The 288,358-nt window shown below is 40.9% G+C and overlaps 2 protein-coding genes and 3 non-coding genes across 7 annotated transcripts; all 5 read right to left on the bottom strand.

Moving 5' to 3' along the window:
- Window positions 1–27,866: 27,866 nt before the first annotated feature.
- Window positions 27,867–43,552, bottom strand: LOC126252959 (tRNA N(3)-methylcytidine methyltransferase METTL6). The gene is made up of 7 exons (XM_049953974.1): window positions 42,704–43,552; window positions 42,260–42,425; window positions 39,547–39,856; window positions 37,874–37,906; window positions 37,624–37,655; window positions 37,287–37,313; window positions 27,867–29,555 (listed from the first exon to the last, which is right to left on the bottom strand). Exons 1-2 carry the CDS (start codon window positions 43,363–43,365, stop codon window positions 42,263–42,265), a joined length of 825 nt encoding a protein of 274 aa, XP_049809931.1. The 5' UTR covers window positions 43,366–43,552; the 3' UTR covers window positions 27,867–29,555; window positions 37,287–37,313; window positions 37,624–37,655; window positions 37,874–37,906; window positions 39,547–39,856; window positions 42,260–42,262.
- On the bottom strand, window positions 37,378–37,460 carry LOC126254823 (small nucleolar RNA snR60/Z15/Z230/Z193/J17). The gene has a single exon (XR_007546452.1). It is a non-coding gene; the product is annotated as a small nucleolar RNA snR60/Z15/Z230/Z193/J17 (small nucleolar RNA).
- On the bottom strand, window positions 37,721–37,803 carry LOC126254821 (small nucleolar RNA snR60/Z15/Z230/Z193/J17). The gene has a single exon (XR_007546450.1). It is a non-coding gene; the product is annotated as a small nucleolar RNA snR60/Z15/Z230/Z193/J17 (small nucleolar RNA).
- Window positions 37,970–38,050, bottom strand: LOC126254822 (small nucleolar RNA snR60/Z15/Z230/Z193/J17). Its single transcript, XR_007546451.1, has one exon. It is a non-coding gene; the product is annotated as a small nucleolar RNA snR60/Z15/Z230/Z193/J17 (small nucleolar RNA).
- A 76,007-nt stretch (window positions 43,553–119,559) lies between the features above and the next one.
- Window positions 119,560–233,223, bottom strand: LOC126252956 (inositol hexakisphosphate kinase 2-like). 3 transcript variants are annotated; one of them, XM_049953970.1, is made up of 8 exons: window positions 232,877–233,223; window positions 175,503–175,647; window positions 170,654–170,780; window positions 159,482–159,584; window positions 157,223–157,460; window positions 148,653–148,858; window positions 133,556–133,817; window positions 119,560–124,382 (listed from the first exon to the last, which is right to left on the bottom strand). In XM_049953970.1, exons 2-8 carry the CDS (start codon window positions 175,614–175,616, stop codon window positions 124,194–124,196), a joined length of 1,239 nt encoding a protein of 412 aa, XP_049809927.1. In that variant the 5' UTR covers window positions 175,617–175,647; window positions 232,877–233,223; the 3' UTR covers window positions 119,560–124,193. The 3 variants fall into 3 exon arrangements, with proteins under 3 accessions (XP_049809927.1, XP_049809929.1, XP_049809926.1); XM_049953972.1 differs by lacking the exon at window positions 232,877–233,223 and adding an exon at window positions 176,604–176,779; XM_049953969.1 differs by lacking the exon at window positions 232,877–233,223 and adding an exon at window positions 176,454–176,592.
- Between the last annotated feature and the right edge of the window lie 55,135 nt (window positions 233,224–288,358).

Raw genomic sequence — 288,358 nt, 5'->3', positions numbered from 1 at the left:
TGTCCTGTGGTGCCTCACCTGCTCCCAGTCGCCCGGTTTGACATCCTGCCCCCGTTTTTTAAAAAACACCCTCGCAATTAATACTGGATGGGATTATTTGTAATCGTGAGAACAAGAACCCTTCAGAAAATTTGCACTCTTTATTGCCTGTTAGCTAATAACTTTCTGTTTTGAGTGACATAAAATAAAATATAGGATACATAAAACCAGTAAAGACAAGATACAAGCAATATAGTACACATTTCTTCAATCCTTAGCTGCTAGCATTGTTTTCTCTCTAATCTTGCTACAGCTTTACATAGTGTGCTTTCCTTTCTGCGACAGAATCTATTACCTCATCAAAGTTTGTCAAACGTTTTGCTACATGATAACTCGAAATATCGTTGTCTAATACTGCGTAAGCTGTTAATACAAATAGTACCCAAGACTGGTGTGGTTTCTCGATCTGATTACGTCTATTTTGTCACAGTCTGACAAATAAAACAAAATAAGCCTTTCTAACACTGCAGAAATTGTAACACACACCAAATAAACGAGACTGTTTTCGCACAAATGGCCATCTTTATAAAACGTCAGAATATAATTCACGAAGACCAACACAAAATGCCTATTAGGCGTACTACAAACAAAAAGCTTTATGTTAGAAAATGTTTCACATTTCATTCATACGTCCTAGTTTCTCGAGCATGAGATCGAAAAGTAGTAGTACGAGATTTTAATATAAATTTGGAATCGTCATGTACTTCCCTAATTTGTGTGATGTCCCTGTTTCCTCTCCTTCCTCATTCTAACAATCTCGTCATGACTAATTCTGGAGCTATTCCTGCCTTTGTCAAAACTTATTCGCCAGTTAACTTCACTAACCCTGCCAAAATCACCGGTTTAGTTATACCTGATCATTCTCGGGTTAGGCGTTATTATGTTCCCACAAAACATTTTCCACTCTACTTCCAGAATAGAACTTAAGCGGCTGCTACACAGGGACTGTACAACTGGCCCTTAGTGTAGCGATCTGGCCAAAAATTTTCTGACAAAATTTCATTTTCCTGGATACACCGAGAATACATAATCTTTCTAACCTGTTATTCCTGTTAGTCGTATATTCCCACTCTAGTAGTCTGAATCTATGGAATTCCCTAGTAATTATACCAACGCTGATCATTCGCAAACCCAATCAACCACATAATCAAACAGCGACTGGCGTTCACTCGTTCGGCTTTACTCCGCTCAGCTTGTATAGCCCGGTCCCCTTTTGCCTGCAGGAAAGTTTATTTCTAGACGCGACGAGGATTCCCCCGACAGAGACATCAGATACACTATGCACCCATTCAGAAATCAACTTGCGATTTTTTTTTTTTTAACATGGTACCAAACTGCTGATGCCATCGGTCCCTAGGCTTACACACTACTTAATCTAACTTAGCTAAGGACAACACATACACCCATACCCGAGGGAGGTTTCGAACCTCCGACGGGGAGAACTGCGCGAACCGTGGCAAGTCGCCCAAGACCGCACGGCTACCCCGCGCGGCTTATGATTAATTCAGAAATCAACTTACAGAGTGTGTTCAAAAACCAACAGGGATACGCATCAAAATAATACGAGTGGCACTAAAATTTTTCCCGGTTGCATCTAGCTCCTTGCTGCGACTGCTTACAGAGCAGCAGTCGCATTTCCGTAGCCAGAAAACGGGAAGAGGTACTACTCATACGCCACTCAACTGCGCATGAGCCCGCTCGTAACTGCTAAAATGAATCTAATGTTAACAGTTGTGACGTCACGCTCATCGGAGGCAATTTGTTGTTACGAAGCATTGCATGGTCTTCCTAAAGCCTTTGACACATTTTGCTGTTGGTGGCAAACGCTTGTATGAGCACTGTGTTTTGTTGTTGTATATGGCACATTTCCTTTGCAATTTATGTTTTATTTTCGTTCTTTTTCCGTTCACGTTTTATTGTCGCAGTATTATTCTGCAGTAGCAGAATACAGTAATAACCTTTGTTAGAGTATTGATTCTTAACAGTCAAAATTACAAAAATTTAACTGAAAACTAAAACAACGAAAATCCCCGGAAATCTAAAAAATTCCCGGGTTTTTCCCGGTTTTCTCCCGAATGAAAAAATTCCCGGATCCCCCGGTTGTCCCGGGTCGTATACACCGTGACAATGCTGTATCCAGGAAGGCACAACAAAGGTTCAAAAGAAAGAATTTTTAACCACCGATTGACAAGGCCACTGATTGTTGTGGAAAATACATACAGAATTATGCTCTCGGTGTTTCATGTCGTCCAAAAACCAATTTTGTTACAGCCAGAGAAGGTACAAACTATCACTATGATGGCAGAATGTCTTCCCATTTATTTAAGGGCAAATGCAGAGTCAAGGAGCTATTACAGCCCACATGGAAGCTTCAATTATTATTGCCTACCAATAGGAAAAGTGACCCCAGGGACATGTAGACAAGATCCTACTGCATGTATTATGGCACTCCCAAGTACACCACATATAACTTCAAATATGTACATACAAAGACATTTGTGACAAATTTGCAAATTACTTTGTAAATCAAGAAGGACTTGTGCCATGGCATTACAATTGTTGTACAGCACAAAATAAAAATAAACATAAGCAAGCAAAACCTCATTTTCCTCTTCAGTTATCAATTTATTTGATTTCAGAATGTCAGCCATGCACCGCCAACATTGCAAAGCACACCACTTCGATTCATAAGCAAACTCTGCACCTCTCCCATATTTCTTGCTCTCACCAATTCTACTTCTCTCATGGTAGTACTGCGAAACAAGAGATCTAATCTTCATATCAATGCCACTGCCACTGGTGCCAAGCACTGCAGCTATTTTTTTTTTTTTTTTTTTGTAAATGAGCCTTTTTTCCATTTAACTATTTTATAATTTTGACTCCTAACATCCCAGAGGCACTCCTCTACTTCAGATGAGACAAGTTAATAAACTTTGCATCTTGTCCATTCCATTTCATAATATATCTACACACAGAAGAACAATATGCACCCAAGACATGATACAGAACACAAACAAACACTAACACTGAGTAGTGGCATTTAGTGGTAGCAAGCCACGAACAATGTTCCTTTCACCTGTACCGACACATCAATGGATCACAGATTTTGCATTGCCAACATCAGGAGTCCAGTACTGGCCATGAAATGTAGCAGAACATGTTAACTCAATGTAAATGCATCTTTGTATCAGTAAAACACTCTGATATAAATGCATCATTTGAGGATGGAACATACACTGACAATCTAAAAATAGTAGATTTCTTCTCCTCTAAGGCCTTTGAATATACTGCTGCAGCTAGATTAGAAAATTTTCTACTCGTGAACACCATTATTTCACCCTCCTAACATAGATTTCACAAAAATAGGTCCTCCATCGATGCCCTGCATGACTACGATAGATACACAAGTTTAATAGATCACAAGCTTCCAGTAATGGCTATATTTCTTGATTAATCAAAAGTATTTGACTTGGTTAACATTCCAGTCCTTTAAAAGCTTGACCAATATGCATTTCAAGGCACTGCTCACAACTGGTGCTGGAACTATATATAAGGAAGGAGACAGTTGGAGCCCTAAAGAGGCTTTTGAGTCAGTCTTTTGACTGGTTTGATATCATCGACCACAAATTCCTCTCCTGCGCCAACATTTTCATCTCACAGCACTTGCAACCTACATCCTCCATAACTTACTGGATGTATTCCAGTCTGTCTTCTACAGCTTTTAACCCTCTAGTACAGTGGAAGTTAATCCCTGACATCTTTACAGATATTCCATCATCCTGCTCCTCCTTCTTGTCAGCGTTTTTCATATATTCCTTTCCTTGACAGATCTGCATAGAACCTCATTACTTACCTTATCACATGCTCACCTAATTCTCAACATTCTTCTGTAGCACCAAATCTCAAATACTTTGACTCTCTTCTGTTCCAGTTTTCCCCCAGTCAGTGTTTCACTATCATACAAAGCTGTGCTGCAAACATACATTCTCAGAAATTTCTTCCTCAAATTAAACCCTATGTTAGATATTACTAGTAAACTTCTCTTGGCCAGGAATGCTCTTTACCCCAGTACTACTTTGCTTTTCATGTCCTCCTTGTTCCATCCTTGGACTAGTTTGCTACCTATATAGCAGACTTCCTTAACTTTTATTTTGTGATCCCCAATTCTGATGTCAAATTTCTCGCTATTCTGATTTCTGCTACTTCTCACATCTTTCATGTTTCTTTACTCTAAAACCATATTCTGAACTCATTAAGACTGTTCACTTCCTTCAACAAATCCTCTAATTCTCTTTCGTTTCCACTGAAGATAGCAATATCATAAGTGAATCTTATCACTGATATCCTTTCACCTTCAATTTTAATCCCATTTTTTTCCTTTGTTTTATTTTTGTCACTGCTTCTCCAATGTATGTACTGAAGTAGGAACAATAGACTACATCATCCTCTGATACTATTTTTAATCCAATCTCTTCATTCCTGGTCTTGCACTCTTATAGCTCCTTCTTGGTTCACGTACATATTGTATATTACCAATCTTTCCCTATAGCTTATGTCTATTTTTCTCAAGATTTCGAACATCTTGCACATTTGGCAATGTCGAACACTTTTTTCAGGTTGACAAATCCTATGAACATGTCTCTATTTTTCTTCAGTCTTACTTCCCTTATCAAACACGAAGTAAGAATTGCCTCTGGTGCCTTTGCCGTCCCTAAAGCCAAACTGATCATCATCTAACACATCCTCAATTTTCTTTTCCATTCTTCTGTGTATCATTCTTGTCAGCACCATGGATGCACAAGCTTTTAAGCTGATTGTACAATAATTCTCGCACTGTGTATGATAAAATTCTCATACCTGTTGGCTTTTGCAATCCTTGGAGTTGTTCGGGTGACATTTTTCCAAAAGTCTGATAGTGTACCACCACTCTCATACAATCTGCACACCAATGTGAACAATCATTTTGCTGCCACTTTCTCCAATGATTTTAGAAATTCTGATGGAATGTAATCTATTTATTCAGCCTTATTTGATCTTACATCTTCCAAAGCTCTTTTCAATTCTGATTCTAAAACTGTATCCCATATTTCTTCCCTATCGACTCCTGTTTCTTCTTCTGTTACATTATCTGACAAGACCTCACCCTCAGAAGCCTGGGAATGTACTCTTTCCACCTGCGTGCTCAGTCTCCACTGCATTTGAACTGGAATTTCCATTGCATTTTACATGTTACTGTCCTTTTAATTTCACCAAAGGTTGTTTTGACTATCTGTATGGTGGGTTAGTCCTCCACCGTTTCTTTTTCAATCTCTTCACACTTTTCATGCAGCCATTTCACCTTAGCTTCCCCACACTTCCTATTTTTCATTAGGACAGTGAAGTGAAATTTGACATTAGAGGGTTATGGCAGCGGCCGACGGGATGCAAGTGCCTTTGCTAATAGCACGACATTGCCTGCAGCACCTTTCCTGGGTTCGTGACCATATCAATTAGACCCTAGATGACTGGAAAACGAGGCCTGATCAGTTGAGTCCCAATTTCAGTTGGTAAGAGCTTTTGGTAGGTTCAAGTGTGGTGCAGGTCCCACAAAGCCACAGATGAAGTTGACTGACAAGGCACTGTGCAAGCTGCTGGTGGGCCCATAATAGTGTGTTTGGTCCAATTGAAGCAACCACTGACTGGAAATCAATTGAATATTTATGCATTACTATGAACCACGAAAATGGAAACAATTGTTCACCACTGGTTTGAAGAACATTCTGGACAATTTGAGAGAATAATTTGGCTACCCAGGTCACCCAACATGAATCCCATCAAAAATATTTGTGGGGTATAATGGAGAAGTCAGTTTGTGCTCAAAACCGAGCACCAGCAACATTTCCTCAATTATGGACAGCTAAAGAGGCAGTATGGCTCTATATTTCTGCAGGGGACTTCCAATTACTTGTCGAGCCCATGCCTGGTTGAGCTGCAATACTGCCCCAGGCAAAAGTAGGCCTGACACGATATTAGGAAGTATCCCATGAATTTTGTCAAATCAGTGCATATGTGTCACATCTTGTGACCAAGGTTTAACTTAGTAATAAACAAATCTTTTTTCAGTCCTCTTGTTTTTACAACTATTGGTGGCTGTTCTTCTCCGAGATGTCCAAAACATCTACAAATAGTGACGGCACCGCACAATTAAACCTTCACACTAGTAGGTCTCCTAGGGTACTGCCGCATCTTGTAGACATTCTGTATGCATCCCAATTCCTGGATTTTACCTACAAATTACAGCAATCTCTAAGAGTGGGATGCTCCCATCTACTACTAAGCTATTTATGCTTTTACACCATCTTAACAGCGAGGAATAGATTGAACGTACCTCTGGATGGGCTACAGGTTACACCTCACTCTCTCATTTCTACTATCACAGCCATATTTCTCCTGTAACTGTTCCTCCTACTATTCCAATCCCCCCCTCCCGAATGACTTAGATTTTCATCTCCGTTTATGCCTGGATTAACTGTTCAGTTTCTTCATTTACTTTATCTTCTTCAATATTGGCATGTATACCTGAACCATTGTTGTCAGTGTTGCTGTGCTGTCGATTCTAATGAGAACAACCCTATCACAGGACTGTTCACCAGTTAGTCACTCTTTGCCCTACCTTCCTATTCACAACAAATACTAATCCTGTAACACCATTTTCTGATGCTGTTGATATTACCCCATACTTGTATGATCAGAAATCCTTGTCTTCTTTACATTTCACAGATCTCCACTATATCTAGATTGGTTTTCAACATTGCCCTTTTCAGATATTCACTTCCCTAACATGTTCAAACTTCCGACATTCCACACGTTCTACTCTTAGAACATTATCCTTTTCTCTGTTATTCCATCTTTTTCTCAGTCACCTCCTCCTTGCCTGCATCCTAAAGGTCATAAATACTTTTTACAAGTTATGGTGCCCAAAGTGCTATGTTCTCGATCCCATCCTCTTTACACTGTTTATAAATGATCTTCCAGAACATATGCTGTAAGTGAATTCATTCTTTTATGTAAACACAGATCTAAGTGTAACAGGCAGCAGCAACACTCCTAGAAATAGTCTATGAAAACACTACCCACTAGTAGTCTTGGTCTGAGGCAAACTGTATTGATAAATGCACAAAAAACACACAAGCTTCCAGAAAAGAACAAGTGTCATTCGCTCTGGTCCAGATGCCCATATTGTTGGGAACAACATTAGCAACATGACACCCAACTGGACTACACAATACTCGTACACTAAGCTGAAAATTAAATACAGATATGCTATGAAGAATGACAGCAAAGACTGTTTCTTACTGTGATCAGTAAGAGGGGCACCTAATGTACACATTGTACCATGCTCTATTTGTGTCTGTTATTACATATAGTCTGATTTTTTGGGGAAGTAAGTCTCAATCTCTTTTATCATTTTTATGTTCAGAAGGAAGCCATGAAAATATCCCTTCAGAATTATAGGTGCCACTGGGAAGGTACTGAATGAAGCCATGGAAGCCTGTGGGCAGGCCTCAGATGTAAACAAATGAGGTCTTCAACTAGTCAAAGAGAAAGAAGGTGCAGTGCAGTGGTACGTCACAGCTTCCCATTTGCAGGACAGTTTGTGTACATCTGGGTGTTGTGCTTCAGCAAAAGCAGAACTGATGTGATTATAGCAAATGCTGCAATGTTTTATGTAATGGAAATTAAAACAATCATGCACTGACTGTTTCATCTGTTCCTGATAAAATATTTCATACGTTATAAAAGAAAACACACACTACACTGGTGTAATATTTTGCAATATTGTTACATATTAGCTTTCAGCTGTTATGTCATCATCAGGTACAAAGCTAAGGCTGGTTTGTAACAAAATAATAATAAATTTATAAGATATTACACCTGTGTCGTGTGCATTTTCTTTCATAAAACTGCCATACCAATTGAAATTATCAATAAAGACGTCTACTGCTACAAAGTCCATACCAGTTATCAGAGAAATATGAAAGACATCACTGTACCTCATATAATAATCCTCTGGCTCACACACTGTTTGGCTGTACCCTTCCCAGTTTTTTACAAAAATAGAGTGAAAGACAGTGTTAGTTTCGGAAGGTTTGCTTCTGGCCTGTCACTAAGGTCACTGTGCTCCCTTATCTCCACCTATGCCAGTTCAGTTGCTTTCAAGTCATAATTTTATAGTGTAAAATGAACCACAGCGCAACCTGTTCATCAACTGTGTCTTTTCATTACGTTTGTCTGCCTGCACTAAAGCATACAGCTCATCCTGCGTTCCACCCTCCATTTTTGCAGCTATTCAGTGAGTAAAACACTTGAGTACTATACTACGGGTATTTTGTCGACCGCCTACAACAGCAAGGAGCACTGTCCATAACAATGATAAAACTGGGTAGAAGATTTGACAGCATCATCTCCAAAAACTATTTACCAAACTTCAATGAGTTCATTTCTCCGCGATGGTCACATTCAGTCGATTTCAACCAAAACTTTAGCTGTGCATGCCCATCAAGTTCATTTTCCAATCCAACTCTTGCCCTGCTCATTCTTCTGAAGACAGTTCCCTGCGTCATCACAGCCACTATAACTTTTCATTTTTGCCAGCATTTTCCCTATCTTAATTTGCTGTCAATACACATTTCATCAGTAAAAGATGCCTCCACGAGCATCCCTTATACTCATGATGTGCACAAGGAAACGTGACTACCAGAGCATGTCTACATGTCATAGTAACAACCTTCTTTTAATGTGTACAAATCTCCACAAAGCTATATACGAATTGCATTGCTCATATGTACATATTATAAGGTTCTTGAATGCTAAACAGCATCTCTGATACCATTATAGGACACCTTCCACCAGAACAAGTAGGACATCTTCCATCAAAACAAGCAGGAATCCGACCAGACTACACTTGTTACCAGGCATCAACACCTTAGGTATGAGTGTGGTTTGAAAAGTTCTCGGAATCACCACGAGAGGTCAGCGCTAGCACAACGAGTTGTTCATGTGATATTCACTGGACTGTTGCCTGTAAACACATGCCACATCAGTGCTCTTGGAAGAGAGCTGTGGCAGTGATGTGACTCCATTGTTGTGCCCGCGTAGTGATTTGCGAAGACGGAAAAAATCAAGATTCGAGCAGTGATTAAGTACTTTGTAAAGAAAGGTGTGAAATCAAAGGACATTCATGCCAATTTTCAGAATATACAGGGGGACTCTGCTCCTTCATATTCAGCTGTTGCCAAGTGGACAATGAATTTAAATTTGGTTAGGAGAGCTTAGATGATGATCCGCACAGTGGTCGGCCAAGATGTGTCACTACTCCAGAAATCATTGCAAAAGTGCACAAAATGGTCATGTAGGATTGCCGATTGAAAGTGCGTGACATTGCTCATGTTAGCCAGATGTCATCTGAAAGGGCATATCATATTTTAACTGAAGAACTAGAAATGAAAAAATTATCTGTAAGATGGGTGTTGCGATTCTTGATGCTGGATCAAAAACGCATGAGAATGGACATATCTGAACAATGTTTGGCCCGTTTCACGAGAAACGAACAAGGTTTTTTGCGCTGGTTTTTGACCACAGATTAAACTTGGGTGCACTACTATACCCCAGAGACAAAACAACAGTCAAAGTAGTGGAAACATGCTAATTCTCTGCCACCAAAGAAAGCAAAAACAATTCCTTCGGCAGGAAGGGTCATGGCATCAGTGTTCTGGGATGCGAAGGGGATTCAGTTTGTAGATTATCTCTCCAATGGGCAAACAATTACTGGAGAATACTATGCTAACCTCCTGGACAATCTGCAACAAAAGATACGCGAAAAAGAGGCCAGGTTCAGCAAGGAATAAAGTCATCTTCCATCAAGACAATGAGCGCATGCACACATCCCATCGCCATGGCAAAATTACACGAACTAAGGTATAAATTGTTGCCACACCTGCCTTATCCACCTGATATGGCCCTGTCAGACTTCCATTTCTTCCAGAAACTGAAATTCTTCTTGGTGGACAAAGATTCACTTCAAATGAAGAATTGATAGCCGGAGTTGACAACTATTTTGCAGAACTGGAGGAAACTCATTTTTGAGATGGGGTCAAGGCACTGGAACATTATATGAAGATAGTAACTGTTCCCAAAAGAACATATACCATTGATGACTGTGCAGCTTCTCTAGAATAAATGATAATTAATTAAAACCCTCAGCTGCCGACAGGTGTTGTTGATATACCTCGATGGGGACAGCTGAAAATGTGTGCCCCGACCGGGACTCGACCCGTGATCTCCTGCTTACATGGCAGATGCTCTAACCATCCGAGCCACCGCCGAGGACACAGATGAATAGCGCGACTGCAGGGACTTATCCCTTGCACACTTCCCCTGAGACCCACATTCCCAACTGTCCACAATCTACAAATGTAATGTTCCTAATTGATATTTGCCCACCCACTAATTACTGTGCAACTGTCAGCTACATCATTTACAGTAATCAGTGTTGAACTTCCACACCCCATTTTTCAGAAAGGATTATCAATGATGAAGTAAAGCAGGCAAACTTCACAAAGTATCTAGGGGTGACATTTTAACACATTCTCAACGTATTTCCTTTATATAAGAATATCACAGCAAAAATATCAACTCAAAATTATGTACAGGGGTAATCCCAAAAGTAAGGTCTCCTATTTTTTATAAGTATAGAATTCTGTTTGTGTGGCAGTTGGTCACACTGTTATGAAGAGTGCTTCAGGCGCTATGTGTAAACATGCGCACACCATGCTGAGGCACTCAGTCTTGGCTTGGCAACCGTTGAGAATGGAGCGCCCGTTGGATGTTACCGCCAAGTGCGAATTGCGCGCAGTTATTCGGTTTTTCAACGCAAAGGGCACTGCGCTGATTAAAATCCATCGCCAATTGACGGAAGTGTATGGTGAGTCGTGTATGGATTTCAAAAACGTTCTTAAGTGGTGTAGAGAGTTTGCAGCTAGTCAAACCGAAATTCACGACGAACAGCATGGTGGCGAGCTGGTATGACACGGGCATACAAAAACTGCCCAGCATCTACAAAAATGCATCGACAGAAATGGTGATTATGTCAAAAAATAGCTAAATGTTCAAGCTGTAAACTGATGTAAACCATTGTAGAAATAAACAGGTCTATGTACTTATAAAAAATAGGAGACCTTACTTTTGGGATTACCCTCGTATCTCAGAAACTTTATGAAACTACTTGGGGAGCAAACTGCTGAAACTTTTTGTATCTCATTGCTTACTCAAACATTCTCTGTGGCTAAATGTTGCAACCCAGTATTGATCAATAATGGCCATCCGAAGCTTGTTGATAGGCTACTGACCTCCAACTTGAGACTGATCTCTGGAACCGTCCAATTCACACCTACATATTGGCTTCCATTGGTGTGTAACTTACAACCTCTGGAGATATGTAGAAAAAGAGGATCTCGTACACACATTTAGAAAAACTAGAAAATCCAACCCTACCAGTCCATGAATATCTCCCACAGCTAAATCGCAGATGTCTGAAGTTCCAACAACCATCAATATGTGAATGTATGATTTCCCGGCATATACAGCTGGCGAAGAGTTCTCGGTTCTCAGTTGGAATGTCACATTATTTGTGACGTGATCCTACATGTGAAATGAGACTGAAGAAGTCCTAGGAACATGTGTTGAAGACAAGTGTGAATATTACTTCCCAAAATGCTGTGTAGGTGTGTGGTGGACAGAATAATGGTGGGGCATGTGACTGATACATCCTACAAGAAGTGTTCAAAATGTACTTGTCAACACACTGGAGGGTGTGTTGTATCGCACATCAAACATCTCGGTAGGCTTTAATGCAGGCAACAGTGTTGGTTAAACAAGTGACAAGTTCTTCACATATATTCAACTCTGTAGCACACACATCCCCCTTTAACCAGACCCATGAACATAAGTCTAATGGGTTTAGGTCAGGTCATCTGGCAGGACAATTAATGGGTCCACCACCACCAGTTAATCATTCAGATACTGGGATACTTGTCTGATATAATAAATCAGTGTTCCATAATGTTGGAGGTATAATTGCAGTCTTGGCTCTAAAGTCACATCTTCCAAAACTGCAGGTAGATATTCCATCAGGAAATGCAAGTATGCTGCTGCTGTCATGCGACTTGGCAGGAACACACGCCCTATCACCAGGACATCAATCACATCACATCAGATGTTCACTGAGAACCTAACTTGGAATCTTGTTTCGCTAGTGTCATCCATCGCCCATGTATGAGAACTGCGTGTTGATGATACCACTTTGTGTGATTGTAGCCTCATCTGTAAATTAAGTGTATTGTACATCTCCATGTACAGCCAACCATCCACAAAACAAAACTGCTGCCTGCTTATTGAGTCACCTGGATGCAGATGTTGCATGGGCTGCACATACAATGGTTAAAAGCACTCTGAATGTAACATACACCACACACGTATTCGTGAAATATCAAGCTGACAGCTAATGTGTCTTGTTCTGGTGGTGGAACTCCATTGTACCATTGTAACAATGTCTTCCCTTCCTGCAATTGAGTGGACAGCGTCACATTCTGCTGTTACATCTACAATGGGTAGTGTTCCAGATTCACGTGATGTTCAAAAAACCCTGGTAAATACCCTGGCACAGGGGGTTTGTCAATCAGGGAAACACCTCTGGTATTCTGTCACAGCCACACGGGCACTGTCATTGAAGTACCCGTACACCATCAACACGTCTATGTACAGCATCACACACACACACACACACACACACACACACACACACACACACACACAGAGAGAGAGAGAGAGAGAGAGAGAGAGAGCGCCTCATGACAGCTCACTCGTCTAACCCACGACTGCACACTGGGTACGCATGCAGCTGTTGCCTCAGTATGACGGCACAGAGCTGCATTCTGAGAACCACCACACCTCTTGTAGAATGCTTCAGTCATCTGTTCCACCATTATTCTGCCCACCACAGGGCCTACACAGTATTTCACTATGTAATATTCACACTTGTGTTCATATTCATCCACGGATGTTACTAGTCTTCAACCCGTTCCAGTTCTGTAATGATCAAACATCTGATACATGTTCATAGGACTTTTTCAGATGATTTTCACATGTAGAAACCATACAAATCATGAGACATTCATCCAGAATCACCCTGTACATGACGTATAAAAATAAACAAGAACAACTATGAAAATGGTTCTAGAACTACAACCTTAACGTCCTAGGCACAGCAAATGCACAGACTCACAACAAAAATGGAGAATAATAATCTGTTGACTAACTGGTGCACCATTGCGATCCACTCAGCACCACAGTGAGTGTTCTTTGCACTCCTCTAATGGGAACTAGACTGACTTCCTGGAGCATTTGCATTGGCACTAGACTAGATTGAACATCTTGACACTGATGTAATTTCTTTTGTCTATACTGTCTGTAAAAAATGTTAATTCTTTTACACCTTATGTGTGCATTGTGTATCTTGTCTGTATGCTGTTTTCAGGTCAAACGCTAAATAAATTTACAGGGGTACTGCCCCCAACTTCAGTTTATCTTCTCATGCACAGTTCATCTTCTCAAGCAGGGCTGAAAGAAGTTTTGACGTGTGGGGCACCATATTTTGTATGGGTAACTTACATTGTTGTATCACATTCACAACCATTTTAATAATACAAAAAGGTTAGTTTTAAGATAACCATGCTTATCATTTAAATAACAAAATAATCCACCTACAAAAATAATTAGTGGATAACAATCTCTGCAATATATTAAGTTTGTCACCCACAGAATTTATTTATTGTGGTATGACAAGTCTCTAAACGGAGCAAGTTAATATAAAAAAATGAGAATTTCAGGATTTTGACCCCCACTGGACAAATTTCCACAGATGACCATGTTGATAGTACCAAATACATATGGCTCAAATAAGTCTTACCTTTTACAAGCAAAAGTGTAGGTCCTCAACTGATTACAAATTGCTTAGTACAATGCATAGATACACTATCGTAGGTTAATGAGATTATTAAGGTGCAGGAATCAGTGTTGGTGAAAGCAGATACAGATAGTGTAATTTACACTATTTATCACACAAAAGTTGCTATTTTCTGTGAACTACCAATGTGTCATTTATATTACATGTAATATAAAATTATGAGAGGAAGGAACTATGATAGAAACACTGATATCTACAAAAATGCATGAAACTTTTAATCCACCAATCAGATATGTGTTACACATTTGAATGAGAGATACACTTACAGGGTGTGATCAATAAGTAGTAGGACTGAATTAATTTAATTTTTTTATTGAACTGGTACAAATCCTTAGTATTCTTTGAAGTAGTACCCTTGTGCTTTGACACAATGTGTATAACACGATTCCCACTGCACGTACGCCTTCTGGAATTTGCTTTCCATGATCCTCTTTAGAGACACCGTCTCAGCGTATGGTCTTCTACGGAGCTGAATTGGTGTCCCTCGAGGTCCCACTTAAGCCGGGAGAAGAGAAAGAAATCCACCAGTGACAGATCTGGACTGTAGAGAGGGTGATGCAATGTGGCAGCCATGTGCTTGGCCAAGTGTTCCAACACCCCTAGTGCACAGTGGCATGGCACACTGTCATGGTGCAGCTTCCAACAAACGACAATTCTGACCGCACACTGTGGATGCATTTGTGCAATCCTTCAAGCACTTCCATGTAAAATTTAACATCCACAGTTTGTCCAAGGGGCACAAATGCCCGGTGAACCACACCACAATGGTCATAAAAGCATATGAGCATGGTTTTGACCCTTGACTTGCTCATTTTGGCTTTGGTGGGCCACTCAGTGCTCTGCCATTTGGTCTCCATGTCGTACTCCATGATTTGTCACCGGTAACATATTGTGATGAGAATATGGGTTTTCTCGGATGTAGTTCAGAATTTCCTGGGAAATTTGCACGCGATTCAGTTTTAGTTCATCACTCAGGATTTTTGGCACAAACTTAGCACACATCTTGTGCATGGCCAAATCCTTCGTAACAATTTTTTGGATGGTACCATATGAAATCCACAACTCACCAATCACCAGACAAATGTTTAAGCACCTGTCAGAGTCCTGCAGTGCCTTCACTTTGGCCACATTTTCATCAAACCTTGAAGTTGATGGGCAGCTGGCACACTGGCCATCTTCGACAACCTCCCTCCTGGAACAGCTTGTGCCACTTGAACACTGTTGAGCGGCTCAGCGCAGCATTCCCTTAGGTGTCCTTAATCATTCCGAGGGTCTCCATTTCAGTTCTCCCAAGTTTCATGCAGAATTTGAAGGTGTAGCGCTGCTTGTGATTTTTCTCCATCTTGAAACGCAATTGTACTACTGAAGAGGACAAAAAATCAAAGTGCCCACTCTCCGCTTCCCTGCAGGCAACTGGAAAAAACATCAGTCTCTCTGGAAGGCTCCCACTACCATGCCCAGACAGTCCGACCCCCGCCACCACTCCATTCGTGCTTCAGAAATTCAGTCTTACTACTAACTGATCGCACCCTGTATGTCATCCAGTGGTGGCCAGTGATTGTGCGCTACAGCAGCCTGCAAATATTGCCATTTCTCTTCTAATGCGGTCCAGAAATAACACTAACATTACGCCATTTCTCTTTGAATTCATGTTGGTGCACAAATAAAACTGAGGAAAATGTGTTGTAGCACTTTCTCCATAATAACAAGAAACCAGACTCAAAATGATAGCCCGCCACACTAAAATCAACTCAGAAAAGGGATGCACCTGTGTTTCCAACTACACTTGCTCTAATGTGACACCTCTGCTGCCACTAAGGGTGCTATGTTGCCTACAGCACCAGATAAGTATTCTTAGAAATAGCATGCAAGTATTGTGCAAGCAAAATCGTGAGTTCTGTGGGTGATCTGCTAAAGAGGTCCTTTTCCAATAAGTCTTTGGACAAGAAAGGGAGAGTTAAAAGAGTTAGACCTATTCCAAATTTAAATCTAACTAAGGGAGAGTGTGTGAGGGGCTCACCAACCTGTCTCTCTGTGAGCAAAAGCAGGTAGACGCCATTTTCAAGTTCCTAGAATATGAGGATGATTTAATAAGTCTGGTAAAAAAGCAAGAAAAATGTTTGTTTCGCAAACAGCTCATCTTATTTCTCAGCGTAGTCTCCTCTGAGAGTGATCTTCGAGCTTTTTCATCCCATTGCAAAAATAGGTTCCATCAAACTCTGCAAAATACTGACTGCAGTTATTGCTTCTTCATTTAATGAAAATTTCTTTCCACTAAGTCAAAGTTTCAAGTTGTGAAACAGGAAGAAGTCAGTCAGAGATACACTGCTGGACATGGAAAAAAGAACACATTGACACCGGTGTGTCAGACCCACCATACTTGCTCCGGACACTGCGAGAGGGCTGTACAAGCAATGATCACACGCACGGCACAGCGGACACACCAGGAACCGCGGTGTTGGCCGTTGAATGGCGCTAGCTGCACAGCATTTGTGCACCGCCGCCGTCAGTGTCAGCCAGTTTGCCATGGCATACGGAGCTCCATCGCAGTCTTTAACACTGGTAGCATGCCGCGACAGTGTGGACGTGAACCGTATGTGCAGTTGACGGACTTTGAGCGAGGGCGTATAGTGGGCATGCGGGAGGCCAGGTGGACGTACCGCCGAATTGCTCAACACGTGGGGTGTGAGGTCTCCACAGTACATCGATGTTGTTGCCAGTGGTCGGCGGAAGGTGCACGTGCCCGTCGACCTGGGACCGGACCGCAGCGACGCACGGATGCACGCCAAGACCGTAGGATCCTACGCAGTGCCGTAGGGGACCGCACCGCCACTTCCCAGCAAATTAGGGACACTGTTGCTCCTGGGGTATCGGCGAGGACCATTCGCAACCGTCTCCATGAAGCTGGGCTACGGTCCCGCACACCGTTAGGCCGTCTTCCGCTCACGCCCCAACATCGTGCAGCCCGCCTCCAGTGGTGTCGCGACAGGCGTGAATGGAGGGACGAATGGAGACGTGTCGTCTTCAGCGATGAGAGTCGCTTCTGCCTTGGTGCCAATGATGGTCGTATGCGTGTTTGGCGCCGTGCAGGTGAGCGCCACAATCAGGACTGCATACGACCGAGGCACACAGGGCCAACACCCGGCATCATGGTGTGGGGAGCGATCTCCTACACTGGCCGTACACCACTGGTGATCGTCAAGGGGACACTGAATAGTGCACGGTACATCCAAACCGTCATCGAACCCATCGTTCTACCATTCCTAGACCGGCAAGGGAACTTGCTGTTCCAACAGGACAATGCACGTCCGCATGTATCCCGTGCCACCCAACGTGCTCTAGAAGGTGTAAGTCAACTACCCTGGCCAGCAAGATCTCCGGATCTGTCCCCCATTGAGCATGTTTGGGACTGGATGAATCGTCGTCTCACGCGGTCTGCACGTCCAGCACGAACGCTGGTCCAACTGAGGCGCCAGGTGGAAATGGCATGGCAAGCCGTTCCACAGGACTACATCCAGCATCTCTACGATCGTCTCCATGGGAGAATAGCAGCCTGCATTGCTGCGAAAGTTGGATATACACTGTACTAGTGCCGACATTGTGCATGCTCTGTTGCCTGTGTCTATGTGCCTGTGGTTCTGTCAATGTGATCATGTGATGTATCTGACCCCAGGAATGTGTCAATAAAGTTTCCCCTTCCTGGGACAATGAATTCACGGTGTTCTTATTTCAATTTCCAGGAGTGTATGTCTGGTTGGTGAATAGTGTAGATGAGGAACCAATTCATGCACTTTCACCATTGTTACCACTGATATGTGGGATGGTGCATTAACCTGGTGAAAGAGTACTTTCTTGTGTGGCAACCTTGGTTGGTTTTCAGCCAAGATTATAACCAACTATTAAGCATAATAGCATCCAGTTACGATTCTGTCTACAAGGATTATTCCTTGGGAATCCCCCCCCCCAAAAATGGCGATCACCTTACCAGCTGAAAAAATGGTCTTTGCCTTCTTTGGTGCACTTCCACCCACCTTTGTCCATTGTTGTGACTGCTGTTTTGGCTGGTCTGTAATGATGGATCAAGGTTTCATCAGCGATCACAAACTGGCACAAAAAGTCTTGAGGACTGCTAATAAAAATTGCCACGAATTGTGCTGAATGTTGTGCCAGATGTTCTTTTTGTCAAGTGAAGAGTAATCGCGGCACCCAATTCGCACACAGCTTCTTCACAATGAATTCTACGTGCAGGGTATTATACACTTACTCAGTTGAGATGCCAAGAGTCTCAGCACTCTTACAAATTTTTATTTGGCAGTCTTGCATTAATGTATCACAGATTTTGTCAATGGTTATCTTTATGGTGACGTCAATTGGATAGCCAGAGCACAGTTTTTGTTCAATGCTTGTCTGAACATGTTTACATTCATTTATCCAAAAGTAACTGTGTTCAGTGATTTTTTAGAGTCAACTTGAACTACTTCAATTCCATTTTGTTTGTGCAGCAATTCAACCCTTCAAATGAGAAAGTTTAATAACAGCATGACGTTTTTGTCAATTTTCAATTGCAGTCAACAAGTGACCAATTCAGACAGCTGTACCAATGACTTGTACACTGTATGTTGTGGGAATTCATTATGATTCTTGAAATAAGCAATCTTAGCAACTATGAAGGTGCAGCAAAACTATTCCATTCTTTCATGGAAATTTACCAGACTTGTCAAACTACACTCTTATTTCATGTGAGTGCGCCGTAGGAGAGATAAAGCTGTTTAAAAGATGTATGATTATGGTCTGGGAAACGAGTCTTCTGCAAGCCACCTAATGGTGCGTGATGGAGGGTACTTTCAATACCATTATCTGATCCCTCTAACCCCTGTTCCACTCCTGAATAGTGCATAGGAAGAATGATTGTCAGTAAGACTCTGTACTGGCTCTAGTTTCTCAAATTTTCTCCTTGTGGTCAATACACGAGATGTACGTGACAGGGAAGTAGTATGTCGTCCGACTCCTCCTGAAATGTGGTGTCCCGAAATTTCAATAGTAAATCTCTAACTACAAGTTTTTAGTTTAGTATTTCATTTTTGGTGTCTATTCAGTTCAATTTTGTCTTATACCATGTCCAGTGTAAATATGGTGCAAGCCCAATGCACGAACTGAAATAGAGGAAGAAAAGCATGCTGTACAGCCAAGCCCACAAACTCATGAACTCACTGAGGGAGTCTTCTGCTAAAGAAAACAATAAAAAAAGGTGAGCCCTTATTTCCTGTTGCTGAGTTCATAGAGATGGCCACAATAACTTTGAAAGTAAACAAAAATGCTGCTCTAATGAAAGGGGAGGAACAATATAATATAAACTAGCTGACCTGGCAAACTCTGTTCCACCTTAAAGCCAATAAATAATCATATTTTGGATGTTAAGTTCAATTTTTTATTAGAAAATACAAATAAAAAATTAAGTATTTTAATGATACTTTATTTTTTGGTGTATAGCTTCCACTCTTCAATTAAGTACCTTGTGATAAATGACATTTTTTGTTTTATTATCAGGCGCAAGAACAAACAATGCAGATGGTCTTCCGATGCGTGAACATGCCGCATATAATTGACCATGTGAAAAACATGGATATTCCAGATTTAAACCACAAACTTTCAAGGATTGGCCTTGTGATTTGTTAATGGCCATGGCAAACGCAAGACAGATCGGAAATTGAAGTCTTTTAAACTCAAACAGCATATCGGTTGGGATCATTGGGATCCTCAGAATGAGAACTTCCTCACCTTCGAATTTTCCTTTGAGTATCGTCGCGAAAATAACATTGTTCACCAATTTACTTACCACCAAACGCACACCTTTGCACAGTTTTGGTTGGTTTATGTTTCAAAGCACGATTACTGCGGAGCCAACTTTTAGGTGTAAATTGTGCGGTGGTAAGCCAGGCACGTCCAAGGAGTTTAAAAATTAAAATGGATAGTTGGTAGCTTCATCTTCATTTGTTACACAGTCAATAAATTTGAATGACTGCATTTTACCAATGACCTCATTCTGAATTATGTAGTTTAGGTCATCTACATCTTTATTCTTAGCCACTAAAATTGCTCGCTCACTCAACCATTCATTACTTTTGTAGTTAGTAATGATGTTTGGGAATACTTTGTTGATAAGTTCGTCTTTTGATGAGACAAAGTTACAGAAATTATGAGGAAATGAAATAAATCTGCTCGGTTCTTCGACAGGTACTCGACCATTACCGATAGTCAGCAACTGCTCAGAGAAATCTTCAGCAGATGTATCACTAAGCAATGCAACTCTCATGTTTGTTGTCAGCTGAAGTTTCTTCACATAGCGCCACAGATTCGATGATTTGAGGCAAGCATTTATTTCGTCTGAAGCCGTTGATCTTGGAAGTACAGGCAGTGTTTGGCGGTAAAAATATATATATTTTTTTTTTGTTGTTGTAATATTTCATGTTGGTTCTTCAATAGCTTGAGGATTTAAACGGTAATTTTAATGCTGAATGAGCCGTACGGCATCCTTCTAAAAATGCGGCTGCTATTCCAGCAAATACAAATTATTTCTTTAAATTTTTAATTTATGATATATACTGATACTTAACCATAGACGTTTAGCTGTCATTTCCGTTTTGTTATTCCATGTCAAATGCGTTTTTGTTATACCACGTTTTATAGCGGTCGAACGGGATAAAAAGTATCCTTTGTCCGCCTCCTGGTTCTAAGCTGCCTCTCCACCAATTTTCAGCCAAATCGGTCCAGCCGTTATCGAGTTATAAATAGTGTAACTAACATGACTTTTGTAATGAGATTGGTACAGCAGACACCAGGAAATAAAGTATCCAAGGAAGAAGCAAGCAACAGCCTTGGAAGATTTCTGGAAAAGCACTTTTCATCATCATCATATATATATATATATATATATATATATATATATATATATATATATATATATATATATATATATATATATAAAAACTCCTATGAGAGTAGGCAATAGCCCATGCTATCAAAATTGCTTGTGCAACTTCTGAAAGACCATCTTTTTAAAGCCAGCAACTTTCATCTTTTACCCCAGTGCTCATTGCACATACTCTTCAAGCTAGTCAGTTATCAGAGGACCACAAAACATTAATGGAAAGGATAGATGTTGCATGGAGGTGCAGATTTCTGTGGAGGATCGTGGATGCGACATTCGAAAGTTTTGTTTAGTTAGATGAAACTTGGCTGAATGTCAATTTTAACTCCAGCAACGCAGGAGAAAATGGTTTGAAATCCAACTGATGGCAATGAGGAGTTTTTCACTTACCGTAACAGCAGTACTCTGAAATTAATGGAAGAGCATTTCTTCAGATTGCAAACAACACAAATTACTGTCACTCATCGTAGAACAAGTTCGGAAACCAACTATTTGACACTATTATGAAAATAGTTCCCATATCTCTTGGGAAGTATATCAAATATGGTATTTCAGCAAACTAGATAGATAGTAGGTCTTCTCAATTTTTCAAGTTTATGTTTTAGAACTAGTTACTGTAAATAAATGTAGTCCTGCAAACAGGAGATGCTTGTAGTGTTTAATTTTATTTTTGGGCTAGCATAAGTTCTGAAAGACTGTCTTTTTAAACACAGCAAATTTTCATTTCTGGTGACATATGCAGCACACTACTTCCAGCAACATTGCCACTTGACAACATCTACTGTCAATACCAATCATTTGAATCACAGACTACATAGATTGGGGAGGATTTTTGAGCAATACTTAGCATATTGGTGCCATGGCATAGTGATAAGAACATGACTGCCAATTCATCAGCTCAGGTTCAATTTCTGCTACCACCACTTTTTGCATTTAATTTTATTGCCCAAAAACTGTTCATCATGAAATTCAAATATATATTGCAACAGTTCAATTTATAAATGTAAAATAAACAAATTTAGTTACAATTTCAAGCCTGTTAACTGAGAAGGCTATAGGTAGCTATAATAGGTGGTGCTAAAAATCTGAATATATGAGAGGGTAATGCACTTTTCTGCTTTCTGTGTTTGTTAAACAGGGACAGTGGTGCATGGGGTACAGAAGTGAGAGGAGAATGAATTAATCAAAAAGCATAGCATAAATAACAAGCATAAAGCAACAGACAATCTTAGTGCATTACATAAAGCTAATATCAAGTCGTGTCTATCATGACAAATGACGCACAATCGGTTTATTTGTGTAATATCCTAGCACATTCATTATATGTTGCACAAGCCACCACTGCATTACATGTACTCTAAAAATAGCAGAATGTGTACATCATATACATGTATGTTCAGTAAAATCCCAGGTCCTCTTGTTACAGTATCTTTTCTACTCCAATATATAATTTCTTTCATCCCAGGATTATGTTTGGAAGACTTCATTGGCATGAAGTAAATAATCTTATTACTTATATATGCTATCAATTGTCTGAAACAAAAATATTCACTTAGAACAAACTCATTAAAGAACAATCTGACAGTTCAGGTTTCAGTCAGATAGGAGCAAAAGATATGGAACAAATCACAGCAGTTCATCTGAACTATTTTATCATCATATTTTTCTGTACATACTAAACATCTTTCAGACAATGCAGATTTGCTAGCAGCAATCTGGAAGATGAGTCTTTGGGTATTGACAGTTCAGTAGCACTGTTTTATTGCCTAGCAACAAGACGAAGCCAGTCAATTACAGACAGTTGAACTGGTAGAATGAGCCATATTGTTACATTGCACATATCAGAGTGGGAATCGTTAGTGTACCCTTGTGTGCAACTTTTTTTTCTTTTGCTTTGCTTGAATGGAAATTTAGTTCATACTTTTATCTCATTTTTGATGTTCTCAGTGTTTCTTCACTCCTATTTCATTTCAAACAATGGCCAACAAATCTAGTGGTGCACGTCCAACAGGTAAAGTGAAACGAAAAAAAGAACCCTGCATAGTCCAGCCAGCAAATTGTGTTCAGTGAGGAGAGGGAATTCTCCCAATCAAACAACTTGGGAGACCTTGTTACTACTGATCAGGTTGGAATGAGCATGGTAACAGCTTTGAAGATAAGTAAAACGACTGTGATAACATTGGGGAAATAACTGTACAACGTAGATTGTGATGAGACTGGCAACAAAGCTGCAACTTTGGCAACGAGGAAAGAAGAAATTATTTAGTGGCTGAAAATATAGGCTGTGGACCTCAAAGAGACGAGCTCAGCTACCTCCGAATCATTGTCATTTAACTGCAACTTAAGTAATTTCCAAGAACGATTGCCTACTGAAGTCACAGGGTCCAAATGACACATATTGAACGTGCATTTTAAATCGATCATGCGAGTCTCGTGACGGGCATTATGATCAATTACTTGTGATTGTCATTTTTATCAGTTTTCCATCGTTCATTTACTTGCTCTTTTCTCAGCAAATTATCTGAAACTTCCTCGGGTAACTCAAGACGATTTCTGTGGATAGTGAGTGTGATGTCGGTGTTCCCAACATTTTTTCAGCCGATTCTCTCACATTGAAAAATCTAATTCCATGCATATCCCTCGTAGAAAATGGTGACAAACTTTTTGCCGCAAATATGGAGTTCTACCAGACGACGAAAGGAGTGACTGTGGTGGTGGTAAGTGTGTAAAAATTCGTAAGAGGAGTTTCGATGCTGACATACCATTTCAATTTCATTGCGGACAGTGCAGAAAATTAACGAGCATCAGGAAGAATATGTGGTTCGACTCTTCCAAGTTATCCATCCAGACCAGCGAATTCTTCCATCGTGCTGGATTAGAGACTACATGTTGCAAGCAACAGCATCAGAAACTGAGTTATCTGCAAATACCGCCTGTGACTATTTCGGGTTCTGCCAAGAAGTCTGTTATGTGGTAGCGCCAAATGACAAGAGTAGCAATGGGTGGAGAGAATAAAGTTGTGGAAGTCGACAAATCTCATATAGCTAGATGGGAAAAATAGAGATGATGACCTTCCTTCAAAAATTGAAATCAATCACATTTGGGTATTCGGTGGAATAGAAAGAGACTCGAGGGAGTGTTTCGTTGTCAGAGTATTGTCCAGAGACAAGGTCACTTTAGTGGGTCTAGTAAAGCACTTCATACTCGATGATACTAAAGTCATTACAGATGGGTTTCAGTCATACAAGAGTCTGAAAGCTGAAGGATTAGACCACAAATTCGTGAACCACTCTGTGGAGTTTGTGTCTTCGGATGACCCCAGTGTCCACACACAGAATATTGAGTGGCTACGGAAATCTGTGAAGTCTTCCATTAAAAGAGAAGGGTATCCGGGACAAAGAGACAAACTGTACTTGTTTCAGTGCCTCTACTTCCACAACTTGCGTTTGCAGGGAAAAGTTAACGTGTGTGACACACTGCCAAAATTCTTGTGTGGTAGTGGCAGAGTTTACCCAGGCTAGGAGTTGTCCCTGTAGCGTACACATCACATGGACTAACATGACAATAACACAGACAACGAATAAGTTGTGTCCTTTGTAATCACAAGTATTTTTTTAACGCTCTTCTTTTGTGATTGCTGTAGTGACCGCCGTAAACATAATGTCCGCCACGAGACTCACATGATCGATTTACAATCGCACGTTCTATATGTGTCGTTTAGACCCCGCGACTGATAGGCAATCATTCTTGGAAATTACTGCAACTCATGATGCATGGCACAAATAAAACAATACACTGCAGCAAACAACTATCCCTGAAGTTTGTGGAAGCTGCAAGTCAAGTGACAGGGACACTTGAAGAAATATAGTGAACAATGGAGGTTTCATATGGAGACAGCCAACAACTACACATTATTGAAGTCTATGTGGAAATATTGATCATTCACCTGGGTCAATTAAAACAAACTTAACACTACAATGAGGATGAATAAAATATAAACCATAATTTTTGTTTATTGCATCTTTTTGTAAATCTGCTCATTGTTGCTTCCTTTTCCAGTGAATGTTTTCCACAGCTAGAACATCAATGTACCATTTATTTAGTCAGAATAGCAATGTCAAAGCAAGAGAGATCTGTTGTGCACCACATTATTGTCAAGTTTCTCACAACATAGTGTGTAAAGCGATCCGAATTTTTGAAGACTGCACAGTTCGGGAACACCCTGAGGAAGATTCAAGCGTATGCATGGCACAAACAGTTTTTACGAGGATAAGAAAATCTAGAATACAGCTCACTGTCACCACCTGACGATCAACATTACTGATGAGAAAGTTCACATTATTAGCCAGCTCAGTGAAGACAATCGGTCAATAATGGTTTAATGGTTGTTGAAACTGATACTGAGGTTGGTTGGTCTGTTTGGGGTATAAAGGGACAAACTACAGGGTATCATTCCTTTTTTCGTCACACAACAAAGTCTCACAGTAAAAAACTTCCCAAAAGGGGTTGGGGAAAATAAAAAGAGTAACACTGACTGGGAACCACACCGAAAGAAAAAACTAAAGAAGCAAACCATAACGGGAAAACTTGCACTGAAAGGGAAAGGTATTAAAATCATATAGCAGATGACCTGAGCTGGCTGATAAGAATAAGAAGATGAGCCAGCCACTCAGCAACACACTAAAATCTCCAACCTAAACAGCAAGGCAAGATGAACGAACACAGGGAAAAAACATCAACGCAAACAAAATGCAAAGAGTGATGAAGAGGTAAAATGGAGGGAGGGTGGAGGCCTGGGACAGGGCTACATACCCACCCTTAAATTGTATGATAAAAAACCCTCAGGAATATAACTTAAAAAACTACACGAGCCATTGAGACATTTTCACCCAATATCATAATTAGGGTGCTGGGAAGGGTAAAAGTCCGCTTCGGAGCAGCTAAAATTGGGAAATCCAACAAGATGTGGACGAGTCATATGGGAGTCAGTGACACTGAGGTAGGTCCTGAAGATGGTGGTGGTGACCATGGGTTAGGTACGTATGGTCGATGCGGAACCAGCAAAGGACAACAGAGGCTCTTGCGATTGGTTCGCATGGGTAACTCCCACACATTTGTTATCACAGTTTATTGGGTGTACTGAGGCTGCGCCATTCATTACCTCAGATCTGTCGTCTGCAGGCCGTTCTCCAGAATTGCCTGTTTGGATAGGCCATCGGCAAGTTCATTGCTTGGTATCCTGACATGTCCTGGGCTCCGTATGTAGGTCACTAACATCCACTGTTGTCGAGGATGTGAACAGACTTTTGAATAGTCACTGCCAAAGGATGTGAAGGGAAGTACTGGTCAAGAGCTTGTACACTGCATAAGCAGTCACTACAGGAGATGAAGGACTCACCGGCGCAGGAGCAGATATGCTCAAAGAGTGCGACATGGCTACGAACTCTGCAGTGAAAACACTGTAGCCATCCAGCAAGCAGAACTGTTCAGTATGTCCAATATGAGTGTTAAGTGAAGCCAACAAGACCGTCAACCACTGGTACATTGGTGTGGACTATTTCTGAGCCATGAACTCACTGAGAAGAGAAAAATTGCCAGGAGAGGGACCACCTGGAACAGCCTTTCGGGCCTTGAAAAAGCTCCAGACGAAGCTGTGGCAGAGACATGCACCATGGAGGTGTACATTAAGTGGACCCACAGGAAAGGTGGTAGAGGGAAAAGCATCGAGTTCAGTAAAAAGCGACCAGTGAAAAGGGGATGTTACTTTCAATGGCAAGGCATACTATGTGCGGGGACAGTATAATTTGCAAGCAGTAGTTGCCACAAAGGATGAACTCTAGCTTCCACAGTGAGGCTGTTCACTGGGCCCACAGTGGTGGATAGGGTCCAGCAGACAGCACAGAGGGCCATGCTGAACTATACACCAAGCGCCATTCATCAATATGGAACTCCAGGGTTTGGACAGCTGCAGCAGTGTGAGATGACCAGCACTCCAGTCATCAAATATTAAGATGCTGCCAGCAATTGTCCTTAAGCTGACGAAGACGGGGAAGCAAAGTTATGTGGGCGTTTTGAAGACCAGTCCCAAAAGTAGCATTAAGTATTTGGTCACCAAGGTAAAGTTCTGGATGGGGGTGGACAGTACGACGACAGAAGTGTATACAAAGTCTTGGCAACTGATAACTGAAAGCTGTGAACGCCGACAACTGCACTTTCTCTGTATGGCTCCCTTCAGCCAGCATTCATTCAGCAACACCAATAGAAGAGCTAGACATAGAAAAATTGTCAGTATATGGAAGGCGAGATACTGAGGACCCTACTGCTAGTGCAAGACCATTGACGGCAATTAAAAAGAGTGGAACGCCGAAGACAGAGTCCTGCGGGACCCATTCTCTTTTATATGGGGTGCACTGTGGGAAGCACCGACGTTAACTCTGAAAGTGCAGAACAAGAAGTTCTGTATAAAAATCGAGGAGGGGGGGGGTCACAGAGATCCCACACATGCTGAGCAGTGAAGATATGGTGTAGTCCAGGGGTATCGTAGGCCTTAGTGAGGTCAAGGAAGGCAGCAGTAATGTGGTGTCACTGGGAGAAGGGCGATCGAGTGGCAAACTCCAGGTGGACCAAGTTACACATACAAGTACACTGATACTCAAATGATAATTGAACTTATTGCGGACTGTACTATTCATTTTGCTGGGTTACAAACACACTATCCAAGGGATGATGTTCCAAATTTTAACTTGTTTGATTCATTTACATACCTAATGCTATAATTTGCAATGAAATTTCAAGTTTGTATAGAGGTCAACATCAAATTCAAAGATGTAAAACAAGTTTTGTGAATAAGCATTTATTGTTGCTCAAAATACAATGTTTCCATTTCCATTCCCAAATGCCAAATCCATTTAATAAGACACATTACACATTTCCAATAATTGGAAGAATGCCACTGGATATGGCTTTTTACAAGCATGTTTTAATTCTTCATACCTTTCCGTTTATATGTAACACAAATACTTTTGAAATTCTTATTAGTTCTGAAATTCTGATTACTTCTGAATTACTGATTAGTAAAACGTGTACATCACAAAATTTGGCCACCTCTTAACTTCATTCTAACATTACAAGCAATTCCTTCACATACTTTTTTAAAAAGCTTCTAGAGCACCACCTTCAATTGATATTTCATTACCAATAATTAGCAGTCCATTTACTGCAACTTGTAATGCCAGTTCATTAGTTTTGTTATTACACCTTTCTATATGGCCAACAAGCAATGCAAGAGATTCAGAAGTCAAAGAACCAATTTTTACTACTGTTTGGAGTACCAACAACACATAATATATTTAATTTTGTATTAGGTACATCTACATCAACATTATCGTCTTTTTTTCATTGATACCATCCTTTTTTATTGAACTAAGAAACTAAATTTGTCAGAAATTGACATGCTTTATCAGTATACTCATCACATTGAATAAAGAGGAATTTATTTAGCGATGAAAGTGAATCACCAAAATGGTAACAGTATTACCATATGTTACAAAATACATTTTCTTCCTATCCAGATGACAATATGTTCTGTACCTCTCAATTCAAATCATTGATAATTTTGTTTTATAATTCTAACCCCATTTGAAAAAAAATTGGGCAAACTTTGGATCAATCAAATTAATAGTATAATCACATGTAATTATTATAAAACAAATTTTCAGATGAAATACAGTTATATTTTAGAAGAATGGATAAGACCTTATTCGTGATTGCCGTAGGGTTGCTCCCTTTCCGAAAGATTGGTTCCCTTCGGCCATGAGGCTGTAAACCAATTCCATTATTTTGGACTCCTTTGATACATTCAGAAACAGCTCTGCTTTCTTCCCCTTCCAATAGTGTGAAATGTCTTGCAAAGCTAGAGGCCCACTGTAAAGCTTCAGGTTCAGTGCGTAATCCCCTGGTACTTCCTCTAAACCAAATTTTTCTGTTGCCATACCTCCTGAACATACAGAGAAGTACATTGAGCCAGACAATGTCCAATGTTGCTGTGATCCTTCACGATTTCCTAAAGTTTTTTGCTATGTGATGAAAGCAGTGGGCTAAATCTGAATCTGCACCAGGATCACCTCATGGAGTAACTGCCATCGTGAATGGTGTGGATGTGATCATCCTCATTTCAATTATACAATTTCTCCTAACATGCTGCACAAATATACCCATCCAGTTCTCTACAAATTGCAGAAGCTTCAGACATTTCAGAACGTAATAACATCAGAAGTACCAACTGCCACTAATTTCACAGCTTCTAAGAAAACCTCAAACACTCTCCAATAATCAAAATGAGTCTCTTGTTTCCACAAAACTTTCATGACATAGGCTAAGTAATATCTTAATGGTGTGTCCTCGCCCAATTGACACATCATAGATGTCACCATATACAGCCAGATGTGAAGATTCACAGGATACGTTGTCAGTTGAAGTAGAGTCCATATAGTTGTCATTAGGTCCTACAAGATTTCCATTATTTATCTGCAAATAAATCAATATTCTCAATATACATTTCATCACTGCTTGAAACATCTATATCAAGAGATACAGCATAAGGTACACTTTTAAACAAGGGAGTATTTGCACATAATTTACACCAGTATGATATTTTTAAACGTTGGAAGTAAAAGAACTCCATGCTTAATAACTTCATGTCAGTAAATGCACTTATGATCCAAAATAATATTACCAAATAAAGTATAGATGCAATTATTTGTGTATATGCATACTTTCGTCTTAGTGGAGCACCCTTGGCAGTAGCCAGAAGACCCTGAGACTCAAAAAGTCAATACAACTGCCGACTCACCATATGTTTGAACAGCTAGCACAGAATGGTGGCAAGGCTGATAGTGACCCTTACCTAATGGATTCTTACCAGTCTTTAGCACTGGAATGATGACACTTTCCCACTACTGTGACAGGAATTCACCATCAGTCCACATGCAGTTGAAGACGGCAAGGTGGTGGTGCTGGTAATCCACTTACAGATGTTTAAGCATTTGGGAAGGCCAGGGGATGTGTCAGGACAGTTAGCAAGGGCACTGAGAAACACTCACTGAAGGTAGGCATGGAGCTAAACAGGGGTGGTTCTCATTCCACCCGCTGTCTGACAAGACGAAAGGTGGGACACTAATTCTCAGAAGCAGAGATGAGAGCACAATGCTTGGCAAGACACTGCAATTATGTCTGGAACGGCAGATACAGTTCCGAATGTAGAAATTCCTGCAGGGGTCTGATAGCTGTAGTTGGTCTGAGCTTGGTCCAAACCTGCAAAGTAGAGGTTTGTGTTCCAATGAAGGAGACACTTAGTGTCTCAAACACTCCTGCTTCGGTCATTTGATGACTAGATGGACCTGGGCACAGAGCTATTTGAAAGCAATGAGGTTCTCCAGCAAGGAGTGGTGCTTACGACACTGGAGGGCCTGCCTACTGTCTCTAATGGCTACAGTGATTTCCAGCAACCACCAGGGCACTGATTTCCACTGCAGGGGGAGGGGGGGGGGCAACCTGGGGAACAAGAGATTGCAAATTCAGCTGCAACAACAATGGTAGTAGTGATGCTGTGGATCACCTCATCCATGTTGCCATGCAACAGAGATTCCACAGTGGTAGTGAGGGTAAAAGTGTCCCAGTCTGCTTGGTACGAGCCCATCTGGGCAAGTGGCCAGATGAGGGACACTGGGGGTAGGGACAGGAGTGGAAAGTGGTCACTACCAAATAAGTCATCGTGAGCTCTCCGTTGGATAGACAGAAGGGTAGGATTGCAAACTGTGAGAGCAATGGCTGATTATGTGCCATATGCCACACTGAAATGTGTGGGAGCTCCTGTATTTAGTAGGCAAAGGTCAAGTTGAGTTAGTAGGTCCTGAACATCTTTACCATGCCAGTAAGCTTGGTTTCAACCCACAAAGGGTTATGGGAGTTAAAATCAGCCTTAAATAGAAAAGGTGGGTGGGGGTTGGGATATTAGTGCAGCCAATACATGGGGCGGCACTTCGCCATCTGAAGGTAGGTAATGTTACAGATAGTAATTTCCAGTGTAGTCCTCACCCTGACAGCCACAGTTTCAAAAGGTGTTTGAAGGGGCACAGATCACTATAGACAAAGGTATGGACTCCCCCGACAGTCTGTCAAAGTCAGTACAGTTTTTGTAGTACCCCATTAGCTACGAAGGGAAGGGGGTCCGCATTACAGGAAACCAGGTTTCCCGAAGAACACAAAAAACAGGTGTAACACTTAAAGAGTTGTCTTAACTCAGCCAGGTGGGAGAAAAAACTGCCACAATTCCACTGGAGGATGACGCTTTCTGGAGTTGGGGAAAACATGTAGTGACCAAACAGGCATGTTACCTCACTATGACTTGCTGCAACCAGCTGTGTATTTACGCATCCATTGCCATTGTGGGTGAGGTGTCAGCGAGATCCAGGTGCTTGGGGGGGGGGGGTGATGCTAAAGTCTCCACCTCATCCTCAGAGGCAGAACTGGTAGGGTGTGGTGGTGTTGGGGCCACTGGGTCCTGTTTCTTAGCAGACTATTTCATTTGACTGCCTTCTCACTTCTCTTTAGGGGCTTGCTGGGTGGACCTCTCAGAAGTAGCTTCAGGCATGGAGGAAAGACTGAAGCCCTTCGTCCAACAGTTTGTGGCTCCTTCAGCCAATGGCGAGTTTCCAATGTGCCAGTAATGGAGATCTTGGAAGGTAAGTCCCAAGGGACAACTTCCGTGTGAGGAGCCAGAGGCTGTGGTCTCTTCAGCTTTGGAAGAAAGGACCACTGTCCCTGGTTTTGGGGAGGGGGGAGGGTATTGCACTTGAAGTGAGTGCTTTGGGAGCAACAGAAGGGGAGGTGACCCAACCACCAAGGGGGGGGGGGGGGGAATATTAGGGCTGCCCAAAGGACCAACTGTAAGTGGCAGAAATTTCTGAACTGCTGCCGCAAGTGAGGAGGAAGTTGACGTAGCTGCAGCACACGTACAAGGGATGAATGAAAACTAATGCCTCCACCTTCATTAATTGGGTTTGGGTGGGAATATTTTAATAAATCAAAGTCAGAAATAACCCTTAGAAGACGATGTTTAATTACCAATATTCACTTTCCCACATTATCACCAGCCAATTGGATACATTTCTGCCAATGATGAACACGTTTTCTGAAGCCGCCACAGAAGAAGTCGACACTGTTTCCGCAACCACAATCTCTTAGTAAACTCAACGGCTTCATCAGAAGCATAATGATGTCCCCACAGATAGACTTTCATTATCGGGAACAGATGGAAGTCAGATGGTGCTAAACTAGGACTGTATGGAGGACACTTGTGCACTTTCATGTTCAGGAGTCAGCATCCGGGGTATCCATCATGCACAGATCTTCCAATAGCCAAGCAAAGCAATAATGTGACCCACACATTCTTGTGAAAGGCCAATTGTATTTGCAATTTCTCTGAATGATGAAACAATCATCCTGAATCAATGTCAACATTTTGCTTGTGAAACTGTGGTTGCTGTCACAGGACTTCCAACTGTCACACAGGTCAGATGTTTCCGCCTCACCACCTTTAAACTCACTCACCCAATGATGCACAGTACTCACATCAAAAGAATTACCATAAACTGCTTTCATTCTCTGATGAATCTCCTTTGGGGTGGCACCTTCTGCTGTCAAGAATTCAATGACTGCAAGTTGCTTAAATCGCACTGACCGACTGTGCAGGGTTACATACTTTACACTGTAACACAACCATTCAATGCTAAGGTTGGTTGGTCTGTTTGTTTAAAAGAGGGGGAGGAATCAAACTGCTAGGTCATCAGTCCCTCGTTCCAATTAAAATTATTCCACAGGAGTGGGAATAAAAATAATCGAGACATACGAAACACACCTGGAAGAAAGGAGAAAACCACAAGAATGACAGAGGGCAACAAACACTAAAATGGACCAAATCTGACAAGTAAACCATAGTCACGCAAGATACATGTAGAAGAGATCAAAACAAGACAACAGATTACCATGGGTGGCTGACCATGAGAATAAAGAGGAGAAGCCAGCCACTCTGCAACACATTAAAACCTCGACCCTAAAAGCATTAGGGTGGAGGACACAGAGGGACAAAGGACATGTACTTAAATGATAAAACCCATCTTCACGAATAAAACTTAAAACTAAAGCTGCTGTTGAGGCATTGTCGCCCAACACCGAAGGTAGGGTGCTGGAAAAGTTAAAAGTCCACCGCAGAGCAGCTAGCAGTGGGCAGTCCAGCAAGAGGTGGACAACTGTCATTTGTGAGCCAGTGACACTGAGGTGGGTCCCTACGATGGAGGAGGTAACCAAGCATTAGCCATGTATGACCAATGCGGAGCCAGCAGAGGACAACTGATTCCCTGCAAGAGGACCGCATAAAATACTTGTGCACATTCGTAGCATCCTTAATGATAAGCAGTTTGTTGCATACTGTTATGCCATTCAGTCTCCCAAAACTGAAAAACCATGGCGTAAGACAGAACGCATGTGTTTCGAAGATGCCCATCTCCAAAAGTGATTTCCACATAGCCTGCTCAGCAAGTTCGTTGCCTGGGATTCCAATGTGTCCTGGGGTCCACACAAACACCACTGAACAATGAGACTGTTCCAGGGCACAGACGGACTCCTGAACGGACACTACCAAAGAATGGCGACAGGTTGTAGCTGCTCAATGAGTCAATACACAGGAGAAATGACTCACCAGGGCATGAGCAGATGTGCTCAAGAGCAGGAGATATGGCCACCAGCTCTGCAGAGAAAACACTGCAGCCATCTGGCAAGGATTGCTGTTCAATATGTCCTCCATGAACATACGGAAAGCCTTCGTGACAATCAGCCATTGAGCCGTCAGTGTAAACCACTTTAAGGTCCCAGTACACGTCGAGAATTGAGAGGAAGTGATAGCCGAGAGACACAGGTTTACTGGAGTCCTTAGCGCCATGTGAAAGGTGCAGGAGAATCCGCGGCCTAGATGTACACCTTGTAGGAGTACGTGAATGGACCACGAGGAGAGGTGGTAAAGCCAAGTACTCCAGTTCAGACAGAAGGGACCGGACAGAAAACCACAATTGTAAGCCCTGACCTGGGCTGCCGATGGAGATGAACTGCCGTTGTTGGCAAAAGGAGACAGTAATCCAAATGCACAGGAGAATGGGTCAAGTAAACAACACTGAGGGCACTGCCGAACCACAAACCATAGTCAATGCGGGATTGAACAAGGACTCTGTACAGCTGCAGTAGCATATAGCGATTTGCACCCCACTTGGTGTTGCTCAGGCAGCAGAGGGTATTGAGGTGCTGCCCGCACTTCCGCGTAAGCTGACGAAGGTGAGGCAGCTAAGTCAATAGAGCGTCGAAAACCAGTCCTACGAATCGATGTCTCCACTACAGTGAGTGAAAGTTCTGGTTCCAGATTAAGGGTGCAACACCGACAGAAATGCATGACAAGACTTCATGGCTGAGAACAAAGATATGGCCCATGACTGTCTTGTGAATGGCTCCCTGTAGGCGTCACTCAGCAACACCAGTACTGGAGGAGCAATACGAAATGCAGAAGTCATCCGCATACAGAGATGGTGAGACTGACTGCCCTACAGCTGCTTCTAGACTGTTAATAGCCACTAAAAATAGGTAATACCGAGCCCTGTTGAATGCCATTCTCCTAAATATGGGGGAACTATGGGAGGCACCAACGGACACGGAAAGTACAGAGCAAGGGGAAGTTTAGGATAAAAATCAGGAGCAGAACCCGGGAACCCCACTCATACACTGACAAGGATATGATGCAATGTCATGTCGTATGCATTACGGAAGTCAAAACAAAAAGTTGGCATCTGGAAAAGACTGTCCGAACTTCAGACTTTAGGGATAAAAGATTATAAGTGGTAGGGCAACCCTTGTGGAAGCCACCCTGACTAAGCCAGTAGACCACATGACTCCAGGACCCAACCCAACCACTGACACACCATACGTTCCAGCAGCTTACATAGTTTTAGTGAGGCTGGTGCTCCGGTAGCTACCCACATCAAGCAGGTTTTGCAGCACCAGAATGATCGTGCTCTCCTGCCATTGTGATGGAAAGACACCATCGCATTAAACCAGAATGTTCTTACAACAGTTTCTTTATTTTAAGCAAGTTGTTCTAATTGATTACCTCCACTAACATCTTACTGTGAACATGACAACCCTAACCCAACACAACTATTTCCATTTGTTTGGACCACTAAAGGAGCCATCTGAGGACACATCTGAAGATGGTGCTACCTAAGTGTTTGTGCTCAACTGGCTTCTGTCACAGCCACATTCATTTTACTAAAATGGTATCAAGTAATTGTCTACCCACAGAGAAAAAATCGTTTCCCATTCAGGAGACTATATGAAAGTAAGTTAGTGCACATAAATTTTTCTGAAGCTTAAATAGACTTTTTAAAAAGTCCAGTTTATATTTGACTCGCCATTGTACAATATTACCAATATCATTTGCACTTCAATTGTGAATTATCATAAGCTATTTCGGCATGCTAGATATCCAACATTTCTTCGCAATTTTTTGAGCTATTATGTACCGTATTTACTCGAATCTAAGCCGCACCTGAAAAATGAGACTAGAAATAGAGGAAAAAATTTCCCTAATCTAAGCCGCACCTGAAATTTGAGACTCTAAATTCAAGGCGAGAGAAAAGTTTTGGGCCGCACCTCCAAATCGAAACAAAGTTGGTTAATTGTAATATGAGACAATTTAGGTCGAATGAAAGACGATACAGCTACAGTAGTTTGGTTCGAGTCTTAAGCTTAGCAGTTAAGCTTTACCAGGTAGCCATTGTTATGCATCAGGCGCTCCGTCCATATTTATAAGGGTACCCTTCCTTTTTCACATGCTTCGTCTGGTTTGAATCGATTGCTTATTTTGCTTAGATCTGATAAGTGCCGTTTTCTTTGTTATAGGAGTTTATGTCACTAAGCTGAAAATGCATTACTATACTGTGTCATGCATTGTTTGTCGCATTCTGATAAGTGCGTGTTTACGGCCTGTCGCTGCTTGCGGCATGGCTTGCTTTTGTGCGCACTACCGCTGCTTACAATTAAAAAAAACAAACAAGAGGAATCGTCTCATTAGCGAAACAATGGCAAGAGACTGCTATTTGTTGTTACTTACACTGCTGCTTTCTTTGATAATGATCAACAAGAACCAAATAATAGACTGCATATGATAGAACATGTTCGGAACGAGAGTTAAGCGAAAATTTTTCTCCGTTTGAAAATCTTTGCGGCCACTTCTTTAGTACATCAAATTCTGCACAGAAATTAGTCAGATTTAAAAATCTAGTCAGTTGCCGTGCTTCATTTCTGACTATCACTATTAGGCATAAGAATAATACAAATATAAACATGACACGATACGTATATTCTTCTGCGTTTGCTGTTGTCTCACTCTAATTTCGTAGTTTATTAGGCAGACAGGATTTAAATGAGATAGCAGCAAACACGAAAGAATACATGGCAAATGTTTATATTCATATTATTCTTATGGTGAAGAGAATACTGCATGTGATTCACATTTCATCAGGTTCCTATTAGCAACCATCTCTTCTCACAGGTAGGAAAAAAATTCAGAACGTAGAGTTGGCCATACTGACAAACATCCGTAACAGTCTTGCCAGTCGGATTTTCATAGAACATTGAAATTCTGCTACATTCAAAGATAAACAATACGGAATTTGTATTTGCTTCTTTGGATAATGTATGAAAATGCAGTGGTCTAAACTCGGGGCAGAGAAAAAACCTCATCTTCCACCTTTTTTTAAAATTTATTTCCTGACGCAGAGGTTTTGGCGCTAGTATTTATCTTTGTGCCTACAAAGCGTGCCTGTGTAGCACTACATATAGGTGATGGTACAAGTTAGTTGTGGCGGCACCTACCAACATTTTTCAGAACTTCCGCTTGCTTTGCATTCGATTCTAAGCCGCAGGCGGGTTTTTGGATTACAGAAACCGGAAAAAAAGTGTGGCTTAGATTCGAGTAAATACGGTAAGTATTAGTAAGTATAAATAAATTTACACACAGAAACAACATATGTTGTAACTTTTATTGGCAACTGAGTATGCATCGAGCTCCACTGCTGCTAGATATGTGAACTGTTGATACTGTTCACTGTAACTATGAAAGAGCACTACCTTTTTTGCAACACAATGATTACTTACCCTTCGTGTTACTGGCACAGCATTCACCTGAAAGGAAATAAAGTGAGAAATTACAATAAAATATTTTTTCCAAAATTATTCTGCACTTCACACACAGCATCAGTTAGGAGCGAAAGACATAGGAATACATATCATAGCAGTTCATCTGAACTATTATTTCATCATAGTTTGTATGTTTAATAAAATTTAAGTTTATGAGCTGTATATTTTAAAATATTCACTGCCCAATTATTTTAGTTAACTCTCCTTACACTGTCACCCACACTACACTTTACAGACGTCAAACAACAAACATCAATTGACTCCTGCTTTATGACGTAAAACATGTCCACCTTACCTTAAATTACTGGAACTGCCCCTGTGTTCCATCTGAAACAAGATGAGATAGGTGGTTTTACTGTTCGAAGTTATAGTGTAAATATCCAATAATTTAACATGCTTATCAGATAGGAGCGAAAGACATAAGAATACATATCAAAGTAGTTCATCTGAACTATTATATCATCACATAATCCAACCCAAGTATGAAAATCCAGATTGAGCCACTTCCCTGGAGTGGAGCCCCCCCCCCCATCACCCAAACTTACCTTTAATTCATTGCACCCAATTCACTTCTCCATCTGAAACAAGACAAATAATAGGCATTATCATCAATAATATTTTCAGCAATTATTGCATCTTACACACAACAGTCAGATAGGAGCGAAAGACATGAAAATATATCACAGTAGTTCATCTGAACTATTATATCATCATTGCAGACAAATATTTTGGCAAATTTTGATACAATTCATACCACAATACGAGACTTGTAAGATCTGGGAGTATGTATGGACAAGAAAAAAAATTCCCAGCACGAAGAGGCTTTTTACTGAGTGAAAATACACTTCCCCAGATGTATGTAAATTCCCCCCCTGATAAGTGATAACCTGCTGTCTCTCAGAGCTGTAAAGCTTATCAATGTTTTGGAAAGATCTTTGATGCAGGGCAACATGTATATTGCATATTTTTTATTATGGAAGTATAAGTATGAATTCCATCAAATACAGCATGGTAGTTTCCAAAGCACTGAAATCGAGACTTTCCTGCATGGTGCACTTTTGTCGGCCATATCACGTGATCCACCAAGCAATGACAGTAGACATTCAGATCATAGGCCATGCTATGTAGTCATCCAATACCACCACTTACAAAGCAAAAACACACAAATAGGAAATTTTTTTGCCACTTTTTCCAAGAGTATGGTTAGTCAGAATCCTAAGAGCACAGCTTAAATTGCAGCAACTGAATATCTCTGACAATCATGATTATAAATTTCACTATTGTTCACACAACTCTTATGAAGGATAATTATAGTTTCTGTCTATGGCAACACTAACAACATTCTTACCGAAACATGTAAGTACGGCACTGGTCCTATTCTGGAGTAGACTAATGCCTATTTCGTTTCTTTAATGAACAGTCGTTTTTAGAAATTTCAGAAAAAATTCTGGCAAACTTAAATTTTATCTTGTGCATTTTGCCTTTGATAAATTATTTTTGACATACTGGTGAGGGACATTTCTAATTTTTCTAGATAAACACATTTAATTGACTTAAACAGTAAATTAGACACGTCTCAGACATGGAGTTAGTATTGCACCATTTAAATACAGCCACGTTCAGAGTTGTCGACTTTTGTAACTTCAATGTAAATAAAGCTAACAAATACATTGTCAAACAATGAATCAGTGATGCAATGTACCATATCATGTTCTGAAAAACATGTTGTAAGAATAATTGATACTTCAGTATGTAAATGCAGCATACAGGCCACACCTAATAGTGAAGTAATGAGTAACAAATGCTGTACATCAACACAGAAATATTAAATGTATTATTTTAAGAACCAATATAAGCTTCATATGGGATAATTATTGCAATCCTCAAATACAGAAAGTCCCATACTTCATGGGACAGTTGGCAATCCTAACTTTGTACTGCAACACTGAACACTAGTGTCCAAGTACCCTCATCCCCTCCTAATCCACAAATCGACACGGCATAATTACACTACTGGCTGGAGCATTTGGTACACTGCTCCACCACCCATATATGCACACCACTATACACACTGGTAAGAATTACTGTATTCCGAACACTATTACAATGAACCAACAAATTTGAACCAAATACCCATTATTAGCATGAACCAGCAAATTTAAACCAACTCCGACAAAATTTCCCCACAACTCAAATGTAGTAATCTATAAATGCTTACCTTTAATGTAATTTCCATCGAGACCAGCTGGCACACAAAATTCACTATCCAAACAGTACAGATAGAAGTCTACCCATGCATTCACACCATGTGTCAAAATGTTATGGCCTTTTCTTCCACATCACATATGTAATATATTTACATTTCTGATCAGAAGTATCCAGGCATCTAATAGTGGACATCGCAGGTAACATTCACCAGGCATCTGCCAAACCCAAATTCTTCCATGGAGTGCCATAAGACACAGCACAATTCATCATTCCAAATAACTTGTCTGCAGCACTATTTTGACACTGCTGCTCTCTCTACCCTGTAATGAAAAAAATACTGTAAATCCTGCATATACTGTTATTCTTCAACTTCTCTATTATAAAACACTCAGATAGAGCTAAAGTCAGCAACAATAATCAGCCGCTTCTCTTTCACATCACAGAACTGAATATTACACTCAAGTCTAGGAGCCAAATTCACTGTTAAGAGGTAACACCGTAGTGCTCCTATATGTTTCTCATAGCTACAAGGCTAGCCCTAACTGTGTGTGTGTGTGTGTGTGAAGATAGTATGGGGATTCATCTACATGGATAATCTGAAAATCACATTTAAGTGCCTGGCAGAGGGTTCATTGAACCACCTTCACAATTCTCTATTATGCTAATCTTTTATAGCACACGGAAAGAATGAACACCTATATCTTTCTGTGCGAGCTCTGATTTCCCTTATTTTATTGTGGCGATCATTCCGGCCTATGCATTAAATGCATACTTATCAGTAACCAACAATAGATTCATATGAACGATGTGAATGAAATCTCTACTATCCCAATTCTGAAACTACATCAAGATGTGAAACTTCCAAAAAAAGCAGCAGTCAGTAACCTGTTGCAAATACTGCACAATGTATGACATTTTGTTGGAAGTTGTTTAGGATAACCAAATCCACTGTCCAACCTCCAAGTTCAAACTGTGTAATATATATTGAAACAGCAGTGAGCAACCTGCTGCACCAGTAAGAGCTTACAAAGTAATGATTAAAAAATACATAAACTTGATCAACATGCATTATATATTTAGGCCTCATGTAGGTAAAGAATTGATTTCCAATTTCTGGCCATGGATACAAACAGCAATGCAATACCTTGCCCCATTTAATCGCAAATCATGTGATCATTAACAGTGGTCAACAGACACTTGCTTAAGAGCCAATATTATTGTGGGGAGGTACCTCCGGCCGCATGTGTCACTAACTTAGTAATTGGTAATCTGCATATATTAGTACATTATAAACCAACAATAGACTAGCTATAGTAAGAGCATGATATGCTGGCTATCGTTAGAAGCTGGCACCACTCTAAACATTTCGTGTCTACTGAATTTCAAATCGCCGCCAACCTCAGTGAGCCCAAAAGTTTTGACACTGTAATTGCTTAAGTATTGGTGAGGCCTTTGTGAGCAACTGATTGGTTTCCTTGCTAGAAGTATGTACTTCATTTAAAGATAACTGACTGTATAATATGCATTCACAAACCCATGCCTGAAATTTATATCTTAGCTGCTGATCAGTATGAGTCACGTCCATGAGTGTCAATATTGGAATATCAACAATAAAACATTTCCCCCAGTTGAAACAGTATGTTGTACATAACTTGCTTTGAATTTTTGATTGCCTTGTTTTTATGATGTATCTTTCTTTGTAAACTAATCAAGCAATAAAACTGGAATTTCACAATTTACATCATCAGATGCTAATAGAACGTGTGGAACAGATTTTTGTTGTAGGTCATAGTTTCTCTGACAATTTTTCATTTTTGTGCTACCTGGAACGGTTCTATTTTTCTCGAATTTTAACGGAGACATTTCTTGGATAGTTCTTAGAACTACGGCAAATTTCAGGATGTTAGCTTTTACAGTTCCTGAGAAAAGGTACACTACATCCAAAAAAGGCAGTTTACAGGAATTCACATTAGAAGTTTTTATTTCAATTTTTGAAAATATTGTTGTACCTATAGCAACTAATGCTGTCCATATCCATTATCTTTATTCTCTTCCTCATCTTCCTGGAGCAATCTCTTCCCCTGACTCCTTTGCCTAGCCCACTCATTTTCTTCTTCTGCCTGAGCTTTGACCAGTCAACACTTCCTCAATTCTTATGAGTATCTTCAGTGAGAATGCACCTAGAGGGAATCCTTGCCTCTACAGGCACTTAAACCTACCTGCACTTCCACTACTGAACACTAGATACACATCACATGCAGCTATCTTCAAAATAACTGAAGACACAAATACTGTTTTTGGACAATGCACCCACAAGACGCATATTATATAAAAATACGGCTGAGAACTGTGGGCCACACAAATACTACATTTGATGTTTATTGATTTGGATATTAATTGCTACATGCATATTATCAAATACAGCTCAATCACAGGCCACACAAATACTCTATTTGGGCTCCATGCAGGCCACAGTTTGATGACCGCTGCTCTAAGGCCACGATGAGAGAGACGTACCGCCCTGATGACAGACACAGGTGGAGAGTGGGTAGGGCAGGTAGGTGCAGTCAGGAGGTTAGATGTGGGGCAGCATAGAGGCATGGGGAGGAGGCACATCTGCTACATTGAGTATACAGAAACGAACTTTAATACCATCTGTTACTACGGTCTCCAAACCAAACAAAATACCTTTTTCCCAATAAACTATAAAACTAATACTTTACCTATTATGGAGGAACTTTTCTGAATTTTCCTTGAATAAAAATTCTGGGTACATCAATTTCTTCCCTTCTGTTAACTGTTCGCCTGTGAATGTATGAATTAGTGGTTACTTGAAATCCAGCATCTTTCACTAACTGGTGAACTTCTTCAACCGAAAAGTAATAGCTCCTGTAAATGACAAGTTGGAAATTTCATAGCAATTAAAGTACCCACTGTTTCTGTACAACAGTTACAATGCGAAGAAGTCAAATTAACTTTACAGTTGTCTAAGCAGTTAATCACCCTCATCAAATGTAGTTGTGTATGAATTCATCATCACTGTAGTTTTAGTAATTTAACACGCTTGGCAATGCAACCTTTTTCCATTGGCCACCAGCCATGAAATTAACTATCAGATCTGTTAGCATTAAATCAACTATATATCAACCAATGTAAAATGTGCTTACCTTGTACCATCCTGGCGCATATAAAAATTTTCCGCTATTTTATTTCCTGCTTTAAACCTGAGTTGTGCCATGTCGTAAAGACCATAATCTCTAAACAACATAATTCCTCCTGGCTTCAACAATTTAAATAATGTCCTCAATGTTTGCAAGAACTTATCTGGATGAATAGCAGAAAGTACGAAGACCAATGTTACAATATCTACTGATCCACATTGTAAATAATGAAATATTTCATCAGTTGTTATGTCCACCTGAAACGCTTTTATCTTCGTCTCATCGTACAACGAATGCGACTTCACGTATTCTATTGCTCTCGGTGAGAAATCGCATGCATAAATGAACAAATTCAATTTCTCCTCAATTAATGGGTAAACGAAGTTTCCCACTCCGCAACCCACTTCTAAAAGAACTTTCGATTTTTCACTTGCAGAACACTCTGATAATTCACTGAATTCTCTAACAGTCCAATGTCTATCCTTAAAAAAACGCGTGTCGTTTCGTTTATAAAAAAGATCCCAATTCTTCTTTGCTTCTAATTCTAATTTCGTTGCCAGAAACTGAGGAACTAGTCTGCTATTTTGATTCTCTAATTTGCTGCGTTCATCTGCAGTCAACGTTCTTTCCACTGATCTTTCATCACTTTCTTCCACGTGGGCGTCCATCTCAATTATTCGAAAACACACACACTTGTCCTACCTAAATAGTCTGTTCCATGCAACTCTTCTATAGATTAGAACGCATAGAATATTAAAAGGTCTGAGAGAAAAGAAATATCACTAATACTTTACCACCGACACGGAACACCCCACATGCTAACACCTCTACGCACCACAATCCAAATGAACTCCTGAGCACTACGCAACTAAACAGTAGACTGAAACCTAACAAACTTCCTGTTCCGGTCCGGCTTCCAAGAGCAATTCAATTGGCGCCACTGCTAGCTCAAACTGCAGTGGCGCCATGATGTACAAAGGTCAACATATTTATGCGTGAGGACATTAACATCAACACTAATATCATAAATGAATATAGCAGCACCTTCATCAACATCCTTCAAAGTTTTGGCATGTCCCTAGTGGTCAATAGTGGAACAAGTGTCACTACAACGACTTCACCAGTAATTGACCACGTGCCCCCAAATATGGACAGGGAAAAATGTGATGTAGCTGTAAAAGATCTCGGACTATCAGATCATCTCTGTCAAATAACAGTAAAATCAGGCATCTAATCATTTCCTAAACTACAAGCCTAGCCTACCAACGACATCTATCACTAATCAAAATAAAAGATTTTACAAAAGAGCTAGAAAAACAAAGCTGGCCTGAAGTGTATAAGGAAACCAATGTAAATATGAAATTCTCTAAATTCTCCACATTCTTTAAATTGAACTTTGAAACAGCATTACCGAAAGGATGCGTGTCTGTATCAACATCTTACAAAAACAGATGGATACCAGCAGGTATTAAGAACTCCTCCTGAACACATAAAAACATCAGTTCCGTGAAAAAGATTCACAATGATCCAGAATTCTTAAATTTCTATCCTAGATACAAAAAGATCTATAGGAAGGTGCTGATTGCTGAAAAAGTCATTTAATGACAAAATAATATACAATGGAGAGAATAAAAGCAAAGCAGTCTTGGATGTTATAAAAAAATGGGGAGAGGCAAACAAATGCAGAATAACATACTGCTAAGGGAGGGGGCTAAGGTAATAAATTATGCACAACACTTAGCAAACTATATAAACCAGCATTTGTCAAGTATTGCAGAGAAGTTACAGCAAAAATTCCCCCCAAAAATATACCACCTGTAAATAATGTTGCACTAAATACAATGATGTTACATCCAACCACAGAGAATGAAGTTAATAAAACTGTTCAAAAACTAAAACATAAAAAATCAGTAGACTTAGATGAAGTACCAATGTGTGTACCGAAACAATGCATAGCGATTATACAAGGCTCCTTAACAAATATAATAAATGAATCCTTCACATCAGGGACATTTCCAGAGCAGTTAAAACAGGCAAGAGTTGTACCTTTGATTAGGAAAGATAATTCAGCGAAACAATGCATAGCGATTATACAAGGCTCCTTAACAAATATAATAAATGAATCCTTCACATCAGGGACATTTCCAGAGCAGTTAAAACAGGCAAGAGTTGTACCTTTGATTAGGAAAGATAATTCAGAAGTCATAGAAAATTACCGGCCCATTTCCCTGCTGTCAGCATTCTTAAAAATAATAGAAGCAATCAAAATAGCTATAGTAGAATTCACAAAAGTTGTACTTGATGCTCTTGACGAAGATGAGTGTGTCACAGGCATATTTTTGGATCTTTCTAAGTCGACCACAAGATTCTATTAAATAAATTAGAAGCATTAGGAATAAGAGGGGTAGCTAATGACTGGTTTCGAGCCTACCTAACAGAGGTGTACAGAGTAGAGATAACACATACTTCAAATAGATCTAAACATTTAGTAAAACACTTATCAGAATCAAAATACATTAAATTAGGGTTCCGCAAGGTAGCATATTAGGACCAATACTGCTCCTGATATACATCAATGACTTTCCCAGTAGTGTTACCCATGGTGAAAAAATTCTCTTCGCTGATGACAGCAATATTATAGTCACTGAGAAAACAGGAGAACTCCTTGCCAAAAAAGCAAATGAAACTCTCAAGGAAGTTTATGATTGGTCAATAAGCAATAAAGTTTGAAGAGGAAAAGTGACAATGTTAAATTACATGTAGATGGCTCCTCTATAGACTGTGTAACAAACGCAAAATTTCTGGGAATGAATATTGATTCTCAGTTGAAGTGGAGTGAACACACAAAGGTACTTGCAAACAGAATGTCATCAGCATGTTATGCCCTTAGAATCCCATCATCAGTGTGTAACATTCAGTGTCTTTTAGTTACCTATTATTCAAATGTATACTCAATTCTTAGCTTTGACATTCTTTTTTGGGGAACAAATGCACAAAATATGAACACGGTTTTCAAACTCCAGAAAAGAACAATAAGAATAATAACCAAAAATATTAGTCGAGCTCACTGTAAAGATCTATTCAGAACACTAGGGATTTTAACTGCTCCATGTGAATACTTTACCAGTCAGTTGTACACATCAAAAACAACATTTTAATTACTGCACAAACAGCTCTGTCCATGACCATGCAATAAGAGATAGACTCAACTTACATTTACCAAGAAAAAATAAACATAAAACTCAAAACAGCATTTTCTACCAAGGAATAAAACTGTACAATAAATTACCAAAAGAGACTAAAGAAATTGCAAAAATACACTTATTTAAAAAGGCAGCTAAAAGTACCTGTTATGCAATATATTTAATACATTGAAGGATTACTTAGATAAAACAGAGTAATGGTTTGACAAAATATGTTATAACATTAAATAATAATAATAATAATGATTATAAAACATCCAACATTCTACATAACAACCTCACTTTGTTTTTTCCTTCTTCTTTCCTTTCTAGAAATACTTACCCCCAAGCTATGCATAGCACAATACTAACACCTCTTCCATTTCTGAGCTCAACACCTTGCTCATTATGGAGGGATGCGGACTCAGTTTTTAATGATAGCAAATGGGAAGTTGCTATACAGAAAATGACTCAGAGATCACCAGTGTGTGTGTGTGTGTGTGTGTGTGTGTGTGTGTGTGTGTGTGTGTAGTCAGTGAAGTATTATGAAACAATGTGTGTATAGTGTGTGCAGTGACTGATATGAGTGAATAGTGTGGCATTACATTATCTAATTAGTTATTTGTAAGAAAAGTATTGTGTACCAGGAGTAAATCTAGTGATTGTCTCTAACTAGAATTCTGTATATGTATGTGTATACGAATTAGCTTATTTTAAATTTACCTAAACTTGTAAATTCTTTGTCATCTCCTATATCCTGCTAAAAAGAGATCTGCAGATGAATAAAGCTACTACTACTACAGAGGCATCAATTTTCTTACAGGATCATCATCCCCTCCACCCCCACAACTACTCACTTACACATGGAAACACCCAACTTGCACTCGAGCACACCACACGTAAAAGTTAAGAAAGTTGAAAGGGGCTCTACTCTTTGTTGCATGATGTTGTTTTCCCCACCAACGCCGAAGAACTTCTGCAAATGTCGATAGGTGGCTCTGCTGTCATTCTACCCTGGTTCGTTCGACAACACAGATCTGGAATAATTTGTTAATTTTAGAAATTTAGCTGCATGACAGAATAAAGGGTTTAGGCTTCAAGTAAATAAATAGATACTGTACAAAATGGAAAAATGTTCCTAAACAGTTAGACAGGAATATCGTTTAGCATTAAGCAACGTCTAATAACCAATTATTTGTAACACAGTAATACATCATCGTTTGAAGTGACGAAATACATTAAAAACTGTTGAAGCTGAGAGTGTGAGCTTGCTGAGGTTCGTTTTACCACAGAACAGTTAGTGCTGTAAGTATATCTCTTTATTGTGGTGTAGCGATAACCCTTTTTCACTTTAGTCTTTGAGTGAATATTACCATGAAATGGTAATTTATTTATGACTTTAGAGTTAAAAACTATTCTTAGTCCTGTAAAATGTGGTGTTGCAAACTGACAATTAAGAAATGACTGAAAATTTACAATACAGTACCATACATAAACATGAAATGAGAAGCAGATGTCGGAAATTGTACTGTCTGACAATTTTCTGAAAAATGCTTCACATGTTCATTATTGAACAGCTGAATCACATTACTAGTTGTGGGTTGAATCTAAATTATATATATTTCGTCGTCTACCTAATGACAGAAGTTGTGTTGTATCTAGGTAAAGATTCAACAGAAGAAATGCATTATTTTCTGAAAATGCTAAAAGGTCACTATGGACGTAACACCGACCATTATGGTCTCCAATTTTTCCAGATTTTGCAGGATTTTTGCAAGTAAACAGTCAATTTTTTTAGAAAAAATTTGGTGCCTATTTGTCTCGATGTTCCTGAAGACAGAGACAAAACTGTGCAAATTTTCTTCCACTGATGTTATCATTCGCATTTTTGTATTTGAATGTGTCATGGGCACTCACTGTCTGCACAAGCGACTCTGTCTTTTTTCGCTTGAAATGGTAAACTGCGGTTTTCACCGAACCTGACACATTGGTTTTATACACAGCATTTTAAACGTAATAAGAAGCTTAGTTTTATGTTAGTTATAAATTACTCTGTAGTATTACCTTGCAATGACATATCCTCCAGACATTTACTTCAGGTAAACTTCCTACTTTTTCAACTTCCTTTTTCCATATAATTTACTGAATCTGTTCAAACAGATCGTAAAAGCCAGGATATCAGTACTGTTCATCGCATTTTGCATTCAGTGTACCCACTGTCATAGATCTCTCTCGGTAATTATGCTTTTCTCTCACAACCAGTTCTAAATTTTTTGAGTGGTATTTCTTTCATACTTTAGTGAGTTTCATTTCGGCGAATATGCTGTACTTCATGTAAATCTTTCTTCCATCTGTACAATTCATATTGATATTTTATGAAACAAAACTGGCTTTGCACACTGCTTAGCTTTCAGCGTTTTCTTCCTCCTTCATTTAACCAAACTACTTACATTTTACAGCGTTTTCCTTCTAACTCAAAGCTATTACTGTACATACTCTCTTTGGTCTTGGGTGGTATTTTGTTTTCGTTCTGGACTTCAATTAGCAAACCAACCATCGTTTCAAACACAGTTCACGGTATCGCCTAAGTTATTTCCTGTTTCTTATGATTCTTCCACAATTTCTAACGAAATATCGACTCAATAGAATGAATGTCCAAGAATTAATTAATAAATGACATCTATGTCGGTCTTCAGGAGAAGTAGGTGATTTTGATTGCATACCACATTCTTCATATTGCATCTTTGCAAGGTTGAAAACGTTAATTTGATTTCACATTACTGCAAAACTCTGGAACCTGCACAAAGGTAGATTCTATTAGGAAAATATACCAAGACGTCTTAAATAAAATTAATTCAGTTCTGTCTTCATTGTTAAAACTTGTCACTGACAGCACCACTGTTGATTAAAAGTTTACTATGGTTAATTCGGCGTTTAACCCTGCTCAGTGACTGGTGCAGCGCAAGAGGCGCACCAATAGAGAGTTGGAGTGGGACTTTGTGTCTCAGCTAATTGACCCATAGTGATGCACACTCCAGACAGTCAGGCTGATGATTTTTCGTATACATGTAAAATCTGTAGCATATAATACTGGATTATTAGATGGTAGTTCTTCGATTCTTGAAGCTGTTTACCTCCTTTTCTTCTTTGAAGATAATGTTACAATGCCGAGCTTGCTCTGCATAAATTTCTTGCTTCTTCAAAGTATTACAGATACTGGTAACACAGATAGTTACATTAGGTGACATAAAGAACTGGTAAAGCAACTGCACTTTTTAGTAAAGGAATTAATGAATTTGTCATTATTAGCGAACTAAACAGGAACCCACATCCTCACTCACTCATAGACAGGAAAAGAAAGACAGTACAAGATTGATGAAACATCCGATTCAAATTTTTGCTAACATAAGAAAATTAATGTTCTTAATCTTTTCTTAATCCAGATTTATGCACCTCAAGTGGGATGTAGCGAAGAAAAGAAGATGGACTTTGAAAATGTGTTAGAAAATCATTCAGAGAGTGCTAATATAGTGATGGGAGATTTTAATACACAGGTAGGCAAAGACAGAAATGGATTTTAGCAAGTGTTGGGATGTTTTGGATATGGAGGCAGAAATGAAGAAGGGGAAAGACTCCTGGATTTGTGCCAGAGAAATGGAATGAAAACAGCAAACAGCTGGTTTATGAAGAGAGAAAGTCATGTTATCACCAGATACAGTTGGGATGGCAGAAACAAGAGTGTAATTGATTATATTCTAGTAGATAGGGAGTGGGGAGATAAACTAACAAATTACAAGTGTGAGTGCAGATGGAGACCGTAGATTACTGGTGGGACAATGGAAAATGAATCAGTGTGTGAAAAGCAGAAAGCAGAAGAAAGTGATGAGGATACGGGATTGGAAACCGAAGGAGAGTGAATGTGCTGAGAAGTACAAAGAATTAATCACACAAAAATTTCCAAAAGAAGTTTTCTGTGATGTAGAAAAAGAATGGAGTTTATTCAAAGACACTTTAGTCGAAGCAGCACAAAAAGTTTGTGGTAGAACATCTGGAAAGGAAAAAGTATGACAGACAAGTTGGTGGGATGATACCACAAACCAAGCAATTAGAAGAAAAAATGGAGCTTGGAGAAAGTGGTGGAAAACTAAAAATGACGAAAACTATAAAAGATATATAGAGGAAAAGAAGAAGTGCAAAGAAATAGTGGAAACAGCAAAGAAAAAGGCATGGGAAGAGTTTACAAAAAAACTTGAAGTAGATGTGAAGAGCAATAAGAAAATGTTCTATAAATTGATGAAAAATAAAAGGAAGGCTTCTGAAGTACCAGTAAAGATGGAAACAGAGGACAGTACCATGATTGAAGATCCAGGGAACATAAAACATCCTTGGAAAGAACATTTTAAGAAACTGTTAAATGCTGAGGAGCAGGTACATGAGGAAACAACAAATAATGGAGAAATTGAGAGAAGCTGGGAAGCAGAATTAGGACAAATTACATGGGAAGAAAGGGAGAAGCTGGAAAGAAGATGAATGGCAGGAAAGCCCCAGGACCTGATGAAGTATCAGTGGACATGATAAGAGCAGCAGGTCCAGTGGGAATGCAGTGGCTCTATAGAGTACTATCAAGCATGTGAAGAATAGTACAATATCTGATGATTGGAGAACAGGAGACATTGTTCCTATCTTCAAGAAAGGCAATAAAAAATTTGTAAAATCTACAGAGGAATAACCCTTATGAGTCATACAGCCAAGATTTTTGAAAGAATTTTACTAAATCGAATAAGTGAAAAGATAGAAAAGGAACTGAGTGAAGAACAGCATGGGTTTAGGAAAGGAAGAAGCATGATCGACCTGATATTTTCTATCCATCAACTGATGGAAAAAAGTTGGGAGTATAACAAAAGGGTGATAATGGTTTTTGTAGACATAGAAAAGGCATATGATTCAGTTAACAGGGAAAGACTATGGGAAGAAATGAAGAAGATAGATATAGAAGATGGTTACATTAATGTAATAAAGACAATGTACAGAGGACACAATTGTAGAATTAGAACACAATTGGGGAACTCTGAATGCTTCGAAATAAGACAAGGACTTAAGCAAGGAAGTATTCTATCTCCTGCACTTTTTAATATTGTGATGGAGGGAATGAACAGGGCAATTAAAGATACAGTAAAAGACAAAAAGATGATTTTTGCAGATGATATGGTAATATGGGGTGATAAAGAGGTAGATGTACAGTTACAGCTTGATGCGTGGAAGGAAATAATGAAAAGGTATGAATTAAAAATAAATAAAGATAAGACTGAAGTAAAGGTATTTGGAAGAGAGAAAGGGATCAACGGAAATATTACCTTGAATGGAGAACCACTCAAAGTGGTAGAAAGTTTCACTTATTTAGGGAGTGAAATTTCTAGGGATGGAAGAATAACTAACGAAATTAATAGGAGGTTACAGAAGGGAAGCAATTTCTACCAAACAATAAAACACCTGATTTGGAATAAGGAAGTTTCAGAAAAATCAAAACTCTTTATGTTTAAGAATTATTACTTCCTATTGTCACGTATGGTGGAGCAACATAGACAATGACAGAAAGGGACTGGAGCAGACTGCAAGCAGGGGAAATGAAATTTCTCAGAACAGTTGAAGGAAAAACAAGAATGGACAGAGTAAGGAATGTACAGATTAGAAAGGACCTTAAACAAAAATGTATGAGAGAAGAAATTGAAAAAAGAGATTAGGATGGTATGGGCTTGTTGACGGAATGCATGGGCAGAGATTCCACAAAATTATGGAACAACTAAAGATGGATGGGAAAAGACCTAGTGGGCACCCAAGAACATGGTGGAAAATGGGAATGAGAATATCTGTAGAAAGGAGAGGTGTGACCTGGCAGCAAGGGGAGGAAGAAAAGTGGTGGGAGGACGAAGCCAAATGGAGAGGACTCGTCAGCATCCAGACCCACCAGTAGCTGGAGCGGGATTCGGATTTAGATAGAATCCTTTCTTACTTTCTCTATGAGTTTAATTGCTGTGGGTATTCCACGTTTTAATCCTTCCCATAAACTACTCAGGCAAATGAATGGATAAGAATAAGCAAAACATATATTGATAAATCAACATAAGATCCAATATAACTGCTCATCGTCCCCCCCCCCCGACCCTACCGTTTAATGGCGTGGTCCACGATTACTGGACGACAGTATACAATTGCGGTGCCCTTTCTACATAAAATCATAACATATTACATTTTTTTCAGTTATAACTTATATTGTATCTTTGGCCTGAGCAGAATTTAAAATACCTTTATTGATGGTCGACCTTATTTTAATGTATACCCTGCATGTGCCAGCTCGCACTTATTTTACAGTTTTATTTACATATGCTGAAAGTTTAATTTTCCATGTCCATGCCATGACAAATCACACAAAGCACATGTTCAAAGTTAAAGTCTGTGGCGCTATCATTGTGGAAAAACCGCTACATGCCTCTCCACGGTCACATATGTTAAGCGATGTTTGTTTCATGTGCACCTCATAAGTCTGTTGATGGAACGTGGCTAGGCAGTACAGTACGTTTTTACAATTTTTACATAATGGCGAATTACACTGAAGAGCCAAAGAAACTGGTACACCTGCTTAATATCGTATAGGGGGCCCTGCGAGCATGCAGAAGTGCCGATATGCCATGGTCTCGACAAATGTCTGAAGTAGTGCTGGTGATAACTGACACAGTGAATCCAGCAGGGCTGTCCACAAATCCGTAAGAGTGCGAGGGGCTGGAGACCTCTTCTGAACAGCACGTTGCAAGGCATCCCAGATAGGCTCAATAATGTTCATATTTGGGGACTTTGGTGACCAGAGGAAGTGTTTAAACTCAGAAGAGTTTTCATGGAGCCACTCTGTAGCAATTATGGATGTGGAATGTGGCATGGTCCTGATGGAATTGCCCATGTCCATTGGCACACACAATCGACATGAATGAATGTAGGCGATCAAATGGGATGCTTACGTACATGTCACCTGTCTGTGTCGTATCTAGACGTATCAGTGCTCCCATATCGCTCCAGCTGCACATGCCCCACGTCAATACAAGCCTCCCAGTTTGAGTAGTCCCCTACTGATATGCATGGTCCATCATTTCATGAGGTTGTCTCCATATCCATGCTCGTCCATCCACTCAATACAATTTTAAACGAGACTTGTCCAACCAGTCAACATGTTACCAGTCATCAAGAGTCCAAAGTCAGTGTTGATGGGCCCAGGTGAGGTGTAATGCTTTGTGTCGTGTATTCATCAAGGGTACACAAGTGGGCTTTTGGCTCCAAAAGCCCTTATCAATGATGTTTCGTTGTATGGTTCCACGCTGGCATTTGTTGATGGCCCAGTATTGATATCTGCAGCAATTTACAAAGGGGTTGCACTTCTATCACGTTGGTCCTGTTCTTGCAGGACCTTTTTGCGGTCACAGTGATGTCAGAGATTTCATGTTTTACAAGGTTCCTGATATTCACGGTACACTCTTGAAATGATTGTACAGAAAAATCCCCACTTCATTGCTACCTCAGAGATGCTGTGTCCCATCACTTGTGCGCTGTGTCCCATCACCACATCTGAACCCATTTAAATCTTGATAATCTGCCGTGGTAACAGCAGTATCCTGTCTGCCAACTGCATTGCACACTTTATGTCTTATATAGTCGTTACCGATCACAGTACCTTTTCTGCCTGTTTACATATCTCTGCATTTAAATACACATGCCCATACCAGTTTCTTTGGCGCTTCGCTGTACATGTTGTCAAAATACCCAAACAGCTGCTCTGTAGTGTGTGCGTGATTGTGTGTTTCGGATATTGCAACAGAAAGGTCCATCATTTCTGACCTGTGGTACTGGAATCATATCGTGTGTCACACACTTCAATGTTTAAGGCTAGCCTGTACATTCAGCATCACATCGAGATCTCACCAAATTTCAGTAAACCCCATAAACGTTTTTACCTTATATGGTCCTCAGGAGAAAGAAAACTGGCATTCTACGGATCAGAGCGTGGAATGTCAGATCCCTTAATCGGGCAGGTAGGTTAGAAAATTTAAAAAGGGAAATGCATAGGTTAAAGTTAGATATAGTGGGAATTAGTGAAGTTCGGTGGCAGGAGGAACAAGACTTTTGGTCAGGTGATTACAGGGTTATAAATACAAAATCAAATAGGGGTAATGCAGGAGTAGGTTTAATAATGAATTAAAAAAATAGGAGTGCGGGTTAGCTACGACAAACAGCATAGTGAATGCATTATTGTAGCCAAGATAGACACAAAGCCCATGCCTACTACAGTAGTACAAGTTTATATGCCAACTAACTCTGCAGATGATGAAGAAATTGATGAAATGTATGACGAGATAACAGAAATTGTTCAGGTAGTGAAGGGAGACGAAAATTTAATAGTGATGGGTGACTGGAATTCGTCAGTAGGAAAAGGGAGAGAAGGAAACATAGTAGGTGAATATGGATTGGGGGGAAGAAATGAAAGAGGAAGCCACCTTGTAGAATTTTGCACAGAGCATAACTTAATCATAGCTAACACCTGGTTCAAGAATCATAAAAGAAGGTTGTATACCTGGAAGAATCCTGGAGATACTAAAAGGTATCAGATAGATTATATAATGGTAAGACAGAGATTTAGCAACCAGGTTTTAAATTGTAAGACATTTCCAGGGGCAGATGTGGATTCTGACCACAATCTATTGGTTATGAACTGCAGATTGAACTGAAGAAACTGCAAGAAGGTGGGAATTTAAGGAGATGGGACCTGGATAAACTGAAAGAACCAGAGGTTGTAGAGAGTTTCAGGGAGAGCATAAGGGAACAAATGACAGGAATGGGGGAAAGAAATACAGTAGAAGAAGAATGGGTAGCTCTGAGGGATGAAGTAGTGAAGGCAGCAGAGGATCAAGTAGGTAAAAAGACGAGGGCTAATAGAAATCCTTGGGTAACAGAAGAAATATTGAATTTAATTGATGAAAGGAGAAAATATAAAAATGCAGTAAATGAAGCAGGCAAAAGGGAATACAAACGTCTCAAAAACGAGATCGACAGGAAGTGCAAAATGGCTAAGCAGGGATGGCTAGAGGAGAAATGTAAGGATGTAGAGGCTTATCTCACTAGGGGTAAGATAGATACTGCCTACAGGAAAATTAAAGAGACCTTTGGAGAGAAGAGAACCACTTGTATGAATATCAAGAGCTCAGATAGGAACCCAGTTCTAAGTAAAGAAGGGAAGGCAGAAAGGTGGAAGGAGTATATAGAGGGTTTATACGAGGGCGATGTACTTGAGGACAATATTATGGAAATGGAAGAGGATGTAGATGAAGATGAAATGGGAGATAAGATACTGCGTGAAGAGTTTGACAGAGCACTGAAAGACCTGAGTCGGAACAAGGCCCCGGGAGTAGACAACATTCCATTGGAACTACTGATGGCCTTGGGAGAGCCAGTCATGACAAAACTCTACCATATGGTGAGAAAGATGTATGAGACAGGCGAAATACCCTCAGAGTTCAAGAAGAATATAATAATTCCAATCCCAAAGGAAGCAGGTGTTGACAGATGTGAAAATTACCGAACTATCAGTTTAATGAGTCACAGCTGCAAAATACTAACGTGAATTCTTTACAGACGAATGGAAAAACTGGTAGAAGCGGACCTCGGGGAAGATCAGTTTGGATTCCGTAGAAATGTTGGAACACGTGAGGCAATACTAACCTTACGACTTATCTTAGAAGAAAGATTAAGAAAAGGCAAACCAACGTTTCTAGCATTTGTAGACTTAGAGAAAGCTTTTGACAACGTTAACTGGAATACTCTCTTTCAAATTCTGAAGGTGGCAGGGGTAAAATACAAGGAGCGAAAGGCTATTTACAATTTGTACAGAAACCAGATGGCAGTTATAAGAGTCGAGAGGCATGAAAGGGAAGCAGTGGTTGGGAAAGGAGTGAGACAGGGTTGTAGCCTCTCCCCGATGTTATTCAATCTGTATATTGAGCAAGCAGTAAAGGAAACAAAAGAAAAATTCGGAGTAGGTATTAAAATTCATGGAGAAGAAATAAAAACTTTGAGGTTCGCCGATGACATTGTAATTCTGTCAGAGACAGCAAAGGACTTGGAAGAGCAGTTGAACGGAATGGACAGTGTCTTGAAAGGAGGATATAAGATGAACATCAACAAAAGCGAAACGAGGATAATGGAATGTAGTCAAATTAAATCGGGTGATGCTGAGGGGATTAGATTAGGAAATGAGACACTTAAAGTAGTAAAGGAGTTTTGGTATTTAGGGAGTAAAATAACTGATGATGGTCGAAGTAGAGAGGATATAAAATGTAGACTGGCAATGGCAAGGAAAGCGTTTCTGAAGAAGAGAAATTTGTTAACATCGAGTATAGATTTAAGTGTCAGGAAGTCGTTTCTGAAAGTATTTGTATGGAGTGTAGCCATGTATGGAAGTGAAACATGGACGATAACCAGTTTGGACAAGAAGAGAATAGAAGCTTTCGAAATGTGGTGCTACAGAAGAATGCTGAAGATAAGGTGGGTAGATCACGTAACTAATGAGGAGGTATTGAATAGGATTGGGGAGAAGAGAAGTTTGTGGCACAACTTGACTAGAAGAAGGGACCGTTGGTAGGACATGTTCTGAGGCATCAAGGGATCACAAATTTAGCATTGGAGGGCAGCGTGGAGGGTAAAAATCGTAGAGGGAGACCAAGAGATGAATACACTAAGAAGATTCAGAAGGATGTGGGTTGCAGTAAGTACTGGGAGCTGAAGAAGCTTGCACAGGATATGGTAGCATGGAGAGCTGCATCAAACCAGTCTCAGGACTGAAGACCACAACAACAACAACAACAACAACATGGTCCCTTGTAGCAAAGTCTGGCGTCCATCGCTGTTACTAACAAACCAAAAACATTTCGGTCATTGCAGGCACCCACACCTTCACTCACTATAACACTCGTAAATATGACCTTTTTATAGCACACGCTAAGTGTTAGATAATTGGATCTGTTTTGTCAATACATGTATGTAGGACGCAATATTCAATCCGCAGCAGAGTGTGCGCTCATATGAAATTTACTGGCAGATTAAAACTGTGTGCCGGACCGAGACTCGAACTCAGGACCTTTGAATTTTTTCGGGCATGTGCTCTACCATCTCAGCTACCCAAGTATTCCTCACAACCCGCCCTCACAGGTTCAGTTCCGCCAGTACCGCGTCTCTTAGCTTCGAAAGTTCACAAAAGCTCTCTTGCAGACCATGCAGAACTAGCACTCCTCATTTCTTCCAGGAATGTTAGTTCTGCAAGTCTGCAGGAGAGCTTCTGTGAAGTTTGTAAGGCAGGAGACGAGGTACTAGCGGAATTGAACCTTGTGAGGATGGGTACTTGGTTAGCTGAGATGGTAGAGCACTTGCCTGTGAAAGGCAAATGTCCCGAGTTCGAGTCTCAGTCCAGCACACAGTTTTAATCTGCTATGAAGTTTCGATACACATATAGTTCCACATAACATATACAAAATCAGCATTACAGTTCAGCATCATTTGATTTAACCTAAGCATACATAAGCCTACATCTAAATGTTGCTGACGCGTCTGGTACATATATGGTACAATTTCTACATATTCTCATCTAGATTCATTATAACGTTTATAACTTATGCAGAATACAACATCTCAGTACCACTGTATGTCCCCAACATGTTATGAAATTAAAAATACACAATACTTGACATTTTCTCTAACTGTTCGAAGGCTGCTTGTCTCTTATTGATTTATCTTGAGCAGATAACTCTTTTAATCTTTGAGTTCATGCAATAGTATTACCTTACACAGAGTACCAACTAAAATCGTTTTTTCACTTTCAAGGTTGAAAGGACAGTATACATATATACTGTCTGATGATTTGCATGAACCACTGTCCTCGCATTTCATTTGACTCCTGCACCTATAAATCCACATTGCTAATGAAAGAGAAGAAGCCAACATAACTTTGCTTGGAATCACTTCTGTCAAGTCTATTACGAAAGCATCAACTGATCTGCAAGGAAAGGTGACAGGGAATGGAAAGAAGAATTTTTTTTCTCTGCTGCCAACAGCTGTCGTCTACACAGCATAGAATACTTGAGTAAACTCTTTGTGCACACTTTTTGTATCTTTGTGAAACTACTTACTTAGTGAAACTTCCAGGCAGATTAAAACTGTGTGCCCGACCGAGACTCGAACTCGGGACCTTTGCCTTTCGCGGGCAAGTGCTCTACCATCTGAGCTACCGAAGCACGACTCACGACCGGTACTCACAACTTTACTTCTGCCAGTACCTCGTCTCCTACCTTCCAAACTTAACAGCAGCTCTCCTGCGAACCTTGCAGAACTAGCACTCCGGAAAGAAAGGATATTGCGGAGACATGGCTTAGCCACAGCCTGGGGGATGTTTCCAGAAAGAGATTTTCACTCTGCAGCGGAGTGTGCGCTGATATGAAACTTCCTGGCAGATTAAAACTGTGTGCCCGACCGAGACTCGAACTCGGGATCTTTGCCTTTCGCCTGTGCCTGTATCTAATATTGTCTGGGTCTCATGAACAAATAAAGCGAGTTGGGTCTCACACGATCGCTGTTTCCAGAATCCATGTTGATTCCTACATAGTAGATTCTGGGTTTCCAAAAACGACATGATACTCGAGGAAAAACATGTTCTAAAATTCTACAACAGATCGACGTCAGAGATATAGGTCTATAGTTTTGCGCATCTGCTCGACGACCCTTCTTGAAGACTGGGACTACCTGTGCTCTTTTCCAATCATTTGGAACCTTCCGCTCCTCTAGAGACTTGCGGTACACGGCTGTCAGAAGGGGGGCATCCGGTGTGCTAAGCGGCATGTTGGACTGAACTATTTCTGCACATGCACTGAGGTTGATGACCTATGTGTTAGCTCCTACTACGCCTGCACATCGTCTCCCTCTCAGAATGCTACTTCACATGTTTACATTTCATGTGCATTATCACCTTGTATTTGGGAAATGTACATATTTTAGAATGAACCAGCACCACTGCAATCATGCTCGAGTTTTAGGCTTCTTATAGCCTTTTGACATTAAACAAAATCTTAAATTACTATAATTTACCATGATTCCATTTAAAAACATATAAATAAATATGATTAAAATTTTCTCTTAAAACTGAATGAACAAATGTTACATACATATTACACTGAAATAGTTCATTTGTTCATTTACAGTACTTCAAGTAAGGTTTGACTTTTGTTCAATCCTTTAGTATACAAACTCTCTTAGAGCCTTGTGTGGATAAAGTCCTTTGTTCGTTTCCAATATTGGGGTAGGCTAATCTACACTCCTGGAAATTGAAATAAGAACACCGTGAATTCATTGTCCCAGGAAGGGGAAACTTTATTGACACATTCCTGGGGTCAGATACATCACATGATCACACTGACAGAACCACAGGCACATAGACACAGGCAACAGAGCATGCACAATGTCGGCACTAGTACAGTGTATACCCACCTTTCGCAACAATGCAGGCTGCTATTCTCCCATGGAGACGATCGTAGAGATGCTGGATGTAGTCCTGTGGAACGGCTTGCCATGCCATTTCCACCTGGCGCCTCAGTTGGACCAGCGTTCGTGCTGGACGTGCAGACCGCGTGAGACGACGCTTCATCCAGTCCCAAACATGCTCAATGGGGGACAGATCTGGAGATCGTGCTGGCCAGGGTAGTTGACTTACACCTTCTAGAGCACGTTATGTGGCACGGGATACATGCGGACGTGCACTGTCCTGTTGGAACAGCAAGTTCCCTTGCCGGTCTAGGAATGGTAGAACGATGGGTTCGATGACGGTTTGGATGTACCGTGCACTATTCAGTGTCCCCTCGACGATCACCAGTGGTGTAGCCGGCCGAAGTGGCCGTGCGGTTAAAGGCGCTGCAGTCTGGAACCGCAAGACCGCTGCGGTCGCAGGTTCGAATCCTGCCTCGGGCATGGATGTTTGTGATGTCCTTAGGTCAGTTAGGTTTAACTAGTTCTAAGTTCTAGGGGACTAATGACCTCAGCAGTTGAGTCCCATAGTGCTCAAGCCATTTTTTTGAACCAGTGGTGTACGGCCAGTGTAGGAGATCGCTCCCCACACCATGATGCCGGGTGTTGGCCCTGTGTGCCTCGGTCGTATGCAGTCCTGATTGTGGCGCTCACCTACACGGCGCCAAACACGCATACGACCATCATTGGCACCAAGGCAGAAGCGACTCTCATCGCTGAAGACGACATGTCTCCATTCGTCCCTCCATTCACGCCTGTCGCGACACCACTGGAGGCGGGCTCCACGATGTTGGGGCGTGAGCGGAAGATGGCCTAACGATGTGCGGGACCGTAGCCCAGCTTCATGGAGACGGTTGCGAATGGTCCTCGCCGATACCCCAGGAGCAACAGTGTCCCTAATTTGCTGGGAAGTGGCGGTGCGGTCCCCTACGGCACTGCGTAGGAACCTACTGTCTTGGCGTGCATCCGTGCGTCGCTGCGGTCCGGTCCCAGGTCGACGGGCACGTGCACCTTCCGCCGACCACTGGCGACAACATCGATGTACTGTGGAGACCTCACGCCCCACGTGTTGAGCAATTCGGCGGTACGTCCACCCGGCCTCCCGCATGCCCACTATACGCCCTCGCTCAAAGTCCGTCAACTGCACATACGGTTCACGTCCACGCTGTCGCGGCATGCTACCAGTGTTAAAGACTGCGATGGAGCTCCGTATGCCACGGCAAACTGGCTGACACTGACGGCGGCGGTGCACAAATGCTGCGCAGCTAGCGCCATTCGACGGCCAACACCGCGGTTCCTGGTGTGTCCGCTGTGCCGTGCGTGTGATCATTGCTTGTACAGCCCTCTCGCAGTGTCCGGAGCAAGTATGGTGGGTCTGACACACCGGTGTCAATGTGTTCTTTTTTCCATTTCCAGGAGTGTATATGTAACTGCTTTTAGTAACTACAAATGGCCCAGTGTACAAAACTGCCAGTTAGATGTACAAAGCCCAACGAGATGCTGCCAGACCTCACAAACACTGACAGATCATGTAACTACTAATATTCGTCAGAGCAGACAAACAGATCAAGTAACAAACACTGCTATCTCAGGCCGTTATGGACAAGACCTAGAAATGTCAGGAATACATGTTAACTGTGAAAAAATTATGCTACAATCTAGATGGCTAAAATCAGAAAATTTCAGTAGCCTACAAACATTATGAAAGGGGGAAGACTGGAAGGAAACAGACTCAATAAATAATGTTGAGGAGAGAAGTGAGTATTTTTGCTCAGCACTAAGCTATTACATAATTGTTGCTTGTCCCATTGTATCCAGAAGTCTAAATATGGGAGTTACTAAGAAATGATTCATATCAGATATAAAATCAAATGAGGATCTGAGAATGGCATATGAAAATTACCAGATAATATACACTAAGGCTAACACACATATAAGGACAAGAAGAGAGGCTATAGTAGAATTATAAGAGAAACTAAATCAAAATTTTACCAGAATCAAATTTCAACTTCTACAAATATGTCCAAGACTGTATGGTCATTCACAAATGGGTACAGGAAAGGGCCTGTTTGGGAAGGTAGCAGTAATATAATTTTAGAGAAACATGGTACAGAAAGCACAGATTCAAATGATGTCAGCAATATTTTTAATATACATAATGTTGAAGTAGTGCAAAAAGAAATAACAATAGGTCCCAAAAGCCAAGTATTCAATATTGCAGACTGTAGTATTCTGATGCCAATAAGTGAAACAGGATGGGCAGAGATAATGCACACTCTAGAGATCAAAATCAGAGAACGTCTTGCTGGGATACATACCAGTGTAGGAAAGTACTGTTCTCAGTGGTTAGTGAGACTCAAGTTAACTGAAAAACATCCTATAACTGCTGGGCGCATTTTACACAATAAATACCACTCAGAATAAAAAGCACTGAACAGACATCTGTTTTCAGAAACAAATTAAAAGGTTATTTAGTCACCTTACGCCTGTTGTCGTTGTTGTTGTGGTCTTCAGTCCTGAGACTGGTTGATGTGGTTCTCCATGCTACTCTATCCTGTGCAAGCTTCTTCATCTCCCAGTACCTACTGCAACCTACATCCTTCTGACTCTGCTTAGTGTATTCATTTCTTGGTCTCCCTCTACAATTTTTACACTCCACACTGCCCTCCAATATTAAATTGGTGATCCGTTGATGCCTCAGAACATGTCCTACCTACCGATCCCTTCTTCTAGTCAAGTTGTGCCACAAATTTCTCTTCTCTCCAGTTCTGTTCTATACCTCCTCATTAGTTATGTGATCTACCCATTTAATCTTTAGCATTCTTCCATAGCACCACATTTCGAAAGCTTCTTTTCTCTTCTTGTCCAAACTATTTATCGTCCATGTTTCACTTCCATACATGGCTACATTCCATACAATTACTTTCAGAAATGACTTCCCGACACTTAAATCTATACTCGATGTTAAGAAATTTTTCTTCTTCAGAAAAGCTTTATTTGCAATGCCACTCTAAATTTTATATCATCTGTACTTCGACCATCATCAGTTATTTTGCTCCTCAAATAGCCAAACTCATTTACTACTTTAAGCCTCTCATTTCCTAATCTAATTTCCTCAGCATCACCTGAGTTAACTCGACTACATTCCATTATTCTCGTATTGCTTTTGTTGATGTTTATCTTATATCCTCCTTTCAAGACATTGTTCATTCCATTCAACTGCTCTTCCAGGTCTTTTGCTGTCTCTGACAGAATTACAATGTCATTGGCGAACCTCAAAGTTTCTATTTCTTCTCCGTGGATTTTAATACCTACTCCGAATTTTTCTTTTGTTTCCTTTACTGCTTGCTCAGTATACAGATTGAATAACATCGGGGATAGGCTACAACCCTGTCTCACTCCCTTCCCAACCACTGCTTCCCTTTCATGCCCCTCGACTCTTACAACTGCCATCTGGTACCTGTACAAATTGTAAATAGCCTTTTGCTCCCTGTATTTTACCCCTGCCACCTTCAGAATTTGAAAGAGAGTATTCCAGTCAACATGGTCAAAAGCTTTCTCTAAGTCTACAAATGCTAGGAACGTAGGTTTGCCTTTCCTTAATCTGTCTTCAAAGATAAGTTGTAGGGTCAGTATTGCCTCACGTGTTCCAACATTTCTGCGGAATCCAAACTGATTTTCCCCAAGGTCAGCTTCTTCCAGTTTTTCCATTCGTCTGCAACAAACTGGTGTTAGTATTTTGCAGCTGTGACTTATTAAAATGATATTTCGGTAATTTTCACATCTGTCAACATCTGCTTTCTTTGGGTTGGAATTATTATATTCTTCTTGAAGTCTGAGGGTATTTCACCTGTCACATCCATCTTGACCAAATGGTAGAATTTTGTCAGGGCTGGCTCTCCCAAGGCTAGCAGTAGTTCTAATGGAATGTTGTCTACTCCTGGGGCCTTCTTTTGACCTATGTCTTTCAGTGCTCTGTCAAAGTCTTTATTCAGTATCATATCTCCCATGTCATCTTCATCTAATTCTCTTCGATTTCCATAATATTACCTTAACCCTATGTAGTTTAAATGAATACCTAGAAACTCAACAGGAGAGAGGATCTCGTTCGAGCAGGCAGGCCTTCATAAATGTTTCCTTAAACCAGTAAGAACAAATGTAAAATACATGTAATGTCTTATTATATAAGAATGATCCTGCTGCTGCTAGCCCTTTTTTGCTCATCACAGAGACATTGAAAGGCATGTTGCTATAAAGTGAAGTTGTCAGACTGTAAGATGGTGGAGATTACTCAATGTGTGGTGTAGACTACTGAAATGTGATGCTGAATGTATAACATTGTGAAAATGTGAAGATGAGAATGTGATTATCATATTGTCATGAAAGTGTTAATATCACACACACACACACACACACACACACACACACACATATATATATATATATATATATATATATATATATAATTTGTGTGTGTGTTTTATATGTTACAGTCAAAACCCGTTTTTAGTTACAACACATTCTTACTAGTTAAAACAATTTTTTACTGAGCCACTTCATCAAAACGCGTTTTGCCTAGTTAAAACTAGTTTTAACTGACTTTCACTTTTGACCAGCAGTAAATTCTAGCTGTAACTAAATTTATTTAGGGGCAAATATTAAAATTAAGTGCAGCTACATGTTGATTGAAATAAAAAAAACAGCATTTTTGTATTGTGCAATGCAATATTTATTGGAATAATCATATAGTATAAGTATATTAACTACTGATACATTTGACAAAAGTTGCTACAGTCTTAATGAAAGAGAAATGTACCAAAAAATTTAACAATTAAATTTTGATTATTTGTTATTGTAAGGCAAACTGTCATGACATTTTGAGTTACAATGTGTGGCAGTGATATTTTTCATGTCTGGTGCAAAGTGATATCAAAAGTGCGCGCGAGTTTTTTTTCTGGTCATGTGTTGTTTTTTTTATCTTTGCTGTAAGACTATAGAGTCTCCTAGTTTTTGTTACTTCTCTGTTGTTTTTTTAGTTTCTTCTCATTGTGAGTTTTTGCGAAAAAATATTTTTTCGTTATCACATTATACCGGACGGCTATGCAATTATTTGTTGTAGGCAAGTCGCCTACATAATTGGTGACCTCCAATTAAGGAACTTTAAACCTTTCGTTAGCTACGTCGAACATCAATTGCACAAGCAATGAACGACGATGGCAAACGATACGGTTCGATAACGGAAGAAATTCATAGGCTTCAGAATGAGATAAAAACTTTACAGTTGCATATTTCGAAAGATATGAACTTCAAGCATATACCAGACCAAAGGAATGACGTTGGTTCAACAACCATGGCACACACCAGCAAGGCAACATCATCGGAAACTGGGACTACTGCAGCACAACCACAGCAAGTAACAGCAATGGAACTACCCACTGGTTTCAATGCTTCATCAACTCAACAGTTGTAATTACCAGCGCCCCCATTCATGCCTTCTCAGCCGCACACATGGTTCGTGGTAATGGAAAATATATTTCTACAACAAAGAATAGTCAGTGATCACGAGAAGTTCACCTTGGTGATAAGTAATTTGGACCATCAGACCTCGGTTTTGATATCTGAATTATAGTGAACCCACCTGCAGAAGGAGCATACTGTAGACTGAAAGAAGAATTAATTTCTCGGTTTGTGAAGTCAGTCGACATCAAACAAGTATTGTAGCAAGAGAAACGGGGAGATAGGACCCCGTCAGAATACTGGCGTCATTTATGCAGCCTGGTAGATAGTTCGACAGTCTCTGATAGATTGTTACTCCACGTATGGCAACAACAGCTACTAACGCAAGTAAGAACTACACTAGCTATATACGACGAAAGATCAGTTGACAAACTGCTGCTCGCTGCAGACAGACCTACGAGATGCACGAGCCTACTGCAACAGTCGCAATAACGTCGACAGATGCCACGTACGATAACTACCATTACCAGCAAGACCAAACTGACGATATAACAGTAAGCTGTGCCGCGGTCGCAATGCGACAAACAACAAAGAGTTCAAACGAAATTAGAGATTTAAAAACTGCAATAGAGGATTTGCAAATGCAGCTACGCACGCTACAGCGACCACAAGTTATCTTTAAGCGCGAGAGAGAGAGCGGGCTGGGCGTGAAACACGAAGTCAACAAGAGAACGAGCGTAAGGTGTGTTGGTACCATAAGCGTTTTGGGAGAGATGCTACAAAATGTACGAGGGGCGTTCAGAAAGTAAGCTCCGATCGGTCGCGAAATGGAAACGACTATGAAAATCCGATAAAGCTTTGCACAGATGTCTTGGGTAGTGTCTCTAGTATAACCCCAGTTAGCATCACGTCGCTCTTCTCATTTCTGAGCTCGCGGTGAGTGCGTAAAGATGTCTAGAAAATACTGTCTGCCGCCAAGTACGAGGGCCTGGTGAGAAATTTCGCCTGAAGCTATGCAGCTAACATTACATAACTGTCGTGCTGTTTCTTCTTCAAGACAATTCTCAGCCGCCTTCTGCAGGGGCAATGAAGATGCTCCTGCATCGTTTTCAAATGGAAATGTGAGATTACCCACAATACAGTCCGCAATTGTCTCCCCCTGAGTTTCATCTCTGGTCACATGAACCGCTGTCTTTGAAGACAACATTTTGACACAGACAACGAGGTGTAGGCCAGCGTGGAGAATTGGCGGAAAGCACTGGCGGCTACCTTCTATGATGAGGCTATTGAAAAGTTGGTACAACGCTATGACAAAAGTCTAAGTCAGAACGGCGACTACGTAGAGAAGTAGCTGAAAGGTGTAGCTAATTGTTACAAGTAAAACATTTCTGATGTTCACTGTGGTTTCAATTTGGCAATCAATCGGAGCTTACTTTCTGAACAGGCCTCGTACATCACCGTGCACCTACTCAGACAACCAAGGTATGTACAGGAACAGTGCAGTGTTTTCATGTCAGCGACAGCAATAGTCAATACATATGCCTCCTCCTTCGAAAAGATTGTATGTATCAGACGTACTTAAGGGTACAAGGTTTTTGGCGGATACCGGGTCAGACATTAGTTCGCTTCCTGTCAGCCATGCGCCACACAACGAAGGACATACAGCCACGTTTGAAGGCAGTGAATAACTCGGTGATTAACACGTATGGATGTAAAGTGTGCAAGATTGATGTGGGTTTTTCCATTAGTTTACCTGGTCTTTTGTGATAGCTGGTATATCAGAACCTATTTTGGGCGCTGATTTTCTGGCACATTTCGAGTTGGTGGTCGACTTACAAAGAAAACGTTTGTTAAATCTGACAGACAACAGTGCAATTTCAAGCACTAAGGGGCATACAACTTGTGAGAAGCTACAGGCAATTGGCAACTCTGTGGCCGAAGAGCTACATGACGAAGAGAAGAATCGGAGATTTCTGACAGAAAGACAAAAGAAGTTAAACATAGTACTGTTCACTATATTCGTACCACGCCAGGACAACCAGTTTCACGACGGGCACGTAGAATCGCACCAGAGAGATTGACGGAAAGAAAGGCGATATTCGAGGAAATGTTACAGTCGGGAATAATTCGCCGGTCAGACAGTCCGTGGTCTTCACCCCTACACTTAGTACGTAAGAAAGATGGATCATGGAGACCGTGTGGGGATTACCGAGCATTAAACTCAAGAACCATTCCAGATAGATACCCAGTACCTAATATACAGGACTCCACATGTGCTTTTGGCCGGCGCGAAAATTTTTAGCATCCTTGATTGCAAGAAAGCATACAACCAGATACCGGTGGCTCCAAGAGATGTTCAGAAGACACCATTTGAATTATTCGAGTTTTTATTTATGCCTTTTGCCCTTAAGAACGCAGCACAGACTTGGCAGCGTTTTATCGACGAAGTGATAAAGGCATTAACATTTTGCTTTACTTATCTTGATGACAACTTGGTTTTCTCTCCGGATAGTCAAACACATGAACAGCATATGTGTCAACTTCGCAAGCGTCTATCTGACTATGGAGTCGTTTTAAACGAAAATAAATGCGTCATGCACAAGAACCAAATCACTTTCCTCGGCCATACTGTGTCATCAGAAGGTATATTGCCTCTGCCAGAGAAGATCGCGGCGATGCAGGCCCTTCCGAAACCGACAAACTACCAAGAGCTACGACGATACATGGGAGTAATAAATTGTTATAGAAGTCATCTGCGAGCAACGGCTACGGTGCAAGCACCACTCACTGATGCACTGAAGGGACGCGACGCCAAAGGTCGACGAATAATGAAGTGGACACAAGAAATGGAGAAAGCATTTAATGATCTTCAAGCAAGCCTCAGCAAAGCAGTGTTGCTCGCTCACACAGTTCACTACGCACAGCTAGCTCTTGTTGTACACGCGAGCCAGTCAGCAATAGGGGCGGCGCTGCACCAGCGTGTAGAAGGGCAATGGCAACCACTACGGTTTTTTTTCTAAAAAGTTACAGACTGCACAACAGAATTGGAGCGCGTATGACAGAGAATTGTTCGCGATCTACGAAGCAATTCGATACTTCCGCCCACAAATAGAGGCTAGACCAGTGACTGTGTTTACAGACCACAAACCCATAACATCGGCTTTTAAAAACACCAGTGATAAGTGCTCACCAAGACAGTTCCCTTATATTGAGTTCATAAGTCAGTTCACGACAGATGTACGCCATTTAAGAGGCGCAGAAAATTTAGTGGCTGACTATTTTTCACGTATTTGGGGGATTTCAGAAATTATAGACTATGATAAACTTGCAGTGGAACAGACCAAGGATGCAGAGCTACGACAGCTGTTTAACAACCCGTCTACACGTCTGAAGTTCGAGCAAATTCTGGTGCCTACCTTCAAGCTCAAGCTGTGGTGCGACTTTTCTCAAGGCAGACCAATATCATTCATTTCAGAAATATTGCGCAAGACGGCACTCGACAGTGTCCACACACTATCGCACCCAGGAGCCAACGCTACAATCAAGCTGCTGACAGACCACTATGTGTGGCCTTCTATGAAAAGAGACGCGCGCCTATGGGTACGTTCCTGCATTCCTTGTCAATAAAGTAAAGTAAGACGACATGTGCGTGCTGATACTGGAGATTTTCAAGGTACCTCTGCTAGATTCGCACACGTTCACGTGGACCTGGTTGGACCTCTCCCACAGTCAGAGGGTTACAGATATTTGTTTATGGCCATACATAGGTGCTAAAGATGGGCAGAAGCAACTCCAATAGTCGATATTTCAGCCAAAACTTCTGCAAAGTTGCCCGTTTTGGATGTCTCCTTTATGTCACAACTGACCAAGAACGTCAGTTCGAATCTACATTGTTCCTCGAGCTATCCAAAATGTGCAGTTTCCAACGCCACCACACGACTACCTATCACCCTGCTAGTAATGGTATGGTCGAACGATGGCACAGAACACTCAAAGCAGCATTGATGTGTCATCAAGAGAGATGGACAGAAACATTACCATTAGTGTTGTTAGGCCTGCGGCCAGCTCACAAACCCGATATTGGTGCATCAGTTGCCGAGATGGTTTACGGCGAGCCGCTACAGATTCCTGCAGATTATTTACTACCAACCTCACTACCTGGATCAGAGGGCCGCACACACTGGGTGCAGCAGCTAAAACGTCACTTCACAAATATATGTTGCCCGCCACCTTCTCGCCATGGCAACCGTAAGGTGTTTGTACACAAAGACTTATACGATTGCTCTCACGTAATGTTATGAACAGACTCAGTCAAATCGCCTTTACAACCACCATATACGGGCCCATTTCAGGTGCTGAGTAGAAATAAGCATACCGTGGACATAATGTACCATCGTGTTCCAACAAAGGTATCGATTGAACGTGTCAAGTCAGCATGGGTTTTACCCTCTCCAACCTCTGACACCACACCTGTGCATCAACACATGATGGACGCAGAGCATACCGAAACACAGCTCTGTACATCGTCCGAGACAGGTGAATCACCACAACAAACAACAACGTCACCACCCCCGTGACACCCAATGCACACCAGAGCTGGATGTCGAATAAAATTCAAGTATCAAGATATCCCTGTGGCTCCGCACTTTAAGGGGCGGCTGTGTGGCAGTCATATTTTTCATGTCTGGTGCAAAGTGATATCAAAAGTGCGCGAGAGTTTTTTTCTGGTCATATGTTGTTTTTTTGTCTTTGCCATAAGACTAAAAAGTCTCCTAGTTTTTGTTACTTAGCTGTTGTTTTTTTAGTTTCTACTCATTGTGAGTTTTTGAGAAAAAATATTTTTTCGTTAACACATTATATCGGACGGCTATGCAATTATTTGTTGTAGGCAAGTCGCCTACAAAAGGTTTCCCTTTTTCCTACAAAGGCACCTTTTTGAAATACATGCCTTCTTACACACACAGCGAACAAATCCTTGTCGTGATTCTAAGGCTGCCATCTTTGCAGCAGTTGTTAATGATACCTTTGTCTCTGGCACGTCTTCCAGCAGCAAGAAATGCTGTTTGGACACTTCGAATTCGGAACTGTTTGAAAGACGATTAGGTACTTAATACGTATTATAAAATATATTACAACATTTTCAGAGCATTAAATCAATGAACTAATGAATATGTTAGATATTTGTCCTTAATTATTGAAATCAATCCAGAAATACGTACCTGCAATACAATTTGTGGAGTATCCCATATTTCGTTCTAGTCTGGTGCAAGCTCTGTTCATCTTTCTGAAGAACAACTTTCAATAATATTGGGGAGATCTGCTTTTGCTCTATTGACAACTGGAATCAGTATGATTATATTGTCACTGATTTCTACAGTGGTGTGTATTGAATCGCAAGCCATCTTCATTCTTTTGGCCTATTTTGTCTTTGCCATAAGACTAAAGAGTCTCCTAGTTTTTGTTACTTAGCTGTTGTTTTTTTAGTTTCTACTCATTGTGAGTTTTTGAGAAAAAATATTTTTTTGTTAACACATTATATCGGACGGCTATGCAATTATTTGTTGTAGGCAAGTCGCCTACAAAAGGTTTCCCTTTTTCCTACAAAGGCACCTTTTTGAAATACATGCCTTCTTACACACACAGCGAACAAATCCTTGTCGTGATTCTAAGGCTGCCATCTTTGCAGCAGTTGTTAATGATACCTTTGTCTCTGGCACGTCTTCCAGCAGCAAGAAATGCTGTTTGGACACTTCGAATTCGGAACTGGAAGAGAACTTTAAATTAGCCTGTTTGAAAGACGATTAGGTACTTAATACATATTATAAAATATATTACAACATTTTCAGAGCATTAAATCAATGAACTAATGAATATGTCAGATATTTGTCCTTAATTATTGAAATCAATCCAGAAATACGTACCTGCAATACAATTTGTGGGGTATCCCATAGTTCGTTCCAGTCTGGTGCAAGCTCTGTCCATCTTTCTGAAGAACAACTTTCAATAATATTGGGGAGATCTGCTTTTGCTCTATTGACAATAGGAATCAGTATGATTATATTGTCACTAATTTCTACAGTGGTGTGTATTGAATCGCAAGCCATCTTCATTCTTTTGGCCTATTTTGTCAGATTTTCATGAGCGTACTCTCTAGCTGTTCATATTTGAGATTGTCGTTTCGTAATAGCTTCAGCTTCTGGATCTTCGTGACAAGCTGGAGTTATTTGAGGCTCTGCACTCGTACTAGCTACGGCTTCTGGGTCGACTTGATTGGCTGCTGTTGCTGTTGGAGACTGCATACTTGTACCAGGCAAAGCTTTTGCATCTTCTTGTCTGGCTGCAGCTGTAATCTGTCCATTGCTACTAGCCATAACCACTATCTCCTCTGAGTGTCTCATTTACTGCGTCTAACACATTAATTTTATTTAAAGCCTCTTTAAGATTATCTTCATCTTGTATCTCCTTAATAACATCTAGAGGAAAACTTGAAGTCATAAGCCCTACTCATGGTTCTGTGCCAAACATAGCTTTGTAAGGTGTTTGCTTGATACCAGAATGTTATGCCTAATTTTTCATAAACTGTACACAGCGAACACCATTTGATCAGTTGGTGGTAATGTTGTCTTACATCCATGAAACTAATATTCTTTCAACATCTTGGTTGGTGGGTTTAATAGAACCTTGGCTTAGGCTGTGCCCCGGTTTCCCTGTGAACGAGTTTACACTCACACGAAAATACAGCCAGCTCGTTTATGACAGAATTAACAAATTCTCTGCTGTTGTCAGAGTGTAAAATACAAATAGCGCCAAATGTCAAAAATATATCTGCGTTTTCACGAAGTGGGCCAGTATAAACTAGTTTTCAGTAAGAACACGTTCTAACTAAAAACGGGTTTTGACTGTAACATATACACTCCTGGAAATTGAAATAAGAACACCGTGAATTCATTGTCCCAGGAAGGGGAAACTTTATTGACACATTCCTGGGGTCACATACATCACATGATCACACTGACAGAACCACAGGCACATAGACACAGGCAACAGAGCATGCACAATGTCGGCACTAGTACAGTGTATATCCACCTTTCGCAGCAATGCAGGCTGCTATTCTCCCATGGAGACGATCGTAGAGATGCTGGATGTAGTCCTGTGGAACGGCTTGCCATGCCATTTCCACCTGGCGCCTCAGTTGGACCAGCGTTCGTGCTGGACGTGCAGACCGCATGAGACGACGCTTCATCCAGTCCCAAACATGCTCAATGGGGGACAGATCCGGAGATCTTGCTGGCCAGGGTAGTTGACTTACACCTTCTAGAGCACGTTGGGTGGCACGGGATACATGCGGACGTGCATTGTCCTGTTGGAACAGCAAGTTCCCTTGCCGGTCTAGGAATGGTAGAACGATGGGTTCGATGACGGTTTGGATGTACCGTGCACTATTCAGTGTCCCCTCGACGATCACCAGTGGTGTATGGCCAGTGTACGAGATCGCTCCCCACACCATGATGCCGGGTGTTGGCCCTGTGCCTCGGTCGTATGCAGTCCTGATTGTGGCGCTCACCTGCACGGCGCCAAACACGCATACGACCATCATTGGCACCAAGGCAGAAGCGACTGTCATCTCCATTCATCCCTCCATTCACGCCTGTCGCGACACCACTGGAGGCGGGCTGCACGATGTTGGGGCGTGAGCGGAAGACGGCCTAACGGTGTGCAGGACCGTAGCCCAGCTTCATGGAGACGGTTGCGAATGGTCCTCGCCGATACCCCAGGAGCAACAGTGTCCCTAATTTGCTGGGAAGTGGCGGTGCGGTCCCCTACGGCACTGCGTAGGATCCTACTGTCTTGGCGTGCATCCGTGCGTCGCTGCGGTCCGGTCCCAGGTCGACGGGCACGTGCACCTTCCGCCGACCACTGGCGACAACATCGATGTACTGTGGAGACCTCACGCCCCACGTGTTGAGCAATTCGGCGGTACGTCCACCCGGCCTCCCGCATGCCCACTATACGCCCTCGCTCAAAGTCCGTCAACTGCACATACGGTTCACGTCCACGCTGTCGCGGCATGCTCCCAGTGCTAAAGACTGCGATGGAGCTCCGTATGCCACGGCAAACTGGCTGACACTGACGGCGGCGGTGCACAAATGCTGCGCAGCTAGCGCCATTCGACGGGCAACACCACGGTTCCTGGTGTGTCCGCTGTGCCGTGCGTGTGATCATTGCTTGTACAGCCCTCTCGCAGTGTCCGGAGCAAGTATGGTGGGTCTGACACACCGGTGTCAATGTGTTCTTTTTTTCCATTTCCAGGAGTGTGTATGGAAACTGTATATAAATTGACCACATCTATACAATGAAAATTGTCTACAGATGGATTAAGAAATTAATTAATTAATTAATTAATGGCTGAGCTTCCCATATTTCGTAGATTTATGGTGCATTCATAGTAATATATCTTGTCCTACTTATTCAACAGTGCACGCTCTTCTTTTTGTCATACGACTTTTTCCTCCATTCAGCCTTTTTCTGCAGATTAATCAAAGTCTGACATACTTTTTCATTTTACGCCTATTCCCTGGGTATCTTGGGCAATAGTTTTTCCCTCTTGTCGACTTCATTATTTGCACTAGATCTTATTGCTTCATGATCCGAGAATCCACTGTCAATCACTTCTGCATTATGATACATGTTTGCAAATCAAAAGATATTTTATCAAATGTAGTTTTAGAGGTCTTTCCTAGTCTAGTGTATTCATGGACAGTTGGTTGCAAATTATGTGAATATACCAAATTGTTGAGTTTAGGTACTTTTCACAGAATGTCTGAGCTGCAACTACAAAATATTTTCTTTAAAATTCCATAATTCACTGACAAGTGTTTCTAGACTGTCCGAAAACGCCATAAGTTGCCTGATGGGGAAGACTATGTGCACACAAAGATTATTTTGGATTCTTGAAGTGTGCAACCACTTTTTCAGTATTGTTTACATTACTGAACTTAATTTCTTTGCATTCAGTTTATGCTTAACATATATGCATGTTCCTCCAGCTATAAAAGGCTCTCTACAGAAGCTATTAACTGTTTCAAATACTGTTACTCTAGCAGTACAAGCTTGGCTTTCCTTTAACCAATGTTTGGACACACATAAATCTGACATAGCCTTTAGCTGATCAAGCAAAAGTACTTCTATTTCAGCAGTCTTACTTGTTATACCGTGAACACGTTTATATGTACCTATACATCTCACAATCAAATTAAAATGTTTGCATTTGTCTCACCATTTCAACAAATCATTAACAGCACTTCAACTGATATTAAATTTACCAAATTGATTTGATGAACGCAGCATATACTCCAGGAAAATATGAGAAATATATCCATAGAAGACGTATAAATGAGGGCTCTAGGATTATTTAATACTTTGTTAAAAAATTCAGACTTCAATTTGAATAAATATAACAATGTATATATGAAGTTTCAGCTTGTTACAGACAAACTATGAAATGGCATTCACTGTTATATAAATTACAGTAAGAACCAGAACTAACAATTTGATGACACTGAGAATGAGAAAATCTTAGGAGCAACTTAGAAAGTTAATTAAATCAACTAGGCAAAAACCAGGACTGAAACAGTACGTGAACTGTTATGGAGAAGTATACAAGCAAGTCATTAAAGAAGCAAAAAATTAATCAATGATTCAGTCATCAGCAGAAAAATGGGTAGCAAAAAGTGACATAAGTTTTGAATGCGACATATACAAACTTAGCAAAAACGTCGACATTGTTATTAAAACTGATGGCTAAATTAAAAATGATCCTTTACATATTGTCACTTTCTTTATTAGTCACTATACAAATATAGCACAAAATCTTATAAAAACTAGAGTCATATAAAGGCAAATCATAACATATTCATAAATCCCAGAATCATGTTTTTGTAGACTGTAAGAGTACAAAGGTAGAGAATGCAATCAGCAAACTAAAAAATTAATTGTTCTGTGTTATAGATGACATTTCAGATAAAGTAATTAAATACAGCAAATGTATTGTTCCTCTACTAGTTGATATAAATAATGTTTCTTTCAGCACTGGTAGTGTCCCTAGAGCACCTAAGCTAGCAATAAGAAACCATTATATAAAATCAGTGATCCTTATGATGTAAAAAACTACAGACCTTTATCAAAGTTGTTTTGTTTCTCGAAAATTTCTTAAAGAATAATGTGCAAAAGACTCTTTGCTTTTTTTTAAACAAAAGTGGAATATTTGCTAATGGACAAAATATTTTTAGAAAAAAATAGGTAGACTGAAACTGCTGTATATAATTTCCTAAAATTTTTTCTAAATACCATTGATCATAATGAAGTAAACCATGGATTGCTTTTTGATTTATCTAAGGCATTTTATATTATCGATTATGAAAGTTTGCTTGACAAACTATGCTGCTATGAGGTCCATGGCACTGCTCATATGTGGCTTAAATCGTACTTCTCTGATAGATGTCAGGAAGTAGAAATAGTTAATGATGGTGAGTCCTATTTTTCTGGATACAAGAAAGCTACTCATAAAGTACCCAAAGGATTGGTGTTGGGACTCCTGTTGTTCTTGATATTCATGACTTACCAAATTATTTGACACATGCTGATGCTCTTCTTTTTGCTGATGATACTAGTCCCTTTGTTAAAGCTCAGAATGTGACTGATTTGTATAAAAAGTAGAAATAATAACTGAAGAAGCAGTTAAATGGTTTAGAGATAATAGTCCATTTGTTAATGAGAAGAAAACGTTATGGATGAATTTCAGACATACATCAAATAAAGTAAACACTAACATAATAGTGAAATTGGGTGAACAAGATATACTGTAATCTTCGAATACTAGAGTTTTAGGAATGTGCTCGGATGAGCAGCTCGAATGGGATAAAAATGTAGAATTGCTCAATAAAAAACTAAGTTAATGCTGTAACATATTTAGAATGCTCAAAAGAAATGAAGAAACCGTGATGAGTGCCTATTATGTATTCTTGCATAGTCTACTGCGATATGGTGTCTTATTTTCAACTCTAGCAAAACACACCTTTAGCATGCAAAAACATGCAATTTAAATTATAAAAGGGATGGCACCTAGGGAGTCGCGCAGGGAAATATTCAAAGAATTGTAAGTCATGACTTTTCCATCTACATGTATCTATGAAAGTATGTGCTTTTTGAAATCGCATCCCTAGTTCTCTTATTTGAAAAATGGTTATCATGATCATGAAACTAGACACAGGAAAGACTTTCATAAACAAGTACATAAGAAAGCCTAGTACCATGAAAGTACAACATATCATCCCAAAATTCTTTCTAGTCCCCTTCCCTCTAGAATTGAAAAACACCGAACTTTCACATTTTTAAAAATGAGGTTAAGAAAATCCTTATAAGTGAAAGCTTTTACAGAGTTATGAGTACATGAATTTCATGAATTGAAGGGCATGCATAACTTAAGTTGAATGTTGCCATGTGTCACTGGATACATTAGACAAAATATAAATTTTGAATTTGTTTGGTTTATCTAATTGGTTATGTGGATGATTTGTATCTTTATCTGTATGATTTGTTTCTGTTTATGTTTTTAAGTGCCTGTCTGATTTGTTTACAGAACTAGCATTTAAGTTTTTTTGTTTCAACAGATGACAAGTCCTACAGCACTGTATATGTATGATCGATAAATATCAGTATCAAAATCAGTATCAAATTCTTCGAAAATCCTTTCTATTAAGCTTGCCTCGAGGTGAAATCTGGATACTAATATATGTTTTACCTTGTTTGTGTTAGTAAATCCCTTCCATCTATCGCCTACAAAGTGTGATGCGTTGTCCATTAACAATATCCACACCTTTCCCACTCTTGGGAGATAATATTCTGTTATCCTACCAATAATAGAACCAGTGGTCACAAATTGCACTTCATACAAGTTAACATATTCTGTGAAAACTTATTTTACATCTCCCCTCCCTTGTGGATAGGGTCTGACAGAATCCAAGGACACTAATTCTGCCAGCTGGAGTGGCCGAGTGGTTCTAGGCGCTACAGTCTGGAACTACGCAACCGCTACGGTCGCAGGTTCGAATCCTGCCTCGCGAATGGATGTGTTTGATGTCCTTAGCTTAGTTAGGTTTAAGTGGTTCTACGTTCTAGAGGACTGATGACCTCAGAAGTTAAGTCCCATAGTGCTCAGAGCCATTTGACACTAATTCTAAAGGTTTTATGGGCTCTATAAGATGTGGGATTTCAATTGGCTACAGGAAAATCAACAATTTACACCTTGCAGATGATACTACACTCATAGCAGGAAGTGAGGAAGAACTTGGTAACCTGTTCTCAAGAGTGAAAGATATTAGTCTAAATCTTGGTCTAGAGATAAACATGAAAATAAACTAATGGTTATAAATCGCCAAGGCATCGATCAAAACCAACTTACAGGATGCTTAAGGAATCTTGAGATAGTGAGTGATTATGTATATCTACGCTCTCTGATCACTCACACAGGAAAGTCTGATAAAGAGATAAGAGGACGAATCATTCTTGGCTGAGCCACAATGGTCAAATTCACTAAGATATGACAGAATCAGGCAATATCCAAGACAACGAAGATGCGCTTAGTAGAATCATTGGTGTTTCCTATATTATTATATGGATGCAACACCTGGACCATGAAAGGTAGTGATATGAGCCACACTGATGCCGTCGAGATGTGGTGTTAGTGGAGGATGCTAGGTGTACTGTGGACACAAAAAAGAACAAATGTTTCAATAATAGAAGAACTCAAAATCACAAGAAGGCCAAAGATACCTTCAGTTCCTTGGGTACATCTTGAGAAGGAAGGGGATAATTTAGAGAAGACCATTGTGCAGGGAAAAAATGAGGACAGAAGACCATGTGGGAGAGCAGCAAACAGATGGCTGGATCAAGCAAAGAAGATTACCAGCTTGCCTCTTCACATCGTATTAAGAAAGGCCAAAGATCACTGTGGATGGAGACCTCTGTCTGAAGTTTCAACTATATAAGAATGAATGAGAAAATGAGGTTACAGCACTCAGTAATGAGTAAAACGACTAATGAAAGAGAGGATGTAGTTCTATCAATTTGGACTTATTCGAGTGCTTTGTCCTTTGGCAAGTAATACACTTCCGAATTACTTGGAGAACTCTTCTCTGGAAGTTGAGAAAACAGTAGAACGTATTTATCTTGTTATTGCATTTGGAAACCCCATAACGACCCAATACATTGTGAGCATACAAAACAAAATCATGTACATAACTTTCAGGTAAACACACATACCACTGTTTTTGATTTGGTGTACACTGACGAAACAGGACTCCCATGTATATAGGACAGAATTTCTTCGCCCGCATCTCGTGGTCGTGCAGTAGCGTTCTCGCTTCCCACGCCCGGGTTCCCGGGTTCGATTCCCGGCGGGGTCAGGGATTTTCTCTGCCTCGTGATGGCTGGGTGTTGTGTGCTGTCCTTAGGTTAGTTAGGTTTAAGTAGTTCTAAGTTCTAGGGGACTTATGACCACAGCAGTTGAGTCCCATAGTGCTCAGAGCCATTTGAACAGAATTTCTTCAAATTCTCGTCGTTATTTTCAAACAGTTTCAACCTCTTGCAGTGGTTCAAACTCTTACACATCTTTACATGATATGGTTGTTGAGTCTTGTCCTACAAAAGCAGATGCCTAATTTCAGAATTCTGTTCTGCGATTTCTAAGAATTCATTCAGCCCTTGAGGTAACCTTGACAAGGCATCTGCTATTATATTTTTTGTTTACTTGTGTTGTATACGATTTCAAAACTGGACTCCTGCAAGTACATGCACCACCTGGCTAACCTTCGATGTAAAAATTTGTATGTCAACAGAGAAGAGAGTGCTTGATGTCACAGTAGACTTTGGTGTGCTTGCGCCATAAGTAGTACTCAAATTTGTTAAATGACCATAGAACCTTGAGAGCCCTACACTCTGTAATGGAACATGACTCTTCAGGTTCAGAACGAGTTCAACTAACAAAATTGATTATCTTAGGTGCCAGTTCCCTATCACCTTGAGTGATCTGAAAGAAGCATTCTCCTAGTCACTCTGCAGATGCAACTATAATCAAGCAAAAATCCTGTGACATGTCAGGATGGTATAGTATGTTTGCATGTAGTAATGATTCTTTTATTTTGTCAAAGTCTGCTTGAGATTGATCAGTCCATATCCATGAGTGCTTTTCCTCAAAACATTCAGCAATGCATCATTATGGATTCCCTAAAAAAGAAATCAAAACCAAATATTCCTTGTGTTGTTTTTTATTCTGTGATGCTGCAAAATGCTTGATCGTATCTAGTTTCTTTGTTTCAGGTAGTATACCCTGTGATGAGATAATACAACTGAAGAATTTTACCTTTTCTTTTCCAAACTCAGACTTCATTAAATTAGCTGTGATACTATATTGTGCAAATCAGTATAATACCTGTGCCAAAAGCCTAATGTGTTCTTCCCATGTAGTAGTAGCTACTAACAGATCAACAACGAAGAAAATGACGCTACTGAGAAGTTCTGGTTCCAAAATATTGTCCAATGTGGAAATGAAAACATTCATGCTCATGTTCAAGACAAATGGCAAAACACAAAATTCATACTTCGTGCACCCACACACAAAGGAGGTGCACTTCCTACTATCTTCAAGTAATGCTATTCGCCAGCAGGGTACCTTTAAATCAGTTATAGCGAGGCGTTTAAGATCGTGAAATTTCATTAACTCATCTTCAAGTTTGACAGGGCTTGTCCTGAAAGGAACAATGATTTTGTTTATACTTCAGGCGTCAAGCATTGGCTTGATGCTACCATCAGGCTTGGCAACAGCTAAAATAGGGCTACAATAGGAGGGGAATAGAAGGGTTGTATGAGCCTCCAATTTATCATCCTCTAAATTTCTTTCTTCAAAGGTTCTCTTTTTGCTTAAGGAATTGGATATAAAGAAAATCAGAATGTCCCATGCTGGTAAACGACCATTTTATACTGGTAACCCTTTGTTATCCTGGGGAGCCATTTAAATACTTGCACATAGCAAAGTATCACTTCTTGTCACTCCTCCTACTGATCCTCTAACAAACCAGCCAATTCACTTACCTTGGTTTAGAAAGTTACTGGGTTCATGTCTTCTTTAGGCAGCTGCTCACGCTTTTGTGTGTCAAGAAACAGAACGTTTGGATATGACAACTGTACTTTAATATCAGTACTTAATTTGAGTGTATTTTCATTTGTTCTGGATTTTAATTAACTTTACTGATAACATCTGTTTGTTGACTGTAAAGATACATTTTCTATACACTATGTCAATCAGTACTCCCTGTTGCCTAAAGGTATCCATTCCAACCAAGCACTTTACTGCAAGTTTTTCCACTACTAGAAAAATAATTTTAGCGAAAAATTGCTGTTGGTAATGGGTATTAATGCCTGAAGTTTAACTGCTTTTGACTTTCACCCTACTGTAGTCAGAATATAACAATTTTGCACCAGAAAATTTAGTACACGACATCGTCTTTGCAGCTTGTTAAACAGACCTTATCGATGCACCCTCTTCAGGTACATCTAGATCTCATATGCAGGTATTAATAACAGCTTGCACTGACTCCTCATTATCCTTGTCTAAGTTGTTTACATCTTCATGATACAGTTCTCCTTTCATACCTACCCCTTGGTCACATCTGAGAAAGTAATTTGGAGTAAACTGAATACCCCCACCTCTTTTATTGGTCTGCAAATGGGGGCTTGTCATGAGCTATTCGAGTTTTCCTGTTTGGTCAAGGCTTTAGCCTCTTCATTGTGAGTAACTTCAATTACCTGCACATTGTGGGTTTGACCTCTCCAGCTGGTGTCTTGCATTGTGCTGAAATTAAATTCTCCTTGACTCATTGGATATATTAAATTCTCCTGTAACTGCCAGTTGGTGGACTAATGGATGGTCTTTTTTTGGTCGGTTCATGCCAGTATTATAATTGGTTATTGCCACCTGCTGTGGGTCCATTGTGAACTGTTCAGTATAAGCTGGTCTATTGTAATTCTGTTTGTGATTTCCTTTGAAACCTCATTTGTAATTTTCGTTTCCCCAGTTGCATAATTATTTCTTGTATTATTGCCATTGCATGGGGTAAATGGCCCTCCCAGGGGACATAGCCTTATAGTAGTCACCTTCAGTGCTGGGCGGGAAGGCTTGCGTGCTTTGTCGAAGTTTAGAGCTATACCAGCGGTAGCATAGCTATTGGCGGGGTCATCCAAGCCGGATTGGTCTCGACAGAGGAGCCAGACAAAGTGTGTCCCACAACATAGGGCAGGGAGGGCTCTAGAGGTGTAGCTTCCCTAGAGGAATAAACCTTATACAAATCCTGATCCTCCAGTTTGAGGGTTGGGCATGGGGCTAATAACCTCCAAATTGTAAAAAAAAGAAAAAGAATATCACGGAAATTCAACAGAAGCCTCAGAAACTGGATGGAAAGCATGTATCACGATTCTGGCAAACGGATAAAGGATCTAACAGTGACATCATGGAATGTGAGGACAATGCTTCAGCTTGGAAATATGAAAGAAATAGCCAATGAAATTTTAAAATTCAAATATGATATCACAGGGCTACAGGAAATAAGATGGCAATGGAATGGGCAGATAGATAAACCTGAGTACTCAATTGTATATAGTGGACCAGAAGAAAGAACAGACCAACTTGGAACAGGGTTTATAATAACTAGGGAAGTTAGGAAAAGCCTTTTAGATTTTGAACCCATAAACGAATGGATGTGCAGACTCAGATTAAGAGGGAAATTTAGGAATATACCAATAGTTAATGCACATGCACCAACAGAGGAAAAAGAGAATATAATTAAAGAATAGTGCTATGAAGACTTGGAAAAAGTATGCGGCACAGTACCTAAATATGACCTGATGCTAGTAATAGGAGATTTTAATACAAAAATAGGGAGAAATGAACATCTATATAGAGTTTCTGGAAAATATTCACTACACGAAGAAAACAACGAGAATGGAGACTTACTATGCCAATTCGCAGCAAGGAATAATATGAATACTAAAAGTACCTGCTTTCCACACAAAAGGATCCATCTGGGTACTTGGAAGTCTGCAGCCAATGGAGTAGTCAATCAGAATGACCATATTTTAGTGATTGCACGCCATACGGATGTACGGAGCTGCAGAGGACCAAACTGTGATACAGACCACTTTGTGATGAAATCAGTCTTGAGAGAGAAACTGTCACTAGAAATAGCAACAGAATAGGAAAGATGATGAAATGGAATACAGACAAACTGAACATCCCTGATGAAGTAAAAAAATACCAAGTAACACTAAGCAGAAAGTTGAGCAATAAAGAGACCACAGTAGGAGCAGACGAAAGGTGGAACAGGATTGAAAAAGCCATTAAGGATGCTGCAGAGGAAATAATAGGCATAAGAACGAATAGGAGAACCCAGGAATGGTTTGATGAAGATTGCAGGTCAGCAATAGAGGAAAAGAGCAGGGCAAGAACAAAAGTGCTACAGAGAGAAACCAGAAACAATGTGGAACAATATAAAGAATTAAGGAGAAGAGTTAACAGACTATGCAAGAGAAAGAGAAGAGAGTGGAATAAGAATAAATTTCAAGAACTAGAAGAATTAAAGGAACAGAGTGAAATAAGAAAGTTCTACCATGCCACAGGCAAAATGAAGAATAGATTCCAACCAAAAACAATGGCCTGTTCCAGTAAAGATGGGAAAATGATAAGGGAGGAAGTGGGAAGATGAGCAGAGTATTTCAAAGATACACTAAGCACCAGCCTAGAAGATGAAGAGACAGCCGCAAAGGAGGAAATATTGGAACTGGAAGTAGACAATGAAACCAATGAGGCAAGAAAGCCAATACTACAAGAGGTTTCCCAGGCTGTGCACAAGTCAAAAAACAACTGGCTTCTGGGGAAGACAGTATAATTGCCGAATTAATAAAAACTGGTGGTGAAGCTGTAATAGAGGAACTGTACGCATTAATATCAGATATATGGGAAACAGAAACTATGCCAGATAATTGAAAAATTGGAATAATAACCCTCATTTATAAGAAAGGGGACAGAGCAGCATGCGAAAACACTCCTAAGCACAGCTTATAAGATCTTCACAAGTATATTAAATGAAAGGATACAGAAGTGTGCAGAAGGCACACTAGGGGAATGTAAGTGTGGCTTTCGACCAAACAGAGGAACAACTGATCAAATATTTGTGATAAGACAAATAATGGAAAAGTTCTACGTATATAATATAGATCTGCATTTCCTATCCATCGATTTCAAACAATCCTTTGACAGCATAAAATGGCAAGAACTATACAGAGTACTGAAAGAAGTTGGTGTATGTGGTAAAGTAATAAGACTAATCAGAAAGACAATGACAGAGAAAAGAGCAAAAGTAAAGGTCCTTAGCAGGACAAGTGAAAACTTTGACTTTAATAAAGGTGTGAAGCAAGGTGATAGTCTCTGTCCTATTCAATATAGCCCTGCATACTGTAGTAAATAAAAATCAACAAAAGAGGCACTATATTTATGAAAACTAGCCAGATATGTGCATATGCTGGTGACATTGCTGTAGTAGGAAGAAATATACTCCTAGAAACATACCGGGCAATGGAAGCAGAAGCCCTAAAAATTGTCCTCATAGTAAATGAAAACAAAATATATGGTAATGTCACAATCTGAGGCCAGTAGAACCCCCAAAAACCTAAACATCAATGGGAAATACTTCAAAGGAGTGTCCTCTTTTAACTACTTGAGAGCCCTAATAACAAATGATAACAGTATTGGAAAGGCTATAAGGGAAAGAATACAAGCAGGAAAATCAGCTAATTTTGCAAATATGCAACTTTTTAAAAATAGCCTTGTTACAAGAAAACGTAAACTGCTAATATATAATTCCCTAGTCCGCCCAGTTATCACATATGGGTCAGGGGTATGGATGTTGACAGAGCACGATAAAAATGCACTAAGAACCATTCAGCAGAAAATACTATGCAAAATCTATGGGCCAATAATGGAGGAAGGAGGCTGGAGAATACGCAACAATGCCAAATTATATGAGTTAACACAAGGCAGGGACATAATAAAATTTGTGAAATCACAGCGAATACTATGGCTAGGACACTTGGAGAGTATGGCAGAGGATAGAATTCCAAAGAAAATGATGAAAGGTGTGATCCATTCAGCTAGGCAAAAAGGGAGACCTAGAAGAAGATGGATCGATAAGGTAATAATGGATATCACCAGTATGGGAGTCTGGGCGTGGAGAAGAGCAGAAAATAACCGAGAAGTGAGGAGGAAGATTGTTGAAGCCAAGGCTCACCAAGGGCTGCAGCGCTGCTGAATAAGAAGAAGATGGGGTATATGGGTGTCAACTGTGTTGGTTATGCCACCATTGCCATTTTGCTGTTAACTATCTTGCAGAGGCACACACTGTGTATTAATATTCTGTGGTTGCGACGGCCTCTCTTCATATATTAGGTCAATCAAGTGGAGTACGGATAAGAAATACTCTATATCATTTTCAAGTGCAGTGATCAGCTCTTCTCTAGTATGGGCAGGCACATGACTTTTCAGTATCGTAAATACATCCATGTGGGAAACCAGGTTTGTCCAATACCTGGTTTTGTTTAAGTATTTTTCAAAATACTTCCTCCATCCTCCATGTTTACTACTAAATGGTGGTGGGCTAAAACCCATCGACGTAGCCTCTCTTTGAACTGCTGTGGACCAATATTTGTCCAAGAAATCCTGTTCAAATTGCTCTTTTGTTTCACAACTTCCGTCTCCTCTATATTTCATTGGTTACTCAACCACCCCTTCTACAATAACCTATGAAACCTTTCCATAGGATTTCTACCTCTTCCTTAATAATAACAAATGAAATCTTCCCTTTGAAATTAATTCTGTTTCTCAATCTTCGCATACAAATTTAAATGCTGCTTATTAAAAGTTATTTTCTGATTATTTAGACGAAACATAGAATGTGTCGTCGTCGTGGCCCTCAGTCGTTACCTGTAATAACCCAAAACTGTTCCTTGCCTTTTTTTTACTGTTACTGGATCGCCATCTGACTGCTACATCGAACTGCGACATGAATGTACTTACTCTGTTTTACTGTACTTTATTAGCTGCTGCTGGGCTGTCATAATAAGTGGCTGTATTTATTGCCAAAGCTGACATTCTTTAATAGCAAAGCTGACGTTATTCTTCAATTAATTTGACTGAAGTTACGTAATTCGTAGTTAAACTTTTTTTTGACAACAATAAAATTTTGCAAAGTTTTACGTTGATGGTTTTTGGAATGGATTATAATCAGTAATGCAATATTGCTGGCAAAAATTAATTATATTCTGAATGAAATGATTTTACAAACATTCAAATGGGACTTACTTTTTACAATAATCTTACAACTATGGCATTGCACAAACATACCTTCAGTAGTCTTGAGTTTCTCAAAAAAATAATTCAATAATATTAGTTCCTCTTATGATAATAGTTAGCTGATGTCTCTGTACATCCGTTTATCATCTCTTGTAAATCATAGCTAGTGGCTGGCAGGCACACCGATCCTCTCAACCTCTCGTGTCAGACCTGCTACCAACTCGCTTCACATCTCGCTTACTACTGACTTCCTTCGAACGCTAAAGTGCGGTCTCTCCTGCCAACAATGCTTTCTGGTGCAGACAATCCCTGCTACCATTACAAAAAGTTTCCACGATTAATACGAGACTGGAATGGAAGGGAGAACCGATAGAGGTACTCAGGGTACCCTCCGCCACACACCGTCAGGTGGCTTGCGGAGTATGGATGTAGATGTAGAAAATGTATCAATGCGCGGTCTTTCCCGCTCTTTTCTTAAAATGTATCCATATGCGGTCTCTCCTGCCTCTTTTAAAATTATATCAATTTGCGGTCTCTCTTGCGAACAATACTTTGGTGCAGACATTCCCTGCTACAAAAATTATTTCCAACATGACAAATATTAATTATTCTTACTTAATCCTATTAATAAAATATAAACATCTTTCATAAATTGTGGTTTGACAATAGACAATAGAAATATACTCATCCTACGTAACCCTCCACTGGGTTTCCTTACAATTTTCCTCCGTCATTAAGTCACTTGGACTTGACGTGAGGAGAAAATTTGATTATAGAAATAAGAGTAGTAATAAGTAAGGTAATGTAGAATATTTCTTTCAACAAAGCACATACGTATACTATCATAAGAATTTGTTTCCCTGTGTCTAACAAAGAGAATATTCGAAAGAGTATACATCAAAACGTACAAATAATATGAGTCAGTAAGTTGGAAGTGTACATCAGGTAGTAAAAGTTATCTGTATTTCTAGTGGTGGTGGTGGTGGTTAGTGGTTAATGTCCCGTCGACAACGAGGTCATTAGAGACAGAGCGCAAGCTCGGGTTAGGGAAGGATTGGGAAGGAAATCGGCCGTGCCCTTTCAAAGGAACCATCCCGGCATTTGCCTGAAACGATTTAGGGAAATCACAGAAAACCTAAATCAGGATGGCCGGAGACGGGATTGAACCATCGTCCTCCCGAATGTGAGTCCAGTGTGCTAACCACTGCGCCACCTCGCTCGGTCTATATTTCTAATAGTAATGGATGGCAAAAATTAGAACATAGTTCATGTTTCATTATAAATTGGCATCTATTAGTACCATATTCAAGGAAGGGAAAAAAGGAATTGGATAGCATGGTCAAAGCACTGACAACTGTCTGTGAATGCACTCAAAAGTCCGTTTCTTTCCCTCACATAGCACAACACCAGGTTTCGCCATGTGATTCCATCGTCTCTTTGATCCATAATTTTAGTGTAACCAAACACTAAGTTAACCGTCGAATTGCCTGAGTTGCCACAGCTACATCAGGTACAAGTTCCAACTCCAATTGTCCATTAGTAGTGATGGTGTGGATTTTGGTATGCAAGCACCTATCGACGTACATCATGACTGTGGTGTGCATCTTGGTATGCCGACACCTCATAGAAAACATCGTAGATTGAAGTAACGTGGTTCACTGTTCACTTTGTTTGTGCTCCATAACCATGGGGATGCACAGGAATTAAGGTACAGGTATAATCATTTGGTCAAAAGGTTCACGGATAGGGTTGATACTGTTATTACCAAATTTTACATCATCTCTTTCCTCTGTGCTCATAAAAATTATCTTTACCTTGTTCTTATTTTACATTTAAAAGGACAAAATATGTCACCTTGTGTAACTGTAGAAAAAGTTTATAGTTTTAAACAATTACATAAAAAACAAATTTTCCATCTGTAGTGAAATCAGCCTACAGTACATATAACATTACATGACAATCAATAACATAACAAATATTCCTGTAAGTGGAATCTAGTAGTACATTTAGGCATCAACGTTTTAAATAAAATGGACAAGTACCTTTATACAAACTATGTCACTTTCTGTGACTTTAGCAGGTCATAATCTGGTGCTCATAAAAATAATTACATGAAGACACTGTTAGATTACTTCACAGGGTGTGAATTCACAGTTTTTGAAATATGAAAGTACATTTTAACAAACTATGTCACTTTCTGTAACTTCAGTATGTTCGGTAATGTGGTCGTCAGTTACGAGTCATATTGTCAGTCGACTATATATTATGTTTGGGTTGTGTACCACATATCGTCATTGTTATTTAAGAGAAAATATTTGTATTTTATGGGGAGTGCGAATCGGTATGCTGACATTTCGTGTGATCTGTTTTTCCTATGTATGTATCTGATGTACATATAGTAAGCAAATTAATGTGGTTTCTCCATCCGTAGTGCTGCCCTGCACTGTGTCACCTGTTACCAAAATAAACCATTACTAAATTATATTCCTTACATACTGACATCTTCATTCTCCTCTCTCCTTTGTACCTCGTGTCATCTCTCTCCATAGCCTATAATAAGATATTCATTGTTAATAATCATCAGTGCATGGCATGACTTAAATATCTCTCTGTATTACCTATAATAAAATATTCATGGTTAATAATCGTCAGCGCAAGGCATGACTTCAACATCTCTCTACATCTGGAAAATTGCGTCAGCTCTCAGCATGACCTTTAAAGCATTTATCCACATTTCTCCATATTCAATACTTATAATTAAAACTACGTTTATTTTGGTGAACTATGACAACAATGTTGCATGCACAGGTTAAAGAATACATCTATTTGCTACTGCTGTATGAAAATCATTTGTACGTGTCATACATTTACATTTAAAGTAATCCTGTTAATTGCTTCACTTACCTTACATAATGTGAAATAAATGTCCTGTGAGAACGCTTCTAAGACTGCTATTAATGTTCAGTGTATTTACCTGCGGTCGAATCGAGGTGACCTGTTGCGCACGTAAATAAGCCATTAGTAGCTCACTGTGTTCGGGCTTGCTGGAATGTGTCAAAAAGTTCATTGTTATACTCTGTCTATATGTATCCCTGTTGAAGGTTTTTCTATTTTAAGAATTTCTTTATGTTTGACATATGATGGTTTCCTCCCGATTTTTTTGTTCTGAGTATCTCAATGTGTACTACATCAGTGTGCAGAATATTTCGAATTCTGTATGGTCCTGCATATAGAAGTTCAAATTTTTTGCATCGGTTCTTCCCTTTATGTGACAGATAATGGGTACGGACCAGTACCTTATCGCCAATCTCGTACTTGCATAATCTACTTACCTGCTTCTGCTGTCTCTTTCGACGATCTGCAGCTCGTTTAATGTTCGCTAATGCCATGTCTATTATCTCACAATGACGAAGTCTACACTTCTTTGGAAAAGTAATCATTTCAGTAAGTTTATTCGGTGGGTCTTTATTCGTCAGTATTACAGTTGGTGAGAGACTCATTAGGTATTGCATTTATTACTTCCTGAAACAGTGAAATGTATTCATCCCATGTTGTATGCTGTCTGTGGCAATAAATTCTACATAGTTTCCCGATCTCTTTCATTATTCTTTCTGATGGCTTAGGAGAACTGTGATATCTTGATATGTAAATTGGTGTTATGTTCTTACTCTCTAACATTTGTTTCCATATGTCGACGTAAACTGTGGTCCGTTATCTGAAATAACATTCTGTACATGTCCTACTATTGATAGAAAATCTCTTACAATTGCTCTTGATACTGATCTAGCTGTTGCTTTCCTTAGTGGAGAAAATGTTACAAATTTGGATGTCAGTTCTACAGCTACTAGAATATAACTATAACCTTTACTTGTTCTGGGGATTTGACCGAAAAGATCTACTGCTGCCATGTGTTTTAACTTAACTGGTATGATGGGATACAGTGGTGGAATATGTGATACTGTTGACGATTTAGCTTTCTGACATATCTTGCAGGATGCTATAACTTTACGAATGTGTTTTTCCATACTGTTGAAGTGACAATTTTGTCGAAGAATTAGAAAGCATTTCCTAGCTCCGTAATGTGCATAGCTTAGGTGAGGATACCATATCAGTTTGTTTCTGATCCCTTCTGGAATGCATAAAAGCCAATTGTTGCTGTCTGGGAATGAGCAAATAAACAGAATATTTTGACGTATAGTGTAATTATGTCTGATTTTTGCGTTGCTCTTGTCTCGCCAAAGCGTTAAAATCTCTTTTAGTGTTTCATCTTTCTGCAGTTCTCTCTCTATGTCCTGTAATGCTATTGATATAAAGTTTTCGAAAGCTACTTGTTTGATATACATAATACGTGGGTGTTGTGGCAGAAGGTATTTATCTTTCTCTAGTCGTTTATGGTGAATAGATCTCGATAGTGCGTCGGCAACAATATTCTGCGCGCCTGGAATGTGTACAATAGTGAAGTCGAACTCTTGTAGATATAATTTCCAACGGCTTAATCTATCATGCGTAAGTTAAGTTGATAGTAAAAACTGGATTGCTCGGTGATCAGTATATACTGTGGTGTGTCTTCCATATAGATAATGATGGAATCTCTTAAATGCCCATACTACGCATAGCGTCTCTAATTCTGTTACAGAATAATTGCGCTCTGCTGGAGAAAGTATCCTGCCTGCAAACGCAATATGTTTAACGATTGTCTTACCCTCCTCCTCTACTTCCTGGGAAATATGTACTCCTAGTGCTGCAGTTGTTGAACTATCTGTTGCAATGGAAAAGTTTTGTGTTGGGTCAGGATGTGATAACAAAGGTGCCCTTAGTAAAGCTTCTTTCAAGTTCTAGAATTCAGCTTCAGCATCTTCGTTCCATGACCAAATTGTGTTTTTATTTGTGAGCTGGTATAGCAAGGGTGTGATAATGCTTTATAATGAATGAATTTTCTAAAATAATTAATAAGGCCTAAAAAGCTCCAAAGTTCCTTCTTATTTGTTGGCATGTCGATATCTTTCAATGCTTGCAATTTGTCAGAGTCTGGTGCAATACCTGGTTGTGAAATGATACGACCTAGAAATTTTATTGAGGCGTTTCAAAATTCAGATTTACGGAGGTTTATATTTACACCCTTCTGCTCGAATGTATTCAGTAATTGTTGAAGGGTATGGTTGTGCTGTTCCCAGTTTTCTGCTGTGATTAGAATGTCATCTACAAATGTGGTAATTTTGTTTTTAAGATGCTGTGGAGGAATGGTATTGATGCCTCGTATAAAAGCTGCAGACGAAATCGTTAGTCCAAATGGAAGTCTTTCTAAGTACTTCATGATCGTAGATACAATGATAAAGTAATTAGAAAGACGATAACGCAATTTCTTAATCAATAGCACGCTAGTTGTGACTGCCTCAAGCCACGCGAAACTGCAAGTAAAAAACTATTCACATCTCATAATGCAATATTTTATGACAATGGTCAATCCATGATTCTTACGCCAATTGTGATTGATAAAACAGTAAGCTAAATCTCAATTTCCAACTTTCCATTGAATAACAACATCACTTTTATTTTGTAACATCACAACTTCAATGCTTTTTCCTGGAAATGCTCTCTTAACTTTAGTTTTGTGTAATGGGAATACTGGGTAATCATTATTGCTATTGCATCTGTTAAATGTGTCTTCGTTAATTACGCACATTGGTGAGCCTGAATCAGTTATTGCTAAAATACTTTGTGACTTTAAATTTATCTGGATTATTGTGTGGCATACAGTTTTCTGCATGATCGGTTTTTCGTGTAACAGTGTGTCTCACACGTCGTCGAATGTAATGGCATGCTCTATCGTTATGTTTTGTCTGTCCTTATCCATAGTGTCATCATTCAGAGATTCATCCCAGGCTATCTCTAGTCATAAATATTCTGACATTTCATTTTCTGTCGGGGAGTGTTGTGTGTTTTCTGTGAGCTGTACTGTTCTACCGTTTTGATTATTAGCGGTAGGTGGCGGATGAAATCTTGTGTCTGGTACATTCATACGATGAGTTGGTTGTTGTGCACTGTTTGAATTTCTATGAAAATTATCATTGTAGAATTCCTTTGCGCTCGGTGTTCGTTTTCTCTCCTTCTGTCGTTATAACTGTGATTATATGGCGAGGCACACGTGTTTCTCTGAAAAGGCTGTCTTTGTTCGTTTTGTGTATTTTGCGGCTTACCCGTGTAATTGCTTGCACCTGTCCCATTTGGGCGATGAGTCATGTGAAAGTTTGACCGGTTCGCCATTTCCTGTCGTAAATGTGTCATGTTATTTGGATGGCTTTGTTACTGTCTTGAATTGTAATGTACACTGTTGTTATACTGCTGTTCATTAAATCCCTGTGTGTATTCTCGATTACATTTTTAATTTTCGTTGCGAAAGCGTTTATTATGATCGCTATTGCCAAATCGTGTTTGCTCAAAATTAGCATTGTTTTTCTGGTTTGCGTTATGTCGTGAAAAGTTCTTATTAACAAACGCATAATGTGCCTGGTGTACCTCTAGCAATTGCAGGATGTCTCTAAATGCGTACACACTGTCCTTTTGCTGGCCTGTTAATAATGACACTTTTAATGCTCTGGGGAGGTTTGAAATACACAGCTGTATTAATGAGGATTGACTGTATGGCTGATTGAGGTTTTGGTTTTGTTCAACCATATACTCGAAAAATTGTGTGATTGTTGGGAAAGTAGAATTCTCGAAATTTGGCAGACCAATTAGTCCATCTTTAATGCTACTCTGTGTAGTATCTGACCAATATGCTGCTAGAAATGCTTCCTGGAATGCTTCTACTGAAAAAGACTGTCTAGCCATTGGTCGCATTCTTCTCGCTGGTTCCCCTTCAAGAAAACTAATAATAAATTCTAGCTTATGTTGAACTAGCCATGACGGTGGGAGTGACGCATTGAATTGTTGGATCCAGTCCAGTGGTTGTATTAGCGGCCTGTAGTTTTTAAATGTTTTAAACTTTCTCACTGAAAGGAAATGTTTGTGGTCGAAACCGTCAAGCCTTTGTGTGTATTATTTTCGTAATGTTGTGCATATGAATTTATGTGTCTTTCTGCCTGATTAAGATCTCTTACTCTCTGAAGTCTACCGACATTATACGTATTGTGCATCTGAGGCATGTCGTAATGCTGTGTGTGCTGTTGGAATTGATTGATTGCAGTTGTTCCTTGTGTGTAAAGAATTGATTTTCTGATGTAACAAATTATTATGTGATTCTAGGTCTGCGGTTGGTTGTTGCACATTTGTAGTTTGCGTATCTTTACTATTAGAAATCTGTTGAACTAAGACTGGTGTAGTGTCATCTGATTTACTGTCACTGTTAGTATCTAACAGGTCTATTCTTGTAGTGAGTTCGTTGATCTTTTCTGTCAGTTCGTTTTGTAATTTACGATTACTTTTGGTTACTTTCTTAAAATCTGCTTTCAAATTTTCTGAGTCTTGATTGATTTCTATGTGTTCTATTTTGTCAGTTAGTGTCAGAATTTCTTCGGTTAATTTATCCGTAATGTTCTGGATTTCAGTGTCGGTAGAAATTTTCTCCTCAGTTGTTTGTGGTTGGACTTCCGTGAGCCTCTCTTGTATTTGAGTATTTGTCTCCTTAACCGTTTCGATTTCTTCCGAAATCGAGTGTATGTGATTGTCCACGTAAGTTTTTCCCTGAGCAAAGACTTTCTTTTTGTCGTCCTGTCGCTGTTTATTAATTGTTTGTAATAGTTCTTTTCGTTCTTTATCCTGCGATCGCACCAGTTTGTGGTGACATATCAAACAGTTTTCTGTGTGATTGTTAAAACGTTCATCAATGTGAGCAATTGTTTGGAAAAGCTCTCCGTCATTGTTTCTCGTATGCTAGCCACGAATGCTTCTTGTTTATCTGTTATTTCTTGAATCTTGGCGTGTAATTCTTGGTTTGATTGTGAACATTTTTCAGCGACTACCTTGATTTCGTTTTTTAGGTCTGCTGATTCTTGTGCCCTTCTGTTAAAGTTTTGATTCATGTCTTGTCTCACTTGTAGCAAAAATGCCATTATTGGATCCGTTTCGGATTGACTTCTGTGTGTACTTGTATTCGTTGTTAAAGGTTGTACATCTGCGTTCATTTGAACATTCTCAGACGATTGTAATCGTGTCACCTCTTCCGTGGTTTCGGAATTTTTGTCGATAAAACTGTGGTATCTGCTACGCAGATTGTGTAGCGGTGTACCGTTTGAATCTGTTTCGGCACGTAATGGAGTCACACTGTTTGACTGCATTATAGTGGTTTCATTACTGAAACTATTATGTCTGCTACGCGTAATTTGTGGCTGTGTATCGTCTGTTGTATTTAAAAACAAATTATTTTGCACTAATGTCTCATTATCAGTTAGCATTCTAAAGTTGATTGTTTGTCAAAAGATTCCATATTATTACTACTCTCGAATGTCTGTTCACCTAACGTTTCACTATCGCGTTTTTCACACGTATTATTTCTATATATTCCTGAAAAGAATTTCTCGTTAGTATTTTCAACACTTTTATCGCTTTGAGAACGAGTAATTGTTCTGTTGGACATTGTCTATAATTAACACACGCAACAAAATATATCACTGTTCAAAACGGATTCAACACTGAACAAACACTTTTCAATGCAGAATCAATAGAGCAAACAGAATTGCCGATGGGCTGTGAATTAAAGGTATACAGTTTAGTACAAGCGTTGCGCCACTTAACACTAGCTTATTCATACAATTGTCAGAGTCAGTATATTCATTTTCACAGTAGATTCACTAAAGAGTCTTACTGATTGGATGTCGCCAAGTGAAATCTTCCCGTCTTCTCTTTATCTCTTTTTCTTTTTTCTTTGTTACGCAACTATTCCTTCTACAATAACCTATGAAACCTTTCCTTAGGATTTCTACCTCTTCCTTAATAATAACAAATGAAATCTTCCCTTTGAAATTAATTCTGTTTCTCAATCTTCGCATACAAATTTAAATGCTGCTTATTAAAAGTTATTTTCTGATTATTTAGACGAAACATAGAATGTGTCGTCGTCGTGGCCCTCAGTCGTTACCTGTAATAACCCAAAACTGTTCCTTACCTTTTTTTTACTGTTACTGGATCGCCATCTGACTGCTACATCGAACTGCGACATGAATGTACTTACTCTGTTTTACTGTACTTTATTAGCTGCTGCTGGGCTGTCATGATAAGTGGCTGTATTTATTACCAAAGCTGACATTCTTTAATAGCAAAGCTGACGTTATTCTTTAATTAATTTGACTGAAGTTAATTCATAGTTAGACTTTTTCTTGACAACAATAAACTTTTGCAGAGTTTTACGTTGATGGTTTTTGGGATGGATTATAATCAGTAATGCAATATTGCTGGCAAAAATTAATTATATTCTGAATGAAATGATTTTACAAACATTCAAATGGGACTTACTTTTTACAATAATCTTACAACTATGGCATTGCGCAAACATGCCTTCAGTAGTCCAGAGTTTCTCAATAAAGTAATTCAATAATATTAGTTCCTATTATGATAATAGTTAGCTGATGTCTCTGTACATCCGTTTATCATCTCTTGTAAATCATAGCTAGTGGCTGGCAGGCACACCGCTCCTCTCAACCTCTCGCGTCAGACCTGCTACCAACTCGCTTCACATCTCGCTAACTACTGACTTCCTACAAATGCTGAAGTGCGGTCTCTCCTGCCAACAATGCATTCTGGTGCAGACAATCCCTGCTACCATTATAAAATGTATCAATGCGCGGTCTTTGCCGCTCTTTTCTTAAAATGAATCCGTACGCAGTCTCTCCCGCCCTTTTTAAAATTATATCAATTTGCGGTATCTCTTGCCAACAATACTTTGGTGCAGACATTCCCTGCTACCACAATTATTTCCAACATGACAAATATTAATTATTCCTACTTAATCGTATTAATAAAATATAAACATCTTTCAGAAATTATGGTTTGACAATTGACAATAGAAATATACACGTCTTACACCCACAACAAAACATTGCCCTATGCATACCCCACAACAAACCATATCTTCTGTAGTTCTGTCCAGTTGCAGGGTAACACGTTGCAAAAACCTCTGATAAACACTACGGTATTCGTTCTCTTACCCTCTGTTGAAAAAATCCGAAATTTGCATATAATGGAGCAGACCCTCATCTGATAATGAAAGGGACAAACATGCAGTATTGTCCGTTGCTGCTGTCGTACTATTCAGACACACATGATTATGCATCAGATGTATCTGCGCAACCGATATTGACATTGGCGGTGCCCGTTGCATTTTATAATTCCTTTCTTCTCCGTCTGAACAGCTGGTAGCAAATAAGTATTACTGCTATCTACCCTGCCCAACTGCACCTCATTACTTGTTATTGGCGTCTCTCTTGTGACATCTATACCATTAACTAGACTACCCTGCAACTTCTCTTCTGCTGCCTTTAAGCCAAGCTCAACCCTAGCACTCAGTTCAGTTTCCCTTTCATCTGTTACTTCTGCAACTGCTTCAGCTAGCTCTTATGATTTTGTATGACATTCTGTGAAAGGATCGTGCCCTTATATGGTATTCCTGCTTTGGCTCTGTCGTTTAAATTCTTTACCTCCTTTTCGATTTTTTCCTGTGCTTTATTTATGAACTTAGAGGCTAAATCTAAATTACTCAATTTTACTGACAGCTCCTGTACTTCTTCCGGCAAATGTTTACATAAAGATTGCAACTCATTAACAGTGCCTGCCATAGTTTCTAAAGTTTTGCATATTTCTGAGTGAGCCTCTTGTATCTGAGTCTGCACATCACTCATGATCTTTATCTCACCTGCTGTTTCCTCTTGACTTCATCTGTAGGTAACACCTTTTGATCTAGGTTCCTTATCTCCTGAGACAAATCAGTGAATACTTCTATCCATGATTTCTTCCCCATATCTGCAAGTTTGCATGTTAAATCATTAGAAAGATCTATCTGAGTCTGCATGTCACTCATGATCTTTATCTCACCTGCTGTTTCCTCTTGACTTCGTCTGTATGTAACACCTTTTTATCTAGGTTCCTTATTTCTTGAGACAAATCAATGAATAATTCTATCCATGATTTCTTCTCCATATATGCAAGTTTGCGTGTTAAATCATTAGAAAGATCAATGCATAGATTTTGACTTAAACTATCGAAACTCTGTGATAGGTCATTCTTAAAACCATTAAATGTTTGCTTTTGATCTCTTTTTTAAAATCACGAAATTTTTCATCACGTTTTTCAGTTCGTTGTGTTCCCAACAAATAAGTAGGATTCTCAGCCACATGTGTAGTAGTTCAATGAACCAGGGCATTTGTCCAGATAGATAGAAATAGGCTATTGTTAAACTATAGCATAAAAAAGGGGATAGATCTGATGCTAACAACTACCAGCCAATCTCACTTCTCACAGCTTTATCCAAAATTCTTGAAAAAGTAATGTATCCAAGAATAGCATCACATATTTGTAAAAATGAAGTGATAACAAAATGTCAATTTAGTTTTCAGAAAGGCTTTTCAACAGAAAACGCTACATATGCTTTCACTGATCAAATATGAAATGTATTGAATAACCGAACATCACCCATTGGGATATTTTGTGGTCTCTCTAAGGCTTTTGATTGTGTGAATCATGAAATTCTTCTAGATAAGCTTAAGTATTGTGGTACAAGTGGGACAGTGCACAAATGGTTTAATTCATACTTAGCTGGGAGAATGCATAAGGTTGAAATTAACAGTACAGGTAGTCTGAAAGAACCAGAAGATTCATATAACTGTGGAGGTATCAAGAATGGTGTCCCACAGGGTTCAGTCTTGACTCCCTTATTGTTTTTAATATACGTATATTAACGACTTGCCACTCTAGATTGATGAAGATGCAAAGCTAGTTCTTTTTGCTGATGATACAAGTGTAGTAATCACACCCAACAAGCCAGGATCAGCTGTGGAAATTGCAAATAATGTCTTTCAGAGAATTATTAAGTGTTTCTCTGCAAATAGATGCTCACTAAAGTTTGAAAAAACACAGTTTATACAATTATGTACAGCAAATGGCATAACACTATTGATAAATATAGACTATGAACTGAAGTCTGTTGTTAAGGCACAATACTCAAAATTTCTGGGTGTGTGCATTGATGAGAAATTGAATTGGAAGAAACACATCGATGATCTGCTGAAATTGTTAGGTTCAGCTGTTGTTGTTGTGGTCTTCAGTCCTGAGACTGATTTGATGCAGTAGGTTCAGCTACTTATGCTATTAGGGTTATTGCAAATTTTGGTGATAAACATTTCAGTAAATTATCCATCTATGCCTATTTTCATTCACTGCTTTGATATGGTATCATATACTGGGGCAATTCGCCATTAAGAGAAAAAGTATTCATTGCACAAAAGCGTGTAAGCAGAATAATAGCTGGAGCCCACCCAAGATCACCTTGCAGATATTTATTTAAGGGACTTGGGATATCCGCAGTACCTTCGCAATATATATATTCACTTACGAAATTTGTCATTAATAACCCATCCCAGTTCAAAAATAACAGTGACGTGCATAGTGACACTAGAAGAAAAGATGCTATTCACTATTCTGGATGACATCTCACTTTGGCACAGAAAGGGGTGAATTATGCTGACACAAAAGTCTTTGGTCATTTGCCAATTAGTATTAAAAGTCTGACAGATAGCCAAACAACATTTAAAAGCAAATTAAAGGAAATTCTGAATGACAACTCCTTCTACTCAATAGATGAATTCTTAGATATGAAGTAGTAACTGTAAAAAAATAATTCATTAATTATTTTGTGTAAAGAAAACATATGTTAAAGTGACATGTTCCACATCATTACGAAATCTCGTATTCATAATCTGTGGAACAAGGATTAATGTATATATGCATGTATGTAGAAAAATTATTAAATAAATTCTGCATTAACTCAGTGCGGCCTTTATACATGTCCTGCATTGAGTCACTGATGATGCATTAGCATCCTGTGTACCTACTGTGTCTTGTTCCATCACATTTGAAACAAGTTCTCATGACATGCAGAAACTGAAATTTACTGATTCTGCACTAGCGCGTCTTTGCTGGCTTCATGCGAGAAAATGCTTCTCAGTGATATTTCGGAATTAGTTTCGTTTACCATGAGTATGGTAGTATCATGAGGTAAGACATTCTTGTCACCAGCATAAACTGAATTTGTGTAATATTCCCAACTGTCGTCAATATGATTGACATTTGTGGTATCACTATCATTTGTGAGCATACCCCATGTGACAACGTTTTATATCTCTACACTGTTTTCATTAGTTGCCACAATCCTTTTAACTGATTCCATTTAGTAAATCCGTTTTAAAGTTATAAATATGAAATAAAATTAAATTTTAATCTTAAAATTGTGAGAATTTTCTCAGTCAGTATGTGAACTATTCTATGCCAGCATCTCTGCTTATTGTTGCACTTTGCAATTTTTATGTACATATTCCAAAAAATCAAAAAATGTTAACCCAAATCTCTGTTGATTTAAAAAAATTCTTCAAATTTGTGACCGGATAGGGTAATGTACAGATACTATTTTTGATCAAGGCATTACCAAGTGCAGTCATGCAAGCTATAAGTTGGAGTTCTTTCCTACCATAGAGATGACCTTCTTAAATGTTATTGCAACATTTACTCCAGTTAACCAATTATAATTTGTGTGGTCTTTGACCTTGGTTTTCTCTCAGCAGTATTCCATTCATCGAAGAAATAAAAGAATTAAAAAGCATTTAGTGCAATAGAATGTCATACAACATGTTTTATATCATTCAATTACACTGTGCAACAATGAAAATGCAGATTGAATGAAAATAGCCAATTCCTATCAAGTCTAATATGCTAATCGCGAATATCACAAAGACAATTCAAAATTAGCTCTAGTTTTCATTTTACACTGTTTCATTACGGTGAGGTAATTATATACAGATTTTTATGCTAAGTTTAAAATCAAATATTATAATGGTTTGTCAAAGTCATAGTAACTAGTAACAATGGATTATATTATTGTCCCTGGTCTTACTTGCGTGCAACATTTTGGATATAAACATTTTGATACCAATTTTAGTGATGTTTTTGTCTCCATACTCATGAACTTCAGTGCCTTTATCAATGGTTGTAATAATTTTTGTGCGTTTGTTTCCAGGTTAACTACCAGTTGTTCAAGTTGACTGCTACTGAAGTAAACAAAAATGCCACAAGTTTGTGTTAACAGCGCTGAGACATTTTGCTATGTGTGTGGAGAAGTGACATTTGTTTCACAAAAACAGCAATAAGTCAATTGATTAAAAAAGCTTACAGTTGTTATTTTGGGTGCAAAATAGGTGATCAGGATAAACCCTGGGCTCCATATGTGATCTGCAACTCTTGTGCCAGCAACCTCAGGAATTGGATGCATGGGAAAGGATGTTCAATGCCCTTGGCAGTGCCCATGATCTGGCGTGAGGCAACTAACCATGTCAGTGACTGCTACTTTTTATGGCTCCTCCTACCAAGAAGGGAACATGTAAGAAGAAGAAGTGGCCAGTGAGTGATCCATCCTAACATTCCATCTGCCATACGTCAAGTTCTACATAGGGAAGGACTGTCAATACCTGAAGCACCGACAGAGTACGAGATTACTTCTAATGGGGATTCTGAATGTCCTGAGCCATGTACATCACAAGATCCAGAGTTTCTTCTTAATATGTCATCAACTAATGATCCACAAAAATCGTCTTAAAATGAGTTAAGTGGTCTCATTAGAGATTTGAAGCTCTTTGAAGCTAAGGCTGAGATTTTAGCATCAAGATTCCAGCAGCGCAATTTCTGAAAATCAATGTAAATGTTTCCTTCTACTTCAGAAGACAGCAACAGTTCACTCCTGTTTTTAACAAGCAAGATAGTCTTGTGGCATGTGTTGACATAAATGGTCAATTGAAGACGCTCAGATTTAATTACAATCCTGATGGGTGGAGACTCTTTATTGATTACTCGAAGTAGAGCTTCAAAGCAGTGCTTTTACTTATTGGTAATGAGCTTCCTTCTATTCCAGTTGGGCATACTGTGCATATGAAAGAGTAATACCAAAACATGAAAATTTTACTAGAATCCATCAAGTATAATGACTCTTAATGGCAGATTTGTGGTGACTTGAAAGTGTATTGATTGGCGACTCCATAGAGTGTCCTGTGCACCACAACCAGATAATGGGTATACTTGAAAGGAGAGTTGAGTTTATGTGATCGCTATAAGCTTGTTGACACCAGTGCCTACCAATTTAAATTATATATTACAGCACTGAAGATGGTCACTAAGTGACCGAAAATCGATTTTGAGGTTAATAAAATAAAAAAAATACGACCAATGCTGTCTCTCCTTCCAAGTATAGACTTGAAAGTGGTTGCACTGCTATTAGGTATGCAGTTAGCATATAGTAAATATTGCTGCTTTCTCTGTGAATGGAATAGCTGAGCTTGTGTTTCTTATTACAGTGTACATGAATGGCCCACCAGAAAATCTCTTCAGCCAGGTATAAAGAACATTAACGCTGATTCTCTAGTAGACCCTAAAAAGATTCTGCTCCCAACCTTGGACATCAAGTTGGGTCTCATGAAAAACTTTGTTAAGAGAATGAACAAAGATGGTGAAGCATTTAAGTACTTAATGCAAAAGTTCCCTTACTTAACTGATGACAAAGTATAGGAGGGCATCTTTGTAGGCCAACAGATTCGAGAGATTTTTGGAGACCATACATTTGATGGAATCATACAAGGTGATGAGAAGCATGCATGGGAATGTTTTATGACAGAATATTTACAGTTCTTAGGGAACAAAAGAGCAACAAATTACAAGGAAATTGTAGATAACGTGTTGTCACCTTATGAAACACTTGGTTGCAACATGTCATTGAAAACGCATTTCTTACATAGTCATCTTGACTTCTTTCCCAAAGATTGTGGTGCAGTAAGTGATGAACATGGCGAGCGATTTCATCAAGACATTGCCACCTGTGAGAAAAAGTATGCCAGAAAGTGGAGCCCTACTATTTTAGCAGATTACTGTAGGACTGTCTTAAGGGAAGTTCCCAAGTATGTGTATAAATGTGAAGTCAAGCAAAAATTGTCATCTTCTGAATTTATCTCTGAACAAAATATGTTATTGAATATGCTGTACATATGGACATTTAACATTTGTAATCCTTTATATACATTTGTGACCAGTTAATTTATGTACTTTCTTTTGCGCTTTACATAGTTCTTGTACAAACTAGACTTACAGAGTATTTTCATTCATGTAATATTATCTTAATTTTTTCTTAATATTTTACTTTTGTACGTCCAGAATGGCACTGAAATTTATCAATGCATAACACATCACATAATTCAAGTAATTATTCACTTAAAATTTGTAATGCTGAATCTTGGAACATGAAGTCATATTTGGTTAGTGAGTTGTTTATACACAAACGTAGATTACTTTTTTAAAAAAAATAGAGCTTAATATTTATGAAGACGATGATTTTGTATCATTTTAAACTGAAATAAACATAAATAACTCAAAATCATGCAACTTATCCACTTTCACTTCAAATTTGTTGTTCAGTGAATTATTCGACCTAATATATCTGGCACCATCCAGGGAACAGTCGCCAGTTCTACTGTGTGCTCCCTGCCGCCGTTATATGAGCAGCTGCCAGCAGAAAGTCGTATACTCCTAGCTCACTTATTTGTTACATAGTTTAATTCTTAATTTCTTTGCGTGTTTTTGGTACTTGCATTGTTTAATTCATAAATTTCGGCCGTATTATAGTATTTGAGAGTTGTAGCATCGTGTTTTAGTACCTGAATAGTGTAAATTCGCGTAGTCTGTCTTCTGTTTTTGTTTTGAACGGCCAGTGTCGGTTGGTCACAGCCAGTGTGCTCTCTGCCGCCGTTGGATAAGCAGCTGCCAGCAGAAAGTTGTATACTCCTAGCTCACTTATTTGTTACATAGTTTAATTAATTTCTTTGCATGTTTTTGGTACTTGCACTGTTTAATTCATAAATTTCGGGCGTATTATAGTATTTGAGAGTTCTGGCATCGCGTTTTAGTACCTGAATAGTGTAAAATCGCGTAGTCTCCTTCTGCCGCCGAGCAGTGTGTCAGCACTGCGCAAGTAGCAGCATTACTGCATATTCTAGGCAATCTTGTATTTTAATAACAGTTTAAATTTTTTGTCGATTTGTTAGTGCTCTCTGTACATTAGTTCAGACGTTCTTTGCACAACAATTTTTAGCATGGATAGGGACTGCAGCTGCTGTGTTCGGATGCAGGCTGAGTTGGCATCCCTTCGCTCCCAGCTACAGGCAGTGTTGGCTTTGGTCACACAGCTTGAGGCTGTTGCCAATGGGCATCACTGTGGGGGTCCGGATGGGGGTTTGTCGGGGACGGCCAGCTCGTCCCACGCATCCCCTGATTAGGCTACGACTGTGGCTGCCTGGGATACTGCCCACATTGAGGCTGATTCCTCACCTGTGGTAGAGTGGGAGGTCGTCTCAAGGTGTGGCAGGGGGCGAAAGACATTCCGGAGGGCTGAACGGAAGGCCTCTCCAGTTCGTCTGACGAACCGGTTTCAGGCGCTGTCTCAGGCTGATACTGATCTTCGGCCAGACATGGCTGCTTGTCCTGTTCCAGAGGTTGCCCCTCAGTCTGCAAGATCCGGGAGGTCGCAGAGGGTGGGCTTACTGGTAGTTGGGAGCTCCAACGTCATGTGTGTAATGGGCCCCTTAGGGATATGGCAGCAAGAGAGGGGAAGAAAACCAATGTGCCCTCCGTGTGCATACCGGGGGGAGTCATTCCAGATGTGGAAAGGGTCCTTCCGGATGCTATGAAGGGTACAGGGTGCACCCATCTGCAGGTGGTCGCTCATGTCGGCACCAATGATGTGTGTCGCTATGGATCGGAGGAAATCCTCTCTGGCTTCCGGCGGCTATCTGATTTGGTGAAGACTGCCAGTCTTGCTAGCGGGATGAAAGCAGAGCTCACTATCTGCAGCATCGTCGACAGGACTGACTGCAGACCTTTGGTACAGAGCCGAGTGGAGGGTCTGAATCAGAGACTGGACGGTTCTGCGACTGTGTGGGCTGCAGATTCCTCGACTTGCGCCATAGGGTGGTGGGGTTTTGGGTTCCACTGGATACGTCAGGAGTCCACTACATGCAGCAAGTGGCTACACGGGTAGCAGGGGTTGTGTGGCATGGACTGGGCGGCTTTTTAGGTTAGATGGCCTTGGGCAAGTACAGATAGGGCAACAGCCTCAAAGGGTGCGGGCAAAGTCAGGACATGCAGGGACCAAGCAGCAATTGGTATTGTAATTGTAAACTGTTGAAGCTGCATTGGTAAAGTACCGGAACTTCAAGCGTTGATAGAAAGCACCGAAGCTGAAATCGTTATACGTACAGAAAGCTGGCTGAAGCCAGAGATAAATTCTGCCGAAATTTTTACAAAGGCACAGACGGCGTTTAGAAAGGATAGATTGCATGCGACCGGAGGTGGCGTGTTTGTCGCTGTTAGTAGTAGTTTATCCTGTAGTGAAGTAGAAGTGGATAGTTCCTGTGAATTATTATGGGTGGAGGTTACACTCAACAACCGAGCTAGGTTAATAATTGGCACCTTTTACCGACCTCCCGACTCAGCAGCATTAGTGGCAGAACAACTGAGAGAAAATTTGGAATACATTTCACATAAATTTTCTCAGCATGTTATAGTCTTAGGTGGAGATTTCAATTTACCAGATATAGCCTGGGACACTCAGATGTTTAGGACGGGTGGTAGGGACAGAGCATCGAGTGACGTTATACTGAGTGAACTATCCGAAAATTACCTCGAGCAATTAAACAGAGAACCGACTCGTGGAGATAACATCTTGGACCTACTGATAACAAACAGACCCGAACTTTTCGACTCTGTAAGTGCAGAACAGGGAATCAGTGATCATAAGGCCGTTGCAGCATCGCTGAATATGGAAGTTAATAGGAATATAAAAAAAGGGAGGAAGGTTTATCTGTTTAGCAAGAGTAATAGAAGGCAGATTTCAGACTACCTAACAGATCAAAACGAAAATTTCTGTTCCGACACTGACAATGTTGAGTGTTTATGGAAAAGGTTCAAGGCAATCGTAAAATGCGTTTTAGACAGGTACGTGCCGAGTAAAACTGTGAGGGACGGGAAAAACCCACCGTGGTTCAACAACAAAGTTAGGAAACTAGTGCGAAAGCAGAGAGAGCTTCACTGCAAGTTTAAACGCAGCCAAAACCTCTCAGACAAACAGAAGCTAAACGATGTCAAAGTTAGCGTAAGGAGGGCTATGCGTGAAGCGTTCAGTGGATTCGAAAGTAAAATTCTATGTACCGACTTGACAGAAAATCGTAGGAAGTTCTGGTCTTACGTTAAATCAGTAAGTGGCTCGAAACAGCATATCCAGACACTCAGGGATGATGATGGCTTTGAAACAGAGGATGACACGCGTAAAGCTGAAATACAAAACACTTTTTTCCAAAGTTGTTTCACAGAGGAAGACCGCACTGCAGTTCCTTCTCTAAATCCTCGCACAAACGAAAAAATGGCTGACATCGAAATAAGTGTCCAAGGAATAGAAAAGCAACTGGAATCACTCAACAGAGGAAAGTCCACTGGACCTGACAGTATACCAATTCGATTCTACACAGAGTACGCGAAAGAACTTGCCCCCCTTCTAACAGCCATGTACATCTACATCTACATCTACATTCATACTCCGCAAGCCACCCAACGGTGTGTGGCGAAGGGCACTTTACGTGCCACTGTCATTACCTCCCTTTCCTGTTCCAGTCGCGTATGGTTCGCGGGAAGAACGACTGTCGGAAAGCCTCCGTGCGCGCTCTAATCTCTCTAATTTTACATTCGTGATCTCCTCGGGAGGTATAAGTAGGGGGAAGCAATATACTCGATACCTCATCCAGAAACGCACCCTCTCGAAACCTGGCGAGCAAGCTACATCGCGATGCAGAGCGCCTCTCTTGCAGAGTCTGCCACTTGAGTTTATTAAACATCTCCGTAACGCTATCACGGTTACCAAATAACCCTGTGACGAAACGCGCCGCTCTTCTTTGGATCTTCTCTATCTCCTCCGTCAACCCGATCTGGTACGGATCCCACACTGATGAGCAATACTCAAGTATAGGTCGAACGAGTGTTTTGTAAGCCACCTCCTTTGTTGATGGACTACATTTTCTAAGCACTCTCCCAATGAATCTCAACCTGGTACCCACCTTACCAACAATTAATTTTATATGATCATTCCACTTCAAATCGTTCCGCACGCATACTCCCAGATATTTTACAGAAGTAACTGCTAACAGTGTTTGTTCCGCTATCATATAATCATACAATAAAGGATCCTTCTTTCTATGAATTCGCAATACATTACATTTGTCTATGTTAAGGGACAGTTGCCACTCCCTGCACCAAGTGCCTATCCGCTGCAGATCTTCCTGCATTTCGCTACAATTTTCTAATGCTGCAACTTCTCTGTATACTACAGCATCATCCGCGAAAAGGCGCATGGAACTTCCGACACTATCTACTAGGTCATTTATATATATTGTGAAAAGCAATGGTCCCATAACACTTCCCTGTGGCACGCCAGAGGTTACCTTAACGTCTGTAGACGTCTCTCCATTGATAACAACATGCTGTGTTCTGTTTGTGTACCGCAAGTCTCTAGAGGAACAGAAGGTTCCAAATGATTGGAAAAGAGCACATGTAGTCCCAGTCTTCAAGAAGGGTCGTCGAGCAGATGCGCAAAACTATAGACCTATATCCTTGACGTCGATCTGTTGTAGAATTTTAGAACATGTTTTTTGCTCGAGTATCATGTCGTTTTTGGAAACCCAGAATCTACTCTGTAGGAATCAACATGGATTCCGGAAACAGCGATCGTGTGAGACCCAACTCACTTTATTTGTTCATGAGACCCAGAAAATATTAGATACAGGCTCCCAGGTAGATGCTATTTTTCTTGACTTCCGGAAGGCGTTCGATACAGTTTCGCACTGTCACCTGATAAACAAAGTAAGAGCCTACGGAATATCAGACCAGCTGTGTGGCTGGATTGAAGAGTTCTTAGCAAACAGAACACAGCATGTTGTTATTAATGGAGAGACGTCTACAGACGTTAAAGTAACCTCTGGCGTGCCACAGGGGAGTGTTATGGGACCATTACTTTTCACAATATATATACATGACCTAGTAGATAGTGTCGGAAGTTCCATGCGCCTTTTCGCGGATGATGCTGTAGTATACAGAGAAGTTGCAGCATTAGAAAATTGTAGCGAAATGCAGGAAGATCTGCAGCAGATAGGCACTTGGTGCAGGGAGTGGCAACTGACCCTTAACATAGACAAATGTAATGTATTGCGAATACATAGAAAGGGAATCCTTTATTGTATGATTACATGATAGCGGAACAAACACTGGCAGCAGTTACTTCTGTAAAATATCTGGGAGTATGCGTATGGAACGATTTGAAGTGAAATTATCATATAAAATTAATTGTTGGTAAGGCGGGTACCAGGTTGAGATTCATTGGGAGAGTCCTTAGAAAATGTAGTCCATCAACAAAGGAGGTGGCTTACAAAACACTCATTCGACCTATACTTGAGTATTGCTCATCAGTGTGGGATCCGTACCAGATCGGGTTGACGGAAGAGATAGAGAAGATCCAAAGAAGAGCGGCGCGCTTCGTCACAGGGTTATTTGGTAACCGTGATAGCGTTACGGAGATGTTTAGCAAACTCAAGTGGCAGACTCTGCAAGCGAGACGCTCTGCATCGCGATGTAGTTTGCTCGCCAGGTTTCGAGAGGGTGCGTTTCTGGATGAGGTATCGAATATATTGCTTCCCCCTACTTATACCTCCCGAGGAGATCGCGAATGTAAAATTAGAGAGATTAGAGCGCGCACGGAGGCTTTCAGACAGTCGTTTTTTCCGCGAACCATACGCGACTGGAACAGAAAAGGGAGGTAATGACAGTGGCACGTAAAGTGCCCTTCGCCACACACCGTTGGGTGGCTTGCGGAGTATAAATGTAGATGTAGATTAATTCATAATTTTAAGAATAATAATTAGAACAGAAATTTGATGGCACCACATAAAAGGCACCCAATAGTAAGTTCACTCACGAGCACGTCTCACAGTTAACCTACACACAGTGATATAGTAAAGGTTGTGAGTTTTCATATACATGCAAACTCTGTAACATATAGTATTGAATTATTAGATGATTGTTCTTCGAGCCTTGAAGTTATTTACCTCCTCTTCTTCTTTGAAGACAATGCTATGGCGTCCTGCTTGCTGTACTTAAATTTCTTGCTTCTCCAAAGTGTTACAGGTACTGGTAACACAGACAGATAGATCAGATGAAATAAGGAACTAGTACATGAACTTCGCTTTATACTATAAGTATTAATGTATTTCACATTATTAGTGAACTAAAAAGAAATTCATGTCCTCTCTCTATCATAGCTGGGAAAAGATAGATAATACAAGATCGATGAAACATCCGATAGGAGTTTTTACAGACATAAGAAAATTGATGTTCAACTTTTCTCCCTTGCTCCATTGGCTTGATTGCTTTGTGCGTACTGCATTTTAATCTTTGCTGTAAACTACTTAGGTGAATGAGTGTCTCAAAACAGACACAAAAAATAAAACATATCCCTATATAGGTAAACCAGCATAGGTTCCAATACAAGTCGACTGCACCAACTTCATTTAAAGTTAAGTGAGGGAGTTGATTGCAGTTAAAGTTGACGATGTTGTAAGCTTGTTTATCTTGAACTGATAATGGCTAAAATGAAGTAAACACGTACTGTATTAAGATGGCGACGCGTTTTGATTTTTTAGATGGCACAGAAGATAAAGATATGTTATACCTGAACCATGTTAAATGTCGCCGTAACCATATTAATGTACTCGGGAAAGAGGAACTCTTTTCGAAGATTATGGGCACAGGAAATTTGAAGAGAGATTCCGCCCTTCAAAACAAATGGTTTCATGGTTATTACGTCAATCAACGAGAGCCTGGAATTCCCTCATTATAGGAATAACCCTGTCTCGCCCATGAGTAGACTTCTAATAAGAATAAGGGTATATGCAACTGGTGCACAATGGTGATCTATCACAAGAACGTCATTTTTATACAATCTGTCATAGTTAAATATCATCTATAGATATGGTCTTTACACAGTGTATGCCTGTTCAGAGAGCTTGGTATGATGTTGAAGCCATAGCCTAATTGATAGTGCCATGATCTATGAAGTGAAAGGTACTGATTGCACACTTTTGCTTGGCCCCTGAGTAGAGGATGCTGGGAATGGAAGTTTGCGATCAGCTCATAACATATGGCTGTTGAGACAAGCCCCAGTACCTTCTACCAGAGCAGCCCGTTTATAGATTATAAAAGTAATGAAAGTTTAATAGGTTATCTGTTACAGAAGTTGATGGCGAGTTGCTCAAATGTTCAAATGTGTGTGAATTTCTAAGGAACCAAACTGCTGAGGCCATCAGTCCCTAGACTTACATACTACTTAAACTAACTTATGCTAAGAACAACACACTCACCCATGTCTGAGGGAGGACTCGAACTTCCTGTGGGAGGGGACATGCAATCCTTGACTTGGTGCCTAGTACCACATGGCCACTCCACGCCGTGCAAGTTGATATGAGGATCAGGTATAGCCCATTCACTCAGTTTTGTAAATGACATTAACAATCACTATGCAGAACATTGCACATGGATCGACACTATATTTACGATGGCTGGTTATTGTTAAGTTGCACAATACTGTTATGTAACTAATATTGGGGAGCGATCACAGACATAACGCTGATCACAGAGGGACCAAATAAAGGGCCGGGATGACTAGTAGGTTCACGTCCACCTCCTAACAGAACTTTCTTTATCTTTTGTTTTCTAAAAGATACTTGGTCTTCCTTCTTAATTTAATAGAACAATTATGAAGTATTACATGTGTTAGTCTATGTTATTTACTATAAATAATGTATTTGCTGCAATTCTTGTTGCAAAGGACAATGCCTGGGATATTACCCCAGTGGTCAGAAATCTTAACATAACTGTCAGTCTATGTCAGAAAGTAAACACAAGTCACATACTGAAAGTTTTTGTTATTATGAAATTTCGTGTAATATATATCTCCTGCTCCATTTGAATGCAATTATGAAGCGAGTCTCAATCTCAAAATGTATGTGATAAAGTACATTACTTCAGAGTGATGGCAGTAAGAGCAACAACGGAATATGCATATTATACATATGAAAACTGACAGCAGAAGCTATAGTTTAGCTACAGACACTTTAAAACCGAAAATGGGATGAAGGTTCAGTTGAGTTAAGGAATAACTTCTACTTGTGTGTGTCTGATAGTTGTGCAGCATTACTCCCTGTTCAAGCATTGATGTGACCTGGATGGTCTTAACACTACACCAGTCGTTTTCTTGCATCCCAAAATTTTCGAGTTCCAGCCAACCAGCTGTAAAACGATTTCAGTTTCAAATTTTCAGAAATTAGACCTCCCTTTCTCGTTCTCCATACTGCAGTAACAATACCCACATTAAGCTGCGTTTATGCTGAGCTTCAAAACATGTTTCTGTTCGCAACATTGTTTCCAACTTGTTCAACCAACATTTTGGTAACATTGTTCGTTGTTCGCTCCCCATATACACTGTGACAAACATTTTTACGAATGTATTCACATCGTCTGCTATAATGAACTAGCAGCATACATTTCACATTGTGTATTTGGATCAAGAGCTACGCTATGGCAAGTGAAGACGAAGAATTAATGATATGTGGTGCTGCATTAATATTACTCAACGAAATTAGCAGACAAAAAAACTGATGTCTTGTCTTTAGTGGACTAAAACATACTATAAAAGACGTGGCAGGAATGATGTGCTATGTAGCTGACTCCTGTTTTCTTAACTTCACTAGGATTTTTTGTCAGATTTTGAAATGTTCATGAATGTTATGGGGCCAGTTGTTTCAAAGAAAGACACAAATTTCAGAAATGCAATTCCCATGAAGCAAATACTTGCTGTTAGCCTTCGTTTTTTGGCAAAGGGTGATTTCTGTCAAAGCCTTGAATATTTATTCTATATTTCAAAGCTAGCCATATATCAGATAGTTCCTGCAGTTTGTGAAGATTTGGTTGAAGGACTGAGGGATTATGTCAAGGTAATTCAGTTATGGTAATAGCTCTGAACTTATTTCTATTTTAATATTAAAACTAATTGACATTCCAATTATAAATTAAGATAACTTCTTCAGCCAAGTGTCTGCAAGACTTCTAAGGGATGTCACAGGGAAATCTGAAGTTGATCCTGATAGCCCTGCCATATTCTCATTTACCCTGCCTACTGCCTCCTAAAAACACAGGTGTCGGCCTTGATAGTGTGTCATTAATTTTTTTCTGGCCACTGCCAGGGCGAAAGCTCCCACTGTTTTCTGGAAACAAGATTTCCAAACTCCTGTTATGAGTATTGTCATTGCTGCAGCATATACTGCAATATTTCTGTGGTCTTGTTTAAGGAGCCACTTCTTCCATTCCTCATCACAACTGGAGCCACCTCTACAAGAAAAGATAAGTAAACTAAGAAGTTTATTGTAATCTTACTTCTGTAAACTAAAGAAGTTTATTGTAATCTTACTTCTGTCAAATCTTCAGAAAAGACTTCTCACATTGGTGAACAAGAGCAGCAACTAGGAAGGAGGGGGGTAGATTACAAGTTTCAGTGTGCCACAGCATATATACAGTGTCAGGTAACCTTAAGGTTGACTGAAGCTGCTGAGAATTGCATGACGTGTGATCAGTTTGTGAAATCATTCCCAGCCAAGTACTGGTCAGCAAAATGACTTAGGAAAGAGGTTTTTAACCCAGATATATGTTATATATATGGTGCACTGCCACATTGGGCTCAGACTGTGCAGGATGTTATAGACCACATATTTTCAGATTACTGGATTGCCAGGGATGGTCCAATTCCTTGGCCTCCTAACATTACAATGATGGACTTCTTTCTATGTGGGTGTGTCAAGGACAGAGACTACCTAAACACCTGTCAACCACATCAGAAATTTAAAGAATCGAATTGTTTCTACCATTGGATTTGGATGGTGTTTGTGCCACCAAAGGCACACATGCTGAAATTGATTGAATGGCATGAAAACTTTGTGATATAGTGTGTTACATAAGCCAAACATGGTATGGTTATCTTAATTAGTTTGGCAGCTACAACATGTTAAAGTTGTACCATGCTTTTTGAGACATTCTTTATTAACTGTGGCGTAGGAGATCACCACAGTTCTTGAAACAGGCATGAGCATCCACTGGGATTTTAAGCAAATATTCCAAACAGCAGCTTAGGCACTCCCTTCACCAACAGCCTTACGAGGATGATGGACCCTGGAAAGCTTTATAAATTCACTCAGAATGTTTTTCCATTATGTTGTATAAACTCATCTGGTTGTTAGTTTGCCAAATTAGGTTACATATTGTTCTGAAGTGGCAGCAACAAACAGAGATTTTGAATACCAGTTAGTGAGAAATGAGCCAAGTATTCTGCTTCTGGAGCACGCAACGGGTATGAAGCCTAAATGTGTAACAAATTTCAGGAGTTGCTTTGAACCTGTGAAATCAGTTGCAGACCCCACGGAGGGAGAAAGGTAGGTCTTGCAGGACCAGAGTGCCTAGTGTTGTCTTAAGTTCTCAGTTTCATAGAAAGCTTTATGACTTTAGTACAGTTGTGCATGGCAAAAACTTAAAGTGTGTGGCTTACAGCATGTAAACGGTATCGAGATATTACATTATAATTCGTATGTTTTTAATCATAGGTGCTGATGCCAGAGTTAATGATTCAGTGACTATAAGGAAATAGGTAGCAATCAGACGACCATACCTGTTGAGGTGGAGATTTAGAGTTCCATGGGGCAGGGTGCAGAAGAAAGAGCTTCGTGAAACCTAAGAACATGAAATGTTATCAGTTATGTATGTAGTACAGATAGACAGTATTCGAGTTGGTAGCTATCCTCATTTCTCATGTATTGAGTTGGAATTTTGCAGATAATATAAGAAGGTGAACTGCACCTGACTTCTTATTTATTTGGGGAGCAGATGAGAATGAGAAGTTAATTTTCAGCAGCTTTATTTGCAGTCTGTAAGGAGGTGAAGTCTGAGCCAAAGTTGGAGGAAGAAGCTGTATGGATTCAGGGCATAGACTAGCAGGACCCTGATTAATAATGCTTAACAGTGACCAGATATTCAGTAAGCAACATTCATTGTGTATAAAAGGTGTTTTCAGGTGGCAACTTATTTAAGTGTTTGGTGCATGACGTGAAATATAACAAACTACCGTACACTCCAAGCCAACCGAAACCACTCCATGTGGCGACCTTAGCAGTTAAAGACAGAAAAAGTGTAACGAAAAAGCCAAATCTTGAGAAAATTTCGTAAGAAAGAGCCAAGGAGAAAACACATTGCCAAGGATAACAGGTATAAAACAAGACCTTCAATAAAATACTGACATAAAACTGAATCAGAAACAAATTATAAAATTAAGTGAAAAAGGAAGAACTCTGTTGGGGAGCAATGGACCAGTATTCATCCGATGACAGTGCACAATCTACAAGCAGTCATGAAAAGACTGCAGCGCACACGCAGTTATCAGTACACTGCAGCCAACATGCAGTTTGTTGGCAGCATGCAGTTGTCCACAGAGTGCAGGCCACACACAGCACGTTGGCAGCACGCAGGTGTGAGCAACTAGCAGTCGACACACAGCCCATCAACAGAATGCAGTATAGAGATAATGCTGAGCTGTACTTGCAATCACTTTAAAAAGCTGTGTGTGTTGCGAGTGAAACAATAAGACAAGTATAGAATACAATTAATTTTAAAATTAAAAACATTAGTATAAACAATAGGTGAGCTGAGATGAGAAATAAAATATTTGTCAACGTCTGTCATCACAAGAAAGATGGCCACATCAGGAGAAATAAATTTAGAAATAATTTTGGATAATTTTAGACAGATTAATAATAAAGTACAGTCATCCACGGAGGAGGTACTTAACAGTAATAATGACAGAATTGCTCAGTTTGATGAGAAACTTGAGGGAGTATTTAGCAGATACCTTAGATCATAAATTAAATGTTTTTAAAAACAAAATTCATACTGAAATGCTTCAACAATGTGACATTGTACATAATGAAATTCAAGAACATATTGGGGAAATTCATACTGATGTAGATAGTTTTTGAGAACTTGCAGTAAATGAGTGTAAACTTGTACAAGATCAGATTTCGGATGCGCAGAATTGTATTGAAATTTTAGAGCAAAGGAACAAGAATGAAGATTCCATTTCTTCTCATGATATCTTTACATGTTTGCAGGAAAAAGTACAGGCCTTAGTAGATCAAAAATTTCAAGGAAGTGCACAAACTTTAAATAGTGTCCAGCTTTCCTGTGATGAATTAACTCATCCAAATAACAAATTTAAACAATTGTGGGATGAGTTAGCTAAAATGATGAAAGAAATCACAGAAAAGTCGGCGTAGAGGGAAATCTATAGATACTTTATTAGAATAACTACAATTATGCAGTAGCATGAACCTATATAAGCATTTCCCAAAGTTTAAATCTGACAGATGTACACCCAACATACTTCTTATGAGTTTTTCGAAATCTTTGCTTCAAAAATGGGAGGATACTCAGAAAGTAGATTTTGCATTAAGTTATGTAGTAGGGGATGCTGCTGGATGGAGGAATGCTCACTCAGAAGAATTTACTTCATGGATGGATTTTCAAGAGAAATTTACCCACACACACACACACACACACACACCTCCCTTAAAACCCACATCCTTTCGTCTTTCCCTCTTTCCTGATGAGGCAACAGTTTGTTGCGAAAGCTTGAATTTTGTGTGTCTATCGACCTGCCAGCACTTTTGTTTGGTAAGTCACATCATATATATATATATATATATATATATATATATATATATATATATATATATATATATATAGGGAAACATTCCACGTGGGAAAAATATATCTAAAAACAGAGATGATGTGACTTACCAAACGAAAGCACTGGCACGTCGATAGACACACAAACAAACACAAACATACACACAAAATTCAAGCTTTCGCAACAAACTGTTGCCTCATCGGGAAAGAGGGAAGGAGAGGGAAAGACGAAAGGATGTGGATTTTAAGGGAGAGGGTAAGGAGTCATTCCAATCCCGGGAGCGGAAAGACTTACCTTAGGGGGAATAAAGGACGGGTGTACACTCGCACACACACACATATATTTAAATATATATAATATATTTAATTATGTCTGCTTGTGTCTGTATATGTGTGGATGGATATGTGTGTGTGTGCGAGTGCATACCCGTCCTTTTTTCCCCCTAAGGTAAGTCTTTCCGCTCCCGGGACTGGAATGACTCCTTACCCACTCCCTTAAAAACCACATCCTTTCGTCTTTCCCTCTCCTTCCCTCTTTCCTGATGAGGCAACAGTTTGTTGCGAAAGCTTGAATTTTGTGTGTATGTTTGTGTGTCTGTCGACCTGCCAGCACTTTCATTTGGTAAGTCACATCATCTTTGTTTATATATATATATATATATATATATATATATATATATATATATATATATATGAATATAACAGAGGGAAACATTCCACGTGGAAAAATATATCTAAAAAGAAAGATGATGAGACTTACCAAACAAAAGCGCTGGCAGGTCGATAGACACACAAACAAACACAAATATACACACAAAATTCAAGCTTTCGCAACAAACTGTTGCCTCATCAGGAAAGAGGGGAAGGAGAGGGAAAGACGAAAGGATGTGGGTTTTAAGGGAGAGGATAAGGAGTCATTCCAATCCCGGGAGTGGAAAGACTTACCTTAGGGGGAAAAAAGGACAGGTATACACTCGCACACACACACATATCCATCCACACATACAGACACAAGCAGACATATTTAAAGACAAATTTAAGACATATTTAAAGACAAATATGTCTGCTTGTGTCTGTATGTGTGGATGGATATGTGTGTGTGTGCGAGTGTATACCTGTCCTTTTTTCCCCCTAAGGTAAGTCTTTCCACTCCCGGGATTGGAATGACTCCTTATCCTCTCCCTTAAAACCCACATCCTTTCGTCTTTCCCTCTCCTTCCCCTCTTTCCTGATGAGGCAACAGTTTGTTGCGAAAGCTTGAATTTTGTGTGTATATTTGTGTTTGTTTGTGTGTCTATCGACCTGCCAGCGCTTTTGTTTGGTAAGTCTCATCATCTTTCTTTTTAGATATATATATATATATATATATATATATATATATATATATATATATATATATATATATATATATATATATATATATATATATATATATATATATATAACAGAGGGAAACATTCCATGTGGAAAAAATATATCTAAAAAGAAAGATGATGAGACTTACCAAACAAAAGCACTGGCAGGTCGATAGACACACAAACAAACACAAACATACACACAAAATTCTAGCTTTCGCAACAAACGGTTGCTTCGTCAGGAAAGAGGGAAGGAGAGGGAAAGATGAAAGGAAGTGGGTTTTAAGGGAGAGGGTAAGGAGTCATTCCAATCCCGGGAGCGGAAAGACTTACCTTAGGGGGAAAAAAGGACGGGTATACACTCGCACACACACACATATCCATCCGCATATACACAGACACGTCTGCTTGTGTCTGTGTATATGCGGATGGATATGCGTGTGTGTGCGAGTGTATACCCGTCCTTTTTTCCCCCTAAGGTAAGTCTTTCCGCTCCCGGGATTGGAATGACTCCTTACCCTCTCCCTTAAAACCCACTTCCTTTCATCTTTCCCTCTCCTTCCCTCTTTCCTGATGAAGCAACCGTTTGTTGCGAAAGCTAGAATTTTGTGTGTATGTTTGTGTTTGTTTGTGTGTCTATCGACCTGCCAGTGCTTTTGTTTGGTAAGTCTCATCATCTTTCTTTATATATATATATATATATATATATATATATATATATATATATATATATATAGAGGGAAACATTCCACGTGGGAAAAATATATGTAAAAACAAAGATGATGTGACTTACCAAACGAAAGCGCTGGCAGGTCGATAGACACACAAACATACACACAAAATTCTAGCTTTCGCAACCAACGGTTGCCTCGTCAGGAAAGAGTGAAAGTCATTTACAATCATGCACATGATCTCAAGCAGGTGTGGGGAAACATTATAGCAGTAAAAATGTTTTTTTTAAGGAGTTAGTCTTGTCACTTTTTAGAGGGTAGGAATGAAGGGGCCAGGTGTCAGAATAACCCAAAGATAAGAGCGAAAAAGTAATGTGCAGAAGGAAAAGGGTTTTGGAGGACAGTAGCAATAGGAAGAAGAGTCAGGCTGGAGAACTGTCTGGAGAAAATCAGAAGTCTGGTGGGGAATGCAGAGACAGAAAAAACAGAAGGGAGAAATATTGGACTACTCAAAATAATAGTAAAGGAGCTATGTGATGCAATTTATGGAAGTTTATGGGTAAGTTACCCCAGAGAAGGGAATTTATATGAGGTTCGGGTGGACCCAAGGAAGGGAGGGCTCCAACCATTTTATGGAAAGAGAGGTACATCATGATAGCAGGGGTACAAAGTTAGAGGAAAGAGTATTTAATCCCTCAAAGGGCAGTGCTGAGAAATATTTATGAGTACTATTATTTGAACAAGGGTAGGGACTCTGGATAAGGGAGCATTTCCACCAGACTGATTAAATGAAATTATTAAAGATAAGTAAGTTACCCATTTCTGACAACACAATGTAATCTCAGAGTGCTCTGACTTTGATCCTAGAATTATAGATAATATTTACCTTCTCCAAAGAAGAAAGAGATTTTCGTGATAAGGTATAATACATTAATGGTAAAACAAAAACACAAAGAAATAGTTACTGCAATATTGAACTTCAAGAAAAACTTAAAGTGATACCAAAGCCATCAAGTCTATTTACTAACACTTCTATAATAATTAAAACTGAATGTGTATTCACGACATCTTTTCTCTTAGTGGAGGGATGTGTAGTGATACATCCCACTCCTTGAATGAGTAGTATCACATCCTTAAATACGTATGTCAGAGAAAAGATGTCGTGACAGGAGTAGTCGATAAGTGGTGAGCAGCCCACTGTCGGGAGATGTTTTAAATCGTTGGTGCTGACACCAGAACTAATGATCCAGGGACTGCATGGAAATGGGTAGCAGTCACATGACCCTATCTCCTGAGGTGGAGATTGGAGTTCGAAAGACCAGGCGGGTTGGAAAAAAAAAAGGTCCATGAAATCTAAGGAAGCTAAATGTCAAAGATAATAAATGTATCATAATAGTTTATTATCATGTTGAATATCAGATCTTATGTACATAGTACAGAGAGGCAGTATACAAGTTGGTAGCTGTCCTCATTTATCATGTATTGAGGTGTAATTTTGAAGATAATATAAGAAAGTGATTTGCACATCACATCTTATTTATGTGGTGGAGTGAATGCGAATGAGATCTGGACCCTGATTAATAATACTTAATGGTGACCAACATCCAGTAAGCATCGTCCGTTGTATGTAAAAGGAATGTTCAGTTGGCAATCTATTTACGAGTTTGGTGCATGAGGTGAAGTATAACAAACCACCATGCAGTCCAAGCCAACCTAATACATTTCAATTGTACATAAAGAATTAACAACACGAAAGATTTGCACAAGATGGGTATTACATGTGTTGAATGTAGACCAAAATCTAATACAAAATTAGATTTGTTAGCAATGATTAGACCATTTTACAATGAATCCATTTGATTTTTATGTGTCAAATTCTTTGTAAAGACAAGATGTGCATGAAGTTTATTTCATTCATACAAAGGATTTTGGTCAATGAATACCTTGTATATAGTATTAAGAATTACTATTACAAAGCAAGTCTTTTGAAACAAGTGTATGATAAAAACATATAAGAACAGGTGTGGATTGCAAAATGAGTTTCAGAAAGATGATGCACCTGTTTTAGCTTTGGTAATGGGAAAATTGAAGAGGTAAAATGTGATGTGCATAGTGTTGAAATACCCACATCTTTCTCTCGTCTGCCATCCTGTAATTTCCACCAGTTCCTATGTCTAAAGAAATCTGTCTTAAGAATATTTTGAGTGCTATGAATATTTTATGCAACCACAAAAAAAGAAAAACGAACAAGAGGTTTCAGAGCTTCCTTAATTTTATGTCATGGAGAAAATCTGCTTCACTGGATAAATGTGGGTAAAGTGCATTGTCATAAAAATAAAACAATAAAAAATGCAAGTGAATTTTGAAAGTAAAAAAAATGGGCTTATTTATCCAAGTTTGGATTTTGAAGCTTTAAATTTCCTGACCTATTAACGTACCCATCAAATTCAATGATAAAGATGAATGTGCATGATGACAGTTTTCATTAAAACAGGCATCCATGTCACTATATGTGGTTCAAAACCCTGGGTGTGAAAGATATGCTTTTTATAAACTGTCTTCTTGGTTCAAAATGGCTCTGAGCACTATGGGACTTAACATCTGAGGCCATAAGTCCCCTAGAACTTAGAACTACTTTATCCTAACTAACCTAAAGACATCACACACATCCATGCCCGAGGCAGGATTCGAACCTGCGACCGTAGTGGTCGCGCGGTTCCAAACTGAAGCACTTAGAACCGCTCGGCCACCATGGCCGGCTGTCTTCTTGGTCTGACTGAATAATGTATAGCAGAATTTAAGCTTTTACAGACTGAATGCAATACCCCTATACGGTAATATGTAAGCTCTTTAAGTTGTTATGTTATTACACATACTCTTCCTTCCACCATTCCATTGCTTCAAATGTCAACCTATCTGCCCTTCTCTTCATATGCAAGCCTTTACTAACGTCACTCCACCAGTAGTTAAAAAAGGTTAAGAGGTAGTTTTGTTTTCATTTATTAACTTTTGTAAGACAATCAGAAACCTTTGAAAAATATTGTATTGCTTTTAATTCATTCCACTGGACAGACACAAGACTGTAATACACAAATTAAATTATATGTACAATAATTTACCTTAAAGTAGGCAGGTACAAGCACACAGGCCTTCCAAATGCAGTCAATCCTCTTTGCATTGCACAACATGAACAAAGTGATTAAATGCAAAGAACTGCAATTGGGCGGCAAGATATGTGACCACAAATACAGTTTGGGCACAGATAAAAAGAAGAAGAAAAAGAAACAGCCACTGCTCCAGATTTGAGTCTTTGAAAAAGAAACTTTATGTAGGCTTATTATATTATACCATAACAACTGTCACATAGTTTGAAACTGTAACACACGTTTTTGGGCTCACAATTTTTTATATAATGCTTTATTTTAGAATAATGTCCATTATATTGGACAGTGGCCTGCAATAGTGGTCATATTCTTTCATGTTTCAATTTGAGAATGTAATGACTTAATTAGCTAAATTCTAGAATTATAGATCAGACAAGCAGTGCATCAGAAGCATGTATAATGTGTACACATGTAACAATAAATGATTGAAATCATATATTAAAAGTTTCAAAAATCATATCTGGACAAAGAAAAATAACGATCTTCATAACAATGTTCATGTTTCTGGGACATCAACATGATTTGTTATCTGTTCCTTGAAGAAAAACAGCTATCACATCAAATTTGTTTGAATCTGCAACTAACACTTTTGTATTATTTGGTCTTGAAAAAAATTTAACTCAACTATTACAGTTAATTTACTCTAACAATCAGCAAATTTAAAAATAAAAAAGTGCACATTATTGTCCAGGGTAAAAATCATGACAGTGACCATTACAAATGTGCTCAGTTGTTTATCACTATTTGATGTAGCAGTAAAATATCACAGCACTAGATATATTTCCTCAAATTCCTCTGGTTCAGAAGATTGGATAACGTGCAGCTTTTTCCTCCAAAATATATCAAAAGTTTTAAAAGAGAGAAAACAAACCAATATGGGATACTAAATTACTTAACTACCACTAATCAAGTTTTTTTTTATAGAATGCTAACACAGACAAATTTAATATCCTGTTTCTAAAAACATATTAAGAATTCATGTTCTGATAACAGCAGCATTAAAAATTTAGTGTGGTAACGCAATTTTGAAGGTAAACACTAGTCATTTGAGAAATTGATTAACATTATATCTCTCTGTCTATACTCTGTTGCAGAGGAAGAAAATGATTAGTGACTTCTGTTTCATAGGTGGGAAATGGGAACAAGCTGTGGCTCTTTCTTTTATCCTGTTTTTACAACGAATGGTGCCCATAAACAGGTTACAGTCAGCAAACATTTCTCACAGCATGACCAATGCATTATCACTGGTTAATGCCCATTACATCATATATACAGCATTATAAAGGATAAGATTTTATAATAGTACAATAATGAAAAAGATGTGTATACTACCACTAGTCAGTACTTCTGTGAGAAACTTAAAGTCTCTTAAAGCCATTGCTAATGCAGCATAATTTATCTTATTCACTGAGACAGAGTTACTGTAGGAACAATGGGGAAGAGGTATAAAACAAATATTTGTAGACGACAGACAGTTACAAAATGCAGTACATGTATCACAAAGACATTATTTAATATTATCATTATTTCAGCGATGAGCACACAAACAGTTTTACAATCAAATGTGGTCCCAATATGGGAATCAAGTATGTCAGATTAAAGTGAAACAAGTATAAGGATCATTACAATTTTAAGCACCACAAGGTACTTAGTAAATACAGTACACAAAAATGTGTCGAGATTTAAAAAAAATAATAATTCACAACAAGGCTCCTTCTGAAAACATAGCGGTTCCAGATCCAGCTGGTTAACTATTTGTATATACATAATCTAGTAACCAATCTATACAACCTCTTTAGAATTTCAAAATCATAACTACAAACAATAAATGCAAATTCATGAAGGAAGTGTTCTCAGATCACAAAAGAGATGTTCAAAACACTAAGTGTTATTAAGAAACATTACACATATAGTATACTTCCAACACACATAACTAGGAACAATTCCTGAACTTAAGTAAAATTTAGCACATACATCTTTTTAGAATACAAGACAAATAAAAGTTCAGTAGAAATTTCCAGTGCTACAGTCTAGTTTATCTTATTTGTGTATAACATTCAATAACACCCAAATGTCAATTCCTGATTTAGTGTTAAAGAAATTAATTCAAGCACAATAACAATGATTTGTACATTAGACGTGATAATAGGGCAAGAAACTGCAAGACAGGAACTTAAAATTGACTGGCTGACAGTAACAAAAGCAGACTGGACATTTCCGATGTCACAAAGGGGGAAAAGTAAAGGAAGGTGAAATAGTAAACATTAAATTACTTAGCACATATAGCCAGCAATTATTAATTTGTTTGTTTTCAATTATAATCACAACATTTTGTTTTTGATACATAAAATATCCCTAATCATAAATAAACATCAATAATTCACATCTGAGAGACAACACCTTGACTTTTTTAAGTGGTTGCTCTTTAACTGATAGTATTATGTACAGCTTCTAATCAGCTAAATCTACTCTTTATATGCTCTCGTGTTCTAAGCACAAAAACAGCACACTAAAAGGAATGTCTACCTTGATCTAACAGGACACAGAAGAGAGAAATATCCATAGAAAATTCCTGAAGTATGAATTTACGGGAGCAGTCTGTGGTCATAACAGTTATGAAGCTCTTAGGCATGCCATTTGCAGAGTCTTGTCTGATGTCAACCCAATGCTAATGCTAATAAACTATATACATGTCACAATGGCATACCTTGTAAGAGATAACTGTGATATATTTAATGTTTTTTATTTTGTAAACAAGTACAGGATGAAAACTGCATCTATACTATATCTTTTTATATCATTATTACACCAAAAGGCATGAACCACAAATACTGTACTGAAGTCAATGGTAATTTCTCCCTACTGCCCTGATACATGAACAAAAGAAACTTTTTTCATACTACAGAAAAGTAGGCTACACAGTTTTGCCAAGGACTATATTCTGTAGGACATGTAATAATATGCCCAATGATATTTCCAATAACGTTTTGGATGTGCTGTTTTGAGCCCATTTTATGTGATGTCTTTCTTATCTGAATAAATGTTTACTATTTGAAGCAATTTACCTGCACAATGTAATAAAATTTTCTTTCTTTTGTCATGTTAAGTACCTCAGTATAAAGCATAAAATGAGTTTAACCTGTTACTAATAGACTATAAGAAACTTAAACAAAATAACATTCCTACCACGATGAGAAATGAACATGATCATTTATTTGTGAAAATGTCAAAACCTCAAAATTAATATTCGTATAGCATTTGTACAAGACACAGGAAGTCCTTATACCTACTCAATTAGTGTAATGGAAGACACAGACGCTCTCATTTCTCTTCAGATTTCTCAGTTTTTCTTATCAGAGAAGGAAGAGTACTTTCCGTAGCACACAAAACACACAGAAATTGTTTCATCACGAAAGCACTCTGTGTCGAGCTAAAATTAAGGAGGGGGGGGGGGAGGGGGGGGAGAAGAAGAAGGAACGGCTACTCTTCAAAGTCACATGTAGTCCAGTTAAAGAAACAGTTTCAGATGAAATTTAAAATTTCTTGGCAGTATATCTCATGCTGCTCCATTTCATACTTGACAAGATCACTTGTGCTAATGATAAACTTGAATAAACACTGAAGAGAAGCCACTGCAAGCACTTTCAATCCTGCAACCACTTGATTGCTAAAATGCTGCCAAACTTCCTTCACTACAATCTCAGTACTGAACACAAAGTTCATTCTGGATGTGTTCCCTGAAATTGTCAAACACTTTAAACTTCACCAATGTGTCCACCATTCTATAAAAGGAATGTTTTTATGATAAGTTCAGACAACAGCCAAAACAACATATAACTGCAGCGAAACAACAAATAACTGCATGAGGTAAAGTACAAATTTAAAATGAGATTCAAATGAACAGAAAGTGACACTACTGTAAATCAGATAAACAACACAATACAGTTTTAGCTGTAGTTAAAAGGCAATCCTAAGTTGATTTCACTGACACTGGACATTAAAAGTCATTCACCACACAATGCATGAAAAATTACAAACACAACCTACATTTTATTGCATTAATTTTTATATGACAGTACTTGAAGTGCAGTCTTCACAACGGCTAAGAATGCCTTTGTGTAATTCATCATTTTGATGCAAAAACTTCTGGGCTCTTTCAACATCTTATTGAAAGTGCTCAGTTAATGAAACTGTAACACAGAAAGGAACTGAAACTTAACAGAGTCAATATTTTGAAATAGAAGCATACGGAATTTTGCTCTGAATAAACAAAAATGATTCATGTAATCTTGTTTGAGCTGGATATTAGTGCCAATCAAGCTGATTTCAAAGAGCAGAATTATGATTAATCACAATGAAACTTTGATGCACTTTTCATGTTACTCAGAAGTATATGCAAAAACAAATTCAGGGAGGGAAGCAGACTACCCAATTTTTTATTGTTATACGGTGTATATCCAGATCTGTGTGAACTTAATTCTTTTACATCAATGGTTTAGCCTTCAGCTAGGATTTCCAACAAGAGACGGCGCAGGCTATCCAAGCCAGTCAAGAAACCACAATCTGGTCCCTGATGAACTGTTGAGCCTTGTCTTCGACCAAAAGTTGTGTGTGCAAAGTCAATTACACGGACATCGACTTTTGAGTTCTGTTGCATGTGTGCACCACTCTCATCAGGAAACACCTGTAAGAAGAAGTACAAGTATTTATAAATGAAATACTGATCATTACACTGATGAATACATAAAACAAATCTCTCTTTCTTTATTCTGTGAATTCTATCAAAAACGGAAGGTAATTATTTTTACTTTGGTGAGATTATTAATATTATTAATAACATTTTACAAGGAATATTATTTAGCTACCATCTAATCTTAGTTCGTAGTTATAATGTCCCTTTTTCATCTTCTGCTCATTGTAACATTAAGGACTGGCCACTGTCTAGATGATTGGACGTTAGTTCCCCAATTGCGTACTTGCTGAATAACAATATATTGGTGGCAGTTCAACTTACAAGGAAAAGGAAAGTACATGTTAAGATTATTTCTCGTCTTTTTGCGAAGGCAAACCACCAACGAATTACAGAGTATTTTCAATTCAGTTCAATAAGGAGAAGCCGTTCTGTGAATAATATTTCAATCTTGACAGCCTTTGCCTTGGGGTGTCAAACTCTGCTTAGTGAATTCTGTGATGTTGCTTTTGAAATCGAGAACACACACTTAAATATACGCATTCAGATCTGTTAGTATTCTGAGTCAGGTAAAAGGATGGCAGTGTTCCATAGAACTTGCCTTATATGTTAAAAAATTTTATTTTATTATTTTATTTAGTTTTTTAAATTTTACTAACCATACTTATCACTCTCCACATCAGATATGAGACCTCAAAGAGGTCTTTTCAGAATCCTGGTTATCATATTCCTCCCAATTACGTTTTGAGTCAATATGATGTTCTGTAGGTCTGACAAGTTTAATTTCTATATCTTCAAAGGAATCTAATAGAAGCAGTCTGGTATACAATGGAGTGTAATTGACTGCAGACCAAGACCATGCAGAGTCAACTGATTTCAGTATTCATTATCAAGTACTGAGATGTTGTGATGACATTAAGTGAAGTTATACCGCAAGCATAATAGATGACAGACTGATACACAATGGGACAGGTTGATGATGGCCACAAAGAAAAAGGAGCCACTGACAGAGCCCTGTGAAATGCCAGTACTAATTTCTACTTAGAATGCCTGTTACTAGCAGAGAAGTTTCTGTTATTCATATAAGAGGGGGAAAAAATCCGAATGTTGATTTACTTATAAAATAAAACTCCAGACACATTAGAGATTTGTCAAAGGGAATGCAGTCAAATGCTTTGCTTAGATCACATAAAAAAAGTTATATCATCCTCTTATGCTCAAAATCTGTTACTGTTTAATCAATGATTTCCACAACTGACACGATATTTTTACCTCATCAAAATCCAAACTGACAGTTACATAGAAGATTTTTCAATGTACTAAATTAATCAAATATATTTAACTGATTTAAATATTCTGAGTATTGACACAACAAACTGGTAAGTTTTTCAATACAGCATTTTTAAAAATGAAACAGTGACCGAAAAATTAAATGTTCTTTTAATAAGGTAAATGAACATTCAGAGGCAGACAGAAAACAGTTCATTTAGTGTCACTGAGTGTGATAATATACCACTGAATTATAGCTTCTACTGACAACTGGGCACAGAGCAGAGCTTTTGCAAGTGTGTCCTGGCTTAATATTGTCTCCAAGTTCTCAGAATGAAATGACAGAGTAGTCATTCAGTTTCCTGGACCAGGAATAATCTCTGGTTAGAAGAAGTATCTTGTTTTATTGCTTCTTGTGCTACTTTATACTTGTCACAAGCTCCTTCTATATAGCTTTCACAAACCACCAATGCAAGACTTTTTACTTCTAAAATAAACCACTATAAACACCCTTTGCTTTGGCTTTGGAATATAATCACTTTTGTAAGGTTTTTGATTTTTTTCCAAAAAACTGAGAAAGTAACTAGAGCTGTAGAATTCTCATAAGATACAGCAGTTGCCAAATGAATGGTGAACTAATTAAATGAAAAGGGGGAGGAGAGAGCCATTTAATACACACAAATCATGGACTATTACCCGTTGGAAAATTGTAATCTATTCTAGCTAGTCCTCATATTAGTTCCAATAACAAGCTTACATGCAGAGGTACAGTCAACATGGAAAATGATCTGTCATTTGAACAGTGTTGCCACTATATTTTGCCAGCTTCATCATATTAAATTTGCTATCTAAAGGAGCAGAAATGTTCTTTAGGAGATAGCTCTTACAACAAACAAAATACTTTGTTCACACATGTGATTCAGTCACAGTTTACGGGCCATGCATATGAGGTTTTTCACATGAAACCTGAGCTTCACTACCCCCAAATTCTGTTGTGTATTTTGTTCTAGAAACTGGATTAAGGGGTGGACAAAGTCCACTATTCACCGCCCATAACTTAAATATTGATTCCTAGGTGAATTAAGTTGCCCTCATGTCAGATGTTGTTGTTGTTGTTCACACATGTGATTCAGTCACAGTTTACGGGCCATGCATATGAGGTTTTTCACATGAAACCTGAGCTTCACTACCCCCAAATTCTGTTGTGTATTTTGTTCTAGAAACTGGATTAAGGGGTGGACAAAGTCCACTATTCACCGCCCATAACTTAAATATTGATTCCTAGGTGAATTAAGTTGCCCTCATGTCAGATGTTGTTGTTGTTGTTGTTGTTGTGGTCTTCAGTCCTGAGACTAGTTTGATGCAGCTCTCCATGCTACTCTATCCTGTGCAAGCTTCTTCATCTCCCAGTACCTACTGCAACCTACATCCTTCTGAATCTGCTTAGTGTATTGATCTCTTGGTCTCCCTCTACGATTTTTACCCTCCACGCTGCCCTCCAATGCTAAATTTATGATCCCTTGATGCCTCAAAACATGTCCTACAAACCGATCCCTTCTTCTAGTCAAGTTGTGCCACAAACTTCTCTTCTCCCCAATCCTATTCAATACCTCCTCATTAGTTACGTGATCTACCCACCTTATCTTCAGCATTCTTCTGTAGCACCACATTTCGAAAGCTTCTATTCTCTTCTTGTCCAAACTGGTTATCGTCCATGTTTCACTTCCATACATGGCTACACTCCATACAAATACTTTCAGAAACGACTTCCTGACACTTAAATCTATACTAGATGTTAACAAATTTCTCTTCTTCAGAAACGATTTCCTTGCCATTGCCAGTCTACATTTTATATCCTCTCTACTTCGACCATCATCAGTTATTTTACTCCCTAAATAGCACAACTCCTTTACTACTTTAAGTGTCTCATTTCCTAATCTAATCCCCTCAGCATCACCCGATTTAATTTGACTACATTCCATTATCCTCGTTTTGCTTTTGTTGATGTTCATCTTATATCCTCCTTTCAAGACACTGTCCATTCCGTTCAACTGCTCTTCCAAGTCCTTTGCTGTCTCTGACAGAATTACAATGTCATCGGCGAACCTCAAAGTTTTTATTTGTTCTCTATGGATTTTAATACCTACTCTGAATTTTTCTTTTATTTCCTTTAATGCTTGCTCAATATACAGATTGAATAACATCGGGGAGAGGCTACAACCCTGTCTCACTCCTTTCCCAACCACTGCTTCCCTTTCATGCCCCTCGACTCTTATAACTGCCATCTGGTTTCTGTACAAATTGTAAATAGCCTTTCGCTCCTTGTATTTTACCCCCACCACCTTCAGAATTTGAAAGAGAGTATTCCAGTTAACGTTGTCAAATGCTTTCTCTAAGTCTACAAATGCTACAAATGTAGGTTTGCCTTTTCTTAATCTTTCTTCTAAGATAAGTCTTAAGGTTAGTATTGCCTCACGTGTTCCAACATTTCTACGGAATCCAAACTGATCTTCCCCGAGGTCCGCTTCTACCAGTTTTTCCATTCGTCTGTAAAGAATTCGCGTTAGTATTTTACAGCTGTGACTTATTAAACTGATAGTTCGGTAATTTTCACATCTGTCAACACCTGCTTTCTTTGGGATTGGAATTATTATATTCTTCTTGAAGTCTGTGGGTATTTCGCCTGTCTCATACATCTTGCTCACCAGATGGTAGAGTTTTGTCATGACCGGCTCTCCCAAGGCCATCAGTAGTTCTAATGGAATGTTGTCTACTCCCGGGGCCTTGTTCCGACTCAGGTCTTTCAGTGCTCTGTCAAACTCTTCACGCAGTATCTTATCTCCCATTTCATCTTCATCTACATCCTCTTCCATTTCCATAATATTGTCCTCAAGTACATCACCCTTGTATAAACCCTCTATATACTCCTTCCACCTTTCTGCCTTCCCTTCTTTGCTTAGAACTGGGTTGCCATCTGAGCTCTTGATATTCATACAAGTGGTTCTCTTCTCTCCAAAGGTCTCTTTAATTTTCCTGTAGGCAGTATCTATCTTACCCCTAGTGAGACAAGCCTCTACATCCTCATGTCAGATATACTCGTAAATCATAAAATTCTGTTCTTTGTCATCGTTTTAATACTTTCATTCACAATTTGAGTGTATATATTGCTAGCACCTTGAAGAGGCCTATGTAAGATACATGACTACTAACTCCCACAGAGCACATAACTTATTTCCACAGCTGGAACTGTACTGAACAGCCATAAGGTGTTATTTCATGTCTCAGCTCAGGGCACCAAATTTTTTTGTGTGGGAAGTTCCAATTTGATTGGAGGAATATGGATCTTGGTTAGCCATATTTAAAAAAACATCTCTTACTATCTAATCTTAATTTTGGTTATATACACATGATGAAATGCTGATTACAGAAAATTACTTCTTGTTTAAAAGTAGACTGACTGCTTAGTTTCTGAAGATATTTCAAGACCAAAAAAAGTAAGATTCAACAATCAAAGATAGCCACATGCTACTGATGATATTTTGAAAAGTGCGCAATGTAGAGTTCAGGATGTAAATAATTATCCACTCCCCCCATGAACCATAGACCTTGCCGTTGGTGGGGAGGCTTGCGTACCTCAGCGATACAGATAGCCGTACCGTAGGTGCAACCACAACGGAGGGGTATCTGTTGAGAGGCCAGACAAACGTATGGTTCCTGAAGAGGGGCAGCAGCCTTTTCAGTAGTTGCAGGGGCAACAGTCTGGATGATTGACTGATCTGGCCTTGTAACACTAACCAAAATGGCCTTGCTGTGCTGGTACTGCGAACGGCTGAAAGCAAGGGGAAACTACGGCCGTAATTTTTCCCAAGGGCATGCAGCTTTACTGTATGGATAAATGATGATGGCGTACTCTTGGGTAAAATATTCCAGAGGTAAAATAGTCCCCCATTCGGATCTCCGGGCTGGGACTACTCAGGAGGACGTCGTTATCAGGAGAAAGAAAACTGGCGTTCTACGGATCGGAGCGTGGAATGTCAGATCCCTTAATCGGGCAGGTAGGTTAGAAAATTTAAAAAGGGAAATGGATAGGTTAAAGTTGGATATAGTAGGAATTAGTGAAGTTCGGTGGCAGGAGGAACACGACTTTTGGTCAGGTGAATACAGGGTTATAAATACAAAATCAAATAGGGGTAATGCAGGAGTAGGTTTAATAATGAATAAAACAACAGGAATGCAGGTAAGCTACAACAAACAGCACAGCGAACGCATTGTTGTGGCCAAGATAGACACGAAGCACATGCCTACGACAGTAGTACAAGTCTATATGCCAACTAGCTCTGGAGATGATGAAGAAATTGAAGAAATGTATGATGAAATAAAAGAAATTATTCAGATAGTGAAGGGAGATGAAAATTTAATAGTCATGGGTGACTGGAATTCGGTAGTAGGAAAAGGGAGAGAAGGAAACATAGTAGGTTCAAATGGCTCTGAGCACTATGGGACTTAACATCTGTGGTCATCAGTCCCCTAGAACTTAGAACTACTTAAACCTAACTAACCTAAGGACATCACACACATCCATGCCCGAGGCAGGATTCGAACCTGCGACCGTAGCAGTCACGCAGTTCCGGACCGAGCGCCTAGAACCGCTAGAAACGTAGTAGGGAATATGGATTGGGGGTAAGAAATGAAAGAGGAAGCCGCCTGGTGGAATTTTGCACAGAGCACAACTTAATCATAGCTAACACTTGGTTCAAGAATCATAAGAGAAGGTTGTATACATGGAAGAATCCTGGAGATACTAAAAGGTATCAGATAGATTATATAATGGTAAGACAGAGATTTAGGAACCAGGTTTTAAATTGTAAGACATTTCCAGGGGCAGATGTGGACTCTGACCACAATCTATTGGTTATGAACTGTAAATTTAAACTGAAGAAACTGCAAAAAGGTGGGAATTTAAGGAGATGGGAACTGGATAAACTGACTAAACCAGCGGTTGTACAGAGTTTCAGGGACAGCATAAGGGAACAATTGACAAGAATGGGGGTAAGAAATACAGTAGAAGAAGAATGGGTAGCTTTGAGGAATGAAGTAGTGAAGGCAGCAGAGGATCAAGTAGGTAAAAAGACGAGGGGTAGTAGAAATCCTTGGGTGACAGAAGAAATATTGAATTTAATTGACGAAAGTAGAAAATATAAAAATGCAGTAAATGAAGCAGGCAAAAAGGAATACAAACGTCTCAAAAATGAGATCGACAGAAAGTGCAAAATGGCTAAGCAGGCATGGCTAGAGGACAAATGTAAGGATGTAGAGGCTTATCTCACGAGGGGTAAGATAGATACTGCCTACAGAAAAATTAAAGAGACCTTTGGAGAAAAGAGAACGACTTGTATGAATATCAAGAGCTCAGATGGGAACCCAGTTCTAAGCAAAGAAGGGCAATGTACTTGAGGGCAATGTTAAAGAAATGGAAGAGGATGTAGATGAAGATGAAATGGGCGATATGATACTGCGTGAAGAGTTTGATAGAGCACTGAAAGACCTAAGTCAAAACAAGGCCCCGGGAGTAGACAACATTCCATCAGAACTACTAACAGCCTCGGGAGAGCCAGTCCTGACAAAACTTTACCATTTGGTGAGCAAAATGTATGAGACAGGCGAAATACCCTCAGACTTCAAGAAGAATATAATAATTCCAATCCCAAAGAAAGCAGGCATTGACAGATGTGAAAATTACCGAACTATCAGTTTAATAAGGCACGGCTGCAAAATACTAACGCGAATGCTTTACAGACGAATGGAAAAACTGGTAGAAGCTGACCTTGAGGAAGATCAGTTTGGATTCCGTAGAAATATGGGAACACATGAGGCAATACTGACCCTACGACTTATTTTAGAAGCTAGATTAAGAAAAGGCAAACCTACGTTTCTAGCATTTGTAGACTTAGAGAAAGCTCTTGACAATGTTGACTGGAATACTCTCTTTCAAATTCTGAAGGTGGCAGGGGTAAAATACAGGGAGCGAAAGGCTATTTACAACTTGTACAGAAACCAGATGGCAGTTATAAGAGTCAAGGGACATGAAAGGGAAGCAGTGGTTGGGAAGGGAGTGAGACAGGGTTGTAGCCTCTCCCCAATGTTCTTCAATCTGTATAATGAGCAAGCAGTAAAGGAAACAAAAGAAAAGTTCGGAGTAGGTATTAAAATCCATGGAGAAGAAATAAAAACTTTGAGGTTCACCAATGACATTGTAATTCTGTCAAAGACAGCAAAGGACTTGGAAGAGCAGTTGAACGGAATGGACAGTGTCTTGAAAGGAGGATATAAGATGAACATCAACAAAAGCAAAACGAGGATAATGGAATGTAGTCGAATTAAGTCGGGTGATGCTGAGGGAATTAGATTAGAAAATGAGACACTTAAAGTAGTAAAGGAGTTTTTCTATTTGGGGAGCAAAATAACTGATGATGGTCGAAGTAGAGAGGATATAAAATGTAGACTGGCAATGGCAAGGAAAGCGTTTCTGAAGAAGAGAAATTTGTTAACATCGAGTATAGATTTAAGTGTCAGAAATTCGTTTCTGAAAGTGTTTGTATGGAGTGTAGCCATGTACGGAAGTGAAACACGATAACTAGTTTGGACAAGAAGAGAATAGAAGCTTTCGAAATGTGGTGCTACAGAAGAATGCTGAAGATTAGATGGGTAGATCACATAACTAATGAGGAGGTACTGAGTAGGATTGGAGAGAAGAGGAGTTTGTGGCACAACTTGACTAGAAGAAGGGATTGGTTGCTAGGACATGTTCTGAGGCATCAAGGGATCACGAATTTAGTATTGGAGGACAGCGTGGAGGGTAAAAATCGTAGAGGGAGACCAAGAGATGAATACACTAAGCACATTCAGAGGGATGTAGGCTGCAGTACGTACTGGGAGATGAAGAAGCTTGCACAGGATAGAGTAGCGTGGAGAGCTGCATCAAACCAGTCTCAGGACTGAAGACCACAACAACAACATAATTATCCACTAGCCGCTATGTTACAATTATATTTATTTCAAAATAGTTCTGAGAAATGTGCATGAATGTCAGTGATAATTTCATTTACAGTATCTGTGTTCATACATTTTGCAAGCTGAAAACGGGTCATAAAATTAAGAACGTTCACATATAAAAGCAATGCTATTGTTTTAATACTATTATGTAGTACACAATATAATCATAAATGTGTTCTATGCATTGAATCAATTTTTAAATAAAAGTTAATGCCTAATGCCATAACCAATAATTTATATATGCTGTAAGCTACACATTATAATAAGAAACACCACTGAAAACTAGTGTGAAATAAGTACAATTTCAACATAGCAGCTGTTTATTTTTATCTTCATTAGAACAAAACTACTGCAGAGTCCAATCTTATCAATTTATGATGTTATTACTGAAATGTCAACAGTAGGGAGAGGAGCTTGAACACACTTTGAAACCTTAACATAAAAAGTCAACACGACAGAGATGAAATATTAATATTTTATACAGATCTGACAGATCCTAAATCTGCTGATTTATTTTTGTCTTTTCTATGCATGGAGTCTCAGTATTGTATCAAACTTCACAGAAAATAATGATAAATGCTTCCATATTTTTAAAAAATCTTTTTACTACTAATGTAACAAAACTTCCACAGAGACAAGGCAAGAGCCAGAGGATAGAATGAAAAATTGTATAGTAAAAGCATATTCATGTCATAAACGCATTACAGATATAACGTTTGAGTGTCCATATATTAAATGGCCCAGGTTGTATATACAGTGACAGTGGTGATGAGCTTCTATAAAAACATTTCAATAGCTCCATAATATTTTCAGTATCACTGAGAACACAATGAAAGAAGACTTACCGTGTCTTCTGAAATTGGCACAAATCCTGATGAAGCTCCACGTGCTGCTGCTGCCCCAAAACTCTGAACTGGCAAAGGTGCTGATGGTTCACACGATGAAGAACTGGCTTCCGACAGGGAAAGGGGCATATCAGCATCCATGCTGCAACAGTCTGATGATGAGCCTTGTGTAACTTCATCACAACTGCTGGGCAGCTCAAGGTAACTGTCATGTTCTGGTTCTGGTTCCCACTCACATCCCTCATATACAACCAAAAGTGAACTGCAACATAAATTACAGGAAAAAAACCATTTCACTACTTCCACTGTGCAAGAATATTTGAGACGTCATGTCACCTGAGCATTATTTAGTGATATATGAAAAATGTATTGAAGGTTATGAGAGGAAGGCACAAAAGCACATTTAATAACTGAAAAAGTGGATTCCATTTCATAAAAGATACTCAAGTCTTACTCTGTAATTACATTATTTACTTCAGTTAAATCATTTTCATGTCTGAGATGACCCATCATTCTTTGGTGGTGTCAATTTCACTGTACATTAATCCACTGATTGTGATTATACCCTAGCTACTGCTAGAATTCTGATAAAGTCTTTGGCCGTGGGGATGAACTACTTCCAGGATACATATTTATTTATTCATTTATGTTCTGTTCCATACATTCAGGTATATGGAACATATCAAATCATACAAAGTTCAAATACATGGTCCAGTCATATTAATGTGACCACTGCCTATGTGCAATAACCACCCACAGACAGCAATAACGGAGGAAGGTACATAATGCATGTCTGGGGGACATGGAAAACAGTACAGTCACTGTTATAACGCTAAAATGGAGCAATTTACTTGACATCCAAAAGGGCATGATCATTGGCTTTCGGACCACAGGTGGAAGCATTTTCAAAATGCCTAAGTTTGTAAACCCTTTGCATGCCGCCATGATTAAAGCATACTATGGATGGAAAAATGGCACTGTCCAAAACTGGCACTCATGCAACTGTGGTGCTCCATGGGCCATAGATTACAAGGGTGAACGGCGGCTGCGGAGATGTGTGCAGACGAATAGACGTGCAACTGTTGAGCAACTGACTGCCCAAATGAGCCCCCGGGGGCAACTAACACTGTCTAATCACTAATTGTTCAGTGAAAGTTTCTGTACTTGGGCCTCCACAGCAGACAACTGGTTCATGCACCCATGCTGACTGCTGTTCATCAGCATCATAGGCTGGAATTTGCACACCAATACCACAACTGGAAATCCACTGAGTAGTAACAGGTGACCTTTTCAGATGAATCATGTTTTATGCTCCATCGGACAAATTGCTGCAGCATGAAACATCTGAAAGCAAACACCCTGCAACAATCGATGGAAGGGTGTAGGCCAGAGGGCATTCCCTAGGTGATCTTGTCATTCTGAAAGGCACAACGAATCACCACAACTATGCATCCATCCTTGAGGACCATGCCAACCCCTACACACTGTTTGTTTTTCCTCGGCACGATGGCATCCACCAGTAGGCAACGCAATGTGTCACACAGCTCATAGTGCATGTGCATGGTTCGAAGAGCACCAGGATGACTTTACCGTACTCCCCTGACCACCAAACTCCCCAGCTATAAACTAAATTGAGAATCTGTGGGACCACTTCGACTGAGCTGTTTGCACCACCGATCCTCAACCAAGGAAACTAGTGCTGCTGGCCTAGCAATGGTGCCGGCTTAGCTCTACATCCCTGCTTGTATCATCCAGAACTTCACTGACAGTCTTCCTTCATGTTTCTCAGTGGTCTGCATTGTAAAAGGTGGTTATTCAGGCTTCTGAGAGGTAGCCATATTAAAGTGACTGGGCAGTTTGTAACTTGCATCACAGTAAAAGATAAAATGTACGTAAAATATCAATCACAGAATATATACTGAATTAATGCGAAACTGTGTTCCACTGAGGAAGGGTGAGTGATATACAGGGTGAGTCACCTAACATTACCGCTGGATGTATTTCGTAAACCACATCAAATACTGACGAATCGATTCCACAGACCGAACGTGAGGAGAGGGGCTAGTGTAATTGGTTAATACACACCATAAAAAAATGCACGGAAGTATGTTTTTTTACACAAACCTACGTTTTTTAAAATGGAACCCCGTTAGTTTTGTCAGCACATCTGAACATATAAACAAATACGCAATCAGTGCCGTTTGTTGCATTGTAAAATGTTAATTACATCCGGAGATATTGTAACCTAAAGTTGACGCTTGAGTACCACTCCTCCGCTGTTCGATCGTGTGTATCGAAGAGCACCGAATTACGTAGGGATCCAAAGGGAACGGTGATGGATCTTAGGTACAGAAGAGACTGGAACAGCACATTACGTCCACATGCTAACACCTTTTTATTGGTCTTTTTCACTGACGCACATGAACATTACCATGAGGGGTGAGGTACACGTACACACGTGGTTTCCGTTTTCAATTACGAAGTGGAATAGAGTGTGTCCCGGCATGTCAGGCCAATAGATGTTCAATGTGGTGGCCATCATTTGCTGCACACAATTGCAATCTCTGGCGTAATGAATGTCGTACACGCCGCAGTACATTTGGTGTAACGTCGCCGCAGGCTGCCACAATACATTGTTTCATATCCTCTGGGGTTGTAGGCACATCACGGTACACATTCTCCTTTAACGTACCCCACAGAAAGAAGTCCAGAGGTGTAAGATCAGGAGAACGGGCTGTCCAATTTATGCGTCCTCCACGTCCTATGAAACGCCCGTCGAACATCCTGTCAAGGGTCAGACTGGTGTTAATTGCGGAAGGTGCAGGTGCACCATCATGCTGATACCACATATGTCGACGCGTTTCCAGTGGGACATTTTCGAGCAACGTTGGAAGATCATTCTGTAGAAACGCGATGTATGTTGCAGCTGTTTGTTACAACACGCAACTGAACGTCAGAGGTTTCAAGCGTCAACTTTAGGTTACAATATCTCCGGATGTAATTAACATTTTACAATGCAACAAACGGCACTGATTACGTATTTGTTTATATGTTCAGATGTGCTAACAAATCTAACGTGGTTCCATTTAAAAAAAACATAGTTTTGTGTTAAAAAACATACTTCCGTGCATTTTTGTATGGTTTGTATTAAACAATTACACTAGCCCCTCTCCTCACGTTCGGTCTGTGGAATCAGTTCGTCAGTATTTGATGTGGTTCACGAAATATATCCAGCGGTAATGTTAGGTGACTCACCCTGTATATACAAGAAGCAAAGTTATGCTAAATATTACATTAAACAACAATAAATACACTAACAAACACAAAAAACAAATTTCACATGTCTATGATAGTGCCCAAAATAACATAAGAATGGTAATATTTCAAACTTATCATATATTTATATAATAGAGGGAAACATTCCACGTGGGAAAAATATATCTAAAAACAAAGGCAGAGCCACGTGTGAAAGCACCCACGTGATTTACCAACTGACATGCCTACACTGTGAAGCCTTCTATGTGGGAATGACCAGCAACAAACTGTCCATTTGCATGAACGGACACAGGCAGACAGTGTTTGTTGGTAATGAGGATCACCCTGTGGCTAAACATGCCTTGGTGCACGGCCAGCACATCTTGGCGCAGTGTTACACCGTCCGGGTTATCTGGATACTTCCCACTGACACCAGCCTATCAGAACTCTGGAGATGGGAACTTGCTCTTCAATATATTCTCTCTTCCCGTTACCCACCAGGCCTCAACCTCCGCTAAATTCTAGTTGCCGCCACTTGTACCTCACCTGCCATTCAACAACATCATTGCCTCTGTACTTCCGCCTCGACTGACATCTCTGCCCAACCTCTTTGCATTTACATATGTCTGCCTGTGTGTGTGTGTGTGTGTGTGTGTGTGTGTGTGTGTGTGTGCTGTCCTTTTTTCCCCCTAAGGTAAGTCTTTCCGCTCCCGGGATTGGAATGACTCCTTACCCTCTCCCTTAAAACCCACATCCTTTCGTCGTTCCCTCTCCTTCCCTCTTTCCTGATGAAGCAACCTTGGGTTGCAAAAGCTTGAAATTTGTGTGTGTTTGTGTGTTTATTGTCTCTATAAACATACCAACACTTTCATTTGGTAAGTTACAGCATCTTTGTTTAGATATATTTATCATATATTTAAGATGACGAAAATATGAGAAATATGAAGCAGACATTGTAGGTTCCACTGTTCTCTAACGGTGAAAAACAATCCAGCGTAAAACAGAATTTCTGACACAAAATTAATTAAAACAAGTTCCAAATGAGTTTTAGGGTTAGCAGTGACAAAAGAGATAAAAAATATTATACAGATATTGCAGTTTACTAATTATTTAGTGTAGCGGCAGCCACTGAGCCGAGAGGATGCACAGCAGAAGCACTTGTGTGCTAAACTGTAAATTAATTTACTCTTTGTTTCTTGTTCATGTGCTTCTGCAAAGAAGTGAACTGTATGTGTGTATTTTACTGTGTAGACTAGTGGTTAGAAAATTAATTGTAGTTTTTATTTTTTGCGTAAGTCTTGTGAATACCCTTGTGTAGGGTGGCTTCCTATTGTAGATTTTCCGTGCAGATAAATTTATTTCTGTTTAATAGGTTGCGGTCTCAGATTTCAGTGAGAAATCTGTACATCAACTTTTAGTTTTTCTTTATTCTCCTTTGGTATATTTTCAAACTAAGTAGAGCCATATGAGACCTTATATCTATTTTATACACAGTACGATATGGCTAGGGACTGTGCTTGTTGCGAGCGGACACAAGGAGAGTTGGCTGCTGTCCATAAACAGCTGGAAGCTGCGTTAGCTACTGTCGACAAGATTCTAGCTAATGCTCGAAGTTGTGACGTCACGGCACCAGCGAGGAGACCTGCAACACCTTTGGTGCCTCTGGAATCCCCTGGTGGCCTAGACATCACTTCGGCTTCCGATACGCAACATCTGACCGGTCCGTCCTCACTCCAGAGTGGGTGGCAGACAGTGGTGGGTTCATGTGTCATTGGGTGGAAGGTGAAAGAGGGAGCAGGCCATGCAGCTGGCTCCTTACATCATAGCAACAGGTACAAGATGCTTCCCAGTGTTGATCATAACTCTCAACCAGCACGGGATGCCTCTCCAGTTGGGCCAGCGGTCGATTTTCCTGCCCAGTCTGGACAAGTACAGAGGGCGGGTATGCTAGTCATTGGGAGCTCCAATGTTAGGCGGGTGATGGAGCCCCTCAAGGATACAGCAGGGAAGGTGAGAAAGAATTCCAGTGTGAATTCGGTATGTTCGGCGGGAGATCTCATCTGTGATGTGGAGGAACCCTGCCGGTGACTATCGAGTGCACTGGCTGCAAGTGCCTGCATGTAGTGGCACATGTCTGCATGAATGACACCTGCTGCTTGGGTTCTGAGGCCATGGTCGGCTCCTTTCGGCAGCTGGCTGATTTGGTGAAGGCAGCTAGCAACGCATGCGGGGTGCACGTTAAGCTGTCTATTTGTAGCATCGTACCCAGGGTTGATCGCGGTCCTCTGGTTTGGAGCAGAGTGGAAGGTCTAAACCAGATGCTCAGACGGCTCTGCAACGGTATCAGATGCGAATTTCTTGACCTCCCCTATTGGGTGCAGAATTGTACGGTTCCCCTTAATAGGTCAGGCATGCATTACACGCAGGAAGTGGCTAAAGGTGCCATAATTAGTACTGCTTATTGAAGGTTATAATGCACAGATAGTACTGGGAACAGAAAGCTGGTTAAAGCCAAATGTCAATGAAAACGAAATCCAAAGTTCAGACTGGAATATTTATCGTAAGGATAGGTTAGTCGTCAATGGTGGTGGTGTGTTTATGGCAGTACAAAATTCGATAAAATCTAGTGAGGTTATCACGGATTCTGAATGTGAATTAATCTGGGTGAAACTGAGTATCAAAGAACGGTAAAAATGGTGATCGGTGGCTTTTATAGACCACCTGGGTCACGACCTGTAGTTGTAGAGCATTTCAGACAGAGCTTGTAGAATATTGTTAGTAATTTTCCTGATCATGCCATTATAATAGGGCGTTACTCCAACTTGCCAGGTATAGATTGGGAGCATTATGCCATCAAAACTTGTGCCAGAGACAGTGGATTGTGTGGCATTGTTCTGGATGTTTTGTCTGAAAATTACCTTGAGCAGATAGAGAAGCAACTAGTGAGGGTAACATCTTAGACCTCCTGGCAACAAACAGACCTGAACTTATCGAATCAGTTAACATAGAGGAAGGTATCAGTGATCATAAGGCTGTGACAGCATCTATGACGACGGATCATACAAGGAATGTTAAGAAAGGTAGGAAGATATATTTGCTCAGCAAGCATGACAGGATACAAATTTCAGAACATCTCAGCAGTCAGCATCAAATATTCTGTGATGAGGACGAAGATGTGGAGAACAAATGGAAAAAATTCAAATGCATTGTTCAATATGCCCTAGACAAGTATGTTCCGAGTAAGGTTTTAAGGGATGGGAAAGATCCACCATGGTTTAATAGCCGTGCCAGAAAAGTCTACATAAACAAAGAGCATTTAATCTCAGATTCAAGAGAAGTAAAAACCTAGAGAGGAGAGCAATGAGAGAAACGTTCAATGATTTCGAAAGTAAGACGTTGTTAACCGACCTGAGTAAAAACCCCAAGAGATTTTGGTCATATGTAAAATCAGTAAGTGGCTCAAAATAATCTACTCATTCTCTCAGTGATCATACCGGCACAGAAATCGAAGATACAGAGAGAAGGCTGAAATACTGAATTCAGTCTTCTGAAGTTGTTTCGCTGCAGAAGATCGTAACACTATCCCTCCTTTCAATCGTCATGTGAATGTCGAAATGGCAGATATTGAGATAACCAATTGCAGAATTGAAAAGCAGCTACAATCGCTTAGTAGTGTAAAGGCTTCAGGACCAGATGGGATACCTATAACATTCTAAGATTATGCGAAAGAACTTGCTCCCCTTCTAGCAGTAATTTATCATAGATCGCTTAAGCAACCAAAGGTACCCAATGAGTGGAGAAAAGCGCAGGTCATTCCCATTTTTAAGAAAGGCCTTAGGACAGATCCACACATTTATAGACCTATATCGTTGGCAGCAATCTGTTGTAGAATTATGGAACGTTTTACGCTAAAGAATTATGACGTTCTTGGAAAATGAACAGCTCCTCTATAAAAATCAACATGGATTCCACAAACAGAGATCCTGCAAAACTCAACTCACTCTGTTCCTTTAGGAGATCCACAGTGCAATGGACAACAGCACTCAGGCTGATGCTGTGTGCCTTGATTTCAGTAAGGCATTTGACACCATACTGCATTGCCGTTTAATGAAAAAAATACGAGCTTACGGAATATCGGAGCAGACCTGCAACTGGATTCAAGACTTTCTTGCAGATAGAACTCAACATGTTGCTCTTATCAGAACTAAAATGAAAATGTAAAGGTAATATCTGGAGTACCACAGGGAAGTGTGATAGGACTGTTGCTGTTCACAATATATATAAATGATCTAGTAGAAAGCATTGGATGCTCTTTAAGGTCATTTGCAGATGATGCAGTTCTTTATACCAAAGTAGCAATGCAGAATATAGTAAGAAATTGCAGAATGACCTGCAGATAATTGATGAATGGTGCAGACTCTGGCAGTTGACCCCGAATATAAATAAATGTGACATATTGCGCATACATAGGAAAAGAACTCCACTACTGTACAGCTACACTATTGATGACAAACAGCTGGAGACAGCATCTACTGTAAAATATCTAGGCATAACTATCCCGAGCAGCCTTAAGTGGAATAACCATATAAAACAGATAGTGGGAAAGTAGACACCAGACTCAGATTCATAGGAAGAATCTTAAGGAAATGTAACTCATCTACGAAAGAAGTGGCTTATAAGGCGCTTGTTCACCTGATTCTTGAGTACTGTTCATCTATCTGGGATCCCTATCAGGTAGGGCTGATAGAGGAGATAGAGAAGATCCAATAAAGAGTGGCGTGTTTCGTCACGGGATCGTTTATCTGGCGAGAGAGCATTACAGAGATGCTGAACAAACTCCACTGGCAGACATTACAAGAGAGACGTTGTGCATCACGGAGAGATTTACTACTGAAATTCCAGGACAGAACTTTTCAGGAGTAGTCAAACAACATATTCCCACATACATCTCGTGTATTGACCACGAGGAGAAAATTAGAGACATTAGAGCCAATACAGGGGCTTACTGACAATCATTCTTCCCACACACTATTCGTGAGTGGAACAGGGTTGGAGAGATCAGATAGTGGTACCCTCCGCCACACACCATTAGGTGACTTGTGGAGTATGAGGTAGATGTAGAAGTGGTGCATTACAGTCATTTAATATAATGTAATTGGATAGATCAAAAAATCTACTCTCCAAGTGGCAGCAGGAGGAAACACACATAAAAGAAGTTTTATTTATGCAAGCTTTCGGAGCCAGTGGCGCCTACTTCCGGCAGAAAGGTTTAAGAGGAGGAAGAGCATTTAAAGGAAAGGACAAAAGGAAAAGGGGTAGATTTTCGAAAAGTCCCCCTGAACTGTGGGTCAGGGGGGACTTACCAGATGGGATAAGAATGATACACTTTCCTTTCCTTTCCTTTCCTTTCCTCTCATTATGACCCTCAGTTCTGGTGACTTTTCCAAAATCTACCCTTTTCCTAAACCTCTCCTATCCTTTTCCTTCAACACTCTTCCTTCCCCTTCAACCTTTCTGTCGGAAGAAGGAGCCACTGGCCCCAAAAGCTTACATAATTACAACCTTCTTTTATGTATGTGTTATCCTGCCTTCACTTGGCAAGTAGATTTTTTTTTTATCTATCCAGTTACATTATATTTTCAAAAATTGATTTTTTCAGTCATGTTTAAATTAGATATCCTGATAAAGTCAATCAAAACCAGTTCCAGAACAATTATATTTAGCAGTGATATTAATTTTGTCTTAGAAATTCATCAATTGTGGAAATGATTTCTCGATTAGGTACTCTTTGAGAACTTTTTTGAATCTGGGCAATTGTTTATGAAGAAATACAATCCACACTGCGAGTGCATTAAACAGCTTAATGTTGAACTATTAAACTCCTTTTTGAAGCAGATTAAGACTTTTTAATTCAATGTGTTGACTATTTTTGTTCTTGTGTTGTAGCAATGATATCTGCTGTTGTCTTTGTATAGAGAAAAGTTGTTACAGATAGAATAAGGACAAAATTATGAAAAGGATAAACTGCTACTCACCATATAGAGAAATTGTTGAGTCGCAGACAGGCACAACAAAAAGACTACAAAACATGAAAGAAAGAAAGAAGAAGAGAGGATCACCATCTTTCAAAAATGATATTCGAAAGAGTGCATATGGTGGACATCACTCATTATAATGGCTGTTTTTTGAATGAATGAAAGTAGCCAAAGGAGGAAGTCTTAATGGTATAAGAACCAGTAGTGCAAATGTTGCTGAGCTAAGCCTTTTACAAATATGAATAATGTGGGTTGACCAGTTACTATTAGTGTCTACACAAGCACCCAGGAATTTTGTATCCTCAACTTTCTATACTGATTGATCTCTACATTTTATTTTAATTTCTTCAGTGTCTTTTGTGATGTATGGAATCTCATATAATGAGTTCTATCTGCATAGAGTGAGAGACCATTTGTAGAAAACCAGTTTAAGGTTACAATGAAAACTGTTTGCAGTTTGTTCAAAATTGTTATCTGACAACTCATAGATCAGAATAGTAGAATCATCTCCAAAATGATAAATTTACTTTTAGTATGGGTCAAAGTGGGAGCATTAATGAAAATAAGAAATAGCAGTGGACCTAAAACAGAGCCTTGTAACGCACCACAACCTAAGGTGTTCCACTAACATGAACCATATTTTCCAGATGAACTGTTCAGCTTTACTATCTGCTTTTGATCCTTTAGATGTGACAGAAGCCATGAACTGACAGCAATATTTAAATTATAATACTCTGCCATTTTAAAAAGCATGTGATGGTTTATACCAGGGGAGGCCAAGACTTCAGCTTGTGAGTAGCACTCAGTCTCGTTGCCCACTTGCCCCACCGCTACAATATTCTGTCTGAGCATGAAGATAAAGAGAGAGAAACTGTGAGCATGCCACATTTTAATGGCAATGCAGTTGCACTGCACACAACTTGGTTTTATATTTTAAATTTCTGAACAACATAGATCACAAATTTAACAAATTTTCAGTGTTATTTATTTTTGGCTTGCTGAATCATGGCTTATTTAGCTTCATAATCTACAAGAGGTCTTTCACACACATATGTTGACTGAAATATTGTAGCACTTCTACAACCACATTATGGAGACGTAGAAATTGTACCTGAGTAAAGCAATATAGATAACCTGGACAGCTTTAACATGAGAGGATTTATCTTTAAAATGGGAATTACATTACAGATCGATCAGTTCCATCTGCATATGCACAGCAACACTTTCTACCGAAATGGTAAATGGTCTTGAAAGCAGAAGTTAGATTAACTGCATCCTCAAAATGTTTAGGAAACTGTCCTTGTAATTCTTTCAAAGCCACAATGAATTCTTCAAAACTTACATTTTCTTTCACGCCATTGAGTTTAGAGAACTGGACTGTGTTTATCACAATGTGTTCCACAATGTGATTTTCTTTTTAAATGCATCCCCATCAAATAAGAAAGAAGTTGCTTCTCACCTTGCAATGTCTTACTGTGAGCAGAATGCAGTCAATTCCACTTTAAATGCGAGGTCTACAATTCACTACGGATGTTCTAATTTTTCGTCCTGCAGTGTTTTTTCCTTTGTAAATTCAACAATAGCAGTATTTAAATAAAAAAAAAATGTTCCAGGCAAACCCTCTGACTTAATCAATGCACTTTATAGTTGTTATATCCTAGCCAGTAATGCCAACCGAGCCCGCTGCCAAAAAGGTTGGCAGCATCAAAGTCCGGACGCCGTCCGCATAAGCAGCGCCAGCGATACAGGAAATCGCCGCAAGTCTGCGCGTGCCACCGCTGGCTTCTGGCTTCTTAAGCGCTGGAGTCGCGAGCGCTAGGACAGTTCTGGATTCGCCGCTCAGTTGTATACTCGCCACCGAATTGTGTACCTGCTAGTCAGTTGTGTGTTCATCGCAGCAGAGTTGCTGTTTGTCGTCAGCCGACGCTGACCTAGCCGCTCCGACTCGAACTAGACAGATTTCTGTAGACCATGTTCACCACTGTGTTCTGTATCGTCGTTAATAAAGATAAGTACCGACTTTCATTTAATCCGAGTGTTTGGGTTTTCATCTTTCTGTTCACTGTTCCAGCGGACCGGTCGGCCCGCTATTAAAAGTGTGGCGGTGACTTCGTAGGCCGTTTCTACAGCGAAGTGTTGTCGCTACGAAGGCCGTCACAAAAATAGTAATATATTAAGCCTCCATACTCTTCTTTCTTCAACGGAAGGAAAACAGTGCTGACACTATGATTCTGCTGAACTGAAGTGAGTCATGTCAACTGAAAAATACCACACCATGATACTAAATGAAATGTCATGCTGTAGCAGGTCTTCCAAGAATGGCTGAGCAAAGCTGAGACAGGCTGAACCTTGGATACCTACTGCAGACTTTTTTTTCTGGTGAATTCCAAAACTAGATAGTTAAAAGAGAATATTGCTTGTTCAGTACAAAGACCAGAATGAAAATTCAAAATGACTTTTACTGAGGGTAGTGTGGAAGCTTGGATGATTGGCAATCAATCAGTGGATGAATTTTCAAGAATTTTTGAAAAGATAGTTAAAAAGTAGGTTGGGTGACAGTCTGTGACATTTCTTTTATCGCCTTTCTTAAGAAGGGATGTCTCTACAGCCCATTTTAGTCCATTGGGAACAAATCCTTCTTACGGAGATGTATTGAATATGTTGCATATAACTGGTCTTACACATTTATAACAACATTTCAGTATCTTATTAGAAATATTGTTCACACCAACAGAATTTTTATTTTTTATTGACTTAATTATTCTTTCATCTCATTCACTGCAATAGGAGGTTGCTACTAGCTTTCGGTAGAAGAACCACTGCTTTGTCCACACGGAGTCTTTACAGTTCCCTGTTTTTCAGCATTTCCCATTATATCACATTCCAAATGCCTTTTATTTTGTTTCCTGCAGTTAGCCATGATTTATTGTCAGTTCCTATATGACTTTTTAATTATTTTGAGAAAGGTAGTTCAAAAAGATACATGGATTCATTTAAAAACATATACATATCATCTGTTTCGTGGTAAACTGGACTCCAGTGCCTCTCTTGCAGGCTGTAGCTGAAATTTTTAGAGGTCTCATCATTTATTGTCCTAAAATATTTTCAAGAACATACAGAACTTAAATGAAATGAAAGCCATGCTCTGTGTAGTGTTTTCAGTGCAATAAAGCATTTTATGGCACTCACATTGGAGTATACACCTGCTGCATTCATTATTATACTGTTTAGCCCATAAATTGCTTGGTTGATTTCAGATCTGTCATACCAATAGGGAACAGCATGTACTATGAATTTGGTATTACTACATATTGAAAACAGTTTTTCTCCAATAACTTTGACATTGTCATACGCTCCATTATATTTCCAATTTAAAGATATTGCAGAGAGGTTTACAGCATCCTTGCGTATTTGGATAGATGAGATTGAAATTTGTGTCAGGAGAAATAGAATGGGAATGCACCAGACTACAAAAGTATATTAAAAGCATAGGTAGCCCTGATAAGATGTTCAACAGCAAAAGAGAGACAGAAATCTATGAAGTGTATTTCGTATTACTGACAACACAAATAACACACAAATTCACTCTTATCAACTGTTGTGGCCAACAAATCTTCCTGGTTACCTTCATGTCTTTTCACCTCCTTCCTTTACACTCCATAATCTTTGCAACTGCTGTCTACTTATATAAGGGGCATTCAAAAAGAAACAAGCCGAGTCTGGAATGTGCAAACCGGTGCCAGGAGAGTAATATCATGGCGTGTGTAACGAGGTGCGGTTCTGACCAGAGCGTCGAAGTTCACAGCCCATTGCTAGAGGGCACGCGTGCACCTAGCAGCAGCATGCATCAATCGTCCAACACTGCCAGTTGCAGACTATGCTGACGTTATTCTTTGACTAAGATGGCCCCCTTCTGATTCAATTCCTGCAGCACGGGACGACAGTAAATGCCCAGCGTTACTCGCAAACCTTGTCCACCCTTTGCCAAGCGATCAAATCAAAACGACTAGGTAATTTCACCCATGGGGTCATTCTGCTCCACGAAAATGCAAAGCCTCATACAGCCAACACAGTTGCAGCACTCTTGCAGAAATTCAAATGGGAGGTTCTCAGCCACCCTCCATACAGTCCGGACATCTCTCCCTGTGATTATGCCATTTTTGGTCCCCTTAAAAAGGCTCTGAGGGGCAAACAATTCACCTCAGATGACAACGTCCAGCTGCACATGCGGAACTGGTTAACATCGCAGCCCCGGGAATTTTATGAGACAGCTATTCACCATCTTGTGTCAAAGTGGGACAAGTGTCTCAACACCCAGGGTCAATACTTCTAACATACAGGTACTGGTTTCTGTAATTATGCCTCCAGCTCATTTCTTTTTGAATGCTCCTTATATAACAAGGGGAAAAAGCCTTGCACTTAGCACATCTTTGCCAAATGAATGTAACTAGTAAACAATAAGTAATAAAAATATATTCCTTGTGCAGTTTGTATGTACAAGGAGAAAATAACCAACAGTACAACTGAATTTTTCAATTTTCCTTGAGTTGTGATTTCATTCTGGTATTCCCTTTTCTTTATAGGTGCAGCTGATTTGATCCATCGCTTTTACAAATATCTCCATTTCTAACAAATAATAGAATGGAGTGATGACCTTAATTTATTAGATCATCAAAACTGCGTGTGAAGTTGCTATATTGTAGATAGATCTGAATTTTCCACACTTGTTGAATATAATTTAAGTCTGACAAAATTGTCAATATGAGTCAACTGGGTTAGGCCTACACAAAATGGAATTTGTCACGATTCTGTGTTTGTCAATCAAATGATTTAAAATTCATTCTTCATCAAAGCAAAAGAACACATCTAAAACTTTCCTGGTGTATAAATGGTTCTCTGAAACTCTGTGCAAACTGTCAAATGTCAGTAACTTCTGCCACAAAAAAAGTTAGTGACATCCGGCATTTCACCCAAAATTTCATGAAACAAAAAGCACATACTATAGAAACTAGCAACACATATTCTATAAATGTATGTATTATTGAGTCCTACATATTTAAGGTGAATTTAACAAATTTGCTTCCTGCACTGAGTACAAACTTCAACATCATTTCAAATTTACACACGGTTTTATGTGTCTTAAATATTAGGTTTTTCTTCTCAAGCTTAGACGTTAGACTAAAAAAACCTGACAAAAATTGCACTAACAAATCTACATACTTAGTCTGTAATCTACTGAAGTGCATGGCAGAGGGTAGCATGGTACCACATGTTAGGGTTTTCTTTCCTGTTCTAGCAGCATATAGAGTGCAGGATAAACAACACCTTTCATGCCTCTTTGAGCACTGTAATTGTGTAGCCTAATCTTATCTTCACAGACTCTATGGGAGTGATATGAAGGAGTCTGAAGCACATTTCTAGATTCTTTAGAGAATACTGGTTCTTGAAACTCAGTAAGGTGGCTTTTGTGGTGTAACTGGCTTCCATCTTCAAGCTTCTGCCAACTCCAGTTTTTCAGAATTTCCATGACATCTGTGGTAAACTGTTTTGCCCTTCTCTGAATACTGCCCTCTCCCCCTCTTATAATTACTATGTATAATTTTTTGTCATTTAAATATTAACTTCTGCATGCAGTCTTGTATTTTGTACACCAATTCAAAGCAAAACATAAATCAATCACTTTAAATACTTATAGAAATATTTATACTGCATTAAAGCAGCAATATTTTATGAAGTCAGTAAATGTAAAAATATTTACCTTTCTTCATAGTTAATTTTCTACAAAAGTACTCAGTTATACTGCTTACCATGAGTAGAAACGGAAGCTGGTTTGTTGCTCAATGGCTCGCCTTAATTCTGCAAGCCTTGTCAATACCCTGCGTATCACGCCAACTCGCAAATGGAACCCATTATGGAAGAAGCGATATAGGGCACCTTTGAAGCCTTCTTCATCAAGCTCACGCCCCCAGTATTTGTCACGTTTAATATACTGATCTGCATCAGCCTGGTAAACCTAAAAACAATTAATGAGGCAATATGTTATGATGATTGAAATTAGCTAATCTCAGTTAAATTGCTCTGAGGATAAATTTTACAAGATTAGTACTTTCAATTTTTCTTCTTGTCTTTTCTGTAGCGGTAAAAAATTTAAATGGAAGGGTTGCTAATAACTGGATGCTGGAGAGAAACACAAAAAAGAGTGTTGGATTCAAGAGGGCACTTGGCATCTGATAGCCAAAAGAAAGATGTTAAAGCAACAGTGTGGAAAAGCTGAAGATCAAGAAGACTTCAAATAGCTAGATGAAAATATGCTGAACTAGACAATCAAGTCAAAAGCAGTTGTAGAGCTGACAAAAAAGAATGGTTCAAACAGAACGATAGAGAGGCACAAAATGCCCTCTCTTGAAATAACACCAGGACATTATAGCGTACTCTCAAGAACATACTGGAGCCCACAGTTCTTCAAATGGCCCCATAAATGATAAAAATGGCAATATTCTACTTATAGAAGATGAACAGGCTGCCCAACAAGTACTTGAAAGAAACCTTAAACCACTCCAATCCATCTAATACTTGGAACTTCAAAAATTAGCCAAAAATGTAAGAGCTGATGGTAAAAACATATGATATAGCAAAAGCAGAGGTATGTGCAGCAGTCACAACACCTAAAAATAATAGAGCTGATGGTATGGATGAAATTTCAGTTGAAAATCTGAAATATGGAAGTGTGGGTTTTACTCAGCACATTACTAAACTGTGCAATACCTGCTGACATACAAGGCATGTTGCAGATGTCTGGAGGAAACGTAACTGAATGTACAAATTGGAGAGGTGTCACATTTCTCTTGGTGCCAGGCAAAATCTTTTGCCTCATTCTTCTAAAAAGGATATAAACAGCAGCAGAATTGTCAACTACGAGAAGAATGGGCTGGCTCTCAAACTAGGAGATCACGCACCAAGCAAATATTTATTCTACAAAATGTAAAAGAACAGTTTACAGTATTCAATTGCTCACTGAACCTAAACTTCACTGATTTAAGAAAGCATTGGACAATATACCCCAATAATCAGTGTGGAACATTGTAAGCCTTCATGGAATTCCTGATCATCTCACTGATGTTTTCAGAAGCCTGTACGTAGATTACAGTTGCTGTATATGAACAGAAGATGGAAACACCACTTTATTTAGTATTCTGACAGGCATACAATTTGTCACCATTTCTTTTCATTTTAGTGATAGATTTCATAATGAGAAGAGCTGTGGGCAACTCCAACAAGGAAATATGTTTGAATGAGCAATCTAAGCTCATAGATCCAGATTTTGCTGATGACATTATTCTTCGAGCAGAAACACCACAAATTTGCAACTAAAGTCAACCAAGCTGGATGAAATGGCCAGCTCTCTGGGGTTAAAAGTAAATATTGATAAAATGTAGACAATGTTCATTTAAAATGGAAATTTATCTACTCAAATTATACAAGAGGTACCACAAGATATCGACCAATTTTCATATCTCGACAGCCTTATCTGTAATAACAGAGAGTTAGATGCAGACAACACCAGCAGAATGGGAAATGTTCTGCAGTCTTCCAATGAATGTGATCCATATGATAATTAGACTACGTAAGTATGTCCACAAAGCTTCTGCCATACTCCTCTATCAACTTACCAATGGCCATATAGGCATGTGAAATATGGAAAACAGCAGCAAAAAATCAGCACACAAGCTCTATGCTTTCAAGACAAATTTTGAAGGACAGCTATAACGACCATGTTTGAAATGACAAAATGCTGAGAAGTGATCTACACAGTCTCTGTAAAATCGTTGCTGAAAGAAGACTGCAGCTTCCGGTATATGTTATATACATGAGAGATGTAAGAAACTTCAAATCAGCACTTTTGTGGAAACCAATGGATGGGTACAGAAGAGGAGAAAGACCTCGTAACACCTGGAAACAAACTTTTGCAAAGGGAGTTCAATGCAAGGGGAAGAAGTTGAAAACCTGGCAGCTGATCGAATTTGCTGGAGGAAACCTGTTATCCAATATGCTACCTGGCACTGTAGGAACTAAGTATAAGTAAGTACTTTCAATATGGAGACCTACACTGATTTGGCCATACATCAAACCCACAAGAAGGCGTAAGAAAGGACAAAATAAATTTTACTGTGTCACTGGTGTTGCAGTGAGAGACTGTTCAGGTATAGAATTAAATACACTCCTGGAAACTGAAATAAGAACACCGTGAATTCATTGTCCCAGGAAGGGGAAACTTTATTGACACATTCCTGGGTCAGATACATCACATGATCACACTGACAGAACCACAGGCACATAGACACAGGCAACAGAGCATGCACAATGTCGGCACTAGTACAGTGTATATCCACCTTTCGCAGCAATGCAGGCTGCTATTCTCCCATGGAGACGATCGTAGAGATGCTGGATGTAGTCCTGTGGAACGGCTTGCCATGCCATTTCCACCTGGCGCCTCAGTTGGACCAGCGTTCGTGCTGGACGTGCAGACCGCGTGAGACGACGCTTCATCCAGTCCCAAACATGCTCAATGGGGGACAGATCCGGAGATCTTGCTGGCCAGGGTAGTTGACTTACACCTTCTAGAGCACGTTGGGTGGCACGGGATACATGCGGACGTGCATTGTCCTGTTGGAACAGCAAGTTCCCTTGCCGGTCTAGGAATGGTAGAACGATGGGTTCGATGACGGTTTGGATGTACCGTGCACTATTCAGTGTCCCCTCGACGATCACCAGTGGTGTACAGCCAGTGTAGGAGATCGCTCCCCACACCATGATGCCGGGTGTTGGCCCTGTGTGCCTCGGTCGTATGCAGTCCTGATTGTGGCGCTCACCTGCACGGCGCCAAACACGCATACGACCATCATTGGCACAAAGGCAGAAGCGACTCTCATCGCTGAAGACGACACGTCTCCATTCGTCCCTCCATTCACGCCTGTCGCGACACCACTGGAGGCGGGCTGCACGATGTTGGGGCGTGAGCGGAAGACGGCCTAACGGTGTGCGGGACCGTAGCCCAGCTTCATGGAGACGGTTGCGAATGGTCCTCGCCGATAACCCAGGAGCAACAGTGTCCCTAATTTGCTGGGAAGTGGCGGTGCGGTTCCCTACGGCACTGCGTAGGATCATACGGTCTTGGCGTGCATCCGTGCGTCGCTGCGGTCCGGTCCCAGGTCGACGGGCACGTGCACCTTCCGCCGACCACTGGCAACAACATCGATGTACTGTGGAGACCTCACGCCCCACGTGTTGAGCAATTCGGCGGTACGTCCACCCGGCTTCCTGCATGCCCACTATACGCCCTCGCTCAAAGTCCGTCAACTGCACATACGGTTCACGTCCACGGTGTCGCGGCATGCTACCAGTGTTGCAATGGAGCTCCGTATGCCACGGCAAACTGGCTGACACTGACGGCGGCGGTGCACAAATGCTGCGCAGCTAGCGCCATTCAACGGCCAACACCGCGGTTCCTGGTGTGTCCGCTGTGCCGTGCGTGTGATCATTGCTTATACAGCCCTCTCGCAGTGTCCGGAGCAAGTATGGTGGGTCTGACACACCGGTGTCAATGTGTTCTTTTTTCCATTTCCAGGAGTGTACTATAACACACTACAGCAACATAATGCTAATTTATTATTACGAACAAGAGAAATCATATCTGGACCAGTAATCTGACTGGATTCAGTATTTCCTAGGTTCTTAAAGGGGTGAAGCTGTCAGATGTAGAAGTAGGAGTATCCCAACTGAGTGTTATATAAATGATCTGGGCTGTAACATCCGAAGCTTAATGAGTTTGTGATATATAGGGAAGTTGCAGCACCAGAAAACTATACAGGCTGTATATGTGGCCAAGGAAAAAAAATTCCCCGATTTTTCCCTGATTTACTGGTTAAAAATACATTTTCTCCTGAGTGGAAATACACTTTCTCCATGTTAAGTATACTTTCCACTGGAACTGTAAAGCTTATCAATCCTTTGAATGGTTATGGTTTTATACACTGGTGTAGAATTTTCCAGAAATTTAGAAAACGGAACTCAGGGGGGAAACATGCATTTTGTCAAGATCTTTGATGTGCAGTAACATGTACGCTGCATATTTTCATATTACTAAAGTTGAAATTCAAATTCTACAAAACACCGCATGTTACTTTCAGAAGGACTGAAATCGAGATCACAATGCACTTTTGTAGACCTCACATCACATGATCTCGCCAGCCGACGACAGCGGATATTCAGAGCATAAGACGTGATGTAGTCCGTCAATAGCAACATCACTATTAAGTAGCACAAACACAGAAATAGGAAAAGTTAATGGCTTAAATTAATATACATAGTGTTGTTACAAGAAAAGCAAAGCTTTAACGTATAATATTGGTCTCCAAGATTAATAAACTGCAAGAGAAGCTAACCTTTCACATAAAATGTTGATCTTTTTTTGTGCATGTTACACTTTAAGATAAATCGCATGAATGTGCCAAGAAAATTTTTTAATAACGACATAAATGTCTGATCTTTTGGGCTCTAAATTTTTCTAAATGGCTCATCATCAAAGAGTTGATTTTTAAATAAGAGTCAAACAATCTGTGATTTAAGAAATTCATCGTACATTCTCGCACATAGTTCATCTTGAGTAAAAGGAAATTTACTTTGAAAGTAACTTTCCAAACCACCATTTGCAATATTTTTCCGTGACCTGTTAGAAACAGGTTTGATCTAGCAGTTGCCAGAGAGTGCCAGATAACAGGCATCACAGCGCTTGCGCAGCTATGATGACGAAGGAAGCCGGTACGTTCGTATGTGTAAAACATTAAAAGATTTTACATTACGTGATAAAAGACATAAGACATCAGAGGATACTCCAAGAGTGTCAAAATTTTGTGAAACATACTAAAATGCATAATTTGGCTTAAAGTGCACATTCATATATTGAGATTCCCAATGAAGTATAGGCCTCGACCTGATATTAAGCTTTTCAGTGTGGCTTTCGAGATGTAAATTTGTTTGGAGTACAAGTGCTGTATCATCTCATGTTTGGTTCTTTATGATTGCATAATGCCATACGTGCTAGACAATGAAAACGTGCACTTGAAATGCAGCAAACAGTTGAAACTAGCCAATAGTGTGGAATTAAACACTTCTTTTCCAATAAATTGACTGCCTCAGTGAAAAGATTAATACAAGCCAAATTTCTGTAGTAAACTGACACAAAAAACTTCATTGCTCTGCAAGGTGATTCTACTAATATTACATTTTAGCCTTCCGTAATTATGTGACTGTATTTTAATTAACTTCATAGCTCCCAGCAGTAAACTAAGAGGAAACAGCAAAATCACTGAATGTAAACCTGTGTTATATGGAGACTACCCACCTTGTCACTACAACACAGATTGCTCTGTGCATTAGCCCCAGATTTACAATATTTCTGAACAGGGGCAATACTAGACAGATTTTTCCCAGATCTTCCGGTTGTCTGGGGTTGTATACACCCTGACTATAGCTAATAACAAGACAACTTGCACAGGACTGACACCTCATACACCGACCAGCAATTGGCCCTCAACATTAATGAAGTTAACATATTTAACGTAAATAGGCAAAAAGACCAGTTTGTTTGATTACATAACAGGTAATAACTGGAAACAATAACAAATGGCTCTGAGCACTATGGGACTTAACATCTATGGTCATCAGTCGAAACAATAACAACTGTAAAATATGTAGGAGTTTGGAAAATGGACCAACCTAAAGTGGAATGACTGAACAAACTAAATTTCAGATAAACAGATGCCAGACTCCAATTCATTTTATGAATGCCAAGGAAACAATGTTATGAATCCTAAGGAAATATGCCTTATCTGTACAAGTAGCAGCTCACAAATCACTTGTTTGACTGATTCTTCAGTATTGGTTATCAGACTGAAAGCTTCCCTGTTATGGTTAACAGAGAAGATATAGAAGATCCAAAACAAGGCAGCTTTCATGACTGACTTGTTCAATTAAGTGTGAGTGTGTTCATTAAATTGCAGTGGCAGATACTACAATATAGGTTTACTGTTGAAATCCCACAAGTGTATCTTCCAAGAGGAGTCAGGCAACATGTTACTTCATGCCACAGACATCTCGGGAAATTACCATGATGGAAAAAATCAGAGAAATTCGAGATCATATGGAGTCTCACCAGCAGTCATTCTTCCCACAGAGGAGGAGGAGGAGGAGGAGGAGGAGGAGGAGGAGGAGGAGTGATGGAAATAATTATTGGCATCCAAAGTGTCCTCAACCGCAAACCATAACGAGGCTGTCAAGTTTGAAAGCCTGCCTCCCAGGTAGCCAGGTACCTCCGGGCACAGGTGGGCAAACAGCTGACATACTGGCAGCCAAGAAAATAGCCTACACAGCTGGATGGCACTGTCGAGCCAATGGGCTCATGCATTCCCAGAATGTGTGCAGTAGGTATGCCTGTACTTGTCTATGGACATGCAGGGGCACCCTAGACACCCCCCCCTTCTGCGGGTAGTGTTTTGTGTTGGAACAGGCTGTCGAAGGGTGATTTATGAAGCATAGAGGTATGGAGGTGCTCCTACACTGAAAGGTGTAGAACAAGATGAGCTGTAAACTGGTTTCAACAGGCTTGTTATACAATACTCAGGCAAATTCCACTGTGCCAACTTTGACTGTTTTTCTCATTGAAGCCACTACTATATGAAATTTTCTTTCCTTTTTTTTTATAAAATATTTGTGAACTTTGAAGAAATGAACCTTATCATGAACTAAGAAGATATGAAACTCATAATAGTTAAATCCATAATGCTTGGTGGGAAAGAAGAAATGGAGAGAATGTGCCATAGAATTTAAAATAAAATAATGACAACACCAATATTAAGAAGCTGAGGTTGCTCAGTGGAATTGTGAATACATAAGACAGAAGGCATTTAGTTCAGACATGAAACGTTTGTCTTATTATTAGCTGGTATTACCTGAAATTGTGAAGTATGAGAAAAAGTATCTTGAGAACTAGTTGAAAAACAAATCATTGTTGGAAATTAACAATGCACAGTACAAAGATCATAAAAGCGAAAATAAATGCTCGCTGTACAGACAATAACACAACATTTTGAGGGTGATATTTGTAATATATTGACCCCAGACAATTAGAAAGCATATGACACTGTGGCTGACTTAAGAATACCCAGCTGTTTTCAGCAGTATTATTCAAAGTGACTGAAGAAAGTATATACACACATGGTACACTGGCAATTTTATGGAAGTGATAGTGGAAACTAGGTGTTGGGAACATGTGAACTTTAACTTGTACGTGTACCCAACAGTGTCAAGACACGATATCACTTGTGTGCCATGGACATCACTGGAAACATTACTATTTACTGCTGGTAAAGTATGCATCCAGCCACAATACTTAATGCTGCATAGTTCAAGAAGATCCAGCATGGATGAAGTAACATTACTATTTACTGTGAACAGCCTGGAACATCTGAAAGGCTGGCCCAAAGCCATCAACAAACCACAATGGCCAATACAGAATCCTAATTTAATACAAAAATTATTTTGCATGTATTCTAAAAGACAGTTATATGGTTTCTACATTTCACATGTTATGAAAGCTGTAGACTCATTGATATCCCCCCAACAAATCTAAGAGCAGCAGGCAACACTGTATCCATGAACCTTCAGTGGACAGTAAGAGTGCAGTTTGGCCAAGTATGTTACAACAGCAATAGTGAACCACTAACGAGCAAATGAATTATAGTGCGGGCTCAGTAGGTCATTTATTTTGGCCTCAAAAAGGTCCTCTGCAGGTTGGGGATTGTTCTTTACAACCATCGGTGTTCTACTGTGTAACAGATTGGCTGCAGACTGTCTTAACATGGTCAGTTGATGGTACTCAGTCTTAAGGTTTTTCACATATTCTCAAAATTATGGAATATTACTATCAGATAATGAAGCTGCTCGCAGAGTAAGTAATATCCAAACAGAATTTTACAAGTATCCTGAAGAAAGCATTCAAAGGATGGACAGTCCAGAAAGACAAAGACAAGTGTTAAATAAAAATGGGCTCAATTTCCTTCATAATCTTACAACCTTTGCTATGCCACTGTATTAAATTCAGTACCTGCTTTGGGCATTTGTCATGTCAGTGTAAAAACTGATTCGCGACAGATTTTACACAAAAAAGGAAATAAAGACTGAACTATTTATCAATTGTACTAAACTGTTAGCAGCAGTAAGTGATTAAATTGTTAACTGACACACTGATAAACAAGCAATATAAGGGACGGATAACTGTCAATTGTCCATTATCCATTTGTGATTGAGATTTGCTCCTTACCTGCATACCGCAAAGCCGAACTCCAAGTGATGCAGAGGTACTTGCAGCACATTTAGCCATCTGCTTGCTACGTTTTTCAGCTGATGCATCATCCCCATGTTGCCTGGTACCCATTTTTAGGTCCAGAACACATGGATGTACAAACTGAGAAGTTATATTTTCCAGCAACAGAAAGCACTGTTTACAGCTATCTAATTTAACTGCCTCATCAGGACTACTATTTCGCTGTACTTTCATCCTGAAAAAGCATCAGTTATGAAGTACACAAAATACTGGCATTTATGAACTTACTAAACTACAGAACCTAGTGGCTTAGGCAAAGTTTTAATTTGTTTTATAAATATTAATACAAGTACATTTTGCTGAAAGTCAGAACCCTCATCATAGCCATCCCTGATGTATCCATGCAACTAAAGCATGCTATGGACTACGTACAGTTCCAATAAGAAAATACACTAGCTACATTTTATTATAATTTTTGTGATAATTATATGCCAATGCATTCAGCAAAAATGTGTTACTAAAACTAAATAATAATAATAATAGGGCTCAAATATAACAAAACATGTGAGAATTCAATTGTTGCTAAGTTTCTTAAATGTGATTGTCCAAAGCATTGTAGTCGAGATGGCGTAAGAAGATCCCACAGCTTGCAACAATGTTGCCAGCTTTGAACCATGAAGTACAAATGGCTGCAGGTGAAAACAGTATTAGCTGACCACAACATTATTGCATCTAACAGTGAGGGCACTTCAGTCAGTTTATTGTGAGTTTTTATTATAATATTTCATGAGGACACATTGAAACACTTGATAGTATATGCACAGCTGTCTGATATCATTCACAGTGTGATGTGTTTTCCTTAGTCACTACTGCACTAGTTTACTGTAACGTCATGGCATTTTTCCAGTGACGGTGATGTGAGGCCAATGCAATAATATCGTGCCCAGGTTGTATAGAGATGTGACAGCACTGAGGCATTGCCATAAAGGCATTTACAAAATCACATTACTTGACTGGTTGAGGCAGGCGCACGAAGCTGCCGTACCCAGCCCTTTGCACCCATCAAGGATCCACTAATGCTGATTCAAATGTAGTACAGCAAGAGAGATTCTAACAGATTTAGTACACAAAAAGGTTCCCACATTTTGGGAGATATGCAGTCATTCAACTGTTCCACAGAAAAGGAGACAAAAGAAATGTTAATAGCTGCACAGACACGTAATTTTCTCCAGTTGCATACGAGATACCCCATAAAAAATGACAGAATATAATCTAAAGTCACATAAATCAGCACGTACCAAACAAGTTTTGAAAAGGATGTTATGCACAAAAAAACCTTCATCATTACAACTTAAAGTTCAATAAATTGCTAGAAAGTGTTGATTAAATGTTGGCACAACTCATCCCAAATTGAACCACTCTATGGCATGTGCAAGGTGCACTCCCATCACAAAGAGCAGAGATCTTGCATGTGCACCAAGCTCAAAAATCATTTCAATAGCAAAGATGGTGCATTTGTGGACAGTATTCTTACTTATTATGAAACCTGACTACATCATGTCGAGCCAGCTACAAAGGGTCAAAGCATGCATTGGAAACACCCTAAATCAACTTTCCATAAGAAATTCAAAATGCAACCATTAGCTGATAAGGTTCTGTTAACAATTTTTTGGACTTCCCATGGTACAGTTTTCTTTGACTTTTTAGAGGAGCAATGCAGTGTCATACTCTGTACTACTCAGACATGAGTAAAAACAAACTCACGCAACACTGAAGTGGAACTGCCAGAGTTGGCAGAGGAAACATGTGACGCTTCTTCTAGATAATGCTCAACCTCAAAAGTTGCAACAGATCCTGGAAATTTTAGATGAAACGATTTGGGATCTGCTGCCTCATCACCCTTACAGCCCTAGACTTTTCAACAATGCCAGAAAATAATGAAAAAGATTTCCCACAGACAGAGGCAGAAAATTATTAAAGCACAAAACACTCAAAAACAACACAACAATTAGTAAAGATGCAATTACAGCAGGATTATTGAAATGAACAGAACCAAAGATGAGACATCTAAAGAACAGTGCAGATTCCAAAAAGATTCACTCTAACTATACAGTACATAAAAAGGGGAACAAAAAAAAAATATCAAAAATTAAGGAGATGTGTCACTGCCTTTATACAGTAAGTAACTGATGGGAGTACTTAAATATGCCTTTCAACACTAATCATAATACTTATTACATTTACGTGATCACTCACTTTAACACATCATCTCTCTTCCTCTTCGTTGGTCGTTGGTCCTCTCGGAAACTTGGACTATACTTTTTATCCAGCTTTATGGAACTGGTTGCTTGCATCACACCTGCAATACAAGCAATACGAACTCTGGTTATGACACTATCACAGTTTCTGTGTTTGCCTATCATATTGTGCATATGAACCGCAATACATTTCACCCCATAAATGTTTAGCAGCTTGTTATGGAAATGTGTCAGATCTCAGCCTTCAGAACTGAACTCATAGTACTGCACTAATTTAATAAGTGCCAACTCATCACATTTGTACAACTAGACCAGAATGATTTTGAATGTAAACTAAATGGAAAGCTGCCTTTTAACAAAAAAATATTTTAATAAAAAAAACATGAATTTAAAATTTAAGCTCTTGACAATTCTCTAAAAATACCTTTAAAAATTAATTCAAGCTCCTAAGGTAAGTGTTAACATATATCTAGCATGCATCATTTTAAGCCCTGTGAGATGAGGCTGGATGACACTACTGAGTCTACTGTTTTGCTATGGAAAACTGGGTGCACAAAATGTGGGATAATCTTGAATCACCTGTCTCCCGTAATTTGGATTCACATGCCCTATTAGATTAGCAACAATTATCAGCTATGACTTGAACACTATCTCTCTCTCTCACTCACTCTTGTGGTTGTGTGTGTGTGTGTGTGTGTGTGTGTGTCACAATTCTGTAAACTGATCCACAAAATCACACATATGTAAAACACAACTACGTCAAAACTAAAGATCCTGTTTTAAACACACACAGAATGGGTTTGACTCAATGGGAAGAATTTGAAACCATGGTAATCAAGAAACATGATTATGTTGTGACAGTGCCACGATATTTAAAAGTGCCGCTACGTCAGTACGCAAACACGGCGATAGAGGCGCTCTGCAACTCGGCTGAGCGCGGGAGCACCACCTAGCTATGAACAGCGCCAGCCGCATGTCACGGCACGGGACGGCAGTCGAATGACAGATACGGAGTTGGTAGCATGTAAGCCGCTATTGTTTCCACGTTTGTTTATCCACGCAATTTATTAGTGATTAAAGGTTATAACACTTTTTGGCGACGAGGTCGGATATTTTTTTTCCTGCGTTGTGGAATTGTGTTTTCGTGTCGGGGCAGACATAGAACAGCTTCTGCAAGCGCTCATTGAACAACAAACACAGCTGACGGCTGCTATTCAGGTGTTGTCAACGTTGCTTACTCATTGCCTATCTTCCTCTTCTCCGCCTCCATTCCCTCCTTACGACGAGGCCGCTGAAGACTGGGAGGATTATGAGAAGCGTTTGCGGCAACACTTCTTAGCTTTCGGCGTTGTTGACGCTCCTATGTGTAAGTCGTTATTTCTATCTCGGATTTCCCCATGGATCTATCAGCTGCTATCTCAGTTAGCCCGTCTGCGGGAACCTGCCTCTCTGTCCTTCCAAGAAATGTGTGACTTATTGTCTAACTATTACCGGAAAAACACCCACGTCATTGCCGCCCGCATGGAATTCTACCAGTGTCGTAAACAGCCCCATCCATCTTACCGGGCTTGGGCGACGGAACAACACGGTCTGAGTAGGAAATGTCAGTTTGTCACGGACACTCATCATGAGTCTTATGCTGATTCAATGGTTAGGGACGCTATTCTACGGCTGGCTCCTGATAAAGAAGTTCGGCAACGTGCCTTACAACTGCCAAAACCGTCGTTGTCGGAAGTTCTAAGCATCGCTCAATCTTTTGAAGTGTCGCTCGCTGCTGGTGCGCAAATAGACACGTGGTGTGATGTAGGCACTGTACAGACCACTTTCGACACAGACAATTTGCCTGTTTCACAGGGGAACGACGATGTGGTGGCGGTTCACTCGCGTCAACAACGTCGCGTTGGGCCGCCACGCTCGCAGCATAAACAGCAACCACAGAAGCAGGTTCGTTCCGCACTTCCTTCTTGTCCACGTTGCTTCGTGCAGAATGACAGGGCCGCGTGTCCAAAACGTTGGGCCACGTGTAATTCATGTACAAAAAAAGGCCACATTGCTTCTGTGTGTCAGTCCCCTAAAGTTCCTGTCGATGAGGACGAGGCATCGGACATGGATGTTAACTGTGTGCTTTCTCAAACAAATAAGTTGTTTGTTACTGTTCGTGTTCTGGATAAAGACATTCGCATGCAAGTGGACACTGGCTCTACAGTCACTCTCATTAATTCTCGCACGTATTTGGAGTTGGGCTCCCCTCCCTTGTCTCCAGTTATGCGAAATCTGCGAACTTATAATAAGCAGAAAATTCCTATCGTTGGCCAGTTTGATGCTTCCACTGCCTACAAGTCTGTTGTTAGGTCCCTCACGTTTTATGTGGTGGATCATGCAGGCACTGAAAACCTGTTTGGTTATGATGCTTTCCAGTTGTTCGGGTTCTCCATTGATGATGATGTGCACCTCATATCTGAGGATATTCCGTATCAACAGCTGGATGGATTGTGTTCTGAATTCTCGTCCGTGTTCTCTGCTGGTCTGGGTCGTGCCAAGGATTTTGAAGCCCACATTACTCTTAAACCTACAGCTCGCCCTAAGTTTTTCCAGGCACGCCCTATTCCGATGGCGATGCGTGCAACTGTCAAGGCTGAGATAGACAGGTTAACAGCTTCAGGGATTCTCCTTCCTGTTACCTCCAGCAAATGGGCATTGCCAATCGTGGTGGTTTCTAAACCAAACGGGAGTCTGCGATTGTTTGGTGATTTTAAAGCCACTGTCAACGCTCAGAGCCTCATTGACACTTACCCTCTTCCCCGTCCTGAGGAGTTATTTACCAAGCTCGCTGGGGGCCAGTACTTTTCCAAACTTGACTTATCGAAGGCGTACCATCAGTTGCCGTTGGATGCGTCTTCCAAGGAATTTCTCGTCATCAACACTCCTTGTGGGTTGTTTCAATACCAGCGGTTAGCATTTGGCGTCGCTAGCGCGCCAGCCATTTTTCAGCAGTTTTTGGAACAGCTCACAGCTTCCGTGCCTGGCTGCATCAACTACCTGGATGACATTGTTGTCACGGGGGCCTCCACTGAGGAGTAGCTTCGCAATTTGCGTTCCCTGTTTCGGGTTCTGCATTCAGCTGGGTTGAAGTGCAATCTGGACAAGTCACAGTTCTTCCAACCCTCCATTGTGTATCTTGGTTTCCACTTGTCCCGTGAGGGTATACTTCCTCTACGTCATCACGTTGTGGCCATTACCGCTCTACCCCGGCCGTCTATGGTCAAAGAACTTCAGGCATTTCTAGGCAAGATTACGTATTATCACAAATTCATTCCATCTGCGGCGGCGGTGGCTCATCCTCTGCATCAGCTGTTACGCAAAAACGTCCCTTTCTGTTGGTCCGACAAGTGTGAGCAGGCTTTTGTCCGCCTGAAGGCTCATTTGCAGTCGGCGCCTTGTCTTGCCACATTCCGTATGGGTCAGCACTTGGTTCTGGCGACTGACGCGTCACAGTATGGCCTAGGGGCTGTTCTCGCCCATCGGTATGAGGAGGGGTCGGAACGACCCATCGCCTATGCTTCCAAGACCCTCAACGATGCCCAACGGCGTTACTCTCAAATCAAAAAGGAGGCACTCGCTATCATTTATGCTCTAAAAAATGTTCAGTGTTTTTTTGTATGGTTCTAAGTTTCACCTCATCACCGACCACAAGCCGCTGGTCTCTCTGTTCAGCCCCTCGGCGTCGCTTCCGGATAAGGCAGGTCACTGCCTGCAACGTTGGGCCTTATACTTGTCTCGTTTTCACTATGAGATTCACTATCGCCCCACGGCCCAGCACGCCAACGCTGACGCGTTGTCACGTTTGCCGATGGGCCCCGACCCGGTTTTCAATCGAGATGAACTACTCTGTTTCCACATTGATGAGGAAGAACATCGTGCGGTCGAGGGTTTTCCACTTACAGGTTCGCAGGTCGCGTCGGCTACTGCGCAGGACCCAGTCCTGCGTCAGGTGATCGGTTTTGTTCAACGGGGTTGGCCGGACAGGACCAAGGGCCGGGCATCGGATCCCCTTCGCAACTATCATGCCTTGCGCCTTCGTCTGTCTGTTCGTGAGGGTGTTGTTCTTCTGGCCACGGATGGCACATCTCCACGGGTTGTGGTGCCAGCCTCTCTTCGCAAAGATGTTCTCAAACTACTGCATGAAGGCCATTGGGGGATTTCTCGGACTAAGTCCCTGGCCCGCAGGCACGTTTACTGGCTCGGTATTGATTCGGACATCACCCACATGGTCGCTGCATGTGGTCAGTGTGCTCAACAACTGGCTGCACCCCGAACAATGCCCTCTCCGTGGCCTGATCCAGCGCAGCCATGGGAACGGGTGCACGCTGACTTTGCCGGCCCCTTCCTCGGCACTTATTGGCTACTGTTGATTGATGCCTTCTCGAAGTTTCCGTTTGTTGTTCGATGTCCGTCGCCCACCACTGCGGCGACGACGCTGGCTTTGTCCAAAATCTTTGAGCTAGAAGGTCTTCCATCCACGATCGTCACGGACAATGGCCCTCAGTTCTCTTCGCAGGCCTTCCGTGATTTTTGTACTGGACAAGGGATTCATCATGTTACAGCACCGCCCTTCCATCCGCAATCGAATGGGGAGGTCGAGCGCCTTGTCCGCACTTTCAAAAGCCAGGTGAAAAAATTCCTTAGTGATTTTTCCACAGATGACGCTCTGTTGCAATTGCTGAGTTTTTATCGCTTCATGCCTCTGGGTGATCGCAGCCCTGCTGAACTCTTTCATGGCCACCAACCGCGCACTCTACTGCACCTGCTTCACCCTGTCAGGCCTTGAACTGTGTCCCCTAGTGCGGGAAAATACTCGGTGGGCGCCAACGTGTGGGTACAAGGGTATGGATCTCGACCTAAATGGATTCAAGGGGTGGTCAAGGCTCTTCGCGGCCGCCGGCTTTGTGAAATACGTACGGCCGACGGCATGGTTGTTCGTCATTACGACCAGATGCGCCCACGAGTGGTGGCCACGCCGGTGCCACCGCCCCTTCTTTCGCCTCCACCAGCCCAAGAAGCCAGTCCTGTCGCTGCTGCCGATCTTCCGTGCGTGTTGCTGCAGCCGACGTCGCTACCGCTTCCGAGTACGCCGGAACCGGCCCCAGTTGCGACGCCGCCTTCTCCGGGACCCATCTCGTTGGAGCACACCCCCAGGTCCACGACACCTATGGATGCTGCTCTGGAGTTTTCGCCCATCATCTTGTCCAGGAGGCACGTTCCACGCGCAAGCTTCCGTCCTGGACACTTTCGACTATACTCTCGTGTTTCTCCGCGGGATCTTCTCGGGGCCTCCCAAGGGGCCATGGATGTCTCCGCACTGTCCGTGTCTCAAAGGAAGTGAGTGTTTTTTTTTTTTTTTTTTTTTTTTTCCAAGGGTGAATAGTGTTGTGACAGTGCCACGATATTTAAAAGTGCCGCTACGTCAGTACGCGAACACGGCGATAGAGGCACTTCGCAACTCGGCTGAGCGCGGGAGCGCCACCTAGCTATGAACGGTGCCGGCCGCATGTCACGGCATGGCACGGCAGTTGAATGACAGATACGGAGTTGGTAGCATGTAACCCGCTATTGTTTCCACGTTTGTTTATCCACGCAATTTATTAGTGATTAAAGGTTATAACAGATTAACAACAAACTGTGAATCTTGTGATTTGGAAATGGAGGGGTCCTTTCATTACAGTAATTTTTTTTGAGTCATCAGTCTTCTGACTGGTTGATGCGGTCCAGCACGATTTCCTTTCCTGTGCCAACCTGTTCATTTCAGAGTAGCACTTGCAACCTACATTCCCAATTATTTGCTGGATGTATTTCAACCTTTGTCTTCCTCTACAGTTTTTGCCCTTTATAGCTCCATCTAGCACCATTACAGCCATAGAGAAACAATGACAGGGGAAGAGAAAATATGGCAAGGAAAGGGGAAAAAGGGAATACACTTTATTGGGGTAAACAAAGAACAAAAGTAAAAGAGTGGCCAGAAAAACTACATCAAACAAGTTTCTGACATAGCTACAGTTATCATCAATCCAAAGTTTGGTTTGAACACCACACCGCATCAAACTTTGAACAGACTTAGCCAGCCAGCTCAACATGACCACCGAACCACAATTCAAACGGCCATTCACAAATGTTGCCAGAAGTGAAAGAACTGATATGTGGCAGACAAAAGTTCTATGACTGAGTGGGGATCAAACCCCAGACCTTTGGATCTGTAGTCTCTCATCTAACCACTGAGGCATAGATTACTTTGACCTTTTAATGCATCTATCAGTCATCAAAAAAATCTGGGGTAAAATGAAGAAGCACAAGAAATTATGTAAATAAAAACATAATGAGGAAACAGGAGAGTAAACGTGTCAAAATACTTTAATTGTGTGATTAGTAACACAGCAGTGTTACAGAAAAGCATTATACACCAGTATAAAATATTGGGGAGTCAACATACAGAGTTAGTTTTGAAAATGGAAGATGGGAAAAAAACAAAAACTGAAATGATGGCATGGCCGAGTGAAAAAACGAGGCAGCAGCACTGGAAAAATTAGGAAAGTGCATACTGGGTATGAATAAATTGAGTTGAGTATTCCGACGATTAATATAACTGGCACACCTATTGAATATAAAAGACACATGTTGAAATTTACAGAATTTTATGTTTTCCCAAATGGAAATGCAGACAATTAATATATTTCAAGTACTTCAATTCCTACATTTGTGATGATGTTTTGCATGGCCAATGAGAAGTTGTGTGGCTCTTAAGGAGGTTGATGATTAGAGTGTAGAAAGTTGTGAACCATTTGATTGTGAACTGATATGTCACAAATGTGTTTTACTATGCATTATCCTATTCAGGAATTTCCTAAATGGTAGTGCAGTTGTAGTAAAAGAAAACAGATCAAAACTTCTACCATGGAATGTCTATCAAGGTTTTCATTTCTTTCTCATGATTGTGAGCACATTATACATTTATTAATATTAAGATAATGTATGAGAACTACAAAAACAATGTATGTTTCAACTAGTCACATGGTACACATAAGAAAACATGAAGCATAAATTTCAACTATCAAATTATCCTTTAAAGGGTGGTTAATTTGATTTCCTTTTTCTTCCCTTTCTTTGCAGCTGTACAAACTGGAAATCTCTTGTTGAAGATAAAGATTTCAGTATTCTTGTTAAGAGATCTGTCACAAATAATATCTAATTTTGATGAATGAGACATTACTTGCAGCCTGAGTTTACAATTACTTCCGAGAATTCTGTTTGAAACAAATACAACTCCATACAAAAATTAAATTCAGTGAATGTCAATGAAATGAATGGAAATTTAATATTAGACGCAAATACTGAGGCAAAACTTCGCTATCAAGTAAGTGATATGTACTCCTATCTACTGTAGTAGTATATGAAACAAACTAGGAAAGAAATAGGCATTTCAGAGGTTGAAAAGAAGCAATAAATGTAATAATTGGCAACATCAGTCTTGTTTTTATTTTATGTTATAATTAATATGAGCATACCTCAACATAATTTCATTTAAGAGATGGCATTGGCTTCCATGGGGGGAAAAAAATCTTTAGATACAGAACTTAAAAGTCTGAGGCTGATAAATCTGTCACACTCCCATGCAAGCCACCTGAGCCAGCATCACATACAAACCCTCATTTTCATTGTCAGGGTGGAGACCGACCCAATGGCAGGGGCAGACAGACAGACATTTCACTCACAGGCGACCGCACATGGCCCCGCCTGGCTTCTCTATTGGTCCTGTCTTCTCTTCGGTCCTTGATACAACAGGGAGAAATCGAGGTTTGTTGGCATATTGCATTGTGGAAAACAACACTTTCTTCCAAAACAATCATCACTTGTTAGAGAAATTATTGCATACTCAGCATAGAAGAATAATCTACACTTCGTGTGATTTCCTCAGTAATGCAAATGCAGAGCAAGCAGCAATTTATTTCATCTGAACTTCATGTTACTTATTTTTTGTGACCTCATACTTTAAAGCAGCGGCTAACTGCTCTGTATTATTGTATGTTACATACAGATTTACATAATGTTAACAGGAGTGGGCAGTTAATGCCTACGGTAATGCAAAGGGAAAGTATTGTGTTCTTATTTGGAATGAATTTTCATATTTAAAATTTCTGTGATTTTGCTGACCAGGTCAAGTGGATGCTGATATATTTCTTCCAATCTTCCAATAAATTTGATTGTGGGTGATACATTAGCAATTCTAATCTAAATAAATCAATGGGTCAGACTTTAATGACTATCAGACTATTAAAAATGAAAGATTAAAAACTGAATAAAAAAATGAAATAAAAAGAAGTAAAAACATATGGCTGCCATATCTTCACAGTGAATATAGTGTCATCAGAATGATTACTAAGAGTAAAGTATGTCATGCTATTTTTGAGTAGTAGTTCAATGGACGTTTGACTGAAATTATAAATAATGAAAAACTAGCATGCGTGGGTGAAAAATCATTTTTTGAGGGCTTTACATTGCAAATGGAGCAGTTATACAAGTAATAATATCATCAACTGAAAGGTTGATTTGACCACCAGCTTTTTCCTAGCCAGGGTTCGATTGGACACTGAAGGTCGTGTGCCTTTGTTTTCAACCTGTGAACTGGCTTGATATTCCAACATGGACTTCCCATTGCTTGATTTTACCAACAATTTAGCTTGGCATCTGAACCATGGCATAACTTCATTTTTCCATCTGCACAGAGCACTGGGAAAGGGAAATGTTATGTTGATTTTTACAGTGGGGGAAAAAACCATGCAGACTAAATAGGAATCAAACAGCAGGCATCTGGATTTGTGGCATGAGGCCCAATCAGTGTCAGCATAAGGTTCCATGCAAGATAAAAATAATACATAACATTTTAGTGTTGCACAGTGTAAGTCAGTTCATGTGTACCATGAAGTTCAGGTTTTACTTACTCTACAAATACAAAAACTGACGTAAGGGGAAAAAACAACTGCAAAGAAGTTCTTTGCATTTCTTATAAGTGAAACTAAATCACTGTCTATGACAGCTGAGTGTGTATACAGACTCGGGTAAAAAGTATACTGTGATCTCTATATAAAGTGTGGTTTTCCAAGCAACTCCCTCATTTAAAACAACTTTTTACTGGAGTACCATTTCCTAATGCAATTTCCACATAATATGCATACTAAATCAATTAAGAGAAGAGATATTGTAAACAGGGCCAATGTAACTTACACATAAAAATATTCAAAGAATGTGACATATTGAGAAGCATTGTGTATGGCATAGAAGAAATAATGAAAATCATGTTAATGGATTCTTCCACCTGTGCTTGGTAGAACAATTCCATATTTATCAATGAAAAATATGAACTATGGATGCTCTACAGAATTAATTTATTTTGTCAATTAATTTTTTGCTTTTCAAGATCATCATCCTACTACACCTATCATCAAAGATTAGAAGTGAACAGCTTTGAAAAAATATTTTTCAAAGTTTATCACTAGTATAAATTAATGGTGTATAACATTTGCAGTTTCTGTTTCCCATTGATAAAAATTGAACATGTCATACAAATGATAAATTTTTAAAACAATCTTTGATTTCATTCACAGATTACAGGATAAAAAGACTGACTATTGGTGAGTTACACAAAGTGTTAAATGCTAGTCTTGATGAAAACTAAGCAAAAATTAACTTAATAAAAATTTTAGTCCTAAATATTTCAGCTAAGAAAAAGACACCTAAAATAGGCAAGTTTTCAGGTCAATAATTTGAACATATGTTACCTGAACTGTAATGTGCAGGCTTTTCAACTACTGCAAGTTCTGAAAATGCAATGTATGGTATGCCAATTCATGAGAAAAATCTTTCCTGGAGGCTGTAAATGTTCCACTGTTACTTAACAGAAGTACTTCAATGATATGAAATCAGAAGTCATTTGTAAAATTTTACACTCTTATGTCAGTAATTCATATTATCAAATGAGATGCTATGTGATACATGTGTGAGGTGAAAGTGTGAGCACAGAGCAACTTTGAACACTTAGATTAACGAAGACAAAAAGCGCCCAACATCAATAGGTGCATTCTTTAATACCCTTTATGAAAATATGTGCCCTACAACTATGTTTCTTTCCACTGAAACAAACTTCCAAACCTTCCACAGACAATCAAATCAATTCACATATGCAAAAAAATTTTCTAAAATTGTTTTTAAATACATTCAATCAAAATTTCTACAACAGACTGTCACTTACTGGTGTATTAATATGACTGTAAAATCATGAAATTCTGTGTTTGAAATATTCTGAAGGGAAAGTGGCTAATCTTCATATTTCTATAAGAATTTGTAGCTCTGGATGTTGAAGCTTTCACATTAATATCTAGGAATTTATATCAGTATTACAAGTAATGTCCATTATGTAACCAAAAGATTCTGTCTTGTTAGAAAAATAGTGTAATGTTTAATAAATCAAAATGAATTCAAATGAGACTTGTAGGAATATACTAAGATCACTTGAAGAAAAAGACATCTGGATACTGCAAGCCAATTTGTAGCACTGCAAGAGACTATGCTGATGTCTGTAATAGGTTAATATCTGAACAAATATTGAAAGATTCCTTACAACCTTCACCTAATTTAGTGAATTTGAAGAATAAATCTGAAACTATTCTGCACACAAAGAAATTTTCTTATCATTTCAATGTGTTTTGACAATTCAGACAGTACAATAATGTCTATCACTTTTATTAAGCACCATGGAATAAATTTCCAAAGCTGACAAGACACAAAAGTCTGTGCTAAACAAGCTGTTCACTTATTAGCGACTTCAAGTTCTTCTAACAAGTGCATGCTATGTTTCAAACTTTTAACAAGCCTGTCCACCGATACCCCCTCACAGTTCATATTCTGGTCTGCACATATATATTACAGCTGAAATGATTAAAAAAGGCCTTACTGTTGCTCTATGTATTTTGCAGTCAAACACTCCGCTACACATTTCCCCTCACACTTAGAAACATATAAACATCATCAAAATTACAAGCTGATTAAAATTAGGCCAACCTCACCTAATTGGCTTGTAATACATGGAAAAATTTATCTTCCATACCATTCGAACACTGCTCACCTTTGTACTTAGGGACAAACATCTGGATATCATGTGGTATGTTCTGATAAAAATCCAGTTCTCTTGGGTTCAGTGGCTTGCAAATTGTACTCTGATTCAGCAGCAGCAGCCTTGTGTGTCCTCCAACCTTTTTCAGAATTTAAAAGCTATGTAAATGACAAGTATGTCTGATTTATTACATATGAGAATACTGGATAAAATCATAGGTGAGTAGTAGTTTATTCATATGTATGTCAAGAATTTACAACATGACAAACAAAAATTTTCCACAAAATTTCATTACGTTATTATTTTAGTACAATAAACTAAATTATATGTGGCAATTGGGGACTTGAAAATTATGGATCATTAAATTCCATGGATAGTCTGCAATTAAAATACACAGCACTGTATTAAGGTTGTTCCAAATCAAAAATTAATTACAATATCATAATTAAAACTACTTAACCAACATTTAAATAAATGCTTCTTTAATCATCATCATGTTACGTGTGAAAATACAGTAGGCCTACTTACAAAGAATACAGTACAATCCAATTTCACATTAGATTGCACTACTTTGAAACAAAATAGTATTGAACTGATTTCTTCCTCAGTGAGGTAGTTCATCTTTCACGTATTGCACTATGAATTTTATGCATCACCAACTTGACAGAAAGGGGAGCATCGTCTTACTGTCCCATGTAGTCCAGTAACCCTTCGGTCCATTGAAGTGCTGATGTGTGACTGATTACTGTTTATAGAATTAGATGTTATGATCTTCAATCACTGTTATTCTCCTCCTCAGATGTCCCTTGTACTCGCTTAACAATAGCATTGTCACTCAGCATCTCATGACTGGCTATTTGGTCAATGTCAAATTACTTAGAAATACGTCCTTTGTTAATAGTTTCACACCCTGAAGTACTTTATGAAAGAGAAGCTAATATTGCTAATGAGCAGTCTTCTTCACCATCATAATTTCTTGTTTCATCAATTTTAGGATTAATATTTCCTTGTGACTTGGCTATGGTTATTTGTTTTATCTTTTGCCTTCAACACTTTATAAACTGTATTTTATAAATACCATCTATCAAGAACATTTCTGGTTGGATGAGATTGTGCATTATCCAGTAACCATAAAGCCAATTTAAGTTGACCCTTCAACATTAAATGTTCTTGCACCTGTGGCACAAAGCAATTATGGAATCATGTTTGAAGTATTGTGCAGTTTGCCCAGGCTCCTTTCTGGGGAAAATAATGAAGAAGTAAATTGTGTATTTTTTAAAATTTGAAACTGCAATTTTTAGCTTTCCTATTATACCAACCCTGACCTTATAAGTTCCCACACAACACACCACAGTTATCCTTTACTTGCTTTTTTTTTTACAACAGGCGTACTATGTTCTGTCTTTAAAGCTAAAGTCTTTGTTGGTAGACACTTTCAAAACAACCTGGTGTTAACCACAATATATAGTTGCTCCAGCTCTAAATTTTCTCATGTTATAAACTCCTGGAAATCATTACAAAATTCGGAAGCAGCCTTATTTTCTCCTCGCAACTTTTCTCCTTGGACAGCAATCTCTTAGATACCATGATGGTGATTAAATTTTATAACCAGCCAGAAGATGCATTAAAATTTCCTTCACTCCTCAAGGTTTCGAAAAAGAGAGAGAGAGAGAGAGAGAGAGAGAGAGAGAGAGAAACTGGACCTATTTGGAACATACTGGGCCAGATACTTGTTTGTCCTCCCATACCAATACTATCTTCTTCAAGTTTGAGTATAATTTCCAGTTCCTGCTGTATAGTTAATACAACATAGTACCTGTTCATGCCACATAACAAGTTGGTGGCATGAATACCAAGCAGTATGGGACAAACTGAATCACTCAGGCTTCTGTTGGTGCTCTTCAAGCTGAGGTATAGTGTTATCCTCTGTTGCTTTGATTCTGTTAGTTCCTGAAACTGAACCCACTCCATTTGTGGAATGAGACCTGATGCTTACCTCTAACAAAAGAAATATGAGACATTTGGATATTCACATTCAAATCAAAGTGACCTGTGAATAATGGCACTAAAGTCTGGAACCCAGTAAGAAAGAATGTTCATGATGAAGAACAAACAGAACACCTACCAGTTTTTATGGATGAATTAGTCTGTTCATTTGACACATTCTGGAAAGCTGACCAGAATGCCACAACCAATGACAGCAGTGAACAATTCAGGAAACAGTTGACAATCATTTAAAAATGTATGTAGCAATTTTGTAAAGAAGTGCAAACAAGAACATCAAAGTATGCAGGTATATCCTTTAATATTTTGGAATGACATAATGAAGGATATTCTTAATGAGCCTGGCTACGGATGGTGAAATATGAGCTGCTTACACCACACACACGAATGAACTTCTCAGTGGAATGGCAGCAAGTTTGTTCAAATCAAAAATATATGGCAACTGTCTTTTGGGATGGAATTGGCCTATCACTTGTTGTTTTTACATCTTCAGCTACACGGATACTCTGCAAACCACTGTACAGTGTGTGGCGGAGGATACCTGTACGACTACTGGTCATATCTTTTCCTGTTCCACTCACGGATAGAGTAAGAGAAAAAAAGACTGTCAATATGCTTCTGTATGAGACCTTGTTTCTCATATCTTATCTTCATGGTCCCTATGCGCAATGTATGCTGGCAGCAGCAGAAGTCTTCGGCAGTCAGCTTCAAATGCCGGTTCTCTAAATTTTCTCAATATTATTTATCGATAAGAACATCGCCTTCCCTCCAAGGATTCCCATTTGAGTTCTTGAAATATTTAGGTAACACTTACATGTTGTTTGAACCTAGTGATAACAAATCTAGCAGCACGCCTCTGAATTGCTTCGAGATCTTCCTTCAATCCGACCTAGCCAGATCCCAAACAATCAAACAGTACTCAAGAATAGGTTGCACCAGTGTCCTATATGTGGTCTCCTTTACAGGTGAACCACTCCTTCCTAAAATTCTCCCAATAAACCGAAGTTGACCATTCACCTTCCCTAGCACAGTTCTCATGTGCTAATTTTGTCTCATATCGCTTTGCAAAATTATACCCAGATATTTGAACAACAATGACTGTGTCAAGCTGGAAACTGTATCTGAACATTACAGGTTTGATCTTCCTACTCATCTGCATTAACTTACATTTTTCCACATTTACAGCTAGCTGTCATTCGTCAAACCAACTGAAAATTTTGTCTAAGTTGTCTCGTAACTCCCTACAGTCACTAAATTTCGACACCTTACCATACACCACTGCATCATCAGCAAATAACTGCAGACTGCTGCCCATCCTGTCTGCCCCTGCCAAATCCTTTATGTATATAGACAACAATAACAATCCTATCACAATTCCCTGGATCACTCCTGAAGATACCCTTGTCTCTGATGAACTCTCAACATCGAGGACAATATGGAAATCTTTGAGCCACTCACATATCTGTGATCTTATTCCATATGCTCGTACCTTTATTAACAGCCTGCAATGGGACACTGTGTGAAATGCTTTCCAGAAATCTAGAAATATGGAATATACAAACCAAGGATGCAGCAAAAATCCTGGTGTATATTGTGGAGTGTATAAAACTTCTGCGAGCAATTCACAGTGATGCCTGTTGTCACATGATGACAACCTTCTACATATTAATGCCAGACCTCATCAGGGAAAATAAAGACCACCTTGCAACAAGCCTACTAGGAAAGCATTGAAAATCCATTGAACAGCTCTGATTCATTTACTTGTGAACAAAATCTGTTAAAAAGTTGAAATACTTTTTCACAGCGATGTAGACTCTTAATGACAGCTCCACTTTCTTTTGTAATGACTTTGCAGAAGGTGCACAGGAAGTAATAAAAAATCTTCATTTCACAATATGACATTATGTGGAAACTATGTACAAACGATTTGATCACTTGTAACTTGCAAATGCAGTATTTACAAAAACTTTTAGTGACACTGAGAGTGATTTTCTGGATACCTTTTCTAGTTGAACAGAATGATATCACAGTTTCACAAATAAAACAATGAAAGTGTATAAACTTTTATGGAAATAGTAAGTGCAGAATATACAATGAATAATGTAGAAAAATAGTGAAGAATTGGTAAATTAGTCCAGAATAACAAGGAAATATTATGTACATGTACTGACAAACACAAACTACAGCATTCACTAACACTTTTCTACAGTCATTTTTTCTGCAGTCATACTTGAGAGGAAGAGGACAGAAACCCTTTTAACTGGTGCAATGGGAACAAATACCCTGCACAATGATGGACAGAGCGTGGATACAGTGTAGAAAGACGAGAAATGCATAGAAAACAAAACAAAAAAAATACTACAGCACATTAACTATGACTGCTTATGGAACTATGAACTGAAACTGTAAAGCACAGAGGGAAGGCACATGTATAGATTGCAATTACAAAAATCTGGGATGAATAAAGAAAAAATAAATGAGAGCAATCCTGGCAAACACATTCATATTTGTGAAAAGGCAGAGACTGAAGAAGAAGGACAAGAACAAGAAGTATTATAAAATTACAAGTGAACCTATAATTGTAACCAAAAAAATCAGAAGTAGTAATGTATAAAGACAGTAACAGCATTCACTTAGTGCTGATTCAGCAACAATACTTTCTTTTGTTACGTCAGTTCTCCTACACATAACAAGCTTTCAAATGACAATACCAGTCTACACAAAAAAATTTAATGGAACTACAACCGACTCTCTTTCCTGACAAATTTCAGAATTTGATGTGGTGGTAGCAACTCATTAAACTGTACACAATCTGTGTTTTCTTTTATTTAGTAAACAATGTGGAAAGATCTCTCACCTGACTTCCCAATGGTAACAGAGCAACCTCATCATCAGTAGCAGGCTCTCGGCAAAGCACTTGATGAGCCCCACTTTCGGGCTCTGACATGCCCCAACCTCCTAGGTATACCATCTCAGTGCCAACAGAGCATCCAATAGAATTCCTGAAACAATAATTACTATTGTTAATTATCACCACCACCACCACTACTACTACTACTACTACTATTACTACTACTACCACCACCACCACCATTATTACTATTATTGTTGTTGTTGTTGCCAGTATAATTTTTATTATTGTTGCAAGTGTCACTAGCTTTCTACTAACTGAACTATGAAATTTGATTCCTGCACATAGTAAATTATTAGATATCACGAGATGCAGAAAATATCCATTGCAGTATGGTAAATCTGTTGTGAATGAATCCAGTGTCTGTAAACTGAGTTAATGTTCAGAATAGGAAAACAGATGTTCATGATATTGACAAATTGTGCTAATGTTTCACTGTGATTAATTAAAGAGAACTAAAAGCCTCCATGCCACTTTAAACTGTTTCAGTATAAGGGACATCCTGCTTGTAAGTGTCCTGCAGATGACGAGAGGTTCCAGGATGCTGCCTTGGACTGGTTCAATTGCCTAATGTTAACAGTGTGAATGAGGATTGAGGAGAGAATATTGGAAGTTGGGTTGGGGTTTTTGTCATATATCACCATTCAAAGTGACTATGCACAAAAGTAGAAAGAGAACATGGCAAATTATGTGTCTCATCCTTCATTTTCCAAGTTACTTATTGCAAATTAACTTTCTTAACATCCTGAAGCTACAAACAGTATGATAAAATAGGCAATAAGCAGTCAAAGCTAGCAACTTCAAGAAGTTTGCAAGAATTAGCAATTAGCAACAGAAAATTTCTTACTTTTTTTACTAGGCAATAGCTTATATGAATATTGGTACTGTCATACTTACCTACAGCAGTTCTTAGAAGTTACTTTATCAAATGAAGATTCCACATTAAGATAAACAGACGATGAAGTGCTTTTCCACAACATGTTTCACTAATTAATAAAAATGTTCTAAATTAGGCCTACTCTTCCACTTCACTTATTTGCTATTTACCTTCCTAAGAATGAGATCAGCTAATCATTTTTTCCCCTAGCAACCAGGGATGGGAACAAATATGACCACTAAAACACGAGCCAGCAAATATCATCTGTAATACCACCCTTCACTCCAGGTGTACTCAAGAATGTGAATTTTCATCATTTTTTGAACTGGCAGACAGCTGTTACCTATGCAACAAGTGGACAGACACTGACTTAGCAGCTAGCATACTCCCTACACTTTCCTGCACTGTTGCCAACCTCTTTGGATGTCATCCAACTGGCCCTTGAAAATAGCATTCTGCAGGCTGACTGACTACAGTTGTATATCTGTTGCATAGCTGTTGTGTGAAACTGTAAAGCTGTTGATTTTCATTTATGTGCATTTCCTCTCAGTACTATCTCACTACAAGTTAATGAGATTTCCGGTGAACACATAGGAAACAAAACAAGAAATGTGGATTGATGAAAATGAAGAGGAGGACAGGAACGGTGAAAGCACATGAAACTGGAGCAACAGTAGTTAATTCAATATAAAAAAGTCATTGAATGAGAAATTTTTTTGTTATGTATCATACATTTCTGAATTACTTCACAATTCTATTTAAAGCAATTATAAAGGAATGCACATGAAATATGAAGCACTTTTGCTCCCTCAGATTCTTTCAGAAATTATAAATGACTGGTTCAGCCACAAAGCACAGTCCACATAACTTCATGATAGTGTGTAATAAATATGGAACAAATGTTGCCAACAATGAACACAGATCTCAGACTTTGTTCATATCAATCTGTTGCAGTACCACAAGTTTCATCCCGTCTCCGGCCATCCTGATTTAGGTTTTCCGTGATTTCCCTAAATCGCTTCAGGCAAATGCCTGGATGGTTCCTTTGAAAGGGCACAGCCGATTTCCTTCCCCATCCTTCCCTCACCCGAGCTTGCGCTCCGTCTCTAATGACCTCGTTGTCGACGGGACTTTAAACACTAATCTCCTCCTCCTCCTCCACAAGTTTCATTTTCTAGCCACATGTGTTGGTTTCACTGACACTCAACCAAGCTTTTACCTTCCAACTTAGCTTAATGTACACCTTGAGCTAGCAAAATGAATACTAATTTCTTTTAGTGTCTCAGTTCCTAAATAATTAACAAAAACATGTGAAGGGAAATAAGTTGATCTCATTAAAAAAGAAACCATGGATGGTGAGGAAACTAGACGACAAAACAAACAATTGGAATTTGACAGCCATTAATGTTTATTATGTTTTGGCATGAGGGCAGAAATGGTGCCAACTTGACATTCTTCTTAGTTACTTTGCCATGTATAAATTGTTCTTATAATTTCTGTACAGAAAAACATATGCAATGAATAACATTGAGTTCAAGAACTACACTGACAGACAAAAGAAAGTGAAGCGCCTAGAAGGGGAGGAAAAAATAAAACTTCACATGTTGAGAGTGTAAGTGATGTCATTTAAGTGATTGCAAAATCGAATAGAATTTGCGAAGAACTTGGCAGTTTGAACCCTACTGTCAGTATGGCATAGCATCCCACCTGGCCTTCAGTTGGGAAGGGTTTCATCGATCCATTGTATCCTTTACTGTGGCATAGCTCGCCCACAACTGTTGTGACTGATCCTCAATATCGTGAATTCAGGCACTGGGACAAATTTTATATCCAAGCTGGCCCAATACATGTTCTATTGGGGACAAATATTGGGACTTTGCTGGCTATCACACCAACAATTCATAGAAACACGCACCATGTGTGGACAAACACTGTGCTGTAGAAAAATGGTACCAAGGTACTGTTGCATGAGAGGCAACACAAGGGCAGGATGTCTGTGACTTACTGTTGTGCCATCAGGGCTCCTTTAACCACTACCAGCTGTGACCTTAAGTCGTACCCAATGGCTCCCCCCACCATGACACGAGGAGTAACACTGCTCTCCCAAATATTGGAAGAGAGGGACCTCTCCCAAGGTTACAACTGTACTTATTGACAGTGATCGTTCAGGATAGTGCAGAACTGCGATTCGCTACTGATTACAATGTGATGCCATTTGTCAGCAGTCCACACTTTCCAGTCATGGCACCACTCCAACGTAGTTATTTGTGTTGTGGTGTTAATGGCAGCTTAAGTGTGGGACAGCAATTCTGTAGCCTAGCTACTGTTAGTCTCCGACCAATGGTGCGAGATGACACAGAATGCTGCAGGCAGCCCATTACTTGTTCTCAGATGGCAGACACAAATGTGAAGCAGTTACTGTGTGATTGATGCACAGTATGATGGTCTTCCTTCGTGGTGGTCAGAGCTGGTCGACCAGAACCTTAGCAAATAGCATGGACTACCTTCATGTTTCCATGCAGTCCAACACTTGGGGGCTGTCACAAGTGAGTGCCCCACAAACCTGCACAATTTGAACAGATGGCCCAATGGAGACCCACAATGAAGCCCCTTTCAAACCCTATCAGGTGATGGTAACACAGTCTCACAAGAATATGTCGCATCTCTGTGTTTTTCACAGTGATCACTAAATGTATGATACTGTTCATGTCCACTAAGCACAAATATCAATAACTTACACTGGTCGCCGTTCTTCCTGTCACAAAGAATTGTGACTAATCGTTTAAATAGCCACTGATGGTGTGTATGTGTACGAAATTAGATTGACATCCGGCCATATCTTACGGGTACTTCACCTTCTTTGTCAGGTGTCCAGTTTAACATTAGAGCGCAAACAATAAACCCCAGAGCATCGCTGATCTTAAGTGAATGAATCAAACTACGCCGGATCAGAATGTAACAAAAGTTATTTACGCTTGACGACTGAGATTCAAAGGGTGGGAGGTTGTCAGTTCGACCTTATGTGCAAGTGCATGGTAGTACCAGCTATGAGTTTCCACTGATATGTTCCCTGTTGATGCGCAGTACTGAAAGAAAAGGAAGATTAGAGATAAACGTTCCATCAACATCGACATCATTAATGACTATGCACAAGGGTGGAAGGATGGGGAAGGAAATCGGCCATGCCCTACCCTGGCATTTGCCTTGAGCAGTTCAGGGAAATCACGGAAAACTTAAATCTGGATGCCGGACGGGAATTTGAACTCTGCAGGATCACAGTAAACTTACCACTTTCCTAGCAATTTAAGTCGGCTTCACTCATTCCGTACAAATTAAAAAGGAAACCATACACTGCTGAAGCAAGACACACAGAGACAAATCGCAACAGTTGTTTTACAGACGCAGTTGTCGTCCGCAGCTGACTGGTTCAAATGGCTCTAAGCACTATAGGACTTAACATCTGAGGTCATCAGTCCCCTGAACTTAGAACTACTTCAACCTAACTAACCTAAGGACATAACACATGTCCATGCTTGAGGCAGGATTTGAACCTGTGACCATAGCAGCAACGCGGTTCCAGACTGAAGTGCCTAGGACCGCTTGGCCACAGAGGTCGGTCAGCTGACTGGTATCCAGCAGTTGAGGCAGCAGAGAGATACGAGACTTTGCATTGCATAAGAAGTGTGACCAAAATCTTGTACTGATTGGTTGTTGCTGTGGTAGCTGTCCTGTACAGAAACTAGCTGACAGTCACTTTGTTAGTGTGAACTAGGTTTACACTTCACACCACTGGTTGAAAATAAACAATTAGGACAAACTAGCATTTGTTTTTTCAATAACCTTATGTAATAATTTGAAAGAGTATCGTATGAACATGTTTCCACTATTTTCTCAGTTTCAAAACTAGTAGGAGAGGTACCCCCTATTTGCCCGTGATATTCAGTATGCATATATCAGCATTCTCTTAAACGGAAAATTATGAATAATACTAACACGATGCTGTTCACACGAAAATTCTTGTAGGAATGAGAGATGTGAGATATCTATCGAATTCGGATGAGCAGAAAAAGACTTTGCACATCACCTACAAAAAATCTAGTTTGGAGGGGGTTATAGTATCGCAAATCAACTACAGCGAGACACATGTCAAACGTAAGGAAATGTGGATAATTGGAAATGATTGTTCACGGAGTAAAGATTCAAAGCGATTGCCAACGCTTGGGTAGTCCATTCATTGACGCGATCGATTTCACGAAAACAGTGTCTAATTAATGTCGTTGGGGTTGAATCTAACGATGTCAATGATTAAGACACATTCATAAACGAAGATGATATTCAATTTTTTACTGCATTTTATGCAAACCAAAATGTATTTTTTTCCTACGTACACAGACATGTTTCGACACGTTTGTGTCATCTTCTGTGTATTTCTATTTATTTCTGTAAAATATCATACAAATTCTAGGCTTAAAAACTAAAGCACATGCATTTATTAAAATTTTGGTTCAGCTGTTCAGCTGGAATTACAATATTTGTGAAAATGTCTAGTTTTTCAGCCTTTTTTCGTTCTGACAGCATGTCATACAAAGTAGTAGTAGAGAAATTTGCTTATTTTTTAAATACTTTTTCGTGAGTGGTGGTTGTGTATGTCCCTGTACGTGCGTTTTTCATCCGGTTGTACAATCTCTGGTGGGTTTTCTTTTTCTATTGCTATTGCACGGGTACACACACACACACACACACACACACACACACACACACACACAGAGAGAGAGAGAGAGAGAGAGAGAGAGAGAGAGAGAGAGAGAGAGAGAGAGAGAGAAGCGATTGTCAAACAGACGTGTTTGGACATTTGAACATTTGTTTTACGTGGAGAAGTGTCTTTGCATAATTCATTGAGAGTTGTAGATAGTGTTTTACATTTGCTGAACAGTGTTGTAGATTCGTCCAAGACTCTCTTTTCTTGTATCACTTCTTTTTGTACGTGGTACTTCTCTATTGCGAGTTTTTGGTAGAGACTAGTGTTTTCACTGAGGATCTTGGGATTAGTCATGGTGTTACTTGGATGCTTGTCTCCTCAGAATATTCCACATCCTGTGAATGTTCTTGTTGCTTTATGTTACTATGTCCACGGCTCTGCTCTTTGTAAGACGTTCCTGGTTTCCTGTATTCTTGGCTCTTTGCTGTGGTTTGTTCTTTTTTATTTTGTTAATTATTTGTGTTGTACCCATTGTCTTCGACTGTCTGGTGTACCATGTTTAGCTCATGTGTATAGCTCAGTTGGTTTAATGCAGTCAAGGGTTACGCCTGTGAAGCAAGTATCTGGAATTTGAATGTTTGTGCCTCAGTGGGTGATTGCATTGGTTATCAGTGGTTTCACTTGTGAGTGTAGATGTTCTGCATATTCCAAAATGATGTTTGTTTGTTGATTGCATGTATAGTGATTTCTATGATTTTTAAGTCTTTGCGTAATTGTTCAATCCATGTGTCTGTTACAACTACTAAACAGATAATGATGTCCACATAACGCTACCATTATACAACCTAGTGCACTGTTCAGAACGTATAATATCCATAATTTTTTCCCAATGTGGTTCAAAAATAGATTGGAAAGTAGATCACTGATGTGCCAGCCCACTGGTAGGTCTTCATTTTGTAAACGGAAATCCTTGTTGCAAGTGAAGTAGTTCTGTTGTGTTATAATCTTTACAATAGCTTCAACTGCATTTAAGTGTGCATTTGTTGCATTCCCTTGTTTCTGTAGTTGTTCTTTAGCAATGCTGATTGTTTCTACTAGTGGCACATGTGTGTACACAAATGTGATGCCGAAAGATATATGGCTTGTTGTTGGTCGTATATCTACATTTTTTTATCTTTTCTGTCAGTTCATTGATGTTTTGTAGGTTCCTATTGTTTGTGAAAGCTTCAACATAAATAGTCTAACAAAAATACACAAACAGAACTGCCTGATTAGACCAGTAATTAACTTCAAAATGCGCCATCTTACCACCTAGCTAGGCACTCACACACAAATACATCACTACAGAACTTATACACTTTCATAAATAATCCACTGCTGGCGGTCTAGTGGTTAGCGTTGCTGGGTATTCCTGGTCAGATCGGAGATTTTCCTTGTTTGGGGACTGGGTGTTTGTGTAGTCCTCATCATTTCAGCTCGTATTCATCGATGCGGAAGTCGCCGAAGTGGCGTCGAACAGAAAGACTTGCATCAGGTGGGTCGGGGAGGTTTTGTGACGTTTGGAATGTGGGTGTTTAAGAATTACACGATACGCAGAGAGAGAGAGAGAGAGAGAGAGAGAGAGAGAGAGAGAGAGAGAGAGCTGCCGTCGCGTTGAACGCTGGCAGTGCCGCACGCAGAGGTTCGCCTCGGCAACGGCAGGAAAACCGGTCTCGCGAGGCCGGGTCGGGCCGGTCTGACTCAATGCGCACGCCCCGAGGCTGGCTGGGACTCCGGTTGTCGCAACGCCGCGTTCAGCGGGCCCTGGTCTCCAGCTCGCGCGGCCTTGGTGGCTTGCACCTCCAGCGCCTCTCCTGGCTGTTGCCAACTCCCCTTCTGCCTGCCAATACCACGTACTTCTCTAGGGACACATGACGCTTAGCTGTGCCCCTCCTGCTTTGCGATTACAACTGTCTCAGGCGCGGATTCGAGGGGTTGGTCATAGGGTCAAAGGAACAATTCACTATTTTATTTCTAATCAGCTTATGGGTAGTAATGGTGGATGAGAACTACTTCCTTATATCTTTTCTTGTCATATTGCTCTTTTAATCCCGTTCCTTAAAACACTCATCTTTTGACAATGTTGCCTTTCTTTCTCTGGTTGAGGCTAGGGATATTATAAACGAATTTAATCAGCGAGGAAATGATTCTGGAAACAACAAAAAAACTCTACACAGATTAATAATGTGCAGAAGACATTTAACATATTTTAAAGATAAATTTTGTTTATTATTTATCTTTTCATATCGCTATGCAACTGAATATTAATAATTTCCTCTGAATACTAAAACTTGCAAACGTCGCCATATCTTGTAAGCCTGTACGTAATGGCTGGCGAGTACAGCTATCTTTGTTCGTTGTCTCCGCCTTCGGAAAGAGGGAGACAAACGAAAGGGATTCAAAGATGTATTATCACAACCATCACCCGTGGACTACGTATCGTAGATTAAAGTTACTAATCATTGCTAATAGCTTTATTTATTTCATAATTACTAACTGATTTGTAACCACGTTGGTGACAGGTCTCGAATAATCGCAAGGAGTTCCACTTTTTAGTGTCTTGCCTTAGGGCTAAGCCCACGCAGATGGGATTGTGGCCTGAATGGCTGCAGGAAATGTACTAACCAGTCAGCTAAAATGCGACAATACAGAACTTGAATGTACCTACTGCGTAACAATTCCGACACGTTCGTGAACCCAAGACAGTTAATTAAAGCAAGACACAGAGGGAAAATAGTTCTAGTATGACAATTATAACAGAGATATTTCCGAAAAGCAGGCGGACACAACCGAAACTAACCGCATTCTCCCTATTTACACGCCTGCACTGCCACTGTCTGCAGACCACAATTCAAAATCGTAGTGCTCAGTGAAATACTGATAATGGTGGGCGCGCACGCTTCGATTTACTGTCTGGTAAGTTACGACGTTGCCAAGGTTAGAGTTTGCTGCTATTACAGTTATTACATCAACTGCACGACACATCACGTGTCAAATTTTGTAACGGGCCCTTTTCAAATGAATTTCAATTTCTATAATATACTCTTTTTATTTATTTATTTTTTTTCCAAAAGATATACATAGTCCTGCTTTCGCAGCTGTTATTGTAGGAGATTCGTCTGCATTGTTGCTTGTTCTATATAGTCAACTAAGACTGCAAGATCATCTGCAAAAGCGAAACAACCAAAACTCAAGTATCTCCTTTTCTCTCAGTAGTGATTTTTTAAACTACACCTTCTTCTGTTCTCTTTCTCTATTCCCTGATGAGCTTTTCTAGAACACAATTGAGCAGCACTAGGGGCAGCCAATCACCTTCCCTTACCGCAGTTTTTATCTCAAAAGCCTTGGAGGCTTCACTTAAAAATTTAATTTTGCGTTTTGTATTTGTTAGTGTGTGTTGTGCTACCCATGCTCATGAAAGCGATGTGTACCTTTACAAACGTACTAGCTATTCAGTCAAGTGTGATGGAAGCGTGTTGCATGTGACAAGTGCTTGAAAATGACTAACCGTAGAAATTAACTAACAGCGCGGACAATACATTTATTACCGGCTATTTGAATCATACAGTGAAACTAAATGGTTCAAATGGCTCTGAGTACTATGGGACTTAACAGCTATGGTCATCAGTCCCCTAGAACTTAGAACTACTTAAACCTAACTAACCTAAGGACAAGCACACAACAACCAGCCATCGAAAATCCCTGACCCCGCCGGGAATCGAACCCGGGAACCCGGGCGTGGGAAGCGAGAACGCTACCGCACGACCACGAGATGCGGGCCAGTGAAACTATCTGCGTAACAGTGTATACGTCGGCGGTATGCGATGAGTGTCTTTTAAGGACACAAACTTGTTCCATTACTTGCTGTTGACATCCTATTTGCTTTACTATCGTCCTAAAGCTTGCACCCAGTAAATGGTAGGTTCTGTCTCGGATTATACGGTAACAATGATATACACCAGTATGTATGGAGTTCAGCGAAAAAGAGTTGGCCGATATGCGCCTCGATTATGGATCCACTGAATGCAATGGAACAGAGGTATGACGATTTTTGCTGAGTTGCACCCGCAGCGGCGGCAGTCACACCACAGTAACTTTGCATCTGAGATTTGTGTTTTGGTGACTGCATATGATTAGACTTTTCACTGCTGTGAAGGTTTTTTCAGAGAGAGAAAGGTAACTGGGCTAACTAATCGAATAAATCTTCGTTACTTTATTACTATGTAACGAGCCACGGGAAACCAAGGGCGCCGGCCGAGGTGGACGAGCGGTTCTAGGCGCTACAGTCTGGAACCGCACAACCGCTACGGTCGCAGGTTCGAATCCTGCCTCGGGCATGGGTGTGTGTGATGTCCTTAGGTCAGTTAGGTTTAAGTAGTTCTAAGTTCTAGGGGACTGATGACCTCAGAAGTTAAGTCCCATAGTGCTCAGAGCCATTTGAACCATTTTTGAAACCAAGGGCCTCTTACACCAAAACACTCCGAAAATATCTCTGAACTATCCCAGAAACCTTTTCGTTGGAGACACACGTTTTTTCGCGGATTAATTTAATAAGCGCGCGAGCGTTAGGCCTCAGATGTAATAGTTTTCACATATAAAACCAGCACTGAGTGAAAAGAACATCATCATTCGCGTCTCTGTGTTTCTTGTGTTGATGTTTACATTCCTGGGCAGTAAAACCAGTGCGAATGATGTAAATGATGGAGACGTTTGCAAGCAAACAACAAATCACGATATAAGCGAGAAACCAATGGAAAAAAAGCTCTACGTAATTTTCAAATCAAAAACCATATTTTGCCTAAATAAAAGAGAAACAGTTTGATACATTTCTAAAGCAACTTGGGATACCATGGCTGCAAAACTAAGAATACACAAAACAATATTGCAGAATACTGGTCCGTCATCTAGTCTAAACACTTACAGGCTATCAACAGCAAACTGTTGACTCTGGGGCCTCCTACTCGATTCTTTTTGTGTCCCGACATTGGCATAAGGGACAAAAAAGTGTCTGCAAAATTCTCTAAGACAAGAGGAGCCTCTTTATGCAAGCTACGTTCTTCAAAAAAATCACAAAGTGTCACATTTATTTAGAATCAGGTACTACGTGTTTCTTACGGCTAAGCTTCGAACGTAAGCCGCTCCGCACAACAGCATGGAACGTTCTAGGCCGCGACGAGGGGGAGAAAGCTGACTGGTGACGAAACGAACGGGCGAAAGTTGCTGGCGCCTATGACGTTTCGCTTCCAGCTGTCCCCAATCTTGTGGTGGAAGGGTCTCATGGTTCCGCCTTGAACGCGGCCGTATCAGTTCCACGGACGTCATTGGTTCTGGGGCTGAGGGGAACATTGTGCAGGCTGGGATTGCGAAGCCACTAACAGCTGCTGGGGGTAGCTATCAGAGGAGACGTCCCACTAAAGTTGCTTCGACACATTACTGTGATTATATGAATGTGTGGTGTCTGTTCTTTCGGAGATATACGAAATAACAGACACCACACAGAATCCTCAGCTGTTATACGTCATATGTAAATTGAAGGTGGAGAGGGGGAGAAAGGAAAGGAAAGAAAAGAAAGGGGTAACTGCTGTCAGCTGCATCGGGACTTCACGCGGAATCAGCGGCGACGAATGAAAATGTGTACCGAACCGGGATTCGAACCCGGGATCTCCTGCTTACTAGGCAGGCGCGATAACAACTGCCCCATCCGGGGTGCAACGTTATCGCAACTGAGCGGACTATCTCTGCGTGCCTCACGGCCGATCCACATTCCCACTCCGCAGTCTCTGTCAATTTCCTCCCTTTTCGCTCTCTTAGATTCCCATAGGTCCGAAAGAACAGACACCACTAGTTCATATAATTAATTGGTGTAACTGGGCATTGGATCCACCTCCAATACATCCGACCTCCTGAGGGAGGAAATGGACCGGACAGGGAATGCGGAACGGCAGTGAGGCGTGCCGAGATAGTCCGTGCAGCTTCGACGACGCTTCGTCCTGGACGGCGCAGCGGTTACCGCACCTGCCCAGTAAGTTCGAATCCCGGTCCGGTACACATTTTCACTCGTCGCCGCTGATTCCATGTAATGCCCCGATGCAGCTGATAGCAGTGATCCCCTCCCTTTCCTTTCCTTTCTCCCCTTCTCCACCTTCAATTTCCACATTACAGTGACTCGGGGCCACATCTTGCATTTGCTTGCCCAGTTAGTTTTTCATCACACCACTGTACTACATAAAAGCTTCCTGGGCCTTTTGCATGACAACAGATCAGAATGTGGGTGGAGTGCAGGGGGAGGACGGGGTTCCAGTCCCTGTCCAGTCTTCTGCTACAATTGTTTCGTGGTTCCCTAAATCACTCCAAATAAATGCTTGGCTGCTTCTTTCAGTAATGCCACTGTTGTTTCCTTCTCCCATCCTTATCGACCAGAGTTAGAGTTCTGTTTCTAGTTATCTCTATGCTGCACATAACACTAACCTTCATTCTTTCACTGTTATTACGAAATACCATTGCAATGAAAGATGGCCCTTCAGAACGAATTTGGAGAAAAGTTTTTCGCTTTCTAACTACCGATCAGCGCCATGTACAAGGCGTGACTGAAGTAATGCTCTTCCCCTAAAGCTCAAAGAACGTCGATATGTACACAAGTAATTAGAAAAGCTCCTACTTCTGCGCTCTGCTGTTTGTAATGGCTCACAGTTAGGTGAAAGTGCATTCACTGATCTGAGTACACACGAAAACTGTAATGTATTCAGTTAAGTGAAAGATTCAAGTGTACTTACTTGGGTATTGGGATTTTTCAGCGAAAGTCATTATCAAAGAGCTTAGTGTTCAAGACATTGTATACACCACCACAAAGCTGCTATAAAACTATTTTGCTGAAAATCCGTCCGATAAATTGGCCCATCTGGTAAAAGTTTAAGGCTTAAAATGGTACATACTATGTGTCCATTATTGTGCAGGTTGTGAAATACACAATGAATGCCGCAGAAGCATGTGGCCCTGGTGTAAGGCATGACATCATCCAACATCCAAAACGCAACTGCTCGTGTTTTGGATGTTAGATGATGCACTATACACCAGAACCACATGCTTCCGTAGCATTAACTACATACTCGAAATTCTTTGCAATAATGGGAACATGGTTTTTTCCATTTTAAGCTTTAATGTCTGCCAGATGACAAATTAATCGAAAATATTCGCAGCAAAATAAAGTTTTGTTTCAGCTCTTCGGTGGTATTCACTGATAAGCCAAAATATTATGACAACTGCCCACCGCGACGTTGGATGTCACCTGCTGGCGTTGCGGGCACGTGACGCGGTAACAGAAAGTACGTAAGCGAAGAAAAATGGACGGTGGATCAGCCTAGCTGCAAATGAGAAAATGGGGAAATCCACTGAGGTAAGTGGCTTTGAAAAGCGGCACGGAAGCTGGTCTAATGCTCATGTGCTACTGTCGTGGGCATCTACGGAAAGAGGTAGGAGGGCAGTGGAAGTTGGTCGAATGTTGACGTGCTACTGTCGTGGGCATCTACGGAAAGAGGTAGGAGGACAGTGAAACGACCAATAACCGCTAAACGGTTGGACTTCCACGACTTTCACAAAACGGAGTTTTCAGAGGCTCTTTTGCTCTGTAAAGTGGCATCTATGCCGAAAGAGCACAATGCTTTTGCACGCACAAGTGTTTGGACCACACCGATCATCGTACATTGTTGAACATGCAGCTCCGTATGTGTTCACATGTTGACCCAACGACATCTTCAATTGCAACTGCAGTGGGCACAGGACTATCGGGATACGACCGTCGATCTATGGAAACGCTTTGGTTCTTCGGGTACTACACCAACGCCGTCATCTAGGTGAACGGCGGCTCGAAACATGCAGTGTGCCATGGACGCAGGGTAGTGGGAGCAGCCATATACCTCCACAAACCTGCCAACAAACTGTCGGATCCTGATACGCGGAATCAATTATATATTGCGATCCAAAGATGGACAAACAAGCTATTAAGAAGGTGGTCTTAATGTTTTGGCTCGTCAGCATATATGGCAATGTCTTCTATAACCTGAAGATGGCCTACTGGACAACGTCGTAGTGGAGGTACGATTATGTGTGTTAACTAGCATATGCAAAAGCATTATGAGGTAAAACAGTCTCTTCCGAAAGCGCGACATGTTTTCACGTGATCACGCAAATAGTTTTGGAAAACTCGAGCATCCATTCGAAGTCAAAAACGAATCGCAATTTTGGCTGAAGAGTTCATGTAATCATTTTGCCACACACTTATATTAGATAACCGCAACATGACGAACCATTTTTCAGCAGCAGGATGCCACATAACATGCTTCTATCGAGAAACTACGTCTTACATGCACCAAACACCCTTACACACTTCTTGACCAGTTTTCGAATACTGGTGCAATTATTACGAAAGATGATAATGACCGTGATTGTTCAGCACGCTGTGTATGTATTATTCAACGCAAGATTTGTAACTAAGAAAACTTCTGCAACGTTTGCAGCAATTAATAATTGTGGGATTCCAAAGCATTTTACATAAATCGATACGGAAACGGAGGAGGATTAGTATTTAAAGTTCCTTTGATAATGACAATATTAGGCGTGGAGCATAGGAGTGTATTCGTCAAGAAAGGGCAGTATATCGGCTGTGGCGTTTTCAGAGTTAATCTTATAGCTATTCGTTTTAATGGGAACTATGGAAAACCTAGAGCTGAATTATGTGACTCTGATTTGAAACTCGCTCTTCTCGAATAAGAGTACGGTCCTTCGACCAGTGCACCAAATCACTCGCTTTCATCGAACAGGGCTGATGGAAGAAGCTTAACGAGAAACAGGACGGGATTCACATCAAGAAGCAACTAGTCCTCTTACCGCACCTGCTTCTCTCAGTCATTACACGCGGCATAGATGCATTGCAGTACAGACGTCTAGCGCACTTCCTAGTGATTTCTTCAATAAATTTCTATTGAAACAACACCTCTTGAGTGATCACTTTCACAATACATGTGATGTAGTCCTTTTCCTATACGTAACAGCCAATGAACCGTTTCACTACGCCATTGAGCTGGAAAAAAAAAAAAAAAAAAAACACTTGTTATACACTTGGCATTTATTTTGACGCTGTCGAGGTAACACGAACTATGTGTTGTCTTGCTTCAGACTACCACGTTCTGTGGCAACCGATACTGCAACTTTTTTTCCCACCAAGACAACTTTATAACTTCGCGCAGTCTCAGCATTTCAGATTTGGTATTGACTATATTAGAAGTGCCAAAAGTCATGGAGTAGCGATATGCACTTATACAGATGTATCGGATACACAGGGTATGAAAAGGGCAGTGCATTGGCGGATCTGTCATTTGTACTCGGGTGTTTCACGTGCGGAGGTTTCGACGTGATTATGGCCGAACGACGGCAATTAACAGACCTTGAAAGCGGAATGGTAGTTGCAGATAGACATGGGACATTCCATTTCGGAAATCGTTAGAGAATTCAATATTCCGAGATCCACAGTGTCAAGAGTGTATCGAGGATACCAAATTTCAGGCATTACTTCTCACGACGGACACCGCTGAAGCCGACGGCCTGCACTTACTGACCGAGAGCAACGGTGTTTGCGTAGAGTTGTCACTGCTAACAGACAAGCGACACTGCGCCAAATAAGCGCAGAAACCAATATGGGGCGCGGGAAATTTGGAGTTAATGAGATACGGCAACGGTTTACCGACACCAGTGCCTTTACTAACAGCACGACATCGCCTCTAACGCCTCTCCTCGGCTAATGAGCATATCGGTTGGACCCTAGATGACTGGAAAACCGTGGCCAGGTCAGGTGAGTCCCGATTTGAGTTAGTAAGGGCTGATGGTAGGTTTCGAATGTGGCGCAGACCCGATGAAGCCACAGACCCCAGTTGTCAACAAAGTACTCTTCAAGACGATTGCGGCTCCACATTGGTGTGGGCTGTGTTTACGTGGAAGGTACTGGGTCCTCTGGTCCAACTGACGCGATACTCGATTATTGACTGGAAATGATTACATTAGTCTACTTACAGATCCTTTTCAGCCATTCATGGACTTCATGTCAAACAACGATGGAATTTTTGTGGATGACAATGCGTAATGTCACTGGACCACAATTATTCGTAACTGATTAGAAGAATGTTCTGGACAATTCGAGCGAATGATTTAGCCACCCAGATCGCCTGACATTAATCCCATCGAATATTTATGGGACATAATCGAGAGGTCAGTTCGTTCACAAAATTCTGCGCCGGCAAAACTTTCGCAATTATGGACAGCTATAGAGGCACCATGGCTCAATATTTCTGCAGGGGTCTTCCAACAACTTGTTGAGTGCATTATACACTCCTGGAAATGGAAAAAAGAACACATTGACACCGGTGTGTCAGACCCACCATACTTGCTCCGGACACTGCGAGAGGGCTGTACAAGCAATGATCACACGCACGGCACAGCGGACACACCAGGAACCGCGGTGATGGCCGTCGAATGGCGCTAGCTGCGCAGCATTTGTGCACCGCCGCCGTCAGTGTCAGCCAGTTTGCCGTGGCATACGGAGCTCCATCGCAGTCTTTAACACTGGTAGCATGCAGCGACAGCGTGGACGTGAACCGTATGTGCAGTTGACGGACTTTGAGCGAGGGCATATAGTGGGCATGCGGGAGGCCGGGTGGACGTACCGCCGAATTGCTCAACACGTGGGGCGTGAGGTCTCCACAGTACATCGATGTTGTCGCCAGTGGTCGGCGGAAGGTGCACGTGCCCGTCGACCTGGGACCGGACCGCAGCGACGCACGGATGCACGCCAAGACCGTAGGATCCTACGCAGTGCCGTAGGGGACCGCACCGCCACTTCCCAGCAAATTAGGGACACTGTTGCTCCTGGGGTATCGGCGAGGACCATTCGCAACCGTCTCCATGAAGCTGGGCTACGGTCCCGCACACCGTTAGGCCGTCTTCCGCTCACGCCCCAACATCGTGCAGCCCGCCTCCAGTGGTGTCGCGACAGGCGTGAATGGAGGGACGAATGGAGACGTGTCGTCTTCAGCGATGAGAGTCGCTTCTGCCTTGGTGCCAATGATGGTCGTATGCGTGTTTGGCGCCGTGCAGGTGAGCGCCACAATCAGGACTGCATACGACCGAGGCACACAGGGCCAACACCCGGCATCATGGTGTGGGGAGCGATCTCCTACACTGGCCGTACACCACTGGTGATCGTCGAGGGGACACTGAATAGTGCACGGTACATCCAAACCGTCATCGAACCCATCGTTCTACCATTCCTAGACCGGCAAGGGAACTTGCTGTTCCAACAGGACAATGCACGTCCGCATGTATCCCGTGCCACCCAACGTGCTCTAGAAGGTGTAAGTCAACTACCCTGGCCAGCAAGATCTCCGGATCTGTCCCCCATTGAGCATGTTTGGGACTGGATGAAGCGTCGTCTCACGCGGTCTGCACGTCCAGCACGAACGCTGGTCCAACTGAGGCGCCAGGTGGAAATGGCATGGCAAGCCGTTCCACAGGACTACATCCAGCATCTCTACGATCGTCTCCATGGGAGAATAGCAGCCTGCATTGCTGCGAAAGGTGGATATACACTGTACTAGTGCCGACATTGTGCATGCTCTGTTGCCTGTGTCTATGTGCCTGTGGTTCTGTCAGTGTGATCATGTGATGTATCTGACCCCAGGAATGTGTCAATAAAGTTTCCCCTTCCTGGGACAATGAATTCACGGTGTTCTTATTTCAATTTCCAGGAGTGTATGTCGAGCTGCTGCGCTATACCAGATAGCTTGGTGATGCAAATATATAGAAGAAACGAGGCTTGTGTGCCTGGAAATTTCCTGTAAAATTTTGTCGTAACTACAGAACACAAAAAAATCTTACTGCTCACTTTAGTGTGCTACACCTGTAGGTTTATGCAAGAGGAGGTTTGAAAATCATGAGACAGACACAAATGTATTCTATTAAAACAAAGACTTAAGACGGCTTATCTCTTTATACTGAAGGGTTTCCAGAAAATAGCTGCTTTCCTGGGATAGACACTAATATAGAACTCTTATGAACCAACTTACATAACAGAACTGTGGAAGAGAGTAATAGTTCTGTGCAGAGAGAGTACCACCAGGCGAAACTGTAGTGTGCTGCAATAATCACTTTGTCAAGGTGTCAGTGGAAATATAGTGAAAAAGACGATTTTATCTACATTTCGGCAGCCAATGGTTGCCGAAAAGTACATCATGTAAGAAAAGCCCTTTCGCTAAATGTTCCCACTCCCACCCCTTCATTGTTACGAGGGTTATTCTGAAAGTAAGGAACGATCGGTCGTGAAATGGAAACCACAGTGAAAATCCGATGAAGTTTTGCGCAGATGTGTTGGGCAATGTCTCTAGTATGCCTGTCGATCACATTACGTCGTTCTTTTTAGTTCTGAGCACACAGGGATCACATAAAGATACCTAGAACAATAGTGTCTCCCGCCAAGTACGAGGGCCCCGGTGAGAAATTTCACCTGAAGCTATGCAGCCAACATTACATAACTGTTGTGCGTTTTCTTCTTCAAGACAATTCTCAGCCGCATTCTGCAGGGGCAATGAAGATGCTCCTGCATCGTTTTCAATTGGAAATGTTGGATTACCCACAATACAACCCGTAATTGTCTCCCTCTGAGGTTCATCTCTGCTCACGTGAACCGCTGGCTATGAAGACAACATTTTGCATAGACAACGAGCCGTTGCAAACAGTTTTGATTTTCATTTCGCGACCTATCGTTCCTTGCTTTCCGAATAGCCCTCGTATATAGCAATATAATGTATTAATACGATGGGACCACCACGTATCACAGTTATTCACACACTGTTGGGACGACGATAGAAATGAATATTCCTGCCGAGCAGCCTTAATACGCAGCGAACTCTTACGGCGGAACAAACTCTGACAATGTGGCAAAGAGAAGACGTTCTAATTGTGAACATTTTAGTAACGGAAAGACAACCGCGCCACGTAGTGGCTGATGTGGTATCACCAGTGCGACACTAGATGTCACTTGTAGTACGCAGCGCGAAGGATAACGTCAGAGATGGCGTGCAAATCTGCGCCAGACAGGGGAGCGCCGTAACGCGTGTCTCGTAGCGGCCGCCATTGCAGCTGGCAGACAGCCCCGTCTGGGCCCCAGAGCCGCCGACCTGCCCCAAGTCGCCAAGCAGTCTGTCCGGTCACACGTGGCGGCTCTGCAGGTCTGCAGCAGGCCACAGCGTCTGGGGTCGCTGACATCTAGGCAACGCTGGACCGCAGGTGCCTTTGAGCAGCTCGAGCAGCCTTGCAGAATGCGCGTTCTCTGCAATCGCTCAGGTTTCATGCTTACTATGCCGTGCCCGAGACGGGAATTTCCCGGACGCTTGTGCATTTGTCGGTGTTTTCGGATTGACCTGAAGATACGACGGGAGAAAAAGCCGCAGCAAGTGATGCCATACTCAGCTTGTATTAGACTACGGCAAATTTGATTCTTTGTATCAGAAGGCTAACAAAAACGGGTTCCACTGTCAACTCCAGCTACAAAACTCTACTGTGAGATCTAGGGAACCATTCACTCATTCGTCTGTAATGCATTTCGACCTTTACACAGGCACATTAAACAACGAGTATCCACCTGCCTGCAAATTTAATATCCACAATGGCAAAGTAGTCCATCCACTGCCTTGCATTTTTCTCCAACAAATATTTTGAGACGACGAACGATACCGCAATACGGTCACCTTACAATTTTCTGTAAAGCTTGGACAGTTTTTTGTACAGACGATTTTTCTCCTAATAACGTAACGTTGATCATCTTGTAATCACTAGTTTGGGCAGTTACACGTAACTATACCTAAACATACTATAAACAATAAGTAGCTGCAATACTGGACAACTTAAATAGTATAAAGAAATCAGAGAAGTTATTCTAATGATTAAATCTAAGCATCTCGATCTATCTAGACTCTTAAATAACAATTTAATCCTCATTTCCTTTAGTCAGTGGAAATTCTTGTCATATCGATTTTACACACACAGCGTTAACTACGGTATGAGAAATATAGTTTGTTGATGACAGGAAGGAAAAAAAAATGAGGATTCAAAAAGTAAAACTGATCACGAATATGAACCACATGGTTTGAGTGGATACATAAGAATTTCAAGGCGTTGAGTCTTCATGATGGAAATGATCAGATCAGAAAATACGCTAACATGTACGACTACTTTGACAGGAAATAAATTCAGTTTCACTGGCACAGTTTTCGCGTGATACGAAAGTGCCAAGCAATCCTCTGCTTAACGCGAATTTCCTTTGGACATGTAGGGAAGTGGAGATCACAAGCAAGAGAGATAAGAAATCCTCGCAGCCTTATCTGAATCACCGGGAGATAAGCTAATGTGGAAAGGCTATGATACTTCTAGAAAGATTTTCAGTTGACCTTGGGTAATTACGTTCCTGGCAGTCAAGCCACTAAAAGACTTACGACATTAGAAAAACAACTGCCTCTAACGCGACAGTTTGAAGTTTGTTGAATTGCATCCCTCGTTCAACAATTAAATAAACATCTGTTACGCAGCAGTTTCCACTTCATTTCCGTAAAAAAAAAATAAATAAATAAATAAAAAATAAAGTCCTCCCTCTTTCCTTTTTCATTTACAGTCAGATTATTTCACTGCAATGAATGAAAGTGAAAGAAGAAATCTGCAACTTTATTTCACCTGTCACCTTTGAAAATGTCTGTATTTAAGAGTCGGCGTAGCACTACCCGTTTACTTCGTGTTTTAGTAATATAATTTGAGGCGTCTTCGACGTTCTTTGCATTGATTGCCTACGCGAAGAGTGTTTTAATCCTTTAAGAGTTGACAGTGGCTCACTTGAGACGCTGCACGTGTTCGAGAATCCCGAAGTGTAAAAATGAATAATGATACTGGGCAGACGATCAATCTGGTATAAATTACTAGAATGAAAAGGGGAAGCTACAGAAAACAAAACAACCATAAGGGAACTGAGATTCACACTCCCCCATAATATGAATACAACGTCCATGACAATCTGTAGCTCAGATATCTACGGAGTAGGAGAAGGTATCAAACAAATACGATTTCAGTTTTTGGCTGAAGTTCATTTTATATTTTTGTTAATCACTGAGAGGCTTCTTTCTGTGCCACACGAAGACAGTAGACATGGAGCACAATAGGTAAGAATGCTGAGAAATTAACTGTGAGGGCCACTGTGGAAAAACTGCTTGGCGTTCATGTGACGTGGATTGGGTTTGTTGTGCTTGACTTCAGTCAATATAGCCGGACGAGGTTTCCTATACTGCTCCTTAAGGAAACGAATCCATTGTCTTTATGTCTGTGCTATCTTCTTCGGCAGGAAAAAACTGGTATTTGGAATACACTGTCATATACAAGGTTCTAGGAAGGTTCCACAATCTTTTTTTATATGATACTGCAATCATCATGTCCACCAAACACCTTAATTATTCGGCCGAAGCTGAGACTTGATTTTCGAATTTAGCTACCACAAATCGGCCTCTTACGACTACACTATGTTCACCATCTGCTAGATGAGGCTGCTATAGAGGTTGATGATTAATTGGAGCATTCAAGGTACGAAGGTTTCTAAGAATTTGACTGCATAAAGGAAATCGACAACGACTGCCTATTTAATAAATTGCGTTTCCCGGGCACTGGAAGTTGCTCGCGCATTCGCTGCCGCACATCGGTGACGTAACACGTCCTCGGCTGACGTCAATAGTCTTCTGTATAATTTGTGAGGCTCAGCGAATGGTCCGGGCCGCCCAAAGCTCGTGACTCACGGACTCACGACCTCGTGCCAGTAAATCAGTACACGTCACCCGCTGCGCAAGCGCTGCTAAAAAATTCGTCTAGTTTGCGACTTGTACTTCCGCCCCGTTCGGGATCAGTACCAACTTTTTTCTTCGAATGACTTAGCAGCTGTATCGTGACTCATTCATTCGTACTTGAGGTAGCCAACAGAAGCATTATAGCTTGCACTTAACTCCGATTTCGAATCCAGGTGGTGGTAGAATTTTTCATCGCCATTATTTGGGCGGCAGGAGGAGATATAGTGGTTTCAAATATAGCTTTTTGTTACCAGATCTTGTGCCGTGCTGGGTTAAATAACAAACTTCTTGACAGTATCTGCTTCGGGTGATACTGTTGACACCCGTCTCAGCATCTGACTTTTACTCTCTCCCCATACTCTATAGCCGCCGATCGTAAAGGAACTAGGACGGTTTCGGCACATGAAGGGCCCGGAATAACCCCTGTTTTTCGTCGGAAGCAAAAACGAATGATTTTTATTTTGTTCAAGTCTGTCTCTGTTGTTTCCAAGTTGAGGAACTGTAGACAATCATTTCGTTTCATTCCGTCTTTATAATCGCGGAACTAATCAGCCACAAACAAGGAAATGAACGTCACCACTTCTTCAAAGCCCTTGTGTTTCTTATTGGAAAACTCGACCAAATTGCCAACGCAAAGGAACATTTGAATGCTTGAGATAAACAGTCTTTGAACAGTGAGGTGTACTAAAATAAAACACCAAAGGAACAGAACTGGTGCGCAACTGTTTGAAGTGACTCCACGTCTGAGATGGGAAGACTCCTGTGCCTGCGCAGAGTGGTTTGTGCGCACAAATCAGAGGCATGCACGTCCTTGCACCATTGTATGCGCCATCTTTCCTCTTCGTGAAACGGCACATGCATCTAGTGCACACGGAGAGTTGCACAGGTACAAACGCACCTTAAACAATTGTACTGCTATCCACAGTTATCAGGTTAAACGGTAACTGATGTTCATCCGCATGCGACCATTTCGCTAGAGACAAACTGAACAGACTTATTCACCGTGCTTAATACACCCGCCAAAAGTAAGTATAAATACGTAATTAATGCCGCTGTGTCACCCACGGACCCGACCCCTCTTTGAAATGTTCCGCACTGTAAATTATTTTTTCAATCAAGTTTTCCAAAATTAGACACCTAAAGTAAACTAAAATATCGGCTTCCGACGAATCAAAAGCACAGTTTATTTGACAAAACATGTTCGTCTGTCTCAGTTTCCAATTTGATCGTCGAAGTATAGTTTTTGTTTCAATATTATTCGGCCGTAATGCGCATCAAATCATGCAGACAAAGTTTGAAAGGAAGTAAGCGTACAATGAGCATTAACCCAGGGGCGGCTATCCAAGAATAAGAGGTGAAGCGGCACTTCAGTATTTTTATCATGTCGCACTTGAAAAAAAATTATTTGCCTTACCACGTATGCTGGTTTTTACTCCATACGTATTTCCCTGTTTCGTACTGCACGGAACTCTCTTGTAGCAGCAAGCGCGCGATTGTGACCGACCGAAGTGAAGTAGCCTTTCCGCTTTCTCGCAGCTCAACCTCATGGGCTGAGAAAACGGCCGACGTAACTGTATGGTTGCTGTAGTAACCATGACGTCACATGCTTGAGACTGTCTGTGGAGGGAGCATGCGGTGAAGTAGATGGAAATTTTATTCCCGACTACTTCCAGTACCAAACGGTAGTGGTGGTTGCGTCTGGAGCACGCTTCCATCTGTAGTAGCACGCTTCCATCTGTAGTACATTCAGAGCTATATGCTTTAAACATGAATTCTGCTTATGATACAGTGCGTTTTAATTAGAAACACCCGTTTTACGTTGTATCGAACCTTGTATTGCGAAATTTTTGATCGCGTTTTGATGGAAATGGGTGAGAGATTTCATGTTGCGAAAAATAAGGACTTTTGTTTGCCTTCATTTTGTTTGCCTTGCCGATACCACAAAATTTGAAGACCACCACCCACGTTTTCCTTCTAATGCACTTGAAAACTTGCAAAAAAAAATTTTTTTTGGGCCTTTATTCTCCAAGGAACAACGCTTAAGAAACGAATTCACTGTTTTGTATGCCAATAGAAATATTTCCACTTTTACAGATACTTATAAACTGTCTTTCCTTATTCTATCCATCTGTTCTACCGCAACATCTATGGAGAGAAGCTTTCCTTGCCTGAAGCATAAAAAATACATGAGGAATGTTATTTGAGAAGACACACTTTCCTCTTTATCGAATATTTCAATTTAGAAACAATTTCTAGCGCTGTTAATAAAAACACAAAATTCTATGAACACATTACGGAGAAGTCTGCAGTCTCAAAGGAGCGAAGGACTGATTTGGTGTACAAGAGTTATATAAGTCTAATCATTAAGAAATGCTTGTATAGGTGTAATTCTTCACTGCTAGCTCTTCACCTAAATTCCCAGCCACGAGCCGCCACTGTATCGAAATGGCGCCCAGGGCAAATTTCCGACTATGTGTACCCCCTCCTCCTACCCTCTCCTCTCTCTCTCTGTCTTTTTTAAATCCTCGTCGCTGCTTGCCTTGTTTATTGCCTTATTGAAATCAACAGTGCTTCACAATGGCGTAAATGGTACACATTACAATAATTATTTTTTGGTTAATAAAACTGAAAACATAAAACAACAGCCCATTGCCACACTGCTTGCAATATGCAGTTATTCCGTTTCCATTGTTTCACTGCCGATAGATGCAACACCATAACAAACGTAAAACGAGAGTAGCTTCATGAAATGGGCGAAAACAACAAACGAGCTTCTCCATACAAGCGAAAGATCTGTCTGTAAGGATATCCTCGTGCATTCCTTTCACACATCTCAACCCACTCCCATTTGAGAGCTCTCCAATCCATTCTTTTCTTTTTCTAGCACTTCCTTCCTCCGTACTTCGCCGTCCCTTTTTCTCTTTTCTGTTGCCCTTCCTCATTCATTTTCGCCTCTCGAAAGACTGCGCCAACCACGAAAACGAAGCCAGAATATGCGCTGTGACTATCATAACTTAGTTACGTCACTGAATTAAGGATAACTATTTGCCGCCGCTTTGAAAAGAGCGTTGATCTAAAAATTTAGAATAGCTAGTACCTTTTCTTTCCTGGTAAGGCCTTAACTTGTTTACTTACGCTACAAAAATCGGGTCGCTGAACTCATGGCAACGGATACAATGAAAAGGCACGAAGGAGGCTGAATCGCAGCAGAGTTTAATTATTCACGTCGCTGTACAAATAAACTGTCTTACTGCGACAGGTATACACAGACGCCGGTTGAATTTCAGGAAGTGTACATGGCGTGCAAACCCAGCAGTCTTTACACTTCGTAAACTGGCCGTGTGGCGCTGCTATTCGTTTCTGACAAGTAAGAAAGAATATGCTACAAGTCATCGATTCAAGATAGTTGCATGAAACTTACGAAGTAGCAGATAGTGACGTTATTTTCTCAGTCACCAAGTTTATCAATCTCGGTTCTTGTTCAACATTTCCTGACACATCCTCTGCGTCTTTACTTTGCGCTTTCCTTTTTGTCTTTATTTTATCATATTTTTCCTTTAGTCAGCTTGGAATTGAATAACTGTAATCTCCAAAACAACTAAACTAGACATTTCATTTTCACACTTGTTTGTAATAGGGATACAGAGTCAACACGAACGTTTACTGCATCTGTTATGTCACTATATGCGTTTTATCATATATTTCTCACATAATTCACTAAGTGCAAAATCAGCACCGCCATGCACATGACGGCAACAATTTTGGAACGCTACACTAGCGCCAGTGAGCGGTCTAGATATCTTTAGAAACTTTATGGATGACATGCACTTTTCGCTTCGTAGCGACCACTGGACACGTAATACTGTCTGTCCGGCTTCCGGTTTTCATTCAAGTTTCGCTGGCTACGTTGAATGCTAAAACTGACTCAGTTTGATTGTTCAACAGCAGCGTAACTTCGTTAAAAGAAAGGAACAATACGTCAGTAGGTCCTTGTAACAGCAAAAACAAAGGATTTCTGTAATCAAAGTCAAAACAGCACTTTCCAATGTTCAGGCTATACTTTGAGTAATATTCCATGAATTTATATGGGTAAGTTTCGTAGCGTGTTATCTACTTTCTTAGCTCTCTTATTTATTGTAAGGTGGGACGTAATAAAAAGTTTACGTTTCAAATAATTTGTGCAAGTAGGACAATATTTCATACTGAAGTCAGCAGCTACCCGTAAACACGGATCGTTTGCGGACCTGCGTTTTGTGGGGCGTTTTTGCTTCCGCTGGCGTATATTGTCACCAATGTTAGATTCGCTGTTAATTACGACACGTTCTGTATAACCTTCAACTGTTATTTAAAGACTAAACGCAAGTGTTCCGTAAATTGTGAATAATTGACAACAACGACAAGAACGCCCATAAGATAGTTTGTAGTGGGGAAGGGGCTAGACCTGGGGTTGTGAAGTATTTTCAATACTTTAGAAGAGTAATAGCGATTCGTAAGTAATCATAAAAAAGTTCCAGGTGCGACCCCGTTAAAAACCTGCGTAATACCGACTTCTAAAACATTTTCTTCAAAGAAAAACGCGTGACTACACTATATTTTCCCCTTTCCCTGAGAGCTGGAGGGGTGCCGTCCCCCCCCCCCCCCCCCCGTCCATGCCGACGGGCACAGGCGCCCTTGAACAATAGCACTTCAGCAAATCAGAAGACGTAAATACAGGGTGATTCAAAAAGAATACCACAACTTTAAAAATGTGTATTTAATGAAAGAAACATAATATAACCTTCTGTTATACATCATTACAAAGAGTATTTAAAAAGTTTTTTTTCACTCAAAAACAAGTTCAGAGATGTTCAATATGGCCCCCTCCAGACACACGAGCGATATCAAGCCGATACTCCAACTCGTGCCACACTCTCTGTAGCATATCAGGCGTAACAGTTTGGATAGCTGCTGTTATTTCTCGTTTCAAATCATCAATGGTGGCTGGGAGAGGTGGCCGAAACACCATATCCTTAACATACCCCCATAAGAAAAAATCGCAGAGGGTAAGATCAGGGCTTCTTGGAGGCCAGTGATGAAGTGCTCTGTCACGGGCTGCCTGGCGGCCGATCCATCGCCTCGGGTAGTTGACGTTCAGGTTTCATAACTAAACTTTTTCGTAGGACTCTCCATACGGTTGATTGTGGAATTTGCAGCTCTCTGCTAGCTCTGCGAGTCGATTTTCCTGGGCTGCGAACAAATGCTTGCTGGATGCGTGCTACATTTTCATCACTCGTTCTCGGCCGTCCAGAACTTTTCCCTTTGCACAAACACCCATTCTCTGTAAACTGTTTATACCAACGTTTAATACACCACCTATCAAGAGGTTTAACACCATACTTCGTTCGAAATGCACGCTGAACAACTGTCGTCGATTCACTTCTGCCGTACCCAATAACACAAAAAGCTTTCTGTTGAGCGGTCGCCATCTTAGCATCAACTGACGCTGACGCCTAGTCAACAGCGCCTCAAGCGAACAAATGTACAACTAAATGGAACTTTATAGCTCCCTTAATTCGCCGACAGATAGTGCTTAGCTCTGCCTTTTGTCGTTGCAGAGTTTTAAATTCCTAAAGTTGTAGTATTCTTTTTGAATCACCCTGTATTATGAAAACAGCCACCCCATCAATTCGCGCTTAGATGAATGTAGGAAATAGGCTACAACTCATACTCAACGTTCATGTTGACAATGCATCTGGAGTTTTCATTGTTTCATGCTCCTGTTGTTATTTCGGGTAGGCGCCCCCTCCCACTTCCCCTCCCCAAGTCATATCCACATTCCACCTCGTCGAATTATGGAGGAAAGGCGAGAAGTACCCTTGACTGAAGCCGAAGAGGAGACGCGGGCATTCTCGTTTCCGTTCCTTCGAAGATTATCTGGTGCGAAGCAAGTAGGAGCTGCTGCCAGTAAATTCTGCCTTTGTGGTAGGCGGCCTTTGTGCAACGTCTCTGCGTATTGAGCAACCGTCGCCTCTAACGGACAAAGTTCGAGCCCTCACTTTGTCTGGAGCTCCTCAAGGTGGCCACATCTTAGTGTCACTCTGCTCCTATCGTGCTTTTCACTCTAAACGACCTGATCTGTGGATTCAATTCCATACACATCTGGACCTCATAGATGCATTCCAGTCATGGTTGCAGTTGTTTCTCCCATTATATTATACTACTTTAACTTTTTTCCGGTTGGCAAACAGCTATGACACTTGCACCATCAAAAGATAAAAATAGGTGGTTGAGTGGAAGTATGTGTCTCAATTTAAGTTGTCCACTTTAAATTTTTTGATAAGAGATACCTGTAATTTGTAATTATCAGGATATAGAAGCAACTATGATTTTTGTTTGAATTGAACTATGTACTTCCCGGAAATACGTAATTCCTGTAAGTCTTAAAGACGAGTGTAGCCATACGACGTTTCGTAAGGATTGCTGTAAAACTTTCTGCAAATTTGAGCACAAATGTGAAGGAGAAAATGAGAAATGTTTGTACCTGACCCATTTGGCGAGAAGTTGTTCGAAATATTCGTATCTGTTCGATCACTATGTTTGTCACGGCGCCGGAGCATACAGCTGCTATGTGGATTACTACAACTGTGTATGCTCCTGGAAGCGAGATTAGTCGATTCCAGAACTACCATTTTCGACGCGCCAAATACTGGGAAAACAATAGAATGAGAAGAATAACTGGGCTGCATTTAAAAATCTGTTACCAAGGTTATAGCATCAGGCTTTGGCTCTGAGGACAGAATTTACGGGCGAAGGAGATGCCCATTCCGATTCAAGTTTTCCACAATATCTATGAACTTTGAGAGATTTCCTTAGGGAGACAACGAGCAATTCTTTGACACGACTGCCTAAAAGGATCTGACGTTAATCAGCTTCTGGTAAATCTAAACTGAAAAACCCATCAAAATATAAAATAAATGAGATAATGTAATGCTATACCGAAGAACCATAAGTACCCTAATACAGTAATCAAATATCTTCTTCCAACTCGCCGCTTCTTCCCGCTCGCCTTACGAATGAAAACAGGAGACCGCATGTCCTGGTGACTTTGTTGTTGTTGTTGTTGATCCTGAGACTGGTTCGATGCAGCTCTCCATGCTACTCTATCCTGTGCAAGCTTCTTCATCTCCCAGTACTTATTGCAACCTACATCCTTCTGAATCTGCTTAGTGTATTCATCTCTTGGTCTCCCTCTACGATTTTTACCCCCCACGCAGCCCTCCAATGCTAAACTTGTGACCCCTTGATGCCTCAAAACATGTCCTACCAACCGGTCCCTTCTTTTTGTCAAGTTGTGCCACAAACTCCTCTTCTCCCCAATTCTATTCAACACCTCCTCATTACTTATGTGATCTACCCATCTAATCTTCAGCATTCTTCTGTAGCACCACATTTCGAAAGCTTCTATTCTCTTCTTGTCTAAACTAGTTATCGTCCATGTTTCACTTCCATACATGGCTACACTCCATACAAATACTTTCAGAAACGACTTCCTGACACTCAAATCTATACTCGATGTTAACAAATTTTTCTTCTTCAGAAACGATTTCCTTCCCATTGCCAGTCTACATTTTATATTTTCTCTACTTCGACCATCATCAGTTATTTTGCTCCCCAAATAGCAAAACTCCTTTACTACTTTAAGTGTCTCATTTCCTAATCTAATTCCCTCAGCATCACCCGATTTAATTTGACTACATTCCATTATACTCGTTTTGCTTTTGTTGATGTCCATCTTACATCCTCCTTTCGAGACACTGTCCATTCCGTTCAACTGCTCTTCCAAGTCCTTTGCTGTTTCTCACAGAATTACAATGTCATCGGCGAACCTCAAAGTTTTTATTTCTTCTCCATGAATTTTAATACCTACTCCGAATTTTTCTTTTGTTTCCCTTACTGCTTGCTCAATATACAGATTGAATAACATCGTGGAGAGGCTACAACCCTGTCTCACTCCCTTGCCAACCACTGCTTCCCTTTCATGTCCCTCGACTCTTATTACTGCCATCTGCTTTGTGTACGAATTGTAAGTAGCCTTTCGCTCCCTGTATTTTACCCCTGCCACCTTCAGAATTTGAAAGAGAGTATTCCAGTTAACATTGTCAAAAGCTTTCTCTAAGTCTACAAATGCTAGAAACGTAGGTTTGCCTTTCCTTAATCTTTTGTCTAAGATAAGTCGTAAGGTTAATATTGCCTCACGTGTTCCAACATTTCTACGGAATCCAAACTGATCTTCCCCGAGGTCCGCTTCTACCAGTTTTTCCATTCGTCTGTAAAGAATTCGCGTTAGTATTTTGCAGCTGTGACTTATTAAACTGATAGTTCGGTAATTTTCACATCTGTCAACACCTGCTTTGGCTTGGTTCAAATGGCTCTGAGCACTATGGGACTCAACTGCTGAGGTCATAAGTCCCCTAGAACTTAGAACTACTTAAACCTAACTAACCTAAGGACAACACACACATCCAAGCCCGAGGCAGGATTCGAACCTGCGACCGTAGCGGTCGCGCGGTTCCAGACCAACACCTGCTTTCTTTGGGATTGGAATTATTATATTCTTCTTGAAGTCTGAAGGTATTTCGCCTGTCTCATAGATCTTGCTCACCAGATGGTAGAGTTTTGTCAGGGCTGGCTCTCCCAAGGCTGTCAGTAGTTCTAATGGAATGTTGTCTACTCCCGGGGCCTTGTTTCGACTCAGGTCAGGTCTTTCAGTGCTCTGTCAAACTCTTCACGCAGTATCTTATCTCACATTTCGTCTTCATCTACATCCTCTTCCATTTCCATAATATTGTCCTCAAGTACATCGCCCTTGTATAAACCCTCTGTATACTCCTTCCACCTTTCTGCCTTCCCTTCTTTGCTTAGAACTGGGTTTCCATCTGAGCTCTTGATATTCATACAAGTGGTTCTCTTTTCTCCAAAGGTCTCTTTAATTTTCCTGTAGGCAGTATCTATCTTACCCCTCGTGAGATAAGCCTCTACATCCTTACATTTGTCTTCTAGCCATGCCTGCTTAGCCATTTTGCACTTCCTGTCGATCTCATTTTTGAGACGTTTGTATTCCTTTTTGCCTGCTTCATTTACTGCATTTTTGTATTTTCTCCTTTCATCAATTAAATTCAATATTTCTTCTGTTACCCAAGGATTTCTATTAGCCCTCGTCTTTTTACCTACTTGATCGTCTGCTGCCTTCACTACTTCATCCCTCAGAGCTACCCATTCTTCTTCTACTGTATTTCTTTCCCCCATTCCTGTCAATTGTTGCCTTATGCTCTCCCTGAAACTCTCTACAACCTCTGGTTTAGTCAGTTTATCCAGGTCCCATCTCCTTAAATTAGCACCTTTTTATAGTTTCTTCAGTTTTAATCTACAGTTCACAACCAATAGATTGTGGTCAGAGTCCACATCTGCCCCTGGAAATGTCTTACAATTTAAGACCTGGTTCCTAAATCTCTGTCTTACCATTATATAATCTATCTGATACCTTTTAGTATCTCCAGGATTCTTCCATGTATACAACCTTCTTTTATGATTCTTGAACCAAGTGTTAGCTATGATTAAGTTATGCTCTGTGCAAAATTCTACCAGACGGCTTCCTCTTTCATTTCTTCCCCTCAATCCATATTCACCTACTATGTTTCCTTCTCTCCCTTTTCCTACTGACGAATTCCAGTCACCCATGACTATTAAATTTTCGTCTCCCTTCACTACCTGAATAATTTCTTTTATCTCATCATACATTTCATCTATTTCATCATCATCTGCAGAGCTAGTTGGCATATAAACTTGTACTACTGTAGTAGGCGTGGGCTTTGTGTCTATCTTGGCCACAATAATGCGTTCACTATGCTGTTTGTAGTAGCTTACCCGCACTCCTATTTTTTTTTATTCATTATTAAACCTACTCCTGCATTACCCCTATTTGATTTTGCATTTATAACCCTGTATTCACCTGACCAAAAGTCTTGTTACTCCTGCCACCGAACTTCACTAATTCCCACTATATCTAACTTTAACCTACCCATTTCCCTTTTTAAATTTTCTAACCTACCTGCCCGATTAAGGGATCTGACATTCCACGCTCCGATCCGTAGAACGCCAGTTTTCTTTCTCCTGATAACGACGTCCTCTTGAGTAGTCCCCGCCCGGAGATCCGAATGGAGGACTATTTTACCTCCGGAATATTTTACCCAAGAGGACGTCATCATCATTTACAGTAAAGCTGCATACCCTCGGGAAAAATTACGGCTGTAGTTTCCCCTTGCTTTCAGCCGTTCGCAGTACCAGCACAGCAAGGCCGTTTTGATTAATGTTACAAGGCCAGATCAGTCAATCATCCAGACTGTTGCCCCTGCAACTACTGAAAAGGCTGCTGCCCCTCTTCAGGAACCACACGTTTGTCTGGCCTCTCAACAGATACCACTCCGTTGTGGTTGCACCTACGGTACGGCCATCTGTATCGCTGAGGCACGCAAGCCTCCCCACCAACGGCAAGGTCCATGGTTCATGGCGGAGGGGGGGGGGGGGGCTGGTGACTTTATAGAACTCTAATCTGAAAGTTAAATGTACAGTAACTTACCACAGACGGTGTGGCGGCGAAGCGTCTACATTATCTTTGATAAAGGACGCGGAAAGGTACGGGAGACTAATCTGCGGACACCATTGGCGGGTCAGTCCTCCATGAAATATTGACGAAGGTTACTTTTCATTCCTGTCGGCGGCTTCCTGTCTCTCCGATTACGTAAACTGTTACGGAGACCCTCCCGTCCTGTCCCGACCACCACTCCCTTTGCTGTTTAAATAACATATTATCAACTGACTATTAGCCGGCCGGTGTGGCCAAGCGGTTAAAGGCGCTTCAGTCTGGAACCGCGCGACCGCTACGGTCGCAGGTTCGAATCCTGCCTCGGGCATGGATGTGTGTGATGTCCTTGGGTTAGGTTTAAGTAGTTCTGAGTTCTAGGGGACTGATGACCTCAGATGTTAAGTCACATAGTGCTCAGAGCCATTTGAACCATTTTGCTCTACAGTGCGCCAAATATTGAAAGATATACTGAAATTACTATTATGAGGGCGTGCAGAGTTCATGTTCCCATCTACGACGAGGCCATTCGAGACAAAGCATTAGATCAGCTGGACAAGTAACGCTTTATGCTAGTTTGGTTATTTGAATTACATTGCTCGGAAAATCACACCACAGTTTTGATAGCCACGTTTACTAAAACACCGTGATTAGGTCCTCAACTACCCAAAAAGTGATGCAGCGTGCTCTGTTCCATCAGGGAGAATTTGAATTTTAAGTCCTGTCGACGATGAGGTCATAGAGACGGAGCGCAAGCTACGTTTTGGGAAGGATAGGAAATGATACCGACAGTGCCCTTTCAAGGAACCATCTCGCTTTTCGCCTTAAGTAGTTCAGACAAATCACAGAAAACCTAAATCTGGGTAACCGAACGGGGATTTGAAACGTTGTCATTTCGAATATGAGTCCAGTGTCGCAACCATACCACCACCACGCTCGGCTTTCCGTCAAAAGCACTCTATCAAACACAAGACTATGAATCGAAGGAAAAACAGACAACGGCTACTAGTGGGCACTGAAATAAATCAATGGAGAAAGCGAAAAATTTGTGCCTTAAACGCTTCGACCATGCGGACACGATCCCTGACCGAGGCAAATTTCCAATTTGTCCCCGCCCACTAAGCTTCAGACTTGTCCGAAAGAACAGACGCCATATAAAGAGGACTAGGCGGCCCCAACAACCCCTGCTGTACAGACGCACACATATCCTCGAACTCATACGGGAATCAGCGAATGCTTCGAGTGTAGATGCTTAAATGGTCAGGGACACTACATCAGTAGTGTGAGGATAAGTTAGAAATTTGGGTCCGTCAGCGACCGTGTTCAGATGGCCGAAGCAGATACGGCAACCGCTCATGAGAAGCGGTAAATCCGGGTTCGAGTCCCCGTCTCGCACAGATTTTCAACTTTCCCCACTGATTTACTTCAACGTCCACTAGCAGCCGTTGTCTGTCTTTCCTTCGATTCATATTCATATGAAGCTACAAAATTAAAACCAATGATGTCTGTTTTTTCGGAAAAGTTCGAAAAAACAGACACCATATCTACCAGTACAAAGCAGCCAAACTTCCGAGGCAGAAGTTGTACGTTTTTCCTGTCAATGGTCACTGAAAAGCGTGACTTAGACACAAGTATGTACAATATTAACGTGGTTTGCGAGCTACCAAGGAATACATTACTTTTTTCTGTTGGAATTATTTGAGAATGGGTTCTGATACCTGAAACCGGTCATCAAATAAAAACTGAACTTCACAACTGTGGCTGCTTTCTACAAAAAAACTACTTAATATAAGTTGCTGTCCTGTCACGGACCCAGCAAACACAAGACTGTTCTCTTGGGGCGTTCGATCTGACGTAGCACTTGGTCAGCTGTTTCATTACAGGCCGTCCGTCCAAAACATTCAGAGACCGATACTATTCTTGGCGTGTATGCGATGCTGTGCAGTAACTACGGCGGCAGCTTGAACAAACAACTGTAAACAATGAATGTGCATTGGACGACTCAGTTCAGTCGTGAGCAAGCAGTGGCTGCAGTGTCAACGTTGTGTCACAAACCGCAGTGGAGCGACATCCGTAAATCAAGTGTTCACGACGTCCTCCAGAATGTTTTGAAGAATAGAAAAGTGCGTGCAAAGTTTGTACCGCACACTTTGACTCCCGAACAAATACAACGGCGTCTGAACGCCAATAGTGCGTCGTAACTGAAATGCAAAACGCGGACAATTCTTTTTTTGGGAAAAACGTCGAGTGGTGAGACTTGGTTTTATCAATACGAACATACTACAAAACGACTAATTTAGAAATCCACATGAAGAGTCAACGCTTTGACAGTATAACCGTGATTATAGTTGATGTTGCGCATGAGCTGAACAACATCCCAAAGGTCCGTTTCATATGGTTTTATGAACGTTTCGTGCGTTGTACGCAAGCGGGGTTGGAAGTGGGGGAGGAGACTATTTAGAGCAGCTGAAGCGTTAAAACTATCATTTGTTTTTCTCTGTTTTTCTTTATTATTTTGTCTCGAAACTTTCTGGGATCACGGGGTAAGTCTATTCACTAAATATCGGATCAGCCTGATGCGAGAAACATTTATCTCAATCGGAACGGAGACATTTTATCTACTTTGATTTCATACAAGTGAAATATAATACAAACAAAAGAACTACGCAATATACTCGCTTAAATTTCTTTACTATTACATGCGTTAAAAGACTGGAGTATTCTCTATTCGCACGAACAGCAACCAAGATTAGAAATTATTTCTACTGAGCAACAGTAAAATGGACCTCCTTATTTTTTCTTGTATGAAACACTTAGGTCAGCTCATTGCTACGACTCCGTCCTCGTTGAATGAAATACCTTTGAAGGAAAAGGTTAATGCTCTTGTCACACGAGAGAAGGCGATGTTTATTCCAGGGAAACGGAACGTATATTTAAGGCAAACTATTTCGTCTGCTAAAGCTGGCTGTAATTATGAATAATGCAAGAAACAGCCGTTCGGCAGTTATCGACTGTTGGGAGCGGGTACTCTTTCTTCCTCTAATTTTGTTATTGATCGACCGTACAACTGTGGCTGAGCGTAATCCAGCGCACACCACGAAGTAGATAAGCGCTGGTTGTAGACTAGACCAAGCTTGATTTACACCACATTCTGATGGCTATACATCCTAGCTGGTGTGTAACTGCCCAATAAAAACATAATCGCAGGGAAATCTGCGTAATTGTTGGTGAATCTACAGCTCAGGACTGGAGAGTGGATTGATGTTACGAAAACAAAAAGTCGTTTCTCTCGATCGAGGTCCGTGTATTTCGTCTGACAATATTCCACTTTTTATTTTCTCAGAAACAAAACTTATGTTTAACTCTAATTATCGTTTACAGCATACCTCATCTCTTTCCACCTTCCGCCCACACTTGACAAAACACGTCGGAGATGTCTGCACTGAGTGCCCGAGGATAATGCTGCTCAATGTGATAGTTACCGGCTGCCCTTTTCTTGCATTCCTAATATTGGAGCGAGCCAGCTACTGGTTGAAAGCCATTAATATCATCGTAGGCGAGCGATCTTGGTCATCGAGTCACGTGCAGAGTTGCCACAAGCAGGAAAATTATATCCACCTCTAACCCTTTCTTTTCGATGCATTCAGTGCTGGCAAAGCAGGTCACGGAGCGAGAGATCGCAGGCGACGCCTGGGATTACAGCAAACTTCCAACCGGACCGTCGTGAGAACAGGTCATGACTCACTCGCGGCCGGTTTCGCGAAGAAACAAGAGAAGTGCTGCGAAAGAACAGCAACGAAACGGCGTCAGCAGCGAGGTTCGCCAGCTGTGGGATTTCGGCAGCAAGTGAGCCCAGATGATGGGCGTGCTGCTTCGGGTGATATTCACCACCGCCCACGACAAATGTGCAGTGCCAGCAGTGACGCTTTCATTCATTTTCAGCACGGAAACGCAGGAATGTACATCACGACCGTCAGCACCTAACTGTATGGCCAATCGTTTCCTTCCTTTTTCTTTTATCTCCAACGCAAACTGATTCAGGTCACAGGATCGTTTAGTCGGAGCGATAACTTAACAGGGATGCTCAACAAACTTCATTGGCTGACGTTACATGAGGGGCGTTGTATATCAGAGAGAAGTTTACTATTGAAATTTCGAGAGAGCACATTCCTGGAATAGTCGGACAACGCATTACTTCCTCTCACATACATATTGCGGAATGATCATGACGAGAAAATAGGAGGAATTCCCCTCGCGCGCCATTCGCGAGTGGAACAGAGAAGGGAAGATCAGTTAGGGGTGCCAGAAGTACCCTCAGCCACACACAGTTAGGTGGCTTTCGGAGTATGATGTAGATGTCACAGGAGGCGAAAGTAGCTAGACATCATTTTGTCGAGACTGCAGCAACAGACTCTTTTCGCTTTCGAAACGGTAATTAAGCAGCGGGACGCATGGCAGACTTCAAGACCTTCAATGATTACTTCTTGTCCAAAACTCCACTGCGTTATTAACTGAGATGACAAACTGAACATCATGTCCATGTACGTCAAATCCCAAATGCTGCGTATGGCTCAAGTGACAAGGCCACACAAAGAGCAGCGACATTCATCGATGAAGAGTCTATTCCGCCATACATTCATGTCTAGTCTCCACGTTATTAGCTAACCAATAAACGATCGGTAATAGAGCCCTGAGCTACAGCATCAACAACAACAACAACAACAACAACAACAACTACTACTACTACTACTACTACTACTACTACATCTAATAGTAGTAGTGATGCAACTCTAACTTGTGTAGACTACTATCATGCAAACATCGTTTATTTTATCGTGCAGTTACAACATAGCAGTCGAGTCTGTAGTTAAACTACGAGTAGTCGGAAACGTCTTGTAGCTACATTTTGAGTTATATATTCAACGCTGATAAGTCTGCTGCGTGACCTGGAGACCAAGGATTTCCCTTGCAAAACTAGATCAAGTTGGCGTCTACGTGTGATTACCCAGCGCTCCACTCACGGCGAAAATGCGAACATGACTGAATTTTTACAACTATAGTACACAGCTTTTCGTTATACAGTCACATTAATGTGACCACCTGTCAAGCCGGCCATTGTGACCGAGCGGTTCTAGGCGCTTCAGTCTGGAACCGCACGACTGCTACGGTCGCAGGTTCGAATCCTGCCTCGGGCATGGAAGTGTGTGATGTCCTTAGGTTAGTTAGGTTTAAGTAGTTCTAAGTTCTAGGGGACTGATGACCTCAGATGTCAAGTGCCATAGTGCTCAGAGCCATTTGAACCATTTTGAACCACCTGTCAAAAGCCTACATAACCATCCTTTGCGGCGCGAGACGCGCAGGAAGCGAGACAATGAGAGTATGGAAGACAGAGACAAGATGTGGAGCTATGCCGACTCCAGTGTCGTGGCTAATTGCGCCAGGTTTCTCGGTTGAGGATTGATGGAGCGAATAACCCGATCGAGGTACTCCCACAGATTCTGCACTGTGTTTAAATTCGATGCGTTCGGTAGCTAGGCGAGTACGGTAAACTCACCCTGATGCTCTTCGAACCATGTGCGTACACTACAAGTTGTGTGACACGTTGCATCGTCCTACAGGTACAGCCATCGTGCCAAGAAAAAGCAAACTGCATGTAGGGGTAGCCATGGTCCCCAAGGATAGATGCATACTTGTGTTGATAATTGTGTCTTCCAGAATGATGAGGTCACCCAGGGAATGCCACGAAAACATTCCCTAGACCATAACTTTCCGACGAGTTTTGGTGTTTTCTTTCAGGCGTGAAACTCCATCTCTCTGATGAAACATAAAACGCGATTCATCCGAAGAGACCACCGGTCGCCTCTCAGTGGAGTTTCAGTTGCGGTATTGGTATGCAAAGTCCACGATGAAGAGAAGTCAGTATGGGTGGATGACCCAGGCGTCTGCTGTGGAGGCCGATACGGGGCAACGCTGAACGCTCGTTGAGGAGAGCACTGCTGGTAGCCCTTTGGTTCACCTGGACGGTCAACTGCTTAACAGCCGCACGTCCATTCGGCCATATACATATTCGCAGCCGTCGTTCACCCCCGTCATCTTCCGTGGTGTACCACAGTTACCTAGGCGCCAGCTTTGGATCGCCTCGTTTTTTCCTGCACAGAATACTTTAACACGGCGGCAAGTAAACAGTTAAAAGCTTATCCGTTTCGGAAATGCTTCAACCTTTGGACCGAAAGCTAATGATCATACCCCTTTGGACATCGGATAAATAGCTCCGTTTCCGCACTACAACAATGACTGTACTGAGGGTATATAGACCACCCACTACTAGTACTGCTACCTGCCGTCTGACTGGTTGTTGCACGTTGGCGTCGAACATAAGCAATGGTCACATCAATGTGATTGGACCATGTAGTTGCATCACACGCCTTATCTGAAGCAGCTACATATAACAACTTCGGTTTATTGGGAAATCTAGACGGTCTTATTCAGTGAGTGAATGTTCACCTTTTCTTTTTTTTATTTTCCTCTTTTCCGATTCCGACACTTGGACCTCCAGCGCTTATGAAATTACCGACGACGATTCTGAAACTGAGCGCCTGGAACAGAAATGAATGTGAAACGTACCTAGCAAGCGCGGGTGTAGGCGGTGGCGGTGCGGAGGGAGGGAGGAGGGGGGGGGGCGTAATAGGACGATTAGAAACTGAAAACATTCTTCGGAATACAGTTTGAGAGATGGATATGGAAAACAAATTGTTGATGAAGAAAGAAATACTTACGCATTATACTTTCAGTACATATTGTTCAGTTTCTTGTCAGAATTAGATACTAGAAAGGGACCAGGGCTCTCTGTTTCACAATCCATGTATCGCCTTACCTGCTTCTTTTCTGTGATGGTGGGAGGAAGTGAGAGGACACATGTATAACGCAGGTTCATCACCGCTGCTCATTGTCTGCGAACGTCCGGCTTCCACAGCCCCAGAAATACCCGCGACCCGCGCGTTAAAAATGCCCACAGCGCTGGGCGGTGACGCCAAACTTATTTCACCAGAGCGAGCGTGCGCCCACAAAGAACGACGAGTGAGCAATAAGTCACCTGTGCACCGCGAACAACGGTGTGCTGCGATAACGCACCGCCGTATCTCTGGCTGCAGCCGAGATAACACCTGGCCTGCTCCCAGCAGCCCGCCCGGCAACACGCCTTATCACTCACCGCACAAGGCTGTCTCACGTTTCTGCCCACAGGCAAGGCGAACGGTCACGCCATTCTGAGGTGCAGCTCGCCGCGCTGTGGATTTACGCACAAAGCAAAAAGCCACGTTAACACAGATTACTAGCACACGGAGCATTTGGTCTGCGGCCGTGGCTAATACCATGCTATATTGAGGACACACCTAATATATTTTTGTATGAATAGATGTTGATAATGCCCAAAAGGGACGAATATTTTTCTCGTCTCCATTACTCTGTATCATTTTGCCCGCCGAGACGGCCGCTCGGAAAGTATTTCTTTAATTTTTTCCTGGAAACAATAGAACCATTACGGTCGCTTATTAATTATTATTATTTTATACACTGACCCAGTCACATGAACGTGACTACAGCTTGTATTCGATTTCAGCGTGCAATAACGACTCACAGACGGCAGCACTAGCAGTGGAGGGTACATAAAGTGCGTTGGGGGAGGGGGTAAGCGAAAAATTGTACAGTTGCTGTCGTAATGCGGAAACGGAACGATTTATCTGATGTCCAAATGAGCATGATCATTGGCTTTCGGGCGAAGGGTGGAAGCATTTACAAAACAGCAAAGTTCGCAGACTGCTCGTGTGCCACCGTGATTAAAGTATACCGGTGCGTGATAAAATGACGCTGTCCAAAACGGCGCCAAGACTGCTTGTGGTGCACCACGGGCCGTAGATGACAAGGGTGAACGACGGCTGTGGAGATGTGTATGGGCCGATAGACGTACAACTCTAGAGCAACTAACCGCGTAGATGTATCAAGGGGGCTACCAAGTGTCTCCTCAACGACTGTTTAGCGAACGTTGCTGTATATGGGCCTCTGCAGCAGGCGCCTGGTTTATGCACCCATGTTGACTGCGACGAACGTAACTGGACGTCAGCTGAGTAAGGACAGATAGTCTTTACAAAAGAAGCACGTTTTGTACTCCATCGGACAGATGACCGTTGGCGTATTTGGCGTGAAACTTCTGTTCTGAAAGCAAATACCCTGCAACATTCGTCGGAAGGGCCCAGGCCGGAGGAGGGAGCCTTATGGTCTGGGGAATGTTTTCGTGGCAGTCCCTGGGTGATCTCGTCATTCTACAAGGCTCAATGGATCAACGAAGGTATGCAATTTTGCTTGGGGACTACATCCACCCCTACATACAAGTCTATTTTCCTCGGCACGACGACATTTACCAGCACGAAAATGGAAAGTGCACAAAGCTCTCAGTGTACGTGCGTGGTTCGAAGAGCACCAAAATGAGTTTACCGTGCTACCCGGATTTAAACCCCTCGATAATCTGAGGGACAATCTCGATCGGGCTGTTCGCGCCTGGATCCTCAACAGAGAACCTAGCGCAGTTGGCCACGGCCATGGAGTTGGCGTGGCTCCACAGCCCTGTCAGTACCTTCGAGAACCTCAATAACTTCCTATACGTCTCGCAGCGGTCCGCACTGCAAAAGGTGTTTGTTCAGGCTTTTGACAGATGGCCACATTAAATGACTGGACAGTGTATATAAATTTCCAAATGCCACTACTTTATATCAGAAATGCATGACCACCTCTTGAACGTAACGAGCTATTAAACTGTTAATTTCGAGAATGCTGTCACTCGTTAGTGTTGTAATATTGATTGGCAACGAAATCCGCATTTCTGCGATATTTTCGCACAGTTTCTTTTGATGCGGAGCATATTTAGAGCATCCTAATATGACTAGGCTTACCTACGTCGTCTTCCAGATGTTCACTAGATGTGAAGAGTTTATCATTTCGATCCTAGAGAGATGCGCAGGGAAACATGGGTCTGCCAACCTCATACGATTAATTATTTTCCTGTCTTCTCGGAAGATGAAAATGTTGTTATACACTGAGTGTCCAAAACTCATAAGAATGCACTGGGTGGGACGCCGGCCGTCAGATGCTGAAGCACATTCGGTGCTCGTATTTCCGTACAAGCACTGAATGTATATGGGTCCCGATGTCCATTATTCAGCTTGGTGATGATGTGGCTCAGAGCAGACAGCCCACAAGCCTGCATGGATACACTAGCCACACGCGGCATGTAGCCGCAACGTTTGGGCATCAAACACGCAAATCTTCAGATGGAGGCAATCATTCCGGCGAATTATGACCAACTAAGTTTATATGCGAGCAGTAAAATATGCAAATCAATTCTGATTACATTTTTCAGAAGTTCTTGTCACGAAATACAACGCATTTTGTTGTTGTTGTTCAGTTTTACATAGATTTTTCACTCATTTTCTACGAGTGGTGTACTTCCAAGTTGCAGAGTCATCTGCTTTGTATGTGACAGGGATCGCCAAATACTGTAGCGGACTGTAAGTCGCAGTCGATTGCCGCTAACTGCAACAGCGGATAGACAGGCTACAGTGGTGCAATGCGCCACTGAGATGCTGGCCAACAGTAACGAGCAATAAGAAGTCACACCATCCACAATCACCTCAGCTGTGAGATGCCGATGCTAACGACCCACACGTGGAACTCAGCTTCACATACATGTCAGAGGATAGATATTTGCGTGGCCCGTCCCTGGGAGAACAAAGAATGGGAAAAGGTCGGTTTGGCTGAGCCGCGGGGCACGTTGCACGGCGTCTGAGAGCTCATGGATCGGGATGACTTTCCAATGCTTTCGGTATCACATGGAATCCAAACCAAGAGGCACTGCAGCTGTAATCGGGACGAAAAGTGTGTTGCATGATACTGTGTCCGGTGTAAATTTCAACTGCTAATATGATTGTACATTGCTTCCCAATTGGGGGAGTACCACGATGGAAAAAAAAAGATCGCTTTAACTATATGAAATATCTTTATTTATGATCCAATTAGTTTCGCGGCGTTGAAGCCACATCTTCGGGGATACAATTTCACAATTTATTTCAAACGATAACCAGTAGATGACCCAACATTCTTTGTCCACTTCTGGTAAAAATGTTCAACCGTCAAGAGGTTGTTGGTAGTCACAAGTGGACGAAGACTGTTGGGTCACCTACTGGTTACCGTTTGAAATAAATTATTTAATAAATGTGTATCTCTGAAGATGTAGCTCTGACGCTTTGAAACTAGTTGGATCATAAATGAAGATTTATCATACAGCTGAAGTGGTCTTTTTCATCATGATACAGTTCTACAGCTGTGAATGTCCATGGCATAAAAGATGGGGGAGGTTCTGATCGCTCTATCCGGTAACAGAACAGAAGTTATGCAGCCAGGTGTTAGGGAAATTCTCTGTTTTCCCCGTCACTGGTACATGCATCATCTATCGCCTTCATAACACTGACCACATTTATTTGTAGCGTTACCTCATTTGCACCATGGTTTATTTATCTTACTTCTTTGTTTAGTAAACTTCCATCTTTTGACAGAGGGAGGCTATGGTTTCAATGCAACCGAAGTACGCAGTATTCAGAATACGGCGTAGGTCCTTGAGGGAACAACGGAAAATGGTACTCAACGATGGATTTGGGCGAAAAAGTTTAGGATGTCAAAAATAAGGTTTCTCTCGCACACTGCATCTACATAACCGGGTAGATACAAACTTTATATGTATGAATGGTAACAGGAAGATTGTAATTTACCGTCTTGTCGACGACATTGTCATCAGTAGAGACGAAGCAAAAGCTCGGACCAGAAATGGGTAGGGAACCACCCGAAAATTGCCTGAAGCGATTTAGGATGGACACGGGAATTGGAACCACCATCCTCCAAAATACGTGGCCAATGTTTCACGAAGTCCAGTGCCGTCATACCAATGTTCACATTTAAAGATATCCTCGTTTAATGCTACTGTCACGGAGAAGCCTGTTCTGACGCCAGCACTGTCAAGTGTAATTGACGCCGTACGTCCTGTGTTCCTACACGGAGCTAACCTGAAACCCCGTGGCAGTCGTGTACCACCCACGAGCCCGGTTGGCATCCGCCTACCTTGCAGCGCGTGGGCGCATATCGCCGCTGGGGACACAACTTGCCGCTTCAGCGAGGGCGGCGCATGTCGCGACATGGGCTACAACTACGTCGCCGTCCTGAGGCCACACACGCTATTTGGGTACCCTCACCGAGACAGAAACGCCGACAGTTCAATCGAGCGCATCCAACGCTGAAGCATCTGAAGTGCAACTGGCCACCCACGCTTGCGGTAGCCGTGGGAACAACATGACGTCGCCTGGCGCTTGTACACACAGGCATTCGACTCACACAACTGGTCGTCTTATAAACGGGAGGAGCGGGGAGCGGGGGATGGAGACTGAAATGAAGCTAGTGATTTGGTGACTTCGTTAGTACCGGAAGGTTAATGCAAGTTAATGTTCGATCTTTGGGACGTCCTAGAATAATTTTCAGTCACATCTTTCACCTAAGGAGGAGAACACGGCTTTGATCTTTGGATTGCGCTCTGTGTGTACGAAAAATGACGGGTTGCCTCGTGGTTTAGATCCCACATTGAACTACGGCATAATTGTACCAGTGGAACAGACCGCCCGAATGCAAGAGAATAACTCCCCCTCCAACAAGACGATGGTGAGTTAGTGTTTAACGCAAAAGTTTTAGCAAGAAGTACAGGGCAAAGACTGAATCCCTGTTTCAGGAAGGTCAGTGACAGACTGAGCGAAGTGCCCATTCACCATTTTCTTAGACTGGTGAGCGGGCATTGCGTCCTTTTCCGGCTTCGCTTGATCTTTCAGTTCTGCTTCCCTTATCCGGTTCAGGAATAAGCATAAAATGGCTTTTAACCATTTAATCGGCAGCGACAAATATATTAGATTACAAGAAATGCTTTCTTTCTAGAAAAGATGGAAAATTACAGTTTATGTTGAGCCTTGTGTTGGGTCAAATCTTCTGTGTCTCAATTTTTATGTATTTACTTGTAGACAATATGTAAAAGCAACGACGGAGGCATATGTTAGGTTACAATCATAATCCCTTGCCATAAGATTTTTGGGTTGCTCTTGTTGTAATCTTTTAAATATATTCTGAAGCTAAAGCAGTCCAACATATTCTATTAAAAACTAAGGCAAAAATACCTGATCACAAGGAAATGGGGTATCGATACAAAAGGCTTTCACTAATACAGATTAAAAGCAAAATCCAGGATACCTATTTATTTGCCGATTTTATAAACGTGAAAACACCTCCAATAAGAACGATAATCAAACAGACTTTCCCATGAGCTCTAATGATTATCGCGGCACCAACAGGCCTGTGTAATCAAATAGTAGCTTCGCACTCTCGCTTCCAAAAATGAAATGTAAACAACGGGTGCTCTTAAAATGAAATTTAACCTAACGCTTAATGCTCGTACTTTCGGCTAACAGGTGCAACAAGGTATCAAAAAATGGTTCAAATAGCTCTGAGCACTATGGGACTTAACATCTGTGGTCATCAGTCCCCTAGAACTTAGAACTACTTAAACCTAACCAACCTAAGGACATCACACACATCCATGCCCGAGGCAGGATTCGAACCTGCGACCGTAGCGCAACAATGTATCAATTCTTATCTAGGGAGTCACCTAATTATGTGCATCGTCCCACAGGAACAATGGAGAACTTCCATATACGGCCAACAAGCCACGATGTACGTGCGATCAAGTAACTCATCCTATGATCGCTTGTGGTAGCGTTTGTCATAATGAACAGACATTACTAACGGCGTTGTAAGTTCAGCGTTTGCTGTCAAATGATGGAACATAAATGTGGAACTGTGATTTCTTTTTCTAATTTTTAACGTACACGCCCTTCTTTACGCAGCACTATTAGCGCACGCTTGTAGTCCAGACGTGGTTCTCCTCTTTCTTGTTGTTTAGACCACTGTTTGTTAAAAGATGGTTTTTCTGTAAACGCCATCTCGCTACTTCAGCCTCTAATCTGTTGTCACGGTTATGATGAAAGCTATGAAGTAGAATTATACCCTCGCTTAGTCGATTTCCTTGCCATTGTAACATCTGCACTGTCGAAGCCCTTCCAGACGATTCTTGACAGGCTATGGCTGACAAACTGACCACCGCATGCTACTCTGTTAAACGTGGGGCAGATTAATGGTGTCCTATGATGTTTACGTCTCTCCCTCATTACTTTACATGATTCTGTTAAAACAAAAGGGAGAACATGCATTTTATTGTATTTGGAGTGAAAAGTGTCATACGAAACGCCTTGGAAACGGACAGGACTTCTTTACGCAAAGCAGACGCGTATTGGGATGGCGAGGGTTTGCCTGTCTGCTATGTATTGGCCGTACGCTGGTAGGTGCAGTCTGCCGTGAAATGTCCCCTTTAAAGTTGCGGGCACGTCGCGTTCCAGGAACGCCCATGTGCCAACAGCATTGTGATACAGATTCTGAGAAGCGAACTTCACAGGCTTAGCAACGCTGCACATCTGGTTACTGAAAAATATAGCCTCAATGTAAAAACACACTGATGCTAGTGATTTATTTATATGCATTAGTTTGGAATTAAAGAAGTACTCCACGATGGGAACTGTGCACAGGACTAACAATAAAACAAGATTCTGCAGCAAGATATTTGATGCAGCGGCATTTTGTCACAAGTCGTTTAAACTTTGTGTTGAAATTACAAGCAGAAATCTTTTTTCTTATGAAGATTTTATAAAGTTTTAAACAGACTCTTTGTGCAGTAGAGACTGAAACAGAACAAAACTGGCTAGAAACATATCTAATAAACAGAGTGAAAGCGACTCGCATAATTTTCACATGAGGTAATATCATCAAGGCATCTACCAATGCTCATGCACTATTTAGTGATTTATTCAGTAAAATACATGACACAAAGAGATTCCAATCAAGCAAATGCGTTCCTACACCTTTTAAAGCCGGACCTGCACGCTTTACTTACGTTTCTGTTGTAAATTCACAAGTACCGTATGATACTGTTGGCTGGAGAGCCATATGCGATAGCTTCAGATGCATATTTGTAAGGTTTCCTTCTTTTGCGGGCGTTGGGACCTTTATTTCACGAAGTTTGACTGTCGGGTTATGGGTTTCAGTTTGGCGAGGTCATATTTTCAAAACAAGGAACTGCCTCTGTGATCGAAGTATCTAAGGCGATGGCGATCCACTTGGAGACAGCAAGTCCGATCCCCCAGGTGGTGGGTTGGTTCAAATGACTCTGAGCATTATGGGACTTAACATCTGAGGTCATTAGTCCCTTAGAACTTAAGAGCTACTTAAACCTAACTAACCTAAGTGCATCACACACATCCATGCCCGAGGCAGGATTCGAATCTGCGACCGTAGCGGTCGCGCGGTTCCAGACTGAAGCGCCTAGAACCGCTCGGCCACTCCGGCCGGCCCAGGTGGTGTGAAATAAGTTAAAAATAATTACTACTGTTGTTCTATAAGACTGAAAATGTCAAGTCTTATTCCTCTTGTTTCTAGCGACTGATCAGTAATCACGGGGACGATGCCCTTTCTTTTACATTCGTCAATTAACCCAAGTGAGGCAAGTAGTATATCTAATCATTAAATCGAATAAACTGTGTTCTATGTGTCATCGTATTTCAACTGTTTGATATTCGTGTCTCCTGAGCCGAAGAAGATTGGGAAAAACCTCCTCACTTGTTAAATGTTTGTGTAAAACCATCTGTTCCTCTCCCTCCACCCCAAAATGTTGTACTCGGTAATTCAGTGCGCTAATTCCACGTCCAGCATAGTCAGTAAGGCGCAAGGAACTAGTTTAACTCAAGCACAGAGCGAAACAACCTCTACTGTCCAATTGAACGCCAGATGCGCGCTTTCGAATGACTCAAGATGTAAGAAGTGGATCTCACCTCCAGGCAGCACCAGATAAGTGCTGTAAACTGTTCATCACAATTCCAGGTCCCGAAATCTGGAAGCAGTTAATTCCCCGGCAATGCCACGCACACAGTTTGTGCGTCACATTCTTGCAAGGTCGCCTGAAATCTACTGATGGCTGTGTCGCTGCTCTCCCTAGCGATTGTAAATCCAAAAGCCATTTCGACTATCTTTTGATATTCTCATACATTATTGACAAACGAGTCAGAATACAAATATCAAGTTTCTTTGTTTGATACACGGTTGGTTGCTGAATGTTTTTATTTTATTTTACAGTAGTGTGACTTTCATCTCTTGCAATGATTTTCGAATTTGGAATATTTCAAGCTAAGCAGTAGTACGTAAAAAAACGGTAAAGACGTCATAAACTCTAAGCTTTGTTTGAACACTAAAATGCTTTACAAGGTATGGTCCAGTAGGAAGCGGTACGCTTTCGACTTTGAACTGACTGATCCAGCCAGTTGTAACAATTGGTGCAACTCTGAAATTTTCACATTAACTAACATTGATGATGGGTAAGATGATCGCCTTGAAGGTGCCGCTATCCAGCGTTTAAGAATTCGTAAAAACTTAAAACACTTTTTGACTGAAAATTTCTTTAATTAATTTACCGCTTCCGATTGTTAACGATCATCATCAGATTGATATGTCTCCTTAAACTTAGTAAAAGACGCAAATAAAATTTTTAGCAATGTTTTGCATCGTCACAAGATGCAAAAACACGATAATACTGTGGGTAGCCGTTATCACACTAAGTTTAAGGATACAGATCAATCCGATGACGATTGTTAATGGACGAAATATGTAACTGAATTAAGTAAAGAAATTTGCGATCACACAATTTTAGCTTGTACAACCTAGTAACTAACATTGTCAGAGATGAATAAAGTGATAAGTGCAAATAAAAATCGTAGAACTAAACAGGGATCGAACATCAGACATTTGGATTTGTGGTCTGCCACTTAACCAATTAGCCACCGAGCCTCGCCAGTTAAAGTTAATAAGTAAATTTCTCAACTACTGGTTGAGTGACATCCTCTCGTCAGAGGAAGGCAAGGATATACCCAGCAGCAATAGGACCAAGGCTAGTAAAGCAGTGTGGCATTGAAACAGTTAATTCAGTTTTATTTTAATGCCATAACAGCGAGTAGACATGAAGTGGTGACAGATCGTAGAAAGATCACGCACCATATCAAAACTTCTGATGTTCGTAAACAGCTCATAGTCGTGTGTCGGTGCTGCTGCCCCTCGATCATTCGTATGTGGGAGGAACCTCAGAATCCGCATATGTACGTACGAGCTGCCCATACATATTCCAAAACCGATTTAGAAGTCAACACATAATAAAGAAGCATTTATATGTTGTTGATTAAGAACGTGGTCGGCTTTACAGACAAATGGTAAAAAGATACCGCGTTCTTTCACAATCCCATATACGGAACCTTTGTCCTGCATGCAGTCTCCATAAAGCATATTTGGGGGTGTTTCTCACAATTGGGTTTGCGCAGCTTGCACGTGTTTACCGACAATTTAGATGCACAGATGGCGATAAAAATTTATCTGAGATGTTTGATACGGACTGCCAAACGTATTAGGTATTGGATTAGCCCTCACAGTCGCCTGAGGCTAAACCTATTGAAAATGTATGGTATCAAAAAGAAGTTGCAATGGAAAAAAGGACTTCACTTTGAAACAGCTGTCAACGCATTTGAATGTGGAGGTCTCTCCCACGTGAATATACGGAAAACTTGGTTTCAAGCATGCTTCGGAGATGCCAACCAACTATATGGGAACTGACTCATGAAACATCACCGCCATGGATAAATAAGCTGCGATACTTTCTGGTGTTGAACGACTGTTGTATGCTTCATTTTTACTGGCCATCACTTTAATATCCGCGTGCTGACCACATTCGTCGAAAAATCACGCCGCTCTTCTTAGCGTCTTTCCAACTGTTCCACCTTCGTGACTTGAAATAAACAAAGTGTGTTTGTTATTTGAATTTAGCTAAAACTAATATCTTATGGCCTCGTTGGGGAACAATTCATCATACACAAAGACACAGGAAAATCACCGACGCAAGACGGTCACATCACTGATCGTGGTGGAACAAGCGTCCAATGAATTCCGTTGCTCAGCGAGAATTACACACACACACACACACACACACACACACACACACACACACACACACACACACACACACACGCAGGCACGCACGCACGCACGCACGCGCGCGCGCCCCCACACACAGGGTGCCTCTCTACCGAGTATGAGTGCACAAAATAGTAGCTGCAGCAAGAGGGAAAGATCAGGGTTTAAAATTCTGTCGAGGGCGAGATCATTCGATACACAGAGGTAATGAGGTATACAGATACGGTGATATAAAATCTGTAACGTCTGCTTGCAGCGAAAAATAAAGATCGGTGACGGTGTAAAAGTCTTACGTACAATCGTTGCGCCTGTCACTAGCTACATTCTACATGACTGTCGGATGCTTATGGCTCGAGAACATAAAATAACTGTTCATGCAGCGTTGTTCGACGAATGGTTAAGTTAAGATTGCAGAGCATGGCTTTAGGGAGAAGATATCAACTTTCCGGCAACAAGTTTAACATTCCCTATTTCTTTCAGTACTACATTCTGAGCCTCAGAAGCACGCTTGTAACATAAAGTCATCTACGCTGTACTCATGCGGTGCAACACACGAATGTCGGAGGAAGGCAGTGGCAAACCACATCCACTGGCAGATGAAGGCACCACAGGGCTCGGGGATTCTTATTCGCCAGGGCAAACCGGACGATTCTCACTTCATAGCAGCCGGCCGCGGTGGTCTCGCGGTTCTAGGCGCGCAGTCCGGAACCGTGCGACCGCTACGGTCGCAGGTTCGAATCCTGCCTCGGGCATGGATGTGTGTGATGTCCTTAGGTTAGTTAGGTTTAAGTAGTTCTAAGTTCTAGGGGACTTATGACCACAGCAGTTGAGTCCCATAGTGCTCAGAGCCATTTGAACCATTTTTTTTTCACTTCATAGCATCAAGTGCAGACGAATACTTGGTAACTGCCAGGAATTAAAAACTTGATACAAAAGACAGCCAAGAAGAACTGGTAAGCAGGACGTTGTATTGGAAAGAAAGGGAGCAAGGACGAGTAATACAATGCAGATGACGCAGACGCACTTTTGCCAAAGGCTATCACAAAAAAATTTAACCACAATGTTGTCGCTATTGAGTGGTACGGGAGTTAGGGCAAGCGGTTAAGTTCTCAACTACGAAAATTGTGGCAGTATCTCATGTTGTTGCAGTAAATTCCAACTGCAGAAAAGCCACTCTTGCGTGTCTTTGCACCAGTTAACGTATGCTGACTACACGGTGTATTAGACAAGGAACAAGCAGTTCCTCGGTAAGAAAGGAAGATTTGTTAATGCAGTTGCTCTGCAAGTAGCCAGCCAGAGACAATGAAAAATCTCGTATTGGAAAGAACTGGAAAAAAAATAGTCCTTGACCTATCAATAAAAACAGTCGTGGCATTCGACTTCAGGGAAACTACGGAAAAGTCAAATCTGGATGGCCTGGCGGGATTTAAACTACGCCCCCCCCCCTCCCACCCCGAATGCGAGTCCAGAGACTCAATCCTTTCGCACGGTATTCTAGAGCAGCGATAATTTGGGCGATGTCCAGTGAAAAACGTTTGCGTGCAGAGCATTCTAAGGAAGTCCGTCTAAAACTGCCACGCGTTACTTTGATGTTTTCTCCAGAACCTGCGCTGCTGTCACAGACGTAGATTGGGAACCTTTCAGTCGAGAAACTACGGACTATGTTAGCCTATTACTGTTGAGCACTCATCGCCGAATCCTCGGGCATTCGCCATCAGGCAAAGTGAATGTACCGTCAGTGACATGAGCTTTTAAATGTAGTTCTGAAAAGATGTAACGGCTAAAATCCAGAGCTGAACTTGCTTCGTGATGGTGATAGTTGTGTACAGTACCATAAAAAGCAAAAAAAAAAGAGTAGATGTTTCTATCAATAGTACAGGAAAGGAGTTAATTTGGATAGACGCGTTTACGTAACTTGTATTTTGAACGTTGCCTGATCATTATGCATCAGTACCATTATTAGCCCGTTAAGACCAGACAGGTGAGAAACTGGAGGCGACTGCCTAATACACAAGGCTAGCTGCGCCTTTTGGTCGATTTCTCGGCCGGGAGTCTACGATAACCCGAGAACCGAGTATAACCGGTTTTCGCCGTTACATAACGCTCATGTGCATTACGTTTATCCGATGGCCTCAGCGAGAGGCGACACAAAACCTTGCCCCGGACGCAACATTTCCTGCCTTTCCATTCGTTTATGAGAGACAACCTAACTTCACGTGCAGAATGACTCTGATTCTGCCCCCAGACAGAAACATCTCACAGCAAACACATCCTTTCGTTTATGTATTTACTCAAATGGGCTGCCAAAAAGCTTTTGACATGGACGATTTATTAAATCGAAAACGCAACTAGGTAAGTGGTTTATACCCAAATGAATGAAAATAGATCAGCAAATTCTCATAAAATACGACCGAAGTGGAAAGACGTTACAATTTCTAAAACTGTTATACGCATTCATATAATTTCTAAAACCTAGATACGAGTTAGAAACGCCATCATAATTTACATAACTCAAAAAGTAAACATGACGCCATTTCTTTTCTAATTTTTTTGAGATCTCTGGTAGTTATGATAACACGCAGCATCTTAAGACGTAAGAATTCTGATGGGAGTCTTTAAAAAGAACAAATATGACCAGCTTCTCAGCTATAATAATCACCTCCATTCGTTACATATAATTTCTTTCTTACGAAGTACACAGGCCACACTTCCCTTGGATTGTTTCACTGCCTTGCGCAATGTGTATGTGCAGAGAGATTAAATTGTGCATGTAATATTATTAGGTTAGTAAACATTCATTCTATCTGTGATTTGCAGATTTTGAAAATAAGCTTTTCGCTCAGTTTCAACAAGATCCCAAATAACTTCCCTCGAGCTACAAGAAACTGATTTCACTTTATCTCAAGCTGAGTACTCGGCGTTTCCAGTAGATGTACAGGGTGTACATAAAGTCCAGGAACACTTTCAATTATTCATTGCACAAGAACCAAACATTGTACAGATATCGTACATATGTCATTTTGAAGAGAAACCCTGAAAGTTTTTTTTTTTTTCGTGTATACTGCCTTAGCATAGTCAACGCTAGACGCAAACATGGCGAGTTCAGGTGCGGAGCGAGCTTTCTGTGTGTTTGAGTTCGACAAAAACAAGTGTCCTAGAGCTGTTCAACGGATGCTTAGAACCAAGAATGGTAAGATGCCACCAACAAGGAAGGTCATTTACCACTAGCACAACAAATTCGTTACGACGGGTTGCTTGTGCCCGGTAAAGAGAAGCGGACGTCCCAGTGTGAGTGAATGTGGAGCGCGTACGAGAGACATTCATAAGGAGTCCAAAGAAATCGGTGCGTCGTGCATTCCGTGAACTCGAAATGGCTTCAATGACAGTTTTTGTTTTGAGTTTTGTTCGCAGTTGCAACAATTGGATGAGGATGGGGATGTCATTGTTGATCGCTTAATTTTTAGCGACGAAGCCACTTTTCACACTAATTGGAAAGTGAACAGGCATAGTTGTCGAATATGGGGTACAAAGCATTCACACGAATGCATTGAATTTGAGCGTGATTCCCCAAACGTAAATGTTTTTTGTGCCTTGTCACGTCGGAAAGTGTACGGGCTTTTCTTCTTCGCCGAGAGCACTGTCACTGGTATTCCTACCTGGACATGTCGCAGCAATGACTGATGCCTCAAATGCAATCGGACTCTCCCGTCATCTTTCAGCAGGACGAGGCTCAAACCCATTTTCATCGTTAAGTTCGTGGGTACCTGAACACGGAGCTGCCGCATCGCTGGATCAGCCATGCTACAGAAGGGGACAACTGTTTCATGAAATGGCCTCCCCAACCACCAGATCTCACTCTGTGTGACTTTTTTCTGCGGGGCCACTTTAAAGATCTGCCACTACCACGTGATGTAGCAAAGCTCCGGGAGAGAATATGGGAAGCGACTGTCGTAGTCGACGATGCCATGCTGGGACGGGTATGGCAAGAATTCGATTACCGTATAGACGTCTGCTGGGTCACTCATAGTTCGCATATCGAATGTCTGTATATAAAAAAAAAAAAAAAACTCTCAGAGTTTCTCTTCAAAATGCAAAATGTATGACATCTGCACAGTGTTTAGTTCTTGCACCATAAATAATTGAAAGTGTTCCCGGACTTTATGTACACCATGTATTTATTCCAATCTTCTATGAGTCCACCTCCTGCCACTCTCTCTGTCAATTTGCTCCTCCCCATGTCTCCGTTCATCTCATCCCCTCACCTCTTCCTTTTCTTCTCCTCCCTTTTGTGTCCATCTCCCCCTCTTTGTCCATCTCCTCATCTTCCCTCTCTTTGTTCATCGCCTCCTCTCTCACTGTCCATTCTCTCCTCCCCCTATCTGTGTCGATCTCCTCCTCCTCTCTCACTGTCCATTTCCTCTTGCTCCATCTCTCCGCGATATCACGCTCACCGCAGCAGGGGGCTAGTGGTTCTTACCTCCACAATATTTCTTTCCAGATTGTAACTAATATTTGAACACAATTTGGCTGCAATCGTTCCAGGAGTTTAGGATGAGCTTTTTACCCGTAGCTTTGTTCGGGTACGCACATGCTAAATATATTTAACATATTCCACACGTATTTGTACGCATGTTTAACCTGCATCTCTAGCATTTTCATTTTCACGCAGCTCAATGATGCGCTGTACAATAATATAATTTTGCAGATGCATATGGTATATGTAGCTACAGTATGCGAAATGTCTTGTGAATAGACTCAGAAGTAAAGAAGTAGTAGACGTCATGCTTCATGTGGCGGTTTTACTACATGAGGAAATGTAGTAAGCGATGATCTTTTTCCCTTTCATCATTGTGGGAGTCATCAGCGAGAAGAAGTTTCGTTAAGGTTCGAAATTATGTGTGAAGTTTGTTGCAAGTCTCTAAGTGCGCTCATTCTCAAATACTGGTTGACTAAAGTATGAGTATTCGTGCGTCGTTGACTACATTACTATTACATCTCCACCCTCACATCTTTGATTGGCAGATGATTTCCAGGCAATAAGTGATATGTGTGCCAAGTATGGCTGAAATTGGTCTTGTGGTTTAGGAGGAGATATGGAGCGAACATACATACATAGAAAAGACAGGTAAAGAAACAAATGTTTAAGGAAAATTGGAGTCTGAAACTCCAGATGTAAAGCCAGTTGCGTAAATGGAAGATGGGCTAATTAAGTTGTTTCGGATTCCAAGAAATAAAACTATGATTAACTGAAACATGGACAGGTGGAAGTAAACAAACATGCTGGAGAAGCATGGATAGTCCTACCTATCATGGAAGGCAGTAATGCGTGGAAAAATATAGAGACCTTTACCAAGCAGAAGATATAATTTGGCTGATTAATGACTCTATGAGAAACCTTAGATATGGTAAATTCAGAATCGCAGCGAGTTTCTTTCAAACCCAAGCGAACCGCTTTTTCATTAAATGTAACTATAAAAGCTAAAGCTTTGTCTCAAGTTACGTTCCTCTGTAACTAGTCGAACAATGTACTAGTAAAGGCATTTATCCTTACAGACATCAATAAAAGTAGATTTCCAAAGGTTTGAAGGGAGTGTATTTTCTTGACACGAATGTCTACGGAACTTGTATGTACGGGCACGTTTTGTGCTTTGTGTTTTCCTGTACTTGACATCCTGTATACAATCGTTACGTTGTGGATAAATATCGGTTAACGATGATTCGGCTTGTTGTGCTACTTGTCACTTTCGAAGGGAAATCAACGATAAGTGGTGATAAAACTGCTCTTTTGAGTTGTATTAGTCGCAAAAACAACATAATTTATTGCATTATGCTGTGGAACAGCACTTCAAGAGCGTATGGAGCTCAGTATTTTTGCAGGTGCAATGAATTAATTACATGTCAAATTCCTTATCACCAGCTGTGAAAACAATGGAAACGTTTTCTTTTTCTAAAATCTGTAGACAGCGACCGTTTCTCATTAATTACTCAAACGTAGTGCTCCTCAAATCCCATCGTGATGGGCAGCCTTCATGGTTTGACAACGATTCAGTCTACCTCTCTTTCAGAATTTGCCGCTGAAAAATACTTCTGTGAAGCATGCGGGGCCTTCGCTCTAGCAGGATGCGATTGAACGACGAAACAGTATCGATACATAGGATATATTATCTCAGAACAAACAACTGTGTTACCTCAGTTTTAGAGGTTAGGCAGTTTGGTTTTGGGGTGTCATGTGGTTCGATGCTCATATGTGTGTTGCTTCATTTAAGAGCACGAAAACAGGTGCTCACTGTGGACAGCCAGTTAGTGCTTCATTCCACACGAGTCCCCTTCGGATTACCCACAAACACCCTATTACACCAGTGCTAATCTGTTCACATGAATAATTATGGGAATTACTACAAGATAACTTCATTATCTTTTTAGCAGAAAAGCCAAAGTTGTCCCTCTTAACAATATTCAGCTGATGTTTTTAACACTTCAATGCAAGGATATTTATAACTTCGCACAGGACACTCGGCTTATCTACATACGGTACTAGTAACATTAAAACCTACTACATAGCTGTATGGTTATCAGGCTTTAAAAAGGCCTGTTAGCGTTAACATAACTTTGTATACACAAACCCAAACATTCTGATGAATTACGGAAGCATCTAATAACAAATATGACACGTTTTCACAGTCAATACGGCTTTAATTTAATGTTGCTACTGCTTTGACTTCCGCCGTATAAAAAGACAGCAGTTAGTATACTAATTACGATACAAGCTGTGCAGGACGTAATTTCTAAGTGTGCTCATCCTCTGCGATACATGGTATCGTTTCTACATCTTAATCTAACTTTTCAACGCACATTTGTGTGTTGTCCTGAAAACCAAACCATCATTTAGTACTTGGAAATTAACCTGTACATCGAACGAATTGCTATGGGTTTTGTTAAATGACTCGCTACCTGCTAAATTATAGGCGAGATAAAACGAAGAACAAGAAAATAACATTTAAGTTACTGCACGTGAGCGATCACATTAGGCAAAAATTGCGTTTAGCGCCAAACGGTTAATTCCGCATTTGCACGCTAGATGGAACACCAATGCATTTAATATTCTCTAGCCGCGGAATACAATTTCATCCACAGAGCATCCAAAACGCATTACGTTAACAGCAATGTAATGTAGAAATCAACAACGGGCAAACAACATAATAAAAACAAAAGGCACAGCGCTACTTGTGACCTTGAACCAATAATAATAAGGCTCGTCATGTTCAGACAGAGTAAATCAGTTAACTTTCTAACGCTAGTAAATAGGTTACCTGAACAATTCTTCAAATACACTACGTTTCTGATAGAAAACAAATTTTTCTTAAATTACGGTCTTGATCGTAGCAACGCAGGATGGTTTGGGGTTGACTTCTTAGGCCATTGTTTATGCTGAATTTTATCCTCCATAACCAGACAGAAAAAAGGTTATTAATGTTTAAGAATGTATTTTAGAATGTCAGCAGGAACGGAAGTTACATGATTTTATTGAAGTACGATAGCTCACTAGCTCAAAAAACTTGGACCGCTTTCAGATCAACGCGCCTGCTGACCATGCAATCAGCTGAACGAGAACATTTCCTGTCAACAGTCCACTGACCTGGTTCTACATACGGATAAAGGAATTGTTACAACTAAAGATATGAGAAAACTAGGTTTCTTATTTACAACAAACCAACTTCAGAAACGAGGTTAACGCAAATATTGGATACAAAATACAGGATGATCACAATATATACGAGTATGTAAATGCAATGAAACAATACTGTAGAAGTTCCATGCACGAAAGTCAAGCTTTAACAGTAACAAATCGCAAAAGCTAATGCACTGGACTGACATAAATACTGCATGAACTGCAAATATAAATAATGTACTGCACGTAGTTGAATGAAATTCTGATAAAAGATATGTTTAAAATATCAGTGTTGCATTTACCTGCTGTTCGTGTTGTCTCCCCTCGACGTAAGTTACGAAATTATTCCCTTCTGGATACTTAAAAGCGTAGTTCTGCTCTCCTGTGTGTGTGAAACTCCTCTTTCATTAAGAGTTCTTACAAGCTTTGCGAGTAACGATCGCTTCCCCAGTAAAGATGGCCGCCAGTTGCCCGCACAGCACAAAAATCAACGCTCACCCAGCGACGCTCTTCGAGACTGATTCAAAATTTGTTCAGACCACAGGTGCCAACAATGCTTTCTCAACAGAAATAGAAAACAAAGAGGATAAAGAGCGTTTATTTGTTTGGGGATCAAGCAGTTGTCTGATACTTCCAACCACGTCGAGCTCTGAAGACAGACTGACGGCAGGCGGCTTGGTGCTGCGACCTTCAATGCGCATGCGCCGCTCCCCACCACTAACCGGAGCTCAGCTGGTAGTCACGTGGTATGTCGGCGAATCACAGTCTTCTGTCACAACATAACAATAACAGTTTCTTTGCGTAGGCGCGTTCGCATTACGTGGAAACTCTTAGGTCGCCTAGGCGAATCAACTCTTTTAAAGTTCTGCGAAATTATTTGATGTTAAAAACTCATAAACACTTGAAACAAGGTTTAAGAATTGCGTACATTTAAGTCCGACATCTGCAATAGTGCTAAGCTTTTAAAAATTGGTCCCGTTTGCTCAGTACACGATATATTGATGTATGGGTCGTTACAAATAGAACAGATTTTTTGTGAATTTTTCAAATTCAGGTCAACAAAACATATAAAACAGTTACGCGGTTTACTATGCGTAACACATACAGTATAGCAGTCGAATCTGCGTTCGCGTAAAAGGAGTAAAGACTGGTGCTGATCCCCTCATCAACACGTCGTCTTAGAAACAGCTGCTTCAAACAAATAAGTACGTGTTCGTCTTCTAAAGGAAACGTTAACGACGATTCAAACCCGGCAGTCCAGATTTAGGTTTTCCATGATTTCCCTACATAGCTCCAGGCGAATGCTGGAATGGTTCCTTTGAAAGGGCACAACACATTTCCTTCCCCATCCTTACAGCCCTCCGGGCTTGTGCTCCGTATCTAATGACCCCCAATATTGACGAGACGTTAAACCCAATCTTCCTTCCTTCCTTTGCCGGCCGGAGTGGCCGAGCGGTTCTAGGCGCTACAGTCTGGAACGGCGCGACCGCTACGGTCGCAGGTTCGAATCTTGCCTCAGGCATGGATGTGTGTGATGTCCTTAGGTTAGTTAGGTTTAAGTAGTTCTGAGTTCTAGGGGACTGATGACCTCAGATGTTAAGTCCCATAGCGCCCAGAGACATTTGAACCTTCCTTCCTTTCCTTTGACATCTTAAGATGTAATTTCCATGATGCAGGGGGTGACGCAGTGGTTAGCATATAGTTCACTCGAGTCGCATACGGGGGGACGACGGTTCAAATCCGCGTCCAGCCATCCAGAGATACGTTTACCATACACTACTGGCCATTAAAATTGTAACACCAAGAAGAAATGCAGATGATAAACGGGTATTCATTGGACAAATATATTATACTAGAACTGACATGTGATTACATTTTCACGCAATTTGGATGTATAGATCCTGTGAAATCAGTACTCAGGACAACCACCTCGGCCGTAATAACTGCCTTGATACGCCTGGGCATTGAGTCAGATCTTGGATGGCATGTACAGGTACAGCTGCCCATGCAGCTTCAACACGATACCACAGTTCATCAAGAGTAGTGAGTGGCGTATAGTGACGAGCCAGTTGCTCGGCCACCATTGACCATACATTTTCAGTTGGTGAGAGATCTGGAGAATGTGCTGGCCAGGGAAGCAGTCGAACATTTTCTGTATCCAGAAAAGCCCGTACAGGACCTGCAACATGCGGTCGTGCATTATCCTGCTGAAATGTAGGGTTTCGCCGGGATCGAATGGAGGGTAGAGCCACGGGTCGTAACACATCTGAAATGTAGCTTCCACTGTTCAAAATGCCGTCAGTGCGAACAAGAGGTGACCGAGACGTGTAACCAATGGCATCCCATACCATTACGCCGGGTGATACGCCAGTATGACGATGACGAATACACGTTTCCAATGTGCGTTCACCGCGATGACGCCAAACACGGTCGCGACCATCATGATGCTGCAAACAGAACCTGCATTCATCCGAAGAAATTACGTTTTGCCATTCGTGCACCCAGGTTCGTCGATGAGTACACCATCGCAGGCGCTCCTATTTGTGATGCAGAGTCAAGGGTAACCGCAGCGATGGTCTCCGAACTGATAGTCCATGCTGCTGCAAACGTCGTCGAACTGTTCGTGCAGATGGTTGTTGTCTTGCAACGTCCCGATCTGTTGCCTCAGGGAGCGAGACGTGGCTGCACGATCCGTTAGAGCCATGCGGATAAGTTGCCTATCATCTCGACTGCTAGTGATACGAGGCCGTTGGGATCCAGCACAGCGTTCCGTATTACCCTCCTGAACCCACCGATTCCATATTTTGCGAACAGTCATTAGATCTCGACCAACGCGAGCAGCAATGTCGCGATACGATAAACCGCTATCGCGATAGGCTACAATCCGACATTTATCAAAGTCGGAAACGTGATGGTACGCATTTCTCCTCCTCACACGAGGCATCACAACAACGTTTCACCAGGCAACGGCGGTCAACTGCTGTTTGTGTATGAGAAATCGGTTGGGAACTTTCCTCATGTCAGCACGTTGTAGGTGTCGCCACCGGCGCCAACCTTATGTGAATGATCTGAAAAGCTAGTCATTTGCATATCACAGCGTCTTCTTCCTGTCGGTTAAATTTCGCGTCTGTAGCACGTCATCTTCGTGGTGTAGCAATTTTAATGGCCAGTAGTGTATTTTCCCTAAAGCACTTCTGGCAAATGCTGGGATGGTTCCTTTGAAGGGGCACGGCCGATTTCTTTCCCCAGCCTTGACACAATCCGAGCTTGTGCTTCGTCTCTAATGACCTCGTTATCGACGGGTCGTTAAACACTAATCTCTTGCTTCTCCATCTGGAGGACACATTTAGAAGTGCACGCTAAGCTAAGAACTGTATTGTGGTAGGGTACTTAATAACTGGAAATGGTCATAGCGCATGGAAAAGACATAGTATCTCAGTTCATATTATACATGCATACAGCGTTTCCCTACGAATTAAAAAACATTGATGAACTGCACTTCAACCTACAACGAAGGCAGCGTAGAAAGTGAATGTTTGGAAGAGGACCTACGTCTCTCTACACAAGGGAAACACATTCTTTCAGTGTACGTAATGGATGAATAGATGTCCAGCTTTAGTATTTAGAACACTCAGAAATGCTATAAAATGCCGTGAGCCTCATTTTAGCAAGGTTTAACAACGGTGATATAGTGAGTCTTATATGACTATTAGGATCTGGTAGGCTGGTGTATCACGGACAATGTTTCTGCGGACATGGTTTCGAAGCATATCGGAAATAAACTGAGGTAGTGTGTTTGAAAAATGCGGTCAGAACAATGCTTTTACCTTGAGGTTTAAGATGAGTGCACAACAGTTAGGTTGAGATGTGATTGGAAATTTATCAAAGAATTTTGTATCTAGAGGTTCTTTCACGAGAGCCAACGGACATAAAAGTGAATGTTAAATTACAATCCAGTAATTGTAAATAATGTAAATATTAAAGTAACCTGAAAGTGCTGTCATGAAACACTACATATCTTAAAAACACTTATAATTAATCAAATAGTTATCTCCTTTATTTATTTATAGATCTTGAGGAGGTTCTCCACCGAACAGGCGAGGAAGGATACATGTGGAAAACAATGACAACAAGAGGGGACAAGATGATATGACATGTGTTAAGATACAGGAATAACTTCCATGGTACTGAGGGAGCAGTAGATACAACAAATAATGGAAGACGCTGGGTGAAAGTGTAGGTTAACGCAGGAGAGGAACTTACGGGGGGCCGCATTAAAACAGTCAGAAGACCGGTGACCGAAAAAAAAGCGCACTCAAAGCACCTAACACAATTAGATAAAATGCGTTTTATAAAAACATAATAAAAATTCGTTTCCAAAAGACGAATATAATTACTCTTATCTTTAAGTCAAACAGCAGTGAAATAGCAACTGAAGAAGAACGGTTGCAAATATTAGCAGCGTAAGGCTATTAACCTCCCCCCCCCCCCCCCTGGAAACATGGACCTTGCCGTTGGTGGGGAGGCTTTCGTGCCTCACCGATACAGATGGCTGTACCGTAGGTGCAACGACAACGGAGGGGTATCTGTTGAGAGAGGCCAGACAAATGTGTCGTTCCCGAAGAGGGGCAGCAGCCTTTTCGGTAGTTGCAGGGGCAACAGTCTGGATGATTGACTGATCTGGCCTTGTAGCATTAACCAAAACGGCCTTGCTGTGCTGGCACTACGAACGGCTGAAAGCAAGGGGAAACTACAGCCGTAATTTTTCCCAAGGGCATGCAGCTTTACTGTACGGTTAAATGATGAAGGCATTCTCTTCGGTAAAATATTCCGGAGGTAAAATAGTCGCCCATTCGGATCTCCGGGCTGGGACTACTCAGGAGGACGTCGTTATCAGGAGGAAGAAAACTGGCGTTCTACGGATCGGAGCGGGGAATGTCAGATCAGTTAATCGGGCGCGTAGGTTAGAAAATTTGAAAAGGGAAATGGATAGGTTGAAGTTAGATGTAGTGGGAATTAGTGAAGTTCGGTGGCAGGAGGAACAAGACTTCTGGTCAGGTGAATACAGGGTTATAAATACAAAATCAAATAGGGGTAATGCAGGAGTAGGTTTAATAATGAATAAAAAAAGTTGGAACACGAGTAAGCTACTACGAACAGCATAGTAAACGCATTATTGTAGCCAAGATAGTCACGAAGCCCAAGCCTACCACAGTAGTATAAGCTTACATGCCAACTGGCTCTGCAGATGACGAAGAGATTGATGAAATGTATGAAGAACGAAAGAACCCAGGTGGTAAGACAAGACAGAAATTTTGGGGAACTCTTCTCTGAACTGACGTCAAGTGCAGAACGGAGCGCATAACACTCTGTACGACGCAGAGGAGTAATTTGTGTGAACACTGCGTTCACAGCGGCTGATATCCAGCTAGAAATTAGCTGTAGCATCGTTTAGCTCCAACTGTGGAGAAACGAACAAGCCAATTAGTTAATTGTTCTTGCAAGAACTGACAGGACATTATAATATGCACGCTGCTCCAACCATGCGCGTGTATATCGCCACATTCTAAGACTAGGGATGAGTACATGTTCTCTCGCATAACGAGAAACATGGGGAAAGTTTCTGCTGGAAAATGCAGCAAAGGTGTAATTAGTTTCATAGGAATTTCAGCGGAAGAGAGCGGCCTAGCAGACGACAGCTCATCGCAGCTTAAGGTAAATACCGCGTGCAGAGGCATAAACTTGATTCACCAGCTTGCGTGCACTGTAATCTCGAGCAACCTTGGGTAATCTTTTGCTCAATTTCTCACATAACTAACCATCCACTGTAGACTTAATTGTCATCATTGTACCGGAATCGGACGGTTTTCGTAGTATTGACCAAAATCATAACGTAAGTGTAGGAACAATTTTGTAAAGAAACTTCCAATTAAGCTTTAATATTGTCGTGTTTAGGATAATTTAACCTTCTGAGAGTTAATATTTAATATTTTTGTGTTTAGAATAATTAAACCTTCTGAGAGTGAATATTTAATATTGTTGTGTTTAGGGTTATTCCATTTTTTGATGTTGACGAGATGCGTTATCTTGACGACTGTTTTTTGTCGTCACATTGAAGACTGTGTAAAAGCGTGTATTTTTGTGCTCATATTGCGACATTAAAGATGTCATTTCAACTTACACAGTTGTCTTCAATCCTAGAATAAGTAAACCACAAATATTGTATCTTACAATTTTTTTCTGAAATAGTAATTATTTGTCTGTCGGTACATGTACACCACATCTGCCGATTTTCGTCCCATTCAGATAATTCCTTCGTGGCGCGTCGTTCTTTTGTCTTAGAGTGTAATTTCTGGATCACAGCGTGTCTGCATCAACGGGAAACCTCAAATCACATACTGTCTTTCTGCAGTCGCGGAAAGTGAGTTAGCCCGTCTCGAAGTTACATTTGTCAGAATGGTTACAATGAAACACAGATCAGACGCGCGTTGCGCTATCGAACAACCATGATGCGGGTTCGTGACGATATTAATGAGGTGGCCTGACGACTAAGGCCTTCTTGCCTTATGCAGGCAGTATTCCCAACAGAAGGAAACATGACATGAAATGTGTTTCGCGAGCACCATCTACAATTAGGGCCCTTTTAGGGCCTTTAAAGGATAATCTTGGTTTGCATAAGGTGGGTGTCCACCGTATGCCTTGCAGTTCTGGCACGTTATACAGTGTTCAGATCATCAGGGCCATGGAGGACCGGTGTACCGAGCATAAGCGTCACACGCTTACAAAAGCAGAGTAAATCTCCTATTGCAGAATATTTCTTTAGTCGAAGACGTCATCCGTATGCATTCCCATTTTTTCGTTGTTTGGACATTTTATACGCCGAGAGAAACTTAAGTTTCACATTATGTGAAGAGTTTGAATGTATAATGGCCGGCAGCTGTGGCCGAGCGGTTCTAGGCGCTTCAATCCGGAACCGTCTAGGAGACTGATGACCTCAGTGCTTAGAAACATTTGAACCATTTTTGAATGTATAATGACTGCAAGACGGACAATTTGTTATTAGGTGTCACTTGCGAATGCCAGCTACTGCAGTCGGAGCCCACGGCTGAACGTTCAGTCCCGTGCAGTAAGAACGCTGACATTTCCTTTTAATGGCGTCGTCTGAGATAACGAACGCTCGCAATAAAAAGGGGAACGTTTCAGGCTGTTGTGAAAGAACACTGTCCCGATAAGATTACGAGAACACATTGGCATTTCGTCCTCTGTTTCTTCTTAGGTCAAGAAATCGAGCCACTATAAGAAACGGGGGGAGTCCCCAATTTCTGAAGTTGTTAATTCACATCGCCGCATGATTCTCTCGTATGAGAAACAGCGCTGTTTCGAAATTTTCAGAAAGAATTTAGAAGTAACAGTTTATGTTAAGACACTGAAGTGTCATATGGATTAGAAGTGCAGTAAGTGAGTCCTGTGAAGAAAATATTTTGAGGTTTTTCGCCGTGTTATCTGTGCTTGTAAATTATATGTAAAACATCACCTTATTTGTTGAGGGTTAGTGGGGCACATAGGTTCTGCTAAAGTCATACGCACTTTTGAGCTTTGGGACGTCTAATCCCGTACTTGTCTAGTGTTGCCATCTAGCTAGAAGTTTTCAGAACTTGGAGAGAAATAGTACGGGCCATGGTGTTGATACATCGAAGGCTATGAGCGATAAAATGGGGTGTTTTTATCCACAGTGTGTCCGTTTCACGAAAATCAGATCAAATCACCATCTTCTCTGCTCCGAAGAAATGTAATTTCTTTTACATCACAAACATTATTTTGAAAAACTGCTACAGCCCTCAGTAATTTTGATGATTTATACATAATTTGTATTTAGTGGGAGGTGTACGCCTATGTAAACTTCATAGAATGTAGAAAATATTGGTATGTGACACGTGGAAGCCATTTTGAAATGTTATGTTTAAAATTTGTGTCTGATATTTCATGTTTTTGTCATGGGAATAAATTTGTTTTGCTACTCATTTGCTATACCTTTTTCCTTACCCGACATTCTGATTAAACCACTCTATAAACAAAAATTTAACTTTGAAAGTCTTAGGTTCACATAAAACATGATCTAATTATGTTCGCGGATTTTCAGAATCAGCCAATTTCAAATTTTTTTGGTGTTGAAAGAGATAATATTGGAAGACAGTTTTTCACCTTTTATTTTTAAAGGTACGCAAAATAAATGTCGCACACGAAATGGTTTACCCATTTCCCAGGCCAAGCGAAGTATAATTCCCACCGATTTCATAATTTTACTGTGTTCACCGTAAACCTTCCTATCACTTCTAAAGAGAGCTTGGAGAATTTGCATCAGACAATGTATTGATCGCTACTCAATGTGTAATGATTCTACCACAAGGAGAATAAGCTGTTCTCAGCTTCGTTCAAGATATTCAGTACTTGGTATAATTGATAATGTTTTCGACACATTGAATCTAATCAACGTACTGCTACAAAAGTTAAATTATCCTGTTAGCACAGTGAGATCCAATCGTATGGGGCTTCCTCAAATGACGAACCAGAAACGTAAGTTGGAGATGGGGGAATTTCGGTTTCATTGCAAAGATGGGTTTGTTTGGAGCCGTATTGTGGAACGACAATTAGTGTGTGACAGTTTTCATATCGGACAACACTAACTACAACACACCTGTCTCCAAAACGAAAGGTTGGAACCAAAGCGGTAGTAAGCTTTCTACCAGATGTTTCCAGTTACAATGAGATCATAGAATATGTTGATAACTTCGATCACCAAAAAAAACGCTATACTATCGGTCGGTGTCCCTACAAACCGTAGCTTCGAAAGTTGCACTCACTGACTTGTGCAATTGGCGTTGCTTTCTTATATTATGGATGCTGTGTAATGAACATCAGTATTGCAAAGCTCAAGTAAGTTTTCGGCTGCGATGACTTGATGATGATGACTTCACATTCAGAAGCAGAACGAGAAAGAACTAATGTTTTCAGTAAAGAGACTGCAGCAACAGAGAATATACGACTGGACAAAAAAAAGAGAACGCATGGTCGTCTTGAAACAATCATGCAGATGTTGTCGTTTGTATTCAACGAAAGTGACAAACAATAGAATAAGATATTTATGCAGCTGCTGTCATGCACCTCTTTCAGTTGAACCATATTTGTCTACATTTCATGAAAAATAGTTTTTTCACAGTGTCAGTTTTTAGTTGAAAAATGAGGCAATAATTTGGTTGAAAATGACTGAACGCGGTCCTAATCTTTTACTGATGAAAATATCAAATATTTCGTTTTTTTCGTGCCTGTATAAAAAGTCGCCCACGAACGTTTGAGAGTGCTTTGATACACATGGAAACAGTTTCCGTATCAGCAGAGATGGTTGAGTTACATGTACTTCAAAGTATCAACGGCTCTGGCAGCACAATGCTTGTCATAAGGAAGCTGTGAACATAAATCCGTACCAAATTAAAAAAAGATGTTTAGAAGCAATGTAGATCAGTCCTTACGTACTACTGACAAATTTTCCAAGGGTGTTATGACACTCTGTTAAATACAAATGGCACAAGAACTGTTATGTAACGTAGGCTCATGATGGAGCAAGAAGGGCTTGCTACTGTGCGTTTCTAAAATGTAGTCAAGGGCCTGAAATAGGAAGGACGAAACGTCATGTCAGCGTCGAAGTTTTGAGAGACCGAAAACGAGCTAGGAGTGAGAAAATATTCTTCTCAGATGATTCATAGAAATAATGGACATAAATTGTTCGTCTGCTCGTTTGCTGAAGATGTTGATACAATTTGTTTCACTGGAAGATAGAAATTTACCGAACAGTTAAATGTTGCAGTTCTGCTCGAGTGCTAAGAGTTGATAAGTGTTTAGAATAGAAGTATCTTGTGCTACAAACACTGTATTACTGTTGCACAGGTGGATAGTTTGAAGAGTTTCAGATGAACACCTTTAGTGGGAGGAACATCCCCGCTCAGGTCGACCTTACTCTTGATATAATGTCGCAGTAATATAAAAATTTGTCGAGGAGGACTCATATCCTATCACAGCGTCAAATACTGGAAATCTTAGGCCTGTCAGCGTCTTCATACCTTTCCGCAAGAGGGCATTAACGTGAGTGCTCTTTCTCTTTTAGAGTTTCACATCACTGTGAGAGGAGTTGATGGTACGCTGTGTATAGTGGTGAAAATAATTCTTAAAATAGTTTTTAATTGCCGAGTGTTAATTATCTGTATCGCGGAGCTGCTATTGTTTGATTCTTGTAAAGATATATGTACTTTTTTTCTTTTTTTTTTTGCAGCATGGACAACTTGTTTCTGAAAATATTTATTACACGTTGAAAAAAAGTTCTCATGTGCTACCATTCTTTGTTTTTATCTCCTTACCTAAACAGCATAGTGAACGCATTATTGTGGCCAAGATAGACACGAAGCCCACGCCTACTAGAGTAGTACAAGTTTATATGGCAACTAGCTCTGCAGATGATGAAGAAATTGATGAAACGTATGATGAGATAAAAGAAATTATTCAGGTAGTGAAGGGAGACGAAAATTTAATAGTCATGGGTGACTGGAATTCGACAGTAGGAAAAGGAAGAGAAGGAAACGTAGTAGGTGAATATGGACTGGGGCTAAGAAATGCAAGAGGAAGCCGCCTGGTAGAATTTTGCACAGAGCATAAGTTAATCATAGCTAACACTTGGTTCAAGAATCATGAAAGAAGGTTGTACATGGAAGAGCCCTGGAGATACTAGAAGGTTTCAGATAGATTATGTAACGGTAAGACAGAGATTTAGGAACCAGATTTTAAACTGTAAGCCATTTCCAGGGGCAGATGTGGACTCTGACCACAATCTATTGGTCATGAACCGTAGATTAAAACTGAAGAAACTGCAAAAAGGTGGGAATTTAAGGAGATGGGACCTGGATAAACTGAAAGAACCAGAGGTTGTACAGAGTTTCAGGGAGAGCATAAGGGAACAATTGACAGGAATGGCGGAAAGAAATACAGTAGAAGAAGAGTGGGTAGCTTTGAGGAATGAAGTAGTGAAGGCAGCAGAGGATCAAGTAGGTAAAAAGACGAGGGCTAGTAGAAATCCTTGGGTAACAGAAGAGATACTGAATTTAATTGATGAAAGGAGAAAATACAAAAATGCAGCAAGTGAAGCAGGCAAAAAGAAATACAAACATCTCAAAAATGAGAACGACAGGAAGTGCAAAATGGCTAAGCAGGGATGGCTAGAGGACAAATGTAAGGATGTAGAGGCTTATCTCACGAGTGGTAAGATAGATACTGCCTCCAGGAAGATTAAAGAGACCTTTGGAGAGAAGAGAACCACTTGTATGAATATCAAGAGCTCAGATGGAAACCCAGTTCTAAGCAAAGAAGGGAAGGCAGAAAGGTGGAAGGAGTATATAGAGGGTCTATACAGGGGCGATGTTCTTAGGACAATATTATGGAAATGGAAGAGGAGGTAGAATACTGCGTGAACAGTTTGACAGAGCACTGAAAGACATAAGTCGAAACAAGGCACCGGCAGTAGACAACATTCCATTAGAACTACTGACAGCCTTGGGAGAGCCAGCCCTGACAAAACTCTACCATCTGGTGAGCAAGATCTATGAGACAGGCGAAATACTCTCAGACTTCAAGAAGAATATAATAATTCCAATCCTAAAGAAAGCAGGTGTTGACAGATGTGAAAATTACCGAACTATCAGTTTAATAAGTCACAGCTGCAAAATACTAACGCGACTTCTTTACAGACGAATGGAAAAACTGGTAGAAGCCGACCTCGGGGAAGATCACTTTGGATTTCGTAGAATTGTTTGAACACGTGAGGCAATACTGACCCTACGACTTATCTTAGAAAAAAGATTAAGGAAAGGCAAACCTACGTTTCTAGCATTTGTAGACTTAGAGAAAGCTTTTGACAATGTTAACTGGAATAAGCTCTTTCAAATTCTGAAGGTGACAGGGGTAAAATACAGGGAGCGAAAGGCTATTTACTATTTGTACAGAAAGCAGATGGCAGTTATAAGAGTCGAGGGACATGAAAGGGAAGCAGTGGTTGGGAAGGGAGTGAGACAGGGTTGTAGCCTATCCCCGATGCTATTCAATCTGTATATTGAGCAAGCAGTAAAGGAAACAAAAGAAAAGTTCGGAGTAGGTATTAAAATCCATGGAGAAGAAATAAAAACTTTGAGGTTCGCCGATGACATTGTAATTCTGTCAGAGACAGCAAAGGACTTGGAAGAGCAGTTGAACGGAATGGACAGTGTCTTGAAAGGAGGGTATAAGATGAACATCAACAAAAGCAAAACAAGGATAATGGAATGTAGTCGAATTAAGTCGGGTGATGCTGAGGGAATTAGATTAGGAAATGAGACACTTAAAGTAGTAAAGGAGTTTTGCTATTTGGGGAGCAAAATAACTGATGATGGTCGAAGTAGAGAGGATATAAAATGTAGACTGGCAATGGCAAGGAAAGCGTTTCTGAAGAAGAGAAATTTGTTAACATCGAGTATAGATTTGAGTGTCAGGAAGTCGTTTCTGAAAGTATTTGTGTGGAGTGTAGCCATGTATGGAAGTGAAACATGGACGATAACTAGTTTAGACGAGAAGAGAATAGAAGCTTTCGAAATGTGGTGCTACAGAAGAATGCTGAAGATTAGATGGGTAGATCACATAACTAATGAGGAGGTACTGAATAGAATTGGGGAGAAGAGGAGTTTGTGGCACAACTTGACCAGAGGAAGGGATCGGTTGGTAGGACATGTTCCGAGGCATCAAGGGATCACCAATTTAGTACTGGAGGGCAGCGTGGAGGGTAAAAATCGTAGAGGGAGACCAAGAGATGAATACACTAAGCAGATTCAGAAGGATGTAGGCTGCAGTAGGTACTGGGAGTTGAAGAAGCTTGCACAGGATAGAGTAGCATGGAGAGCTGCATCAAAACAGTCTCAGGACTGAAGAACACAACAACAACAACAACAACCTAGTAAAATATCATATTGCATTTTAAAGACAAGAAGCGTACCGGGTGTAAGCAGACTGATGAAACGAAAACAGTTCGTTAATAAAACTCTTAAGTAAAAACAGTAGTTCCTAGGGCCTGACACCATTAACATGGGTGATACCGAAACCAAGAATGGCTGAATACTCTGAACAGAAGTCGTTAGAGAAAAAAAGTTCAGTGAAAAATCATTTTAAGAGAAAATTTTCGGCAAGATTCTAAATAAAGATTAGGTAATGGCAAATCTGAGTGCTTTAAATTACCAACTGTTGGAGCGTCTGAACTGTTCACCGAATTCGGCACTCTCTGACTTCCACCTGTTCCCACACGAGAAGAAACGTTTGATGGTAAGGTGTTTTGGGTCCAATGTACAGCAGATATTATGACAGCCTTCGATGATTTTTTTGCAGACATTGCTGTATGACTCTTCGTAAAAAGGGATCTATTCTCTGGAAACATGCTATCACGATTTGACACAGTCTTTCTTTACCTGAGGGAGAATTTTTCACCTGACCCTCATATGCCTTACTTACAGGAACCAACTTTCGGATGATACTTGCAACACAGCCATTCGATTACATCTCTGTTATCAAATAGCCCAAACATTTATATCTTAGAAGGCAACAAGTGCGATAGTACGTTTCTAAATACAAGAGTACGTGACAGTTTGAATGTTTCACTTCTTCGATATCGTTCAGATGTTAGCTGTCATCTTCATCTCGGTTTTGCAACTCTTAATAAAAACGTGTCTTGATTTCAAAGCATGTAGGGCACTTCGCAGTGGTTTTACAAATAGAATGTCTGTCGAGTTCGTAAACAAGTTGTTTTACTTGAGTTCACGCCATTAACATCTTGTATCTAATATTTTCTTCGAGGTCGTTGTTGATACTTCTCACCTGTAATTTTTTGCATCCAGACTCATTAATAATCTTTGATACAGTTTTCAGTTTCTTTCTACCCTTGCAACATTTGTTCTCTATATTTAGAGGGTCATTCAATAATTAGAGACAAATTTGTCTGGGGAAGAAACTGTTAGTAGGGCAAGTTTCGTACTTTTATCGCTTTAGGTTGGCATCACTGGGATGAGCCCTGATCAGCTGACGTATCAACATTGGTTTGTTTATAACCTGAAAAATACATTTCAAGATGGCGAGTACGCTTGAAACGTCCACGTCAGTTGAACAACATTCTTTTATTCGTTTTTTACTTGCTGAAGGCGACAAACCAGTGAATATATACTGGAGAATGTCTAAAGTCTATGGTGAAGGTTGTATGAATCATGCAAATTTTTACAAATGAGTAGAGCAGTTCGCCGGTTGCTGTGGCCGAGCTGTTTTAGGCCCTTCAGTCTGGAACCGCGCTGCTGCTACGGTCGCAGGTTCGAATCCTGCCTCGGGCGTGGATGTGTGTGATGTCCTTAGGTTAGTTAGATTTAAGTAGTTCTAAGTCTAGGGGACTGATGACCTCAGATGTTAAGTCCCATAGTACTCAGAGCCATTTGAGCCACTTTGGTAGAGCAGTTCAAAAATGGTCGCGACTCAGTGGCTGACAAACACCGTTCTGGCCGACCAGTTGCAGTTTCAACTCCCTCACTTGAAAGTCGAATTGATGACATTATTCGTGCCGACCGCCCTGTGGCTGTAGAAGTGATAGTTGATAAAGTTAAAGTTAGTACTCGTACAGTTCATAACATTATCTGTAACAAGCTGAAGTACCGCAAAACATGTGCAAGATGGGTCCCAAAGGAGTTGACGTGGCTACACAAGGAAACAAGGTTAAGAGTGTGCATAGAGATAAAGGAACGTTATGAAACAGAAGGTGAGCACTTCCTCAATAAAATTTTAACTTGTGATGAAACTTCGGTTCACTATTGTGAGCCAGAAACAAAAAGACAAAGCATGGAGTGGAAGCACACCAACTCACCTGTCAAGAAAAAATTCAAAACTCAAGGATCAGCAGGAAAAGTCATGTTGGCGGTGTTTTGGGATGCTGAAGGTCCAGTTTTTTGTGATTATCTCGAAGAGCAGCGTACAATGAACAGCCAGTACTACTCGGATTTGCTTTTACACAAGGTGAAGTCAGCCATGAGAGAGAGACGTCGTGGATCTCAGAGGAGAGGTATGATTCTCCAGCAAGACAACGCACGTCCTCATATCGCTCAACTAACTCGTGAAATCATCGACAAAATGGGCTGGAAAGTACTGCCTCATCCCGCTTACAGTCTTATTTAGCACCTAGTGATTTCAATTTCTTTGGTGCACTGAAGGGTAGATTACTTGGGAAGAGGTTCCAGGACAATGAGGAGGTGAAAAAGTTTGTGAGAAATTTGTTCTTTGTAGTCGGAATAAAAAGCTTGTAGCCCGTTGGCACAAGTGCATAAACGTTCAAGGGGATTATGTTGAAAAGTAGAAAAAGTATTGTTTTGTAAAAATAAATGCTTTTTTCTCCAGATCAATTTGTGTCTTTAATTATTGAATGCCCCTCGTAGTGACGTCTGTCCTATTGACTCTTTATGGACGCCTAAGCAGATATCATATAATTTTGTACCACACACTGGCAACTTGGTGAATGCGAAGGGCATCTCAATTTGTTTTCGATAAATGGCAGTTGTTCAGCTATTTAAGACGTTGCTGACTGTTTATTTCTTGCAATACGTACACCAAACAAGAAAATTTTGACTGAACAGCATTTCAGGCATTATTACTAGTAAATAAACAGACAATATCCTTGATCTACTTCTAACATAGAGCCTCATGTTGCCAAAGTAGCGCCCAAATGGAAGGCTTGCACCAGGCCACTGCGCCGTAAGGCATTATTATATAGCAGTAACAGAAGAAATCGTGATTTATACATCATTACAAATGAAATTTATTACAAACTGCATAATCTTTCTGACATTAGCTGCGTTAGGTATGGAGATATTATCTACTGGTGATACATGAAAATTTGTGGGGGACCAGGAGAAGAATTCAGGTTTTCCACCTTTTGCGAGTGGTCACCTCTGTCACTTTGGCTATCCGAGCAGGACCTACGCAAACTGCCACACATCGTGCTGTCTACTGTCTCATCGCTCGCAACTTTACTTGGATTCCTGCCACACGGTTTCAAGGAGGCAACGTATTCAAGTTTGTGTTTCGTTCGTCATTTTGCTCGCCGAAGCTTGTAACATTTATTTTCAACAATCTCTGAAGAAGGGTCGGCTCTGGAAGCGAGCCCGGATAGCCAGAGTTGTGAAGGGGACCACTCGCGACGAGTGGGAAATCCGGGTTCGTGTCATGGTCTGGTACAAATTTTTATGTGTCACCAATAGGCAATATCTCTATACCTAATGCAGCTAATGTCAGAAAGATATCACAACTGCGAATACATTTCATAAATTTAGTGCAGCTGCAAGATCGTCACAAGTGACAGATTCTTCAGGCACTTTTAAAAATAACTCTTATGAATGTAAGTAGAAACCTTGAATTATTGCTTTATGATGATTTCCTGTCATAGAAGTTGTTTACATGGTGTATGACCGAAGCTTTCGCAGACATTGCTATGTCCAAGAAAAATTAACCAAGTATGTGAGGCGACGTCAACTTGTTTTCGGCAACTATTGCAAATAACATTGTATTTACTACTGGGCCGGTGTTACGTTCATATCTTACACACATTTCGTCACGGGGTCGTTTAATAGGTGTGAGAGCTTTATGGAGGCTCTCAACAAGCTCTTGTGGAGTTATAAGAGAAATTAGAACTCGTGGAGGTTTAGCAACAGTCATTCTTTTCACGGGCCATTCACAGGTGAAACGGGGGGAGGAGGGGAGGGGGCAGTGGAGGAGAATTATATTTGAAATATTCCCTTTTTGCTTATAAACTTTATGCTATAGACGTTGATGAACACTATTCCTACACATTAAGAACTAATGTCATCAGTTACATCCTCTTTATACCCTTCTAACTGGATTTCATTCGCTCCACAATCACTCGCCACCCGGTATGGTATGGGGCACTACAAGTTAATGTAGCTAGGAATTTTTTACATTCATAAAAACATTGTCAGTGGAGAGAGGAACAAGAAACGACAGAACATCGACGTAGCATGTGATGCTAGAAACTTTTATTTATTTTCTGCTGTAGCAGTTTCTGAGCATTTGTAGCGCTCTCATACAGTTTGACAGGCTATTTACAAAGCATTCTGCTCTTTTTCAAACTATCTTGACCGTGTCAACAGTTTTGACGTGCCAAATATCACACGGGCAAACGACTCTCAAACATTTGATTAAAGAGTATTGTAGCCAGATTCTTAAATTAATGATGGTCACCTTAAATTTTTTATGAATTAACCCTAGCCTGGCGTTTGTCTCGTCCACTATAAAATTCACATCTTGATAGAATTCAAGTCTGCCGTCCTGTCGAACTATTTAACTCTGATTCGAGTAACGTACTATTTTCTTTTATGTACTTGCGCACGTTATTTTGTTTTTTTTTCTGAAATTTAAGAGTAAGCAATGATTTTTTTAAAAGAATATTGTCATTAATTTGACAAAAAGTTTCATAATTATTACGTCTGTCTGTAAACGACAGCCATAACTTCGAAAACTCTTAGAGATCCACCAACGTTGTCTACTAAGATATTTATACAATTTGGAATACCAGTGTTAATGTAACAGTTCACTGAAACTACTTCCTTGTTTAATGAAAGAGTGTCTTCGCTGAGCAACACAACTTAAATTGCAATAAACGCGCAATCGATAGCGTTCTGGACGAACATAAGAAAACGAAGAAAGACGATACGCAATTGCCGAGATCCGTAGTTCTCGTGATAGGAGGAAAGAGCGTTTTGAGTTTCATGTGAGCACTGTTTCCAAATCCAGTCGAAAATTTCAAAATACGAATAGTTATCGTAATATGCGTTGTCCCAAAGCTTCATAAACACTTGAAAAAGAGATAGAAGTGGACAACTGGTTTGTTATGTCGATTAACGTGAACTCTCTTCTGCGAGCAAGGAGGGACGATCTGTAGTGTAAACACTACACCAAATTGGTCCACGTGTGTGTGGGCAAGGCAAATCAGCGAACGCCGATCCACATTCTGGAACTGTCGGTGCTAGCATAATTCGAAAAAACAGAAACTCACTGTCTGTCGTCAACTACTGGCCCTATATGGATTGAGAGTAAACCGAGGAAGGACGAAAGTAACGAGTAGTAGCAGAAATGAGATTTCGCTTTACCGGTACCACCAAATTAATTTATCATCTTCAGAAGCCTAAAATATTAGGGATAATATAAATCATTAGACAATGACCATATACTTATGTATAATATAAGAAGTGTTTTACAGAAACTTACTTAGTATTGATTTAGCAGATATCAGTATCTTCTTTACAGAATAATAATGCCATGACATGTCCATACTGTACATATTGTATGTGATTATTGTAAAAACAGATTGACAGATTGAAAATTTACAGTAAACGAATCGCATTTACGCATGCACATATCAAGCTGTTGTGTCAGAAGCAATGAACTGAAATAAAAACATATAAACGTATAATTAAGTTATACTTTTACTGTACCTGGGACATGGTTGAAATATCTAAAAGGAATGGATTAATTTTCACATTTTATAAGACGTTATACACTTCATTGCCGAGATCTGCAATTCTCATGAGAACTGACAAGAGCTACAAAATGGGCCTTTTAGAAGCATTTAAAACATACAGAGTGAGTTACTAACTATTGCCGCCTAGAATAATTCCGAAAGTATGATAGGAGCTGAAAAGCTTGTGGGGCAAATGTTGCATGAGACAACGGGGGCCATAATGTGACGTTGGTTTTTTGCTGCTAGATGGGGTCGCGACAGAGATATGAAGGTCAACTTTGTTTTCTTTTCTGTTTTTTAATGGGATGCTATAGTTTGGTACTTATTTTCTGACAGCGGCTATCGAGTCGAATCCAATTATATGTAACAGTAAGGTCTTTGAAGGTCAACGAAGGTCAAAAAGGTAACATGAATGTCCATTTATAGAAGTTGTTCGAAGTGATGACAATTGGTATCACTGCAGTGCTGCAATCTTCTTATTATGGATTTAGTAGTATTCCTTATCACATCGGCACTTATCGAAGCACAAGCTCTGACAATTCTCTCTCGTACATCGTGCAAATAGTGTATATTCGCCGAATATGGAGTATAGATCTGATGTGCTACTGACATGTAAACACCACTAGATGGTTTCGTAATACAACACTAATAGGAATGGTAAGAATAGTATCGTCGAATCAAGCGAATGTGAATGATGTATTCCTTTGAAGAACATGTCGATATGCTTCTCACTTACGGAAAATGCCAACGTAAATCAGTGAGAGCTAGAGGCTTATACGCTGAAAGATATCCTCAGCGTACTCACCCTACACGTCGTACATTTAAATATGTGTATGGTAAATTGAGAACAACTGGACCTTTATCGCACCGGAAACATATCCGGCAAAGGAAAGTTACTAACGAGGAAACGGAGATTGGTACTCTTGCCACTGTGGTTCGAGATCCTAGTGTTAGTTCGCGTCAAATCGCAAAGGAATCTGGCATGAGCCAGAGTAGTGTTGTTCTTCTGCATCGCCATAAATATTATCCTTACCATATCAGTCTCCACCAAGAATTAACTGGTGCGGCTTGTATGAGGCGAATTGAATTTTGTCGATGGGCTCAACTTCAGATTCAGAGGGATGACACATTTATTAATCTGATTTTATTTATTGACGATACTACATTCACGAACTATGTAAATGTTACTTTGCATAACATGCATTACTGGGCTACTGAAAACCCATGTTAGCTGCGGCAAGTTGCACACCAAAAACCGTGGTCAGTGAATATATGGTGTGGGATTCTTGAGGACAGAATTATAGACCGCTATTTCATCGAAGGAAATCTTAATGGTAGGAAGTACACCACATTCCTGCAAGAAACATTAGATCTGTTATTGGAAGATATACCTTTAGGAACAAGGAACAGAATGTGGTATCAACATGGTGGGTGTCCGGCACATTTTTCGCTGATGGCTAGAAATGAGTTCCAGAGACAATTCCCAAATCGTTAGACTGGACGCGGAGGAGATGTGTCGTAGCCGGCTCGTTCGTCAGACTTGACGCCTCTAGATTTTGTTCTTGTGGGGATTCGTAAAAGATATTGTTTATAAAGACGTTCCCACTACACTTGAAGATATGCGAGAGTGAATTGTCAGAGCATGTGCTTCGATCAAGTGCCGATGTGATTAGGAATACTACTAAATCCATGATAAGAAGATTGCAGTACTGCATTGATACCAATGGTCATCATTTCGAACACCTTCTGTAAATGGACGTTTATGCCCCCTTTTTGACCTTCGTTGACCATCAAAGACTTTACTGTTACATATTATTGGATTCGTCTCGATAGCCGCTATCAGAAAATAAGTACCAAAATATAGCATCCCATTTAAAAAAAAGAAAACAAAATTGACCTTCATACCTCTGACGCGACACCACCTAGCAACAAAAAACCAACGTCATATTATGGCCCCCGTTGTCCCATGCAGCATTTGTCCCACATACTTTTCTGCTCCTATCATGCTTTCGGAGTTACTCTTGGTGGCAACAGTTCGTGACTCATCCTGTATAAGCATTTCTATCTGCATTCAAAATATTGTTTGAATGATTAGCATGCACTGAAAAATAGACGCTATTTTGGTTGTACAGCATCTCTTACAAAATGTGAAAATTAGCCCATTCCTTTGAGATATTATAACTATGTGCCATGTTTTTCATATGTATTATAAACAATTTCCTTATATAACTCAGTTATACTCCTTATAAGCTTTTATACATTGAACATTTTTTCAGGCAGCTATTAACAGCATCGATATACTCGAAAAAATGCATGATGAGCACAGAGTTGTCTCGTAAATAATTTATTCACAACAGGTTTCGGTCACAGGCCAGCTTCAGATCGGAATAAAATTTTTTACAGTGATGTTACCAATGCGTGTGTTTAAAAAAATAAATAAAAAAGTTGTACTGTGAAGATGGTCTGCGACCGACACCGGCTGTAAAGAAATAATTTACAAGACAGCACTGCGTTCATTATGCATTTTTCCAAGCTTCTGTACATGTTCCTTGTTGCTAACACAACAGCTTGACATGTACATAGATACGATTCATTTACTGTAATTCAACAATCTGTCAATCTGTTTTTACAGTAAACACATACAAATGTGTATGGCAAGACATTATGCTTCCGTGAACAAGATATTAACAACCGCTAAATCGATACTAAGTAAGATTCTGTAACACATTCATGATAATTTACATAAATGGATGGTCAAGGTCTAGCTCTTTATAATATCCCCAATTTTGCAGGCTTCTGAAGATAATTAATTAATTTGTTGAAACTGGTAAAGCGAAATAAAAATATCTGAGTGACTGACGACTGAATTTTATTATGAAATATATACTACAGTTGCTGAAAAACTAACAGCTACGAAAAAGATAAGAAATGAGAAGCGATAAACTTACCATCAAAACTCGAGACCAAGAAGTAGGGGGAGTGAAGGAATTCTGCTACCTTGAAAATACACTCCTGGAAATGGAAAAAAGAACACATTGACACCGGTGTGTCAGACCCACCATACTTGCTCCGGACACTGCGAGAGGGCTGTACAAGCAATGATCACACGCACGGCACAGCGGACACACCAGGAACCGCGGTGTTGGCCGTCGAATGGCGCTAGCTGCGCAGCATTTGTGCACCGCCGCCGTCAGTGTCAGCCAGTTTGCCGTGGCATACGGAGCTCCATCGCAGTCTTTAACACTGGTAGCATGCAGCGACAGCGTGGACGTGAACCGTATGTGCAGTTGGCGGACTTTGAGCGAGGGCGTATAGTGGGCATGCGGGAGGCCGGGTGGACGTACCGCCGAATTGCTCAACACGTGGGGCGTGAGGTCTCCACAGTACATCGATGTTGTCGCCAGTGGTCGGCGGAAGGTGCACGTGCCCGTCGACCTGGGACCGGACCGCAGCGACGCACGGATGCACGCCAAGACCGTAGGATCCTACGCAGTGCCGTAGGGGACCGCACCGCCACTTCCCAGCAAATTAGGGACACTGTTGCTCCTGGGGTATCGGCGAGGACCATTCGCAACCGTCTCCATGAAGCTGGGCTACGGTCCCGCACACCGTTAGGCCGTCTTCCGCTCACGCCCCAACATCGTGCAGCCCGCCTCCAGTGGTGTCGCGACAGGCGTGAATGGAGGGACGAATGGAGACGTGTCGTCTTCAGCGATGAGAGTCGCTTCTGCCTTGGTGCCAATGATGGTCGTATGCGTGTTTGGCGCCGTGCAGGTGAGCGCCACAATCAGGACTGCATACGACCGAGGCACACAGGGCCAACACCCGGCATCATGGTGTGGGGAGCGATCTCCTACACTGGCCGTACACCACTGGTGATCGTCGAGGGGACACTGAATAGTGCACGGTACATCCAAACCGTCATCGAACCCATCGTTCTACCATTCCTAGACCGGCAAGGGAACTTGCTGTTCCAACAGGACAATGCACGTCCGCATGTATCCCGTGCCACCCAACGTGCTCTAGAAGGTGTAAGTCAACTACCCTGGCCAGCAAGATCTCCGGATCTGTCCCCCATTGAGCATGTTTGGGACTGGATGAAGCGTCGTCTCACGCGGTCTGCACGTCCAGCACGAACGCTGGTCCAACTGAGGCGCCAGGTGGAAATGGCATGGCAAGCCGTTCCACAGGACTACATCCAGCATCTCTACGATCGTCTCCATGGGAGAATAGCAGCCTGCATTGCTGCGAAAGGTGGATATACACTGTACTAGTGCCGACATTGTGCATGCTCTGTTGCCTGTGTCTATGTGCCTGTGGTTCTGTCAGTGTGATCATGTGATGTATCTGACCCCAGAAATGTGTCAATAAAGTTTCCCCTTCCTGGGACAATGAATTCACGGTGTTCTTATTTCAATTTCCAGGAGTGTAGTATAACGTATGAAAGATGAGGCTTGGAGGATATAAGAAGCAGGCAGACAGCACCAAAGAGAGCATTCATGTCCAAACGAAATGAACTAATACGGCCTTGATTTGAAGAAGAAATTCCTAAAACTGTTCGTTTGGATGATAGCAGTGTATCGAAATGAACTATGGGCTGTGCGAAAACAGGAAAAGAAGACAATCGAAGAATCTGAGATGTGGTGCTATATAAGGATGTCGAATTTTTAGTGGACTGATCTGTGAAGAAATGAGGTTTTCCGCAGGATCGGCGAGAAAAGAAACACACGGAAAACATGAGAAGAAAAAAAGTATGGAATGTTCGGACGTATCATCTGTTGTGAAGCCATTGTACAGCTATCTCATGAATCGGTGCTGAGAATATTATTCAGCGGTTGTCAAACGTGCGATGTTTTTACCACGACATGTTTCGGGACTAAGTTATCCCATTACTTATCCCTTTATCAAGTGCTATTAAACAAGGCAGCAAAGTAATACATCGCAATGACAGACAACCATTTCAAAACTGCGGTGGCAGTTGTCATGGGATAACGATATGCACATATATAGAGATGGCGGTAGTATATCGCACGCAAGGCATTAAGGGGCAGTGGATTGGCGGAGCTATCAATTGTACTCGGGTGATTCACGTGAAAAGGTTTCCGACGTGATTATGGTCGCACGACGGCAATTAACAGACTTTGAAAGCGGAATGGTAGTTGGAGCTAGACGCTTGGGACGTACCGATACTGTGGTGTCACCGCCAGACACCACACTTGCTAGGTGGTAGCCTTTAAATCGGCCGCGGTCCGTTAGTATACGTCGGACCCGCGTGTCGCCACTGTCAGTGATTGCAGACCGAGCGCCCCAAACGGCAGGTCTAGTGAGACTTCCTAGTACTCGCCCCAGTTGTACAGCCGACGTTGCTAGCCATGGTTCACTGACAAATTACGCTCTCATTTGCCGAGACGATAGTTAGCATAGCCTTCAGCTACGTCATTTGCTACGACCTAGCAAGGCGCCATTATCAATAGATATTTAACTTGTGATGCCTGTACCGTCAGACCGATGTTCTACAACTATGGATTAAAGTTAAGTATTACAGCAACTGCGTCCGTTTTTCTAAGTTCTCATTTCCTTGTAATGTTCCAGACCTCACGCCAGTCTGCGTGAGCTTAACGCGTGCCTTTCGGCTACCGGTCATAGTGGATTGGCTGTCTGGCCAGTCCACTACAGATACCATTGCGGAAATCGTTAGGGAATTCATTTCAAGATCTACAATGTCAGGAGTGTGCAGAAAATACCAAATTTCAGGCATTAACTCTCACCACGGACAACGCAGTGGCCGACGGCCATTGCTTAATGACCGAGAACAGCAGCGTTTGTGTAAAGATCTCAGTGCTAACAGACAAGCATGAAATACCCGCAGAAATCAATGTGGGACGTACGACGAAAGTTTCCGTTAGGACAGTGCCGCAAAATGTGGCGTTAATGGGCTGTGGCAGCAGACGAACGACGTGAATCCTTAGCTAACAGCACGACATCGCCTGCAGCGCCTACAGTGGGATCGTACCATATCGTTTGAACCTTAGACGACTGGAAATCCGTGGCCTGGTCAGATGAGTCCCGATTTCAGTTGGTAAGAGCTGATGGTAGGGTTCGAATGTGACGCAGATCCCACTAAGCCATGGATCCAAGTTGTCAACAAGGCACTGTGCCAGCTGGTGGTGGCTTCATAATGGTGTGGGCTGTGTTTACATGGAATGGACTGGGTCTCTGGTCCAGCTGAATCGATGATTGACTGGAAATGGTTATGTTCGGCACGACTTGTTGATTCCATACCACGTCGAGTTGCTGCACAATTCTGGGCAAAAGGAGGTTAGAAAAGGTATTAGGAGGTATCCTATGGCTTTTGCCACCTCTACGTTCAAAATGTTCAAATGCGTGTGAAATCTTATGGGACTTAACTGCTAAGGTCATCAGTCCCGAAGCTTACACCCTACTTAACCTAAATTATCCTAAGGACAAACACACACACCCATGCCCGAGGGAGGACTCGAACCTCCGCCGGGACCAGCCGCACAGTCCATGACTGCAGCGCCTTAGACCGCCACCTCTATGTATTTTACAACCCCGCAATATAACGTCACTTAAAGCTTGTGTGCCATTAGGCACCGTCAAATTTTACTTCGATATAGTTGTCAGTACATGTCGTATTGCGCTGTATTGATTTGTTTCCTTATTTTATAGACCATGATAATGGGCTAACGTAGTCTCGAAAAGCGTCGTGGTAAAAATATCACACGTTTGACAACTGGTGTGTAACATTCTCATCGCCGGTAGGGTGTATGTTAAGTCAACTGGAAAGAACTTCCTTGGCATTTGAGGGAGTCGTAGGAGGGAAAATTATAGCGGAAGACAGAAGCTGGAATATAGCCTACACGTAATTGAGGGTTTTGCGTGCAAGTGCTGTTCTGAGATGAAGAGACAGGCACAGGAGGGGATGTCATAGCGGGCCTCGTAAAACTACTTAGAAGACAAATAAATACAGATAATAAAAACTTGACAAGACTAGCATTTTAAGTAGGGGATTCACCTTTGTTTCATGACCGCTCAGATGTCAGAACAGAGCAGAATGTAATCTACATTACTGGAGGGAAGCGAACCTTTTCGTCGCTCAAGTCTGAGGATATAGCTGTCTTTCAGAAATTCGCAACCACGGTAAATTGGGCATCTTCTGCCATATCCTGGAACAGATTAGGTCGAATTACCGAGGAAGATACTTCGGACAACAGCCAATGACATTAGACGGTAGGGGAGAGTCTGACCATAACACGATTCTTTGACAAACTCCATAATCTCTGAAGCAAACTTGAGTTAAAATCTGAAGTTTGACGGAAACATGATTTATATGCCCATGCTGAATTTCTGTTATTATTTCTGCAAGACAGTATGCTTCGTGTTCGGCAGCTACTGATAACGTTCAAAAGCAAGTGAAAAAAGCAACTGCTGTATCATATCACCAACGAAGGTTCTACCCTTTTCTGCTTCTTGCCACCCTCACAGAAACATTTCACTGGTGTAAATGACATCATCCGTTTTGCAGGTTATCGTAAATGGTAACCTCACCTTCCATGTTCTTTTTCTTTATACAGTCTACTATCTGCATCTACTAATGTCGTGCATCCCTTTAAGAAAAACTGCCAAAAGTTTTGGTTATGTTGAATTTTTTCCCAGGTGAATACTAGAACTAGTAATATACTCGTATAAGTGGTGATCAGTTTCCGTTTGACAGCGTTGCTGCAACGTATAAGCAACCCAGCGCGACTCCGATGCAGGTATATAAGCACCGACATATAGGTAAGGGATTAGTGTGGCCTTCGAACGGAAACTTTTTGATCTCCTCTTACATTTTTATCCATTATTTATGACACTTTCCAAACGATATTGTAATTTCTCGAGTTCACGTTTAAGTTAAGCTGCGGTGTTGGTGTCTAAGAAGTCGTCAAGCCAAGTTGGAACTGCGCTTTGTTAATTAATGAGTTCCCTGAAGGATAACTGTGTAGAAGAAGCAAAAGGCGGAAGTGTGTGGGCACAAAATATCTGGCTGCTGTTAGCAGCGTGTGGACTTACATCAACATTTACAACATTACTTACTCCAGCTTCCCGCTAGTTATCCTCCAATTTGCGGGGGCGAGGCGTGTGAGTAGTGGCAATAAACTTCAGAAGACCGCACTGCAGTTCCTTCTCTAAATCCTCGCACGAACGAAAAAATGGCTGACATCGAAATAAGTGTCCAAGGAATAGAAAAGCAAGTGAAATCACTCAACAGAGGAAAGTCCACTGGACCTGATGGGATTCCAATTCGACTCTACACAGAGTACGCGAAAGAACTTGCCCCCCTTCTAACAGCCGTGTACCGCAAGTCTCTAGAGGAACGGAAGGTTCCAAATGATTGGAAAAGAGCACAGGTAGTCCCAGTTTTCAAGAAGGGTCGTCGAGCAGATGCGCAAAACTATGGGCCTATATCTCTGACATCGATCTGTTGTAGAATTTTAGAACATGTTTTTTGCTCGTGTATCATGTCATTTCTGGAAACCAAGAATCTACTCTGTAGGAATCAACATGGATTCCGGAAACAGCGATCGTGTGAGACCTAACTCGCTTTATTTGTTCATGAGACCCAGAAAATATTAGATACAGGCTCCCAGGTAGATGCCATTTTCCTTGACTTCCGGAGGGCGTTCGATACAGTTCCGCACTGTCGCCTGATAAACAAAGTAAGAGCCTACGGAATATCAGACCAGCTGTGTGGCTGGATTGAAGAGTTTTTAGCAAACAGAACACAGCATGTTGTTCTCAATGGAGAGACGTCTACAGACGTTAAAGTAACCTCTGGCGTACCACAGGGGAGTGTTATGGGACCATTACTTTTCACAATATATATAAATGACCTAGTAGATAGTGTCGGAAGTTCCATGCGGCTTTTCGCGGATGATGCTGTAGTATACAGAGAAGTTGCAGCATTAGAAAATTGCAGCGAAATGCAGGAAGATCTGCAGCGGATAGGCACTTGGTGCAGGGAGTGGCAACTGACCCGTAACATAGACAAATGTAATGTATTGCGAATACATAGAAAAAAGAATCCTTTATTGTATGATTATATGATAGCGGAACAAACACTGGTAGCAGTTACTTCTGTAAAATATCTGGGAGTATGCGTACGGAACGATTTGAAGTGGAATGATCATATAAAATTAATTGTTGGTAAGGTGGGTGCCAGGTTGAGATTCATTGGGAGAGTCCTTAGAAAATGTAGTCCATCAACAAAGGAGGTGGCATACAAAACGCTCATTCGGCCTATACTTGAGTATTGCTCATCAGTGTGGGATCCGTACCAAGTCGGGTTGACAGAGGAGATAGAGAAGATCCAAAGAAGAGCGGCGCGTTTCGTCACAGGGTTATTTGGTAAGCGTGATAGCGTTATGGAGATGTTTAGCAAACTCAAGTGGCAGACTCTTCAAGAGAGGCGCTCTGCATCGCGGTGTAACTTGCTGTCCAGGTTTCGATGGGGAGCGTTTCTGGATGAGGTATCGTGTATACTGCTTCCCCCTACTTATACCTCCCGAGGAGATCACGAATGTAAAATTAGAGAGATTAGAGCGCGCACGGAGGCTTTCCGGTAGTCGTTCTTCCCGCGAACCATACGCGAGTGGAACAGGAAAGGGAGGTAACAACAGTGGCACGTAAAGTGCCCTCCGCCACACACCGTTAGGTGGCTTGCGGAGTATAAATGTAGATGTAGTTACGGTTACCTGTCTGGGAAACACCTCAAACACAGGACGCCTGTGTTATTCCAGGATGGATAAAACGCCTTTTTCTATCGGCTGACTGACACTTTACGAGCACTTCTTGCTTTTCTACAGTACGTTCCTTCCTTTTATTGTTATAAAAACAACTCACCAGTAAAATTCTTGAGTTGGAATGATCGTTGTTGTCCACGAATTGTCTGAAAAAAAAGGCAAGCAGAGATGCCAAGTGGTTATTTGCTGGTTTTTGTTTGATGCAGTGAGCGTGCTGTTTACGTGTCGAATGGGGAAGGCGTGTAATCTGTCTGAATTTGACTGAGGGCAGGTTGTGATGGCTCAGAGGCTCGCCACGAGCATTTCGGAAACTGTATGACTCGTCGGGTGTTCGACGAGTGCTGTGGTGAATATCTTCAGCATGTAGCGAAACCAAATTGAAACCACGTTCAGATTCGTGGGGTTGGGCGACCACCTCTTACTACAGATGTCGGACGTCGTAGGCTGGACAGCCTGAAAACACAGGACAGGAGGCGAACTGTGGCGGAACTAACATCACATTTTAATGCTGGGCAGAGTAGACGTGTGTCTGAAAACAGAGTGTACCGACACACTTCTAACGATGGGTCTCCGCGGCCGACAACTCATGCATGTTAATACCGTGACATCGGCAACTACGACTGAAATAGGTGCATGACCATCGGTACTGTACGTTGGCGCAGTAGCACAGCTATGGTCTGATGAATCCTGATACCTTCTTCACCACGGGCGCGAATCCGTCGTTGCCCTGACAGCTGTACTGCGGGGCGAGACAAACTGGCGGCAGCTACATTATGCTCTGGAGAACATTAACATGAGTATCCATGGCTCCAGTGGAGCTCGTGCAAGGCGCCATGTCAACCAAAGAATATCTACACTGGTTGCAGACCATGTACATGACGATCATGTTTTCCGATGGCAGTGGCATTTTTCAGCAAGATAATACGTCTTGTCACAAGCCCAGGAACGTGATGGAGTGGGTTGAGAAACATGTAGTGAGTTCCAATTGACGTTCTGGCCCCCATTTCACCAGATCTGAACCCTATCACAAACATCTGGGATGTGACTGAACGTGGCATCAGAGGTCATCATCCCCTCCCTGTAATTTACGAGAATTAGGTGATTTGTGTGTGTAGACGTGGTGCCGACTTCCTCCAGCGACCTATCATGGCCTTATTGCTTCCATGGCAAGACACGTCGCCTTTGGTATCTGTACCAAATGTGGACATACCTGGACATACCAGCTATTAGGTAGGTGGTCATAATGTTCTGACTGATCAGTGTATTTGTTCTGAAATACGTATATTTAGTGTGTTTAGGAATGTCTCGTATTATTCTTCCTTTCGTTCTAAAGTAATGCTGCAATTCGACCACTCCCTGGGGAGCTGAGGTAGTGTTGTGAACAGGATGCGGAGCACAGTGCGTGGGTGAGTGGTCCAATATACGCCCGGAGTCGACAGTTACACAACGATATCTGCAATAACTTTTATTTCTCATTTTGACTTTACTGAGTTGTAAATGTCTTCATAGCGGCCGTTGGCGGCCAGACGATAGCGCGCATGCCGCGAAGAAGTGCTGATGCCTTCCTCAGGGAGACCTGAAGTCACCCTGCGGGTCCGTGAATGGCTCCTTGCTCTGCTGGTGGCAGCGCATGGCGAGGAGGTATCACCCGCCAAAGGTTGCATTATGCAGTGCTGCGGCCACTTCAGCGCTCTAGAAGACAACCCATCGCATGTTCACTTGGAAAATGCTGACTGTGGTGCAGGATGTCGGTTGTCGCGAATCGTAAGCCCTGGTCATCCACCATGAATAGACCAAGATTGCAGAAGATGCTCATGAGCCGGTCAGGAGCTGCATAAATGCGTCGTGTCTGGTCATCGTGGAGATGGGAACTTGCAGATTTTATTTATAATGAACCTGTCGACAGCAACAGCAGACTGTGGCAATGGTACGCATCAGCTTGGCTGCACTCTGTGTTGAATACAGCAAGCAGGTATCAGGCGGACCATGGAAATGAGCGTTTGGCGTTGTAAGTGGGCTGTTTAGGTTTTTATGTTGGTAACGCCACGTAGCGCTCTGTATGAAAATCACTGACTTTGCTGGGTGCAGAATGTGACCGGTTTGCATTGTTGGAATATTTGCTATTGTATTGTTAGGCAGTTGGATGTGAACAGCGCGTAGCGTTGTGCAGTTGGAGGTGAGCCGCCAGCAGTGGCGGATGTGGGGAGAGAGATGACAGAGTTTTGAGAGCGAACGATCTGGTTTGTCCGTCAGAAAAAGGAAATTTGTAAGATGGTTCAAATGGCTCTGAGCACTATGGGACTTAACATCTGAGGTCATCAGTCCCCTAGAACTTAGAACTACTTAAACCTAACTAACCTAAGGACATCACCCACATCCATGCCCGAGCCAGGATTCGAACCTGCGACTGTAGCGGGCGCGCGGTGCCAGACTGAAGCGCCTAGAACCGCTCGGCCACACTGGCCGACCTGAAATTTGTAAGACTGGATGTCATGAACTGATATACACTCCTGGAAATTGAAATAAGAACACCGTGAATTCATTGTCCCAGGAAGGGGAAACTTTATTGACACATTCCTGGGGTCAGATACATCACATGATCACACTGACAGAACCACAGGCACATAGACACAGGCAACAGAGCATGCACAATGTCGGCACTAGTACAGTGTATATACACCTTTCGCAGCAATGCAGGCTGCTATTCTCCCATGGAGACGATCGTAGAGATGCTGGATGTAGTCCTGTGGAACGGCTTGCCATGCCATTTCCACCTGGCACCTCAGTTGGACCAGCGTTCGTGCTGGACGTGCAGACCGCGTGAGACGACGCTTCATCCAGTCCCAAACATGCTCAATCTTGCTGGGCAGGGTAGTTGACTTACACCTTCTAGAGCACGTTGGGTGGCACAGGATACATGTGGACGTGCATTGTCCTGTTGGAACAGCAAGTTGCCGGTCTAGGAATGGTAGAACGATGGGTTCGATGACGGTTTGGATGTACCGTGCACTATTCAGTGTCCCCTCGACAATCACCAGTGGTGTACGGCCAGTGTAGTAGATCGCTCCCCACACCATGATGCCGGGTGTTGGCCCTGTGTGCCTCGGTCGTATGCAGTCCTGATTGTGGCGCTCACCTGCACGGCGCCAAACACGCATACGACCATCATTGGCACCAAGGCAGAAGCGACTCTCATCGCTGAAGACGACACGTCTCCATTCGTCCCTCCATTCACGCCTGTCGCGACACCACTGGAGGCGGGCTGCACGATGTTGGGGCGTGAGCGGAAGACGGCCTAACGGTGTGCGGGACCGTAGCCCAGCTTCATGGAGACGGTTGCGAATGGTCCTCGCCGATACCCCAGGAGCAACAGTGTCCCAAATTTGCTGGGAAGTGGCGGTGCGGTCCCCTACGGCACTGCGTAGGATCCTACGGTCTTGGCGTGCATCCGTGCGTCGCTGCGGTCCGGTCCCAGGTCGACGGGCACGTGCACCTTCCGCCGACCACTGGCGACAACATCGATGTACTGTGGAGACCTCACGCCCCACGTGTTGAGCAATTCGGCGGTACGTCCACCCGGCCTCCCGCATGCCCACTATACGCCCTCGCTCAAAGTCCGTCAACTGCACATACGGTTCACGTCCACGCTGTCGCGGCATGCTACCAGTGTTACAGACTGCGATGGAGCTCCGTATGCCACGGCAAACTGGCTGACACTGACGGCGGCGGTGCACAAATGCTGCGCAGCTAGCGCCATTCGACGGCCAACACCGCGGTTCCTGGTGTGTCCGCTGTGCCGTGCATGTGATCATTGCTTGTACAGCCCTCTCGCAGTGTCCGGAGCAAGTATGGTGGGTCTGACACACCGGTGTCAATGTGTTCTTTTTTCCATTTCCAGGAGTGTATATATTATGACTTTTGAACACTATTAAGGTAAATACATTGTTTGTTCTCCATCAAACTCCTTCATTTGCTAACTATGCCTATCAGCAGTTAGTGCCTTCAGGAGTTAGAATCTTTTATTTAGCTGGCAGTATTGGTGCATGCTGTATTGCAGTAGTTTGAGTAACGAAGATTTTTGTGAGGTAAGTGATTCATGAAAGGTATAGGTTATTGTTAGTCAGGGCCATTCTTTTGTAGGGACTATTGAAAGTCAGATTGCATTGCGCAAAAAAAAAAAAAAAAAAAAAAAAAAAAAAAAAAAAAAAAAATTGTGTGTCAGTTTAGTATGACTTTTGAACACTATTAAGGTAAATACATTGTTTGTTCTCCATCAAACTCCTTCATTTGCTAACTATGCCTATCAGCAGTTAGTGCCTTCAGGAGTTAGAATCTTTTATTTAGCTGGCAGTATTGGTGCATGCTGTATTGCAGTAGTTTGAGTAACGAAGATTTTTGTGAGGTAAGTGATTCATGAAAGGTATAGGTTATTGTTAGTCAGGGCCATTCTTTTGTAGGGACTATTGAAAGTCAGATTGCATTGCGCAAAAAAAAAAAAAAAAAAAAAAAAAAATTGTGTGTCAGTTTAGTAAAGAGAAAAATGTCAGAGTACGTTCAGTTTTGCTCAGCTGTTTGAAAATCAAATAAAGTAGAGGTTTTCCAGCACTATCATTTATAAATTTTCGTAAGGGGATGTTTCAGCGTCATTGGCCGGGAGGGCTCTTGCGAGGCAGGTCCGGCCGCCTTGGTGCAGGTCTTATTACATTCGACGCCACATTGGGTGACCTGCGCGCCGGATGGGCATGACATGATGATGAAGACAGCACCACACGCAATCCCTGAGCGGAGAACATCCCCGACCCAGCCGGGAATCGAACCCGGGCCCGTAGGACAGCAATCTGTCACGCTGACCACTCAGCTATCAGGGCGGGCAGGCAGACCACGATAGATCAGCTTGTACTTTTGTTAAAACTGAATGTCATTCTCTCTCTCGCTCTAACGACACAGGCAGAATGGCAGGCAGCATGACTGAATGTGTCTGTGAGCTCCAAAAGTCTATTTAAAGGGCCGAGCCTGTGGCTAACACGCAGCGAATCTGGATGTTTGAGTGCATTTTCCCTCGTTTATCGATTCGTCGGTACTCCTTGCCTCGCTATGGTAGTTCAATAATTATTCTGGGTTGACAAGCTAGGGTCTTTTGGTCTACGTTTGATTTTGCAGTGGTGTCCTGGGGCTGAAGTTATATACTGTTACTTCACATTGTCTTGTTTTATGTAGCACTGCAATGTTTGCGTATTTGCCTTCCCTGCTCTGAGGGTGTGTGGCGATACTCGCCTCATTCCCTGACGTCCTTTAGATTGGCTTTACGCCTTGTTGACATTCCAGTTGGGACACTGGCCCAGAGCTAAGCTCTGTTCTGAGCTCGCCTGGTGGAACTTAAGAAAAGAAATTAAAAATGTATAATAATACTATTCTCTTGCAAAATACTTCTCCTCTGTTGCAAAAAATTCGTCCCGAATTTCTCTTTTCGTTTTCATCTGCAACAGTGTCATAAATTTACTTACATAGTTGTACATTGTGTCCACTGCACCAACGTTTTGCTCGTGAGAGACGACTCTTATGGACTGTCTATTTGTTTCCTAATGCTTTACCATTTTTCTGAACTCTTTTTACAGTTATACTACATTATCCATATTTTCGTTTTTACAATTTATACTAACCTTACAGATTTCTTAGACTATGTTTCTCGTGTTATGTTAGTTAACCACTCGACAAGTATCTGGTGTGTTGGTAAGTCTGGAGAATGGATATCTCTACGTCTGATGCAAAAGTAAACTGTGTAAATTATTATCAGAAACATGACAAAACTAGAGGTCATAATGCCTGTGGTCACCACATTTCGACAATGGTTCTCTCGATATTGCTGAGTACGTTGCAATACTTACTTGCTCCATGGAAATTTTGCCTTGCTGAGATGTCATTATTGAGGCTAAACAACGTGTGAGATTCAAGGGGTTGTTAAGGTAGGTTAGATTTTGTGTTGGCAATTCTTTCAACATTTTCTCTGGCCAATACAGCGCAGACTGGGTTAACTGGAATACAGTCGTACCCGTGAATGTAGCTGGGAGGCGGAAGTTCATCTTGGCTATCTCACAAGTTGTATCATTCACCAAATACCACTATTATATAAACTCATTTTTACCACGCCCTGAGGTTTTCATTCTTGTAGCAATTTATGATCACAGTTTCTGGTGCAAAAACTGATTAGATCCAACGTGCTCCTACTTTCTGAAAATGAGGCTGTGGTGCCAATACTTCTTGCTGACATCCTGCTGCCTCTGTTTTTCCCTGAAACAGTTGCACTTCACATGTCTGTGCGTCAGTCTGCAGTTCTCTGGATGGGAAAATAGTGATAATTTCCTTCAAATATTCTTGTAAATCCCTTAGAGAGCTTCTCTATGCACAGAAATTATTAACACTCTCGCGTCTTTAATAGTACCCATTTACCGATCGTTCTCCATCTCATTGGATGAGGGCGATCCATATAACATCAGTACTTCGTGTTCATTCATGACAATTATAGTCGGGCCAATACAGATAACTTCGCTCTGTCGATATTTATACCCGCAGTTTCTATGTGGTCAAACACTGCTAAGTTCTTTTCCGACACCCCTGTCACGTGTTGTAGCTCCAAAGCAAATGCTTTTTCTGCTAACCTCCTTGCAAAATGCTTATACAGAACAACACAACTAAGAAATAACATGTAACTAATGTACAACTATAACGAATTTCGGTAACTAGTAAAAGTTCATAACGCACACGAACCAGAACAGAATAACACATTCATAAAATAGCTCTTAGTAATAATAGAACTAAATTTAAATGCTACTGTTTGCCACATCGACTTCATGAGCATGGTGTGGGTCTTGATAAGAGCAATGAAACTTAATGAAGGATTTTTTTTTGTCTTTCCCTTAAGAGCGTAGGTGTTAGTGAGTAATACCATCGACATACTCAATATTGTGGCAATTTTCCTACACATTGTGCAGGTTGTTCCTGTATTTCTGTAGCTTTAATTAGCTCACTTTACTTTCTGCCATGTCTCCTGTATTCTTTTTTGCAAATTCTTTAACCAATTTGCAGTTTCTTCCTAATTGAGGAATCATGGTATCAAAGTGAATGGAATTTTTCTGCTATACACCACCTCGAAAGAGGGCAGACTTGTACCATTATGTACACAGGAGTTATACGAGCAATCTGTATGGTGACTTTTGATGTAATAATCAACATCTTAGAGATGCTCCTATCAACCCATTTCATTCCGTTATTACTTTGTGGATGGAGCAGGCTTGTCCTTAACTTCCAGGAACTAAATACCTGACAGAACTGTTTCACCAGGTCTGATACAGATCTTGTACCCTGGTCCATAAGTAAGGTAAGTGCCATCCCAAATTTAAGGATCCAGTTGTTAACTAAAGCCAGAGCAACTGTACTAGCCTGCTGATCAGAAACTGCCACCATTGCCAATAAACATGAAACAATGATCTATATTTGTCAGAACATATTGATTTTCAGCAGGTGTCCTATTAAATGGTCCTGAGATATCAAGCTCAATCATTTGCAAAGGAATTTTTTGATGACTAAGATCAGTTCTTTGCTCACAAGGTGCACAATCCTTCACATTTTGGTCGGTACCTTGTTCTTTTGTTCTTAACCAGCACCTTTCTGCTACTTAGCTGTCTGTCACTTGGCATCCTCCAAGACCTTACAACACATGATTATGCATGTGTCACAGCATTTCGTCCTTAAGTACCTCCAGAACCACTATGCACTTCTGCATTTCCTTGTTCTGCAGAACAAGCCCACAGGCGTCACACACTGTGGTTATGACCCGAATATCTGATGGCCTTTGTCAGCCATCTGTGCTCTCTGCCATTGTGTTACAATTTTGCCTAGCGGGAACAGCACTGCAACTTTCCTATTCAAAGTATCTGGATTTGCTTTCTTCACACACAGTTTATGGATCATCTCATAACTAATTTCAGAGTTTCATTGCTCATCTCATTAATGTAAACAATGGGTCTTTCAGACCCAACAGCCATTTTAATGACAGATGGTCTGTAACAACCTTAAACTTCATATAAATAACAACAAAAGTATGGTATTCTGTATATCACTGCCAACATTTCCTGTTTCTGTAGTGGAGAAATTACACTTCGCTTTGTTGAGTTGCCTTGACCCATATGCTACTGGGTGTTCCTGCCCATTGATATTCTGGCTCAAAATACTACCAACCGTCCCATTTTAGTGTCACTTGATAGGATAAATTCCTTCTAAAAACCATGAAAGACACTGATGCTGCCTTCAGTGCTTCAAATGCTGTATGACATTCTACTACCCACTGGAATTTCATGCCCTTCCTGAAGAATCGACTGAAAGCTTCTACAATCTCTGCAAAATTCTATACGAATTGGTGATTATACTTGCATAAACACAGGAACGACCTAGTTGTTTTGTGGTCTGTTGTTCTGTGAAGTTCCAGATCACCTCCGTTGGGTGAGGATTGGTTTGAACACCTTTCCTACTAATCATATGCCCAAGGCAGTTTACATACACTTGTAGAACATGGCATTTGTCCATGCCAAGCATCAGATGTGCAGGTCATGGCCGCTGAATACGTCTTTCAAGTGTTTCACATGCTTTGCTATATCCTTTAAAAATATGCCGATATTGCCGAATATACCACGCAAGTCCTTGGCTTCAAACCACATAAGACACCCATCTAATGAGCTCTGTAACATGGCTGGTCCGTTTTTCATGTATCCTCTTATACTGATAATGTCTCCATAATACTGTGGAAGCGGTCTTCAGTTTATCTTCCAGGACTATCTTTAGCTTATGATATCCACTTTTGGTTCCATTGCTGTGAAGTACTGGCACTGTCCTAGATTGTCTAACATTTCTGTAACATTGGTGACACACACAGTGGTTACAGTTACGACAAGCCACACCACAAGTTGGGAAACGGGGCCAAATTTCTAGTAGTTTATTGTCGAGTTGAGATTTTCACAAATGTTTTATTCGTATCTTACAGAAACTAGCAGTACGGCAATAAACAGCCTTTTAAACACGCCACTCACGGCAATCAAGTAATTTATAGCAATACAACACTTTAAAAAATAAAAAAAATCACAGAAGCTAGCAGTACGGCAATAAACTACCTTTTAAAACACGCCGCTAACGCCAATCAAAGTAATTTATAGCAATACAACAATTTAAAAAAATTTAAACAGGCTACTAAAGTAAATACAGAACTTTGTTAATGAAGTATGGTGAGGTAGTGAAGCTACCAACACCGCCGTTAAAAAAATTAAACAGGTCTCAGCAAACACACGATTAGTGGCAATAAAAGGAATTTACAAACTTAGAGGAATTTAAAAATTTTTTAAACAAAAGTGTCCTGGAATATCATTAGAACATAACAGATATGACGGACCCGTGTAAGGCGGCCACAAATCACCCACTCAGGGATGCTCAGGCTAGACAGATTACTGACCAATTTAAAACACGCCCGTAAACACAATTGCCACTCTCAGGCTGGTCACTACACCGACTTGTAGCCAGCGAAAACTTATATAAGGTGGCTTCACTTGCTGACAGAATTAGAGCTAACCTCGTGCAAGGAAACATTACACCACACAGTCCTGAATGAGCGAGCACATGATCAACCAACAAGAAGCATGAATTTACTCAAAACCCACGACAGAATAGCGAAACCATTAAACTGCCAAAACTACACCTCCCATCGGACAGTAACGAGAGGAGGAGGAAAGGTCACTGTCTTCAATTACACGCCAGGGACAGGAAACCCGGTCGCCGGAGGCCACAAGGCAGAAGAGACGCTGGTTGCACAAAATTATTACTTAATGATTAGACATTCAACGAACTTAACTTGCAATTATGCTCGAACAGGCAGCACACGACCTCCGATGGCAAGGATCCACACATCCGACCGCGCACGCGTCGCCAGCGTACCCAACACGCCACGGTCACGCGACAACACGCTCTGTCACCGGAGTTCACGTCTTCTCTGCAACGTTGACGGGTAGTGACCGTTGCTTCATGTTAGGTGTCTCCTTTTAAACTCCAGTGTTGAAACGGAGGATTTAAAGAAGCTTGTTAACGTCCCACCAAGGCGAAATGAACAGCAACCACTCGTGGGGCGATTCTGTATACAACCAACAAGCGGGGAGCTCTTCCGTCAACTCGACCCGCTCGTTACACACAACCGACATACATCACGTGGCGACTCGGTACAAACGACCACGCCTGCTTCGCGCTGGTGAGCCACACTGCCCTCCCGTGTCCACCACTCTCTCTGCGCGCAACGCCCCTACTTGCGCGCCACCACACGAGGTTACAACCGGTCGAAGATCTCACTTCCTCTATAGCAGTTTCCAGGAAGCAAAAACGCAGATATCGATAGCAGAGGGAAAAGACAACCAAGCAGCCACTTAATGACAGACAACATATCAAATAAACATGTCATGGGAAGAAAAGGGAAACCAATGCAATCTAAACACAAGGTGTAGCACAAGTCGATACACAGCTCAATTGGGGATGGCATATACAACTGTTATCCTATTCACATTCAGATAGCGGTAACTGCAACGGAAGTTGTACTTGTTACTATCATCTTGTGACTTTTTTGGCACGATGACAACATTTCTATCCAGGGGGGTATCGTTGTACTCGGTTGCATATTTCACTCACTGCTGATCTATAAACTCCTTCATTATGGGTTGGAGATGGCTCGTTACATGATGAGGCTTTCTATAAAGTGGCTCATTGTTACCTGTAGGTATATGATGTGTTGCTAGTAAAGAGCCCTCCATGTTAAATAAAGCCATTGTAAATGACCCACATGGGCAGTAATCTCGTCTGACCAATCATTCATTGCGATAATAGCCTCAACATTGTCAATGAGCGCAAATACGTCCTCTGTTGACTTTACAGAAAACACTGTTATTAACATAACTGGACATGGATCTAGGAGAGGGTGCGCACACAACTATCTTGGCTTCTTCAGAGCCTGACAGCAATTGTTGAACCACATTGGAAAGCTTCTAGCCGTTAGGGCTGGGAATTCAACGCTGAAGATATCTGTGTCTGTTCTATCAAAGCGGTAAGTCTCACCAGTACCAGGCAGATGTGTGTCTAGCATTTTGCATGATTTACCACTGCCATTTACAACAAGAAGAAAAGTACGGAGAAACTGCACCTCCAACACATAAACAATAATTACACACTTCCTTTTGGTGTATCATTACTCTACTGTCCTAAGCCAAATGTCCAAATCGTCTATAAATACTACATGTGAGTGGTACAGTCTTGATATATGGTAATTCATGCCATGCCAGGTTACAAAACGTACACCGAACTGGTGTTAAATAAATTACCCTAACATTCCTTTCAAACAATGACCAATATGCAGGTTCTTTCGGTTTAACAAATGACACCATGAGGGTGCTACTGATGTCTCAAACAGAAACACATATGCACTCAAAAGGCCAACAACAAAGAAAAAGTTCACTTACCACATCACATTCTGCTGCTACTGCTTGACGATGGCTGATACTGTAATGTAGCTACATTGCCACCTAAATCCTGAGGTGACGGCCAATCCTGACGTCAACGTTGCGACCTCACCTCTCCCTGGTACCAACATTGTGGCCTGGGTAGCTGGGATCGTCTTGTTAACAGGAAGCTGAGCATGAAATTTTGGTGAATGGTCCATTTTACTCCTGGAGACGTAAGTGACAGATTGATATCTGCAATAACATTTCACTATCGTGTTCAATTTACAGAATTATAAGTGTCTTCAGAGTGGCAGTCGGCAGCCGGGCATAAGCACACAATCTGCGAGAAATTGCTGGTGCTTTGTCAGCAAGATGTGAAGCTGCCCCACAGGCCAGTCCTACAGCTGTGCTGGCGGCAGCTTGGGGATGAAGAGGCATCGTCCGCCGAACGTTCCGTCCTACAGTATGGCTCTCAAAGACAACCCATCATGTGCTGAGGTGTAGGTTGTCAACTGTAGTCCAAGATGTCTGTTGTGGTGAAGCCTAGGCCCTGGTCACTCGCAGCGGAAAGACCAAGACTTCTGCGGGTGCTCACTAGTTGGCCAGCAGACTGCGTGAACGTGCTAAGCTTGGTCGGTGTGGAGATGGCAGCTTGCAGCCCATCTGCAGTGATCCAGTGGGCAGCTTGTCGTGGTTTCGCTGAAACTCAGTAGACTGTCATTCTCTCTGGTTCTAGTGGCATGGACAAAATGGCAACACAACTGAATTTGCCCTTGAGCCTGCACCTATGATGCGGTGGCGCTGAGTGTATGGCTGAAACTGCCCTGTTTTATCGATCCCCTCAACGCTTCTTGCCCCGCTGTGGTAATTCAATAATTATTTTGGGTCGCCAAGCAGGGGTCTTTCGGTCTACGTTTGACTTTGCAGTGGCGCCTTGGCTTTGAAATGATGTAGTGTTGCTTTACAGTTTCTTGTTATATAGCACTGGAGCTTTAGCGTCTCTGTCTTCCCGCTCCTACTTTGTGTGGGAATACTAGCGTCATGTCCTGACGTCTGTTAGATCGTTGACATTCTGATTAGCACATTGACCCAGAGATAGCCCATTTTGCTCTTAGTTCGTACAATAAAATTATACTGCTGCACAACAGTGTTACTGCGTGGCCATTAGCAGCTCTGATTAAACCCATGTACAGTATATTTTCTGTTGGGAAAAATATGTTTGCTTTACATGGTCCGCTAGTATCAAGTGGGTGATTTTGCACTTCCACGTAGTTATGCATTCTTTGTATAGTATACCGTAAGTTTTCTGGGTATTTCTCAAATACATCTCTTACAATTCTGATAGATTAATTGGTAGATACGTGATGTGTGAATTTCAGTGAATTCTTCTGTACATACTGCCAGTCTTTTAAGCTATAGCAATACATTATATTCTCACTATATATCCTACTTTATATCTCTATTGTTCTGGTATGCTGGATGTATCTTGTTTGTACTTTCATTTTTACTTTTTTATCTTGTGTCTGATGTGTACTGTCATTGAGTGTGCATAGCTGTCACCTTTTGCGTGTGATTGTGTATTGATATTCCGATTTTCCTTTTTGGTCTTCATGTTGGGAACATGTAGGACAGCATCTTCCTTCCATATGAAGTTCATGTTGAACTCAAAACAACTGTTTCCTTATCATCTTCAAAATTTTCACTTTCTGTTGTTTCTGTATCCTTGTCTGTTGGCTGTGTGTTCTCAAGTTCTCTTTCAAGAACTGTATAGTTGTGTATGCACACATGCAATATTTGCTTTCAACAGCAAATGTTAGTACACTCACTTATGTCGAATAGCAATATTTTTCCTTTTTTTTTAATTCATTAAGTAGTGTTGAGGGAGAAGTGCTAGCGTTTGTTTGCCGAGGTCGTATGGGACAAATGTTTTCAAGATAGTTTTTGATCTGATATCAATTTCCTTTATGTGTTTGTGTCGACAAGTTATGGCTTACAATGCTTCTGCGATTTTCTTCGTTACAGATAAGCTATACATGGATCTCACAGTAGATTTCACGAGACATATGTTTGTGAATCATTTAGTCGTGCTCGCTAGTTTGAACGACTATGGTTTATTGGTGTTGGGTTCAATTTCATAAGGCTACAGCATATACTACATTTCAAATTAATTGTAAATATGAGTAGCATGGCACTCAATATTTCGTATTTTTGCTACTAAATGTGTTTTTTTAGTGTTAATAGTTACTTGTAGTATGTATGTTTATGCAATTAAATCCTATATATTGCCATAGTTTTGTATTGTTTCAAGCTGAATTTTCATAATTAGTTGCTGATACAATGTTTTGTTTTTATTTACTCTTACAACATTAAATAAAGTGTTTGTGATAATGAAGTGGAACGATCGCAAAGAGAACTTCAGTACACGGACTCTCATGATTTTATGCCAGATACAATATATTTATGCACTGACGTTTCCTCTATGTAGTAGGTATTCCATGAAATTTTGGGCTTACAGATAATATGTACTTCATGTCACAGAGAAGTCGTTATCATCAAACTCCATCCCTAAAACCTCATGGAATAATGATACAACGTATCTAAAAAATAAGCGCTTGCGATTTGTTTCAATGATAAAAAATTCTCAGAAAGGTCTTTTGTATTAGGTGAATCATCATAACAAAATTCGCGCCAGGCATTTTTACTTCACCAAAGCAGTGTTAGTGAAACGTCTTCGCTAGAGAACGAGTTATCATTAGTGGCTTATTGTTTGCATCAGGTGTGTGACATCATAGCCAAGTCGCAAGGTCTTGGTGGCATTTACTTGGTCCAAGCTGTGCACATGTCCTAGTGTTCCTAATAGGACTGGGGTCAATTCAGAAGCAATGGAGTGGCGCATCGTCTTGTTGAAGGCCAGGTTGCTTGTGGGTGCTGTAAGTCCAAACGAATGCGTTTGAGACGGCTGTAGACCCCTGTATTGTTCGCTGGCGAGAAGCAACATGGACGAACTGAGAGCAACAATTCATTCAATGTAAACAAACTCCACCACTTGCTTGTGCTTCTTCGTTTCGCTGTTGGCAAGTGGACTGCATCTATATCTACATCTACGTGATCACTCTGCTATTCACAATAACGTGCCTGGCAGAGGGTTCAATGAACCACCTTTATGCTGTCTCTCTACCGGAAAAATGAGCTCTTAAATTTTTCTGTGTGAGCCCTGATTTCTCTTATTTGATCGTGATGATCATTTCTTCCTATGTAGGTGGGTGCCAACAGAATGTTTTCGAAATCGGAGGAGAAAACTGGTGATCGAAATTTCATGAGAAGATCTCGTCACAACGAAAATCGCCTTTGTTTTAATGATTGCCACTACAATTCACATATCATGTCTGTGACACTATTTCCCTTATTTCGCGATAATAGAAAACGAGCTGCCCTTAGTTGTACTTTTTCGATGTCATCCGTCAGTCCCAACTGATGCGGATCCCACACCACACAGCAATACTCCAGAATAGAACGGACAAGCGTAGTATAAGCAGTCTCTTTGGTATCCTCATGTGATTTCCAAAGTACTATAATTATGTCATCTGTGTATACAAAACTTACTGTAACTTTTCAGTACAGGAGAACTTTCGTATACTCCGAGTTTCTAATGGTCGTAACTTCTGTGCTCTGTACACTACTGGCCATTAAAATGGCGACACCATGAAGATGGCATGAAAGGAACGTCAAACTGGCATGAAGTATAGTACACGTGATTAGCATTTCTGCACAACCACATGAAGTACTTAGAAGTAATGTAATCTATTATCAGTATGTGAGAAAAAGTTGCGCATCAGGTTCCTCACTCAGAAATCACATTTGAATGTTGTTTGTAAGAAGATCATGTTACGCGTCCATTATAATTATCCGGGCTGTTATGCCGTGGTCGGTTGATGAATTCTGTGTCGATTCCCAACGTTTCGTCTCCGACTGCGGGAGACATCTTCAAGGGGGTCCGTAGCTCGATGGAAGGTCCAACACACCAGTGAAAATCTCATTCTGGAAACGTCCCCCAGGCTGTGGCTAAGCCATGTCTCAGCAATATCCTTTCCTCTAGGAGTGCTAGTTCTGCATGGTACGCAGGAGAGCTTCTGTGAAGTTTGGAAAGTAGGAGACGAGGTACTGGCGGAAGTAAAGCTGTGAGGACAGGGCGTGAGTCATGCTTGGGTAGCTCAGATGGTAGAGCACTTGCCACGAAAGGCAAAGGTCTCGAGTTCGAGTCTCGGTCTGGCACACCGTTTTAATCTGTCAGGAAGTTTCATATCAGCGCACACTCCGCTGCAGGGTGAAAATCTTATTCAGGATAATTACTGTTTCATACAGAATATTCGAAACTGGATTCACTGAACATGTCAGGAATTTTTGGCTGTGTTGAAGTTTTAGTGTGGCGCAATTGCTCGAAAGTCATGGCATGTAGGCATTTTTCAGACGTCATGTATTTGTTGTTGTTGTTGTTCGTGTAACAAACGAGATAGTAAATAAAAGTTTATTACTTGCATTTGACTGTTCTAATTTAAAGTCCTATCCTGACTAAAAATTTTGATGTACTAGTAAAAGCAATATAATTATATTGGGCATAAAGAAACTTGTGACCCACAGTTTAGGGCAGGATAGAGTGGAATTGTAATAGGAGAAGAGATAAGGATTAATGTGACACTGGCTTCTCAGGTGCATTGTTGTACCGTTGACGGGAGTTCGGCACCTTAACACGCTGCGACATGACGTGACATGCATTGGAGTGGACGCAGGAATGCTGAAGCTCTTCTTTCTCGAATGTCTCTTCTGTCTTATGAAGGGTCCACACGTAATAGCTCTCTTCGATTTTATTTTACTTGCAGCATTTCAAAGTCAGTCCTCGGACAGTAATTACGTAAAGCAACACGACGCAGTTCTCAAACAATCTCGAAAAAATCGATGTAGGAAATTGTCAGATATTAGACTGCTGTTAACTAAAAAAGATTTCGAGCTAGTTAGCATTGTTTCTGGTAGCTGAAGTGTACGTCAAGTAATCGTAAAGTCGTCAGTTCGAATCTCTTTGTAGCAATTTGTTTACAAATGGTTCAAATGGCTCTGAGCACTATGGGACTCAACATCTTAGGTCATAAGTCCCCAAGAACTTAGAACTACTTAAACCTAACTAACCTAAGGACATCACACACACCCATGCCCGAGGCAGGATTCGAACCTGCGACCGTAGCAGTTCCGCGGTTCCGGACAGCAGCGCCAGTACCGCACGGCCACCGCGGCCGGCTATTTGTTTACATTTATTTACATTATGTATTAGTTAACAAACACAAACATAAATTAGCAAGTACTGAATCATATTTTTTGATAAAAATAATCTCTCTATTTTTAATTACCAATCGTATGAACACGTGAGCATTTGCAGTAAATTAAAATTTGCTTCAAAAACACGAAACGCCAAATAGAAAGTAAAATCCATCTTATTTCTAGAGATTGAACAGTATTATTAGTGTTCATAACTTTCCATATCAAGTTTCAATCAAATTGTAATATCTTCATGCGGTTAGTAATTAGAAATAGAAAGGTGTTCTTTGTAGAACTAAAAAGGAAATTAAAAATGTTTCTATCAACGAAATTCGAACGAAAGACTGGCTTTTACGCTACGCATTCAGTTACTGGCAACAGTAAGTTATAATGTCTTGTAGTTAACAAAGGTAGAAAATCTAATTTTCAATGGCGACTTTTCCTTTTTTATTAGGGCTGCGTAGGAAATTTTCCAGGTTCTGACCTTCGAATTCCACAAGTACGAAGAAACAGGCCTGTCATATGGTCCCTTAGGTGGTACAGACGACTTGACTATATGACAACAAAGCATTGTAGTGTCATGGCTGGGAGACAATTAGTTGTGACTCCCAGTGAGTCAGCATAGCTACGCAGAATTGTGTTGAGTATGTTCTGCAGCTACCCTTCTTGCCGTTTCCGTACATGTCCAAAGTCACTGGGTACTACGTTAACGCAAGTATGTCCACACGGTTCGTAGCACCAAAGAAGCTCGTTAGAACATGCTCTCCATTCCTTGTCCTACAAGACTTTTCTCCAGTGGGGGTGTTCCACAGTCAGCGATTGAGTCACACACGGAATGGTAAACGTTTCTCGTTATATGAATAATTGTGGAAAGTACCTTAAGAGACTGGTAGCTGTGTCATGGAATGATTTTGTTGTTGTTTCGCCAGTTCTGTTGCAGTAGTGGTCTGCCTTTTTACGAGATCATGCACTGTGTTGTCTGCGTTTAGCCGCACATCGCGCACATTTTCGGACTGATGTGATGTGTGATCCTTTACTGGTATACATCTACTGATTCGTTTCAGGTACGCCGATTCATATTATCATCATTGTGGGAAATGCGATGTGTTTCTCCACATGTTTCTCGCTAAGTTTAACACTTTGCTTCAGCCAATTCATTGCAGAGCTTAGTTTTGACAGAGACAGTCGAAAGATCATGTAGTGGTGACCTTGAAGAAACCATACCCGTATTTATATGTGTTACGGTAGTCAGCAATTAAGTTTGTCTAATGTTTTTTCTTTACGTCGTCTTTTTGTGTTTTCATCTTGTTTTCCTAACTGCTTCACGAAAATTCTGGTAACAATCGCGTTGCAGTAGAGAACAAGAGCAGAAATTCTATTTGCAACTATTTAATTTCTAATTCTGCTCCTTAAAGCGATGGTATGTCTGTCGTTTAAAACACTTGAGTTAAAATTTCTGCTGATTGCTGTGAATGATTATATACTGTTTTCGCATACACTGTCTGAAAAAATGCACCATCCTCAAGGACAAGGCCATTTTATTGATAAGTGCTGCATCAGATAGTTCAACATTGTAGGATTATATATTAAGAAATTAAAAACAAATGAAACACACTCTCAATAGGGGGTTCACAGTAGGGTAGGGTGACCAAATTATTTTCGGTGAAAACCGGGACACATTCACCCGGGTGTCAATGGACACCTCATTCCACATGTACGCAGGTTTCTTAATTTTAAAGATTAATGTTTTGTTGATACATTTTGTTAACCCGATTATTATAACTAATAAGAGGATACAAAAGATTGATATAATCTAGATTATCTGTATAATTAATGACATTTAATAAACGTATACAGTAATAAAGAAATGTATTACGATGTTACAAAATTTTACAGCCATTCAACTTTTAATCAATTAATATTAGCATGAGCTTTAATATTACTGAGCACTTGTAGATGGAATTGACTGTCCTTGGAGAAAAGGGTAGTTTTCACTGCCTCCAGCCTTCTTAATTATGTCTTTGTTCTTTGAGACACAGTGATAAAACTCGGCACAATCCATTTTGTAGTTCTACAGGATCTGCAGGATTGCTTCAAGAGAGTCCACCTCCATTCTGTTTCTTTCATCAGTCCACTGGATATTCATGAACGAAAATATTCTTTCCACATTGGCATTATGGGATGGGATTGCAAATAAATACCTTGCAATTATTACCAACTCAGAGTAATGCTGAAGACAGTCACAGGTTTAAAGAAACTCACCCACTTCTCATGACATTCCAATGGTGTTTTTTTTTTCATCATTCCACTTGTGAAGACTTTCTTCAACAAAATTTGTCAGTATACCGAACTGATCAAAGAGAATGGAATCATCGATTTCAATCTGTTTACTCTTCAAATAAGAAACTGTCTCTTCAACACTTTCCCATTTTGGCACTTTCTTCAGTAACATACAATCAAACACCGGCGATGAGGGTAAATATGAGGCGCTCCACTTGCTGAGATATTCTACACAAGTGTCATAAAACTTGTTAACTTCTTCTCTGAAACTCCTTTCCGCTGCTTCTGATATTTCTGCTCTTTTAAGGACAGATTCAACATTAAAAGAAATGAACTGCTGTTCTCTCCTCTTAGTAACAGTATTTTTCAAAACATCATTTACCTCTATTACACTTTTCGTGCTTCCCTCAATTTCCTTTATCCCATGCTGCAAAGTGCTAAGCTGACTGTGAATGAACCATAAGTAGGCTTCACTTAAAGGGTTACTGAAAAACTGAACCAATATTTTGGGGGCTTTGTCTTCTTTTAGGAAAAAATCTTTTAACGGTTGAAACAGTCGGATTACTCTTTCAACTGCTGGAAACAGTGATAACCAGCGAGTTTTCGAGTGACACATTACATTCATATATTCAGTTCTCACATAACCACAGATCTCCTTAAGTCTCTCTGTTCTAACAGTATATATGTAAAAGTGTGAGTACACCTTCATGGCGATAGTTTCAACATCACAGCATAAACTGTCAGCAGATGTCTGCACGCTGTTGTGTAAAACATGTGCAGGGCACCCTATGCCTTCAATGTTTTCATGCAATGTTGCCTTTAATTTGGTAAATACGTTGCATTTGCCTTGTCTTTTTAAACCACCAAAGTTTGTGTTGGTGTTGTCTCCACCAAATGCCACACATTTATTTTTCTCAAGATCAAACATTTCGATAGTATTCATACAAAATCTTGAAATTTAGTCAGATGTTTCATTAGGTAGGGAACTCTTCTTCAAAAGTTTGGTCTGAATTCCCTAATTAATATCGAAAAACTGAACAACAAACTGAAATATTTTAGTGGCCTTATGATTGCTGGCATCAGTGGATATCCCGTAGAAAGAAGACTTTTTGATATATTCAAGGCTTTCCTTTACACTCTGGGGAGCAATAACTCCTTTCACTAAGGCTGACTCTTTAGTTCTTGCTGAACAAAACTTTTTTGCAATGGAAGAATTATCAAACATAATGCTGTTAAGCTTATTAGTACAATCACTAGATCTATAAGTTTGGTGATGTTTTACCGTGTGGTAGGCTAGTGTAAGCTCGGCTGCTCGAACTTTCGTCTCTTCACTTGACTGATGTTTCACAAAATAATTTTGTAGAGTTTTACTGCAGCTCGGTGCACTGTATCTGTTAATGTGTGCTTCGTAATCAAAACGACCTTTCTTAATGAAATTCCATTCCTTGGAATAACAGTCACTGAACTTGCAGGCACGTTTCGGCATTGCGTTTCACAGTACTGCAGCAATAATACCACTAATATGAGAAAAAACTATTGCAGTTTGTCTGACAAAACATCAACTACTACACTGCTCTGACAATGAGTGTGTGAGTCAGTGGCGCGACAATCGGACGGTTTCATAGCTCTGTTACAATAATACAACTTACTACTTGTTGGCCAAAGTACCGCTCAAAGTAAATTATTGCCTGAGTGTATCAATACTGATACTGTGATTACTAGTATGGGACAATGGAGGCTTTAGACAAATAAGCTAAAATATATTAATTTCTTGTGTTGTATTTCCTTTAACATAGCGAAATCGCAAAAATTTGAGAAAGTTTCACGAAATGTATTAAAAAATTGATTTCCGGGATTTATGAGCGTCCCGAAACAAATTTTCGGGACACCGGAACACAGGGATGAAAACCGGGACAATCCCGGTTTTCCGGGACGTTTGGTCAACCTACAGTAGGGGGTACCCAAACAATCGCAACAATACACAGTGTACCCAACTTGGCGGCAATGCTGGAGTGTATTCTCTCACGCAAATGGTCATAAAAGTGCCGATTGGCGTCCTGCCATAGATTGCCCTGAGCATCTTGCATCTTTTGTTATAATTCGCCAATGGTTCTTGCAGGTTCTGGTGAACGAATCTGGCGATCTTACTGCCGTGTCAGTTGCATACCACGAATAACACATTTAGTTGCAGCAGCAATTTGTTGAAGTGCATTCTCATTCTGAAAAAGCACATCACCTTCGTATCGAAGAAAGAGCAGTAACATGGGGATGACAGCCCGTGCAGTGTAGAGGTCACTGGTTACTTTACCCTGCAAAGGCACCAAATGTGATCGTGAGTTGTAACTGTTGGTCCCCCACACCATGAAGTCTGTGGTGGTACCTGCGTCTGGAGTAGGCCGCTCATCAGGTGTACTGTGACACAGCATGTGCTATACGTGCCCGGATTTCTTCCCTGGATGGCACTTGATCAGCCACCGTTGCTCGCACAATGCGTTATGTTGACGTGCTCCTGTACTACACGGACGTCCAGAACCTGGTCTAGGAGGCGTGGGAATGTTCCGCAGACCAGTGCTAAAAGCAGCGACACACCAAAACACACTGTGACCAATATGTGCAGCAGTCAGTCGATACGTCCAACCAGCTTCGCACAGTCCCACAATGCGACTCCGTTGAAGAGGCTGAAGCTGCTCAACTGGAGTACGTACTTTTTAGCGGGGAATGGTTGTATCCTAGAATGAATGTTGTAAGCACTGTTCACGTATGAACTCAGTTCAGTTACTGCCCGAAGAGTGAAAAAATAGCGTGCACAGACAGCGCTCCTCAGCGCCATTTGATCGCCGATGAATGTGACAAATGAATCATTAACACCATAACCCCTCCTATGGACATGAACATCATTGAACAAAATCCTTGAATGTGTTACATTTTTTTTCTAACAGTATATTCTGTGTTTGCATTTATTAACACTACTTGTGACAAAAGTATAGCGTGGTAGTGTAATTCAGAATGTGAATATCAGTAATCGACAGACGGCAGAATAACAACGATTTTATTTCTCCTCAGTGATACATTCTGATTTACTTTTAAAGCACTTCGTACAAATGGAAAATGCCTTCATCAAGAAGAGAGACAGAAGTAACGTACGTTACACTATGTAGTCGAATTTTAGACATATGACGTACTAGGCAGGCGAGTGTGGAAACCTTTGTCAAACACAGCCGCCTCTGCTTTTCGGATGGCACACAGGGCCTCGGTTCCACGGCCATTATTAGGAGAAGTAGGGCGACTAAAGGTGAGCCTTTGTTCTGCACACCCCTAGTTTCCGGTACTCTCACTGCTGTTCTGGTGCGACAAGTGGAACGGAAACGAGCTAGATTTCGCTGAATGCAATGCCATTCGCGGTTACCGCTCACTTTAGGTGCCCTTCAGAGAGAAGAGTTTTGCATATGAAGGAAGTGCACTTGCGGTCCAGTAGCCTTCAGTCCGTAATGAGGTTATCATAGTCAGTTGGCAAAGTGATTGTGGGTCACGTTCACCAGTCTGGTTACGGTGTTCAACGCAACTTCTTTCCGACGAAGCAGTACATCAATCTCATAAGTGACTGTGCGGCTACGTACTTGCCATTCATATGAGCGATTTGTATTTATTCCAATCAACTCCGGGTTTTTAAACAAACGAACACCTATGTATAAAACTGCTTCAAACGTCTCATTACTTTACAAATTGATTAAATATTTTACGTTAAGCACGTAAGCGAGAGAAAGTTTAGAACAAGTTTAAAAGAATGTTTAAAATGAAACACTGGATGAATACAGTCCGGGAAATTTGGGCTCCATTTAAGCAAAAGCAAGTTTTTCACGTATCTCGATGTTTATGATGTCTTACCTCCTGAACTGTGTGTCTTACAATGACACGGTTTTGCAGGTACGTTCAGTGATGTACGTGGATACTATCTGGAAAGTGTGTTGCGAATAGAATCAATAGTAAAGAGGTAATAAATTAAAGAGTAGTGCCTCATGCTGAAGTCGCACTGATGAGGGTCATTTCTCTTGAAATGTGTTTCGTACAATGATACAGTTCCGCAGCTACGTTCAATGGTATATATTGATACTGTCTGCAAACTGCGTTGCGAGTAGAGTCGGTAGTAAAGCAGTGATAAATTAAAACCTCATGTCCGATGCTGAAGTTTTATTGCGTGAACAGCGAAAATGAAACAAACGATAAACTTCTTTTTTTTTGCTTTCATCGTTTTGTGGTGGGTAGGGGGAGGGGGTGATCGCGAGAAAAATTTCCCTAGAGCTTTGAAATTGTGTCTGAAGCTCTCATTCTCAAACACTGGATGAATCAAGTCCGGGTACCTGCGCGCTGTCAGTTAAGCTGCCTCACGTCACACAGTTTCTAACTGTAATACTTGTAGTATTGTGTTAAACATTTCACATAAAACTATGGCTCTTAATTAGTAGATTATGCCAGCACTTTAAATTTTTAAAGTCGGTCAATAATTACACGAAATATTGAAAATCAAACCTTCGTTGCCCGTGGAAACCGTTAGACAGGCAACCTGCTACTGCTTCCGGGTTACGAGATAGTTGCTGAAATATAGATTTCGCTTAAAACGTTTTAATTTCTCGTGTCCCATACACGGGCACACACAAAGGTATGCACCCCAAAAGTTGGAGCAGTAACTAATCGAAAATAATTTACTCTTGTTTTCAAAGTTGGTCAAACCGTCAAACAATATGTTTACTAGGGAGGTGGTCGAATATGTTTATTATTTTCTGTACCAGGTTCAGGTTAAGTCACGATTAGGGCAAGTAATTTTTATTTACGTTGTTATATATGTATTTAAATCATTTATTATGTTAAAGTGTATTAGGCCAGAACATCAATATCTATATCATAAACCGCAAGTCAGCTAATGGTGTGTGGCGGATGATATTTCTGGTGCCACTAACTGATTCCCCCTACCATTTTCCACTCGCGAATAGCTAGTGGGAATAATGGTTGTCGGTCTGTGCATTGGCTCTAATTTCTCGAATTTTCTCGACGTGGTCTTTACGCGAGATGTATATGGGAGGAAGTATTATGTTGTCCGACTTTCCGCCGCGCGGTATTAGCCGAGCGGTCTGGGGCGCTGCAGTCATGGGCTGTGCGGCTGATCCCGGCGGAGGTTCGAGTCCTCCCTCGGGCATGGCTGTGTGTGTTTGTCCTTAGGATAATTTAGCTTAAGTAGTGTGTAAGCTTCGGGAATGATGACCTTAGCAGTTAAGTCCCATAAGATTACACACACATTTGCATTTTCCGACTCTTCCCGAAAAAATTCTGTGTCAAAATTTCACTAATAAACCTCTTCATGATGCACAACGACTGTCTTGTGCTGCCTGCCACTGGGGTTTGTTGAGTATTTCTGTAACGCTCTCGTATCGGCTAAACGATCATGTGACGAAACTCGCCGCACTTCGTTGTACCTTCCCTATCTCTTCTATCAGTCCTATATTGACAAACAATACTCAAGAATCGGTCGAACAAGCACCTCATAAGCCACTTCACTCATGGATGAGTTACATTTCCTTAAAATTCTTCCTATGCATCTCAGTGTGGTATGTACTTTTCCTACTATTTGTTTTATGTGATTATTCCACTTAACGTCGCACTGCCTCTAGCTAGAAGCTAGGTTTGCAGGGCAGTCGCATCCCAAATAAGCTTAAAGTCGCCAGGAAGAGAGGTACTCCTAACAGGGAAATACTCCAGCTCCAAATGCTAAAAACCGAATCAAAATGGTTTTAGAAGAAGGAGATGTGTGATCGTTATACCAACGATCAAACTCATCTGTGCATTTGCGTACAATTGATGTCTGAATGTTAACCAATCTACAGACAACGGAGGCTGAAGAAGCAATACAGACAGACAACTGTGGCCCACAGACAAGACCCCTAAATGAGATATTATTCCTGAGAAGGCTAAATATTTGCTTGAAACAATATGCACGGTCCAGTCACATTAATGTGACCACTGTCTGAGTTCGACGTCAACGTGAAGCATGTCGAGGGGGGTAGGGGGAGGGGGGAGAGGGGAGAAAGCAGTGTTGTCGTTGTCGACGACGTACGAAAAGGCATGGTCATTGGCTTTCGGTCCGAGGATGGAACCATTTCCGAAACGGATAAGTTAGTAAACAGTTTGTGTGCCACTGTGGATAAAATATACCGTCCACGGCAACTCCGCCATCCAAAACAGGCGCCAAGGCAGCTGTGGTGCATCAAGGACAATAGCTAACAGGGGTGAATAATTACTGTAGATGTGTGCTGGCCAACAGACAAGCAACTTGTAATGACACATTCCGACGCAGAGACATGCAATACCTTAAAGGCTGCGCCAAAGATTAAATTGAGAGGGAGGTAGAATATAATTTCTGGAATGTACATATTGGATTCTCTTTTGTTTCATACTCCAAGAAGGAGTTAAGAGACACTTTCGATTGTTGCCTTGTGGAGGATGGACGTAATTTTTGGAGTGTGCGGAAAGGCAGCCATATAGTTAGTATTTATGGTTTGTGCGACGAGCACAGCAAGTCTTATTGTGTTGTGAATAAAAAATAGTGAGAAGTATCTACGTTTTACGAGAATTAAAGTGACGTAGCATTGTATTCCTTGGTTTCCACCGTCTTCGTGAAGTGAACCGATGCCGACTCAGGAAGATACACACGGTCAACAAAGAGAAGAACACCGATGGCGACTAATGAATTAATACTGTGGCAGAAGGACTAATTCTACATCTAAGGTGAGAACTCTGATTAAATCAACAATGACATAGAATTCAAAATGTAATTAATCGGAATGGTAAATTATATTACAGGCATATTTCACGCAGCACTGAATTTGTCCGCATTCAAGCCGGTCAATACAGTCCGAAAAAAAAAAAAAGCGTTTCAAAAATTCTAAAGTTACAGTTCCATGTCCATAATTTTTCCTCTTTTCAAAATACCAATAAATTTAATTTTTTTATTTATTTCGCCACACTGGCGACCGTGACAGGACCAATTGCCAGGTATCGCTCTTTTAAAAGAACAAATAAATTTAATTTTTTTTATATTTCGCCACAAACTGTTGAACAACTTATCACCCAGATGAACCAAGGGGCTACCAACGATCACTCAGTGAACTATGAAATTCACGGTGAAAACCTTCAGCTGTCTTTTATTTTGAACAGTGCTACTAGTTTCGGTCATAGACCAGTTTCTATCTGCTAAGCACTGTCCAAAATGAAAGACAGCTTTTATTTTGAACAGTGCTACTAGTTTCGGTCATAGAACTGTTTCTATGTGCTAATCACTGTCCAAAATAAAAGACAGCTGAAGGTTTTCACGATGAATTTCAAAGTTCAGTGAACGTTGCTGGTTATGGTCTTCTGCAGCTGATTGTTCATCGGCAACAAAGAGTGCTATTTGCACACCAGTAACGCAAGTGGACGTCTCCTGAGTGGCGACTGGTGGCCTTTTTAGATGGATCACGTTTTATGCACCATCGTACAGATGGCCGTTGGTGTTCACGGCGTGAAATGTCTGAAAGCAAACACCCTGCAACCAGAAGGGTGTTTTATGGTCTGGGGAATGTTTTCTTGGCCATTCTAAAATGCACAATGGATCGACACAAGTATGCATCTATCCTTGGGGACCATGTCCACTCCTACATGCAGTTCGTTTTTCCTTGGCAATGCAACGTGTCACACAGCTTGCATTGTACGAGCGAGGTTCGAAGAGCACCAGAATGAGTTTACCGCACTCCCCTGGCCACCCAACTTCCAGATTTAAACCCAATCAAGGATCTGTGGGAACATCCTTTTCGGGTCGTGCGCGCCATTGATCATCAGCTGTGAAACCAAGTGCAGCGTTATTGTCTGGGGAATGTTTTAGTCGCATCCCTTGAATGATTTCGTTATTCTGGAAGGTACAATGAATCGACACAAGTATGTATATAACCTGGCGGACCATGTCCACCCCTACATACTGTTCGTTTTTCCTCGGCAATGCGATCTGTCACACAGCTCGCGCAGCTGGCCACGGTATGGCTCCAAATCCTTGTCAGTACCTCCCAGAACCTAATTGATTGTCTTCCTGCTCTGTCTGTGCTTCAAAAGCTGGCAATTCAGGTTTTTGACAGGTGGTTACATTAATGTAACTAGACAGTGTATGTACGTTATTCTCTGATTCATCATGAAAGTGCAGAAGTGATGTTTCAGTAAAATGACTAAAAT

Source organism: Schistocerca nitens, chromosome 4 (assembly GCF_023898315.1).
Source record: "Schistocerca nitens isolate TAMUIC-IGC-003100 chromosome 4, iqSchNite1.1, whole genome shotgun sequence".
Lineage (NCBI taxonomy): Eukaryota > Metazoa > Arthropoda > Insecta > Orthoptera > Acrididae > Schistocerca > Schistocerca nitens.
This window is presented reverse-complemented; position numbering and strand designations above follow the sequence as displayed.

Coding starts and splice junctions, on each gene's coding strand:
- LOC126252956 (XM_049953969.1), bottom strand. CDS start 176,536: ATGTTGTGGAAAAGCACTTCATCGTCTGTTTATCTTAATGTGGAATCT. Junction 175,648..176,453: donor ACTTCTAAGAACTGCTGTAG/GTAAGTATGACA, acceptor TTATTGTTTCAG/GAATTCTATTGGATGCTCTG. Junction 133,818..148,652: donor AGCTTCCGTTTCTACTCATG/GTAAGCAGTATA, acceptor TTTATGTTGCAG/TTCACTTTTGGTTGTATATG.
- LOC126252959 (XM_049953974.1), bottom strand. CDS start 43,365: ATGGACGCCCACGTGGAAGAAAGTGATGAAAGATCAGTGGAAAGAACG. Junction 42,426..42,703: donor ATGCGCCAGGATGGTACAAG/GTAAGCACATTT, acceptor TGTCATTTACAG/GAGCTATTACTTTTCGGTTG.